Consider the following 284,241-nt stretch of genomic DNA (forward strand, 5'->3'; position numbering starts at 1 on the left):
GACATAAAGACTATTTTATGTAATCTATCCAGAAGTCTCTGTTGGCACCACAGGAGCACATCATTAGTTTACAAACTTGCAACACAACATTTTTATTCCTGTTTTCATACATTTCTGCTGAAGAAAATCTTCAAACTGTTAGTAGGCTGAATATATATCAAATGGACAAATACTGATACGTTTAACTGTGTATTTAAATATACAAGGTAGTGGTACAGCTTGTTCCTGAAAATGTACAAATGAGGACAGGCTAGAAAAGTGCAACTTCATATAAGCAACTGCACTGTGTAATTTTTCCTCTTGTTTTTTTTTCAAACTAGAGATTACAATGCAATCTAAATAGCCCTAAGTATTCCCAAAGAGCTACTGTGTGTTGGATAAAGGCTAAGTAATCCCTGCAGTGTCAGGGGGTTACTGTTCAGCTGTCGGAGATCATGAGATGATATCTCAGCACTCATAAAACTGAGGATTCAAAACACAGGCGCAGGCGTGGAAGTGCGGATCACTATGGCAGCCTTGGAAGTGATCCGAAAGGAACATCAACACCCTGGAGGCCAAAATGACACGACCGAGTCAACGTTTACAACTTTTGGTCAAGACTGAACCCAGTGTGTAGGGACAATGCGCATGGAAACACTGATGTAAATACAGCCCTAGCTTCACATTTGGCTCATTCCCAAAATACACAAGGCTCCAAAAATCTCTGGGGTATCTTCTCTTAAACATTTTAAATGTGTTCTGTATAGAAGGGGTAACATCCTGAATGAGCTCTTTCCTAGAACTCTTCATAACATGTCAACCCATTTAGTAAGGCACAGTGAGGGAAGTGTAGGGATTTATTTTAGGGTGCACAATTCAATTCAGAAGCGCGAAGGGTGATTGGGCCCTGGGACTCGAAGGTGGCTCCAGTGGCACCTCTGGCCGAATGCTCACATGGTGGTTTCTTCCCATTCGAGCTCAACGTCACCTGTAACATAAAGTCACATGTCACAGGAGGGAACTGAAGTCAACAGCTCAAAAGATTTAAATATCTCCCGGCAAAAATATAAGTGTACATGGATTTGGTTTAGAGAGAAATGAAAGACTTTTTATGTGTGCCAACCAAGCTTCCGAAGCACTTCCAGCAGGCGGTTATTAGTGAAGCAGTGCTCCTGCTCTAGGTGGTCAGCTAGTGACCTGACGGACTCGGCCTCTGTTTACCTTCCATGGCGTCCAGAGAGTCCATCTTCTGAAGTGCTGCGTAGTTCACAAAGCAGACGGGCGGGTTCCCTCCTTTACTTGATAAGAGATCCAGAACACACTGATGTAAAAAGATGTACTGGGCCTGGACGCCAGAGAAAGCGTGGTTAGAAATGGTGGGGGTGGAGCCTTTTCTTTGGGGGGGGGGGCTCTACAGCTACACTGCAAAGTGGTACTGAATTCAGCAAATATTTAATGGCTAAACAGAGGCACAGAATTTACCAGGGGCATAAATGATTTTCTGTCATATCAAATACAAGGTTTACTAAATCCTGTGGCTTTCTGTAGCTTCCAGGTTTGTTTGTTTTTTTTAAATACTCGTCACTAAATTCCAAGTGTGCATATGTTCTTTCTTGCTGTGATTATAAAAAGTGGCAAATCACAGTATTTAAATTTTTTGAGTTTCCTTTTTCTTGTTAGGCATAATTGAGTAATTTTTCCTATAAATACTTTTCTCGCTAGAATGGCTATTGGAATGCAGAGGATACATTTCCTTTCAAAAGCTGTGAGTGAGCATGTCTACACACACAGCACGTTTGAAATATGTTCACTGGTTCTGTTAATCACCCAATATTTGGCCTACTGAATATCAAAGATCTGGTTTTTATTCGTAAATACATGGCGGTGGACCACTGACATAGCCAAGGACCCCTAACATTTCATCTGAGGTTTGGATTAAATTTTTTGCCATCTGGGTTCTTGACGTTTATTCAGTATCATTCAGTCACCTGTTCGCATTTCTGGGTTTGGACTTTCCCAGAGGCAGTTAAGTTTACAGTCCAAGAAAAGCACCCTCATGTTTACATAGAGAAAGTATCTGAAGTTAAAGGACTATAACCAGGTTTTTAAGATAGACACACACGCACACACACACAGATTGATGACTGCTTTAAATAGAATGTCCTAAGACCATCCTAAGAGATTCTATTCATATCTATTGCTCCTGTACCTCAAAACGTTTCTGAAACTTCTCTGTTGAAACTGTCCTCAGGAATTGTTGGTCATTATCAGGAATACCTATTTCTTCATGGCTTACAAACTGTTTCCACAAGCATCTCCTCACCGGAATGTCAATTCTATGAGGACAGAGCCCTGTCTCATTCACGGCTATATTCCCGTTGCCCGTAACAGTGCCTGGAATGTCGTAGTTGCGTAATAAATGTTTGTTGACTTCGCCTCATGTAATTCTCACAGTTAGCTGATCTTTACTATTTAAGGACAGGCTTGCCCTGGACAACGTCCAGAAGTCATTAGGGATCAAGCTGCATGAGTCAGTTTGGTAAGAAACTAAGGGTTGTTATAAGTAATAGCAATCCTGTTGAAGTTGCTAGCGAATTTCTTCTCAAGCGAATTCCAGAAGAGTATTTTAAAATATCCATCACACAGTGAACATTACTGGCAGAAATATATGGACTAAATATGATTTATTTGAAAACCACAATCATGTAAACTTGAGTTCTGGTATTAAAACTCTCACTCTCTTTCTCTCTCTCTCTCACACACACACACACACACACGCACACGCATGCACGCACGCACTTGAATCTGAAGTCACACTTGATATGTGAAACCTCTGACTGTCCCGATCTCATCTTCTCCACTGGAAAGAATGATGGGTGTAAACGCCGCCAGCAGGGCAGGCTGAGCTCCACGGGCGGCACTGCATTTTCCAAGGTCCCTCTGCCATGGTGTGTTATTGCCAAAAAGGCAGCAAAGAGTTCGATTCCAGCTTCTACCCTAGATAGTCAGGTTACCTTAAGAATTAAACATTTCTGATGTTCAGTTTCTTCACGCGGGGGATCAGAAAAGCTATGCTATGAGATTTAAAGCCCATCATATACACATGGCTGGTAAAAGAACTAGGCACCAAAAATACATTATTCTTTTTGCTTCTACCTTGAGTTTCTATCAGTCAATTTTCAGGAACCAGAGCAGGAAAGCGATTCATCCAGGTTAGCCTTTGTTTGAGGCAGCCGTCGTATCTCAGGGTATCATCTCACTGCAGAGTATTCTTTCAGCGTTCTCTCAGCTCGCTGGGGGCTGCTATGAATGTGTTTGTGTAGATAGGAAAAAAGCTCTGAGTTCTCTCTAGGCTCTGGGCCATGCCCCTTGGTGTCTCTGAGTGGTGATATATCGCTGAGGTTCCTACTCCCTGCCCCTGGCTGCTGGCGTCTGTGCTGAGACAGCATCCTTCACAGAAACTGGAATCGGTCTCGAATGCAATAGAAGAAAATAAGAAACCACTCTTGTGCAAGGCAATGCTGGTTTGCAAGGCCTGGAGCCAAGGTGTGGTCATTTTCCTTTTTTTCCATCACGGTGAAAAGGCAGTGAAGAGCATAGCTGCTGGTTATGAAGCCAGGTGAAAGACAGCTCGGGAGAAGCAGGTTTTAAGCAAGGATGGAATCCAGCCCGCTCTTGTCAGACGTTTAGTGCATGCTAGACAGTTACTGCAGACTTGAAACTGTAGATATTTTCTCTGATTTAAGACTGACAATGAGCTTGTGAAATGCATAACACAGCTATTTTCCAAAAGAGAAACAGCTCGTTTAAAGAGGTTATTTAATTAACAAAGTTACGAAGCCAGCAGTTAGCAGGGCTGGAGTCTGAACTCACTTCTCTGACTCCAAAATTCACGTGCTTTCCATTCCTCTAGCCAACCTACAGCATTTTCCTCTGGCTGGTTAATCAGGTATAATGTATGAAGTTTAGAGCATATGCTGAGTGCTAAATCACGTGAAGTTACTCACAGCACTTTTTTTTTTTTTTTTTTTGGTCTTTTCTAGGGCTGCACCTGCGGCATGTGGAGGTTTCCAAGCTTGGGGTCTAATCGGAGCTATAGCCTACACCACATCACAGCCACAGCAACGCGGGATCCGAGCCATGTCTGCAACCTACACCACAGCTCACAGCAACACCGGATCCTTAACCCACTGAGTGAGGACAGGGATTGAACCCGCAACCTCATGGATCCTAGTCAAATTCGTTAACCACTGCGCCACAACGGGAACTCCTCTTCACAGCACTCTTGAACACACTCTTCACTAGGTTTGATTCCATAAAGATGCAGAGCATGACAAAATGTTTTCAACTTTTTCAACTTTTATTATTTGAAAAGATTCTAGAAAGAAATAATACCCCAACCATATCCACCCTTTAACCTATCCAAGAGCACCAACCAGTTTTGATCAATGCCAAGAGCATTGATCACTAGTGCATGTATGTATACCCAGTGACAGGGGAGGAAGTCGTTAGCTATTTATCCTTATTCTCAACAAAAAAGAAAATAATTTGACTCAGTAATCGCTAACGGTTGTACCGACATCGCCTTTATAAGACTCCTGCGTAAGAACCACCTACAAAATTTGCCAGGCCCACTACACAGTGAGTTCCTGTCCTCAAAAGTTATTAAAGATTTTCAAAACAGGGACAGCAAACAAGTGCAGGGCCCTTTTGAGCATGGGGATTTGTGAGGCTGTATAGGTTGCCCAGCCATGAAGCCAAACCTGGCTACAAGTTTAGTCCATTTCTGAAGTTTCATTAAGGGAAGAGTGATGCTTCACTCATGCATCCCCTTTCAGCATATGAGGGGATGCGTATGGTCCTGTTTTACCAAACCATAAGCGAAGTGGTTTAAAAAGATTCCCACAAAGAGACCGTGGAAGGAAGACACGTATCATGCAAGCACAAATGAATGACAAGAAAAGTACAGGGCTGACATTTTTCATACTCCTAGAATAATCATCTCACAGCCATACTGTGAGGTGAAATCAACCATGTAATCAGGCCTGACAATAAGACCCGTTTTTTACAACTTATAAATAATTTAAATTATGTATTGAAGACACTGTTGAAACAGAATTATCTCTGTTAAGTATATATTTTATTTTTTGAAAATACCTGATGATAATGTGAGGCCATCACTATTAGCAAGGTTATCGAAATTGCTCATTTGACCTTTATATCATTTTTTAATTCCTTATTTTATGAATGTCTTATGATTTACAAAATCGTACAATCTACATTTAAAAAAAAATATATATATATGTATTGGACTTGAATGCGCAAACATTTTTCATGAAAGGGATGTGCATTCTGAACAGCTTAGATGTCTCTGGTCTAGAGCAGCATCTTCCTAAGGACGTTCATGTGCCATGATACAGCATTGTAGGTTCTGGGGTCAAAAAAAGTTCAAGGATTTCACAGTCATATAAGTTTGGGTAAAACTGTCTAAGAGCTCTGCATTTTTAATTGTCTGCACATTTTAGCAAGGAACCTGTTTCCTCACAGCTTTAACCACTGTAAGCCACTTGTCCTTTCTAGTAGGCACCCTGGAAAATATAATTACAGCAGATCTTTACTTACTGTGAGAAAAATGTATTCATGTAGTATAAAAATATCAGTACAAAACTATTATAGGATCGTCTTGCGTATTATAGTTAGACCTGGGCTTGAAATCTGGCTCTGATGCTTATTAATAGTATAACCTTGGAATATCACTTAGATTCTTAGAACATCTGCTTCCCTGCCTCACAAATAAAGAATTAAATAAGATACTACATGTAAAGGATGTAGGAGAGTACTTGAAACCTGCTAGACACTCAACAGAAGGTGGTTTTTAGTTTTAATGCCATTATACTATGCAGTTTTTTAATGACAAAAAAATCTATATATTTTATAAATATTTTTACTTTCACACCCAGACAACAGAACAGAAACCTCCCAGTTGGTTGATGATATACACTATAACAAACACTATTATGACTGATATGCAAAGCGGATAAATAGGGACAAGTGAAATACATAGAGCTTCGTAGCAGTTAATACTGTAAACTTTCCCCAGTCACACCTTGGAGCACGTTTACAGAGTAAATGGAGTTGATTCATTTCCTAAGCTTTCAAAACTTCCCAAATGCTAAAGACAAGTCTACCTTGTGAATTATCTTCTGTGTGCCTCTCAGTCTCGTGCTGAAGGATGCCTGGGGCGTGTGGGCTCAGCGCCCTCCCCAAGGCCCCACCCACGCCCCTGGAGGATGATAATGTGGGAAAGGAGAGGGTCTGCTTTGCAAACCGAGTACACATCCACACGCCTACCCAGATCACCGCCACTAAGACCTCCCCTGCAGAAATTCCAGAGCCGACACTGCTTGCACGCTTAGGTAGCTTACCAGGTTTTGCACCATGCACATTCTTTCACTTCTCAGTTCGGCTACTAATCCATATATATCCACAAAATCGTGATCATTTATATGTTGTGTTAAGTGGTCCAGAGCAATAAACACTCCAGTTCTTCCAACTCCAGCACTGCAGGAAAATGCAAGCACATGTAAATTATTCAGCAAAAGGCTGCCCATGTTGATGGTTATAAAGAGAATAAACTATGATAGCAGTAATTTCTAAATAGTGTCTTTTCTTATTTGGAGGTAGATTTTCGTTGGAGTTTCTTTGGATTTATGTTGTTCCCAAGACTGTTTAGACAGAGCAAGATGAGTATCATTAATACTCTACCAAACAGTTGAGTTTTCTTAACCAGTTGAACTTTTCCTCTCCTGTCGTATTATTTTAAGAGGTGTAATTGGAGAAGTGTAGAGATTTTTAAAAATCGTTGAAAATTCTTAACACCAGAAACTTTGTATTGAATATATTTTTAGTTACCAGTAGGAATGCTAAACATGAATAATGCCAACTCTTTAGCTCATATAGCATATCCTCCATGTCATATTGATAATGACTCTTCTGTGTTCTTCTCACTTTCCGTAGAATTTTTTTTTTTTTTTGCTTTTGCTTCCTATAGACAATAAAATTGGGAACTAATTTTTTTTTAAGAAATTAGTTTTATACTAAAGGACAGGTATGTACTATGTGATAAATGTGACACAATTTATTCAGAAATTTCAGTTAAAAAAACTAAGACTCCTAGGTACTTAAATGTTTAATATAGGAAGTAAACCTGAAAAAAAGAGACCTTTGAAAGGCCACCTAGTCTTATGAATGTCACTGTGAACAACACAAAACTGCCATTTGTAGGTTAAAAAATTGTCAACTATCTCCAATTCTTATGACTCAACCTAAGAGATAGCATTGCATCATAAATCCAATTACGATAACACATAAACCCCAATAGAGTAATCAGTCATTACATTATTCAATACATTTTAGGTGTCAGACACTGTTCTAGGCATCTGGGGTAAAACAATACGACGTCCCTAAATTTATGGAGCTTATATTCTAGAGGAGGGAGAATGGCAGTACACACAAAAAGTAAAGGCACAGAATATGCCCAGTGGCAATAAGGTGCCATGAGGAAAGGTAAATTAAGGAGACGAAAGGTTGCTAGGGTAGGATGATAGGGTCATCAGAGAAAGCTTCTCTGACAACGTGATGTTTGAAAAGAAACTTGAATGGGGTTAGGGAGAGCCCCTTGTGGATATCTGGGAGGGGAGTCCTGCTGCCAGAGGAAGCCAGAAGAGGACAGATCAGAGCGGCAGGGTGTTCAGAGAAAAGCAAGGAGACCAGGGTGGGGAGAGTGCGTGGAGCAATGAAGGGGGCAGGGGGCAGAGTATTTTGCTGTTCCATTGGATGTGGAAGGTGAGAGGAAGCAGAGAGTCAGTTTCTGGACCTAGAGAGTGGACTTGCTGTCTACCAGGATGGCGATGAGAAGAAAGGAATGAGTTTGGAGATGGACTCAGGTGTTCTGTTGTGGACACATAAGATTTTCAGAATTTTGTGACCATTTAGGTTGTCATGTAGAATTGGAATTAGATGTATAAGTCTAAAGTCAAGGTAAGAAGTTGGAATCGGAGGTAATCATTTAGTAGACAGTTTTAAAATATTTAAAGATGAGTGTTAATATAAGCATACTTTTTTCGGGTTTCTTATCTGTTTAAGTCAATCACAAAGAAGGAGACTACTCTTTTTGAAGCTACATGAGAGAAGCTACTTTTCTTTTTTAATGGATTTTAAAATCCACTGTTTTAATCCTGTGGCAGTGTGTATGCAAAATGCGGAGAAGCTGAAGGCAACGTCCATTAAAGGTTTCAATCATCAGTGATGCCAGCTCAAAAATCAATCCCTGACTTGAGAAGCAAACTGCTACTCTATACTAGATACTAGTATGTTAAAATTTGTATGTGTATAGAGGGAAAATGGAGCTGGGAAGAGAAGAATGAGCCTTTTACTTTTTATGCTATAAGCTTTTTAAATGTAAAAAGATATCTCATAATGAGTAAGCATTTATGTATTACTCTTACATTTTAAACATATAAAATAAATATTCCTGGAAAATGTAGCCTCATTTAAATTACATGTTGAGTTTTTTTCCTCTAAATAAAATTTTAAATGTGGATGGATAAATATTTTCTTACATATTTAACCACATTAATTATAGTATACTCCTGTAGGGAAAATTATCCATCAGCTGTTGGAATTATAATAGTTATTGTTACTGTGGTTAAAGTATATTGTTACTTAAATTTGTTATTGTAGCAAAAGACATAACACAAAATTTAGCAATTTAACCTTATTTAGGTGCACAATTCGGTAGCATTAAGCTCATTCACAGTCCTGTGTAACCATCACCACTTCTGTTTCCAGAACATTTTCATGATCCCAAATAGAAACTCTATAGTCCTTAAATAGTAACTGTCAGTTTCTCTTTCTCCAAAGCCCCAGCAACCGCAATTCTACTTTCTGCCTCTATGAATTTACCTCTTTTAGGTACCTTATATAGGTGGTATCATAAAACAGTATGTCCTCACCCACTTTTTCTCTAATTTACAAACTATAGCAGTTGAAGAGACTCAAGTTGAGTATGATTTAGATATATTATGTTACAAATTATAAATTATATCAGCATGCCCAGAAGTCTGAATTCTGCATAAGTAACTGTGAGTTTTATTTCTTTGAGGAAGGGGGCATGTATTAATATTTCAGTGGAATAAAATACCAGTGAAAATAAAGAAAAGTCTTAATGTATAGTCATAATTCTATTTATTATGTTCAAAGAGCTAGGTGAAAGAAAAACATTAAGTTTGCAAAAGTTTGGAATCATGCTTGGGTCAGTTAATTTCATAACTTTAAAGTTTATTTTATTTTGTTTATTATTTGCAACTCAAATCTAGAAATTTGCTTTTACCAAAAAAGTTTAAATTAGTATAGCAAACAAATAACATGTGAAATAATGAAGGATCAGGTGTTTATTCATAAAATTATATATACCCACACTCATTCACATCAATAATGATTTGCAGGTTTTTGTCGTTGTTGTTGTTGTTTGTAATTTTAAGGCCTTCAAGAGGTATAATCCAGTCAAGAGTTCAGGAAAATTTCAGACCCAGTCATTCATTTTATCTTTGCCACCTAACTTTTATGTAGCTACATCTTGATCTGTAATAACCCATAAAATATCTGCAAACTAAACGCTAGACTGAATCTATATTAACATTCTGTCAGATAATAATCAATGGTGTCATGATAATAAAAAGGTCACGTTGAGTTTAAATACCATTTCCAGTGTTTCATAAAAAGTTCTAAAAATGTCTCTTACCTGCAGTGAACAACCATAGGGGTGGTGTCATGCGCTCTGCTCGCTCGAACCAGCTTCACGAAGTGAACTAGAGCAGCACTGCTTTCAGGTACCCCATGTTCAGGCCAAGCTGTAAAATTACACTGTCGAATGGCCATGCAGTCCCCATGCTGGACAAATGAGAGATTATCTAAGTATCGAAATGAAGTTTGAGGATAGCTGACTTCCCAGCGTTTCGAGGTGGTCTTTTAAAATGCCTCTTGAGCAAACAGAAGAAACTGTGTTTTCATGATTTCCTATAAGGGAGGTCATCTTCTACTGCTACCGTTAAAAAGTTGCCTTTCAGTATGAATGCACCCATGAGAAGGCTTGCCGACAGATGCTAATGTAGGGATTTACATTCAGATGTAATGTAACGCCAGTGCCAGAAGACTAGATTTTGAACAATTTTGACCTAACCGCTTAAACAGATGCACTAATTATTCAAAACACAGGCACTGAGTATCTGATAATATCAGAAAGTATAAAGATCCTTGTATCATTTTCTGCATGTATAGGCATTTTTATTATATAAGCGGGAGCCTATCCTACTTCTTATGTACCCGTTCTGGATTAAATAGAAAAGACAGTTAGGCTGTAGATAGAGACACGAGATTTGGGAAATTCCTGTTTTAAGTCAAACATTACAGTTTCTGCAAAAAATAAGATAAACAGTGATCTAGTTGTTTCCTTTGTCCACTAAGAATTTAGTTCTTAGTTAATAAATGGTTAATAAAAACTTTATCTAATTTGGAATTAAACACAGTGACAGACATTGAAGACAGATGCCAATTCAAAACTTCTATTTAGAAGATAATAGAAACGCAGTACTAAATATGGAGTACTCAAGGAATACCTCTAGAAATTAGTTTCAGTTTAGACATTTAGAACATTCATATTTTCTATCATGTTTGATTTCTCCTATTTTTTTTACCCGTTCAATTTTCAGATCTCTGATGGTCCAGTCTATCTGAACATCCTCCATTAGCTTTGTAATCACTATATCGCCAAAGACAGTAACTGGTTTATTGTCCTCTGGCCAATACTGATGGCATCTGATCTGTATTCAGAGAAAATCACCAGTCATAAGCAATGTTATGATGAGGTATATAATAGATACAAAGATGTAGATAGATATAATAAATATATATCTCACTGTGGCCACTACTAAGTTTAAACTGCCCTATAGATGTCCAAGTCATTGGTGACTCAAGTATTAGCTGGAATTGTCACACATATATTAACACAATTATAAAATAACATTCTGCAAAAAGATTTTCAAATAACTTACCCGTCCTTTTTCAAAACACTGTGTTAGCATAACTAATGTTTTTGCTCTAGTTTCCCACACCATTCTCCAAAAATCCCCAACTGTTCCTGGTAATGGACCTTGAGTAGCAATAAATTCATTTGGACATAAGTAGCCCTGGAATGATATGATTATAACATTGCATCAGTATTTACACACATACACATATATATATAGTATTTTTTTAGTTTTTGAGCAACACACAGAAGATATACTAGTGGTAAGATGACCACTTCTTTTAAAATACTGTATATTTTTGAATACTAAATAGTATTAGATACTTAAATTTTCCAACATTAATTTTAACAGTGTGATATACTGTACAACTAAGTTTCTAAAATTTATTTCTGATTTTGGAAAAAACAATAAAGACTAGATAATAATAATAATACCACTTTATGGCAGACAAATATGCGAAGCCTCTTATTAATATTTCGTTTAATTAGTTTCTTATAAAAACTTTGTGAATTAATACCATTATTATCCTTATAATACAAATGAAGATACTGAAGCTGAAAAATATGAAGTAATTTGCTGAGGGTCTCATAGTTGGAAAGATAGTCTGAGTCCAGAGCCAGCTCTTACTCACTCCACTAAGTTACTGTCACCTGTTTATGGATTGTGCAGAAGTTTCCTGCTCTTCCTCTAAGAAATTAGTTACCTATGTAAACTATGGCATTAGTATGTATTCTCCAGACCTCCAAACCAAGAGTAATCTGGAGATAGTAAGGAGGTTCATTTAACTAACATAGGGCCTGAGATTGCCTCAACCCTACTATGACAAGTTTTTTGGTGGTTGTTTTGTTTTTTGTTTGTTTGTTTGCTTTTTAGGGCCACAACCGCGGCATATGGAGATTCCCAGGCTAGGGGTTGAATCAGAGCTGTAGCCACTGGCCTACGCCACAGCCACAGCCATGCCAGAACCGAGCTGCAACTGTGACCTATACCACAGCTCCAGCAACACTGGATCCTTAACCCACTGGGCAAGGTCAGGGATTGAACCCACAACCTCATGGATACTAGTTGGATTCATCTCCACTGCGCCACAACGGGAACTCCTGACAGTTCTACATATTTTATCAAATTGTCCTAAAACTTGGTCCATTCACCTAGAATGTAAGCATGACACTTGAGTGGTATCTGTGGATTTTTCTTAAAGTTACTGTAAAAATAAAAAAATAGTTATAGAATTAAAATTATTCTAAGCATCAAAATATTTTAGGGAATGGGGATTAAAGGTGAATTTTATTTTTAATTTGGAATTGTCTCAGTAGCCAGACAATATAGTATTACACAAAAATAATATACATTTGAAAGTTCAAGGAGCTCTAAAACCAAATCCAACCAGTTTGTTCTACTTTAAAGAATAATGAGCCACTTTAGGTGATTTTGCCAAATCACCGTGCTAGCCAGTGACAGTTTCTGGGATAAAATCTAATTTCTTAAACTATATGCCAAAGCATTTCTTTGTTTCCAGTCTTAGTTGAAATACTTGAGGATGTAATTATTTTACATTTGTTAAGTTTTTTTAGGTTAAAAAGTAATATATAGTCAATGTAGATTATTTGAAAAATTCAGAAAATTATATAAGAGAATGTGGAATTAGTCTGTAATGTCATTTCCAGAATGAAGCACTGTTGAGTACCAGGCACTGTTCTACCATCTGAGGATTCATCACTGACCAAAAAAACCACTAAAATTCCTATACTCATTTATCTTATATTCTAATTAGAGGAAAGATATGTTGTCTATTAGTAAGTCTATTAAATAAACAATTTACATAGAGTTTTATAAGTAAAAAGAGCTATGAGAGGGAGTTTTCAGAAAATAGAGTATTCAGAAAAGACACTGGTGAAATCTCAGGAAAGACTTAAAGAAGGGAGTAAGCCCTTCAAGTTTGGATGAAAAGTGTTCCAGGTAGAAAGAAAGTCAAGTGTAACAGCCTTAAAGGAGAGGTGTGTCTGGAATGTTCTAAGAACAGCAAGTGTCTGGGGTGGGGTGAGAGAGTAATAAAAGATGGCATCGGAAAGAACAAGGGACAGAGGACAATGGTGCTTGAGATCCCAGAAGAGGCAGTTGTAAGAATTTGGGTTTCGTTCTGAATGATGTGGAAAGCCCTTATAGAGAGTGTAGGATTTAAGAGTTTCACCCTGGCTTCTGTAAAACCAGCCTCTAGGGGTTTAAAGGAGAAAAGAGAGTCTGAAGGAGTTAGCTTATTGCAATAATCAACTAAGGGTGTTACTTTGGGTGATAGCGATGGGGAGTGTGAGCAGTGCTAAGATCTGGATTTATTCTGAGGGCGGAGCCAAGAGAATTTGCTGATGGATTGGATGACAAATAGAAGAGTCAATAATGATTCCTGATGAACCTGAGGAAGACTTCAGGATGAGCCCATTTAGAAGGAAAATCAAAACTTCGTAGTGGATATTTTGAACTGGAAATCCCTATTGGATATTCAGATGGGAATATCATGAAGGCAGTTGGGTGTATGAGTTTGGACTTTGGAAATAAGTCCAAACTACAGACATAATTTGAAAGTAGTCAGCAGTTAGAACTTATGTAAAAATCACAAGTATGGTTGAGATTATCAGGGAAACGAATTTGGAAAGAAACAGTAAATTCAAGGATTGGGCTCTAGATAATTTCAGTGCTCCTGGCGGCCAAGGAGATAAGAGAAACCCATTGACACCGAGATAAAATAGTCAAAGTTGTAAACAGAAAATTGAGAGAATGGTGTCCTGGAAGCCAAACGAAGGGACTGTTTCAAAGGTGAGGACAGGTAATTGTAACTGATCAATTTATAAAGAGCATTGATTAAACTTAAATATATAAATGTCTATTTGCATCATTCTACAAATCAAAGTAAAACTTCTACACGCTATAGAGTTTAGGCTATAATGGAAATTGGTAAGCATAAGCTTTCACTAAAATCTTTAGAAGTACATTTTCAGGGAAATTGTTATTTGATGAATAATAAAATGTGTTATCACGATAGTAAATTTATGTGGTTTTCTTCACTGCAGATATAAAGTTTCAACACAAAAATAGGGTGAAATTCAAAGGCTGTCCTAACTCCTACAAACCCCTTGTAAGTCCCCCCCCCATTAAGAAATCTTAAATTCTCTCCTTATTCATTCCTTTCACAGTAAGACTCAAAATATCATTGTAATTTTGGAGTAATTTTCAACCAATATAAAATTTAGAATGAATTCTTCCTTCCCCCTTAACAGAGGCTTAGGGAGAATGGGACACAGGACAGGTTGTGTTTGCTTTTGAGGAAAGGATGCAGCATCACATAAACAGAGCTCCAGTGGGACCAAATGAAATAGAAGGCCTGAGAAGGGTGAGAAGACTGATGAATAAGAAAAATACAAAACCTACAGGAGTGTGGGCAGAAAAGGAGAGCTTCAAGAATTTGTGGGGGTCACTATCATAAGCATGGTTAACCTTGCTGTATATCAGAATTGAAGTCAGTGGGTGAAAATACAAAGGAGCACACCTTGTTTTTAAAAAGTAACTGTATATTGTTCAGAGATAGAATCATCTGCCTTAGGAGGAAATGGGTGAATCAGCGCCACAAGAGGCTACTATCTAATTATCAGTCATTCTAAATAAAGAATTCCTAGGTGGATGGTTGGGTTAAATAACCACAATGGCAATTTCTATTCTGAGATTTCATGATTGTGTCAACCCAAGCAGAGGTCTGTGTACTTAACAATAGTGGTGAGCACTCAGAGAACAAAAGAGCCATAGAGACGGAGAGGGAGAAGAGAGATCCTTGAAACACTTGGGTTTTATTCAGTTTTCAGTCCAATGCATCAAGCATTTATTATCTGTGATGTGCAACCTAGTATACTAGGACTGTCACAGTTCACCCCATGTTGGTTCATTAAAGGTGTGTTTATTGAGTAGCTACAATGGAGTGCAGATTCTATTAAGTAGCTGAGAATAGAAAGAATACAGCATCATAGCCACCTCAAAGGGCTGAAAATCTAGACGGGAAGAAGGGCATAATAGGGGTTTTTTTTAAATTATATTCACATGATTGTTGGTTCGACTAATTTTTTTTTTGAAAGAGAGCTTGGCCAACCTCATTGGGGACAGAGAATATGCAGACAAAGAGGAAACAGTGGAAAGACCAGGGGACATGTAGCTTGAAGTTGCACATCCGCCACGTAATAGTGCAATGATTGTTGGGTAAATTGCAGTCTCTGTTAGAAGCCTCCATTTCCCCATCTATAAAATGGGGTACACATTGTTATAAGGAATTGGCCCATTAAACCCATAAAGGTTGTAATGAATTTCTTGTTTGAAATAGTTGGAAGAGTAATATAAGTGCAGTCTTGATGTTTTATAGAAATATGAAATGTATAAAAAATAGCAACTTACAGAAACATAGCTGGCATTAATATAATCTGATCCTGGAATACTAGCATCAGCTATCAGCTTCACTCTGTTATTATTGTCTAGAAGAAAAGACAAGAAATTAGTGCTAATCAACTTTTTAAGTTGCTACTACTTTCTTACATTAAAAGTAATTCAGGGAGTTCCTGTCGTGGCTCAGTGAAAACGAATCTGACTAGTACCCATGAAGATGTGGGTTCGATCCCTGGCCCCGCTCAGTGGGTTAAGGATCCAGCATTGCCATGAGCTGTGGTGTAGATCACCAGTGTGGCTCAGATCCCGCATTGCTGTGGCTGTGGTGTAGGCTGGCAGCTGTAGCTCTGATTGGATCCCTAGTGTTGGAACTTCCATATGCTGCAGGTGCAGCCCTAAAAAGCAAAAAAAAAAAAAAAAAAAAAAAGGGAATGTAAAGATATTCATGATATAATCTCAAAAATTACAGATGGTTATAAAATTTAAAAGTAGAAATTTCCTCTTATTCCATATGTCCACTACCCAGAGACAATGACTATTAATATGTTCTTGAATTTATTTCCAGAATTTTCTACATGTATTCATATAACATTAACTGCTAATGGGGTGATATATACTCTATACTGCAAATTTTTCGACTTACCTATGTCTTTGCATATTCACATAAACAACGGTAGCTATCTCATTACTTTAAAAAGCCATATAGTATTTCATTGTTTGAATATAACATACTTACTTGGCTCTTTGGGGAGATTTAAACTCATCTCATTTAAGTTTAATATGCCTGATTATAGCTGTCTTAAGTCAACAGCAAACTAAAGTTTTCTCCACGGTGTTAGAACACTTCTGAAGATCATAGTGACTGTCAGAGATTTGGAAATCTCTTCTGCATGCATTTGCTGTGAACTCTAGCATCTGAAAGCTCTGTAAGCCAGTATCTTCTAAAAAGCCCTGGGATATCTGAAATCCTACTTTCTACATTACTCAGAGGACACAGTGAATTTCACAGGGCTGGCTCAAGCTAAAATTTAGACTCCATTAAAATGAATTCATTCTCTATGGGAGAAAAAACCATTTCTTCAGCTTTGTAGCTTCTCTGTAAGCACAATGGGAGAATATATTTGGTGTAAACATTTCATTTGCTTATTCTGCGTGTGGGGGATGGGGGGTGCGAGGAGAAGGGTCTATTTGCCCGGAGAGGTGGATGTGAGTTTACAGCTAGTCTTTGAACTGAGGTTAAGGAAGTGGGCTTGTCATCTCCAGATCACAGACTCTAAGTGCCTGTTACTAAATTTTATTCACCCAGAAAATTAGAAGCTTTTAAAAATAAGCAGTCAATTAATAACAACCCTAAGAGCTAATATTTATTGAGAGCTTCCCATGCTGGTACTGGGCAAAGTGATTTACATGATTGTTTCATCTAATCCTTAACCTGATGGGGCAGACAGCATTAAATAATAATCACCAGTCGCTAAGGTAGTTAGTAGGGAAACAGAATTGCAGCCCGGGAAGTTTGGATAGAGCCCGCGCGTTCTTCGTCATTTTACTATATTGCCGGCAGTATGTATGAGTTGAATTAAGAAGTTCTTGAAAAACAAAATTCTGCCTAACAAAATTATTTATTATAAGACCTCCGACTCTTTAAGAGGACTGTTAAGAAAAAGCTGTCCCTAAAAATCCACTAAAAGATATTGGGTGTGGATGCAGCATATTATTTGAAAAATTACTCTTAAATTTTCTGTGCTAAAATGAAGAAGAGGGGCAGAAAACAATGGGATGTTATCTATTTGACTCTGACAAAGGTGAAAAAATGCACCCAGTGCTTACAATATTCCAAAACATCCTTGATTTACGATGTAATTCCATCACTCATTTTTCGTCTTAGCCTCAGAAATCAGGGTAATCTTACCCCCTCAGTTTTCCTTGTTGTTTTAAGGATGTTTATTTAATTCTCTTGACCATTCTTACTCTGTTCTTATGCTATAAGTGCTAGGAAGCTTCTAGCATTGTGTGACTTTTCTTAGGGCCGTTATGTGAACCCAGATAATAATGCAGAGATCTCAATGATAAAAGATCGAAATGTCACATTTAAAAAATGTCTAACATACTAAAGTTTTATATATTTTAAGTCAGATGCTTTTTGTTCTTTGGAAATGAGTTAGATAGATTTGATTTGATTTAATATCCAGTGTATAATATACATTACTTTAGCCAAATGTACAGGTGTAAATAAATATTAACTTTTCCATAGTAACTGTCCTTCAATCAGACTATGATATTTGTTTTCATAGAATGTGAACAAGTAAGCATGAAGCAGACAGTCTGAAGGGAATGTAGGTATAGATTAATATAACAACATGAGAATTTCCTTCTCTCTTACACTTGGGTACGACCATCTGACCCAGGTTAACCCGTTGAAAGGGAAAACAAAATGACTTAAGAAAGGTCATGCCGCAGAGACGTGGCGATGTAATAGCAACATTCCTTATTTCCTACACTTCCAAGTCTTATTTGTCAACTTACTCTTAAAGTCCTCTCCCTATGATTTGTCCCAGAAAGGAGTTTAGGTGATTAAAACTATTTGAATTTTCATGCTTTTCTAATTCTTGGGAATTAACAGATTCTATTAGATTACTACCTCCTAGATCATGTTTCCCTAAATTTGTTCACTTCATGCCTCAGTTATCCTATAGTTCTAGAATAACAGAATAAGGTCCATTTCCTCCTATCCATATCGTTACAATTTTTACATCCTGCAATTTTATCCTTCTCTAAGTCCATATCTTTCTAGCCAGAAGGGTTCAATTTTTATGTATATAGAATACCCCCCAAGTATAGTTTTATTGTGAAAAGGCATATATATATATACACACACACACACACACACACACGTATATACATACTCTGAAATTAGTGTTTTAAAACTCTAGATTTTGAAACAATATTGACAATATTCTAGAGCGTAACAAATATGACTTTAATTTCATAATATAAAAACACTGAATCAGACTACAGTTTATCTGTTATTAGCAGAGGAACGTTAGATTTTTTTCACCACACTGCTAATTCTTACAGCACTAATATGTTTTCCTTTTTTCACATCAGTGTGCACACTGTTTTTAATAACATGCAAGAATGTAATAACCTTGTAGCATGTAATAAGGTTTCTTACTGACGAAAAAAATGAAGTCGTGTTTACTGTAGCATGAGCCAGCCCTGCCTCTTTTGTAACACCAATCCTGGTAACCACGCATTTCCTGTGATCATCAATGAATATTCTGCCATGCGTTTCTTATATTCCGTAAGAAAGCCCTGCCGTGCTCTTCAGGGAAACCATTGCACAAAGTTACATGTGAACCTTTTCATTTGAGAACTAGGTCTAGGGGAAGATGTTAGAGAGGTTCATGACTTGGGTTAAATTACAAAGCTAGGAAACTATTAGGTCTACAGTTTCCTACACCTGCAGGAATGAAACGTTTGTGGAGAAGCTGAAAACCATGCACATTCGCTTTAGTAAATATTAAAGCAAAATAGATAGAATTTCAAAGTTGCTGCCAATAAAATGCATTATCAAAATTCAATTAATATGTAAAATTTATATTTAAGAAAAGAAGGCTAAAATGCATTTTGCACTCATTTGAAACTGTTTCACAGCTAAAACCAGAAACAGTAAATGCACATACATGGTTTTATGTTGGGAAAGCGATTTTTTGCTCTGTTCCAAGGCAGATCGGCATCAGTTGAAGAAAGATCCTGAAGGAATTTCGGTAATTCCTGTGGGTTGAAATCATAGCAAAGTTTAAATTTATTTCAAAGGTAAACAAGAAGTTTCACTTAGCAAAAGAAATTTAGTCTTTATTCTAAATCTTTTTTACTTTTAAAATGAAAATATTTCTCATAACTGTGGAGTAAGGGCCAGTGAACAGTGATGAAACTTACATGAACTTTCACAGAAACTATCTTGAATAGAACTGGTCCACTGGGCTCCTGCCTTCTCTGGGATAATTTCTTTGTCCTTTGGCAAGCCCGAGGTGTGACAACCATCCTTTTCACACTTTTCTAATGGTTTCATCAAACCCACTGTCATTATTTAATATTTTAATGTCTACCTAGTACGGGAAGGAGTCAGTGATTTATTTTTTGTTTTTTCTCCTCGGGTAGTATGATTTCATGCCTATTAATTGGTGTAACGTTGGTCAGTTTGAGAAGATGCCAGAGGTCAGCTCCCGTTCTCAGTGGGCATTGTTAAATCGATAGTGGAATGCAGAGGTGTGATTAAGAATCATCAGACACAGATGAAAGGTCACGGAGCTCTGTTATTGGCATTTTGGTGAAAAATCGTATTATCCATTCATCATTAAGAAAGCCAGTGCAAGAAAATATTTTCATTATTTTGTTGAACTGAACGGTTTACACTTATAAAATTTATCATATTGGAAAAGTCTCAGTTTACCAAATTCCTTAAAAAGTGTTAAAATTGTGGGTTTTTTTTTTACAATTTTCAACATTATTATAAATTATTTCTTTTAATTAGATAATTTCCCCTTCACCCTAAATTTCTTCAAAGAGAAAATCTGGACAGTCTTTGGCATGTATGTGGATGTGTTGGAAGGACAGTGTAAGCATTTGAGTTCTGCTGGGTTGGCACAAAGCCTTAAAAAATTTTTTTAACCAAATGAGGAATTCTAGAACAGCTTCCTTGAGTCAAGTTTTGAAAGTATTATGTCAGTGTATTGGTAAGAGACAAATAGAGGGGAAAAGAAAGGTGGAATGGAAATCAACTGAAAAGTGGTACTTGTCTGTAGTTATTTCCCAGGAAATGGTAGTTTCCATTTATAGATTTAAATGACTCTGGCCTTGATAATCAATAATACCCAATTACTTGATAATCAATAATACCCAATGACTAGGTTGATTGCTTGGACACTAATGTTACACTCCGTGGCCTGAGTGTGCTCAGTTACCAGAGCCCACAGGGCCTCAACCACCCTTCCTAGTTAGCTCCTTCTCCGACTGATTCCTCTTTTCAGTGGGATTACAGATGACTGAGACTGTTCTGCATCCTTTTGCTTTTGTCCTCATTCTTTGCAGACTACTTTTTCCCCTTTCTCTACTCATTAGACTTCCGCTCTGTCCTGAAGTTCATCTGGCAGGTCACCTTTTTGCAAAGTCTTTTCTGATTGTTAGACAGGGTTGATCCTCCCTTCCTGCTGCCTATCGCTACTATGATGTAGTGTATTCATGACTTTTTATACAAATCTGGAGTTCCCGTCATCATATGAACTTCTTTATGGTAGAAATCATCATTATAATAGCAAGTACTTATGCAAGCCACTATTCTTAGTGTTATACACATTCAATCAGTTCAGTATTCTCAGCTCAATAAGACACATAAAGCATTTTACAAATGAGGACATTGACGGACAGAGTTTAAGGGATTCGCCCAATGTCACTTAGCTATTAAGTGTTGCATTGATAGAGGTCAATGCCTGTCACATAGTAGGAGCTAACTGATATTTAAGGTATAAGTGAATATGACCTGAGTTACCAGGTTTATCAAATAGATGCATTAAGCATGCATTTGTTTACTAAAAGTTTTGCTTTAAAAATTAATACAGCACTAGAATTAAGAGCAATTAAAAATGTTCCCTCTATACGTATATACATTTACATAATATATACATTTACATAATACTATACACAAAACCTATAGTTAAAAACCCAAGTACTTAAAATTGTAATTGTCAAAGACGTTAAACTAGAAACATTCTCAACATAATGTATGTGGAAATGCTTTTGCTAATAAAACCTTTCATCTACTCAGTCATGTGTAACTGTATTTGCACCTATTCTAGGGAAACTCCCCTTTTGTTCCTGAAAAATTGAGAGTTCTTAGCATGCTGTATAAATGCTAAGAAGAGTTTTATGGTACCAATGATTTTAAGTCCAGACCACTATTACTTAAGAGGCATAACCAAAAAGCTATAGGAAATACCATTAATCTTCTCACATTTTTGTTATTATTCTCTGAGAGACTGAAATATTACAGTCCTGAATTATTCCAGCCACTTGTTTTATTCTTTGTTCACACACTAAAAAGTTCCAAAGAAAAGAGAAATAAAGCTTTTGGTAGCATTTAGAAATCTGCTTTATTTTTATAATACAAAGTAATCTAAGTTAGGAATGAGACTTACAAGTCTTAAAATAACTTGTAGATGTAATGCATGCCTTATGTTTTAATGTAGTTTCAATTTTATAGATATGTGTATATATAAAAGGCTGAAGGCAATAAAATTAATCTTAACTTTTAAATAGCGTTAAAATAACACATTCTTAACTTTATCAATTCTCCATAATGTGATATAGCATATATTCTATGATCACTTAAAAGTAAGACTATCAAACACAGGTATGACTTACCTGTTTTTTTATTTGGGGACAGTTCCAGAAATAATTTAATAACTAATTTACTAGTTTCTGGAGACATCAAGTTCTATTCTCAGGTTCGTCTGTACTACTAACGTAAACTCAGCAGACAAACAGAAAATGGAATCATTTAGTTTCTAAATCTAAAATACTTATTTGACTAGGAAAGCACTTTTATAGTATCCCCTACATCTGGCACACACACAGAAACTGGTGAATCCAGCATCTAGACACATCTGTGTCTGGGCGAGAACACGGAAGGGGACAGGGCCCGGCTGCCGTTGCTGGGAGGTCTGAGGAGAAGCACCTTTTCCTGACACAGCAGGTGAAAAATTCTGTTCAGGTTGCACCAGAGGCAGCCCAGTGTAACGTTACTGTCCAAACAGTCGGCCTGGTAATTGGGTATTGATTATCAAGGCCAGCGTCCTTCATGGCCTTGCGAGCTTAAAATGGACATGAAATGTGACACAGGAGATGACTGGAGGTCTGGCAGTGTTGTGACAACTGCTAGTAACATACCGAAAATTCTTCTTGAAACTTTAGGTTGTTGTTTGTGCAAAGCTCTTCAACGTGTTGCAGGAAGGATTTCTTGCTTATTGGCCTCCAAGCAAAGAAAGGTATGAAATGGAGTCAAGTTAGGTTGAGTTCTCTCCCTTTAACCTGGGCACTGCCTTTACACCCGATGAATTACCAAACAAGGGACTTTTCAAAAACCCCACGGCCCTTTAAAGCCACTCTGTCCAATTTCAAAATTAGGTTTTCCCCTTTAAGTTCACTTTCTTTGTATTTCATGGTACAGAAAGCCTTCAAGTTTTAAGTACTTTCAATGAATGATTTAACATTAGAATGAAGCAAAGTTTTCAAGCAAATGTAAGGGCATAAAGTTATCATTGAATCCTAAAGCACATAATACCTCTTTGTCATACAGAGAACATTTTATACATTACAAGGTTTTAGAAGATATAAAATATTGCAGTGACCTCATTCTCATAATGACATGGTTTTTAGACCCTAAGGAGTTTAAATATCCCCGTATTACTTCCCAAGCGAAAATACAGACATGCAGGCTTCACCCCAGAGAGAGAAAAAGCATTTCTCCAGTTACCATGCAATTAGTCATGCTTTTATGATTTATATCCCGCTCGGAGGTTTTTCTAACAAACATACAAAAAAGGAATCACACATTAAAATTCATTGAATCAGTGAATCTAGAGTTGATATTCAAAAAGAAGAAAGGATATTTAACAAACTTACTTGATGGATTTTCTATAACTAAGTAACCTGCAACAGAGATTGTGTTAAATGCACTGTGAGTTGAGGATACAGCTTTTTCTGAAAGAGTTCTAAATTAAAATCAGAAAAACATGATAAATCAGTAAGGTATAACATGCCTTTAATGAATGTGATCATTATTTTAAATCTGAAATTATATTATTTGGCCCCAGATATGGCCAATTAATAATTTAGCATCTCTCTCAAGCTAAGAAGGTGCTCTTTCATACTGTTAGGCATTTGGGCATTACATTAAAAACAGGTTACTTTTTAATATAGTACATAGTACTTATTGGTATAAAAGAGTTAATGCAGATTAAAATTGTTTTGTCCATAAAGAATGCTGAATCAGGAGGGGAGTCTGAAAAAATGACGTCATATTGCCTAAGTCTGGTTTCATGAATTTTCATGTATATATAAAACCATAAGAAATCACAATAATTTCAGTTACTTTAGATCTAGAACCTTTTGTGACATTGCCAAGGTACTTATACTCTGAAAAAAAAAACTGAAATCATTTTTAACAGCTAAACAAGACGATGCAACACACAAATTCAGAGATGAGCACATCTTTAATAACACATTGTCATGCACAACAAATTAACACCGCAAAAAAAACACAAAAGGCACAAAGTATAATGAAATAAAATGAGGAGCATATGCCTTTATTAAAGTTTTAAATTTTAAACATTATGAGGGATGATGTCACTATATTAAGCGAAGAATATTTATAAGAGGATGTGACTTTTGAGATAAAGGACAAATGAAAAAAATAGATTGAAAATGTGGCATAATAAATACTATGAAAATGGTTACAAATAGGTATGTTCAATGAAGAAAATATGAGTCAGAAGAGTGTGTTTTGTTACAATACAGGAATTGGTGAAAAATATAGAGGTGCTAGAACAAGTATTATCAGGAAGAATGATAGAATTTGGTTGATGCTATTAGGTGCTCCCCAAGCAGAAGGAAGTATCTCTCAGCTTCTCAGGGTATAACCTAGTAAAAGAGTCCGTCATCAGACCTGGCATCACAGGGTTAAACAGCACTGTTAGAGCAAAGTCGTGGTGGATGAACTTGTGGTCTTCCATCTACACCCCTGAGTGCGTCTAAGCAGGCAAAAGAGAGATCCTGACTCTAATTAGGCGGATATAGAGATGGCAGAATTGGGTATTGACTCAGAAGAACGCTGGGGACAGGAAGACAGAGTTGTATGAATTGGAGACCCTGCAGAGACTTCTGACACCGCAATGCATGCAGTGGCAACTGAGGCAACAGTCAATCCCTGTTGGAAATAATTACCCCTCAGCAAAGACCAGCAAGAAGAGAAGACACCCATGAGCTAGACCCAATACCCAAGCCCCTTAAAAGGCCTGGTGTCCCAGTGTTCCTATGCAATTATATTCCTCAGAAGTAGGTTAGGTTGGGCAAATCTTAATTAGCTGCACTTAAGATAGAAATGAATGAGATACTTGAATTAGCAAGATCAAATTCCCTAACACCACACGGAAAGGGAAATGTCTTGAGTTGGGTGGAGATCACTTTTATAATAGGGAATATTGTTCAGTTTGTGACTGGTGACATTCAAATATTACATTCACTTTAATTGACAGGCTCGTGGTCCACCTAATTTAAGGACGGCAGACAGCCACCCTATAGTGGGGAGATTTTTGTCTCTTTACCCAGAAGATCCAAGATAATTTGAGGCAGTACTGGCAAAAATATTTTTACTGGGCTATCTGAAACCTGAAATAGAGCTAGTTTCTAGGCAGTCATCAAGAGTATTGGGAGAATTATGACATTTATGAAATCCTCAAGAAACATTAAACATGAATAATCATTAAAATATAAATGAGCAAGAAATAGCTAAAAGCATCAGATTACTATTCGCATCCTTATTCTATTTTTATTAATGATCTCTATTCTCATTTAGAAATTACAATTAATTTAATATTTTTCTTTTTTGGCAATTTCTTTTGAGTGAAGAATTCTATAGAAGGTTGCTTTTATTATCTTTATTTTACATCTGAGACATTTCTCTGGAAATGCTAACTTTAAAACTCTAACTGGCTACCTATTGGACTTGGATGAATACTTTTGAATCATTTTGTTATTATAAAATGCAATGCCCTTATTGGCTTAAAACACTTGCTCCAACAATACAGCTATCTTATCTTGAACAAGTTACTTAATCTTTTTCAGTTCCCAATTTAGAGACTATATGTAAATCAAGCTCATATATGTGAAAGGCTAAAAAATGTCCACCCTAGCTTTGGAACAGTACAGAAATGTTAGTTACTATCATTAGTATTATAACTTCTCTTTCCAGTTCATTTTGTAAAACTCAAGCTCCTCCTACCAATCTCCTCCACAGTTGACACTTATATAAAGAAGGATTTTTGTTTGTTTGTTTCTAAACGAATATTTTACTTAAAACTGGGAAGAATAGATTGTGCTAAATTTAGCAGCAAGATTTCCTATTTTGTTCTCTCTAATCAGAGTCCCAGAATAAAGAGTGATTATAAATGCTTCAAAGCAAATTTTGTTTTTTAGTTCCCAATTCCAATCCTAAATAAATCCCTAATAATAGGGTATAATAATTATTTTTTCATATTATCATGTGAAGGCATTTCTAATCATACCTGCATTTTCTGTACCTTAGTCCTTATAACTACCCTTCACATGACCCTGTTTGCATCCAGCTATTTTCTTACTATCAGTTTCTACCATTCCAGGTGTTTCCCCACAAACAGATTCTACTAATTCCTTAATAGCTAATTCAAATATTAATCCTTCCATGAACCTTACTCTGTTCTATTACAGAGAAACTAACTTCTTTCTATGAAACTAAATTTCTGTGGACAAAGCACCCTCCACCTTGTATTATAGCATGTTCTCTCTCTCTCTCTCTCTCTCTCTCTCTCTCTCTCTCTATATATATATATATATATACACACACACACACACACACACACACACACACACACACACACACATGCATTGAGGTTCCTGTTGATTTGAAAGCAGGGACAGGATTGACACTTGGTTTGCTCCAAGTCACTCATAAATTTATTCATAGCAGACAGTGAATAAATCATTATGAAATACACAATTGTGGACAAATCCAGACTAAGATACATAGTAAGCTAAATGTAAGTACTCTGATAATTATGAGGGAATCTCTGAACTGAATGAATTTTCCACAAAAATATTAAGTCATTGGGAATTCTCAGGAGATCCTCCTCAAAGGTTTAAATAAGTATGATCAATAGATTTATCAGTAAACAGTACACAAGACTAAAAAGCCGTATCAGATCCTTTCATAGAAGAAGTTAACAGGTGCTAGATACTCAAGAAATTAGATGTATAAACAATAAAGTCACTCTTGTCTACACAAGAAAGAAGAGAGGTTTAAAAAAATCTGTTTTGGCTTTATTAATGTTTTGGTATCGATCTTTATCTAAACCTAATCACTATATATAGTCTGTTCTTCACATTTGCGTTGACATAATGTGAGAAACAAGGCTTCTAATAGTCTATTTTTATGTAATTTCCTGTTCTGTGTCCATCTCACAATTATGTGTGAACTGAAATCAAAACACCTATCTGGATAGCTTAAATTGAGGTATTTTGGCATAAATTATCTGTTTCAAATAAAAATTTTTTCTTGTTGTCTTGAGTCATCACATCATTGCCTTGATTCTTAGCCTCAGGAAGTATGAGTGTATCTTTCTCTTAAGCATTAGCTGTATTCTAAGTTATATTTTTCTTTGAAGTTGTAAAGTTTTATTTGCAAATAGAAAAAAATAACAATTTGGACAGTTTATGCATGGAACTATAAAAGAAGGTGGGATATAGAAAAGTCAATTCCTTGACTTTTACTGATGAAATTAAATTCATTTTAAAAATGAAGAAATTAAATTCATTTAAGAAAAATAGGTAAGCATTAAAAAAACTCAAAGAAATTAATGGACACAAAAATCAATGATGTTATTTCAGAAGGAGTGCTATTTTCAAATCAAATGATCTGTGGAGACACTCAAAGAGGCTCAAATAGAAAACTTTTTATTAACATTAAAAAAGCTTAATTGTTACATGGAAGTCATTTTAGACTAGTGTGGTACTATTCAGTTACAATAGTGAAGGATAGTGTCAGATCCTATTTAGTTCATTAGTATATAAATCAATTTGGAAATTGTCCAGATTTCAGTAAGATAACTTACCACTTTCTAATTTAAAGGCTAAACACTTTTTATTACATGAATCTTAGCTTAAATCCTATGCCCTTTTGTTGAAAAGAGTATTATTTCATGTCTGGGCTCGTTTTTAAAAAGTCTATCAAAAACTTAAATTCCACTCAGGTTACTCTTGATATATCTGGCGAAGAACCATTTATTTATGTTGGCAGTGGTGACTGAAGACCATATTGTCACAGAGACTCAGCTTTCCCTCAAGGTCAAGTAGTTGAAGTCTGTAGGGAATTAAAATATAGTCCAAATGGGGAGCCATAGATGATAGCCTATAGATGAGCAGCTTAAATCAGCATTACCACTGGCATAGGATAAACTGAGAAACTGCTTTCTACTTAACCAGTCAAGTTAGGTCAAAAAGAATGTCAAATTTTATTGCTTTAATATAAATATAGGTAGCATATTTTCTGGTACATATTAGTCTTTCCATTTTTGTAAAATACTGCGTGTGTGTTTTTTAGTTTATATATTTCAAGTTATTAATTACTCCAACATTTACATCTGGTTCTACAATGATACTCTATTACTTACCCATAGCATTTACTGTGATATTTTCAAAGGGGTTTTAATTTTTGTTCTTTTCCTGTCATTTTTGTCATAGGCTTTAAAATAGTATCCTTTCAGATCCTTCTTTATCAAATCACCAATAACTTTTCTGGGGTCCTCAATACACATGAAAAATATTATCCTAACCAATGGCTAGTACTACATAGCTGACCCTAAAACTTCATTTATAAAGTAAACATGCCACCTGAATAAGTGAGCAATGTAGTATTTTTCTTATTAGAAAAATAATCAGTTAGTAAGTGACATCTAAGTACTTTCTCCACGTCTCCTTGTATCCGTAAGGACGAACAGGTTTAAAGTAGCTTAGTTCTTTGAAGGGCAGCTCTTTAAAGGCAATGTCCCTTCCTTTTTTCATCATGGTTATTTCCAGCATCTAGAACAGTACCTGGTACTTGTGGGTGCCCAACTGATATTTCTTTTACTCAAATAAGGCGAAACTGACTTTTAGATACATACAGGAAAGCACATTCTTGCTGAGCTGGAAGAGCTGAGCTAAGATTCCCAGGGTGGCAGGAGTTGAATTTTCCTTATTACTAAGCCTCTTCACATTAGCACACTTGAAAACAAATTCTTGACAGATTATTTTGTCAAAAGAAGTCCTTACAGCCTGAGCTATTAGCTTGCAAGGCAGGATAACTGCAGAAGCTCCTCTGTCAGAGGTTAGCAGGCAACCTGAGAAAACTAAATTTGAAAAAAGACGGCATCTATTTTAACTAACATGATATTTATGCAGAAGTGTTCTATAAAGATTCTGATTAACCCAAACTTTTAGGTTGGGCTCTATCAGAGTAAGAGCTCTGACTGAGCAGGACAGCGTTCACTGATTCTAGCAGAAGAAAATGTGCTGACTGAAGAGAGACAGTAAGGGTTTGATTAAAACTTTTCTTTGAGGTCCTCCTGGAGCAAAGGGAAAAAAAGGAAAAGGATTGTGTTTAACAATGATGAGGAAAGACATTGGGCAGAGCTGCTCAGCCAGAGCACTTGTGAGTCTGGAATGCTGAGAGGTCAGCTTTGAGTACTGGTTGGAAATGGACATATTCTGTGTGATGCCATCACCGAAATCTTTGGCTCAGTAGTATCTTTTGTCTGAATCTTATCAAGCAGGTCCTTCAAGGAAAACACATCTTCATGAAACTAGTTTAATTCTGTCAGTGGGGACTTGGCAATTAGTTAATAACAAAGTTGTCTATGAGTCCAAAATGCTGCATGTGATTAATGATGCTGAGTACTATGCACTGTCAGGGAGAATGTCAGGAGTCTTGGTCCTCTCCAGCCTTGTGGCTCATGTGGACTGACTCTCTGTAGTAGATTTGGGATTTTGAAATCAAATACATTATCATTCTCTGCCTCCATTCGTGTCCTTTAACATGAAGAAATTGATTATCTCTGGGGTGCTCCATCAATTCCTGGTTTCCTGCTCATGCTACATTTGGCTATGCTACCTTCAATGTACCCAGCAATTTTTATGCTAGGATGCAGATGGCATTTCTGGCCATTAGGGCAGGTGCCTGAAAGCATGCACTGTTGGCTATCCACTGGTCAGGGCAGAAGTGAAGATCCTACGGAATGTCCCCTTCCATGTATGCCCCAGAGTCAGCGAACAGGAAATATCACTGTTTCGTTCCTTACAGGTTACCATCTATAGCAGTTGAAGTGAATTTGTGTGAAGTGCCAACCCAGACTGCACCCATCAGACAGAGAACGCAGCTCCTCTGTCATCATAATAATAGGACAAGAAGCACCTGAAGAAATCTAGGAAAAAACTTATTTTACTATCAAAGTTAACGTAATAACACAGCAAATTCTTAAGACATGCACGTTGTGAGTCAATGTGCATTTTGATACGGTTAATTTTACTGTATCAATAGCATGCAATATTACAGAGCCACTTAGTAAGTAGAGTTTAGAGTATTTGGGTTTTTTTTTTTTGGCTTTGGAAAAAAAGCATATTAAACAGCAAAACACTTCTTATCACGTATTTTAAACTATAGAGCACACCACCTGAAAAGATTAAAATAGTCACAGCAGAGCTCTGCATCACCACAGCAACTTACTGGATGACAAAAATCTCCTTTCGTCTAAAGAAAAATGAAGAATATCTGGAAGTAAAGAGTCATTATTTATTTAGTATAAAAACATACTGTATTATTTTTGATTTGCTGCTATAGGAACACAAGTATTTAAATAACTTAAGTTTCATTCGACGGTAGGATATTTCTTGTCCTCAATTCACATTTTGGTAGGACATTTCTTGTCTGGATTCACATATTTTTACCATTGATTGCAAAATAAGGCAGAAGTAAAATTAATGACCAGAATTTGTCAAAGAACTGATGGCAATTAAAATGCTAACAATTTTACGAAGAAATCTCATGTATCAGTCCAGCATTATTTATTCTTACTGAATTCACAAGGATTGCGCTACTAAAGATTTTCCGGTTTCTGTAAGATTGAACCTACACGAAATGCCCTCATTCCTTCGCCCCACATCATGGGAGAATAATTCAGTAGCAGCAGTTCTTCCCTTAGAGTCCCTTTCTGTGTAGAACATGCTACTTGAAGAAGGATAATCACGGGCCCTTGCCTTTTTAAGAGGGTTTCTATTGATCTCATCTAGTATGCTTTCGAGTTAAATACACACACAATTACATGTGGATCTTGATACTTAAGAATCAGAGCAACTTAGGCTGTCATCTTGGTTGCCCTGTTTACCAGATGTATGACCTTGGACAGTTAGCTAAATTCCCTAAGCATCTTTTGTTTTTCATCTGTAACATGGGGAGAAGAGTACCTACCAAAAAAGATTGAATGCATTGAGTGAGATCATTACATGCAAAACTTAACAAATAGTACTTGCCCATAAAGAGTAGCAATTACTACGTTACCAAACCTTATATATAAAAGCATATTAGGGTCATTTAAAATTTTACAAATATTATAAATAATAACACCAAGTGTATTCTGATTTACAGCTTACAAACACATTCATAGCATTCTTTTAAATAGTAAGCTTCCTAAAGGCATATATATTTAATATGAATTCAACTTGCAAACTTCTAAAGTGGAAGAAAGACACTCTTAAAATAGCCATTCAATTGTTTGCTTTATTTTGTTGTGAATTTTAATTGTTTTGTCTCCCCTTATCAGTAATTTTTATCTTTCCTTTTTTCTTTTTTAAAGTTTTATTAAGTATAGTTTGTTCATAATGTTGTGATAATTTCTGCTGTACAACAGAGTGATTCAGTTATACCCACATCCCTTCTTCAGGTTCTTTTCCCACTTAGATTACAGCAGAATACTGGGTAGAATTCCCTGTGCTACGCAGCAGGTCCGAGCTGGCTAGTCATTCCATATGCCACAGCGACAATGCTAATTTTATTCGTGATCACTGGATTGGGTCTTGAGTCTCGAAATAGTGGGTTATTACGTGCATTCAGCGAAAATAAGCAAGATAACTAATGTGGAATAATGCTATAATTTGAGGGAAAAATAAAGGCCTGGAAAAAACCGAGTGTCAAGTAAGAATATTAGTAATATTGATTAATATTATCCTACTATTTAGTCACCAAAATAAACAAAACTTCTAAATTAACTGTAGAAAAGAGACAGTGACAAACATTTTTTAGCCAATAGAATCTTTATTTTGTGTAAATTCTGTAAGGTCATTTAATTTTAACTGCTATAACTCTCTTAGGAAGGCAATCTGTGTTAGTTAAATTAGTTAACAGCCATTCACATAACCAGTCAATTAGGTCAGCATTTTTTTGCCCTTTAAAATTATATTTTTTTCTTTTAAACTTCCCTAAGAGTTTAATCTTAGACCTAATGTAAGATCTTTTTTTAGAAATATAGATAGCCTATACAATTTAAATATTGTATTTTTTCAGCTCATTGGAGATTTTCTTCATTGAAGTGTAGTTGACTTACCATGTTGTGTTAGTTTTATATGTACAGCAGTGACTCTGTACACTTTTTCACACACACACACTTTTTCAGAGTCTTTTCCCTTATAGGTTATTACAAAATATTGAGTATCATTCCCTGTGTATATCATAGGTCCTTATTGGTTGTCTATTTTATATATAGTAGTGTGTATGTGTTAATCCCAAACTCCTAATTTATCCTTTCCCCTTCCCTTTCAGCTTTGGTAACAGTAAGTTTGTTTTCCTTGTCTGTGTGTCTATTTGTGCTTCATAAATAAGATGATTTGTATCTTTACTTTTTAGATTCATAAATAAGTGACAGTGTATTAAATTTGTCTTTGATAATTCAGACACTTACTTCACTTAGTATGATAATCTCTGGGTCCATCCATGTTGCTAAAAATGGCATTATTTTATTCTTTCTTACAGCTGAATAATATTCCGTTCATCTTTATCCCTTCATCTGCTGATGGACACTTAGGTTGCTTCCATGTTTTGGCTACTGTAAATCGTGCTGCAGTGAGCATTGGGGTGTGTGTAACTTTTCAAATTACAGTTTTCTCAGGATGTATGCCTATGAGTAGGATTGCTGGATCACATGGTAACTCAATTTTTAATTTTTTAAGGAGCTTCCATGCTGTTCGCCATAGTAGACGTACCAATTTACATTCCCACCAATAGTGTAGGAAGGTTCCTTTTACTCCACACTCTCTCCAGCTTTTATTATTTGATAATAAATGGTCAGATAGCCATTCTGACCAGTTTGAGATGTTTCTTCGTTGTAGTTTTGACTTCTATTACTCTACTAACTAGCAATGTTGAGTATCTTTTCATGTATCTGTTGGCCATCTGTATGTCTTTGGAGAGGTGTCTGTTTAGGTCTTCTGCCCATTTTTCAGTTGGATTGTTTTGCTTTTTTGATATTGAACTGTATGAGTTTGTATATTTAGTAAATTAACCCGTTGGTCACATTATTTGCAAATATTTCCTCTCATTCTATAGGCTGTCTTTTTGTTTATGGTTTCCTTTGGTGTGCAAAGCTTTTAATTAGTCCCCATTTGTTTATTTTTGTTTGTGTTTCCATTACTCTAGGGAATGAATCCAAAAAGATATTACTGCAGTTTTTGTCAAAGAGTATTCTACCTATGTTTTCCTCTAAGGGTTTTATGGTATCTGATCTTACATTTAGACAGATCTTTAATCCATTTTGAGTTTATTTTTTACATGGTGTTAGAGAACATTCTAATTTCATTCTTCCATGTAGCTTTCCTTGTTTTCCCAATACCAGTTACTGAAGAGACTATCATTTATTAATTGTATATTCTTGCCTCCTTTATTGTAAATTAATTGACCATAGGTATGTGGATTTATTTCTGGGTTATCTTGTTCCATTGATCTGTATGTCTCTGTGTGCCAGTACCATACTCTTTTGGTTACTGTTGCTCTGTAGTATAGTCTGAAGTTACGGAGCCTGATTCCTCCAGCTTCGTTTTTCTTTCGCAAGATTACTTTGGCTATTTGGGTGTCTTTTGTATTTCCATACCTATTTAAAAATTTTTTGTTCTAGTTCTGTGAGAAATGCCTTTGGTAATTTGATAGCGACTGCATTGAACCTGTAGATTGCCTTGGATAGTATAATCGTTTTGACAATATTGACTCTTTCAATCCAAAATTATAGAACACCTTTACATCTGTCTGTGTCATCTTTGATTTTTCATCCATGTCTTACAGTTTTCAGAGTACAGGTCTTTTGCCTCCTTAGGTAGGTTTACTGCTAGTACTTCTTTTCTTTTTGATGCCATTGTAAAAGAGATTGTTTCATTAATTTCTCTTTCTGATCTTTCATTGTTAGTGTATAGAAATGCAACAGATTTCTGTGTATTAATTTTGTATCCTGCAACTTTCCCACATTCACTGATGAGCTCTACTAGTTTTCTGGTAGCATCTTTAGGAATTTCCATGTATGGTATCATGTCATCTGCAAACAGTGATAGTTTTACATCTTTTCCAATTTTGATTCCTTTATTTTTCTTCTATGAATGCTGTAGCTAGGACTTCCAAAACTATGTTAAATAAAAGTGGCGAGAGTGGACTTCCTTGTCTTATTCCTGATCTTAGTGGGAATGCTTTCAGCTTTTTACCACAGAGGATGATGTGGCTCTGAGTTTGTTATATATGGCCTTTATTATGATGAGGTAGGTCCCCTCTATACCCACTTTTTGGAGAGTTTTTTAATCATAAATGGATGTTGAATTTTGCCAAAAGCTTTTTCAGCAGCTATAGAGATGACCATATGGTTTTTGTTCTTCAGTTTGTTGATGCGGTGTATAACATTGACTGGTTTGCATATATTGCAAAATCCCTGCGTCCCTCAGATAAATCCTACTTAGTCATGGTATATGATCCTTTTACGTACTGTTGGATTCAGTTTGGTAATATCTTGCTGAGGATTTTTGTTTCTATGTTCATCAGTGATATTGACCTATAGTCTTTGTGGTGTCTTTGGTTTGGGTATCAGGGAGATGGGTGATCTCATAGAATGTGTTTGAGTGTGTTCCTTCCTCTGCAATTTTTTTGGAAAAGTTTCAGAAGGATAGGTGTTAACTCTTGTCTAAATGTTTGTTAGAATACACCAGTGAGGCCATTAGGTCCTGGATTTTTGTTTTTGGAAGTTTTTAAATCACATTTTCAATTTCAATACTTACGACTGGCTACTTTTTATTTTGTCTCTTCCTGGTTCAGTCTTGGAAGGTTGTACCTTTCTAAGAATTTGTCCATTTCTTCTAGCTTGATCCTTTGTATTTCTGTGGTATCAGTTGTAATCTCTCCTTTTTCATTTCTAATTTTATTGATTTGAGCCCTCTCTCTTTTTTCCTTCTTAAGTCTGGCTAAAGGTTTATCAGTCTTATTGATCTTTGCAAAGAACCAGCTTCTGGTTTCATTGATCTTTTCTATTGTTTTTCTTATCGCTATCTCATTTATTTCTGCTCAGATCTTTATGATTTCTTTTCTTCTAATAACTTTTGGTTTTGTTTGTACTTCTTTCTCTAGTTGCTTGAAGTATGAAGTTATTTATTTGGGATTTTCTTATTTCCTGAGGTGAGACTGTATTGCTCTAATCTTCTCTCTGAGAATAGCTTTTGCTGTGTCCCATTGGCTTTGGATCATTGTATCTTCATCATTTGTCTCTAGGTGTATTTTTATTTCCTCTTTGATTTCTTCATGGTCCATTGGTTGTTTAGTTGCATATTGTTTAGCCTCCACATGTTTCTGGTTTTTGCAGTTTTTTTCTTGTGACTGGCTTCTAGTATTGTGGTCAGAAAAAAATGGTTGATATGCTTCCTGTTTTCTTAAATTTACTGAAGGTTGATTTGTGTGATCTATCCTGGAGAATGTTCCATATGTAGTTGAGAAGAATGTATATTCTGCTGCTTAACTAATCTATTTGGTCCAATGTGTCACTTAAGCCCTGTGTTTCTTAATGATTTTTCTGTTTGAATGATCTGTCCATAGATGTAAGTGGGGTGTTGAAGTCCCCAACTATTATTGTATTATTGTTGATTTCCTCTTTTATGGCATTTATCAGTATCCTTATATAATGTGATGCTCATATTCGGTACATATAAATTTGTAATTGTTGTATCTTCTTGAAATGATCCATTGATCATTAGGTATGGTCCTTCTTTGTCTCTTATAATGTTCTTTATTTTGTCTGATGTGAATATTGCTATTCCAGCTTTCTTTTTATGACTCTTTTGCATGGAATATCTTCTGACATCCTCTCATCTTCAGTCTGTATGTATCCCTAGATCTGAAGTGGGTTTCTTGTAGACAGCATATATATGGGCCTTGTACCAGCCTATGTCTTTTGGTTGGACCATTTAATCCATTTACATTCAAAGTAACTATTGATATGTATGTACTTATTGTCACTTCCTGGATTGGTTTGAATTTGTTGATGTTGAACTTTTTTCTTCCCTTCCTCTTTTATCCTCTTCTCTTGTGATTTGATGTGTATCTTTGGTCTTTTATTTGGATTTCTTTTTCTTTTCTCTTATTTTTTTTCTTAAATGTGTGTGTCCTTTTTCTGGTTAGTGTTTCTCACAAGGTTTTGATATAGCATTCTGTATATATGCAAAATTGCTTTAAGATGCTGGTCTCTTAATTTCAAATGCCCTTCCAAAATTAGTTTGTAAAACTAATTTGGTGGTGCTGAATTATTTTAGCTTTTGCTCGTGTGCAAACCTTTTGAGTTCTCCAGCATATAAGGATGAGAGCCTTGCTGGGTAGAATATTCTTAGTTCTAGGTTTCTCCCCTTCATCACATTAAATATATCTTGCTGCTTCTATCTTTCAGAGTTACTGTTGAAAAATCAGCTCTTAGACTTATGGAGGTTCCCTTGCATTTTATCTGTTGCTTTTCCCTTGTTGCTTTAATATTTTTTTCTTTGTATTTAATTTTTGTCAGTTTGATTAGTATGTGTCGCTCTGTGTTTATTCTTGGGTTTATCCTGGCTGGGATTCTCTGTGCTTCCACAACTTGAATGAGTGTTTCCCTTTCCAGATTATGAAAGTTTGGGGCTATAATCTCTTCACATATTTTCTCTGGCCCTTTTCCTCTCTCTCTCCTTCTTTTGGTACTCCTATGATGTGAATGTTGGTGTGGTTAACGTTGTCCCAGAGGTCTCTTAGACAGTCCTCGATTCTTTTCAGTATTGTTTCTTTATTCTCTTATGTGGCAGTGATTTCCACCACTCTGTATGACACTCACTTATTCATTCTTCTGCCTGTTATCATGCTTTTGATTCCTTCTAGTTTATTTTTTTCCTTTTAGATATTCTGGTATTAATCTTAGTTTGCTTGTTCTTTAAATCTTCTAGCTCTTGATTAAACATTTCTTGTGACTTCTTGTTCTGTGGGTCCATCCTTTTTCTGAGATCCTGGATTATCTTTACCGTCATCACTCTGAATTCTTTTTCAGGCCGATTGCCTATCTCTTCATTTGGTTGTTTTTGTGGGCTTTTATCTTGCTCCTTTTTCTGAAACATATTTCTTTGTCATCTCATATTGTCTAACTTTCTATGTTTGTGGTCCTTTTGATAGTAGGTCTGTAGATAAGGTGGCTGGTACCCAGTTCTGGAGTTCTTGGGGGTTGTGGCGGCTTCCCTGTACCCAGAGCATGTGATCGGAGCAGCACTATCACACTGCCTCTCATGGAGCCAGGTAGCTGCGAGAGAGGTGGTCCAGAGTTCATAGGACTGCTGCTGGAGTGGGAGGGTGGGGGTGGCAGTGGCTTCTGAAACTCCTGTTACCAGGTGGCTCTCAGGACCACTCCCGGTAGCTGGTGATGTCAGCAGCTGCTCCTGTGGTCTTTCCCTTTGCCAGGTCTCTCACAGGGCCACTCTTTGAAGCCATTAGGATGGGTACCATCTGCACAGCAGTTCCCTTTGCCTGGTGGTTCATTGGGGCCACTCTCTGCAGCTGCAATGGAGGTGGCAGCTACTCCTCCCCTTGCCAGGCAGCAGCTGCTAACACTATGGCTCCTGGAGCTGGAGCAGCTGGTATCCTGCTGGGGAACAAGACGGTAGTGGTAGATCCTGCCAGTTCCCTCCAGCACCCCCAAACAGTGGTGCCAGTTCTCCAGGCTTCCTCAGCGTAGGCCCTCAAATGTGATGATCCTGGACTCTAGTCGCTCCAGCCTGTTTCCACATGGCCAACCCATTTTTTCCCACATAGCAGGCCCCAGATCTCTCCCTGAATCTGATCCCCAAAGCCCAAGCTTTAGTTCCCAACCCCTGTCTGCAGCAGCAGTCATCTCTGGCTGGGAAGTTCAGGGCAGTAGCACTAACTGTTTGTGCAGGACTGTTTCCATTTTAACTGCTTGAAACATTGCCGTGCTCTCCTCTGAGACTCTAAAGCTCCTCCTCACCCCAGCTGATCTCCGCACTGGTGGGGGTACTTCCCAGGGAGCAGGAACTTTTATTCTTTCCCAGCTCCATCCTAGGGACACAGATCTGATCCTGCTTCCTTCTTCATCTTCCCGCTTTACGTTTTTTCTTCTTTCTCTTATCCTACCCAGTTACACGAAAATTTTCTTGCTCTGTCAGAATCCTGAGGTCTTTTGCCAGCATTCAGCAAATTTTCTGTGTGAATCATTCCACATGTAGATATATTTTTGATGTATTTGTGGGAGTAGGTGAGCTTCATGTTCTAGTCCTCCGCCATCTTCTCCCTCTTCTCTGTAGAAGTTTTAAATCACAGTTTTGATTTTAGTACTTATGATTGGTCTGTTCATATGTCCTCTTTTTTTCCTGGTTCAGTATTGGGAGATGGCACTTTTCTAAGAATTTGCCTGTTTCTTCTACTTCCATTTTATTGACATATAGTTGCTTGTAGTAGTCTTTTGTGGTGCTTTATATTTCAGTGGTGTCAGTTGTAACTAATTTTTCATTTCTAATATTAATTTGAGCCCTCCGCCGTTCTTTCTTGAGGGGTCTGGCTGAAGTTTTATCAGTTTTGCTGATCTTTTCAGTGAACCAGCTTTTAATTTCACTGCTCTTTGCTATTGTTTTCTTCATCTCTATCTCATTTGTTCCTGCTCTGATCTTTATGATTTCTTTCTTTGTACCAACTTTGGTTTTTTTCTCTTCTTCTTTCTCTAGTTGCTTCAGGTATATGGTTAGGTTGTTTATTTGAAATTTTTCTTTTTTCCTGATGTAAACTTAGATTGCTGTAATCTTCCTTCTTAGAGCTGCTTGTGCTATATCCCATAGCTTTTGAGCCATTGTGTTTTCATTTTCATTTGTCTTTAGGTATTTTTTTTTTATTTCTTATTTTTCAGTGATCTCTTAAAGAGACAAGTCTACATTTTATCTGCCTGTTTATGCTCATCTTGCTAATATTTCCTCCCAGAAAACTTTCTCACTTCTATATGTTAATGGCTGTGTTTTGAAGGAGCCATCACAAAATGTTGCTTTATTCATTTGTTTATCAAATAAAAAAAGCCAAGGCTTCTTTACCTTTTCTTTTTTTTTTTTTTTTTTTTTTTGGTCTTTCTGTCTTTTCTAGGGCCACACCACAGCATATGGAGATTCCCAGGGTAGGGGTCTAATTGGAGTTGTAGCTGCCAGCCTACACCCGAGCTACAGCAATGCTGGATCCGAGCCACGTCTGTGACCTACGCCACAGCTCATGGCAACACCAGATTCTTAACCCACTGAGGCCAGGGATCGAACCCACAGCCTTGTGGTTCCTAGTCAGATTTGTTAACCACTGAGCCATGACGGGAACTCTGAAGGCTTGTTTTCTAATCTGGCGAATATGGAATAAATGAGCCCAAATATTAAATAATCTTCCTAAGAAATATAGCTTGTGTTGTATAAACTTACATAGAAAATGTGCATAATAAAATAATGTAGGCCTTCCCGTCGTGGCGCAGTGGTTAACGAATCCGACTAGGAACCATGAGGTTGCGGGATCGATCCCTGGCCTTGCTCAGTGGGTTAGGGAATCCGGCGTTGCTGTGAGTTGTGGTGTAGGTTGCAGACGCGGCTCGGATCCCACGTTACTGTGGCCGTGGCACAGGCCAGCGGCTATGGCTCTGATCAGACCCCATAGCCTGGAAACCTCCATATGCTGTGGGAAGCTGCCCTAGAAAAGGCAAAAAGACAAAAAAATAAAATAAAATAAAATAAAAATGTCATTATCACTCCAAATAAGGATTTAAAACATATCCTGGCATATCCCTGAATGTTCTCATGGAATTATAGAGTACTAAATTTTTGGGTTTTCTTCTTCAGGAGGAAAAAGTACAAGAGAATTCTTCAGCTCCTTTGTGAAACAAGGTAGAATATAATCAAATGATGAGAATTTATGTGTGTAAAATTCTGGGGGAAATCTTAAAATGTGAATAAATATACAGGAAGATGTAAATAATTTCTTAATTATAAAACCCTAATCCTAAAGAGGATTTAGTACCAAGCATTGTAATGACCACTTTTGGTCAACTAGATAACTCCCTAAAATTAGTATTTTAACTATTATTTTATCATTTCTGTTATGGACACATGACACCATATAACAGCGAGAAAAATTGCAAGTCCAATTAGCTTAAAGAAAGTGGGGAGATTGGAAGGGAAAATAACATGTCTAAGCCTTAAGTAGAAAGACATATGTTAACTGGGTAGATTTAAAGGCATTATGTAAGTTCCTTCTTGTAAACAACAAAGATATATGGCATAAGTGACTCAACAATTTGGAAGCTAACTCAAACTTCTTGATTCTTCAGTCACAGGATCTACCGTCAGTCTCTGTGGCTCTACCCTCATCACACTTGCATGGCTTTGAATAGATTTTCCTGAACCTGAAATGCAGATGAAGAGCTTTAGAGCTGCACCGAAGGATGACCCCATGCATATGTGTACATGGCTACTTATGAATCTGTTACTATTTTCTCTAGTCTTACTGCCTAATGTATACTGACTTTATTAACATGAAAAACCATCAGCAAATAATAAGCTGGAGATAAAGCTCTATAATGAAAAAAAAAATATCCAAACCACTTGATAGTTATTTTTAATACATTTCCTATAATAAATCAAGAAAAGCATATTACCTTGTGCCACTGGAATTACAAATAAAACTTTTACAGCCATGATCACTGGACTCATAACACACAAATGATAAAGCAAAAAGCATTGAAAATAAATTTATAACTTTTTATGACTGAGGTTATTATGTACTAATTTTCTATTTATAAAAATAAAATTATTTGAAGTATACTTGAAGGACATGTCTATAGCCTCTACAAATAAAGTGGCATATGTAAATAAAAATGGAAGCAGGAAAATAAATAAGGAGGAGTCAAGATTAAATAGGGCTGTCCCTGAATTATAAATACCCAACAATAAGCTAGGCAGTCTTCACCTACCTTTCCCATTAGCTGTCGTGATAGTCATTGTTTTAAAAAATATATATAGCTTACTCCTTTTTGAGAATGGCTGTGTTCAGAAGTGGAGTTGGGGGCAAGCTGTGGAAAACACATAGAACTTTGGGGATCTGACCTCATCATAGCTTCTCTAGAATAGTAACCTCCTTGATAAAGAATACTTTCTCCAACACTGTGGAAATTATCACAACATTGTAAATCAACTGTACTTCAATAAACCTTTAAAAACTGAAAAAAAGAATACTTTCTCCAACACTGATGGGCTTTTTTCGCTTTATGTCACATCTACTAAAGGTCTACTTACTAAAGGTTATCTTGTGTACTGACACGTGTAGAAGACAGAGACAGAGACCCAAGCCTGTGGAAGCATCACAAAGACCTGAGAAAGGAGCGTGGAGAGGGAGCCGAGAGAATGCTACGGAAATTCAGTGTGCCCACAGCGGTAAAGGAGAAGAAACTTTGACTATGCAGGATGACCCTTTTAGGACGGAGGCACAGCCTAATACTAGTAATGCTCCATTATTGCTATGATATGATTTAACTCTGGCAGGTTATCCTACAAATCTTATTGATCTTTTATGTAGAAAACTATGTCCACATAAAACTGGTTAACATAAAGCCATCTTACACACAATTCTTGAAGCACTGTCCATTTTGGATAGGAACAATCTGTACAAGAAACTACTGTAAATATCTAAATAGAAAGAGGTAAGTTTTCCTCTGCAACAACCCAGATGTCTTTGTAATATCCCGATAACACTGAATAACTTTCATTTTGTAGCATTTGGAAGGACCCATGCTTATCAGATGACACTTCCCTGTACAGAACATATTAGCTATTTTTAGACATGCTGGAAATATTTCTTCAAAGCCAATGCGTTAGGTAAAGGCCAACTTTGGCAAATGACAACTATAAATGATTAATTACTTTTTAGGTTTAAGAGCTTTGATGCCATATTTTCAGAGTTAGTAATAACTGCTAAAAGTTCAACACAGCTGTGCAAGTACTTTGTCAAAATTGTCATATGCCTGTAAGCATCACAAAATATTGGATCTTCTAAGAATCTAAACTCATTACCAGAACCTGATAGTTTTTACTAAGAGTTTGATGAATTATCTTAATAGAGGTTTTTCAAACATGCCAATATTTTGAATAAGTTGTAATGATTTTAAAAGAATTTAAAATGACTTTTCCTTTATAATGAAACCCTCTGCTCTTTCCAGGACATATGATGACACATATGTTGTACATGCTTTTACCCTTCCTTTCAATTTTTCCTTTGCATTTAATTCTTAAGCAATTTTAAAAATGAAGTGTAAATAACACAATTTAGACTTCGAATGTGATTTTATACTAAAATAAGCTGCAAGAAAGGCTTTTACAAAAATGACATAAACAATATCAAGCAGTTACAACTTAAATTTCTGGTTTAAATTGTGGACACCTCCAGAAAATCCAATGTGAAAAAAAACCTCTCACCTGGAGTAAATTATTAAACATCATCTTAAAGGTTTAATGTGTACAAATATTTGTCTCAAAAAGACAAAGCTTTGTCCAAGGTTCATCTTGAACTCAAAGTATTAGGAAGATTAAGTGACTCTCTGAACACCAGTGAGAAGCGTGTGGAAGATGGAGGTCACCCTTTGAAAGAAGATCTCTGTGACCTGGGTAAATAGGAGGCCCACAAACACTTCCAACAAGCCCAGGTCAGGGTGGGGTCATGGCGCCAGGCCCTCTGGACCACTGTCTGCCCAGAGCAGGGTGCTCACCGCGTTAGCCTCTCGCCCTTCAGTTCCAGGTCTGCCACTGTGATGAGCTGATCCAGCTTGAATTTAGTGTCAATAATTTCTGCATCGCGGGGAGAGTATGTCCCACCTTCTCTCTGCTTCTGTCGTAGTCTAAAGTAGGTGGAATAAAGTCCATGAAGGGAATAGCTTAGAAAGCACATGAAATTAGGTTTAGTTTCCTTTTTAAGCAAAGACATTAGTCAGTTTCTTTATTGAGAACACTTCTCAGAATATTGCAAATTTAAAGCTATCCAACTACTCTTCCCTGTTTTAATTCCATAGAACATACTCTACTACGATGTTTTTAACATGCTGTTATGTTGACGTTTCAAATTGCAACGGGAATTAGCTCATCAAGGCCTGAGCCACTGGCACATTTAAAATAGAGAGCAAATGAGACTCACGCTGTGAGCTTGTTTCTCCTCCCTTAAGCTGTCCCATAGAATTGTCATAAAAAGGTAATATGCCAATGTGGAAATAGCTCATTGCCATCAGCACCAGAGATAAAAGGCAGGACTCCACTGTTTTTACATTCATGAAACACAGTTACACTCAGGAAAATACATAATAATGTGTTTTGAACTATCTCACTGTCTTTTAACAAAAATATTGTCAAGTATATAATATCTAAGTATAATTATTCTTCATGTAACCTATATAATTATACATTCTATTTATAATCTAAGAAAATCAAAAATTCAAATTCAAAAATGAATGAATCACATGAATCTGAGAATCAAAGTCTCTTCATTTTGAGCCCTTTACATGCTTATTTTTATGTGACATAATACAGTATATTACAAAGTATATTTAGCTATTTAGTTTCTGCACTTTAAACACAATATTTACTGTGAGTTATTTTTCTGGAGATGATACAGAAATTATAAGGTACGGCCCTTATCCTCAAGGTTACTTGAATGGGACCTCTCAAGGCTTTAGTTGAGAACATTTACTTGATTGTTACTTGAATTTATATTAAATGTTTTCCATTCATGGAACCTCTCTGGCTTTAGTTGGGAAACCAGATCTAAAGTAGAAAAGCATAAAAAAGGGGAATAAGATTCAAATTACGTCATAACAGTAGTTGATTAGTTATAAAATGTTATTTAAGTGACTGTAACTGTTAGTATTTAGAGAAAGTAAAAAGTAGGATTTGACTTGAGTATCCCAGGATGAGGAGGCATTCAGAGGAAGCACATTTCCAGGTGACGAAACAAAAGCAGAGCTGTGTGATCATCTAAGGAATATTCAGGTGAGAAAAGATGCTATTGGCTAAAGACACATATGTAAGAAAGTTGTAGGAATAAGAAAGGCCATTTCCTGCCCACAGAGGAGTCACTTCCTTCGAGAAGTGATTCCGGGCGGAAGAACATGAGTACGATGAATGCACGTCCCCAGGAAGGAGGACCGCACCTTACACACTGTATCTCTAAGAGTGCCTGAAACAGCAGTCTTCCGGCTTAATCTGAGAATACCCTCTGGCATACGGAAAATGTCTTTCAAAAAGCCTTCAAATTGTCCATCAACGATAATTTAAGATTCAAGATGAAGCAGAGGACGTTTGGCGTACAAAATACAAGACAGCATTATTCTGATAAAAATAGCGCCTATTAGACTACTTGGGAAACGAGTAGAATGGTTATTTTCACGAATGTAAGATTCCTTTAATTCAGAAGTCCATCTTATGAAACGAGATTTCAGGATCACGACTAAGATTTCCCCAAGGTCCTGTCAACAACAGGGGCATTAAGAGGCCCTGATACTGAGAATTTGAAAGGGCACATGGAAAATGTGGTAGAGACGTTTTGGTAAAGGAAATGTGAGAATGGGGCCCATCAAATAAACAAGTTGGACTTTTTTTAAAATAGTCTATCAACAGTGATCCTGCAAGGCAAGAGGACAGGGAGATACGTCCTTTGACTGTGCTGCGTAATTATTACTTACCATGGAAGCCCAACAGTCCACCTGGGTGAGCTCATGCTCTGTCCATTCCGTCAGTGAATGATTCCAGCTGGCACCAGCCCACCCGCACAATCAGGCAAGGGTGGGCTGTTTCCACTGCCTGGTTCCAGCCTGTCTATACCCTCCGATAATGATGGGGAGCTTCTACAGGTCAGTTTCAGCCCCTTCCTCTGTCCTGTTTCTTTGCCTGCGCCAGTGGGGGCCACTCCAGGTCAGACTTGGGAGTCTGAGTTCTTCCCGTTCTTTGTTCCTTTATGGTCCCTCTCACAAAGCCTAAGGAAAGCAGCCGCTTTGTTGCACTCGCTGCTTCTGAATGCCTCAGTGTTTCCCCCAGCCCCCCAGCCACCCACCTTAGTTGTTAACTGTTTGTGCCAGTTTCTAATTCTTTATATGAAATGTCTTCCATTCAAGTAACCACCATGGCGTCTGTCTCCTGATTGGACCGTTACTGAATGACGTCCATAAACCATCTTAGGAATCTAAGTAGAAACAAATCTTACCTTGCAAATGCAAAAACAGCTGTTCCGAGAAGAATGATGGAAAGGATGCACAGCGTGACTGAAAGTATAATCTCTACAGTTCTTTCTGAAAGCCCTTCACCTGAAGAGGAAAAAGTATAACATTATCATTAATTATTATTATATGCAACGCTATGTTGGGTCTCAAAACACAGAACATATTTTCTTGGTATATTTCTCAAGAACGCTAATAAAATGTACAAAGGTTTCTCTTCTTTTCCTACATCTTCTAACTTTGGGGCTCAGTCCTTGGTCCCCTTCTTTTTTCTATCTAAATCACATCCTTGGTAAGCCCATGCAGACTCATGGTTTTAATTTGCATTTATATGATGATTAATGCTTAACTGTAATCTTTGGGATTCCTGACTTGTATATTCGATTGCCTGTTGTACATCATTATTTAGAAGTCTACTTAGAATTTTTAAATAAAAATGTGCAAAGCTGAACATCTAGTCTTCCCTCCTTTCAACTGCATCTTTCTACCTTTTAGTTGATGGCAACTTCGCTGTTCTAGTTGCTCAGACCAAAACCTGTGAAGTCGTAGTTGACGTTCCCTTCCTTTCATGGAACACATCCAGAATCTCTGAAGAAATTCTGTTGGCTCTCTCTTAAAAGCATGTATACTTTTCACTAAAAGAAACTAGGGAAACGTGAAAAGATAGTAATTCTACAGTATGACTAACGAACAAAAGGAAAGTGGGACATCTAATGGAGCAAGAAGGCTAAGAAACCATCAAAGGCTAATAGTACGGAAAGAACAAAAGATCACGTTGAAGAGGTTCCTCCTGGTCAAAGAGAGAACCATTTAAGCTTTATACGGAACGAAAACTGAAATTGGTCGAAATCAGTTCAGTATGTAAAAGTCTATGAGTTCCAATATAATTCAATGAAAGAGAAATGAGAGTTAAAAAACACTAGTTTGTAAACTCCAGTTTTAGACAAACTAGTTTTTTTCACTCTAAAAATCTGTAATTAAAGGGAGAATATTAAGCATTTTCCCCTGGCTTTCTCATATGAATTATGAGAAATTATGAGAAATTAAAAGAATTTCCCTAGTTAAGGAGCTGGAGCTCCTTGTTAGAGGAGAACTCTTTTTAATAAATGTAGAATAATACATTTAGAAATTAATTTTTCATTCCTAATAAAATAACAGATTGGGGTAACAATCACAAATACATCTTTAAATGACTAGGAGGAAGGCTGATAGGGACTTGAGTATTTGGGGAATGTCAAACTTACACCCCACAGGTTATTTGCTGGTTATAACAATGGAAAAAGTTTTCCAGTGAAGGATCATGTAGTCACTACCACTAAGCTTACTGATCAATTTTTTCTTTGTCTTTTTTTTTTTTTTTTTTTTGTTGCTATTTCTTGGGCCGCTCCCACGGCATATGGAGGTTTCCCAGGCTAGGGGTCTAATCGGAGCTGTAGCCACCGGCCTACGCCAGAGCCACAGCAATGCGGGATCCGAGCCGCATCTGCAACCTACACCACCGCTCACAGCAACGCCGGATCGTTAACCCACTGAGCAAGGGCAGGGACCGAACCCGCAACCTCATGGTTCCTAGTCGGATTCGTTAACCACTGCGCCACGACGGGAACTCCACTGATCAATTTTTAAATCACTGAGATTGTAACAACCAGATATTATCCACCTCCTGGTGTGAGGCATTTTGATCTAGGCAGCAACACTTGTAAAGTATCCCTGCCAAAAGTGTTGATTATAAATACTTACACTCTTAGATCTCATCTATTTACAAGAAAGTAGAGGAATTTATAAGGCAGTCAAGAATGGAGTAAAAAAAACGACGTCAATAAAAAGCAATCAGACAAATTCAGAATATGAGACCCCCTGCAGAAGAGCTCATCTGGCTGCCTCAGTAAGTCTGCGTCATGGGGGTGGGGGAAAGGAAGAAGTCTCTAGAAAGATTAAGAGACACAGCAATCAAAAATAATGTGTGAACATCCTGTTTGATCCTGTTTCAAACAAACTATTAAAAAATCAGTATGATTTAAAAAAATACATAGTTTTACATAATGTTAAGGATCTGGCATTAATTTTGTTTAACAATATAATAAACTTGCAGTTACTACATAAATATGGTAAAGTATTTCAGTATAGAATAGTCAGTGCTTTTTATGATTTGCTTTAAAATACTTCATAAACAAAAGAAATGAATAAAATAGATTTGGCAAACTTAAAAATTATTATATTTAACAGGTATTTGAGGGTTCATTACACTATTCAAAACTTTAGTTTATGCTCGATTCGCTTTTCACCATCTCTGCTGCAAGCATCCTGGCCAAGGCCACCATCCTGTTTTGCATGAATCATTGTACGGACACCCAACAAGTTGTCCTGTATCTACCTTTGTCCTTGTTTCATCTATTTTCAAGATGACAGCAAGAGTAATGCTTCCATTTTTTATTTTATTTTTGTCTTTTTGTCTTTTAGGGCTACACCTATGGCATATGGAGGTTCTCAGGCTAAGGGTCAAATTGGAGCTGTAGCTGCTGGCCTACACCACAGCCACAGCAACTTGGGATCTGAGCCGCGTCTGTGACCTACACCACAGTTCATGGCGATGCCAGACCCTTAACTCACGGAGCGAGGCCAGGGTTGGAACCTGCATCCTCGTGGATGTTAGTCGGGCTTATCAACCACTGAGCCACAGTGGGAACTCCAAGAGTAATGCTTTCAAAACACTACCTCACTACTTAAAATTCTTCTCATCTCTGACAGAGAAAACCAAAGTCCTTCCAATGGTCTATGGCCATTGTAGTGGTCTCTGGTTCCTCCTTTGTTCTCTGGTTCCCTGTTATCTCTTTGACTTTCCTTTTAATCTCCACCTTGCTCTGAAGCCAGACTGGTCTCTCTGTTATTCTTGAGACACATCAGAGTCACGCTTGACATAGGGCGTATGGCCAGCTTCTTCCTGTGCCTGGAAAGGCATTTCTCTTGTAGATCTGCCTGGGTAGCTATTTCATTACCTTCAAGAATTTGCTCAAACATCACGTACTCAGTTGAAGCCTACACGGACTACCTCTTATAGACTGAATGTGTGTGTCCCTCCCAAATTAGTATGTTGAAGCCCTAACACAAATACAACATGACAGTATCTGGAGCAAGGAAGAAAGTAATGTTACGTGAGGTCATAAGGATTGGGCCAAATCTGATAGAACTCGGGTCCTTTTAGGAAGAGACGCCAGAAAGCTAGTTCTCTCCTTGCATGTGCACATACTGAGGAAAGGCCATGAGAAGGTACAGTGAGAAGGAGGCCTTCACAAGCCAGGAAGAGAGCCCTCAGCATATCTAGAGTTGACTGGAACCTTATCTTGGACTTCTCACCTCAGAACTGTGAGAAAATAAATTGCTTAAGTTACTCAGTCTGTGGTATTTTGTTATGGCAGCCCAGGCAGACTGAGATCCTGTTTAAGATTGAAAGCTATGGCTCTCTTATTTCTCTTCTTCCCCCTGCAACATCCTCTGTTCTCTGTTCTACTTTTTCTTTCCGTTGCCCTTATCATCTTTTAACATAGCTTATAATTCATTTATTTATTATATTATTTTTTATTACCTATTCAGAATGTAAGCTTCCTGAAAACAGGAGTCTTTGTTTTATTCAAAACTGTATTCCAAGTCCTCAGACTAGTATCAGGCATATAGTAAATGCTCAATAAATATTTTCTAAATTTACTAATAAATACACATATTGATTTTGAAATAGATGTTAAAAAATCTTCAGGTTGAAGATCAGGCATTAAATCAAATATGAATATGCAAGTAACTAATCATTTATTTTTGATATGATAATTGTAACCAATTTTAAGTTGTATGATATATAATTTATAATTTTTACTGTAGAGACTATTAAAGTCAAGCGACAAAATAGGTTAACTGTTAAACTATGCAGAGATTAATGTGTCATCTTTTTCCCCTGGATTGATGCTTATGTAATGTTAACAATATGAAAGAGTTCCTGTGGCTATTCTGCATATGGTACATTTGAATGAGTGCTGAATCTTAACAGTTATCAAAGTTTAATGGTCATCTAGAATCTTCAGCTAAATTTAGAAAACTCTAGAGAATGGAGTTCATGAAGTATTGTAAATATGCCTTTTTCATACATTAAAACATTAATGGTTTCTTTTATGAATTTTCACAAGCTGCCGCCTAACTGCAACCATGAGGATGAAGAAAGAATCATCTTTATCAGGTAGGAGTGAGTCACTGGACCTTGGACCCAGTGGGGGAAAAAAATGATTTCATAAACCACAAAAGAATCTTCAGATTAGATCACCATTTCAAAGCACTAGCTAAGTGAAATGAGGAAATGACATATAATATATTAATAAACAATGGGTAATCCTTTGGGCACATGAATAACAAAAGCACTATGAGGAAAATACAAAATGTACCATCATTGTCAAGTACAAATTCTGATTCCCTGCTACGCATGTACCCACAGAGCATTACCGGCACAGAATGAAGTCACTCTCTAAATCCTTTCACGGAAAATGGAACTTTTTCTCTTGAAAATATGAACATGGTTATTTTTGTAATAAGTAGAAGTCATTTCCTGACTAGACTTAAAATCCTATGAAAGGCCCAATTAAATTACTTTATTTGCATAATAGAATGTACTAGTGTAGTTAAGCAAGTCACAATTAAAAAGCACTATCTAATTTTTCATAGGTATTATCTTTTGATTAAAATTATCATTATTTAAATTCAGTTTAAGGATGTATTTTTTATGCCAGTCTTATATCTCTAAGAAGAGTGAATTAAATGAGTTATAAACTACGTCTAGCTCTTGATATAAGCACATATTACATGAAAGATATTCTTAATATTCTTATTAATCTTAAAACAAGTTCTCATAACAGAACCTAAGTATAATAAGTTCTTCATTTAGCCTAGTACTAGCCATCTGGCATATTCAAACACTCCAAAAGAACTTACTAAAAGTGATGCAATTTCATAATTCAAGAAATAAAAATTAAATTACCCTAAATAAGTGCTATTTTCATACATCAAAGTGGCAAAATGTTAGAAGTAGATAATAAGCAGTGGTTTCCAGGGTGTAGAGAGAAGTTATACGCCTTCATTGTTTTTTTAAAAAAGAATTATTGCATCTTTATCTATAAAAACAAAGCATACTTATGTGTAAATGTTAACCTCAAAAAGCTGAGAAGGTGAAAAGAGAGCATCTAGAGATAATTTTAAATGTTGAAAAGAGCAAATGGTACAGCAACGATAGAAGGTATGTGGGAACAGACAAATCAGCGAAAGTAATGGAATTGAAAGCTATTTCGGCCTTTACTGATTTCCAGCAACAAAGGACGGGGTTGCAAGCACAGCACTGCCTAGCATCAGGTTGCCTGCAGCTAAAAGCTCTTGCTGCCACTTCCTTGCTCTGTAACCTTTGGCAAGTCGCTTAAAGACCCAGCTTCAGATTTCTTACCAATAAATTGGGGATACTTGGGAAATCAAGTTTTCGGGTTGTAGTGAAAAATACATGGGGTTATGTGCAAAATATCCATAAAAGGCTTGGCACATAACTAATGCTTCATGTCTTAGTAACATTTTATATTCATCGGCCCATCCATTCATCTGACTTAACCTCCCAGTTAGCTTATGAAGTAGGTATTATTATTCTCATGTTGGAAGGAAGATTGCAGAAGTTAATGTGTTAAATAACTAACCCAAGGTCACATAAATTCCATGTATGCCCAAACTGCCTGAACTATGCTTGTCTGGCCGCAACGTTGATGAGTTCACCATCACATTCCCACTGCCTCCTCAACATCATAGAGCTCTCCACTGATGCTCTGGGTCTCGGGGACGATGATCCTTTTGCTGCAAAAAATACGTAGTGACTCCCTGTTTCTGTTCCCAAGCGAACATATTGAAACTTTTCATTGTTAGCACAGTAATTAAATGAGAAGTGTTATGACAAAAGAAAACAATCACAGAGCGCCTTTGCCTTGGGGTTTAAGGTTTCGTCCTGTTCAGCTTTAATGAAGCCCTGTGAGGTGCAGAAAGAAGTGTCTGGTTTTCAAGTCACAGGAATCCTCTATAATTAAACCTTGTAATGAAAACATTGCCTACAAGTAGCTTCTATAAACTGATGTGCCTACGGAGGATTCAACAAAAAAGAGCGTTTAAGAAGGATTCTTGTGAGCTTTGGTGATAAAAACCCTACTGCTCAATCCTGAGTTAAAATAAAATCAAGTTAGGTGTAAGTATTTCTTTAGGATTAAAATGATGGCAGATGTCATTTCTCCTTATTCCTTCAGGCCATAATGACATCCCTAAGTGCAAACACCTCTCCCACCTTATCAGTCCCTATTCAGGAGAGCCCTGTCTGGCCCCTTCTCACATGTAGTACTTTAGCCTTTTCACCAAACTTTAACCTTTTAGTTCCTCAGTCTATGGTGATGATTTTGGCCCCAATTTTAATGTCTGAATAATAATTTCTCTGACAGGCACATCCCCTATCAAAATGGTCTGTCTTATAAGTGCATGCCTTGTACTAACTTAGAAACAAAGCCTTGCAAAGGGGCTCCAGTCCAGAAGCTTGTTTTGATAGGTAACTCAGCTTGAAACTCACTGCCTGTGGTGTAACTCAGGGTACATCCAGCGGTGGTTGGATGACCTGGCTGGGACCTAGACGTCTTCCGCTGAAGTTGGAGATACACTCCTACGGGTTAGGCGGGCTTGTCAGGAATGCTGGAAGCCACCAGCCTGCTGCAAACACTATCATATACCTCAATATATGGCATATTTGAGAGAAAAAAGGACTCAAACATTCTTTACAATCTTATAATGACACCAGCAATATTAAATCAATGCGTTCTACTGTTTGCTTGCCTCCATTCTCATAGCCTTGAAACCATTCTGGCCACTGGCCATTGCCACTGTAGAAATGGTCAGCCTTCTTTCCTCTTTGAGTCCTCTTATATCCTCCTCAGCAATATTCTTTGGCTAAAACTTCGTATGACTCCATGGCCTTTTATTAATGTCAGTCATGGACCAGTGCCTTTTTCTAGGGGCTGCTCTTTGGTGCCTGACTCATCAGAGTGAACCTGATGTCTGCAGAACCACAACATCCAACCTCCAGATAAAAAACCTGATATGAGGAGAGAAACTGATGGTGTGATATCCATTAACCAAAACAATGACTGGGCTATTTTGCTGGTCATTGAGAAATTCTGCTCCATTCTCCCAATCTGAACACCTCACTTCACCACAACTGCGGGTTGCACTCCACTGCCGCTTGGTACTGTCTAGATAGCAGAATTCCGTAGGGTCAATCCAGAGTAAGCATTACAGAGCAAAAGCCTATTGAAAGCTGCTGTCAGGGGAGAGCCCACGGAAGGCCACTCTAAGGCGGAGGCTCAAACGCTATCCTTACGGCCACTGGTATACGGATAACATACAAACTGTGAAAAACTGACCGTAGATACAGGCGCCCCTTCCTTGCCACGACCCCCCTTATCAGCCTGGTGGAATCCTACCTACTGTGTCCAGTCTGTTTCTCCAGTCCCTCATACTCGACCCTCGGCAGGACCCAGTGCTTTTCCCTTCATCCCACATCTGGCCTCCCCTTTAGACGCCTGCTTTACCAGGGCACGCAAACACTGGCACCTGGATGGCTGGGCGGTGGCAGTGATTCCAAAAGAGGAACCACCTCTTCCACCTTCTAGAATTGCTCACTGTACCCGCTGCCTTGGCTGCGGGAGAAGGAAGGAAAAGATCACGACTGAGGAACACCTTGGGACTTCCTGCGGCCAAGAGCTGGGTGAGGCCTGTCCTTGGCCAAAGGACAGCCCTTGGGCAAAACCAGAGGAATCACATCCCTGTTCCCCATGCTTCCCGATGCGTGGCTGTCCCTCTTCTGTCGTTCCTGCTAACCTAGATGTCTCAACTTGGCGTTTCAGATAACTGATTGACTAGTTGGTCCTCCCATCCATGACGCTATAAAAGCAGGCAAGCTGTGAAATGAATACACACAACGACCAACCAGGTACCTCTTTTCAGCGTTGCATTTACAAAATGTCATCTCCCTAAGACCTCTGAGCTATCCATCTGTACTACGTCTCTTACCTACCACCAACAAACACACCGGGACTACCATTTAACTGTGGTAATACATAGGTTCTCAACACGGTGACCTACAGGAAAGCACGTTGATGCCATCAAAACACGTGCTTTGCTGTGGTGGTGTCTGGGTATGATAAACTCACCTATCAAATGAAGAAATGTGTGACACAAGTTCAGAGCCACAAGTCTGGTCAGCCAATTTAAACATGATGGAATTAGTGGGTAAAAATTCATCAAACCAGTCATTTTATGGGATTAAGCAGACAGCATAGCCAAAGAAATTTGTTTGTTATTGCTCTAGAAACAGCAATGTAGCAGGCGATGCACCCCTTCATTTCTTCACGATCCAAAATTTCCTTCACTAAGTGGAGGCTGAAGAATCTGGCTTTTATACAATTAGTGTTCCACAACCAGATGAGACTTTCTGACTAAAAACGGTGGAAGAATTTATCTTCTTCCAGCCATAACTCTCGCTGAAATCTACTGCATTCATGATATCCTACGGATCTGAACCACACGCAAAGTTCCACACACTCAGAATTGATTCAGAGGTAATAGAAAGTTGTGATTTACTCAGAGAAATCATAGGGAAATAATATAATCTCTCCTAAGGTAGTATATTTTAAAAATCTTTGATTATAAGCCATCCAAAAGGAAGCTATGTGGAGTTCTCATCATGGCTCAGTGGAAACGAGTCTGACTGGTAACCATGAGGATGCAGGTTCAATCCCTGGCCTTACTCAGTGGGCTAAGGCTCTGGTGTTGCCATGAGCTGTGGTGTAGGTCACAGACGCAGCTTGGATCTGGCATTGCTGTGGCTGTGGTGTAGGCTGGTGGCTACGGCTCCGATTCGAATCCTAGCCTGGGAACCTCCATATGCCATGGATGTGGCCCTTAAAAAAATAAACTTACGAAAATTTGAAATTTTATTAACTGTATTTTATTCCTTTCCTATATTGGTTTACTTAAGTCTTTCAAAGCAGTTACCATCATCATTTTCCAAATAAGGAAAATCAGGTTTATAGAAATTAAATTATTTTCTCAAGTAGTAGAGCCAAGATTTGAATCCAGGTCTAAATCCTGTATTTGTGATGTAATGGTTATAAAATCTGTGATGGCAGAGCCACTTAACTTACTTAATCTGTGCCTTGGTTTCCTTATCTATAAAATGGAATTAATATTAGCACCTAAGAGGGCTTCTGAACTGCAGTAATATTGATTATGGGCCAGATGAGTCTTACTAGAGGGACTGGCCTATGCGCTGTAGGACATTCAGCAGCATCCCTGTCCTATCTGCTCGCTAGATGCCACTAGCTCAGCCCCCTCAATTGTGACAACCCCAAATGGCTCTTATATGTAATGTTTTACATACAAGATTACGTATTAAACAGCCAAATAAATATTCACTTAGTATAATGTTCATTCACATTATCCTAGAAAAAATACTGTATTGAAATCTATGTCCAGACTTTAAGAGATGGAAGATCCATTACTTAAAAGAATATTACAAACACAGTTTTTCTTCAGTTAGGATAATTAACCTTGAAATGGATTTATACTTGAGAACATTAGCCATGGATTAATACTTTTACTAGTGAATGTTACAGCTGTTGATTTGCGTGTTGAGATTATAAATGCAATTAAACTACAAAATATGTCTTACCTAAAGTCTTAACGGGATCAGAATAATCAGAGTCAGTAAATTGTCCCATGATGTTTGTGGCTCTAAATTTAAATCTACAAAATAAAAAAACACAATAATTTACATACCATATGACTGGTTTTCTATGAATAATTTAATGAATAGCTATGAAAAAGATTTTTGTTCAAAAGAAAATGAATTTTCAAAGTGTGAACTTGGAAATCAGTCTACTATCGGGACAAATAGATGATATCTTTACGTAAGATGAATAATTATCTTGGGCACGGGCCTCTAGAGCTTCATGAGAGAGTGGCTAAGAGGGTGCCCTGACTCAGGAGCAGTCGTCAGGTTAATGAGATGAAGTTGATCCCCTCCGCACGGATTCGTGTGGAGGAAACAGCTCAGGGTCTGCACAAGCGCCCTTCACAGAGCATAATAACTGTTACACCTCAGCCACCTTTGAAAATACCGGTAAGCCAGATTTAGAACAATCGCATGAAACTTATCTTGTTCACAGGTAAACAGACGAAGAACAATGCTTCTTAACTCTGTGTGTGCACAGCTATATTTTCACTGTTTAGGTTTCATGATACATGAAATCGAAAATGGATGCAGAGGAAAATCGATCTTAAAAATCACTGGATGATTCCACCACCACAGAAACAACCAAAGTTGACCTTATTTAAAAACCACAGACATACAGGAATCTTGAAATATAAAACCAATCTACATTAATAAATTATAGTACATAATTTAATCCTTACTATTCTAAAACTCTTATGATTCCGCAGATTATACGAAGAGTATTTTGGAGAAAAATATGCAAAATAAATATTCTTGAAAAAATATGAAACTTGGTGGCATGTAATTTTTATAACTGTCATTGTGCAATGATTAATTTAAGGCCATAACTTAGTAACCAAAGTAACAGTACTTAAGAACATACGCTAGAGCATTCTTTTTTCAAATGCCTAACCAATTTTGCAAACCATTTAATAAAGCTAAAACATCAGCATGTGTTTTTATATTAGATTATTATAATCTACAAAATACCAAGTATTAAAGTGAACTGTAAAAATTTCAACTTTTCCAGATGTTTATGATATAGAGAGTCAAAAAGGATTTGCTATAACTGAGGTAAACTGGAGCCATCATTAACCAAAAGACTAGGATAGTGTTTCTAAAAAGCTACAATTAGCATTCATGGCAGAATAAAACACAACATATTACACATTGGTCATATCATCCTTTATAGAAACAACTGAATTCTTGTACCTATGTTCTCCAGTTTGCACATTTTTCATACTGCCCTTAGTCACCTGTCACAGCAAAGCATGATAACTTTTAAGCTCGCCTCCTTTCCCTAGAACTGTTTTCCAGAATGTAAGCACAATGCCTCGTTGACCCTTCTCATGCATGAGGTCATGACACATTATGGATGCTCAGGGCTTGTTGGGAAGGTGAAAGGATGGGTAGGTGAATGGACAAAAGATGCCAACTGTCTTGCTAACATGATGCACAGTAAGCACAAGCTGTACTTACAAGTACTGCTTTTTTGGTTTCAAAGGTCCATTGCAGATTTTGTCTTCATTGCCAGGGATCATGCATGCATTATCAGCACCTATGATGTAAATTTCTTCATTGCCACTAAACTTTGTCTTTCCTTCTGTACACGGCGGGTTAGGAAAGCCTTCATTTGTAAAGTATGGCCTTGGTTTATTAAAATATGCATCATACCACTTTGTTACATTTCCATCATGCTGAGCTATTTTCAGAAAAAAGAGTAAATGATTGCAAGTAATACAGGAGTATTTTCTCATTTATAAAGGGCGTTTCTGTACCTGCATGACTTACATCTGGACGCAACATCTTCCCATCTATGAACCACCAGGAATGATTCAGCTTATCTGCCTGGATAAGCAGGGAACCCTATCTCCTTATCACACAGGGATCCCTGGGCATTTTGGAGGATGACTTCTCAGAAAAACAACATTCCTCATCAAGGGTAACGCTCTCATGCACAACTCCATCTTGCCACAATCAACACAGTCCCACCAGTGTATGGAACAGATAAACCACGTGTTTTAACTGTACCTCCACCAGTGTATGGAACAGATAAACCACGTGTTTTAACTGTACCTTTTCTTAGTTTGGTAAAATATCTTAGGCATAAATTAATGATTAGTATAATGAATAAGTTAACGATATTGCCAATCTATTAAGCTCAAGAGCTGTGTAATGATCAGGAGTCAACCTTATATTACTAACTTGGAACTGGAATGTCTTTAGCATTCAGTAATTCACACTCGACAATTAAACAAGATACGCTGGCATTTGATGATACCTCCTGCTTCTGCTACAAGCACTTGTACGTTTTTGATGGGTCCGTGATCGTCACTGTAGTAACATATGGGCATTCGGATTGTAATTGTTGTTGCAGTCACGAGCAGTTTTCCTGTGGCATCATAAATGGGAGTTGGTTTGGTTTTGGGCCGTGCTGGAGCTATAGACAAAGAAGAAATATCACTACCATTGATTTTTTTTGTTTCTGCAAAGAAGAAAAAATCATTTTAAATTCCCATTTCATGCAGGTAATTGACAGTTAAGTGATGACAAACATAAAGAACAAATGAAACAGATTTTTGTTTGGCTACAGCAGATATTTAGCAATTATTACCTAATAGTATAATTATATACTCAAGACTCGCCTGAGATAATGGGGCCCAGGTGTGATTTTCAGACATCTGACTCATCACACATTCAAGAAAAATTCAAATCTATATATGCAGTCACTTATATAATTTTCACAAATACATTAAATCATACTTATAATTGTATGTCCTTTAGCTGGGTCACTAGTTTTTATTCTAGTCACACCAGGCCCCCTGCCTGCCAACCCCACTGTTATCTATGCCAAGAATCTGGATGACATCCCCTCGTATTTTTCTCCATGTTCACATATTCATATAAAAATGCATAAAATCATACATAATGGATTCTTCTCACTGTTTGATTCATTTTAATGGAGCTATATTAAGCATTATAATTACTCCACATACTGCTTTTCTCACTTAAAATGACGTGTCTAAATCTTTCCAAGACACCAAGCACTGGGTTAACACTCTTCGTAATGGCCATGCTGTATCATATTTATTCAATCATTTATCCGGTGATGGGGATTCACTTTGCCTTCAGGCTTTGACCATTTGCTTCACTAATCAGTCTTACACATTCAGCCTTATTTACTGATCCTTTTAGTTCTATAGAGTGTATCCCAAAGGGCAGAATTTCTGGAGCAAAAGACAGATGTACTTTTAACTTTAACAGAGATTCCAAGAATAATTTCTAAAAGTTCCACGATAATTCACATATTACCGTCAATGCACACAAATATCTCCAAAGTCAGTATCTATAGAAGCTCCATTTGTTTCATTTCATCTTATACCTATATGCATTAGCTGTTTGAGCATCAGAAAGTTGCTTGACTTTAATTTTCATATTCATAAAATCTTTTTTAAAAAGCTCCACATCAATGCCATAAATTGGCAATATCATTTCCATTTTAAAGACGAGGAAAACGGCTTTATGCCGTGTAGCTCTAAAAGGGACATATCAAGATTTGAACAAACTCTTTTTGACTTGATCCTTTAGCTCACGCCTCTGAGACATAAAGGTTATGATATTAGACGTGTAGGAACTTTATTGGAGAAAATATCTGTGAAAAATAAAGGGGCAGGGAGCAGGAGTGGGTGGCAACATTACAGATCACAGGTCTGACACTTGTGAATGAAGCAAGAGAGGATTCAGCAAGAAGAGCCTAGGATTTCAGGAGTTCTGAGAAACTTTGATGAAGCTACTGGAGAGTCCCCAAGAAAAGGTCTCCACTGAGAGGTAGCTGGCATTGGGCAGGGCTATTCAACTTGCCGTCATCTGTCAAATGCAAATTTAATGAGACAACTACGTCCCTCCATTTCACTATTAAAGTCATACATATTGCTAGAGAAAAATTAATTTCTCTAGGCCCCCACCACCACCACCACCACCACCGGTACCCATGTATCTTCTCTAGATAACTGGTCATGCATCTGCGTAAAGTGTGGAAAGTCAGAATTAATCATCTTCACCTGAGGATGAGCAAAGCATCTGAAATAGGAAGTTTTACTAAAGAATGAATATAATGCATCTATTGCTACCTGAATACTGAATATATGAATATGCTTGCCACTGAAGAACCAAGAGAAATTAGGATGGTATGATTTAAGCTTTTCTTAAAATGAAGTCATTTTCTAAAATAGCTAGTATTTTTGAAGTTATGTATTTGTACATTCCACGTAATCAATTAAAAGCAAAAGCAAATAATTAATACATACATCTAGCATTACAGTTATATAAAATTACCCATTGATGAAGAAATACAATTTATCAGCTTCTTACAGTGACTATTTCTCTTTCTTATCAGTGCCAGTTTCCAGGCACTGTCCCAAGGGTTTTTCAAAGATGATGCCTTTCAATCCTCACAACAACCTATGAGGTACAAACTAGTACTACCTGCATTATGCAGACTTATACGTGTTAATAAATTTGTCCAAAGTCAAACGGGTATCAAGTGACGAATCCAGGATTCAACCTCAGCAGCTTGACCCTAGACTCATCCTGTGCTGAGCTGTCCTCACCAAAGACTGAGAAAAATGATTTTTGGCTTTAGGGAGAGGAGCATGAGGTGGAATTCTACTCATGGTCAACAGGCTTGTTTTGCTTTTGTTTTCATCTCTCTGCAGGTTTTATGTGGATTCTTAGAGAAGAATCACAACTTGCGTATGTGTTAGCCTCAAGAAGAGAAGGCACAATGAGTCACCGAATGGCCCTAAAGTCCTCTGAATAAGCTTTTGTGGTTGTTTGTGGACTGTGGTAAGGGAGGGCGTCTCCAAATTTTTGTATATTTTCTATGAAAAAAAATCCCTGTTAATAATGAATTGATCTATTTTATAGGTAGAATCATAAAGTTGAATGTATACTAGTTCAGTAAATACTATTTGATTAACTTTTAAAGGATCTGAATTTCAAGATAAAGATCAGTCAAGAAATCTAATTAGAACTCGTCAACGTCTAGTCATGGGTGCTTGAAAGAGTGAGCTTCCTTTTCAATAAATTAAAAAAACATAAAGTACGATTATAAACTTTGAAATACAAATAGCAGTGGGCCCTCTCTGTAATTAACTCGGTGTTGTGGCTCGTGATTTAGACATTTTTAATTGCAGCTTTCATAAGCATACACATCACTTGTTACTTACTCTGCGAGCATTCCATGCATGCGCATCATTTAAAAGCTTAATTAAATTTTTACTCTAACACAGAATACAAATTATAATTACGCTTTGATTAATACAGCAGCATTTCCTGGGAAGGCAGCTCATGTGTGTACCTTTAATATCCATGGTTATTCTCATTTCAACTTTTGGCCCTGCGCCAGCACTATTGATCGCATAAACCTAAAACATAGAAGCATCATGTTACTATTTTCAAATTGCTGCACGTGTGTAGGTATCAATGATTATGGTTATATGTCATCTTGAAACGATTCCACTTTTGAAAACAATTCGTACAGTCTGTTAATTCCATTTTCTTACACTCACTGAAAAGAATATAATATATGGAAGAAGAAGGTTAGCAATAAGGTAGTTCTTACAACCAATATTGTAAGCCCTGAGAACAAAGGCTGAGTGACCTCAACAGCCTATCAGGGACCAGGAAAAGACGTGGCTTAATCTGAACCCGTAGGAGGACAGAGCAGAAAAGCCACTATGTCTGCACTCTCTCTTCGTCTGCGCTAACATCTGTTCCTGCTCTCTGTAGCTAGGTAACCCTGGCTTTCTTCACATCCATGTTCAAGACCCTCTTGTTTTCATCCTCTGAGATGAAACCCTATGCCTCAGCCCCCCGGTTTTCCTGTATTAAATCATCCCCCTGAAAGTTGGCCTCTCTGCCCTTCTTCACCCCTGCCCCAAAGTAGCTGACGCTATACCCTGCATAATGCAGCATATACACATAAAGCATTTCTGTTTCTATCTGCAGAGGGTGATTTACACAAATGCGAATCCTTTCAATTAACTTTGTGCTGAGAAAGCTGCAGACACAGACTTTATTCCCTTTATCTCGCTATATAAAATAAAGACTATGCTCTAGGCCAGTTTCATTGTACTCAATAAACACAATTCAGAATATATACTTACTGGAATGAATAGATTTGTTTTATATATTCGTGGCCCACCCTCCACCCTATTGATAGTTTGGAGGTGTTTTGACTGAAATAAAATGATAAAAATATATGGGATGTACTAGGTATAGTAAATAAACTGAGCCCATAAAATGTGGTTTGAAAATATCTAAAGGAAATATTTATTAGTGTATGTAAATTCAAAAATACTCAAGATGAAACGTGATGTTATAAAGTACTTAATTATTTTTTTCTTTACAAACTAACATTTGGGATAATAAAGCTGGGCAGTGTTTCTCAAGTTGCAGTGAGCAAAGAAGTCACATGCAAACTCTATTAAATGAAGATCTGTGGGTTTCTATCCAGTAGGTAGAGACAGGTGCAAAAGTCACACATTTCTAATAGACTCTCAGGTATGGAGGATGCTGTAAGTTGCACTTTACAATCAGGTTTATTTATTTTTCTTTAAATTATGAATGAGTTATACTTTATCTCCTATTTTTTCCTTAATTTGCAATAGCCAAAACTGTTGTAACACTTGCTACCCCCTGTAACCATTAATATCCTACAGAGAAGTTACTATTCCTGCTATTAATTTTTTAGGCAAGGAAACTATGGCACAGATTTGAGAAAACTGCCCAGACAGAAACTGGCAGAGCCAGGATTTGAACCGAGGTCACTTCATTCTCTTAACCACTACCTTCTCTCGAATAGATCTTTTACCATGGGGCCCATTTAGTGGTATGTGCGATAAGAAGCCTAGCAAGTCCGACGACAGAACAGGGTGTAAAGTGAGTGAGAGAAACAATGCAAATGATCAATCACAGTGTTCTGATGTAATTGTAGAGTTGGTAAGAAGATGAGTTACTGAGCTACTTGATCATTTAGGGTTAATTCTATGTTGTTTAAAAGATGATTTCCTGGAGTTCCCGTCATGGCTCAGCAGTTAATGAACCTGGAGTTCCCGTCATGGCTCAGCAGTTAATGAATCTGTGAGGCCGCGGGTCTGATCCCTGGCCTTGCTCAGTGGGTGAAGGATCCAGCGTTGCCACGAGCTGTGGTGCAGGCCACAGGCGCAGCTCTGATTCAACTCCTAGCCTGGGAACCTCCACATGCCACAGGTGCAGCCCTAAAAAGACAAAAACAAAGAAAAAAGGCGATTTCCTGAACTGTATAATTCTATTTGAAAATTCCAAGACATGCTACAAAACTAGTGAAAGGTGACACAAATTGTGTGTGTTTGTGTCTGTGTGTATGCATATGACCTCATGTACAAATTTAGTTTCCCAGATACTTAATTTAGGATTGATATAAAATGCCCTTAGCTTTTAGTAACAGTAGTGTGAAATACCTGCGAACTTCAATCATATAGTTTCTTTTGCCCTTTTCCTTTAAAATCTGATTTTCCATTTTCCGTTTATAATCACAGAGTAATTTATCTCTCTTGATCAATTACTGCTCTTTAACTTTTAAAATGGATTTTCTTTCTGCTATGTTTTATTTGGTGATTTCTAGTATAATTGTGCAATTTTTTGGTTATTTATGTATTTTCACAGGATTTGCTGTATAATTAAATCAGCAATTTTGTTTCTCTAAATCTGTTTTTAGTTGGCATGTCTCAAGCGATCCCACAAGAAGATGGGAAAAAAATGTAGCAGTATGTACCTAAGCCGCAGCATTTTTGAATCCTGAGTTTGTACACTGACTTTGTAAAACAGGTGAATAATTAAAAGTTATGAATACTTACACTGATGTTGTATGTATATCCACCTTTTAGTCCTTCTAACACTGCAACGACAGACGTGTCCGTTTTCTGGATAATACTGAGGTTGTGAATCTGGACAGCAGTAGGATCATCTTCTCGGTAAACCAAAGCTTGATATACTTGGATGTTTCCATTGGGTTGAGAAGGCGGAAGAAAGGTTAACTGAAACTTTGTAACTTCATCGGGTATCTTCTGAAACGTCATGTTGTTAGGTGGATCCTTAGGAACTGGAATGAGATATTTAGCAATAAAAATTTCTTAAAAAGGTGTGTTCATTTCGATCTCCATATAAAACTTACTGCTTCGAATTTCTGTCTATAGAGTATTATACAGATCATTTAAACCATATAAATTATGAAAACAAGCCAAATGACCGATTCATTTTAGAATTGTGGAAAGCTATAGGTCACAGAAACCGTAACAGTGATCCTGTGTATTTGCTTATTTTTTAGCCTTTTATGTATTTACTTTTATGCAGAATGCATTTCTATGACACTCTGAACTTAAACATAATGCAGACTAACAGGAAGGTCCAAAAATTTTAATACGGTTCCCTGTTAGCTTCTCCCAGCTTTCTCCAAGTGGTAACATTTTATGTAACTTCAGTTTAATATCAAACCTAGACGCACACAAGTTACAATAATGTTAACTTGACTATAGATCTTATTCAGATTTCACCATTTTTCGTGTTTTCTTGTGTTTGTGTGTAGTCTTTGCAATTTAAGCCCATGTACAGACTCCTATAACTATGACCAGAAACAGGATACCTAACTGTCCCAGCACTTGCCTTGCTCTCCCCTTGTATCTGAATCCCATGCCTCCTCACAACTTTAATCATTCCCCATCTCCAGTATTTTGTCATTTGAGAAAGATGACAGCACAATGACCTTGGGGTCCATCAGGGTTGCTGTATTTATCAATAGTTCATTCTATTTGTACTGCTGAGTAGTGTTCCATTTTATGGATATTCTAGAATTTATTTAATCAAAAAACATTTGGTTGTTACAGTAACTTTGTCATTATTATTATTATTATTATTATTCCTAAGTCTGCTATTAACATTCATACACAGACTTCTGCATGAATGTTAAGTTTTCAGTTCTCTGTGTTAATTGCCCAAGAGTATAACTGCTGGATCATGTGGTGAGAGCATCTTAGTTTTATAAAAGATGACTGAACTTTTTTTCCATTGTAGCCATTCCCTTTTTTATTCCCATTAGCGGTGTATTAAAGATACAATCTTTCTGCATCTTTTCTAGCATTTGGTATTATTACAATTTTTAAAATTATTATTTTATCTGTTCTGGTAGATGTATAGTCATATCTCATTGGGGTCTTAATTTGCATTTCCCTAATAGCTAATGATGTTGAAAACCTACCTTATCATGAGTTTATTTGCCTCTCATAGTTCCTCTCTGGTGAAATGTCTGTTCATGTTCTTGGTCAATTTTCTAATTGGATCCTTTGTTAAGTTTTGAATTTTAAGAGTTCTTTATGTATTCTCTATATTCTAGTTTATTTTTGATAAAAGTTACTCTGATATACAACTAGCTAAACATCAATAAATTATTACAAAAATGATACACATGAGTAAAAATTATTTTATGAAATAAGAACTAGTTCTTGTTGTACTACATAATGAGTGTTCTTTAAATAAATGACTGGTTGAATAAAAATATCTATCTCAATCACAATGAAATTGATATATCTTTCCATTCTAAGTAGAGAATTCCATGAAGAAGCCTGTTAATATTTGGCTATCAATAGCTCAGAGACTTAGATATTCTTCAAACGTCTCTAGATAGAGTGCCCTGTGGCAAGCAAAAAATAAGTAAATAAGTAGCAGTGAGGAAAAAAAAAAGAGAAAAGCAGATAAACATTTTGTTGTGCCAAATATCACAAAGTGAAAAAATGCAGAGCTGAAATAAAGGTTAAATTGGTTCAACACATATTTTTCACATCTGCTGTTACACATTTTATGATACATAAGAAATATATATTTTTTCTTTTTATGAGATGTTTCTTTAAAACTAGAATCAGCTTTAAAGTTGAATAAGTGAAGGAATTATCTGAATGCTATAAAGAACTCCCCATCCTCCAAATATTTTTGGTTTGACATCTAAAAGTCTACTCTTACAGGTTTAGCGGAAATTTAAAACTATGATATCTTTGGAAGAGGTAGCACATTAAGATTTGCAATCAGTGCTTTATGGTATAAATGTAAGTAAGTCCAGCAGCATCTCTCCTCACAGATAGGTAGGATGAGGGAAAAGTACAAAAAGTCTAATAAGAAAATAGGTACCTGGAAGATTCATGGCCACAAAATGGAAACAAGTGGAATTTCAGGGTGCTGAGGATAAGATGTACCTTTCAATTTAGAACCTTAAGTTTATAGACACTAAAGTAAATAGCATAACGAAAAGACTAGCTAAAAAAATATTTCTACCTCCTATACTTACCTTACAGATAGCAACAAATAAACTATAGCAACACCTCCTTCATGTGCTCTTTCCAAAGATATATCTGGTGGCAAAGAGCATCAGGAGTCTGAAGGAGAATGGGGCAAGAGAGTTCTTGGAAGTTGGAAGTTGAGTTTCCACATTAAATTCTTAATGGTGACAATCTTATTAGTTCAGAGCCTGTTCATGGGCATTTGAGGAAATCTGTATGGATTCTGACATTTATCAAATCAATTATATAATAAAACATGCTGCTTAACTATGCAAAAAAACACAGATATGGTAAACACAGCTTGGGTTCTAATTTTGATGTTCAGATTATCTAATAATAGCTATTATTATTTTAATGTGCATTTAAACCATGAGACTGGAGTTCCTGTTGTGGTTCAGTGGGTTAAGAACACGACATGGTGTCTGTGAGGATGCGAGTTCAATCCCTGGCCTCGCTCAGTTGGTTAAGGATCCAGAATAGCTGTGAGCTGTGGCGTAGGTCACAGAGGCAGCTTGGATTCGGTGATGCTGTGGCTGTGGTGTAGGCTGACAACTAGAACTCCAATTCAACCCCCAGCCTGGGAATATCCATATGCCACAGGCTAGGCTATTAAAAAAACATATCTAAACCATGGGACAGAAATAATTAAAATGGAATTTTAGGTTAAGCATATTGGCTACAGACAGGTGGACAATCATCTCTTAGGCAAAGTAACTCAACTTCTGAAATATTTCGTGTTTAAATGCAAAAATGGGAGTTCCCATCATGGCTCAGCAGTTAATGAACCTGACTAGCATCCATGAGGACGCTGGTTTGATCCCTGGCCTTGCTCAGCATGTTAAGGATCTGGCGTTGCCATGAGCTGTGAGCAGCTGTGGTTCAGATCCCATGTTGCTGTGGCTCTGGCATAGGCAGGTGGCTACAGCTCCGACTGGACCCCTAGCCTGGGAACCTCCATGTGTCATGGGTACGGCCCTAAAAATACAAGAAAAAAATAAATAAATGCAAAATGGAACAACGGGCTACCTTATCATGAACCAATTTATCTTTGTACTTATAAGTACTGATTATCCTACATAATTCCACTTTGCCTAAAAATGTAAATAGAAAGCTTCACTTCCACCAACCACAGTGACTCACTGAATTTTATATTTATATGCTTAAAAATTTCTTGGAACACATAGGGTAGGGTGTGAGAAACTGTAAGAAAGACACCCAACTCAGTCAATTTTTAACAATGATGAAAAACGCACCTTACCTGATTCTAAAGTAGTGACAATCACTTTAGCACTTGACTTTCCTTCTCCATATGCAGCACTAATATTTCCAGTAAATGCTGTGATCACCACAGAGTATCTTGTGAATATTTTCAAATCCTTAATTTCTATGGTTTTATTTTCTTCATTCGATTTGATTAAGGAAATATTAAATTCATCGCTATCTACCTATAGGAAAAAAAAAAGCTAACAATGAAAGGAAGCAGCCTCTGAGATACAAATCACTAAAACATAACAATAGAAACTATGCATGGTACATTTTTCTAGCCAAGATTTAAAATTTCCTTTATTTACAGTCAGATTATCCTGGGAAATCTAAATTGCTAATTTAACAGTTTATTAATTAGCAATTCTCAACAACTGAAAGTAAAAGAAAAAAAAATCAACCACCCACAGTTAATCAGAATGAGTCAAAATCATCTCTGCAGTCAATGAAACCTTCTACTCTACTGTTTTATAGAAAAAAGAATATTGGTTTTGTTATCCCAGCTTCAAGGGTTCAAATCCCAGTTGGGTCAATAATTAACTCCTATGGCATTTGATAAGTTCTTTTTGCTCTCTGTGTATTATTTCCTGTGTATATAAGATTTGGGTGATAATATCTATAATTTGTGATGAGATTTAGAAAAAACAGATCTGAAATAGCTGGCACAGAAATCTGAATTTTTTTTTATCATGACCAACAAAAATGAACACATTTTGCAGCATAGTTCAGGAAATATGTGTGTGTGTGCATGAATGTGTATTCTTTATAGCTGAGAACCACTTTTCAGAAATACAACTTCTTTTTGAAATGCACTTTGATATTTTCTGCTCTTTTAAATTTTATTCTAGTTTATTAAAAAATGCTGGTAATGGAGTTCCTATGGTGGCTCCGTGGAAACGAACCTGACTAGTAACCATAAGGAGGCAGGTTCGATCCCTGGCCCTGCTTGGTGGGTTAAGGATCTGGCACTGCCATGAGTTGTGGTGTAGGTCGCAGATGCGGCTCAGATCCTGCATTGCTGTGGCTGTGGGAGTAGGCTGGCAGCTGTAGCTCCGATTCTACCCCTACTCTGGGAACTTCCATATGCTGCAAGTGCGGCCCTAAAAAGCCAAAAAAAAAATTGCTGGTCATAATTGAAGTTTGAAAAACAGATCTAGCACTATTCATGGCACTAAATAAGGAGTCAATTAATGCAGATGTCATAATTATTACATGTGTACAAGTGAGTATGTTTAGGTATAGTAAATATAGTTGTATAATTTATTAAAACATAGTCTTTCTTTGATGGAGAGTCTGGCTTATTCACTGTAGGGATTAAACACATCTAAAGTTTCTAGCACTAAATAGAATGGCTTTTCCTGAGAAAATGCGAAATCCTATTATGCATGCTTCTCTCAGGTACCTGACTGGAAACACTTAAATACATGTTGGATATACAGTCTTCATTTTCAAGTTCATTTTCAACTTGACCCAATCTCATAACCTTGAAAGATTTGTTTGATGTTCAATATATTCTTCAAATGCTCTTTTCTAAGAGTATTTTTAACTATAAAAGACGTTGCTATGAGAAACACAGTGAAAGGCTGATGAGATAAATGATACCGGTATTTCAAAAAGTCAAGTAGATCTAACCATCTTAAGACAGAGCAGTGGAGGGAGATGTTTGACTTCTCAGGTGGCAAGAGAACAAATCACTGCAGGAATCCAATCAATTAGGTACATGTAGCCACTGGTAGAAAGTGTGTGTGTATTTAATCAGTCGTCCATATGTAAATATCAAGTACAAACCTGGCTTTTAAAATTTTCCCTAAGTCTAGGCTTATATTCATGCTCAGTAAAACTATCTAGAGATGTGACAGGTAACTCCTCTAATGGGGCAGGGGTCTCTAATTCATCGCTGTCCTATTACTTAGCTTCATTTTGGCTATTCTTTATGTTCCTTCCTTGACTACTATAGCTATTTCAACTGATTTTATAGAGTTGAAATGAATTCCTCAAGATACTCTAGCTACTTGGTAGCTGAGATAGGATATACTTCCAGGTCTTTCTAGAGTCCTGTACTCTCTACAATGAGATGATAGGAGGGCTGCTTATGCAATATAATCAAATGCCATACTTGCCAGATGGGCAACCAAAAAACTGGAAAATAATTATATTATAGAAGTTCTTCCATAGGAGATTTCTGAGCCTCACATTGGGATTCCTAGCCTGGTGGTATGGCATTGGGAGGAGGAGTCCCCAGAGCATTTGGCTTTGATGGCCATTGGGGCTTGAATGCAGGAGCTCAGTAGGATTGGAGAGAACTCCACTCTTGGAGGGAAAAGAAACATTCTCACACATACTGGGACCCAGAGCAAAACTGACTTCATAGGAGTCTGGGCCAGAAATACATTTGGGTCTTAGAGGGTCTCCTGGGAAGGCAGAGTTTGACTGTGCCTCACTGCAGGGACAGGGACACTGGGACAGAGGTTCCAGAAATATTAATCAATGTGAGCTCTCCCAGGGTCTGCAGATTTCAGTGCTGGGATGTCTCAGGTCTCAGGCCAACCAACCAACAGGTGGGAACACAGCCCCATCTATTAGTAGACAGGCTGCCTAAAGTCATTCTGGGCCCACAACCACCTCCAAACACACTCTTTTGACACACCCCTGCTCACAACCCAGATCCACCCACTGGTGGGGAGGCATCAGTCCCTCTCACCAGGAAGCCTGCAGAAACCCCTAGACCAACCTTATCCACCAGAGTGCAGACACCAGAAACAAGAGAAACTACAGTCCTATAGCCTGTGGAAAGGAGACCATAAACACAGGAAATTAGACAAAATTATATGACAGAGAAATACATTCCAGATGAAGGAACAAGATAAAACATCAGAAGAATAACTAAGTGAAATAGAAATAAGCAATCTAACTGAAAAATAATTCAGAGTAATGATAGTACAAATGATCCAAGATCTCGGAAAAGGAATGGAGGGATACACCAAAAAATTACAAGAAATGTTTAACAAAGAGTTGGAAGATTTAACAAAAAAACAGTTTAAGAACAGAATAACTTAAATGAAAATACTATAAGGAATCAAGAGCAGAATAAATAAGGCAGAAAATCTAGTAAGTCAGCTGGAAGAGAGACTAGTGGAAATATTCTGCCACAAAAGGAAAAAAAGTATAAAAAAAATGAGGACAGTCTCAGAGACCTCTGGGACAACAGTAAATGCACCAAAATTTGTGTAATAGGGGTCACAGAAGAAGAAGAGAGAGAAAGTGACTGATGGAATAGTTGAAGAGATAATAAACAAAAACTTCCATAACCCAGGAAAGGAAACACTCACTCAAGTCCAAGAAGCGCAGAGAGTCCTAAACAGGATAAACCCAAGGAGGAACACACTGACACATATATTAATCAAACTGACAAAAATTAAAGACAAAAATATATTTAAAACAACAAGGGAAAAGCAGCAAATAACATATAAGGGAATCTCCATAAGGCTATTGGCTGATTTATCAGCAGAAACTCAGCAGGCCATAAGAGAATGGCACAATATTTTTAAAGTGATGAAAGGGAAGAACCGACAACCAAGAATATTCTATCCACCAAGACTCTCATTCAAGCTTGATGAAGAACTTGAAAGCTTTACAGACAAGGAGAAGCTAAGAGAATTCAGCACAACTCAACCACCTTTACAACAAATGCTAAAGGAACTCCCCTAGGTGGAAAAGAAAAGGCCACAACAAGAAACAGGAAAATTATGAATGGGAATGCTCAGTGGTAAATGCAAACATACAGTGCATGTAGGAAATCATCCACACACACATACAATATCAAAACCAGCAATCATGAGAAGAGGGGAGTAGAAATGCAGGATATTGGAAATGCATTTGAAATTAAGAGACTAGCAACTCAAGACACTCTTGTATATTGTATATATAGAGAATGCTATATCCAAACCTCATGGTAACTGCAAACCAAAACTCTACAATAGATACAAACATAAAAAAGAAAAAGTAATATAAACACAACACTGAAGATAGTCATCAAATTACAAGAGACTAGAACAAAAAGAGAAGGGAAGAAAAAAAGACCTACAAAATAAATCCAAACAATTAAGAAAATAGCATAATAACATACATATCAATAATAATTTAAATACAAATGGATTAAATACTCCAACCATAAGATATAGACTGGCTAAATGGATACAAAAACAAGATCTGTATAAAACCTGCCTACCAAAAAAAAAAAAAAAAAACCTTCAGATCTAGGGAAACACACAGACTGAAAGTGAGGGAATGGAAAATGGTACTCCATGAACATGGTAATCAAAAGAAGATGGAGTTGCAATATCCAAAACTTTTATCAGACAAAATAGACTTTAAAATAAAAATGGTTACAAGTGACAAAGAAGGACATTACCTAGTGAGCAAAGGATCAATCCAAGAAGATATAACAATTGCAAATATATATGCACCCAACATAGGACTACCTCAATATATAAGGCAAATTCTAATAGCCATAAAAGGAGAAATCAACAGTGATACACTATTGGTGGAAGACTTACATCAATGGGCATATCACCCAACAGAAAATCAATAAGGAAATGCAGGCCTTAAATGACAAATTAGAATACAAGGAGTTTACTTAGAACATTCCATCCAGAAGCATCAGAAATACACATTTCTCTCAAGTGCACATGTAATATTCTCTAAGATAGATCACATCTGGGCCACAAAGCAAGCCTTGGAAAACTTCAAGAAAATTGATTTTAAATCTAGCATCTTTTTCAACCACAACTCTATGAGATTAGAAATCAACTGCAGGATTAAAAAAAAAAAAGCTGTAAAGCCATCTGTGAAGTCATGCTCCTCAGTTGGAAAAATTAATATTGTAAAAATGGCCATACTACCCAAAGCAATCTACAGATTCAATGCAATCTCTATCAAATTACCCATGACATTTTTCACAGAACTAGAACAAACAATCCAAAAATTTATATGGAATCACAAAAGACCCAGAATTACCAAAGCAATTCTGAAGAACAAAAACCAAGAGGAGGCATCTCTCTCCCAGACTTCAGGCAATCAAGACAATGTGGTACTGGCACCAAAACAGACATACAAACCAATGCAACAGAATAGAGAACCCAGAAATAAACCCAGACACCTTTGATCAATTAGTCTTTGACAAAGGAAGCAAGAATATAAAATGGGAAAAAGACAGTCTTTTCAGCAAGTATTGCTGGGAAACCTGGACAGCTGCATGCAAATCAATGAAATTAGAACACACCCTCACACCATGCACCAAAATAAACTCAAAATGGCTGGAAGACTTAAATATAAGACAAGACACCATCAAACTCCTGGAAGGCAAAACATATTCTGATAGCAACCTTACAAATGTTTTCTCAGGTCAGTCGCCCAAAGCAACAGAAATAAAGGCAAAAATAAACCAATGGGACCTCATCAAACCGACAAGCTTTTGCACAGCAAAGGAAACCAAAAAGGAAACAAAAATACAACTTACAGAATGGGAGAAGATAGTTTCAAATGATGCAACTGACAAGGGCCTAATCTCTAAAATATACAAAGAACTTATACAACTCAACAGCAAAAAAGCCAACAACCCAATTGAAAAATGGGCAAAAGACCTGAATGGACATTTCTCCAAGGAAGATATTCATATGGCCAACAAGCACTTGAAACAATGCTCAGCATCAATGATTAGAGAAGTGCAAATCAAAACTACTATGAGATGCCACCTCACACCAGTCAGAATGGCCATCATTCATAAGTCTGCAAATAACAAATGCTGGAGGGGATGTGGAGAAAAGGGAACCCTCCTGCACTGTTGGTGGGAATGTAAGCTGATACAACCACTATGGAGAACAGTATAGAGGTACCTTAGAAAACTATACATAGAACTACCATATGACCCAGCAATCCCACTCTTGGGCATATATCCGGACAAACTTTCCTTAAAAAAGACACATGCACCTGCATGTTCATTGCAGCACTATTCACAAGAGCCAAGACATGGAATCAACCCAAATGTCCACTGACAGATGATTGGATTAGGAAGAAGTGGTATATATACACAATGGAATACTACTCGGCCATAAAAAAGAACAAAATAATGCCATTAATAGCAACATGGATGCAACTAGAGACTCTCATACCGAGTGAAGTAAGTCAGAAAGAGAAAGACAAATACCATATGATATCACATATCTGGAATCTAATACAGGGCACAAATGGAACTTTCCACAGAAAAGAAAATCATGGACTTGGAGAACAGACTTGTGGATGCCAAGGGGGAAAGGGAGGGAGTGGGAGGGAGTGGGAGCTTAGGGTAAACAGATGCAGAATGCTGCCTTTGGGATGAATTAGCAATGGAATCCTGCTGTGTATCACTGGAAACTCTGTCTAGTCACTTATGATGGGACATGTAACGTGAGAAAAAAGAATGAATACATGTATGTATAACTGGGTCACCATGCCATACAGTAGAATATATATATATATATATATATAAATGATTTTTAAAAAATTGTAAAAGGCAGTTCCCGTCACAGCTCAGTGGTAATGAACCTGACTAGTTAGTATCCATGAGGATGTGGCTTTGATCCCTGGCCTCACTTGGTGGGTTGAGGATCTGGCATTGCTGTGAACTTCAGTGTAGGTCATAGATGGGGCTCGGATTCTGTGTTACTGTGGCTGTGGCATAGGCCGGTGGCTACAGCTTCAATTCAACCTCTAGCCTGGGAACTTCCATATGCTATGGGTTCAGCCCTAAAGAGACAAAAGAAAAAAAAATCTGTAAAAAACACAATTATGTGGAGGCTAAACAATATGTTACCAAACCACCACGATCACTGAAGAAATCAAAGAGGGAAAAAAATACCTAGAGAAAATGAAAACAGAAATATGACAATCCCAAAACTTATGGGATACAGGACATGAAGTGCTAAGAGGGAAGTTTATAGCTATACAAGCTTACCTCAGGAAACAAGAAAAATCTCAAATAAACAACTTAGCCTTATACCTAAAGCAACTAGAGAAGAATAAACAAAACCCAATGTTAGTAGAAGGAAAATAATCATAAAAAGCAGAGCAGAAATAAATGAGATAGAGACAAATAAAACAATAGAAAAGACCAATGAAACTAAAAGCTGGTTCTTTAAAAAAAATCAATAAAATTGATAAAACTTTCACCAGACTCATCAAGATAAAAAAGAAAGAGGGCCCAGATTAATAACGTTAGAAATGAAAAAGGAGAGATTACAACCAACACCACATAAATACAAAGGATCAACCTGGAAGAAAAGGAAAAATTCATAGAAAGGTGCAACCTTCTAAGACTGAACCAGGAAGCAAGAGAAAACATGAACAGACCAATCACAAGTACTGAAATTGAAGCTGTGATTAAAAAAAAAAAAACTTCCAACAATCAAAAGTCTAGGACCAGAAGGAAAATTCTATCAAATATTTAAAGAAGAGTTAACACCTATCCTTGTGAAACTCTTCCAAAAAATTGCAGAGGAAGGAACACTCCCAAACTCATTCTGAGGACCCCATCATCCTGATACCAAAACCAGACAAAGATACCACACACAAAAAAATTACAGGCCAGTAACACTGATGAAAGGAGACACAAAAATCCTCAAGAAAATTCTAGCAAATTGAATCCAGCGATACATTAAAAGGGTTATATACCATGATTGAGTGAGATTTATCCCAGGGATGCAAGGATTTTTCAATATTCACTAATCAACAAGTGTGATGCACTGCATAAACAAATTGAAGAATAAAAACCACATTATCATCTCAATAGATGCAGAAAAATCTTCTGACAAAATTCAACACACATTTATGATAAAAACTCTCCATAAAGTGGGCATTGAGGGAATCCACCTCAATGTAATAAAGGCCGTATGTGTCACACTCACAGCTAACATCATAGTTCATGGTGAAAAACTGAAAGCATTTCTGCTAAGTTCTATAACAAGTCCACTCTGCCAATTTTATTCAACATAGTTTTGGAAGTCCTAGCCATGAAAATCAGAAAAGAAAAAGAAATAAAAGCAACATAAATTGTAAAAGAAGTAAAAGTGTCACTATTTGCAGATGACATGACACTATACATAGAAAATTTTAAACATGCTACCAGAAAATTACTAGAGCTCGTCAATGAATTGGATAAAGTTTCAGGATATAAAATTAATACATAGAAATCTGTTGCATTTCTACACACTAACAACAAAAGATTAGAAACAGAAATTAAGGAAACACTCCATTTACCACAGCATCAAAAAGAATAAAACTCCTAACTTAGTTGTCTGGGATGAACACAGTGCACACTACTGCATACAAAACACGTAACCAACAAGGATCTATCATGGAGCGCAGAGAACTCTACTCAATACTCTGATGTAACTTATATGGGGAAGGGATCTGAAAAATAATGGATGGATATATATATATATATATATATATATATATATATATATATATATATATATATAATAGGTATAACTGAATCACTTTGCTATACACCTGAAACTAACATAACACTGTAAAGCAACCATACTCCAATAAATTTGTTTTAAAAAAATAAAATACCTAGGAATAAATTAACCTAAGGAGGCAAAATACTGTACACTGAAAACTATAAGGCACTGTTGAAAGAAATCAAAGATGGCACAAACGTATTGGAAAATACACCATGTTCTTGGATTGAAAAAATCAGTATTATCAAAATGACCATACACCCAAGGCAATTTACAGATTCAATGCAATCCCTATCAAATTACCAAATGATGGCATTTTTTACAGAACTATTACAAAAATTTTTAAATCTATATGGTAACACACACACAAAAAAAAAAAACATGACTAGCCAAAGCAATCTTGAGAAAGAAAAATGGAACTAGAGGAAGCAGGCTCCCTTACATAAGACTACACTTCACAGCTATAGTCATCAAAATAGCATGGCACTGGCACAAAAACAGAAATATAAATCAGTGGAATAGCATAGAAATCCCCAGAATAAACCCGCTCACCTATTATCAACTCATCTATGACAAAGGAGGCAAGAATATACAATGGAGAAAAGACAGTCTCTTCAATAAGTGGTGCTGGGGAAACGAGACAGCTACATGCAAAATAATGAAATTAGAACATTCTCTAGCACCATACACAAAAACCCAAAATGCATTAAAAACCTAAAAATAAGGTGAGATACTATAAAACTCCTAGAGGAAAACTTAGGCAGAATATTCTGTCATAAATTGCAGTAATATCTTTTTTAAAAAAATGTGTTTATTTTTATTTAAGGCCTGCACCTGTGGCAAATGGAAGTTCCCAGCTAGGGATCGAATTGGAGCTACAGCTGACAGCCTATGCCACAGCCACAGCAATGTGGGATCCAAGCTGTGTCTGTGACATACACCACAGCTCACAGCAATGCCAGATATTTAACCCACTGACGCAAGGCCAAGGATTGAACCAGCATCCTCATGGATACTAGTCAGGTTCATTTCCACTGAGCCACAACCAGAACTCCCAGCAATATCTTTTTTTGATTCACCTCCTAGAGTAATGACAATAAAAAGAAAAATAAACAAATTAAACTTAAAAGCTTTTGCACAGCAAAGGAAACCACAAACAAACAAACAAAAGACAACCTATAGAATGGGAGAAAATATTTTCCAATGAAGCAGCTGACAGGAATTAAGCTCCAAAATATACAAACAGCTCATGCAGCTCAATATCAAAAAAACCCCAAACAACTCAGTCAAAAAATGGCAGATGATCTAAACAGACATTTCTCCAAAGAAGCTAGGCAGATGACCAGAAAGCACATGAAAAGATTCACAACACTGTTAATTATTAAAGAAATGCAAATTAAAACAATAAGGAGGCATCACCTCACACCAATCAGAATGGCTATCACCAAAGAGTCCACAAACAATAAATCCTGGAGAGGGTGTGGAGAACAGAGAACCCTCCTACACTACTGATGGGAGTGCAAATTAGTACAACCACTAGGGAGAACAGTATGAACATTCCTTAAAAAAATGAAAATAGAACTACCATATGATCTAGCAATCCCACTCCAGACACATATCCAGAGAAAAAACCGTAATTTAGAAAGATGCACATACCCTAATGCTCACAGCCGCACTATTTACAGTAGCCAAGACTTGGAATCGACCAAGCACCCATCAACAGAGGAGTGTGTGGAGAAGATGTGGGATAACACTCAACCACAAGAAGAATGACAGCGGCCCACTTGCAGCAACCTCATCACACGAGGTGAAGTTAGAGGAAGACAAATATCGTATGATATTTACATGTGGCATCTGAGTAATGATACAAGTGAACAGTTTTACAAAATAGAAACAAACTGAAAACAAACATATGGTTACCAAAGGGGAGAGGCGGACAAGGGGCATAAATTAGGAGGGTGGTTTAACACGCGCACATCACTACATATACCATAGATGATCAACAGGGTCCTACTTTACAGCACAGGGATCCTTACCCAACATTCTGTAATAACCTATAAGGGAAAAGAATCTCAAAAAGAATGGATGTGTGTGTGTGCAACGGAATCACTTTGCCGTACACCTGAAACTACACAACATTGTCAATCGACTACACTCCAGGATAAAATTAAAATTAAATTAATTTTTTAAAAATGGGTAGGAGTTCTAACGTGGCTCAGCAGAAATGAATCCGACTAGTATCCAGGAGGATGCAAATTTGATCCCTAGTCTGTCCAGTGGGTGAGGAATTGGCACTGCCATGAGCTGTGGTTTGGTCGCAGACGCGGCTCGGATCTCACGTTGCTGTGGCTGTGGCACAGGCCAGCAGCTACAGCTCTGATTTGATCCCTAGCCTGGGAACGTCCATACGTCGTGGGTGCGGGCCTAAAAAGACCAATAAGAAAAAAGGGTAAAGATAGCAAGTAGTGAGCTCTGAACTAGCATGTCTGTTATTTACTGTATCTTAAAAATATACAGGAAAATCCAAAAAGATGACTGGATCCTCAAATATAGCATGTACAAAAATTCATTTTCTTTCATCACAAAACCTACTCTAGTTTTGCTTTTATTAACCATTATTCATCCACTTTTCCAGGACTGAAACCTCAGACCTTTTTGACCCATCATTCCCCTTCAATCAATTCCAAATTTGTTTGCTCATATATTTGATCATTCATTATTACTATGACATAGCTCCCTTTTTTTGAAGTATGGTTGTTTTACATACAACGTTGACTCAGGTTCTGTCTTCCTCTCCTTCCTCTCCACTAACTGTACCCTTCACCACTGGTACATGCCTATTTATTCCCACCTCCCAGAACAAATTCAACCTTCTCTGTGCAGTCTTCTCTATATATTATGTCCCCCCTAGGCGAAGCTTTAGTTACATTTTGTGTGTGTGTTTGTCTTTTTAGGGCCACAGCTGTGGCATATGGAGGTTCCCAGGCTAGGGGTCTAATTGGAGCTGTGCCTGCCGGTCTACAACTCAGCCACAGCAACGCGGGATCCGAGCCGTGTCTGCGACCTACACCACAGCTCACGGCAACGCCACATCCTTAACCTGCTGAGCGAGGCCGGGGATTGAACCCTCAACTTCATGGTTTCTAGTTGGATTTGTTTCTGCTGTGCCACAATGAGAACTCCTAGTTAATTTTTTACTTCATCTTCTAAAAAGACTGCATATGTCATAATCTGAAAGTAGCTTTTATACTCCGGGGCCCTTCGCTAGAGTGTGAGCTACCTGAAAGCAGCACTTTATCTTCTCCATCTTTCCTTTGATGAAAAGAAGCTATGCAATAAGTCACTGCTAATTAAAAAATAGATTATTCAGGAGTGTTAATTTTTGCTTAATATGAGTCTTTTAAAGAAAGAGTTTTTATGCCCTGGGTGGCTATAATTTAGTAAAGGTCAGGATGCAGCACAAGTTCTAATTTCAATGATGTGGGGTTTTTCTGGCCTGGCAGCCTTTGATTTTTGAAGGTAGATAATTACATAAGCGAGAAATGAGTTGCAGATAAACTCTATAAAGACCATGAATGACCATGTCAGACTTGTCCGCTTCTACACACCCAGCGCCCAGCACAACGCTGGCAAGTACACGTGCTTAAGAGTGTGTCGAAGGAAGGTGGGAAGAAGGAACCAGCGACAGCTTAGTTTCAAGGAAACTAGCGAAACCGCGAGGTGTTAGAATTTGTTTGAATTTTTACTGTCTTTGATCCAAAGGGATTTTGGTGAGCATATATTTCCGTTTGGCAATTTTCACTTGCTATTTGATGGCTTTTCCTATCTTCCCGCACACCATTGTCTGCTGGTTTTAGCCAGGTCTTTGGATAAGTATTTGAGAAGTATTTCAGGCACATCTCTGCACCTCAGTTCCCTTTTATGCAAAATGAAGGTAATATTCACATCAAAATGTTATTAGATATGATAAATAATGCATATGAAGAGGCTAACATGCAACTGACATAAAATAGCAATTACCGTATTATCATTTCATTCTTCTCTTTTCCTGGCACATTTTTCATCTAAGAATACTAAGAAAATGAGGTAATAAATCACTTTTTAAAATGCTTTACTTTCCCTTCCTTTAAATATAATCAAATTCTAACATGGAGCAATTTTCCTTTACAAAGTGTCTTTTATCTGATAAAACACAGAGTTAATATTTTGTAATTTGTTTTTAATGTATCTTCCCAGAGCACTTGTCATTCATGTTGATTACTTCTGGCTAATTACGAACCAAAACTCTTTACAAATATGCTCTTAAAAAGGAGCAAAAACTCAAAACTGAATGGGAGAACAAATGTACAAAAATCCCTTAAGTTTTCCTTTAATCATCACAGATCTCTTGAGATAGAAGTATTTCCCTTTAAGAAATAATAATGAAGACATAATTAAATCATAACAGTTAAACAAGATATGAATAGAGATAGCAAGGGGGAACAGTGGGTGAATTCGCCATAAATTACCTAATTCACCACCAGAAGACACTGGTCATCAGGTCCAGTAAAACTCAAGCAGAGTGCCAAGGAGATATTTCCAGTACTAATCCTAATTATCAAGTCTGTATTATTCACATTACTGAGCACCCTGTTTTAGGTGAAAGGTTTGACTCAGGTCCGGATGGCTACTCCAATTTGCTGTCCTCTTATTTAAATGTTTGTATTCCCAAGAGTAATATCCTAAGGTTGGTTCTTTGGCTTTGCCTGTGACATGCCAAAGTTCTGAGGCCAGAGATCAAACCCATGTCACCCTAGGCTGCTGCAGCGACAATGCCAGAGCCTTAACCCACTAGGCTACCAGAAAACTCCTTGAGTTAGTTCTTACAGAAGAGTTTCTTACACTTACTCCTGTTCCATAGTTAATCTCAACTCCTCATATTATTTCATCTATCACCTAAACACCAACACTTCCCAAATGTGGAAATACAAGCTTCCTCTCCTGAGCCCCAGATCCATTTGTGAAACTGCTCATGGGGTCTCTTCACCTGGAGGACTGCCAGGCATCTAAAACTCAGGGCATCTAGGACTGACTTCATTCCTTTTTTCTACAAATCTGTTCCTCCTCACAATTTTCCAACTCACATATTTGAAAGTCATCCCTGATTATTCTTTTCACTCACCCTTCACAGATTTTTTTTCCACCAAATCCTGTAGATTTAAATTATCTTTTCATTCTGTTCCCTCACTCCATTTCCTCTGTCTTTATCTTTTCTTGTTCAGTTTTACTCTTTTTTTTTTCTTTGTGGACTTTTAGGGCTGCACCCATGGCATATCAAAGTTCCAGGCTAGGGGTCACCACAGCCACAGCAATGTGGTATCTGAGCCACATCTGCGACCTACACCACAGGTCAAAACAATTCTGGATCCTTTTTTTTTTTTTTCTTGTCTTTTTGTCTTGTTTTAGGGCTGCCCCCATGGCACATGGAGGTGCCCAGGCAAGGGGGTCCAATTGGAGTGGTAGCCAGCAGCCTATGCCACAGCCACAGCAACATGGGATCTGAGCCACGTCTGCAACCTATACCACAGCTCATGGCAACACCAGATCCTTAACCCACTGACTGAGGCCAGGGATCAAAGCCGCAACCTCATGGTTCCTAGATGGATTCGTTTCTACTGCACCACGATAACTCCACAATTCAATCCACTGAGCAAGGCCAGGAACTGAACCCATGTACTCACAGATATTAGTCAGTTTGTTTTCCCCTGCACCACAATAGAACTCCTGTTCAGTTTTACTCTTATAGTTTCCTGTCTCCGTAATTATTTTTGCACCCTCAGGACTGCTCTAAAACTATCCTGTACATGAGACCATACTAAGCGTGCACTACGGAGATCTGTATCCGAACACTGCTTTATTCTGTAGTTGACACCCCAATGCCCTGACCATGAAACCCACTCCATAACATAAGTCTGCCTCTTTTTCTGGCCTCATCTCTTAGCCCTTTCTTCTTGAATGCTTTGACGGAGGAGTCCCAAATGACTTGCTTTTTCTTGAATGGCACTAACTTCTGCATTTCTTCTACCATTTCCTTTTCATGTTCTGCTTCAGTTATTTTCAAAATTAAGCCCTGATGTTATCTTATTTTGGAGATATTTCTCCTAATGCCTTTTCCCCTCTCCTTTCATATTGTGAGTTTTTTCAAGGTATTTTAAACCTATAGATCATTTTCAATATAACCACTTGTTTATATTCTTCATCTATACCCTGAGAGTAAAGTAATAACCATAGTGACGATACACTAGATGCATTTTTTGAACACTTATTATGTGTCAGGTTTTGTTTTAAGCTCTTTATGCATACATACTTAGTCCTCACAAAGTCTCTGTACCTTGCGTAGCATTGTCAAGCTTTAATTTATAGATGTGGACACAAACACAAACAAGTTCAGTCAGTTGCCCAAGGTCTAACAGAGCTGAGATTAAAATTCAAAGTCTGAATTCTTAACCATGCACTCTTCTGCCTTTTGCAGAAGGTAAGACATGCCTTACCGACTGGACATCTATCAGATAGAATGTTGGTCCTGTGATGACAGCAGGTTCACTCCAGCTGATGTTGATGCTAAAAGGTGAGGTTGCTACTACAAGGACATTTTCAGGAGGTCCATCTGGAGCTATGAAAAGAGAAAAAAAATCAATTACCTTGCTACATTTAAGCTAGCATTTGCCAGAGTACAATAATAGAAAAGACTATAAAAAAGGATAATCATAATAAATCAAGGCTACATTAATTTATAGTTCACAGCATGCTAAAAGGCACTGGCAAATCAAAAAACATAATTCCCTTCAAAATAATTACAATACATAAAGAACTTCCACACGAGAAATTAATGATCATAAATACATGATTTTAAACTAATATTTTGAAAAGCATTGCTATTGCTAAAGTAAATCTTTTGAATGAATGTTTTTATTTTAAAATAGCCTAATAGTGTTGTTTTATGAAAACCTACAGAAACATATTTGACTACAGAAAAGTGGAACTGGTTCAAGTTATAGCTAAAATTATTATCTTACAAATGTAAATTGGCCTTGTTTTGTTGTTTTCACTGAGGAAATTGCATAGGAAGTAGGTTATACAACTGATCTTATTATTACAAGTGAATTTATTATGATTCCAAACAAATTTTTTGTCCTACTTTTGTTACTGTTGTCTTTTCATTGAGAGTGTAAAACAAGAGATAATATTTTATGGAAGTGATTGCTGAAAACCCTTGTTGAAATTTCAGTTTGAGAAACTATGAGGAATTAGAAGAGTCTTCAGTCTAAGGAGGATTTAGTCACAGTTAATTTGACATAGACGCTGACCTAGAAGAAGTGCTCTGCACATCCCTGTCCTACGATGGCCTCTCATCAATTCCTGGGACATTACATATTGCAAGATATGTATTTCTCAGGAGTTATGACTTTTAAATCCACGTAAGTGTTACTGAACAATATTGTTCCATAGATACTCAGGTGTACAGCAGAAGATAAAGTACCTCTTTCCTCAAATAATTTGTAAGAACAACAAGTCATATGATCTTGGTCAAACAACAAAATTTCTGGATCTCGGTTTCCTCCTCGTATGTGTATTTCATGGCATTTTAAAAAAAAATTACGAATGCAAAATGTGTGAAAGTTGCCTGTGAGTTTAGTGCTTGGCCTGTTTTCGTCAATCAATACAAAACATTATAGTAAAGGGCAGAGTAAAGATAAGAACTAATTAGAAATAAATAATCCATTCTGAGAGGGTGAAGGATGAAGTGGTGAATACAGATGGGCAGGGAGTCAAGGAGAAGTTGCACAGAGGAGAAGAGGGTTGAATAGGCTTTGAAACATGAGAAGAATTTCAATAATCAGAAGGGCAGGTTTGGGGGCACTTCTTTGCTAAGAGGGTCATAAGCAAAGCTACAAAAACATAAACAATAGGGTCTATAGACAGAATTTTATTTCTGCAGAATGGCTTTCCATGGTAATCTTGTGTTTATTATTTTATACATTCAAAAATATTATTCTAGGAAGGGGTCCACACACATCACCAGACTGTCAAAGGAATCCATGGTACCAAAAAAAAAAAAAAAATCAGGATCCCTAAGTTCAAGGAACAGAGATAGCACAGAAAGACCAGTGTTCATGGAGGGTTAGGTAAAGGAATAAGCCTCAGTGGTCACTTGGGAACTAAGTTAGAGAGCACTTGATTATTATATTAAAGGGCTTGAAGTTCATTCTTGAAACAATGGGATGCCACTGAAGGTATTGAAAAGGGACATTTTTTAATGATTTAGGAAGAAATCTCATGTGGCTATGAAAAACGTGGATGCTTTGAAGCATTGAGTCCAGACAGGCTATTTCCAAAAAGTCAGGTGAGATCTGATGAGACTCTCAAGTAGGAGAGTGACAGTAGGTAGAGAGAGGAGGAGATGAATCCAGAGACCTTTAAAAAATTTAATATAAAGAACTTAAGGGCTGAGTAGATGTGAGATGGACAATGCAGTGAAAAGTGAATTCATGTATCAATGCCGGGAGAGTGTTTAAAGAATTTGCAATAGCACATTCAGGCGCAGACTCTAGTTTTGGCAGAGATAAAGACAGGGCAGGGATGGTCACTTTGGGCCTGTACACATGAAGTCTTAGACACTCAAAAGGACTGAGATGTCTACCTGGCAAGTGGAAAGATGAGCTAGAACTAGGGAGATAAGACCAAGATGGAAAAAGGTTTTTAAATTTTTTTCAGGAGTTCCCATTGTGGCACAGTGGTTAACGAATCCGACTAGGAACCATGAGGTTGTGGGTTCGATCCCTGGCCTTGCTCAGTGGGCTAAGGATCTGGCATTGCCATGAGCTGTGGTGTAGGTCGCAGACGTGGCTCAGATCCCACATGGCTGTGGCTGTGGTGTAGGCTGGCGGCTGCAGCTCCGATGAGACCCCTGGCCTGGGAACCTCCATATGCCACAGGAGCAGCCCTGGAAAAGGCAAAAAGACAAAAATAAATAAATAAATATGGCAAGTACATCTTGTTCGAGTGAGTCACAGGCTCCGAAGAAAGCCAAAAGGTTTACGTCAACACCAGGTGGGTATTTAGGATGCTGATAGTAGTGACGATTCGGTACTGAGAACATTTCCAAGAGAGATGATGGTATGTGGAGCTGATATGTGTTAATAACAATGACGGGATTAGGTAACTGATTTCTCTGGTGACTAATGAAGAAGAGACAGTGGGATCTCTGCACTTAAACATACCTGGCATATCCTGAATTCGTCAGTCTCATTCTAACTTTATAACCCTAGCTTTAGGAAAACTACCTCAAATTGTGGCGTAATTCATTTTGATAATTTTACATAACAAATGAAAGCTAGGAGAGGTCTCCCACCACCAACATAATTAAGGGCTGAGGAGATGGCTGAGCACATAATTAAGAGCTTTTGCATGCCTTCATGGAACGATGCAATCCATTCCCAAGAGTGGCAACCCTCTTTCCTTCCCAAGCTGGGTATTTCTTAGAAATGTTATGGCCACCGTAGCAAGTATTAGCTTAACACATGGCAGCTCTGAATCTCTGTTCCCACTGTTAAATGAGAAGAGGATGGGCTTTAGGATCAGGTACCCTGTTACTGATCATTATATACTTTCACCATGGAGAAATCTGCTTTGAAGAATGTAAGATGTTTTGTGGGTTTCCTGTCTTTGACTCTGTAAAAGGGGATTGGCTAGAAGCTAGGTAAAACTTTATGAGGTGTTCATTAATTAACAATTAAGATTTTAATTATTTATCACATATTCACGTTTTTGCAAAACCAGCCTTCTAGCTTTGTGAGGAGCATTGTGGAGAACCATTTGGGCAGAAATAAAGAGAAAAACAGGCTAAAATATTTTCCCGTCTTATACCATTGGAAATGTGGAAGAATTTTATTTCTACCCAAATGCTCTGTTGATGTTTAGGTGAAATTTATGCATTTACCCAACCAAAAATATTTACTGAGCATCTTCCATGTCCCAGGAACTGGGAAGACCCCAAGACGACAGATGTGATCAAGGTCGTTGTGGACCTGTGCATATAGAGCTTCCAGTGGGTACCTGCTCTTCTCCACTCAGCAGCTGTTTGCTGAACACCTACTCAAGGCAGACATTTCTGATAAGAAAACCAAAGCGATAAAGACCATGGGGCCTCTGTTTCAGTGGAGGGAGACAAAAAATACATAAACATATTATTAAAATGTAGATAAGTTAGAATATAACTTGCAAGGAAATGATACACTATGTTGGGAATTGACATGCACCACGACAAAAAGCGAATCAGGGCAACCGGAGTAGGGGTGCAAATAGGAGTTACTATTTTTAAAAAATGTAGTGGTAAGGCTAGGCCTCTCTGGACTGGTGACAGACAATAATTTAAGGAGGTGAGGGAGGGTGGGGATGTTTGAGGAAAGAGTGTCGCAGGGAGGAGAATGGGCACAAGGCGTGAGACAGGACTGTGCCTGGTGTGTTGTAGGAGTAACAAGGACTGCAGTGAGCCTGGAGGCCGGTGAGTCAGAGAGGAAACAGGGCCAGATTTTGCAGGGCCTTTAAGGCCACTGCTAAGGTCTCTGTAAGAACTGCTATTATAGACAGAAAAAAAAAAAGAAAAAGAAAAAAAGACAAAAGCCATACCTTATTATCAAGAATTAGAAGGGACCTCTATAGAACTTGATACTTGGTCGTTAACTCCTATCAGAAAGTTGGCCAAAATTAATTAGATCAAGAGAACATGGTATCTTCAGAATCTGATTCTTCAATCTCCACTACATATATCAACCCAGTGGCTGTTGGGACTACAATTTTAAACCTAATTCATCCTCCTAGCAGGCAGGCAAGATGGTACATTGTTGTTGTCCAGATAACATGGTGTAATCATGGAGAATCTGCTGTGGTGAGAAAATTGATGTGCTTTTTCTGTGACTATGCTGATGACTGCTTGTTTTTAGAAATAGCTCCAGGAAATATTCGTATATGTCTGTATTTCTCTGCTCTGCAGTTTGGATCTTTGGGGTCTCAAATGAGGACAGACCTAAATCCATTTCCCAAGGGAAACCTCAGCTAGTCTTGTAAGTATGTCTGTAGAGCAGCCCAGAAAGCAGTATGATGCCTTGCTGCAACTACTCGTCTTTCCTGGTAAAATGTCAACTATGCGATCATTCCTTTAATACCAGCAATCAAAGCCCTCATCAGGGAGTGTCTGCTACTGCAAGCAGAGCTAAGAGAAAAATGACTTTCGAAGATCATTCATGGCATATACTAACTACTCGAGCTACTAAATATTTTAAGTTCTACACACTAATCAATCATAATAAAAGGCAAAGCATTTAGCCCCTAACTGAACTGTGCTTTAATGCCATTTCTTGAACTTTTCAAAAGTTTCTTTTTTAAGAAACAATCACTGTAGATAATATTTGCATTTTCAATAAACTTGATTAAATTGCCTATTTTGTTATCCATGTCCCTTGTGTTAAATCCTTTATGAAATAATTCTCTTAGAACATATTATATTTATCTATATTCTTGAAGAATCATAATATGATGGAATAAGAAGTCCTAAATCTGAACTAAAAAGCAAAAGTAAACACAAACATAACCGAGCTGATATATGAATACATTATATGCACATAATATATAACTAAACGTATATCTCATCAGTATAAAGCAATGAAAGATAATCATTTAATCCATAGAAATTTTAAGAGACATATTTAGAATAACAATGTTCAAAGTATAGTATAAAACAACATCGAATTATTTTAATGTTGTCCAAATATGATAGTGCACTTTTAAGCAAATCACATTTTCAAGTCTCAGATAATTTTCTCTTGGAATTTACCACAATTGCAAAAATCCATAATAAAATATATCTGGTATTATTTTTCTCCCCTATCCCAGTGTGTAATAAACTATCATTAGAGTCACATAAGGGGGAATACGAAGTTACAACCATGAATGTCAACTACCAAAATGAAGGAAGCTTAAAGAAGAAAAGGGACAGAGAGTTGCAAATATGCCAGTTTAAAAGCTTAGTGATGTACAAGCATCTTTAGGAGACTTTGTTTGTCTCTCCATAAACTGTCACTTCCTGATTTAGGATTGTTTGTGAAATGAATCCAGTCAGTAATGGGCCAAGATATCACTATACCCTTTCTCTTATAAATCACAGCAATTTACTCAGTAGGAATGATCTATCCTTATTCTCTCATTCCCCATAATCCAATCACTTCCTCTCATAAGCACTTTTCCCCTGGTTTTCGCAATAATGCATTTTCTGTAACTAACAACCATCATTTCCTGATTATCATGCTTCTATCCTTGCACAGGAATGTGGGTCTTATGTGGGTCAGGGTCATCTTTCCCATCCATCTGTGTCCCCACGCTAAGTGTGTTAGCTGAAAGGTGAGTCTGGATAGACCATCATGTTGCCTACTACATATAAAAGTTCGAATGCCGCTTTGATTAAGAACCATCAAATTCTGGTGTGTCTAATACTATGCTTTCAGAATAAGCACATTCAAAGACTTACTAGTAACTGTGCCTTCTGCAGACCCTTGTAAATTTAATTTAATGATGAAAAACATTGTAGAAAATACATTATGGTTCTTAGAGCACCTTGCTCTAGTGACTTTCCTAAAGAATAAACATACATAAATAAATGACAGGAACTCTCAAGACAAAATATTCTTGAGCTCTGTACACATGTGTGATTTAAACTGCACATCTATTTGATTTGAAGTTCATTTTAAGTTTACCTAAAGGTCCTTCCCTCCAGGGCATTTTAGTTTCAGGATCGGATAAACTGGACCACCAGATTCCTAGCTATTGTCGTCACTAAATAAAGGACTCATTCTTTCTCAGCTTGTGCAAGTATTAACAGTCTCTAGGACTGTGATTTGGCCTAGATTCACCACATCTGAGAGAATTAGCTGTACGTTTTAGAAGCTTTAAGTTTCCTGTCGTCCTCTTAGGGCTAGAGGAAATCTAACTGGCTGGGAGTTTGGGTGAATTCCTTACATCTTAAATAATGCAGGGTATCAAGGGCCCTGAAGAAGGCCAGCAACGAGACTGACCATACTTGTGCAGGCGAAGAACATCTCAGGATACATCCCACTGGTTACGCTGCTTCAATAGTTGGCTATCCTCCCCTGGTATCCAATGTTTCCCTAGAGCCCAATGATTTCATGCCCCGTATGAGATACTACTGTTGGCTTATGAAATATCTCTTTGCATTTTACGAGGCTTTAATTTTGTTTTATATTTGTATTTCCCAACAGCAATATGGCATCACGAAGGGAAGATACTGTAAGCATAAGAATCTGACCTATTAGACTATTCGATGAGGACAGGGAATGATTTCATGGCGGTCCACAGTATTAGACTTCATCGCATGACCATTTTCTCTGATGTGCATGAGTAGTTTTCTGAGTCATTTCAGGATGGCTCAAGTGGAAAAAAAAACAAAACAGCAAAAAACTCTCACTTTCAATACTAGTCATACCAGGTAAGAATGAAAATATTACCCTTTTAGTTCTATTGCTCTTAGGATCAGATAATACAACTTTTTCCAGAATAGCATTATATTTATAAAACAACTTTCTACAATAGTGATTCTCTAAATGTGGTCTCCATATCAGCAGCATCAATACTACCTGGGAATTTGTTAGAGAAGCAAATTCTGAGACCACAGTCCCTGCTTACTGAACCAGAAGACCTGGGTAGGGCAGAGCACTTCGCATTTTAACAAGCCCTCCTGGTGATGCTAATGCCTGGGGTACAAGTTTAAACCACTACTCTGTAACACCAACATACCATTTGAAAAAGCAATGGCATTGCTCTTTGGACTAGGTGCCCAATGCTGAAAACTCCTGGTAATAAGGCTAGAAAGGGGGATTGAATTTCTACTTCCGTGAAGATTAGGGATACAGTTAGGGTTTGGGAGGTGGTGATAAACATGGAAACATGCATCCAGCCAACAGCCACTCCACACACTGGTCTCCTCCTACCTTTCTGGATTATACATCTACTCTGGATAAACTATGAATAGGTTTCTCCCTGCAATCATGCCTTCCCGTTCCCAAAGTTTCTAGAGTAATGACAGGTCGTCCTGTTCCATAAGAACATAAGAAAACATCATCAGTTCTATGGCACCCAGAAGCCATGGGTAGGAACAACCCGGAATAATTCAGATAAGGCCATCGACATAACACAATGTTAGGGGCTGGGGTAAGTATTGCTGCTTCACTCCCTCATGCTTTATATGCAGGTGTAATCATAGCAAAATAACTATCAAAGGTAAAGCTAAAGAGAAAAGAAACCGAAAGTGTAGTTAAAGGTTATGTATGTTAGGTGAAGCCCCACTCCATTTGTTTGGGAACTGATGGTTGGATTATAGACTAGAAGCTGTTATAATATCCCCAAGTCTTTCTTAGTCTCAGTTTTCAAAGCTAATAATGTCACATACTGATTATCCCATATATCGCCCTTAACTTCTTGGTTTCTAGTGCTTTTGCTGTAAAAGACATTCTATTTGTTTATGCAAACAGGATTTCTAATTATTTTTATTTATATTCTGGAAAACTTGCTTATCAACTTGACCAAAGGTTTTTTTTTACATTAAATATAGAGTAGAATGCTTTACTAAATAGTTTAACTTTAGACGCCTACTGTTATTTCCTTTCAATTGATTTCACCTATCTTATCTTTAATCCAACTTGGCACCCTGCCACCTCTTAGTACTTTGATACCATCATGAGGCTTTACTCCAGTCTGAGTCAAGATCTGAGTCCATAGGCTCTTCCCTAAAAGCGAATGAGGTTTATGAATGAATCAACGGGTGTAAGGTTCTTGGAAGAGTACTAGTACATACTCAAGACTCGATAAGCGTACCTGCTATCATCATTACACTGAATTATCCAGCTAAGGGGTCTCAGCTCAGTTACTGGGCACAACGAAAAAGTGCCCTAAACCACCAGGCATAACAATTGCACATTTTTTTTTTTTTTAGAACTGGAAATTTTCCATAGTCAAATTGGAGTTCTTCTCACTTCCTTAGTAAATGTAGAAGAAAACAGAGCTGAAAACCTGTTGGCCCATGGCCTAATACCGAGGCAGACCTGCAGTGGAGTTAATGACCAGAAATCACGAAGAATTAAGCCTATTTCACAGTTCTTTCTCAACCAAAAAAAAGAAGATTCTCAGAAGGGTCAAAATCGATTTATTCAACATGAGATTTGAAGTTTGAGATGGGAAAGAAAATTCATTTGAATTTTCAAAAGTTCAAATTTAGCCAACAATAAGTGGGGTAAAGATACTTTTCTCCTTTTTTCCTTTTGATAACCAGGTTTTCTGTAATATTGATGATTTAAAACACATAGTGATAACTCTTATCCTTTGATTTTTAGTGATCTGGCTGAAAAACACCTTCTACATGCTTATGTAATGGGATTTCAAAATATTTTATATTCTGGGAAACTAACAATCTGGACAAAAGCTCTTTTAAATTATACACAGTTGAATACTTTATTAAATAACTTTATATGCTCACTATTATATTCTTTAAATTATGATTTCACCCAAAAACTCTTTCTAATCATGCTTAGCAGCCCAATTAAACATTGCTCTCCTTCGCTTTCTTCATGGACTGTCAACTTATTATGACACCACTTTACTATATAAATTCATTAACAGTTTATTATCTCAGTTATAATTCAGATACTTCTACAGCTTCAATCCACTCTAAAATAGGCATTTATTTTCTTTCATTGTTTGAAATCCTTCTCAATTTATTATGTACATATTTCTTTCCTATATGCAGTAATTCATACATCTTATGTTAACTAATGAAAAAGAAAAAATATCAGCAATATAAAATAGACTGGTTTGTGAAGTAAAAGAAGCTGAATATGTCAAACACGAAAAAAATAGGAGAATTTTAATTTTGACAAGAAATGTGTAAGTATTTGGAAGACAAGTTATAGCCAAAAAAAGTTGAAGAACATTAGTATGAACTATTTTGCAATGCAGAGAATTTTGACACTGAAATACTTTCACATTAAAGTCAAATGCCTTCCTCAGGTCCAAATGGCATATTCATCCAGTCTTAGCCACTGAGTGGGCATGAAGGGTGGAAATATTCCTAACACATGATCACATGGTCATCTCTGCTTTTAAAGACACCAGAGTTTCACAAAAGAAAGAGATAAACAATTATAATATGTTAAATACTTAGAAACAATTTTTGGAAGGTGGAAGTGGAAAAATAAGTTTATAGAAGTCTTTGCAAAGGAGATATTTGGTGTGAAACATAAAGAAAAGGCAGTTGTCTTCAAAAGAAGACAGAAAGGACAGTAAGAACAGCAAAGATTCTGGAGCACAAAGGAGAAAGAGCAAGGGATGTGTGGGGAATATAAATAAAAATCATAAATGACCTTATAGAGCATACAGTGTAATTTCCATACAACAGGAACACTGAAAACTACTAAGGATCTTAAGCAGAGGAACAAGACATAAGTGTACCCAAAAACTGGGTTCAGGTAGAGGGTAGAGAAAATAGAAACAAAAATTCCATTTAGGTATCTTTTGTAGTAACATAGGAAGTACATTTAAGGGCCTGAATTTAGACATCCTTAACAGAGAAACATAGACAAATTCACAAAATGTTTAGAAGGTAAATTCAACAGGACTCCGCTATGGACTCTGGGGTAGGATGTGTACAAAGAATTAAGGGTAAGCTCTAGAGGCTGGCCTGAACCATCAGATGAATAACGGCACTATACTCTGAAACAGGGATCACAGAGGGAGGAGAAGGTTTGCCGAGGGACAGGGACAGTGGTACTTTGGGGTCTGAGGTGTCTATGGAAACCTAAGCAGTCATACCAGTAACTTACAGGTCTAGAAGAGAGAGATGTCATCTTGAATTACACACGTGGGAGTCTCAGGCAACTCACTGAGAAGGTTTTCAACAGCATCTAATTAATTTTGCAGAAGTACAGACATCATGTCTAGAATAAATTATATTCACTTCCTCTTCTGGCAGCAGGATACAGCCTATTCTAAAAACCCACTGCCACCAAACGGGCTTGTTTATGTCATGAATTATATTTTCCTATTTCTTCAGGGCTAACATCTCTTCTTATCATTATACAATTGCTTCTTTAGAGAAAGGAGAGTATCTACCTCTGTTTTGACAGCATTCACTACATTATAAGTGCATTACACCTACAGAATGAATTAAGAAGATTAATTGAATATAGAGGAACTCATCACAATGTCTCGTTTTTAAAAACGTTAAGGAGTGTTTTACCCTCTATTTGGTTTTCCTTCTTTTTAGATCATAAAGTTGCATTCCTTGGAAGCTTCTTTGATGAGGCATGTTTTGTTGAATTTTTTTCAACCTAACAGATGTTTGGGTAGTTAAAATTCCTCATGAGTATGGTATCCTGTGGTTTTCACACCCTAAGTGTTACCCCAGGAATTTTCCTTTCTTGCTGTCTTCCAGGCCTGGTGGTCTATAGGAGATGCATGTTATGAGAATCCCATTTCGTTCCATACTAATTTCACACCCACACTCTGTTCAAGTTGTGCATGTCCTCAGCATTGTAAGTACCTATTGTGCACCACAGAGATATTTAACAGATTTCCATTCTGCATTCCTCCCCCACACACAACTCAAATTGCTCTTGAGTTTAAGGATAATCAGAAAAATAGGAGATGAGTAAAATAATCTTTAAGACTTTGATGTTTCAAGTTAAATATTTCTGCCATTTGCACTTTTTTGTGCTTATGTTTGTATCCATACGTACTCAGCATGAAGCAGAGCGTAATGGCTATTATATAGATGATTTAAGGAGAAAAGCAATTTGGCCTCAATTATCTAGATCAGCGTATGTGGGAGAAAGAAATGTTACTTGAGTTGGCTGATTATCATTTCCTTGCTTCACTTCAGGGTACAGTGGTAGATTCAGATTCAGAAAGCAACCCAATTTAATTCTCAGCTTGCATTCCCCAACTTTGCTCCCTGCAACTTCAATCGGAATGCTCTTCTTCACGAGCTGAGAGAGAGTTAATACAACACATTTTCTTCTTCTACAAGCCATTTTAGAGCATTTTGTAATAGTTATTATTTCAATTGTGTGCTTTTTTAAATTTGAGTTATTCAAATATTGAGTAATTTGATCTCAAACTCGCTGTAAGTTGCTGGCTCCTTATCAGAGAAGCTCCAGATTTTGATAAGAAGTTCTGTTAGCAAGTACTTGGGCACAACTTGATGCCATTAGAATAAAATGCCCAAGTCGGAAAGAGTGATTTTATACTAATTTATATTGTTGTTTGGTTTTTTCTACAATTCAGAGAAATCATTCATTTTCATCCTTTTATTTTCTTACATCATATTATAAAACAACCTAACAGCTTTTTTGAATCAATGATAGATAAAAATTTATTAAATTTCTTCACCTAGATTACTTTTTTTTTTCTTTTTTAGCTGCACCCATGGCATATGGAAGTTCCTGGGCCAGGGCCTGAATATGAGCCACAGCTGTGACCTATGCCACAGCTGCAGCAACACTGGAACTTTAACATACTGTGCCAGGAAGGAGATTGAACCCGTGCCACTGCAGAGACAACACCGTCACTGCACCATAGTGGGAACTCCTAGATTACTTTTTTGTTTCCAAAATGTCTATAATACTTTTCATCTTCGGTTTGCAGAGTCAACATATGTTTTACTTACTTTCAACTTAAAAGCATTACTCTTCTTCAAGATTTTTGTTGCTTGACTGTTCTAATTTCTCTTTATTTTTATACAATATGCTAGTTTAGGTCTTGTGATAATATATGTAGTGTCTCTGTCTTTCACAGCAAATGAAATCTCAGTTTCTCTCTCTTTGCTTTACTATAATCAGCACACTTTTTTATTGTAAATTTATGAATTTCAAATATACTTATTAGAAAAATGTCCCTTTCATTTTTGGGACTAAATTAAGAGTGACCAACTCATTCTCATAACTTTCAAAATTAAAGTAATTAATTATTCCCACCCACATATGAATATTCAGCTGAAAAGCTTGTAAGTTTGAGAATGCCAAGAAAAATCATATATCTGTTATACCAAATCGTGAAATATATAAATCTTTCCACTTTTCTCTCTCAATCACAGTCATAGAAAGGAAACTTTGCATGCATCCTCTTTTCTATGATAGACAATAGAGTAGGAAATTAGTTCTTGAGGATAAAGAAAATGAAAAGGGATTAGGAGTGGTATAGAAAATCTACATATCTATTGATAAATTTTTCACACTCAAGTATTCTCTGATGGAGAATTAAATCATAGCAATGAAACACTAGACCAAGAGAAGAGAAAATACCATATAAAAGTCAAACTGTTACTCCATACAAAGATACTCTATCCGTCATCAAGTAAAGGTCTGGAAACTGGAGTGATAAGAAGCATCAAGAACTAACAAACCAACCAACTAACCACCAGTGGCAAAGGAACACATCCTAATAAAACTAGAAAAATAACACTTTTTTCAATAAAAGCCCACATTCTGGAATAGGTGAAATACTCTACCATTATTCTTTTAGACCAGAAAAAGCAAAGTGGAGAAGTAGGGAACTGAAAATGACCAAATTCTCATGAATGGGTCATAGGCCTTAAAAGGGGGTAGGGAGTGGAAGGCCTAGGGTGGAAGCAATGGCATGCAAGCACAAAAACTCCCAAATTTTCAGAATTAAGAATGTGGGATTTTTAACTCGTGGGCACCTATCCAGACAGAATTCTAATTTGAAAAGATACATGCACTCCTATGTTCATAGAAGCACTATTTACAATAGCCAAGACATGGAACCCATCTAAATGTCCACTGACAGATGAACGGATAAAGAAGATGCAGTATATGTTTGCGGTGGAATACTACTCAGCCATAAAAAAGAATGAATAATGCAGCAACATAGACTGACCTAGAGATTATCATACTAAGCAAAGTAAGTCAGAAAGATAAAGGCAAATACCATATGATAACACTTACATGTGGACTCTAAAATATGACACAAATCAACATACCTATGAAACAGACACAGACTCACCAATACAGAGAACAGACTTATAGTTGCCAAGTGAGGGGGGTGAAGGAGGGAGGGATCGACAGTTTAGGATAAGCAGATGCAAACTATTATACATAAGATGGATAAACAACAAGGTCCTACTGTATAGCACAGGATATTCAATATCCTGTGACAATGAAAAATATATATTACAACTGAATGATTTTGCTATACTACAGAAATTAACACATTATAAATCAGTTATACTTCAATAATTTTTTAAAAAAGAATGTGAGATTCTTTAAAAATCTATCTTCCTAATTTCATTTATCAGCTTTTGAATTTATCAGGTTATATGTTGTTTTATGCCAACTGAACATCTTATACTGTCTAGAGTTCTTGAGGAGATGATGCATATGGAAATTCCAGTTCCTGGCTCACTGCAGCAGGTAGAAGAAGCTACTATCCAAGTGAGATGTTCATAATGAGTAGGATGGGAACCCTTAGTGGCAGCATATGGTCTATTTTAACTAAAGGTAATGAATTAGCTGCCCACAGGCCAGATCTGGGCTATTTGTGTTTGGTTTGAAAAACTAAATGCCTTTAAATGTTATTTTATTTTATTTTTAAATAGTTATTTCCCCTATACATTTTTTTTTCCTACTGTACAGCATGGTGACCCAGTTACACATACATGTGTACCTTCTATAATGCCGTTAAATGTAAAAAAAAAAAAAAAGCTTACAGCAAGAAATGGAGTATTTTCACATTAAATAAAATTCTAACTCTCCTGTTGCTCTGAACAAATCACAGGTCCTAACAGCACACTTCTCTACAAGCCAGCAATCAGCCAGAGGTGAACAGGGTTGGCCCCACAGACAGAACATTCTCTGTTAATTTCCCATTGTTTCCACCACCCTCAATTGCCCTACATCAGCCCATTGCATTCGTTATGGTACCTATCTGATGCCTTCAGTTGTCCTTGGGATTTTAACACGTATTTATTTAGTCAGTGTCCCATTTTTCTATCACTTGTAATTTTAGTTATTCTTATAGGATGAAGCAACTAAAGTTTCTAATATTACCTATGTTCTAATCTCTAAAACATTTATCTTTTCTGTTTTCTAGTCAATTAGATAATAGCTATTCCTTCTCAAAATTAACAGGGTCAAAATAACCACACTTATTAACTAAAGCCGATCTAAATTTGAGCTTTCTACATTTTCCTTTTTGTTTTTACAGCATTGTCAATCAACCTCTCCATCTTTCACTGGAAAATAGTTCATTTTCCCTTACCATTTTAGTTTATTCAATCAAGTTTAACTCATTTAGGAAACATTTATAGAGTGCCTACTGTTGCTAGGCACCATTCTAGGCAATAAAGAAACAGCAATGGTCTAGATTCTAAAAATGAGCAAAGATATAAAAACAAAAAACGATCAGGTGATTTTAAGTTTCTATTACAATAAGATGACATCCTAGAAAAATACTTCATGGCTCTTTTAGACTGGGTGGTCAGGGTAACTAATGTTGAGAGGGAATCACTCAAGCAGAGGTACACACTATGAAAAGGGGCTCATGCAAAGATGGATGTGGAAGAATATTCCAATCCAAAGGCCCAAGTTCTAGGACTGCGATGTGCTCAAGCCACACAAAAAATATCCAGTGTGAGTGAAGGGTAAAAGTAGAAATGTGGTTATGGATGAGGTCAGAGTGTTAGGTAAGAGCCAGGTGACATGGAGCTTTGTTAATCATGTTAAGAAATTTGACTTTTATTCCAAGAGAAATGGAAATTCATTGAAAGGTTTCAAACAAGGAAGTGACATCATCTTATTTACATTTTAAAAGATCAGCTTGAAAGCTGAAGAGGTCATTTAGTTTGATGCAGCGAGAGCCTTAATGAAGGACAGGACTAATATGACAGTAATACAAATGGAGGGATGTGTTTAGGTAGCATAACTGAACTAAATCATTGGCAGAGTAGACAAGGAAAAGAACACTGCTGAGATTTTCATTTTCTGCATGTGGATGATGAGGTTTAGTGTTTAAACCAAGTTCACTTCAAGAGGTATATCGGACACACCTGCCCAGTGACGTCAGTTGATCTGGAAAATATACTGGTTGGGTTCTAGGGAGCAGTCAGAGCTGGAAATAGATACTTGAAAATAGCCACTACATAAGTGGACTTTAAAGCCATAAGATAGGACAAGGTCACTTAAGGTAAGAGCTCCTTGATGTCATATGTTGATAAAGAAAAGGGCCATGTAAAAGAATGAAATTAGAACACTCCCTACCACCATACACAAAAATAAACTCCAAATGGATCAAAGACCTAGATGTAAGACCAGATACTATAAAACTCTTAGAGGAAAACATAGGCCAAACACTCTCTGACGTAAACAACAGCAACATCTTCTCGGATCCACCTCTTAGAGTAATGACAGTAAAAACAAAAATAAAAAAAGGGACTTAATTAAACTTAAAAGTGTCTGCACAGCAAAGGAAACCCTAAACAAAATGAAAAGATAACCCACAGAATGGGAGAAAATATTTACAAATGAATCAACTGACAAGGGATTAATCTCCAAAATTTATAAACACCTCCTACCACTCAATACCAAAAAAACAAACAACCCCATCAAAAAATGGGCAGAAGATCTAAACAGACAATTCTCCAAAGAAGACATATAGGTGGCCAAAAAACACATGAAAAGATGTTCAACATCACTCATTTTTATTAGAGAAATGCAAATCAAAACCACTATGAGGTACCACCTTACACCAGCCAGAATGGCCATCATCCAAAAATCTACAAACAATCAGTGCTGGAGAGGGTGTGGAGAAAAAGGAACCCTAGTACACTGTTGGGGGGATTGTAAATCGGTGAAACCACTGTGGAAAGCAGTATGGAGATTCCTTAGAAAACTGAAAATAGAACTACCATTTGATCCAGCAACCCCACTCCTGGGCATCTATCCAGAGAAAACCATGCCTCGCAAAGACACATGTACTCCGATGTTCATTGCAGCACTATTTTCAAGAGCCACGACATGGAAACAACCTAAATGTCCATCGACAGAGGAGTGGATCCAGAAGATGTGGTACATATACACAGTGGAATATTACTCAGCCATTAAAAAGAACGAAACACCAGCATTTTTTGCAACATGGATGGACCTAGAAACTATCATGCTAAGTGAAGTCAGTCAGACAATGAGACACCAATGTCAAATGCTTTCACTGACATGTGGAATCTGAAAAAAGGACACAATGAACTTCTTTGTAGAACAGACTTTGAAAAAGTTATGGTTTCCAAAGGAGATAGGTTGGGGGGTGGGGGGATGCACGGGGTTTGGGATGGAAATGCTATAAAATTGGGTTGTGATCATTGTACAACTATAAATGTGATAAATTCATTGAGTAATATAAAAAAAAGAAGAGGGCCAAGTACAGATCTCTGAATACTCAAACACTTAGACTTTAAAGAGAGAGAGAGAGATCTTAGAGAAACTTAAAGTCCAATTGCTATAAAGAGAAGTTAGACAATTGTGTTGCAGGTTGAAAGCGTCTGGATTCTATCTCAAATGATGAATTGCACTAACAAACACTCATGAACATTCACTATACAAACGTTATGCCAGGTACTCTAGGGACTAGTAATAAGAGACACATTTAGTGACCTAGAAAATAAAGTCTCTAGATCAAGGTTTAAAGGTCTATAACAGCATCCATTTCTCACTGCAACTGTGTGTGTGCATGCACGTGTGCCTGTGTGTAAGCCTAAAGTCACGGAAAAGGTTGTAAAGCCTGGTTTAAAGGCAATAGAGCTTCCAGACATGAGGGGGAAATGCAGACACAGACAAAGGGTACTTGATGGCAATCATTATAGCCTAACGAGAGACCACAGGTAAGGACTGCTGTATGCTTTGCTGTGATGTAAGACTCCAGGACCTTGGCACAACTTTGAGAGTTTGAGAAAAACCCTAATAGAAGGAAATTTAATTTCCCACTGGGATTCAAGTCAATTAAAAATAAATATGTTACTCTGGTTAATGATGTTATTCAAGCAAATAGGTGTAACCAATTAGTTTCAACATCTAAAATGAAAGTTATCAGAATAATCTTTACCTAAACTTTGAATGACTTCTATGAAAAAACACTTAAGGAGTTCTTTCTTGAATGCACAGAGAGGACAATACTTACGGCCAGGTAAGGTTTGCGTAGATATCCAGTCTGAGGCGTTGCCATAGCCAGCACTGGTGCTGGCAGCCACTTGGAATCTGTACCATCTGAATTTCTTTAATCCGTATATTGTCTCTTCTGTTAGGTCAGCTTCATAGAGGTACTGAATTTTTTGATGTTCAACACATCCTTCAGATTCCCATTCTCTGCACGTTTGTGCCCGAAGCTGAGTAGTAATCTTATAATTTTGAAAGTAGCCAAAGATAGAGTCAGGTCTCATCCATGTCAACGTGGCACTAGTTGACTGAATGTTAGCAAAAGTAATATTTGTGGGAACACTGGGAACTAGACAATTAAAGGGAAAAAAATAGAAAAGGACTGGAATTACCAAATCCTGCACAAACAGAAGGAAGAAACAGAATTTGTAAGTATGCTTTACTATGCGTGTAGGTGACCTCTTAATACAACTGCCCTTAGATTAACATCCCTGCATGTAATGGGCAGAACGTTAAGGTGATACCTCAGAGACCAATGATTCCAAGAGTTAGAGGACAAAACAACCATGATTTTTTCTATTCTTCATTTTGCTCCCAAATTCACTCACAAATTGTTTATAAAAACTTGATTTTTATATAAGCCTTGGTACAAAGGGAAATTGCACATGCTCATATAATCCTATGTACCTTCCTACATATGGTCTATGTTTTTTATATTCAGTTCCTAATAAAGACACTCTTTTAAAAAATTTTATTGACGTATAGTTGTGTTAATTTCTGCTGTACAGCAAAGTAATTTAGTTATATGTATATATATTCTTTTTCATATTCCTTTCCATTATGTTTTATCACAGGATATTGAATATAGGTCCCTGTGCTACACAGTAGGACTTTTTGTATCCATCCCACATGTAACAGTTTGCCTCTGCTAGCCCCAAACTCCCAATCTTTCCCTCTCCCACTTGCTCTGCCCCTTGGCTACCATCAGCCTGTTCTCTATATCTGTGAGTTTCCTTTTGTCGATTATGTTGGTTATATTTTAGAGTCCACATATAAGCTCTATCATAAGGTATTTGTCTGTCTTTCCAAGACATTCTTATATTTAAATGACTAGAGAGACACAGCACATCTTTTATATAGTAACTGTTGATTTTAAGTTAAATGAACATTATTAGATGAATTAATAATTTATATAATTAATTTTTATTTTACCTTGCACCCCTTCTAGAACATCATAAAGCCCACTGACATTAATACACAGAATAAGGCATCTGTGTATCACCTACAATCACACAGTTCTCCTTGACGTCACTTAGATTTCACATGAATCACTGGTTCGCTGTATGCATGTCATGTGTCAGGCTCTGGGGCTGGTATTAGGGATTCAAGATACACAGGCTTAGGTCTTGTTTTCACGAACCAGCCACTCATCAGGTGAGTAAGACAAGCATGTTACGGTTAGTGATATAAAGAACAATGAACTAACTGATGTGGCACCTTCTTCCACTGTGCCCGTCCCTCTAAATGCAAGGGCCCTGCTATGAAGTCTGAGGTAGGGAGAATGATTAACGACTCGTATGAAAATCGCACAAAATGACCTGGAAGAAAACTAAAATAAAAACTATAGCTTAACGTTATTCACATTAAAAGAAAATGAACAAAGGATTCAAAAAATTAATGCATAAAAAGGCAAACACTCATTTCTAGACATACTATATGAATTAAAATTCCAATAAATATCTAATTTATGCCAAGTACTACTGTAGGTGCTGGGGACACAGTGAAGCCGACAGATCAAAGTCCCTGCCCTTGGGTGATTTGCATTTGAGGCTTATAAACAACACAGGCACAAATCAGTATCGCAAGAGGACTGCGAACGATGATCAGTATTAGGGAAAAATACAAGAATGAGGAGGAGGAGAAAGAGTTTCAAGGATACTGAAATTTGAAATTGAGTGTCAGAGAGAAAGAATTCCTGGCGCGGAGACACGAGGTTCCTGATGAAAGTGGGGAGACCGCCCGTGTGAATGTGTGGAAGGAAACGCGTGGTGGAAGGCCCCGTGTTGCCCCCAGGCCTGGTATCTCTGAAGAAGGAAAAGGGGCCCGTGCAGCCAGGAGGAGCTGAGGTCTGAGAAGAAGCACTGAAGCCTTGACTGTGTACAACGTCCTGGAGCATCGTTATGACTTTGACTGGAGCAGAGGAGTTCCGGGTCCCACTGCGTTTTCACAGAATCACTCGGGCTCCTGTGCTGCCAACAGACAAGGGAGAGAAGAGTGAAAACAGGGGGAGCACTTAGTGAGCTACGGTAACGTCAACGTAAGGAATCAGCATGACCCGCTCCAGGAGTGCAGCTTCTGAAGTGAAAGGAGGCGTCAAGATTCTGAATGTAACTTCCTTTGCAGGAAAGCTGACAGATGTGCTGGTGTGCGACACGTGAGGCATAGGAGAAAGGGCAGAGGAAAGCTCGAAAGTCTTTATGCTGACGGAACCATTAACCAGGGAGGGATGACAATGGAAGGAATAAGCTTTGGGGAGCAAGATGAAGCACTGATTATGCTCTATGCCCAAAACTAAAACAACTCTGTAAGTCTACCATACTCTAATAAAATTTATATGAAAAGAGACAAAATTAGATGTCAAAAAAGCATTGATTTTGAGTATGTTAACTTTGAACGGCCTGTCATATACCCACAAGGAGACATCAAATAATAGACCAATCCATGAGTCTGAGTTCTGTAGAGAGGTCTGGACTTGGGTTAAAAATTTAGACTTCCTCTTAAATTTTTCCTGAATGATCTATAGACCTATTGCTCATGGAGGGGGACCTGGCCGGTAAGGACCGTGTAAGTGACATCAGCCTTTGACCCCACCTGTCAGCTGGACACAGAGGCCCTAAAGAACTTGACCCCAGGCTTACGTGGCCTCACCTGTGGCAGTCAAGGGCCAAAAACATGGGCCAATGCAAAGGCTGCTTAACTCTGACTCAGAAGCAAATACTTCCTCCTACTCCGTCCTCCTGATCTCCCTAAACCCACTCCCATACAAGAACCACCCAAGAATGGCCTAGGTAATGATTTTCAGATTGATAATCCTTACTAAGTTCACAGAAGACACACCTCTCTTGGTTCTTGAGAATGATATTTATTGTAAGATTTGATACAGGTAAAAGTATAAAAATACTAATATTTATCATCAAATCTTACTGTACTGAATAGAACATCAACCCTTAAAAAAAAAAAAAGTAGTTCTACAAGCTCTACAAAGGAAACTGAAAATATTTTTTTTTTTGTCTTTTTGTCTTTTTTTTTTTTTTTTGGCCTTTTCTAGGGCTGCACTGGTGGCGTATGGAGGTTCCCAGGCTAGGGGTCTAATCGGAGCTGGAGTCGACGGCCTACGCCACAGCCACAGCAATGTGGGACCCAAGCCACGTCTGCGACCTACACCACAGTTCGCGCCAACGCTTAACCCACTGAGCAAGGCCTGGGATGGAACCTGCAACCACATGGTTCCTAGTCTGATTTGTTAATCACTGAACCACAATGGGAACTCCAAAACTCAAAATCTTGAGGGGGTTTATTTTAAAATTTACTTGACATGCTACTTACAACACACTCTTTTATCTTTAGTTATATATAAGAGCAATTAGAGAAAAAGACATTTTTTTTTGTCTTTTTTGTTGTTGTTGTTGTTGCTATTTCTTGGGCCGCTCCCGCGGCATATGGAGGTTCCCAGGCCAGGGGCTGAATCGGAGCTGTAGCCACCGGCCTACGCCAGAGCCACAGCAACGCGGGATCCGAGCCACGTCTGCAACCTACACCACAGCTCACGGCAAAGCCGGACCGTTAACCCACTGAGCAAGGGCAGGGACCGAACCCGCAACCTCATGGTTCCTAGTCGGATTCGTTAACCACTGCGCCACGACGGGAACTCCGAAAAAAAGATATTTTTACAGGAAAACTTACCTTTACAGAGGAGAAAATTTTAGAATTGACTAAAAAGTAGAATTTCCATAATTTATTGAAATCCTTCAGCTGTGAAGTTTGAATTAAGAACCCTTGGATATAAACATTTTCAAAATATTCTAATGCAAAGCAGAGAAGTATGACTGATTGGAGGGTTCAGGCAAAGTTTTAGGAGAAAAGGTTGTATGTGAGATGAGATTTCACTTAACTGTAAAGGCAGAGATTCTACAAGAGGAGGTGATGTGATCTAAGTTTTACCATAGCTTATACCTCACACTGGCAATAACAAAAAGAAGCAGTCTGGGGACATACTATGTTACCGGGATTATGGATCGCTTGTCAGGCAATGGAAAGCTATCAAGATGTCAGAAGGAGTGTTCAGAGTAAATTTTATCAAGTTCAGTCTGATAATTGCCCAACAGGAAAAAGGACAAATTTGTAGATCATTTGATTTCTTCAGCAAAGAAGAAATAAGATGATAGCAATAGGAAAGAAGTGAATTTTGAGATCTATATTGGTGGTTGAATCCATGCAACAAGCAAATGAATCACAGAAACACAGTATTAGAATTTGAAAGCATCTTCGAGATGATCTTGGTCAACTTGTCTTTTTATATCTGAACTTATGGAGGCAGACATCCACCAAGAATCTCCATACATACACTTTCTTCCAGATTTTCAACCATACACTGATTAAGATTCCAAATCAGTTTAATTTAAAGTAGGAAAGATTTTCCAGTGGGCCTGATTTTACGAGTCCTCTAAAAGCAGAACATTTTCTTTGGTTAGTTACAAAAGAGGAAGTTAGGTATTCTAAGCAGGAGATTAGATTCAATGTATAAACATATCTCCACAGCTGGCTTTGAAGAAGGAAGGGGCCATGTAATACAGAATTCAGGACATCTCTAGGAGCTGAGGACAGTACTTGGCCAGAAGCCAGCTGAGAAATGGAGATCTCAGCCTCACACCTGTTTGAGACTGAATTCTGCCACAACCACGTGGACCTGGAAGAAGACCTGCACGCCATATGAGAATATGACCCACGGACACCTTGATTTGACCTTGTGAGACTGAGTAGAAAATTCAGGCACAACAGATCAAACTCTACCTACACAACTGTGCTCTAATAAATGGGTGTTTTAAGCCACTAAGCTTGTGACAATTTGTGACATAACAATAGAAAACTAACACAATTTCCCTATATCAAATGACTCATCTCTACTTACATAGCCTGTGCTTAAGTATATAGAACAAAGGGAAACTCAAAATCTTGAGGGGCTTTATTTTAAAATTTATATCCAGATAATTCTATTTGTTTGTACAGCCTTCATTTTTTGAACTTATAGCTACTTTCCTAAAAATCCTAGTTCTACTCTGAAAACCCACCTCAAAAAGGCCTAATCATATTTTCATCTCCATTTCACTTCAACATTTATATCAAAGATATAGAAAGGTTTTGATTCTGGATTCATATCAATAAGAAAAGATTCAATGATTATTCTAAAGTATGTGTTTATATATTATTCACACACATGTGTGTGTGTATATATATATATATATATGCCATTTATATATATATATATATATATATATATATATAAATGCCATTCTACATATTGGTTTGTGTCTCTGAAGGTCTAGGTTAATTCTTGCAACAATATAAGCATTTAATAAATATTTTTTGAAACTATGAGCAAATAAATAAGAGGATATAATAGGGAATCAATTTAGATAGATGATCAGGAATGCCTTTCCTGATGAATCATAATTTAATCAGAGATCTCATAGATAAGATATAGCTTCCCAGGTGAAAAACATTAGGATGTGTTAAGTTTCTGAGGGAGAAGAGAATGTGGCACATTGGAAACATGTAAAGAAGTCTGCTAGGTCCACAAAGCAACGAATAGGAAAACAGGAATTTGGACATGTAGCCCAATCAGATAATGCTGAGCCCTCTTACCTGGATTGAAGACTTGTAGTTTTATCCTAAGTGCAGCAAGGACATTTGATAAATTTTATATTAACTTTTCAATTGCATTAAAACCATAGCGTCTACTGCTCCCCATGAGAGCCAGGGACAACAATCCAGACATTCCCCTTTCTTTCCAGTCCATAACCAACTATCGCGTCCATGTTTCAATTTTCTTTATTTAGGATTTACTAAGCAACCAGAGGTAGAATAAAAAAAGATGCTTTAGCCATCAATGAACTGGAGAAGGCAGAGGAGACTGCCTTTTTCCCACCTCTCAGTAGGGGAGATGACAAGATGCCCATGGCTCTATGACCAAATTTTTTTCCCCCTCCAATGTTCAGAATTTAGGAAGGAAGAGTTCAGTAGCAAAGTTTGTTGCACAGTAAAAAATCTCAGCAGATTAATATTGGTTTACAACTCTACTATTCTCCAAATAACACTATTATTATGGAGTCTACATAGGATAGTACTTGAACTTGACAAAGAAGATCCATATAAGAGTTATTTTTAACCTGGCTAAAGGAAGAGTAACAATAACTGCAGTTGCCTTTCATGTAACAGGCACTGTGATGGGCTTTGCATAGATATTTAGAGTCTGGCAGATACGGGCACTCAATAAGTGTTGATTAGATGAATAAATCATAGCTCATGAAACAGCTCTTTGTTTTTCATGTGGTATAAAATTTTGTCACATTTTACACTCAAATGTATTTAGAAAGAGGAACCAGAAATAAACCTAATCTGAGGCCAAATATATACTGTACCTTGTGGACAATTTTTTTTTAACAAGGCTACCTCAGAGGCACACATAAATGACTAGCAGTAAGCCTCATTTATATCCAGTATCTTCTCTTTTGATGAACTGTGTGTTGTACTAGACTATTTCAAGGCAACTGCCCTATTGAATTACAGATACAAAAAGGATTACACTCATTTTAGCATGGAGAATCAGATTTCCATTCTTTAAGAATGACTAAAAACCTCAAACTTTTTCTATCCACAGATGGTACTAATTTCAACACATCATTCCATGTTTCCTGGAACAATCACGCAGCTTGCTTAGATTTTCTAAACATGACTGAACTGTGATGAAGCGATCAACATTCTCTGCCAAGATATTCCATAAATTACATTTTTATTCATAAATTATTCTTATCGGTAAAATGCTTTCATCATGGTTGAATTGAAAGTCTATAGATCTGTACAAGTAAAATTTGTTACAGGTTTAAATGCATTTAAGTTTTCAGTGATTACTTAGGGTACGCCACTTAGAAAATGAAAATGTGTAAAAAATATAATTACTCTCTAAACCTCTGAACATCAACGATTAGAAGTTGCAACCTATTATGATATGATTCTGATGGTATTGTGTATTGACTTCTCACTGACCTGGTTATACTAACATGGAAGGCCAAGTTTCCTTAATTCTTTATGCGTGACATAATATCCATTTATCTTCATACAATCTCTTTTAAGCAAAATGGATGAAATTGATGTTTGAAATAATTATGTTATAAATTATCTTTATAAAAGTTACAAAAGTATGAACATAATCTTTCCTTATTTACTAAGGATGTTTCTGTTTCTACCAATTTTAAAGAAACTACAAAACATGAGGTACAAATATATGATCTGGCATACACAAAAGTTCAGTTTACCAACACAAACATAATATGGATCAATATAAACATAGAAATTCCTGAAAAGTTGACTGCAAAGAAAATTTCAGCACACCAAACACAAATTTTGCACTAACTGGAACTTAATCAACTTCACTTACTAGACATTCAGATTGAGTAATGAGGACAAGTTATAAGTTTTAGGGTATATAAAAAAAGTTTATAAACCTTCTTCATACATATTTAGAAGTAACTTAGCTTATAAAAACGACCACAAATAGGTGATGCCAAAAGGAAAGCTCAGTGGGAGAAGATCTGGGAGCTATAATGTGAAGGAGCAAGGGATGATGAGTAGAGAAGAGGGAGCAATAATGTTTAAAGAATTAATGCAGGGAGAGATACATGAGTGACAGCGACATGCTGGCCACGGGCTGGGAAAGAAACCAGCTTAGAGAGAAGAAAGTCTAAGGAGGTCACAAGAAGAAAATGTGTAGGGGGAAGTATCAAGTGTGGTGTGGTGTTAATTAACGCACTGAATGTTTGGGCAGCTAATTTAGACGACCACTGTAGACCAGAGAACAGCCATCGGAGATGAACGGGCAACGTACAAAACAAAGAAAATTCTGAGCCTTCACCTCGCTAGTAATTAGAAAAAGGTAAACTTGGCAGAAACCGGTTAGAGATCGTACACATGCAGTACAATGTAGATTTCAATGATAAAGAATAATGAGGACTCGAACTAAAAGAAAAGGCAAGGGAATACTGACAAAATGTGATGACTTATTGGGCAGAGAAGAAACGGGGAAATAAATGGAACAAACATAGGAGTTAGGTTAATAGATAAGATGTACACTGTACACTCAGCAGTAGGCTGTGATGTTACAGAAAGGAATACGAAGGGAAAAATCAAGACTAAATCTCTGCGACCACAAATAAAGACAAATTAAAAAGAATAAGAACAATGAAACAAGCCCTAGTACTGAGGTCAAAGTTATATTTGTCCCCTCAAAGTCACATGAACGGTACCGCGTAATTTAATAAACAATCTCCGCAACAACATCCTTACCCAGTAAATACTAAGTATATTTAACTTGGCCCTTTATTACAATGTCTCTCAATGTGGTGGGACAGAATAATTATCAAACTCATTTTGTCAAACTGTTTCTTCAGAATTTCTAATTATTCGGTTCAGGTACATGTCTCTCTACGGCAGTCTGGCTTAATCCAGAAATAAATATTTTGGAGTAGCTGAAACAAAATTTACCAAAATCTGCTTTGTAAACATGATTTTAGCTGATCCTACAAAGCTAAGAATACAGAATGACACATTCTTAGTATGCAAAATTAAATCATCTTAAAATATTTCATTGCATGAAAAAAACACTGAGGAAGTATCTATAAGCAGGACTAAAGTTCCTTTAAAAAACTGTCTCTGTCACAATGCTTATATAGGTGGACAACTGGGGACTCAGAATTCTATGGACCACAGCAATAATATTAATTTTTAAACCAAATATTAGTGAAGCATAACTTATGTATAAAAATATCTCCGTTAAACATTTAAGGGAAAATGTTAACCTTTTTTTTGGAGAAAACTAAAAGAAAAACTTTGTATATGTTCTACTTGGAGTCAGAGCGAGTTGATTTGTTTTATAGAATCAACAGGTTGACAGCTCTATATAGCAAGTCATCCCAGGAGAACATCTATTAAAAATGACAACTCTGATTTGAAATAGTTTATCAGAAGCGGTTATTAGGGGAGTAATTATATAGCAGTGTTAACTGTCTATTAAGACCACTCTTATAACACCTGCAGACAAAACAGAACCATTGACATTGACAAGGAAATGAGAAAGATGTATCAGTTAGTGGCGATTTGCCTGAGAATTGATATAAATGCTAATTTCATATCTTCATAGCTAAAATGCTAATTTCATATCTTCATAGCATGAATACATAGAGATGTCTTGAGAGGAAAAGCTTAGATTACAGTAAGAGGTGAAGAAAAACTGATCTGGGATAAATATGAGAGAAGCTTTGAAATCATGAAAGATAACCTATATTTAATCCGTATTTCATTTATCATATCAGAACTGCAGATGATAAAAAATCTGAGTCTCTGTCAATAGTTAATTGAGGGTAAATTAGAATAGGAAAAAGAGATCACACACTCTCTCTCTCCCTCCTTTTGTTTGTTTGCTTGTTTGGGGCTGTACTTGTGGCATATGGAAGTTCCCTAGCCAGGGATCAAACCACAGCCACTGCAGAAACAATACTGTGTAGTTATGTAGTGAGCCAAAAGGGAAGCCCGAAACAGAGATCATAAATAACTCATGTTAGCCAGTAATGTCACACACACATTGATACTTATTAAATGCTTATTTAACAAATAAGTGAACAAACTATTGGATGGATACATGAATACATGGATGAATGCACAGATTTTGAGAAGAAAATATCACCAATGCCACCACTACTGACTGATAAACAAGTGTCACCAATGCTGACTTAATCAAATGCTATTTAAAACATTCTTTTCTAAGGACTACAGCTGTACAGAAAACCTTGATTGATTAAAATACACAGAAGGAGTTCTAGATCTAAAGTTTGGGGAAAACTCTAAGTTAGAAGAATCTGGATTTTCCAAGGATTTCATGAGAAGAATAAAAGAAGTGATGTAAAGAGAAACAATAGAGGAGAAAGGATCAAAGGAAAGAGTGAGACTGGAGACACCGTGAAATAATTTAGTGAACAGAAAAATTCCAGACGGCCAAAATATTTTTTAGAACAAAAATACTGCTTAAAGTCATGTACTTTATTGCAATGTAAACCCCTCCTCTAGGTGCTTAGCCCAAAATGTTCAGTAAGGCTAGTATACATAAAAGTGCACAGTGTGACTGGAATTGTCAAAACCATGCAAAAAATAATTTTACCAGAAATAGTAAAAAGTTTATGTAAAATATTCCATTATTAAAGCCTAATAAATTTGGGGGGCTGTTCTGGTGATGTTAAAATAGCTGTGTCACACTAATCCTTCTGCAGATGACAACTATGACCTCTGTGAGAGAAGGAAGGAAAGCTTCTGCCCTGTAGTGTCAGAAAGAGGATGTAGGAATGCCAGAATAGCTGGGAAAGGGAGGAACCACAAAAGGGTTAGACCCAAACACTGGGTCTAAACTCCCCAGAAATCCTTAGCTAATCTCTTATTTGTGAAAATACGAAGGACGTGCCAGGAAGCAAAGTAGAAAGCAACAGATGAAAAACTTAATAGAAACTTTAGTTGCTCCCCATTGCGTAGGAGACAAAATTGAGAGTTTGAATCCCGCCAAATTAAGGAATTGGTAAACAGCGAGCCTCATTTTAAAAATCCCAAAAGGGGAGTTCCTGTTGTGGCACAGTAGAAATGAGTCTGCCTAGGAACCATGAGGTTGCAGGTTAATCTCTGGCCTCATTCAGTGGGTTAAGGATCCGGCATTGCTGTGAGCTGTAGTGTAGGTGGCAGATGTGGCTCGGATGTGGCATTGCTATGGCTGTGGTATAGGTCAGAAGCAACAGCTCCAATGAGATCCCTAGCCTGGAAATTTCCATATGCCATAGGAGTGGCCCTGGAAAAGGCAAAAAGACAAAAAAAGAAAAAAAGAAAATCCCCAAAGGGCCATACATTTCCTTTGCTTTTCATCCCAGGATTAAGGAAGACTCTCTATAAAAAAAGGTTGAAACCAAAACTACATATTTACAAAATTGTCATTCAGTAATATAATGGCCTGTTAGAATAAAATCCAATGCTTTTCAAAAGAAGATAGCAAAATTCAGGGTTTTTGCAAAATATCACCAAAAAATGTCCAATGAGCTTAAACATTACCAAACAAGAAGAAAAATTACTACTGATGAGAAAATGTGGCTTGTAGTTGGGAGGAAAAAATGTGCAATAGAAAGAGATTATAGTTCTCTAATGACAGACATTTAGGTTATTTTTATGTCTGGGACATGGGATTGGATAAAAAGGATGTGGTACACATATACAGTGGAATATTACTTGGCCATAACAAAGAACAAAATAATGGATAACCCAGAGATTATTATGCTAAGTGAAATGTCAAAAACAAGTATCATATTATATCACTTATGTGGAATTTTTAAAAATGATGAAATGAACTTAGTTGCAAAACAGAAACAGACACACAAACCTTAAAAACAAACTTACAGTTACCAAAAGGGAAGGGTAGGGGAAGGATTAAGTGTTTGAGATTGGCATATGCACACTTTTGTATTTGGATTGAATGATTTAGAGGGACCTGCTGTATAGCACAGGGAAATCTACTCAATATTCTATAACAATCCACATGAGAATGAATATATGAATATATATAAATATAAATATATATATTAATGACTTTATCACTCTGCAGAAGAAATTAACATAACATTGTAAATCAACTGAACTTCAATAAAATTTTAAAACTATATTAAAATTTTTAAAAGGGAAAGATTACAAGTTAACAGGTGTAGGAATTAGAAGAAAACTAATGTAAAGAAGCTATTGTAAATATTGTTCTTGACTTAATGGAAAACAGAGTCATAATTAGAAAGCAAATGGGGAATTTCAACAGAGAAATGAAAATAAACAGAAATAAAGGGAAATTCTAGAATTTAAAAGTAAATATCTGGCATGAATAATTAATTTGATTTGTTTAACACCAGATTAAAGATGGCAGAATATAGTCAATGAACATTATGTCACATCAATAGAATTCCAATCTATAGAACAAAGGAAAAGAAGTCAAAAAAATTTAATAAAGCCGCAGTCACTTAATGGTATGTATTTACAGTCCTAGAAGAAAAGAATAGAAGATGGTAGAAAAATACTTGAATGAAAATGGCAAACCATTCCCAAATTTTGTAAAAATATTGACTTGCCAATTCAAAAGGTAAATGAATTCACTACAAAATAAGTGCAACAAAAAAGCACACTAGCCACATTATTGTCAAACTGCTTAAAAGTAAAGAATAAAAATCTTGAAAATTGCCCCAAAGTAGCAATTCTTACACAAGAGTTAATGAGATACATGGCAGTTGACATGTCATCAGAAAAAAAGTGCACCAAAAGACAAAGGAATTATATTGTTAAAGAGAAAATATCGGGTGAGGGGGATGACTACCAATTTAGAATTTTATATCCAGAGAAAATAGGTCTCAAAAGTGAAGCAAAATCTATTTTCAAGTAAGTAAAATCTGAGAGAATTTAATGTGAGAATGTGAGAATTTCAAATAAGTAAAATCTGGAAGTTCCCTACCTAAAAGAGAAATGATACTAGGTGTAACTTATAACTACTGAAATGGGAGAACACCAATGATGGTAACTATATGGGAAATACAGTAATCATCAAATATATTTATTTAGGAGTTCCCATCGTGGTGCAGCAGAAACAAATCTAATTAGGAACCATGAGGTTGCGAGTTTGATCCATGGCCTTGTTCAGTGGGTTAAGAATCCAGCGTTTCCATGAGCTGTGGTGTAGGTTGCAGATGTGGCTCAGATCTGGCATTGCTGTGTCTCCGGCATAGGCCAGTGGCTATAGCTCCGATTAGAACCCTAGTCTGAGAACCTCAACATGCCTCGGTTGTAGCCCTGGGAAAGACAAAAAAACAAAAAAACAAAAAAAAAGAAAAGACAAATATATATATGTGTGTATGTATATATTTATTTATTTATTTAAATGTCTACTAGTGATGTAATTTAAAATAATGCTACAAGTTGTGGGGTTTGCAATGTAAATAGATGCAAATTGCTTAAAATACATAGATGTCAAATATATGATATGTGGAATTATAGTTTTGCAAAGTTCATATACTTTATGTGAAGTTGTACAGTGTTAATTTGAATTACAGTCAACTGGAGGTGTGGTCAAGACGGTGGAGGAGTAAGACATGTGTGGTCACCTTCTCCCACAAACAAATCAAAAAAGCCCATCTGCATGTAGAACAACAGTCTCTTCAGTAAGTGGTGCTGGTAAAACTGGACAACTACATGTAAATCAATGAAATTAGAATGTACTCTCACACTATGCACAAAAATAAACTTAAAATGGCTTAAAGACTTAAACTAAGGCAAGACACCTTAAACTCCTAGAAGAGAACAAAACCAAAACATTCTCTAACATCAACTGTACAAATTTTTTCTTAGGTTAGTCACCCAAGACAAAAGAAACAAAAACAAAAATAAACCATTGGGACCTACTTGAACTTACAAGCTTTTGCACAGCGAAGGAAAAAAGAAAGAAAGAAAGAAAGAAAGAAAGAGAGAGAGAGAGAGAGGGAGGGAGGGAGGGGGAGGGAGGGAGGGAGGGAGGGAGGGAGGGAAGCCTACAGAATGGGAGAAAATAGCTGCAAATGCTGAAACTGACAAGGGCTTAATCTCCAAAATATAGCAACAACTAATACAGCTCAACCTCAAAAAGCAAACAACCCAGAAGACGTAAAAAGACATTTCTCAAAGAAGATATTTGGATGGCTGACAGGCACAAGAAAAAATGCTCAACATCACTAATCATTAGAGAAATGCAAATCAAAACTAAAATTAAGTACGACCTCACACTGGTAAGAATGGCTATCATTAATAAGGCTACAAATAACAAATACTGAAGAGTGTATGGAGAAAAGGGAACCCTCCTGCAGTGTTGGTGGGAATGTATTAGCACAGCCACTATGGAATATAGTATGGAGGTTCCTCAGAAAACTAAATATAGAACTACCATCAATCTACCCAGACAAAACTTTGATTGAAAAAGATACATGCACCACTATCTTCACTGCAGCACTATTTATATAATAGCCAAAAGATGGAAACAACCTAAATGTCCATTGACAGATGAATGGATTAAGATGTGGTACATATACACAATGGAATACTACTCAGCCATAAAAAAGAACAAAATAATGCCATTTGCAGAAACGTGGATGCAACTACAGATTCTTATACTAAGTGAAGTAATTCAGAAAGAGAAAGACAAATACCGCATGACGTCACTTATGTGTTGAATCTAAAATGTTACAGATGAACCTATCTACAGAACAGAAACAGACCCCCAGACATGGAGAGCAGACTTGTGGTTGCCAAGGGGGAGGGGAAGGGAATGGGTAGGACTGGGAGTTCCAGGTTAGTAGATGCAAACTGTTACATTTAGAATGAATAGACAATGAGGTCCTGCTATACAGCACAGGGAACTATGTCAATAAACTAAGGAATCATATTGCAATCCCTTGAGCAACAACTAAAATAATATATCAAAGAAGTATAGATAAAAATCCTGTAAAGAAATTAAAAGAGAAAACTAAAACTATTCAATTAACCCAAAAGAAGGCAATAAAGAACAACGAAATAAAAAGAGGCTGGGACAAATAGAAAACATATACAGAACAGAACTAAACTCAACTAACTTAATAAAGACTTTAAATATAAATATATTAAATGCTCATTTAAAATGCAGAGATTGTTGGGCAAGATAAAAAATGAGTCTCAATTATACGTTGTCCATAAGAGACATAATTTATCCACTAGACACACAGTTTAAATATGATACAAATGATTCAAAGTTAGGATAGGAAAAAACTTACAATGCAAAGAGTAAATGAAATATCATGTGCCTATATTATTGTCAAACTAAAGAATCTTTGAGATAAGGAGTGTTTTAACAGAAAAGGAAACAGTTTATGATTAAATAGGAAGTTACAACAATAATAAATATGTACACATTAAATAAAAATCTCTAAGGTATACGAACAAAATACTGACAGAATTTAAGAACAAATCCAAAATATATATGGATATTTTAACATTACATTATCAGTAACTGATAAAACAATTTTTGCTGAAAGGTAAGGATATAGATTTGCAAAACATTATCCATCACATTGAACTAATACATAGAGCATCATAGACAACTGAAGAATATCTGTTACTTTCAAGTGAGCATGGAAGAACAGCCAACAAGATAAATTAAATGCTGAACTAGAGAAACTGTCCTAACTGATTTTTAAAAAGTAGGTGTTACAGACATATTCTCTAATGATAATGGTAAATTAAAAATGGATGATATGTGATATCTAGGAGAGACCCAAATATTAGACATTAAACATATTTTAAATAACTATGGTTCAAAGAAGAAATTTGAAAGGAAAATAGAAAATATTTTTATCTGAAAGTGAAAAGTCAAAACTTGTGATATATAATTATTGGAAAGAGATTTATAGCTATAAATGATTATATATGAAAACAATAAAGGCTTAAAATCATTGCTAAGTAAAATAAGCTAAACACAAAAAGGTAAGTAGTGCAAGATCTTACTAATGTGTGGACTCTAAAAAACATCAAATTTGTGGAAAAAGTAGAACAGTGGTTTCCAGGGGCTGAAGGAGAGTAGGGGGGATAATGAGATACTGATCGAAGGGTAAAAATTTTCAGTTATATGAATAAATTATGAAAAGCTAATGTACAACCTGGTGACTATAGTTAATAATGATGTATTATATACTTGAAATGTGTTAACAGATTAGATCTTAGGTATTCTCACCACAAACACAAAAAAGATAAATATCTGAGGTGATGGAGAGGTTAATTAGCTTGACTGGGGGAATCATTTCATGATGTATACATGTATCAAAGCACTGCATTATACACTTTAAATATAGGCAATGTTTATTTGTCAATCATACCTCAATAAAAATGGGGGGGGGAGAAAGTAAAGACAAAAAAAAATCATGATATTTACTTTCACCATAAGAAGCAGAAAAAGAAGCATTTATTAAAAGCAAAATATTTAAAAGGAAGAAAATAGTAAAGATGAGGCTTCAATGAAATAGAAAACATAAATAAAAGAGAAAATTAACAAGTTCAAAAGTTAGTTCCTTTGAAAAATTAATAAAATTCATCAACACTTCTCAAGACATATATAAAGTTATACTGCATCAAGTGTGGTTTTTCTAGAAATGTAAATTTCATTTAATATTAAAAAATCAATCATGCAATTTGCCACAGTAACAGAATAAAGAGAAAAAAGCATATGATTGTGGGCATCTACCAAAAACCTACAGCACACATCATACAATATGGTAAAGTACTGATGCTTCCCCTTCAAGTTGGGAACAAACTGCTTTTTTCTTACTTCTACTTAATATACTATCAGACAGTCTAGCCAGTGCATCAAGATAAGGAAATAAAGTCATCAAATTTAAAAAGAAAAAGATAAAATTGACTTTAATTGTAGAAGAAATGACATTTTTATTGTAGAAAATTCTAAACCTATAGCAAAAAACGTTGTGGGACTAAAAAGCAAATTTAGCTGTTGTCAGATATGGTACCAATATACTAAATCAATTGTATTTCTAGATTCTACATCAAACAACTGGTGACTAAAACTTACTTCTATTTCAAAAGACATAAAACAAATAGGAATAATTTTCACAAAAGACATGTTAAAATTCATTTGCTAAAAACTACAAAGCACTCCTGAAAGAAACTAGAACCTGAAAGTAGAGACATATACCATGTTCATGGATTAGATAACTCAATATTAGGGGGCATTTCTCCCTAAAATCATGTACAGGTTCAATGCAATCTCAATTAAAATGCCACAGAACTTTTTGGTGAAAGTTTACGAATCTGACTAGGAACCATGAGGTTGCAGGTTCAGTCCCTGACTGTGCTCAGTGGGTTAACAATCTGGCATTGCCGTGAGATGTGGTGTAGGTTGCAGACGCGGCTCAGATCCTGCGTTGCTGTGGCTCTGGCATAGGCTGGTGGCTATGGCTCCGATTCCACCCCTAGCCTGGGAACCTCCATATGTCGAGGGAGCGGTCCAAGAAATAGCAAAAAGACAAAATAAATAAATAAATAAAATGAAATAAAAAGATGATTCTGATCATAGAAACGCTAAGGACAAAATAGCTAAAACAGTATTGAAAAAAACCACATTTTAGAACCTACTACCTGATTTGAAGATTTGTTGTAAAGCTTAATGACAAACAGCAGTAATCAGGATAGTGTGGTACTGCCATAAAAGTATACAAATCAATGGCAGAGAGTATATTCCATAAAGAGATTCCAGTGCACACGGTTGGCTGACTTTTAACAGAGCTAGCAAGGTGATTCAATAGGGAAATGGAAAGGCTTAAAAACAGTTTCAGAAAAAATGAATACATATATTTAAGGAGAACTTTAAATCATAACTCAGACTATACATATACATAACATTTGAGATGAATTGTGGATATAAATGTAAAAGCTAAAACCATAAAATTTCTAGAGTAAAAGGCAGGGTAGTATGTTCATGATCTTGAAATGAACAATATTTCTTAGGACCAAATATTTACTAATGTGAAATTTAAAATTGCTAATTTGGATTTCGTCTTATTTAAAATAATCTGTTCATCCAAAAGTATCATTAAGGAAATAGTCAAGCCATTTACTAAGGGATAATATATTTTTTTTGTCTTTTTGCCTTTCCTAGGTCCGATCCTGTGGCATATGGAGGTTGACAGGCTAGGGGTCTAATTGGAGCTATAGCCACTGGCCTACGCCAGAGCCACAGCAACACTAGATCCAATGTGGGATCCAAGCTGCATCTGCAACCTACACCACAGCTCACGGCAACGCCAGATCCTTAACCCACTGAGCAAGGCCGGGGATTGAACCCGCAGCCTCATCGTTCCTAGTCGGACTCGGTAACCAGTGAGCCATGACAGGAACTCCAAAGGGATAATATTTCTTCTACATACATCTGATAAAAGACTTTTATTCAAAATACATAAAGAATTTCTATAACTCAATACTAAAAAGAAAAACAACTCAATAAAAATGGTCTAAAGACTTGACAGAAACTTCCCCCAAACAATAGAACAATGCTCTAATATGCTTTGAATTTCTGTTTCTATGGTTTAACTAAATAACACCTGTCTGCCCAAAACAGGTGTTAAACTTTGTTACCTTTATATGTTGCTATGAATAACTGCATAAACTTCACTGCTAGCTCTTCTGTTCACCAAATTGCTACATAAATAACAGAGGTACATCATAATCGGAGGCCAATCATGTCACTTTGTTCAAAACCTATCACCGATTGGTCACTGTGCATCTGCTACTTAGTTCATGCACAGGCAGCAAAGTGTGAAGTTATACTGCTTCCTTATCTTCCACTGTGCATATGTCACATGCCCATATGCATGTTGGAAACTGATCCAAACTTTGAAAGGAATATAAAAATTACCAAATCATAGAAAAAATATTCTCTCTATATGATAAGCTTAACAATGACAAAAAGAAAGCAACCATTCTTGATAAGTTTTTAACAAAGAAATCAAATGCTTTCATTCTCAGTAGTTCTGTTTTAATTTACAAGTGCAACAAAGAAATAGTTTTGCTTTTTTTTTCATTTCTTATATGTTTATAACAGAGTAAAAGAGTTTTTAATGCAGTGACAAAATGGTTAAGATTATGGAACAATCATCATTTTCCCTACCGATTACTAGGGTTGCTTTGCACACATTTTACAGACACCTTCCCAGTCACTTTTATGGTCCCACATCTGGTAAGGTAAAGCAGAGACTCCCTTTATAAGAACCATCAGTAACCATGTTAAAGGGTTTAACATCATTAATCATCACTGAAATGAAAATTATACTTACAATTTTAATTATAAATTTAAAGAGAAATTATTATATAACCAATTAGACTGTCTAAAATTAAAAAGACAGATAACACCAAATTTTGCTGATACTGAGAAACAATTAGAACTCTCATACAATGCTCTTGGTTGAGTATTTAAATTAGTACAACCACTTTAGAAAATCATCAGTTTCTTGAGCAGTTAAACATGTATCTAGACTAAGATCCAGCAATTCCACAAAAAGGTGTTATACAAAAATATCTAGAGCAGTTTTATTTATAACACTTAGTGTGGAGCAATCCACATGTCCATCTAAAGAAAAGAGACACAGAGACAGTGGGATATTCATATAATGGTAAATGACTCAACAATAAAAAGAACAAATTATGATACCCTCAACAACATGAGTTGCACAATTATGTTGAAAGAAACAGACCAGACATAAAAGAGCATGGAGCTCAAGAACAACTGAAACTAATTTATGTTGATTGAAATCAGGAAAGCAGTTGCCTTGGGGAGGGGTGAACAAGGGAACTTTCTGTGTAGGATAGAAATTTCTGTATGCTGTTGAGTGGTGCTACATGGCCATCTGCATGTGTGGAAACTCATTTAATTTCACAATTATGTTCTGTGCATTTCACTGTATAAAATATTTTCCCACAATTAAAAAAAGCATTAAAAAATGAAAAGAAAAAATCTTTCCCCTAAAAGTGTAGCAATAATATTCAAAGTAAGTCATATATTATAGCACATAGACACTAATTCTTTCTACCTAATATTTTATAAATATAGACATGGAAAAAATCATTAGCTTTATTGTATTTCTTTTATATCCATACTAGAAAAGAAGAAGACTTACAGACTAGTACAAATATGTCAAAAACTACTTTCAATTCTCTTTTGGTAATTGTTCAATCTTCAGGCAAATTTCCTAATAGTACCTATGAGAATAGCAATTTCTCCAGTTTCTAGAGAGCATGTCATACACAGTAATTTCAGTGTAATAACATTCTAAATACAAACTTAGTTTTAAATTTCAAGCATAAACTTTAAAAATGTACATCTCTCATATGTAACAAATATTAACTTAATGCAGTTGAGTTTAAAAATTACAAATGGAATCTTGGCTTTTAAAAAGTCCAATCTAAAGTAGGCTAACTTAATTACTAACTAATATCAGAAAATTGGGCTATTGATTTTTAACATATCTTTTAATTGGTATAGATTTCACTTTATTATCCATATGGAATAATATTTAGTATGTTTCTAACACTGGGGAAATTGTTTTTAAAGTAATAATTCTTCCTAATAAGGTATTAATTCACAGAACTAATTGGTGACTCAAGGATGCAGTGATAATAGGTTATGAATATTTAAACTATAATAATTAACATTAATAGAATAAGAAATATTACTTTATTTGAATTTTGGAAGTTTTCCATTACATAGTTTCTGCTATTTTTGCATGTCTTATAAAATAGTTTCTTCCCCAAAAGTTGTTGTCTTATAGTGTGTAAAATTTATATCTGAAATTCACTAAGTTGAAATAAATAATAATTTGCACAACCTACTCTTTGTTTGAAGACTTTTCTTTACATTCATACTGCACTGATTTTTAAGTTGCTACATTAATGTAATATTGTTAGTTTCTATCATTAACACTCATTTATTCTACATTTCAGAGTTTTTACACCATTAGTATATACTTTCCCTGAAGTTCAGGATTTCAGAGAAACAACAAGCACATTTCTGAAGTTTCAAGTTAAATGGTTATCAGGAAGAAAGAAAAAAAGAAAGCTTTTACATGCACACATGAACATGCATAATTTACTTAAAAAGTGAAGTAAAAGAGAGTAGGAAGAAAATGAGGTGAAATGGGGGAGGAGGTTGATACATAAAGGCTGTTATGAAAAGTATCAGCTACAGCTGCATAGAACAGGAATGGAAAATAGGGTAACAAGATATGCCCCAGTTCCTAAATAAGTTAATAAAATGTTGCTTGAAGAACAGCTGGCTTTAGCTGGAGCTGGGATGAAGAAAAAAGAGTGGTTGCCTGGAGTCTACTTAATGAAAGGTATTAGAGCATCAATGGGGTCAAGCAGAATTACACAGAGTAACTTGAATTCACTTTTTTTTTTTACAAAAGGAATTATATTTAAAAGGACCTTTAAATTTATAATTTAGAATTTGATACCTAAGATAATTTCATAACAGCAAACATTACACCTTTGGAACTGATCCAGGATAAAAAATATATGTGTCTAGAAACTGTAAAATTTCCCAAAATGGCTTCAGTATTTTATGGATTTTATTAACTCACATAGGTCAAACACATATTTGAGAATATAAGTGTAGGTTTTTGTAAATTTTAAATCCTTACTAGTTCAAAAGACTATATACTTAGAACATAAATATCTCTGCACAAATTAATGAAATTCATACGATGGACCTGAATTTCCCCACTCTATAATTAATCTATTTAGCTATTGTGAAATAATGCTAGAAATATCGTTTAATGCCAACTCAAAAGATCTGCTGAATTTCTAAAGTAAGAAAAGTATCGCAATATAGTAGAAAGAGTTCTGGGTTAGTAAGAGTTCTAAAAATTAGTTAAAGCACACTCAGTAGACACTAAACCTCTGTGCTTCATTTCCCATGTTTGCAAAATGAAATGACTGAATGAGGTTATCTCTGAAATCCAATGAAGATCTAAAATCACATAATTTAAAATTTTAAAAGCACAAGAAAATAATTTTGTTTCATCATAGTCTTCCCTGTCACCCCTGGCAGAGTACCTCATATGTATTAAATAACTTAATCGTGAATATATGGATTAAAAGGGTACCATACGTGATATTAAACATACATGATATTGAACTTCAGGTTTTGAAGAAGATGGATTAGATGTGTTCCTCTAATTCCTTCCTCTAATTATAACTAAATCTGTGGATGCCAAACATAGAACAAACATAAGAAGACCCTGAAAGGAGGAGAGATGGCAAAGCAAAGAGAGAACTCAGGACCCAAGGAAAAACACAGAAAAGGAAAGAAAGAAATAGATTCATTATAGAGTGGGCAAATTCAGGTCCTCTATCTAAAGAGATTTAGGAGAATGGCCAAAAAATTCATGATTTCAGAATTGCTAACGTTGCTTCTTACTCTAAATTTAGCAGAGTTCCCAATTTTTCAGATCCACCACATGAATTTCAGTAATTTGTGCAGGGATATTTAGGTTCCAAGTATATAGATGCTTTTGAACTATTCAGGTACAGGGAGCAGGCTTTTACTGGGGTCTTTCTGGTCTGAGCTGGTGGCATTTGGAAATTGCTGGCTTCTGGGATATATGAGGAAAAGAAAACCCAAGAAACTCACCTCACCTCCTATACTCTTCAATACAACATCCTGTACTACTTTCATGCTTCGATCTCAGCCTGACCCCTTGTATTACAAGCCTTTATCCTGATGTGTGTCTTCCCTAGATGTATCTTAGAATTCCTATTTACTCCTCTGTATAAATCTCACTATTTTCATGAATAGGGATGGGGCCACATAGCAGCTTACCATGAGTGCTTTAGTATACCCATAGTATCAGATCTCCCTAACTTCCGCCACCTAAGATAAGTCAAATAAAAAGAAGAATGTCCTTTGATATACACAACTGATACTTTCTCATAGCATACTGAAGAACAACAAAAAAGAAAATTTAGAACTTGGCTATTTTATTGTTCTATATCAGATAATCTAAGAAAACATGAGTGTACCTGCCTATGAAACCCAAGCTTCAAAACCCAGCATCATCTTCTACTGAGTCTAAACTTCTACAAAATAATCCTTAAGCTACCAAAGATCTTGAGAGAACTTAAACATACTTTTCAAACTCCCCAAAAAGAGACCTCCGTGCCTAGATATTTTCACTGGAGAACGCTACCAAATATTTAAAGAAAAATTAACACCAATTTTACACAATCTTTTCCAGAACTTAGAAGAGACTTGTGCTGGAAAGCTAGTATTCCCTGATACTGATTCTGAAACTGGATAAAGATAGTGAAAAAACCCATAAAACTCCAGACCAATATCCCTCATGGATAGAGGCAAAAAATCCTTAATAAAGTATTAGCAAGTAGAAATCAGTGATAAATAAAAATAAGCATACCATGATCAAATGGGATGATTCCAGAGACCAAAGGCTTGTTCAATATTAGAAAAAACCAATGTAATCTACCATATTAACAAGCTAAAAAAGAAAATCATATGAACATGTCAATCAATGCAAAAAAATTTTATATAACATTCTTGAAATGACACTATTAAAGAAAATGGAGGCTAGTGATTGTTGGGGGAGGTGAAAGGAAGGTGGGAAGGAATTAGGTGTGACTATGAAAGGGCAACATGAGAAACTGCTCTCGTTGAAATATTCTACATATTGATTGCACTGATATATGTTGCATTGCATTGCTTGTGATATTATACAAATTATTTTTGGACAACGATGTGGTAAAATATTTTCTGGGGTATATTTTTAATTAAATTTTTATTTTGAGATAGTTGTAGATTTACATGCAGCTATAAGAATATAGAGAAATCCTGTATTCCCTTCGTCTAGCTTCCCTCAATAGGAACATCTTGTAAAAATACAGTATAATGTTGTTGAATTGATATGAAATGAAAATACAGTTTATCAAAGGTGCAATTTTATTGCAGAAATCCAAGTTCCCCACTTGGCCTGTGTTGACACCCTAGAGGAAGATGCTGGGAGAGCATGAGAAAGAGGGCTGTCCGTGAGGCTTCCACTGAGAAGGATAGGAGTGCCTCATTACAGCTCCCCAGTGTAATTACAGCTCTCACAGTGGAAGAGTCTTACTACCTCTGGAAAGGGTAGAAGTTCTGGCTCCCTATTTTGCCTTTGCTGACCCCAGTCCATCAAGGATGGCTAGGGTACCTCATTACTGGCTGTTGAAAGCAGAAGACGAGGTTCTTCACTGGGTCTTTGTTGTCATGGGAGGGGGTGGGGCCACAGCTTTTTTCTGTAGTATTTGGATAGAGCTGTTATGGTCCAAAAGTTTTCTGTCTTGCTAGGCTGCACTGTTTTTGTTTTTCCTTTTTTCTTTCCTTTCCTTTCTTTTCCTTTCTGTTTGTCTGTCTTTCAATTTCTGCCCACACATGGCAGTTATGCAGAGGTGCTCTCTTGAAAGAAACCATTACAAATTTAATATCCTTAATAGTTGTAGGGCTATTCAAATTATCTATTTCATATTAGATGAGCTGTGGCAATTTAAATCAATTAAACAAAAAAATGGTTCTTTGAAAAGATAAAGTCGACAAACTTCTAGTGAACCCAACAAGGAAAAAAAATAGTCACAAATAACCAATTATTTAGGAATGAAACCACTATGGTTTCACTATAAATTCCAAAGGCTTGGAACATCCAACTCCTGTCCCACTTCTTCCGTACAGCCTTCAATAAAATGCATTCCTCTTGAATTCTTATTTGAATCTTCAGTCCACACAATTAACTAACATATTGATGTAGGCTTGTGTTTAACTGATTTATACTTATATGCTATGTCTTTGCAATAATGGTGGAATTATTTGGACCTGCAGAGCTGAGATCACCCATGGCATTTGGGATCCAAACTTGAACCCCAAACAGATCCTGGCCTAGTAAGTATGAAATAAGCACACACATTGGTCAAATGTTCCACACACCCCAAGTATTAAAAATACTTCTCACTTGACGTTGACTTTTAAGAAAAGTATTGCATTTAATACCTAAATCTGTGTGAAATACACTTTATAGAACTCTTGAACTCCAATTAAAATAGAATGTTACAGCTCTTTCTCTCCGATCTGTGACAGTCAACTCTAATGGCTTTTGTGCTTTCAGCAATAACTGTCCCGTAAGTAGAGCATGCCAGTTCACTAGCTTAGGAACCAATGGGGTCACATGATTTCCCTGCTCATGTGACGGCTCTTCATCTCACATGAGGAGAGCAGTGTCAGTGGGACGCAGACAAAGCAGGAAGTGGACTTTGGAATTAGTACATCAATTTGCAGCCTGGAGAAACACTTTTGCCACCTACATCAGTCTACATACGGTATTTAAGAAGGATCTGAACTCTTATAAGTGATGTAAATATTTATTTTTTTAAAAAGCTGGTAAATGGAAGTCAGATAGAGTCACGATCTTGGTTTGCCCAGTAATCTCTACATTGCTCAGAGACGTCCATGAAAGAGGGATCCAGATAAAGCACCAAACAAATGCATTTCTTAAATAGTTCTTAGGAGAATGGAGGTCATGGCTTTGGAGAAGAGGATTGAGAGTCTCCATATATGCCATTAAACAGTCAGAGATATTTGAAAGAACCCAGGGTAGAAGTGGATAAAAACCAGGGAAGATAAACACACCCCCACTCAGTCCTGATCCACTGATACATCTGCAAGCTCAGTGGACTTCCAGTGAGTCCCTCTAAGTGCCTTTTACCTCCTATTGGCCAAAAAGCTAATAAAGAAAACACTGCTGAAAATGACACCCCTAAAAACCACAACTGCGTATTTCACCTTCCCTCAATTAAGTTTTGGGCCTCCAAAAGATGTAGCTTATTTTCCTCTTTTGATTTTAAATTACTGAACTTGGAAGAGCTTTAAATAAATCCAAACTATAAAATCATCTTCCGGAAAAAAGAACAAGTTTTCACACTCGATATTAAATCACCACATTTACTAAGATTGCAAAATAATATAGATACGTGCATGCATTTCGAATTTGAGATTTTCAAAGCTAAGTCTTGCAGACATATGAACTTGCTATAGTATTTTTATTGGTGCATATAATATATTTGGACACAAAATGTTGGTAAAATTACCAGGTTTGGGGGCCTTCATCTGTATTTGCCCTATTTCAATGTGTTTGTGACAATGGAACCTGTTTAGACACTGAACACTAATCTCCTCATAAATTTGATCATCACGATGCATGTTTAACTGTGCCCAGATATGACCAAGTTTACACTGAGAAAAACACCAAATAATCCCTGGAAGGAATGTTAAGGTCAGAGACTAGGCAGTGAGGGAGTGAGCCAAATTTGATTTTACTTTATGTCAGAAGTAAGTACAGAGTCAGTGACTCAGAGCTGACTTTACACTGTGACTAATCTTAGACCCCATAAATTAGAAGTTTGCAACAGCTATAAAACTGCTTCCATTCTGAACAATGAATCTCCAGTTCTTACTAATGTCTCATCAACAAACAATTCATGTGACTCAGATAAAGAAAAATTTTTACCCAATAAATATTATAATCATAAATAAATTACATACTAGACCTGAAAACTAATTTTAAAAATGAAAAAAAAATCATTTGAATATTTCTGAAGCAGCAATTAATATTCATGTTTCATGTGAATGACTCTCCTTAATTGAAAAAATACACTTTTACATTTGCCTGGGCAAAAAAATATCTGTAACTTCGTCTGATGGAAATGTGAAAATAACATATCGCAGGAGGAGTTCCTGTTGTGGCTCAGTGATAACAAACCCGATTAGCATCCATGAGGATGTAGGTTCGATCCCTGGCCTCGCTCAGTGACCGCAAGCTGTGATGTGGGTCGCAGATGTGGTGTGGATCATGGGTTGCTGTGGCTGTGGTGTAGACTGGCAGCTGCAGCCCCCATTCAACCCCTAGTTTTGGGACCTCCATATGCTGCAGGTGCAGCCCTAAAAGGCAAATATATACATTTTTTTTTCAGGGGAGTACAACCCTTATGAAAAATTACCACTTTCATGAGAAAACAATTACATTTCTTTCTTCTACAAAAATGTGTCTAGATTGCCCAAGGTCCTCCGTTAAGAACTGAGTAAAACAAAGACAAATGACAGTCTCCACAGCAAAGAATTTACAGTGGAATAGAGCAGTTCTCAAATTGCAGCACTCTGTGACTGTGTATCTTGTTTAAATGAAAATCTGTGAGTCTTATTTTTTCAATTAAGATTCCATAGGTCTGAAGGAATGTATATTCTGATACAGAGAGTCAGAAGTCCAAACTCTGAGAAATAGTTTTCTTCAGTAGTAAGAGAGTACATAATACAAAATGCCTAATAGCTGCTTAATTCATTGATTTAGAATCCCTTCAATCTCTCCTGATGTGGTCTTTTAATCCTGAGTTAAAATCCAATTCAATCTTAATAAAAGAATTTTTTTTTTTTACAAAGACGTATCCTTAAGTTCAGGTGTCTTTCCATCAAATACACATGGCTACTTTATATATCTCAGTTCTACTCGCTGAAACCCTGCCTCATTCCTGCAACTAAGCAATCACCATGAGTACCAGCGAAGTCAATAGTAAGAGTCCTCTGCCTTAGTTCTTGAGTCCTGAAGCCCTCATTTACCTCAGAATTATTGTGCTGTCTTTTGTGTCCACTTCCCTGAGACTCAGCTCCCTCCAAAGATCATTATTTTACCTGGTACTAGGCCACCCTGATGGAGACCACCTGCCTGGATGTGCACATATTTCCTCCTTTCAGACTCTGCATCACAATGACCTGCTGCCCACCCACTGGGGAAACACCTGCTACCCCTTTCTGGACCTTGCTGACACTGTTTGCCTGTCCTCACTGCCACATATCACTTGCCATCGAAATTCCTGAATAATTTACCCTAGTATTTCCCTAAATTTACGGAGCATCAGATCATCTGGAGAGATACTTAAAACTACAGCTTCTTGCTGAAAAGGAATGGATACATGTATATGTAGAACTCATTATTTTGCTGTACACCTAAAACTAACACAACTGTGTAAGTCAACTATACTCCAATAAAATTTTTCTTAAAAATTCTTGGGCTTCATCTTTTTCTTTTTTTCACTTGTTTTATTTTTTAATTTTTATTTATTTACTTATTTTGTCTTTTTAGGGCCATGCCCATGGCATAAGGAGGTTCCCAGATTAGGGGTCGAATCAGACCTGTAGCCACTGGCCTACACCACAACCACAGCAATGTCAGATCCGAGCCGGGTCTGCCATCTACACCATAGCTCACAGCAACACTTTAACCCACTGAGCCAGGCCAGGGATCAAACTCAAGTCCTCATGGATACTAGTCAGATTAGTTTCTGCTGAGCCATGACAGCAACTCTCAGGCTTCATCTCTTGAGGTTGTGGTTCAGCAAGTCTAGGGTGAAGTCCAGGAATCTGAAGTTTTACAGCTTAGTATGTCTTTGAAGACTTTCAGGCACACATATGCATACACAGACACACACACACACACACACACATTTAAGCTGACTTTTAAGAATGAATACAATTTTGTGTAACATAGAAAGGCAATATAGGCACTGGAAGCTAAGCAATGTAATGGTGATAAGGTATTGGATATGTTTAAAGAAGAAAATCTAATCAATTGTTATAGCAGGTGCTTAATAAATGTTTTTGAATTGAACATGCGAAATCAAATGTGCTGAATAAATGAAGTCTGGCTGCAATCATCAGGTGCATGAAGAGATGTAGAGGAAGAATATAAGAATGAAAGCTAGGACTTCCTGTCATGGCTCAGTGGTTGAAGAATCCGAATAGTATCCATGAGGATGTGGGTTTGATTCCTGGCCTCGCTCAGTGGGTTAAGGATCCAGCATTGCCATAAGCTGTGGTGTGGGTCTCAGATACAGCTCAGATCCTGCATTGCTGCGCCTGTGCCACAGGCTAGTAACTACAGATCCTATTCGACCCCCAGGCTGGGAACTTCCAAGTGCTGTGAGTGTGGCCCTGGAAAAGATAAATAAGTAAATAAATAAATATTTAAAAAGAATGAAAGCTCGATAGAAGTCAGATTCTAATTGGTGATATATTCTGGGGTATGTTTGGTACACAATGAGAATAAGCAACACATTTGGGGTATCCTGGGTCATCTCCTACACAGAGTTCCTTTCATTGTCACCTCTGTGCTTCAGATACCTAAATCTGTGTATCTAATTCTTACCCTTCAGATAAAAAACTTACCAGCTGACACATACCTACTCTAAATTGTATGTTAGAATCAATTCAATCCGAGTAAATGAGTGAAAAGATGATACTGATGATACTGAAGGGGTGATAAGTCTACTTTAAGGTAGTATTACAGGAAGCAGTAAGTCTGATATAAAACGGGGGGCAGTCATGTTGAAGGAGAAGGGGCAACATGTGTTCGCTGCAGCACAACTCACAATAGCCAAGACATGGAAACAACCTAAATGTCCATCGACAGATGAATGGTTTAAGATGTGGTATATATACACAATGGACTACTACCCAGCCATCAAAAACAACAGAATAATGCCACTCGCAGCAACATGGTTGGAACTAGAGACCCTCATACTAAGTGAAGTAAGTCAGAAAGAGAAAGACAAATACCATATGATATCACTTATCTCTGGAACCTAAGATAACGGCACAAAATAAAACTTTCCACAGAAAATAAACTCATGGACTTGGAGAACAGGCTTGTGGTTGCCAAGGGGGAGGAGGGAATGGGATGGACTGGGAATCTGGGGTTAATAGACGCAAGCTATTACATTTGGAATGGATAAGCAATGAGATCCTGCTGTGTAGCACTGAGAACTATATCTAGTCACTTGTGATGGAGCATGATGGAGGATAACGTGAGAAAAAGAATATATGCGTGTAAGTGTGACTGAGTCACTTTGCTGTATAGCAGAAAATTGACAGAACACTGCAAACCCATTATAATGGAAAAAATGAAAATCATTTTTAAAAAAGAAGAAGAAAGGGCAAGTTGCAGAGCCATGGCAGAAATGAATTGAGAAATCTAATTATATGTAGGTGAAATGGGAGAAAGAATCCCTCACATAAAAATGTAAGGCTTGATCTCCCACTGATTAGAGAGAACAGGTATAGAAAAGTGAGGAGGAGAAAGAAAATTCATGTAACATAAATTCCTTCCTGAACATGTTTAGGGTTGTTATACCAACCCAGTCCTCAGTCAAAATCTCTAACATTCATGTGTTAGAAAACTTAAAGTTGAATTTCTATTTTTCTCCAGCATTATTCATCAGTCCCTGTGTAGTGAAAAAAAAAAAAAAAAGTGGGATCCTTTCTGAACTGGGACTCTCCTGAAAGATGAGTCACAAAGACATGGTTTGAGATAACAGGTGAAATGCATCCATTCCAGATGAATAGTAAAAATACTGAAGTGTGAAGAAGGGATTGTAAGGATGAGAAGAAAAGGATGCTGATCTGGATGCTGAAATCAGAGAGAAGGTACACTATGTCTTGAAGCTCTGCCTACAGCCTCAAATACAGAAAAGTGGCGTAAGACTGGGTGATACTAATTTCAAAAGGATGGAGGAATTAAAAGAGATTTCTAAGACAAAGAATCTAGATGTGCTGGAGGTAAACGATTATGTCAATACCCACAGTCTCCATGAGGGAGGACCTCCATGGAAGTGGTGTTATCAGAAAGGAATCAGGTTTTCATTTACTATTAACGAGGAGAAAAGCAGAAGACGAAGGAGATTATGGCATAGGACAGATCACTAATGAAGGAGCACGACAGTTTCCTTCTGCATTTTAATTCCAATAATATAAAAGATAAAGGCTGGTATAAAGAGAAGGAAATAGAGGAAAGTGAGTCTGACACTGCAACTACGGAATTCAAGAAAGTATCCAGAATGCTATAAAAGCAATTTAAATCAAAGACATAGAGGCATTCCTGTTGTGGCTTAACAAGTTATGAACCTGACTAATATCCATGAGTATGTGGGTTTGATCCCTGGCCTTGCTCAGTGGGTTAAGGATCTGGCATTGCCAGGAGCTGGGGTATAGGTTGCAGATGCAGCTTGGATCCCGTGGTGCCGGTGCCGTGGCTGTGGCTGTGGCCAGCAGCTGCAGCTCCAACTGGACCCCTAGCATGGGAACTTCCAAAGGCTGCAGGGTACAGTCCTAAAAAAAAAAGAGACATATTTGTGTGTGTGTGTGTGTTACATATTTATGTCCTATTTTCAATAATGGTAAAGCATAAATCAGTAAATTTGTGGTTTGTATAATAAGAAATATAGTTGTAAAAACACAATAAAGCAGATTTTTGCCTTTTTTCCACCTTTAATCTCCCATTGTTGTAGAGGTGGTTCATTGTACCATACAGCTGGTCCTGAGGTAAAAATGTGTAGAATAAAAACGTATGTTAGATTTTTTAATACGTTTTTTATAGTTTTGGTTTAACGTGCTATAAAGGTTACCAATGTTACTGACAAACGAATGACACAGTCCAGGGATAGTTACATGTTTCAGGTTAGTTGTCTCTTTCATGTAAATTACCTGTTTCACATGTAGTTACCTGTTTCAGGTAGTGTGCTGACGTTGCATGTCCTTTCATCACCTTCACCAGCCGAAGTTGAAGCTCTTATTTTAAAGACATACGAGGTATTGGCAAAAAGTTTCATGAATGTGTACATGTGATCTTGAGGAAAGACTTTTGTAGCATTCTTTTCAACTGTTATCAAGTAATGTGTAATTATTCCGTTTGCCTTTTTGGGTGGATCCCACTTCACTAAAGCTGACTGCCAGCTAGTTGCCACACACTGGATGTTCTGTACAACATCTGGAACTTAAGAGAGAAGCAAATGCCCAAAGTTATCATTTCCACATACATAAGTCAATACATGATTTCATTATGTGATTACTAGGTAGAATTATGTATATAGCAGAAGAGACAGAATGAAAATTTAACACATCAACCTTTCGATATGTGCTCCAAAGGTGAACATAAGCTGAATCAAATGGCGATTGGCCCATTTTCTGTTAGCATGTTAATGCTTGCAATACTAAATCCATCACTCAACATTCCCTTAGGCCCAAGCATCAATCACATCTTCAAATCTTCAGAAGCAAATGTGTAGCGAGCCTCAAGCTCAGGCGTATGAGCTCAGGCCTATGGTTGAATCCTGCCCTCTTCATCTCTTAATCAGGACGGAGCAGTCTTAACAACACTTTGTTTTTTTGTTTTTATTTTTTTAATTTTTGGCCACACTCATGGCATGCCTAAGTTCCCAGGCCAGGGATTGAACTCAAGCCACAGCAGTGACAATGCCAAGTCCTTAACCACTAGTCTACCAGGGAACTCCAAGAGCCCTTTATTATAGACATTTTTAATGCAAAGTGTAGATGTAGGTGTCTCACTGATGTGGCACATCTGGGCCTAACAGAACTAGGAAATGTGTACTAAATTAGAGGTGTTGCTTATATACCCAGACGGCTTCTTTGAAAGAATTGTGAATACCTGCTTCCTCAGTACTTTTTAAAAATCATTGGAGAGGAGTTCCCATTGTGGCTCAGTGGTAATGAACCCAACTAGTACCTATGAGGATATGGGTTCAATTCCTGGCCTCCCTCAGGGGGTTAAGCATCTGGTGTGGTGTAGGTCGAGCTGTGGTGTAGGTCACAGATGTGGCTCAGATCTGGCACTGCTATGGCTGTGGTGTAAGCCTGTAGCTATAGCTCTAATTTGACACCTAGCCTGGGAACTTCCATATGCTGCAGGGGTGGCCCCCAAAAGACAAAAATGATAATAATAATAAAATATTATTGGAGAAAAGATAATCAGCGCCAGTTTTTAATTCAGTCTCAGCTTTTTCTAGAACTCTGAATTTACTTGGAAGTATCCAGTTTCTTATAGGCCCACTATATTTGGTAGATCTGGTTGACAAGAAATACCCCAACCTGCCAGGGACACAGAGAGAGGTTCCTTCTCAGGAAATGTCTGATTGTGTAATATCCCCAAATGTTAGCATGGCTTTCCTTGTTACAGTAAAAAAAGAGGATGCTATAAAGAAAATTAGCATATGGTCAATTTATGGATTAAGACAGCAAACAGTGAAAAAAAAAAAACCCAACAATCTGTCCAAAAGCATAATTATTAAAAGGACTATTCAAGTAACCTTTAACTTACCTGTAGTTCTCAACCCTGGCCTAAATTTCTATCTTTACAAACCATTCTTCTTCTGAAAAATAAAGGCATCAGAACTAAAGGAGAATAACTTAGGGGGGCGTGTGGTATTTAAAATTAAAGAGACAATTTCTTGGCTGATCCAGGGTTCTGGCAGTTAAATATTGTTACTAATTTGCTTCCTTATTTTCAAAAATATATACAAATATTTTCATAAAATAAATTAAGAGATAGTTGATAATTTGTTTAAATTTAGATTATAAGCCTGAATTTTATGAACATCTATTTCAGGGACTTAGTAAACCTAAAAACAATTAATAAATCAGCTGGTATTGAAACATGTAAAGTAGAAAATTTTATTTAACCAATAGAGGCATAGAATTTTGTGGAATTATTTTATTTTACTGGTAAAAAAAATAAGTATCGGCTTACAGAGCACTGTCTAAAGATTAGTCTTGATTTTCATTAATCTGATATATGTATAACTATTTCTTTATGGGTTTAACATTTTTCTATGGTAATTATATTTATAATATGCATTTCCTATGGTCGTGTCCACTTTTCACTAGAGGTCAGAGCCTAACAGTCAAGTTCAGTTTATTCACCAATTTTCTCAGCCCTTTTCATCTTATCTGCCTGAATCATGGCTTCGTCATCTGAAACATGGGAACGGGGCAAGTGAGGATAAAAGAGTAATATTTTTTGAGTACTTGTGTGTCGGACATTCTAGTAAGAGCTGTATATGAACCGTTACACACATTTCTCACAACAGCCTTTTTGGTGGCTACTGCTAACTTTTGTGTTTCTTTTCAGTTAAATATATAAAGGCTCGGGGAGCTCAAGGTACAAACCATGCCTTTGCCAAGGTTGCACAACAACTAAGTCACAGAGTTCGGACTCAAATCCAGACACTCTCACTGCATTCAGAGCATGAACTTTTATCCACTACGAATACTATGTACTTAGCTAGGCATATAGGCATGCCACGACAAAAAAATAGTATTAGGTATTCATAAATTAATGCAAAATGATCAAGTCACCAGTGAGTGGGCTCTAATTTCCATTTAGGGATTTAATAAAACAAAAAGGAAATGCATCAAGAGGTGCAGGGGAAAAATAACTAGAAGAGGATCTTGGGCTTTCTCAATAATCACTGACCCCCCTAAAAAAGTGAGGAAGAGGTGCTTTTAAACATATGATCCAGGTGAGAGAAAGCAAAGTACATTGCAGAGCCACCGCTAAATCAGTAAGAAGTGAAAACTACTCATACACGAAGTTGAGCCAGGACACATTCATGAACACAGGGAAGTTGTTTAATGAGACCAATGACATTACATGGACCTCACCGTCCCCTCCATACGCTGCAAATGGACCATGGGGTAAAGAGATGCTTATGCACTCAACAGTGACCTTCATGACAAAGCTTCTTGAAGAAAATCATAGATGTCTTTCCATGAAAATGTAACTCAACCTGTTAAATGCGACCACTGCTTCGTTTCTTCTTTCTTCCCCAGCTGTCTCAGATGGTACTAAGAATGAGGTGACTTTCACACATATCTAGAAGCCCACTTTATTCCTAAACTAGCTGTTTACTCTTACTTCCTCAGTTCAAGATAAAAATCATGTATAAATGTGGTTCTACTTACTTCTCTTTTAATGGCCATACCCACAGCACGTGGAAGATGCTGGGCCAGGGATCCAACCTGAGCTGCGGCTACAACTTATGATGCTTCTGTGGCAACACTGGATCCTTTAACCCACTGCTCTGGGCCTGAACCCACACCCCACAGTGACCTGAGCTTCTGCAGTCGGATTCCTAGCCCACCGCACCATATTTAGGGAGCTCCTAAACATGTGTCTATGTGATGGCACACAACAAGGCCCAGCCTAGCCTTAAAGCACTGAACTTCAACTTCCCTTGAACAAATAAATACTGATACTTTACCTTATCGACTGAGAAAGAAAAGGGAAACATGAGAAATTTCAAATCAAGCATTGTACGGTCAAAAAGCTGTGTCTAACCTGATTCTTGGGTTGTGAATTTTACTACATTACTGAATTGATTGCCATTTCCAACTTTGGTAAAGGCAGATATGCTGACAGAATAGGTGCTGACTGGTTCCAGTCCAACAACTTGGGCCTCAGTTTGCAAACCTGAAATATTCTGAAGAGCAGAAAAAAAGTCTTAGTCACAACGCATCATCCAAAGTGCAGAACTGAAAGAAATAGATCTTAGTACATCAAAATTACGTCTTTAATGTTTAATCAAAGATTTAGTAAAATTAAAAATTTTTAAACGAAACATTTGTGTGTGTGCCACGGGGTATGCTCTGATGATGACATAGGGATGAGCTGGACACCCTCTCAGTCCTGAAGAATCTGGCAACCGCCATTTGTTTTTAAAGCTGGAATATTATGTTTTCATGTCGCCTCCCTAATTTTTACTTGGAATTACATACAGACTACTTCCATTCAATTGGCTATAATTAATGTTCTCAACTGAAATCCAACTTAGGAACTTTCTGTGCTACTTCGTTTTTCTTGCATTCATCTAAATTCATTTTTTAATACTCAGTAGAATTCTGGGTAAATTAATTTATTCACCAGCTACTGTTTGCAAGACTGGGAAGACAGCAGAGAACAAAACCAAACCTCTGCTCCTAGGAAGCTTAATGAGTTTTCCCAGACAACTAAGTTTCTATTTTTATACAATCTTAGGAAAATGCAAAAAGAAAAAAACCGTGATGACAGTTGTTCATAAAACGATATACCTTCTCAAAGAAAATTTTACCATCAAGTACAAAATGCTCATTCAGAGATAAGTGTCCGAACAGAGACAGCACTTTAATCAGTTCTACAAAGGAGAAAGAAGACAATATCCTACGCAGTATAATTTTACGAATACTGCATTATATCTGATCCAAAGTATATACCACTTTGACTTATTTATTAAACATTTCGGTAGTAGACATTTAGCAAGAATACTGACTCTCAGGGCACTTAGAGTTAGAATCACATTTTAAATTAATCTTTTGCAAGTCACTGACATACTTTATGTATTCACTGTGTTATATCATTTCCCTTTGCAGTTTCTCATTTACTGTGTACAAAGCACACTGTTAGATAATCAGGAGATTATAACAATATATAAGATGTGGTCCCTGCCATCAGGAACTATTATATTTATTAGAGAAAACTACCAATGCTCTTTACCGCAAAGAAATTAAACACAAGCAGGTGGATTTTGATTGGGGTTAGGAAGGGTGAGCAAATACGAGGGGAATGACCAAACTCGAGAGATTGTAATAAAAGGTATTGGAGAGCAGACAGACTGACACGAGAGCAAGTTGTAAGAGGGAGACGCAAGTGAGGGATATTCCCAAACTAAGCTTTAACAGATTTTTACGGAATACATAATTTCCTTCAGTATGTGCCAGTGACCGGAGTTGCCAGCAGACCTGGATCTTGCTGACGTCCACGGGGACTGCGCTGGATTGAGGGGGAGAGCAGGGTCACTTGGAGTGGTCCTGGATTATTCTGCTTCCACAAACTCAACACAGTTTGAAAGGCTAAAAAGGAAAAGAAAAGAAAATACAGAAGAAACAGATAGTCAGATATAGAAGTAGCCGGAAACACAGAAAGGAAAACACATTTGGAGAGAAAGCCACACAGAGGGAGGAAAGCAGATAAAGGAAACTAGAAGCTGAGAAAGGAAAAGGGATGGCATTAAAGTGGCTTTCAAGGGATGTGAAAGAAAATAAGCCTATGAAAGTTGATGGAAGACAAAATAGATGTAAACAGAAATAACTAAAAGCGGATCTTAAAGGAAAACTACTCCCTCCAACCCCACAAAGGATATATTTAACACTTTGTGCTATAAAGTTTACATTTTTGCTACTAGTGGAATGTTAATGGCAGCACTGCTGTTGAGGAAATAGATTTGTCTCAACATCATTGGCTATAACTTATTCTCATATTTAGGTAAAGGAGCACTGTCATTTCATTCTATTGCTGTTACGACTTTGAATGGAATTTGTTCTTTTTTAAACTATGTACAAAAACAACACCAGCTAACCGGTTCCTCATACGTTCGGGATTGTTCTGAATGCTTTATACAGATTTTTCCTTACAATCTTCACCTCGTAATGTATGCATTTTTATAACTCCCATTTTGCACTTGAAGAAACTGAGTCATAAGAACGTAAGTAACTGCCCTAATGCAGCACAGTAAGTACCAAAGGGAGGATTCTACCCAGATACTTGATGCCAGAGCCCTTAATTTACAAGCAGGTTAATGGTGCTGACGGCAGAGATCTCTGTTTTGAGAAAAAGATTGCAATACACATCCACCCTCCATCTAATGCACGGTTACCCTAAGATGCTTACACTAAGGAAATGACTCCCTTCTCCCTTTTGATATCTATTTCCCAGCGATCGATACAGACAAAGCAAATTAAGACACAGGAAATGCTAAGATTAAACTGGGAATAGATATTAGAGGTCAGGGTCATTAATGGAATTTCACACCGCTAGGAAACAGCCCACATTTATGGAGAAACACAATTTGAATTCTACTCAACCTATCAGATTCCAAAGTAATCCTGATTTCCAGAAATAAAGACATTGTTTCTAATGGACATAACTTTGATCAGTGCTTTTGATTTTTATTATTCATTCTGTAAGCAACAGACGCTATAACGATATACCATCAGTAATACATTATAATGCATATAATACTGGGGACAATGTTTACTGTAGAGTTTTTACCCTCTGCTTCCTGTAACTAAAGAGCATTCCAGTACTTCATTTGCCTTTAGGAAAAAAATAAGATCACTCTCTTAAATAAACGCCAGTTAATTACAACATGTTTTGGCAATTAAATGCTAGAAATCATAGAGGCATATTTAAGATCCCTTGTTACAACAGTTCTTTAGATGCTCATTCATTCTTGAACCTAAGGATGGAGGAGGAAAAGGGCATTCAACATTAAAATTAATTAGCGCTGAAAGAAAAAGAATATTGATAGATCTTAGAAGACTTCATTAGTGTAGGAGTTTGTGCCATCTGGGGAGGTTACCAGAAATCCAAGTATAAAAACTTTCCTAAAAAGGTTGAAACATTCGCTTGGTACTTCTTCTAATAACAAATGCAGCAGTGCCCCCCATTCATGGATTCGTCTCCTATGGTTTCAGTTACCGAAGTCAACCACGGTCTGAAGCTACTAGTAGAAAATTTCAGAAATAAACAATTCAAAATTTTAAATTGTGCCCAGGTCTGAATAGCATGATGAAATCTCAGGCCATCCTGCTCCATCTTGCAGGGTGTGAATCATGTCTTTGCCCAGCATTTCCCATCCATGGGTCAGTAGTCTTTTTGGTGATCAGATCAGCTGTTAGGTATCACAGTGCTTGTGTCCAAGTCACTCTATACTTACTAATGGCCCCACGGTACAAGAGTAGTGAGGCTGGCAATTAAGAGTTGCCAAAGAAAAGCCATTAAGTACTTCCTTTAAGAGAAATGATGGTAGTTCCTTGATTTAATAAGGAAAGAAAGAATATATGTGTTAAGGTCATTAAGACCTATGGTAAGAATGAGGCTTCTTTCTGTGAAATGGGGAAGGAAGCAAATTTTTACTCCTTCTACTGTCATATCTCAGACTGCAAAATTTATGGTCAGTGTGTGGTAAGTGCTTCGTTAAAATGGAGAAGGCATTAAACTTGTACAATAGGATGTTTTTAGAGAGAGAAAGCACATTCAGAATATTCTTACTACAGTTTATTGTTATAATTTCGCTATCTTGTTATTAGCTATGGTTGCTAATCTCTTCTGTGCCTAATTTATAAATTAAACCTTAGCATCGGTATATATGTATAAGAAAAAATAGGAGTTCCCGCTGTGATGCAGTGGGTTAATGATTCTGCTTGTCTCTGTGGTGTTGCCAGTTAAATCCACAGCCTGGTAGTGGGTTAAGGATCCAGGGTTGCCACATTTCTGGTGTAGGTCAAAGATGAGGTTTGGATTCAATTCCTGGCCTGGGAACTTCCACATGGCCAAAAGGGGGTGGGGGGGAACAGTAGATATAGGATTCAGTATCGTGCATGGTTTTAGGCATCCCCTGGAATTTTGGAATGTATCCCCTGCAAATAAGGGGGATGACTTTAGAAATACTTTACCCTTGAGATAAAAATAGGTTTTAAGTAGTCTGAAAAAATTTACTGGATACTTCCCCCATTAGCAAAATGGTGCAATTATTTCTTCTAGAAGTTACAAAGTCTAAATAAACTTCCCTATGAAATATTCTACCTCTATATCTGGCAAATGTTGGCTGTGTTTTCCATAAGCATCCTTAATTTGTACAGAACAAAAACGTTTTTTAAAAAGATGGTCCTACAGAGAACAGACCTGTGGTTGCCAAGGGGGAGGGAGTGGGATGCATGGGGAGCTTGGGGTTAATAGATGCACACTGTTGCCTTTGGACTGGATAAGCAATGAGATCCTGCTGTGTAGCACTGGGAACTATGTCTAGTCACTTATGGTGGAGCATGAGAATGTGAGAAAGAAGAATGTATACATGTATGTATAACTGGGTCACCTTGCTGTACAGTAGAAAACTGACAGAACACTTGTAAACCAGCTATAATGGAAAAAATAAAAATCATTATTAAAAAAAGAAGATGGCCCTTGCATTAAAAAAGTCCATTTCCCCCCTGCATATCAAAAGATTTTAACTGAATTTCCAAATTTTCAAAATAAACATATAGTGTTATAATCAACCTACCTTGTAAAATATAGTATCTGTTTCATGTTCATGAATTTTTAAACTATATAATTTAACAATACCGCCTGGAACAGGACTCGGGCTCCATTTCAGCCATACAAGGTCTGAAGTATAGTTGATTAAAGTCAAATTTTGAGGAGGTGCTAAAGGCACTGCAGGAAAACATATTATAAAGCTTATATTCATAACATTTTTAGCAGAAAAATATCATCGTGATTCTAGCTTCTTGAAGACGCTAGTTAAGAAAGATTTCTAAATGATTATATTTTAATATCAGAAATAAAGAGCATAAGTAATCATGCTATTGTACTTGGAACTCAGTAGTTCCAAAGTAGCTTTAAACAGAACACTTTGTTCTGCAGCTCAGATTTTAAAAAAATGTTCAGCACAGCCGGCGAATAGTTGTTACCCTGTTACAAACAGATGATCAAATATCCTTTCATTTTTCATGCTGTTCCTTAAAACGAGAGAGCAAGTGTTCCAACAGTGAAATCATTGGAAGAAATACGGGTTCTGGCTTACCTGACTCATCTGTGTAAAACAAAAGAACACTGGAAGGACCGAGTCCTTTTACAGTTCTTGCAGCAGCAAAAAAGCTATATAATGTAAATGGTGAAAGCTCCTCCAGGATGAGATAGTTATCAGAAGTAACAAAAGAATAATTCTCACGTGGTCCTTGTAAAGTTAAATCGTAACTTATTATTGCACCGTTTGGTTTTACTGGGGGATCCCATGATAAGAGAACCGAGGTAGAGGAAAGGTTTTTAAAAGTGTTGATTATTGGTGACGTTTCTGGGACTATAAAAGAAAAAAAGAATATGAAATGAACCAAAAGTGAAGTAGCATTAAAAAGAAGAGGCTTTAACAATGATGGGACTTAATTGCATCAACAGGTAATTATTGTAATTTTAAAAACTTAGAGCTTATGTTGTCTATGAAAAGGCTAATTACTTAAGAACAGACTCTAAGTAACAATCAGAATAATGTTTTCTATCAGAAAGCACTATAAACAAGAGAACACCAACAGTCTGCTTAAGAGGCAATAAAAGGGTCCAGCCTACCATCTTCTTCAGTTTTGATGTGTAGCTGGGCAGTATAAGTATCAGAGAATCCCTTTTCTGTTGATGGAGTAATTTCTAATATGTACTCAGTGTACTTTTCCAGATTATCAAAATACACGCTTCTCTCATATGTAACTAGAAGTGGTCTCACGTGGCGAGGCGTCTGCTCTGAGCTCAGAGAAACATAGTAGAAGACTAGACCATTTGGTTGAGACGGAGGGCCCCAGCTTACATTTACTGCAGTTGAGGACATGGACTCGTAAGTCAGGTTTCCAACAAGTCCTTCAGGTGCTATGACAGGTAATGTGCAAAATATAAAGATCATCAGTCACTCTCAATAAAACTTAGGTAAATTCACAAACTGGAGGGTAACTGTCGAAATGACATCTAGTATATCAGCAGCTCTTACATGATTCAAATCCATGTGTGCTAACATCATCTACTAGGAAATAGCCTCTAAATATATAAAAACTGATACCAAAGTCATTCAAAATAAACCCCATCATCTTTAATACGTGTGAGCATTGTTTTATACAATACTGTCTTGGCTCTTCTTTCCTACGAAATGGAAATTATGAGTAACTGTACGAAATTATGGGTATGTGGTGGAGATTATGGATATACACACTTGTATGTGTACAAGTATACACAGATATTTAAGTATTCGGATAGTGTAAATCATCTAAATACTATTTTTAGTTTCTTTCTTCTAAAAGTTATCCTTATTCTACATATGAAGCCATCCAGGATCTACCACCTGGAACAGTACCCAGTGTTTATTATTAATTTTGCTATAATAATAACTGATAAAACGTTGCAGGTTGGTGAAAACCTTGAGAGAGCTCTACATTTAAAGAATGCCTGAAATGACATTGACCACATATTGCACTAAACATTTCTGCTAAAGACTCCCCAAACATGTTTCCCCATATTTTAGCATATCTACTCTGTCGATCAATGAGTTAAACAATTTAAAAGATTGTCCCAACAGCAGGGAAAGCGTTTACTCCTCATACTTAAAGTGTCTACCAATTTATCATCTTCAAATAATAAACATGGAATTTTTATTATTACTCTCTGCAGAAATTTGGGTCAATATCATTTCTCAATAGGAGACTGGCTTTCAAAAAATAAATGGGCAATAGAAACAGCCAGAAGATGATACACGCAATGATCCATGGTCGTTGTATTCTCGAAACTGAAACCTAAAAAACAGCAATAGCTTCAATCATTATACTTTTCTGAATACTCAGCATGAACAGCATTCTGCAGAAGCCACATATGAGAAACTTTTTGGGTTAAAAAAAAAGATATTTGGGAGCATATTAGTCAAAAACACAGGAAAAAAGATGTTGCATAAAGGCCTATGTGGGTTCAAAGACTGAAAAAGAAACAAATTGTTAGAAAAAAATTTTTTCTAGAACAAATGTATATTAATTATTGGAAAATCCATCCATGTATGCAACAGTATTCTTCATGCTAATAACCAATGGCTATGGCATCTTTTGAAGCAATAAAAATGACAGAATTTTTATAAATGGATGGCAACAGTTTTCAGGAATAGAAAAGGCTGTTACTATGGCAATAGGTTTATAGCTATATTAGATGCATTTTCAAGCCTCTATGACTAGTTTAATGTGCTTAAATAAAATAAAGATTTTACTCGAAATACATACAAGTAGAAAAAGTGTCCGAAATAATTACAAAATTTTAAATTAGTCCTATTAAAATTAATAAATGCTTTTTGTTTACATACTGTCTTGGTCTGTATATACTTGAACTATGTCACTGCTTTTATTCCCATTTCCAACTGAAGTACTTGCTGTTACCCAAAATGTATAGTAGCTGAATATTGCCAGTTTATCTATTATTGCAGATACGGTCATATTGTCAAAGTCATTGGTTACTTCATGGAGTGTAAAATTCTGAAAAATAAACATATTTTTTTAAATTGTTCAGAATATATTTTTAATATACATGAGCATTTCAAAATAATAGTCATTCATGAATTGGTTGCCTCATTATTATAGCAATTTTTTAGGAAAATCAACATAGAACACTTTTATTGCAATAATTAAACTGGAAATATGCTTTTACTAGAAGAGGACTAGATGATAGCAGCTTTTACTAAATCAACATACAGTGTAGCACAGAGAAACATCTCCAAGCTTAGGCAGCACTGGGCAAGGTTCACTGATAAACTGAAAATGGTACAACCGTGCTGGTCAGTGCCAGTTTCCCTAATGAAACGTTCAAGTAGTCTTCAAAACAATGATTACATATTTTTAACCAGGTTTGGGAGATTATAAAATTTTTAATTTTTTCTTTCTCTTTACAGTGTAGGAATTGTGAAAGTGTTCACTGTTTCTATGAATTCAAATGATTATTATTCACCTTTAATAAACCTTTTTTTTTTTTCTCCTACCATCATGTGGAGAAACGGGAAGGCAATTAGATGCACTCTCATATATGCTGAGTAAGAGAAAATTTTAAATTCCCTTGCTTGACTCCTAGCTATATCTGTCCCAAGGCAGTTTTTGATAATTAAGAAATTTATGCAATCATTTCCTCTTGACCAAATTTTAAACACAAACACACAGTCAGAATCTATTCTAAAATAAAGGAAACGGACTTTTTAAAAAGTCATGTACGTAATTAGCATGAATAATTATATGATAATATCTATCTACACCCAAGAAATCTGAATCATTCCAATCTGCACAAAACCCTAGAGTCCAAAGAACTGCTATCAATCCTGGCAGGGTAGCCCTGGATAAACCATCTCTCACAAAGCTTCTCCTCCTTCAGCTGTAAAATGGGAATAATGATTTCCACTTCACAGAGAGCTTTTTTCAGGACCACATGATATGAAGCATATAAACAATACCATCTCTGACGCACTATAAAAAACCAATAAATAGTAATAGTCCATTTAAAATACTACAGAACAATCAATTTGACTAAAATGCACCGTTATCATGTTCTGCAATGTTCGACAAACTAAATTCAGCAAATTTTTTTTTGCTAGTATTGGGGTTTGGGGTGGGGGGTGAAGAGTGAGAGTAAATAAAAGATTTACATCAATTTTGTGGTGAATTATTTAGGAATAGACAAGTTAAAACATTCTAATAATCCCAGAGAAAGATAAGCTGTGAACCTGAAGATCTCCTAGCACATTTACTTTAAACATGGCATAACTGGCTTATATAAATTATCTCCTAAAATATGAATGTAGGTTTTTGATTTTTCTTTGTTATAGAATTTATTCTGACTGCCTATGACCTTGAGGACAATAAGTAATGAGTTATTTTGAAATTCCCGTAAGTTATTCATGCTGAGTGTGAGCAGACATGCATAGACATGTAAGGAATTTAAAATTAGAGCAATTATCCAAATGATTATTCCATTCATCTGTTTATTTTTGGAAAAAAAAGTCTTGTGGCTCAAGTTATCTAAGTCTTACTATTTGAGTATAGAAATAGTGTCAGAAGGCATTTAGTAAAAACTCAAATTTGATTAATCAACCAGTACTCATTTAACACTTTTTTTTTTTTTTGGCTGCACCCATGGCATGGGGAAATTCTTGGATAGTTCATGGGCCAGGGATAGAACCCATGCCACAGGAGTGACTTGAGCCACAGCAGAGACAGCACTGGATTGCTAACCCACTGAGCCACCAGGGAACTCCAACATTTTTTAATATAATAGTATACTATGTCAGGCACACTGAGGAGACATAAGCAGGTAAAGGTTAAAATGTAGAAGCTAATATACTATACAGATACAATGTATGAAAATTGGAGGAAGAATACCAAGGAGCAATAGAGAGATTAAGTTCCACAAAGGAAGTAAGTAAGGAAACATCACTTCACTCCAGACTCAAGGGTCCCAAAATTACACCTACGAGTAACTGAAAATAATGTTCGTTTGTTATAATTTTGTGTTCTATGATTAAAGCAGTTATTGAGCATTATGATACAGTACCAGAGACTTTAAGGGATGCCAAGGCAAATGCCACACACAACCCTTTTCTTCCTGTTACTTGCTATGGGTGAGGAAGTCAAGACAAGTGGCCGACACCAAGAACAGAAAGCAGAATATGATTTGTCATGCATTAGGGAAGGAAAAAAAAAGAGAAGGAAGAAAACAGCTGTACATTTTTCTGCTATATGATTTTCATTTTGAGGGCTTCTTCTATCCTATCAATCCCAAACAGAAAATTAAACATTTAATATTTTATGCTATATTAACATTAAATTTAGAAATAAAGCACAGCTGAACTTCAAGGAATATGAGAAATGTTTTAACATCATTAGCCTGTGACCTCTTGCAGCTGTCACACTTAAAAGCATTCATAAGATAAATTAATAAAAGATTACATTTTCTAATACAGGTGAATTGCAAATGCGATAGTATTATATATTCAGGTTTGAATAAGAACGTTCATAAAATCATGTTGAAATCATAGTTAAACATCTACACTGGATTATTTAGACGTGGTCAAAAAGAACCCAAATAGAATCAAATACAAGCCATAAAGTAAACTGCACAGAGGCAAAACCTTTGCCAAGTTTCAGAACTACTGAATTTTAAATACAGAATGTTGGTTAAATACATGGATGAAAAGCTGCAGTTTGAATGGCCTCTATGACATAATGACATATTATTAAATTCGTAAACATAATGTGTTAAAAAATAAATTGCACACTAATTTCCATTTTTCTCCCCCAAATAGAGAACAGAACAAAAAGAGCAAAAATTGTTTGATGTACAGAGTTTAAAAAAAAACAAACAAACAGATTTCCCTTTCTTACACAATCCTACTCTTGCAGGGTCTTGAGCAGAATGTAAAAATCTAACCAACCTCTGGACTTTCTTTTACCCACTGCTGGGTTAAGTCCTGAGACAATTTGCAAACTTCTGCTCTGACTCTGTTCATTACCTAAACTGTATGAAAGCAAGTCATACTTTGTTCCCGGAGACTTCTGCTCACTAACTAACTCTAGTGGCTTAACTTGGTTGTCAGTCACAAATGGAATCAGGCACCTTATAATTAGTAAGACTTATCTCTACTCGCCTTCTGTTTAAAGGATACAAGGACTTAATGAAGGTCAGAGTCACAGTCAATGCGTAGTCAATAGTTGCTATCGGTAAGGCACATTGTCTGCAAATAGCAGGGTTTCCTCTAAATTAATGTTTTCCAAATTATATTCCAACTCTCCCCATTCCTGATACAATTCCAACCAGTCTGGTTTGATTCTTGCCATATACTAGAGTTTTGTGAAATATTTAGTTTGGAGAAATGAAAGTATTTTCCTAAATGAAATGCACTCTAGTTATTTTTATAACTATAATTGTTCAAATCCCAGAAAGTGTCCAACTACAAACTGTGTGACCCTATAACACTGCCTACCTCAGGTTAAATAAGTATATTTTAGTAGTTTCATTACATCTGATGCTACGCAGTAATAATGACGATGATAATAATACCTCCTGCTAACAATTGAAAACATTTTTAGAATTAAGGAAAAACACAGAAACACACCCAAACATGAAAACTATTTATATTATATACAAAGGAAAAATAAAATTTGGCTGTGCCCCTGGCATGCAGAAATTCCTGGGCCAGGGATCAAACCTGAGCCACAGCCATGATCATTTCAAATCGTTAACTTCTAGGCCACTGGGGAACTCCAAAGGAAATTTTTTTAGCTGAGAAATAATTGAGGATGAATGAAACAATCGGCTCTCTAGAGAACACTCTTGGAGAAGTAGCACTGTACATTATATTCATATAAAGAATTTTTAAAAGGTGGCAGCTTCGTTCTTGGTAACACATTTGAAACTGATAGAGAAATGTGTGTGTATTTGTGTGTTCATCTGTGTGCATGCATAGACAGATAAAAAGATTAATATGTATTTTTCCACCACACTTTTCTATGTCAGTGGGAGTTTTTATAAAATGTCTGTGCATAACACTCAATGGAAGAGAAGCGGGATTTTTTTCGACCATGCTGTCTTTAGCACCGTCCACAACGCTGAAGGATGCAAATGAAGAACCAGGAGAAAACTCAGATCTTACCTGCATGAAAGTCCCTGAAGTATTTCTGTAGTGAACAGAGTAATACTGGATAATCCCATTAGGTTTTGAAGGAGGTTTCCAGAAAAGAACGATTGATGAAGAACTGAGGTTTGCATAGTGAACATCTTTGGGAGGGTCACTTGGTGCTAAAAACAAACAAGTGAACAAAACCCTGTACGTGCATCTCGAATAACGTCTGCAATGTTCTAAATGTTATTTACCTGCCTTCGATAAATTTTGGTGAGTATGTAAAAGAAAGAAATTAGGAACAGTATCTAAAGAGGAGTCAGAAATGAAATCCACAAGGCTCACTGGGCCATCCCCCCAATAATAAACCCTAGCGACATCCAGGCACAGGACAGATGGATTTCTTCCTCATAAAACACATGCCCAGTTCTAAGGCACGCCTACTTCCTTGGATTTGAAAACAACATCATGGCAAGAATGCATAATTTAAAATTCTAATTTAACTTGGAATTCTGAAAGTGAATAATGGAAGACAAAGGCACAGAGCTGACAACATGCGTTTTACTCTGTTCCATTTAAAAAACACACATTGGAGTTCCCGTTGTGGCTCAGCAGAAATGAATCCGACTAGCATCTATGAGGACGAGGGTTAGACCCCTGGCCTCGCTCAGTGGGTTGAGGATCTCTTGTGGCTGTGAGCTGTGGTATGGGTCTCAGGCGTGGCTCGGGTGGCCCCTGTGTTGCTGTGGCTCTGGTGCAGGCTGGCAGCTGTAGCTCTAATTTGACCCCTGGCCTGAGAACTTCCAAAGGCCACAGGTACAGCCCTAAAAAACAAACAAAAGAAAACCCACAAAAACCAAAAAACAAAAAACGTACAAACAAAACCCACACAAAATGCTTTGTGTGTGTTGAGTTCTGTGCTGTGTGCATTTACAAATATAAACTCAATTAATCCTCATAAGGACCCAACGAAGCAGATAATATATTGTTTCCACAGTACAGATGGGAAACTGAGGCGCAGAGAAATTAACTCACGTTCCCAACACCACATAGCTAGAGAGTGACTGAAAAGCAATTTGCATGTAACCCATGACATGTATTAGGTTTAATAAGACTTCTTCATACTTTCATAAACTTTCCATTTTCTTCCTGAGTAGGATATTCTTTTACCTGTTCTACACCCCGAAGAACTCACCTCCCTCTGGGGTTCGAAAGTGAATGATACTGCTTCTCCTTTTCCCGTCACCAAATCTGGTGCTCGCTGTTACATAAGCACTATATTCAGCATCATAGTCCAAATCTGACAACTCTACTGATGTTTCAGTGACATTAACAGTTTTTAATGAGGACACATCCCTAGGAGAGATCAAAGTTTATTTGTATAATTGCTCTTTGAATTAAACATGACACACATTTGAGCGTAAGGATATTAGAAATTAGCAATATTTATACACAGAGAGTTATCAATCTGGACCAATAGGCTAAACTTGCCACTTATCTTTTTTTTATTTAATTGCTAGGTCAAAGGGTATGTTTATTTGGTTTTTGATAGATATTGCCAGAGTTATTTTATTATTTTATTTTATTTTATTTTTTGTCTTCTTGCCGTTTCTTGGGCCGCTCCCACTGCATGTGGAGGTTCCCAGGCTAGAGGTCCAATCGGAACTGTAGCCACCAGCCTACGCCACAGCCACAGCAATGCAGGTATCCAATCTGCCTCTGCAACCTACACCACAGCTCACGGCGACGCCAGATCCCTAACCCACTGAGCAAGGCCAGGGATCGAACCCGCAACCTCATGGTTCCTGGTCAGATTCATTAACCACTGTGCCATGACGGGAACTCCTTGCCGCTTATCCTGAAATGCTGAAAAGAGTGGCTTTCAGAATAAGTCAATAAATACGTTTTTTGTTTTCAAGAACATTCAGTAATTCAACCAAGTATTCACAGGATGTTCCCATTCGAGTTCTCTTGGGCTGATTCTAATGGATCTCTAGGATGCTGTTTTTTCAAGTTGATGACAGCGTCCCTTTTCATATCAATATTTTAGTTCTTTGAACTACTGTTCAAATATCTATTCTTTTGAAGAACTGGCAAAATCTTATAAATACCGCACAAACGTCAGATCTATATACCATATACTGTACAAAAGCAGCATTTACTTCAGACCAATTCAAATAAATAAATGGAAAAGACCTGAATAGTAATACCTAAAATAAAGAGTCTTGGTTACCTTTTATTTATTTAATCAGAAACAAGATTTAAAATTATGTATAACATAAAAGGGAAGAAAGGAGAGCTCACATCTCTTTCTCAGTTAAAATCTTAAATTTATCTAAAATATCACTTCAGAAAAGAAAGTAAATATGGACTCAAACTCTCCAAGAAAGTGCCAAAATCCCAGGGGAGCTGGGTATGTCTAAAGGGCAAATCATTGCAAATAATACAGCATTACAATTAATTCAGTCATGTTAGTTCAGTTTCCCTAGAATCGGGTAAAGAATGAATACGTATATAATGGTACTGGAAGCTGTGCATTTAATAAATAAATTTAGGGAGCAATAAAATTTTTAAAGAATTTAGATGAAGAAATACAATTAATAGCACAGAAAAAAATGCGTATCTCATGTTTTTCTTCTTAAGAAACACCAAACATCCAAGAGGTAAACGGATAATCCCTCTGAACATAAAATGCTTTTTCTTTACCACTGAAATATGTGAATTCTTGAATCACTAAGGGGAATAACAGATTTTAAGTGAATAAGGATATCCATAAAGAGATGCCTTTCAGCCATAGTTTTGTCATCACAAAAACATCAACTTACTCTAAATATAAGAATGGTTATCTGAAAAATAGTTGGAAAACTTACCATAGTGAGAAATAAGGATTCAGAGTATACGACTGGAGACAGGCAGGATTAGTCAGGCTACATAGTAATTTGAAACAGTTTCATCAGCCATTCTTTTTCGGAAGCAGTAAAGACAACTTTCTTTGACTTTCCTGAGACTACAGAAAGGGGCTTTTAAAATTCTCAGTGCTGTGGCTATTAGGCTATTAGTCTGAGAATGATGCCTTGTCATAGAAATTCACCCCATCCCATACTCCTGTCACTTGCCACAGGTCATCAGAACACTACGAAATAGCTAATTCAATTCAGATCTCTAAAGCTGTGAAATTATCTAAAGCAATCTAACTGCATTATCTTTATTTTTAAAATGTCTTTTCAAGCATATTATTATCATCTGCTGCCTTGCATAAATACCTTTTTGCCCTGACCTTCACAGCAAAAACTTCAGATAAGTATCTGACTACAATAAGAAAAATTCCATTATGTTTCATAGAAAATGCAGAATCAAAGCAATTACCTGGAAAACGCAGGTCAGACACAAATTTTGTCTTACATATCTATATATTTCAGTAAAAGAAGACAATCTTTATAAATTTTCTGAATAACAAACTCAATAGTTCACCTCAGAGTTTCCACATCTGCCCTGGTTTATCTCCAGAGACACACACAAAAAAAACAAAAAGACAACCTATGGAATGAGAGAAAATAGTTTCGAATGATGCAACTGATAAGAGCTTAATCTCTATCATATACAGACAACTTACACAACTCAACAGCAAAAAAATCCAACAACCCAATTGGAAAATGGGCAAAAGACCTGAATATACATTTCTCCAAAAAAGATATAGATGACCAACAAGCACATGAAAAAATGCTCAACATCACTAATTATTAAAGAAATGCAAATCAAAACTCCTATGAAATAGCACCTCACACCGGTCAGAATGGCCATCCTGAATAAGTCAACAAAGAGCAAATGCTGGAGAGGGTGTGGAGAAAAGGGCACGCTCCTACACTGTTGGCAGGAATGTAAATTGGTACAACCACTATGTAAAACAGTATGGAGGTAGCTCAGAAAACCAAATATAGAACTCCCATATGACCCAGGAATTCCATTCCTCATATATCTGGACAAAACTTTCATTGAAAAAGATACATGCATCCCTATGTTCATTAGAGCATTATTATTCACGATAGACAAGACATGGGAACAACCTAAATGTCCACTGACAGATGAATGGATTAAGAAGATGCGGTATATATACATGATGGAATAATACTCAGGCATGAAAAAGAACAAAATAATGCCATTTGCCTCAACACAGATGGAACTAGAGACTCTCATGCTAAGTGAAGTAAGTCAGAAAAAGAAAGACAAATACCCTATGATATCACTTATTTCTGGAATCTAATATATGGCACAAATGAACCTTTGTATAGAAAAGAACATAAACTCATGGACATAGAGAACAGACTAGTGGTTGCCAAGGGTTAGGGGGAAGGGGTGGGATGGACTGGGAGTTTGGGGTTAATAGATGCAAACATTTGAATTTGGAGTGGATAAGCAATGAGATCCTGCTGTATAGCATAGGGAACAATCTCTAGTCACTTGTGATGGAACATGAATGGAAGATAATGTAAGAAAAAGAATATATACATATGTATTATGAAGAAAAAGAATATATACACATATAGTATGACTGGGTCACTTTGCTGTACAGTAAAAATTGACAGAACACTGTAAACCAACTATAATGGAAAAAAATCATTAAAAAAGAAAAAAAAGGGTTTGGGGTTTGTCTTTCAAAGTTTAGAACTGTGGCTATTTAATAACTACAGTAGAAAAATATCTGAGTATAGATAAATTTCAGCCAAGGCTTCAACTTGTGCTATAAGTTCAGGATGTACCTTTTATGTGCCATAAAATTGAGCACCCAGAGGAAAAACAGCAAGAAGTGACGCTGTCCCCAAGGACCCGACTCCATCCTCCCTGCTCTCATGCTGCTGCCAGTTTGGAGGAAACAGAAACCTCTGGGCTGATGCCATCAATGAACCATCTCATGACCAATCCGACAGAGGTGTCCCCACCACCACCACCCCCGGCATCAGAAACCCAGTTCCGACACTGCTATAATCAGTTATTACTCCTAGTGCTAGCTAGTTTAGTTTAAAAATCTCTACTTTGTTCTTACTAGCTTAAAAATATTCTAACAGGATTTCCCACTGTGGTGCAGCAGATGTGGTTAAGGATCCAGCACTGTCTCTGTGGCAGCACAGGTTTGATCCCTGGCCTGACACAGTGGGTTAAGTGTCGCCCCACTTGCGGCACAGGTCATAGCTATAGCTTGAATTTGATTCCTGACCTGGGAACTTCCATATGCTATGGGTGTGGCCATAAAGAAATTACAATAGGTTATTATGTGTTTCATTATGGTGTTTTATTTCCATTCAAAAAGTACAAATTTTATTTTTTCTTTGATTGATTGGGTTATCAGGTTAATAACAATGACCTATATGGGTTTCTTCCTTTTTTTTTTTTTTTCCTGTAGTTGCCTAATCAGGATGTACCATTGTTACTCAACCTTCTTTTGCTAAAGTAATATTTAGGTTATTTCCCTCCCTTTTTTCTTTAGTTATTACTAACCATGATGCAATAATCAATCTTACTCAAATATCTTTTCATAATGACACTTTAATTTCTGCAAGTTAAATTCCCTATAGTGTGATTAAGTCATATTTTTTAAAAATGTATTTTAATGATAACTGTTCCTAAATAATTGTAGTTGAAAAGTATAAATTATTATGATTGGAGTTGCAACAATGTGTCCAAACTCTCACTATTAGTCTGGACATTCATCTTCTTAATTACTGCAAATTTAATTGACCAAAACATTTATTTAATTTGCACATCTCTGACCCTGAGCGAAGTAGAGTGTCTTCTTACTGGTCATTTGCAGCCCAATTTTTGGAATAACTATTTACACATATCCTTTCGCTATACTCATTGTCTTTTAAAGAGAGAATAATATATATTGAAATTAAGGGGAGGCACTGTTTTTTTTTAGATAGTGCTCCAAACGAAGCGATATAAATACCTTCCCCATCTCTTCTGAATGAGTGATGATATGCATGCAGTCAATATGCAACAAAATTCGACGAAATTCAATGAGCACCTACTTTACATCAGGAACTACACTAGGCATAAATGAGAAAACAGGCTCCATCTTCAAAGCAGAGAGACGCAGAGGTAAGTAATTACAAAACAACGCATTCATAACCGTGTGATCCCCTCACCGACAATTTTTCCGCTCATGGCTAAGAGCAAAGAAAAAGAAAAGCTATGAGTGAGGACATTAGTTGTGATCAGAGTAGAAAAGGAGACTAAAGCACAGCCCCCAGAGACACAGACAACGGCTCACTGAAGAGCAAGTATGTGAGGTTTGAGAGCAGAACAGGGGGTTCAGCAAGAAAGGAGAGGATGAAAGAAGGCCTGACAAAGTGCGTCTACCTCTATCCAGAGTCATGGAATCCAAGTGGAAATTGAAGGAATATAAATGTCACACGACACTTAACAAGTAACTTTGCACATCATCCAGACGTCCCAAACGGTGTGTGAACTTTCAAACTGAGAGAAAACAAAACAAACAAAACAGGGGAGTCCAGGGCTATCATTTTGGTGATTTAATTCCAGAAGTACTTTACAACAACATTTTAAAAGCCCTCAGAGGAATTCATATGACTCTGAAATTATTTTGAATAAATATAAGATGGAGTCTTCCTATGTGTCTACACTAGTTGGCAACACAAAGAAAATGTCTTGGGATCAAATTAATGGAAGATGAAGGTATTTCCTAGTTAATTTATAATTTTTTTCAAAGGACAGATGATATTTTGACATCTGGGGTATAAAGACAATTCTAGAGCTTAAGAGCAATTTCTTTGCTCTGGTTTACTAATTCCTCTGCTCATTTCTTATCAGGACTCTGCTAAGCAATGATTGCTTATGAGGACGTATCAATACCAAATCCATATGGAAAGACTTAAACAAAATTCCCCATCTCCCCAACTGTGAACATGAATGGTTTTCTTTTGTTGTTGTTGTTGTTGTTGTTGTTTTGTTTTCTTGTGATTGCCCAGGGGGAGGGGGAGGGAGTGGGATGGATTGGAAGCTTGGGGTTAACAGACGAATGGTTTTCTAAACAAGGTTTGAGATTCTTTGAAAAGTCATGGTCTTAATTCTCATCTTCAGCACGTGGTACTGTGTTCCATGTGGGCAATCCCACCTGATGCTACATCCATTCCCGCTCATTCCTATGAATTTATTTTTAAAACTTGCTGTTTCAAAATTTGCTGTTATCTAAATATTCTACATGAATCCTTTTTTCTTTTCCTTTATCTTTTTGTCTTGTTAGAGCCATGCCTGTGGCATATGATGGTTCCCAGGCTAGGGGTCTAATCAGAGCTACAGCTGCTGACCTACACCACAGCCACAGCACCATCAGATCTGAGCTGCATCTGAGACCTACACCACAGCTCACAGCAACGCCAGATCCTTAACCCACTGAGTGAGACCAGGGATCAAACCTGCAACCTCATGGTTCCTAGTCAGATTCATTTCCACTGAGCCGCGACGGGAACTCCCTACATGAATCCCTTCACTCACTGAATACCAACCCCCTAAAATAAAGAATTTTGACATCCATTTATTTGACTCTTTCAAATTGTTTTCTCCCTCATATGAACCAGCAGTTTCACTAATTTTCACACCATCAGGAAACTGGTCTTACTCTAGAATATTTACCCTTCACCGCTGGATGCTATCAGTAGATTAATAATTATGTTATCACGCATTCCCAAACTAGCAAGGCATAACCACTTGCACATTCTATGATCCTAAAGCTTTTCTAGAATCTCAGAGAACATCTGAGTGGAAGTAGGGCACGCATTTATTGCTGCTTTTGTTCCTATTGTCATTATTTGGTTGGCTGGTTGATTTCTTTTGATTTGATTTCACTTGTTTACCTTTAGCAGAAAAAACACACTTATAAGATTAGGGGAAAAATTCAACTAAGAAGAATGACATTAAAGGTCACTTATACACTTAAAAACCATCATCTTGAGGAATTAGGGTTCAGAAGGTGGCCGGAGGGACTGTACTTGAGCTGGAGGAGAACGATTTCCTGAGAATGGACACAATGCCTCGGGCCAGAATAAAGAGCTTGGATTTTATTCCAAGAGTCATGAAAAGTCCTTTGAGTGCTTACTATGGGGTGTAATCTTTGGGTGAATGATTAAAATAAAATGTAATAATCACATACAATACTGTTGTGCATTCTTCTCTTTCTCTCTCTCCCCCTCTCTCTGAGACAGATGACATTTTGACATCTAGGGCATAAAGGAAATTCTAGAGCTTAATAGCAGCTTCTTTGCTCTGCTTTACTAATTCCCCTGCTCATTTCTTATCAAGACTATGCTAAATAATGATTGCTTATGAGGAATCATCAATAGCAAAACCATAAGGAAAGACTCTGAGAGAGAGAGAAATTTTTATTCAAGCCTCAAGTTCAAGTATTTGGCTTGCCCACCTCGTCAGTTCCATCTTTTCCCACTTTCCTCCTGTGCTATTATACTCAGGACATAAGGCCATCTTGCTGTTACCCACACCGTGCTGCTTCTGTTCACCACCCTTGATTAAATTATTCGAGTTCTTACTATCAACATTTTCCTTAAGCCAGCTTAGGCTGGGAGCAATCACTTGAAACCAAAAGAATCTTGACTAATACTTACTCCCATTCTTCAACAGTTTTTCATCTATTTGATCTGGAATACTTCCACCACAGTCATCACTCCTTACTGAACAAGCTCAATTTGTTCATCTAGCATTTAAACTATGGGGACCGGTTACACAACTGGTTTACACATGCTGTCACATAATTATCACATCTCAGTGGATGAAAGCCATCAACTAATTCAGACCAGTATCAAGCCAGTGATCTTTTTGGTAGAAACATCCCACATGAGTTGATGCAATAAGCTGAATTTATCTTTAACTTCATAAGTTTCTATCACAAATGTCATCAAACTAAGACTAATCCTCTAAGTGCACACTGAGTGTTTCGAACAAAGACCAGTTACACATGTATTCCTAGTGATGAAAACCATGGCTTGGGGGTAAGATAGAGCTGGGTATGATTCTAGCTCTGTCATCTTCTAGGTCTGTAACTTTAAGTAACTCCTTCCTGTTATCAAGACTTAGTGTATCTTTTTAGCATATCAAAAGCCATTTCCAGAGGTAAGCTTTTATATTACAGGAGAAATTATTCGACCAGTGACATTTAATAAAAAGCTGCAGTAAAACTGTTTTGACTTCCTAATATATTACATTTAAATATAAATATTTAAATTATTTCACATAGGCATATTTGATCTCTAATTAGTCTACAATCATTTTAAGTTTCTATATATATTTTTATCTCCCCACAGAGTTTAATGAACATTTGTCAGACTGATTGATTCAAAATTACTTCTCATAATGACTACCAAGAAAACTGAGAAATGTTTAAAAGCCAAAATTTGTATATAATCTAGAATTTTCAGCATCATTTTAATTTCACAGTCTTTAGCTGCATTTTGTGGGGCATTCAATTAGAAGTTTTATAAACAAGGAAGAAAACTGTTAAATTTTAGTGGCATTACAGAAACAAAATTTCTAAACAAATCCAAACTGAATTCAAATATAAAGTAAATAAATAAGTTGTATAATCACTTTAGTAGAATACCACACCCCAATCCAAAGTGAATTAAAAAATAAGCTAGAGGGCTCTAATATAAATTCATTATTTAATGGCAGTTGCCCTAGGAATGCAAGGATCATTTCTCATTTGAAAACACATAAACATACTTTACCAACATAACTGAGGAAAAACGCTACTTAGATGACAGACGTTATTTCACAAAGCAAATTTTGAAGGAAATATTATTTTAAAATGAGATGGGTTAAAGCAGATTTCTGAATACACCATCTACAAATTAAGTGTGACTCACACAGTAGTGATTATAAAACAATTGTACCTCATGAGCTATTTTGTAAAGAAATACTCATGACAAAGAAAGAAGACACCCAGTATAACAAGTATAATAGGCAACCTGCAATCTGCAGACATGCTGAAAATAGCAACTATCCAAAGATGTTGTTTTTTAAAAGATTTGGTAATTATTCAAAGAACCAAAAAAATGTAAATTGAGAATTACAAGAGAAATATGGACCCCTGAAACAGGAACTCTGCTAATAAATATAGCCACCCCTAATACAGTATTTTAAGAGCTGAGTATCAGAGCTGGGGTTCAAACCTACGACTCTGTGACTCAAAATGCATGCACGTTATATCATGATACATGCATCCCATCCTCCCCAATAAAATTGATAGGATGCAACTAAAGATTCTCATGCTAAGTAAATCAGAAACAGAAAGACAAATACCATATGATATCACTTATATGTGGAATCTAAAATATGGCACAAATGAACCTGCCTATAAAGCAGACTCACAGACATGGAGAACAGACTTGTAGTTGCCAAGGAGGAGGGGGAAGAAATGGGATGGACTGGTAGTTTGGGGTTAGTAGATGCAAACTATTACATTTAGAGTGAATAAAACAAAGAGGTACTATGGTATAGCACAGGGAACTATATCCAATCTTTTGAGATAGAACATGATAGAAGGTAATATAAAAAAAAGAATGCATAAATATGTATGTATGTATGTATATATGCGCCTGGGTCACTTTGCTGTATAGTAGAAATTGGCGCATTGTAAATCAACTATACTTTAACAAATAATTTTTAAAAATTAATATAGGGAGAGATCCTAAAGAGTATTAAAAAGTATTGGTGGTTATTGATAGTGATATGAAAGAACCCAGGATTATGACTAGCCATTTAACTACAGTAGCTAAAGCTTCCAACAGGTGTCTTAAGAAGATGTTGGGAATTGAAAATTATTTCTGTATATACTTCATTTCATTTATATATATATATTTCAGTCTATTATAGATAATATTCTTGGACATGTTAAGGTGCTATCCTTTTTTATTCTTTATTTATAAGACCTTACTCTATTCAACCAGAGGCATCCATTGTCTGGGAAAGCATCACTACTCTTATGCCCAGAATGCAAAGAGAATAAGTCAATGTTAAATTTTTAACTCTTAAAATATATTCTTCATTCATTCATCCATTCCACAAATACTTAGTTTTCTAACTTTGAGCCAGGTAGCTTTCTGTTCCAGATGTGGCAATGAACAAAGCAGATCTTGAAGCAGGTAAGATCTCAATCTCTCTCCCTGTCCTCTGTCTCCCTTTCCCTCGTTGTGCGGGGGCGGGGGGGGGGGTGTAAAATAAAGCCAAGTTCTACTTAGGAAAAAGTGTGTTCTACATTCTCCTTCCACTTGGAGAGTCAATCCTTCATGATTTTAGACCATAAAGTTTTATAAGTCCTGGTGTAGAAAGGAAGGCATATACGCAAAAAGAAAGCTTTCACCAGTCAAGAAAAAGAGAAAGTTTTGCACTACTAAGAAAAGGTGACAGGAGGAAAAGGACAAGCAGTCAGACTGGAATGTCCTAGAATCTTAAGTTGAGGGTAGAGTGGTGGTTGGTGAAGGAAATCCCAGTGTAGGCACGCTCATTCTTCTCAGGACGGCGAAGAAAATGACGAACCTCAGAAAATATGTCTTCAACACGGCATGACCTATGTCTAGGAAGTAATTATGCCCAGTGACCCCCTCTACCCAGTAGAATTTGTTTTAAATTTGTTTTAAATTATTCCACTTACGGAAACTTAAAAAGACAGAGGCATAGAGAATAAATGAGTAAAACTCTGAAGGCCTTTAATATTACACACTCATATTCACATAAGTTGACTAGTCCTTGACTCTGAGGAGCAAAATATTTAGTGTGATTATTCATAATATATCACTTTTTGTTTTGGTTACAAAAACCATGTTATTTGACTATGCTTAGACCTCTACATAATATGGGAAAAAGTTGTTTCTTAATAAAAGCATAGGAACTAGCCTATTAATAATCAGATTTCTAATGTAGTATCACAATCTGAAATTCAGAAACTGCATTCCTATTACGTTACAGATAAGTACTTGTTCTCAGAACTAGTTCCAAAAAAGAAAAAAATTCTTACCAGACATAAACTGTGTAATAGAGGATAATTCCATTTGGCTCCAGGGGTGGTTGCCATGACAACTTCACCATGACACCAGACAACTGTTTCACAGAGAAATCTTGTGGGGGAGAATCAGGAGCTGAAAATTTAGGGTATAGGATAATGCATTTTATTAAACATACATGAGAAAAGGTTAAAATAGAAATGCACAAAATTTTATTATGAACTTTCTGGTAAATGAATCAGGTACAGCGCCTTGCTCCATGGGCTTGGGAGACTGTTTACTTTAAAAATGAGATGATAAAAGATTTTGCATGGTGGTGTTAGAACATCTGTTTCTGTGATTCAATGGAAAAAAATATTTCATGAGAAAAAAAGAACAAGGGGCATGTCACTATGATTCACCTACTGCTCAAGTGCATCTTGATAAATTATCATCCACTAATAAAAATAAAACTATTGGGGTGAATAAACACACAATAAAAGAGCTCTCCAAACAAATAAAAAGAGATGGGAAAAAGATCATGCTACCAAGAGTGGGAAAGTGATAAGCATAACCCTGGGAGAGCAATTAAAATGACTGACCTCACAAATGAAAACTACATTCTTTAATTTCAGTTGTGTCATTAAACTGCAAAATAACATCAAAATCTGTTCACTGAACCTTCAAAATTGAATGGTTTACAAAGGAAATGCCAATATAGCATATAAAAAAGCACAAAGACATTTCAGGGTGTACTTCTAATTGTGCTATAACAGTGTAAGGCTGCACATATTTTAGCCAGTGAGCCTTGAAGAAGAATGAAAAAAATTACCATAAAGTCAACAGCAAGTTTATATTTCCACTTAGATAAAACATTTAGAATGACATTTCTCAGCTGCTGCATAGTAATGTCTTAGAATATTAACACACAATTTTTTCATGTAGGATGTAAATTACTAAAATTTTAATCATTATTTTAGTGATATGTGGAAAGTGAACTCATAGCTCATACAAAGTCTGAGATTTTGCTCAGATCTTTCAACAATGTTAATTTATAGGTCAGTATATGTGTGGATCACTTTTTTCAATAATTTGGAGAAAATGCTGCCTGAATTACTGCATTTTCTTTCTGACTTTTGAAATAATCTCAACTAAAGCACATTTGTACACATATGTGTGTGTTTTCATTGCTTTGGTAATGACAACTTTTCAAAAAGAAAAGTTTATCGAGCTGAGAAAAGCTTTATGAGATGAGTTCTACCAAATAATGATGACAGCTGTATTTATATTTTCAGTTGGTATTTTCACTGGCACTACAATAAAAATGCTATCAAATATTGATTATCACAAGAATCCATGTATCATTTGGAGAGGTCTGTTTCCCAAGATATGAATTACCTCTAACTGAAAATAACTGAAAACTCTTTTTCATTTGTCAAAACAAAAACCTACAATATTTTTTCTGAATATTGCAAAATTAATTGGGAAAAAAATATTTTCTTTTTTTTCTGAATATTGCAAAATTAATTTGGAAAAAAATATTTTCTTTTTTTTTCCTTTTTTTTTGTCTTTTTGCTGTTTCTTGGCCACTACCGTGGCATATGGGGGTTCCCAGGCTAGGGGTTGAATCAGCTGGCCTATGCCAGAGCCACAGCAATGAGGGATTCGAGCCACGTCTGCGACCTACACCACAGCTCACAGCAATGCCGGATCCTTAACCCACTGAGCAAGGCCAGGGATCAAACCCGCAAACTCATGGTTCCTAGTCAGATTCTTTAACCACTGGGCCACGACGGGAATTCCTGGAAAAAAATATTTTAATCAAAACTATCACAGATATGGAACATTATATGTTGTAACTTAGCATTTCTCTTCTATTACATACTTTAAGGTATTTATGTGGAATATCAGACAGTTCTTGATGTTTTATATTTAATCTTCAGTATATCCTTGGATATTTCCTTTTTATGTAAAACTTTTAATTGCTAAATAAATACAGTTAACATGGCTTTTTATTTGTTATTAAGTATAGTTGCTTTACAATGTTTCTTCAATTTCTGCATGCAGCAAATGGACCCAATGACACACAGTTCCCTGTGCTGTACAGTAGGGCCCCACTGCCCATCCATTCCAAATATAACAGTTTATATCCAAAAGCCCTGAACTGGCTGTCCATACCACTCCCTCCCCCATCCCTACCCCCCAGGAACCCCAAGTCTGCTCTCCTTGGCCATGATCTATTCCTGCTTTTAGATAGGATCATCTGCGCCATATCTTAGATTCTACAAATAAGTGATCTCATATGGTATTCGTTTTATTCTTTCTGGCTTCCTTCACTTAGCATGAGAATCTCTACTTCCATCCATGTTGCTGGAAATGGCATTAGTTTACATATATATGTATTTTTTAATTTCCCAATACATTTTTTTTTCTACTGTACAGGATAGTGACCCAGTTACACATACATGTATACACTTTTTTTCTCACATCATCATGCTCCATCATAAGTGACTAGACATAGTTCCCAGTGCTACGCAGCAGGATCTCATTGCTCATCCATTCCAAAGGCAACAGTCTGCATCTATTAACTCCAAGATCCCCATCCATCCCACTCCCTCCCCCTCCCCCTTGGCAACTACAGGTCTATTGCCCAAGTCCATGAGTTTCTTTTCTTTGGAAAGGTTCATTTGTGCCATATGTTAGACTCCAGATATAAGTATATCACATGGTATTTGTCTCTTTCTGACTGACTTCACTCAAGATGAGAGTCTCTAGTTCCATTCATGTTATTGTAAATGGCATTATTTTGTTCTTTTTTATGGCCAAGTAGTATTCCATTGTGTATGTATACCACATCTTCGTAATCCAGTCATCTGTAGATGGACATCTGGGTTGATTCCATGTCTTGGCTATTGTGAATAGTGCTGCAATGAATATGTGGGTGCATGTGTCTTTAAGGAAAGTTTTGTAAAATATTCCATTGTATATATGTACCACAACTTCTTAATCCATTCATCTGTCAATGGACCTTTAGGTTGGTCCATGTTTTGGCTACTGTGAATAGCGCTGCAATGAACAGAGGGGTGCATGTATTTTTTCAATGAAATTTTTTTCTGGATATATGCCCAGGGGTGGGATTGCTGGATCATATGGCAGCTCTATATTTAGTTTTCTGAGGCACCTCCATACTGTTCTCCATAGTGGTTGTACCAATTTACATGCCCATCAGCAGTGAAGGAGGGTACCCTTTTCTCCACACCAGCATTTGTTATTTGTTGACTTGTTAATGATGGCCATTCTGACCAGTGTGAGGTGCTATCTCATTGTAGTTTTGATTTGCATTTTTCTAATAATTAGTGAACTTGAGCATTCTTTCATGTGCCTATCGGCCATCCATATGTCTTTGGAGAACTGTCTATTTAAGTCTTCTGCCCATTTTTCAATTGGGTTTTGTTGTTGTTGTTGTTGAGTTGTTTGTATGTTTTGGAGATTAGGCCCTTGTCTGTTGCATCATTTGCAAAGCTTTCTCTCCCATTCTGTGGGTTGTCTTTTTGTTTGTTTGTTTTTTGTTTTTTTTGTTTTTAATGGTTTCTTTTGCTGTGCAAAAGCTTTTGAGTTTAATTAAATTCTGCTGTTTTACTTGTGTCTTTATTGTCTTTATTCTAGGAGGTGGATCAAACAAGATTTTGCTCTGATTTATGTTAAACAGTGTTCTGCCTATGTTTTCCACCAGGAGTTTTATAGTATCTGAATTTATATTTAAATCTTTCATCCATTTTGAGTTTATTTTTGTGTATGGTGTTAGATAGTGTTCTATTTTCAATCTGTTACATGCAGCTTTCCAGTTTTCCCAGTACCATTTATTGAAGTGACTTTCTTCCACTTTATGTTCTTTCCTCCTGTGTCATAGATTAATTGACCATAAATGCTTGGGTTTATTTCTGGGATTTCCTACCTGTTTTCACTGATCTATATTTCTGTTTTTTGTGCCAGTGCCATATTGTTTTGATAATTGTAGCTTTGTAGTATTATCTGAAGTCAGGAAGCTTGATCCCTCAATTTTCATTTTCAATATTGCTTTGGTTATTCAGAGTCTCTTGTGTTTCCAACCAAATTTTAAAATAGTCTGTTCTAGTTCTATGAAGACTGTCCTTGGTAATTTGATAAGGATTGCAGTTAATCTGTATATTGTCTTGGGTAGTATAGTCATTTTGACAATATTGATTCTTCCAATCCAAGAGCATGTATATCTTTCCATCTGTTCATGTCATCATTGATTTCTTTCATCAATGTCTTATAGTTTTCAGAGTATAGGTCTTTTGTTTCTTTAGGTAGGTTTATTCCTAGTTATTTTATTCTTTTTGATGTAATGGTAAATGGGATGGTTTCTGTGATTTCTTTTCTCGCTCTTTCATTGTTAGTATATAGAAATGCAATTGATTTCTGTGTATTAATTTTGTAGCATGCAACTTGGCCAAATTCATTGACAAGTACTAACAATTTTATGGTGCTGTCTTTAGGATTTTCTAGGAACAGCACCATGTCATCTGCAAACAACGATAGTTTTATTTCTTCTTTTTCTAATTTGGATTCCTTTTATTTCTTTTTCTTCTCTGATTATCATTGCTAGTAGGACTTCCAAAACTATGTTGAATAACAGTGGTGAAAGTGGACATCTTTGTCTTGTTCCTGATCTTAGTGGAAATATTTTCAATTTTTCACCATTGAGAAGGATATGTGTGTTTTTTCTTTTTTTCCTTTTTTTTGTTTTTTTTGTTTTTTTTTTTTGTTTGTTTGTTTTTTTTTTTTGTCTTTTTGCTATTTCTTTGGGCTGCTTCCGCAGCATATGGAGTTTCCCAGGCCAGGGGTCGAATCGGAGCTGTAGCTGCTGGCCTACGCCAGAGCCACAGCAACACAGGACCCAAGCTGCATCTGCAACCTACACCACAGCTCACAGCAATGCTGGATCCTTAACCCACTGAGCAAGGCCAGGGATCAAACCTGCAACCTCATGGTTCCTAGTCAGATTTGTTAACCACTGAGCCATGACGGGAACCCCATTTTTCATTTATGGTTTTTTTTTTTTATGTTGACGTAGGTTCCTTCTATGTCCACTCTCTGGAGAGTTCTTATCAGAAACGGGTGTGGAATTTTGTCAAAAGCCTTTTCTACACCTATTGAGATGATCATATGGTTTTTATTTTTCAGTTTGTTGATGTGGTGTATCACATTGATTGATTTGCAGATATTGAAGAATCCTTGAATCCTGGGGATATATCCCACTTGATCATGCTGTAAGATCCTTTTAATCTACATTTGGATTTGGTTAGCTAGTTTTTTGTTGAGGATTTTTGCATCTATGTTCATCAGTGATGTTGTTCTGTAATTTTCTTTTTTGGTGGTATCCTTGTCTGGTTTTGCTATCATGGTGATGGTGACCTCATAGAATGAGCTAAGGAGTATTCCTTCCTCTGCTATTTTTTGAAAGAGTTTCAGAAGAATAGGTGTTAACTTTTTCTGAATGTTTGAAATAATTCAACTGTGTAGTCTTCAGGTTCTGGATTTTTGTTTTTTTGGAAGATTTTTAATAACATTTTCAATTTTGGTACTTGTATTTGTCTGTTAAAATTCTCACTTTCCTCCTGGTTCAGTCTTGGTAGAATCTGTCCATTTCTTCCATGTTGTCCATTTTACTGGCACATAGTTGCTAATAGTAGTCTCTTGTATTTGAGACTATATATGGTCCTTTGTATTTCTGTGGAGTCAGTTGTAATTTCTCCTTTTTCATTTCTAATTTTATTGATTTGAGCCTTCTCACTTTTTTTCTTGATGAGTCTCACTAAGGGTTTATCAATTTTGTTGATTTCTTCAAAGAACCAACTTTTGGTTTCTTTGATCTTCTCTATTGTTTTCTTTGTCTCTATTTCATTTATTTCTGCTCTGATCTTTATGATTTATTTCCTTCTTCCAATTTTGGTTTTTTTCTATTCTTTCTTCTCCTAGTTGTTTCAAATGTAAGGTTAGGTTGTGAGATTCTTCTTCTTTTCTGTATTACTATAAACTTCCCTCTCAGAAATGCTTTTGCTGTGTACCATAGGTTTTGGGTTTTTGTATCTTTGTTGCCATTTTTCTTTCAGTATCTTCTGATTTCCTCTTTGATTTCTTCAGTGATCCATTGGTTGTTTGTTAGCATATTGTTTACCTTCTAGGAGTTTGGGTTTTTTTCTGTTTTTTTCTTGTAGTTTATTTCTAGTCTCGTAGCATTGTGGTCAGAGAAAAATGCATGGGATGATTTCAACTTTTTAAAATTTACCAAGGCTTGATCTGCGACCCAAGATGTGATCAATCCTAAAGAATGTTCCACAAGCACTTGAGAAGAATGTTATCTTCTGCTGCTTTGGGATGGAAGGTTCTATAATTATCAGTATCTGGTCTAGGGTGTCACCTAAGGCTTAGTTTCCTTGTCGATTCTCTGTCTGGATGATCTGTCTCTTGATGGAAGTGGGGTGTTAAAAGTCCCCCTCTATTATTGTGTTGTTGTTGATTTCTCCTTCTATGGCTATCAGCAGTTGCCTTATATATTGAAGTGCTCCTATGTTAGGTGCATATATATTTATCATTGCTACATCTTCTTCTTTGATTGATCCTTTGATCATTATGTAGTGTCCTTCTTTGTTTCCTATGATTTTCTTTGTTTTAAAGTCTATTTTGAGCATGCCTTTTTAAATAGAACACCACACAGGGAAATTTACTCAATAGTTTATAATAACTACATAGGAAAAAAGAATAGTATGCATGTGTGTATGTAACTGATTCACTTCTCTGTACACCTGGAACTAATACAACATTGTAAGTCAACTATACTTCAATAAAATTTCTAAATTAACAAACACTGCACATCTACTATAGCATGCTAAGTTTAAATCATTTTAACATTTGCTAAAATTTGTATGAAATTTTTAAAAATGAAATTGTAAAAATTAGAATAAACACAGTATCTTTTGCAACCTATCCAATCGTCATGACAGAGCATATGAGGACATATGAAAAGGGACATTATAAGGCCCTTCCTCCTGCTGCCTGGCACGAGCTTTCCATTTGTCTTCCTTCAGGTCACAACTGAGGTGTAACTTCTTCAGCTGAAGTTTTCTGGAGGCCTCAGAGGACGACAGTTCCCCTTTTGTCCTGGCGAATACTTATTACAGTGATTAGATTTATAAAAAGTATGTGTCCTACACATTTGTCAAATTTAGATCTCTTCTTTTTACCTTTAAGCTCCATGAAGGCAAAGACTTCCTAATACCCAATAAAGCAAAGTTTCTTAGGCCTTTATTCATTCTAGATTTGCTGTATTTTTATATAATGGGGTCTTGTGCTTAACCCTGTTTCTTAACAATTAGATCAACGCCTGGGCCACCCAGGTAATTTGGATGCATAGTATAATCTGAAACTACTGATTGAGTGGTAAAAAAGAAATTTACATGCTCAAAATATACGTTCATTACTGGTCTAATTTCCTTCAGATAAGACATCCAATTCTTACCGCAGGAACAATTTCATTAGATTAGAAATAAAAAAGTGGGTACCATGTCTAGAAGGGTGTTACTAAAACAATTATACGTCTTTCTTAGACATAATCTAAGATAGAAAGGAAAGTTACTCTTCTTCCACAGCCTTTAACCATTGTCCCATTGGGAACATTTATTTATCTGGTTAATTTTCACTGTGAGAGCAAGAAGAAGCTAACTACAGAAAATGAAGATTTGGACAGATAAATTTTGATGAAGAAACAAGCATAGAAAGTAGAGACAATAACTAAGGAAGGGCTAACCCATGAGAAGGCTTAAGAGTGGGGCAATGAGTACTACGTTTCTAGAACCTGGGGTAGGACCTAAGTTCTACCAGCTCCTGACCCTGGCAGCACACCTATCAGGATGCCCTGGTGAAGTAAGTTAGCAGAGAGGAAAATAGAGAGGGACCTGAAATGGGGAAAGAGGACTTCAAAGACGGTTTTACTTGTGGTAATAAAGTAAAAAAGTAAAGTAAGAAAAACACAAAGAAAAGCCTTCCTTCTTCTGGAAGTACATAATATACATTTTGTCCTGGTGAATTACTAGAACATCTCTAGGATTCCCGTACTGTGAAGATGGGAAAACTTGAAAGAGAGGGTGAAAAAAGATATCCTACAAACATATGATACATCCAAAGCCCTCATGGAAATGGGGCTTTCTTTTACAGAAAAAAAAATAACATTCTTAAAATATATGATGTATAAAACCTAAAATGCAAATCCAAAGCCCAAATAGATCCCTCAAAAGTAATTTTCTTAGGATGACATATGCCTATTACTGGGTGAGGTGGCATTGTAAGTGGTCTCAGCAGTAAAATTGATTTTTTTCAAATTAGGAAAATGTTCTTAAATATTCAATATGAAGGTTGTTCGCATTTAGGAATATCATCTTGGCAAATTATGTAGAAAAACCTGGAAAACAGCCTGAACTCATTAGCAAGCTAATCCTAACTAACAATAAAAAATGTTGCAGTTTGACACAATAAAATCTACTACAAAACTTATGTAAATGTCTATTCTCATGAAGGTTAAAGTTGAAAGACACAGTCGTAACATACGTTGATTGATGTTCACACTATTCAAACCAAAATTTTAGCTGTGAAAATTCTCATGCAAAAAAAATATTACTGGTTTTCAGAGTTCCCACCATGGTGCAGTGGAAACGAATCCGCCTAGCATCCATGAGGACATGGGTTTGATCCCTGGCCTTGCTCAGTGGGTTAAGGATCCAGCGTTGTTGTGAGCTGTGGTGTAGGTGGCAGACTCAGCTCGGATCTGGTGTTGCTGTGGCTGTGGTATAGGCAGCAGCTGCAGTTCCAATTCAACCCCCAGCCTGGGAACTTCCATATGCCGTGGTGGATGCAGCCCTAGAATGACAAAAAGACAATATATATATATATATATATAATTGGTTTTTCACAGAGCATAGTTGATTTCAGGATTTTTTTTAAAGTACTTAATACCTGATTTTACTGAACATAAATCTGACTTTTCAAGCTCCTCTTACACTATGACAATGGAATTTCTGTATAATGCTCTTGCAGCAAATAAGTCCTACCCAAGGCTAGGAGAATTCTTATATCATACATTCCGTCTGTAGACATATATTTTTAAAAAACGATGGATTCGAAATACATCACTTATTCGCGGCTATATTTACCATCTTCCTCCGTTAGCACACTTATAGGTAAACTCCGAACTCCTTCACCACTGAGTGTGCTAGCAGACACCTCAATCATGTATTGGGTATACTTCTTCAGTCCTAAAGAGAAATAAAGTTGATAAGACCTGCAAAATATTCTTTAATTTTATGCAAGAAGCAGACTATGACACGTCTCTTAACAATCCTCCAAAAGTAAAAAGTAAATGAAAATGCAGGTCTTGGAAGAGCAAATCCTATTATGAACACAAAATGTTACAGAAAAATGCGGGGAAAAAAATGACTTATTCTTTCATGTGACCTGCAATAAGCTGCTAGCTTATTTAACCAAAAAGCTGGAACTGTCATACTCCGTATAAAACTAATCACAGTTACTATTTATGACTTAACAACAAGCTAATATTTCATAATCACTCTGTCAATGTAAACATAAATATCCAAAGTTATATACTTTTTACCTTTAATGCTCTGGGTCAAAGAGCTTGTATTTATAGTTCTTTCCTCATTTCCATCACTTTTCTTGAGATAAATTGTATATTTTTGAATAATTCCATTGGGACTATTTGGGGGAAGAAATGATAGCTCAATCTCTCCAGAGGAAATATTTCTGTAAGTAATATTTTCTGGTGCACTATCAGGCACTGAAGAAAAACAAAAATATACGTGCATTAAACAGTTCTGCCCCAGTAATGTATTCAGCTGAAGTTTTCACCCCAGTGGACCAGGATATGTATATATGAACATTCAGCAGGGTTTGATTATAACAACAACCTAAATGCAATAAAATGTATGTAAATTATAGCATTTATCACTGTATAAGAAAATTTCACCTCAAAGAAAATTCATGCAACTCCATCAAATGTTTATAGGATGATATTTTTTATTAAAATACTTGGACTATATTAAACTGCCTTACATTGCAGAACATGTAGGTACAGTGGTTCCTTGGTATCTGCAGGGAACTGGTTCCAGGGTCCCCACCCCCGACCCCTCCGTGGATACCAAAATCAGGCAATGCCCAAGTCCCTTATATGAAATGGCATAGTATTTGCATATAACCTACGGACATCCTCTTGTACACTTTATCTCTAGATTACTTATGATCCTAATACAGTGTAAATGCTATGTAAATAGTGTCTACAGCAAGCAGCAAGCACATTCAAGTTTTGCTTTTTGAAATTTTGTGCAATTTTTTTGAATATTTTCAATCCACGATTGACTGATTTCGTGGATCTGTTAGCCATGCAGATACAAAGGGCTAACTGTATAAGAAAGAGGACTGAAAACCACTAAAAAATTGATTCTGTCTTTCATTAATAATATATAACTGGTTAATAGGTTAATTTTTATATACAGCAAGGTCTATGACAAGGCAAGAATCTTCTCCTAGATATGAGGCTGCATATAATGACCTAGCAATAAAACAGGATATCAATAACTAAAACACTAGTTTTCTGTATCTACTAATGTTCTTATTACAGGGAATGTAATGGCACTAAAAGGTTCCCTCAATGTATTCAAATACTAATACTATATGTGGGAATCCAATTCTGGCAAAATTTTGGAACAAACATAGAAAAATCAAAGTAAAAACAGGAATTCTGTGATGGAAGCTGGTACCAGAGCCAGCTCTGCCTTGGAGGGTACTGCTCAATCCTAGTGACTTTGAGTTTCTGTATTAACAGTTGTGTGGAATACCAGAAAAATAAGTTAAAACCTTGGGCCACAGGAAGTATAAAGGATACCCCTGTATAAAGAGTTGGAACTCCAAAAGAATGCAGTTTTAACCAGGGTCATGATATGGGTCAGCTCCAGAGGCACCTTGGATTCTTTTGCAGAGTGCCAAGAAGGAGTGCTAACTCCTAGGCTTGTGCAATGTAGTGCAGTCACTGTCAGGCAACAGGGCGGAGAAGTGAACCCCCCATGCAAAAGAGGACTGAAAAGTAACTGTTCTCTTCTTGCCATTCCTCTTGATGAAGAGTGGACAGAAGGAAAAGTTATACATTTTTAGAACTGCAAGATTAAATCCATGGTACCCATATAGCCTGAAAAGAATCTCTACTTCTGAACATAAGTTAAAATGAATCTGTAATACTGAGCTGCCAGCTGTAGTTCTTAGTTAGCAGAAGCAAACACACATTCTCCCTAAAGAAACTCAACTTCAACTAAGGCCACATAAAGTACCCACAGATAAAGTTTTAAGAAATATGAACTCACTGATAAAAATCACAAAATACACAAACAAATCAGGCACCAATAATTAAAGCCTTGCAGCAAAGGAAAAGGAAAAATACACACACACACACACACACACACACACACACACAGCAAACTTTAAAAGACTTTAGATGTTGAAATTTTCAAAGAATGTATACATTTACATATTATAGTATATATATTATTTTTATATATTTATATACAATATATAATAAAAATTATATGTAATATAATTTAGTTCAAGAAATTGAACATTCTAAAATAATATGAACAAAAAATTCTTTAGATAAAAATAAATAAAACTGGTTGTAATATAAATAACCAAGCAGGCTTGAAAGACAACCAAAAAGGACTTCTACAATAGAAGAAAAAAACCTTAAGTTAAAATACTCTCGGTTCCTAAAAAAGTAGGTTAGGTAGAAATAGTGAAAATTTTAGTGGAAAAGATGATAGTTGGATAAATTATCAAAAAGTAGCTCAGAGAAAGAAAATGTAGAAAGTATAAAATGGCAGTTTGGAACATAAAAGATATGTTGAGAGGGTCCAAGATAATAGAGAAAATGCAGCAGAAGATGAAGGGGTAGTGACTGAGACTGATCCAAAGTGGTGAAATATATCAAGCTCCAGAACAAGGAATGAAAAAATCTCAAACAATTAAAAAAAATCACCTATAGACACGTCATTGTGAAAGTACAGAATAGCACAGAAGAGAAGATCTTAGAAGCACCAGGAAGAAAACAGTTCATCCTGCAGAGAAGAGTGACATCAACTGAGAAACCGCTGGAATTCTATACCCTCCGAAAGTAACAAGAGCAAACTAAGAACATTCAAACTATCAGTAACAGAGAAAAAGTCATCAGCTCAACCTCAATAGATGAACCTGTAAACAATGCGCTTTTAGCAAAAAACTACTTGTTGGAGATGAAAGACCACAGCTAGAAAGATAGTAGTTTAAAATTGCCTTCATAGAACAATAACACTAATGGCTGATTCAGGGGCTCAGTAATATAAGCTAAACACGTACGTATTATTGTCATTATAGAGTCCTGCTACAAGGTTTCCTTTCAAAAGAGAGAATCAACCTTTTTATTGGTACTCTAAATACAAAGGATATAAAAAATGCTGCCCATAAACTTAGTAGAGAAAATTCAGACGCTTTAAAAAGATGGAAACAGTGGTCCCCCCCCCCCCCCACTGTTACCTGTTACGGAGTGTACTGCATCTACGGCAGACTTAACAGAAAGACATGGCCGAAGAATGTAGATATTTCTAACACTTTGGGAAGAAGTGTGATTCAATACATCGCTTGACATAGCAATCTAATTCTACCATTCCTCAACACTCAAAATCTTCTCTAATGTCCTTCTAAGCTGCGCCTCAACAGCTACTCTGAATACTTTCTTAACGTGGCTCTGAGAGAAATCTTGGACTTACTTGAGAACAGGGCAACTTAGCCCTCTTGGGGTTTTTCTCCCGTCATCCCTATAGCCATAGGGCCTGGAAGTCAAGCAGCTGCATTTATGCTTTTCTTTGCCTTACCCACGTTTCTTCTCTCTTCTTTCTGAGAACATCTGGGGGCCACCTCTCCTTAAGATAATCCTCTAGCGGTACACTCTGCCACTTCTTCAAGCACCTTAAGAATTTTGTCACCCGGATGACTGCCTTCCTTCCCACACTCTTAGAGGTGCCAGCATTGGTGGAAATAATCTGGACTCTGTATTCCTTCACCTCTGCAACGCCAGTAATTTCCCTTCCACCTTACTGTAACCACTAGCTTTCATGGCCACACCTGAGGCCTTGTCATTACCAGCAACGGCCAGGAGTACTTCTCTGCGGCAACACCTCTATCTTTCCAGCTCACTGACCCTTGTACTGCCAATTCAACAAGTCTTTGATCCTCATCGAATATCACCGTCCATAACCTCCCTTTGCCCTCATCGTCCTCCTTACTCAGGTCAGAACTCACAGCTTATCACTAAAATCACTCCCTGGTAATCTCCATCAACTCCGTTTTCTATCCTACTTTTCTGGGAAAATTCCAACTTCAGTTGAAAACTGAGTAAAAAAATCCGCAGTGTAACAGCTGAAAATGTCTGCAGGAAATACCACTCCATTCTGACTCGCCTCGCTTTAGTTTATGACCTCAAATCTCAAATCAATCTTTCTCATTGCTTGGCAGTCTGTATCTATTTTAGATGATTCCGTTTTCTTTTCTGTTATGTCTGTTTTCACCATCTTCTCTCTCCACAAACATCCAATATCCCCTCCCCCTTCTTATTCAAAGCTGGTAAACTTGCTTCTCATTCCCGAAACAATAAAAACACACAAGAGGACTTATCTTCCTACCACCTTTCTTCAACTACCTTCTCCCCCTACTCCTTCCTAAAACTTGGGCCTCTACTTCTGCACTAGATTTCATTCTACCTGAAACCCTGTCAGATTTTAGACTTGAGGTTCTTTCCTCGATGTTGTATTTTTAATTTTTTCTCCCTTCACTAAATTATATCTATCATTGTATACATTGTGTGCAGGTGAACACACACCACTCTTGCCCCATTCTATCCTCCACTTTATACCAACAGTCCTCGAAATCTGCCTTTACTCATTTGCTTCACCTTCTTGCCTATCATGCGTAGTCCCACTTCAGGGAGGCCCTTTCCGCGTTATTAAACATGAAACCTACTGTCAAGGAGTCATCAATGACCTCCATCCAGCCAAACCTCTAATCAATTGTGCATCTTACTTCACTGTCAGCAGCAAATTGCTTCTACTTTAAAGTATTTGTTAACTTGACTTCTAAGACGTGATCTTCTCCTGACTTTCCTCCTACTTCACCAGCCACTCCTGCTTAGACCTTGACTGGCTCCTCTTTGACATCCCAAAGCGTACATGCCACGGTACCCAAGGACAGGTGTATGCTCCTTTGCATCTCTGTCTATACTCACTCTGACTCGACTTTACCCCATCTCCTGACTCTGAATACCACATATATGATGCCTCTAAATTGCATATCCAACCCTGAATCTTTTCCCTGAGTTTTAAACTTACATGCCCAACTGCCTTCATGACAGACACTTGGATATTGCAAACATGTTTAAAACATGAATTCTTGAGTTTTCTTTAAACTGATCTCTTCTATAGACTTCTTCAACTCAGTAAATGGCACCTCATTCATCAATATACTCAGACCAAAAACTTAATTAATCTTGATTTTCCCTCTTTATTCCCAAATCCAACATATTCAACAGCAATCTTCTAAAATTAAAAATCATATCATGTTTCTGTCTTATAAGTCTCCAATAGCCTCACATTAAAATTAAACACCAAGCTTCTTAGTATGGCACCCAAGAATCTGCATGGTCCCCTCTGCCTGTCTCGCTCCCTCTTCAAGGGCTAATTCTACCCCCATAGCTCATACTGCTCAAACGACAGAAATGCTCAGCTCTTCCCCAAACACACAAAGTGCCTTCCCACTTCAGGAACTTGGTAACTGCTACTCTTCCTTTCGGAACACTTTGCTTCTTTATCCCCATCTAATTAGCTCTCACACATTATTAATATCTCCAGGCAAAAATAACCTCCTCCAAGAGGCCTTTTCTCAGTCTTCTATTTAAAATAGTCTGCTCACTATTGTGCCACACTCTCTTCTTTCCCTGATACTTTTTACTTCAAGTAACTTACTAGTACCCCAAACCATATATATTATTTACTTGTTGGTTTATTTTCTGTGATCCTTGTAGATTGTTAAGTTCCAGAAAGATAGACATTTTGTCTGATTTACTTCTGTCACTGTAGTGCCTAATTCAGTGGTAGCCTGGTAGCACGTGATGTGGAAGCCACAAAAATCTCTTCAGTGAATGAAAAATATGTTCAAAATGATACACATGTTGAAAAAGAAGAAATTTACAGCTAAGGAAAATAAGATTATACTGACTAGCTCTTTAATGGCAAGGAAAAAAGGAATAAATAATGCCATGCTTGAATTTTATGTCAGTAGAACTTCTAATTTTGAAAAACTTTCATCGGGATTTGCCAAGTTGTACCTCTGGAGTTACCTGCCTACCACCCGTAGTCAGAATATAAATATGCACCCCTGACCCCAGGCTGACATCCTTTCCATTTTTGTTCATTGATCCTTAGGAGATAACCAGTGGTGGAGGAATAAAGTAAGGCAGAATTAATGGCTTGGTGATTTTGGACAGCAGTGCTGCTCTTAAAGTTTTATGAAAGAGCTTGTTGTTTCCAATCGCAGAAGAATCATGTAAAATAGACTACTAATGAATAAAAAGTAATTATCATATCAGTTGAAGTAAGCTGGCCCTATTAAAAACTAAAAGTAAAAAATAATTTACTTCATGATGATCCTGAAATACAAAGTGGGAAGTTACCTTGAGTATGCCAAAAGATTATTCTTTGGCCTACATAGTTTTCATGTTACGTCAAGAAAGTAAGACATGCCATTTATTAATATGAATAAATTTATACAGTCCTACACAAAATTTTGACCCTCATCTAAGCTGCTAGCCATTAGTGGGTTTTGCCTCAAATCAGACTTATTCAAGACATTTGGTTAATGGCTTGATGTAAAAAAAGATGTATCTTAAAAGGGAAAGAAAAAAATATATGTATCTCATCTAAGGGTAATTTGCATGGGAACTTAAAGTTCTTTGCATAATTATTGTGCCCCAGGCATAAGAAAATACAAATTCATTCAAGAAAGTTTGTCCCCTGCACATTCTATGCTTAAAACACACAAACACACAAAACACACATAACACACATAAACACACAAAACACTCAATTCACACACACACACAGGCACACACAAACGTGAGATCAATCTCATATTGATCTTTCCTGCTTTAACATAAGAGTATTTTAATTCCAAGCATTAGTCAACTCTAATTCCCCAATCCAAACAAAACATCTAATCCTTTACTCCTAATCACTCCAAACATCTAATCCTTTACTCCTAATTACTCCAAAACATCTAATCCTTTACAAAACATCAAATCCTTTACTCCTACTTGTAATTAGCATCATTAACATATTTCTGAGTTAGCATGAAACTAACAATTTTGCATGAAACAATATTCAAAGGGGGATCTTGTTTTTTTTTATAATAAGAGCAGAGGCTGTTTTTATCATATTTAATATGAATATTGAGCCCTGGGAACAGACTGTTGCTCTTGAGCACGTCTTGCTTCAAATGATACCTTGAGACCCTTCTTAAAATTCTAGCTTCCCTTTTTGCCAAAAGAACTAAAGCTGGGGGCTCAATGAGAGCAAACATGATCTTAGAAAATCGCTAACACAGGTCCCATTGCCTGCCATGTCTATCCAGATGGGGCATGTCCAGATCTTAAGAAAACATTAACATAGCACAGAAGAGCTAGAAGTTAGGCATATGGACAGTGACTCCTATGCTCTACCGTTAGGCCTTTTGTGCTTCCAAGGAGTTTAATGTCAAGATGACCCAATTATATCCACCCAGATGGGTGGACTGGTGAGCCTTGGAATAAGATCGTTTTCTAAGACATCTTCCAAAACTAAAACTCTCCTTTTAAGTTAGATTTCAGGTAAATTCTTACCTTCACTTGGGCTCACTATGCCTGCCTCAGAATTAAGATAATGAAATGACAATTTTATCCTTCAAAACTGAGTAAAAGATTGCATGCATATAAAAATTAGCAAGCAAAAAAGACGGTTTATGGATAATCATTAAATTAGGTGTTCTTGATGCGCGACCATGACACAGTAAAATGCTTCATACGCGTCCATGAACACAGTGACTATTTAACATCATAACAGGACCCTGCAAATTCTTGCTTGCTTTCTTCTTAACTTGCCTAGCCCAAACTGTAAACTATGACTGCAACAATGAACACAAAGATCCTAGATACCTATTTTTTTAATTTACCAGCTTTATGGATGGAAATGGGCTTTACAGTCAGATGGATTTGGGTTCCAAGTTTAGCGTCACCATTTACCAGCTGGGTGACCTTAAGCAATTAAAATCCCTGTGATTGATATTAACTTCAGGAGAGTGGAAAATCATGTTCTTTTACAAAGCTCATATAGCCCGGTAAGGGTTGGTACATTGTAAATTAGGCAGGCATAGTGAGCCTCAGGGAATGTAATATTTGTAAATATTTGTTGAAACTGCTTTACTGTTGCATATGTGTTGAAAAGATGAATCTAGCAGTTCTTCATTTGGAATGAAGATAATAATACCTTATTGCTTATTCTAGGATTAAGAAGGTAATTTTTTGCAGGCTAATAGAAGAGCTCACACACTTGTCAGTACTTAAAATGTGCTAGTTTCTTTCTTTAACACAATGTAAAATAAAACTAGGTAGGTTTTTTTCCTCAAAAATACTTGTTTTAAGTACAAAATTTATAAAAGCAATGAAGTATGCAAATGCATATAACATCCATTAAATTGCACTATAATGGGATAATTTATGATGATAAAAAGTGCTATTTTATTACTTATTCCTGGAATGACAGCTATTGTCTTCCTCTATGGTCACTTCTATGTCATTTCATTATATTAATTTCTGTGACCAGTCTCAAGAGGATACTTTTGCCCAAAGGTAAACTGCTTTACTAGATTCCTAATTCCTGAAAGTCAAGGACACATATAGTAATTGGCTGAACCATAAGAAATTGCTGATATTTAGCCAATTACGATATCTATAAATAGCAACTCCACATGGTTCAACCAGTAGCTAATCAATAAATAGTTATTTTTTTAAATGTAGGGATAAAACAGTAACTTCACATTTAGTTTTTAATTCTAGGCATGCTCTATAGAATTGGCCTAAAAGCGATGCTCTAATATATGACTATAAGCGTAATATAAACTATGCGCGAAGACGATCAAGCAAACGTGCTAGTTGCTCTTGCATCAGTGAAACACAAGTAATCCTTTGCTTGCATTATTTCTCTTATATCGGATATATTCACAGGCCACCCAACAACCTCTCTAACGCCCATTCCACCTGACTCCTTAAGATTCAGGTCAAAGGCTACCTCCTCTAAAAGGCTGCCCCAGGCAGGCCCTTTCTGTGCTCAGACTCTGCATCTCTACCTATATACATATCTTCAGGGATGTATATATCGTGTGTGTATACACACATGTATGTATACATATGTATAGAATTTACATATACACATATAAGCTATATAAATCTACATACATCCATCTATTGATATATTTCTACGTAACCTGCACATACATATGCACATCTATGCATATGTATGTATGAATTAGATACATCTGTATCTAGAGATGTATCTGCATGCAGAGAAAATATAATAGAGTGTATATAGTATAGGAAACTATGCTTATGAGTGTGTGTGTGTTTTTTACCTAATTTGAAAGCAAGCAGTTATTCAACCTCAAATTTGTAGGTACACTGAAAGCACCTTTGATTTCTCAAGGTACTCCATGTGAAAAAAATAACTGATTTTTATTTTAGAATTCCCTCATATGAAGTGGGACTTTCAAAATTCACAGAGCAAGTCAGCCACGTTTACCTCATTCTTATGTATCAAACCAGCAAAAGCTTACCCGTCTCAGAAGTGCTAACGGAGAGTAAAGAAGACAACTGACTGCCATGTCCAAATCTGGTGTACGATCTTACTGAAATGTTATAGCGGGTGTAAGGTTTCAAGCCTCTTAAAGTTATGTTTGTTGTTGAGGTGTTCTTCGTAACTAAGGTATCTGTATTCTTACAGAGTACTTCATAAGCAACAATAATCCCATTGGGTTTCTCAGGTGGTGACCACTTCAAACTTATCTCACGAGGTGAAACCTCAATAACTTCAACATCTCGAGGTGATGATTCTGGTTCTGGGGGAAGACAACAAAGTTTTGAAAACATGGATTTATCTCATGCTTATTGCTTCAGACACTAAAGGCAGCAGGAGGTCGATGGCAGTAAACACATACCACCACTTGCTTCTTTTATTAAATCGGCATGTGGCATGCTTACCATCCTCGGGAGTTCTCACAAAGATGTCATTCGCTTCCGACAGAGAACTTTCTCCAACGTTGGTTGAGGCAGCCACTCTCATTTTATATTTTGTGTATTTCTTTAACCCTATAAGGACAACAGGTAATTTTTTTAAAGTCCTTAAAATAACATTCTTGGAGTCGTGCCTTTTAACATAGGCCTAGGGAAAACAGCTGACTTGGCAGACGGGTTCTCTAAAAGTCAGCCTCCTTATCATCTCAATCTCTCGACCTTCTTTGGAATGAGAGAATTTCCATGTCTATGATGTTTTAGTTCTTCCCCAAAATATTAAGGCAATATTCTGAGGCTGAAAAAATAATTTTTGGCACACTGCAAGGAATATAGTTGATTTGGCACAAATACCCCATCGGCTCAGTTACTTCAGCTGATTGACACAGTCAATCAAGCCTTCAGTACTGAGTTATTTTGAGGAGCCAGGCATGAAATTCCCCGGGTTAAATATATTCCTAGGATACCTGTGATCTGATGACTTTATTTCTTTGCAGATAAAGATCATTAAAGAAAAGCACATCTAACCAAGTTATTTCTGCAAGTATTTTTCAAACTACCCATGGGAGCAAAGCACAACAAAATCTGCAATGATGCAACAAGGGTCCTAGAGTGTTTGTTTAAGGCATAGAGAGGGGCATATTTTCCATCAGAGTAAGAATGTTAAAACTTTATTCTACCTGTTATGAGAAAGCTGTTATCTACAGTAGTCATCTGGAATGCTCTGTTTGTATCCAGTTCCATTGCATAAATTGTATAATGAGTTATTTTTCCATTGGGATATTCTGGAGGATCCCAAAATAACAAAATAGATGAAGAGCTAATATTTTTATAGTTTATAACTTGAATGGAGCTTGGCACTTGAGAAGAAGAATGAAGAATTAATACGAATGAAAATATTACAACATACAAGAGCAGTATTTACAGGTAATTCTTTCAAAGGAAGGCATTCTTACCTTGCTCACGTGTCCTCACGCTGAGAGCCGTTGGTGGTCCTTCTCCCATGATGGTGAAAGCAGATACACTAATCATGTGCTCAGTGAAAGGTACCAGTCTCCTGATAACGTAAGACAGCTGTTCAGCAGCAATGTCAGCGATATACTGACTCCTCGTAGTTCCTATTTGAAATTAGTTTTTCAGAGAATTAAAGAGGTGTTTGAACCTCACAATCAAGACCGCTTTTGCTCACATGGTGAAATTTTAAACCCAATTTCCCATTATTCATTAACCCTCCATGTAAGCCTTTATATGAAAGGCAGATATAAAGTAATAAATACATTGGATAAACCCGACAATATTTCTAAACATTCTGTGCTCAAAATGTAGTTTTGCTAGTTGTCATACACTATCCCAGAACATGAGATTCGTGTTTTGGAAAAATATAACTATCTTAAAAAGACAGGCTAGGAATCTTTTTTTCTGAAAAGACACTGGGCAATAATATCAAAGTGAAATATTCTAAGTCACTCCCATGCTACAATATGAAAATCACAGAAATAAGTGTTTTTTGGAAGAAAAATTCACCATACATTTGCTACACACGTTAACGATTTAAAGCAAGCATGCTTATATAACTGCCATATAAATATGTCTGGACAAGGATTTTTTTTTAATGTTTAATGTTTTGTTTTGTTTTGTTTTTTGCTTATTTAGAACTTGCACATCCAACAATGTTAATTAGCATTTAAGCCAAAGTATTTGAGGAAATATCTGATCAGAAGTCATAGGTGTCTTAATTTTTAGTGTTGCCCCAGGCTTCTTTGCCCAGGAAAAGTAGATCAGTAAATAAAATAAATATATATTGAGTGCAATGTGATAATTTTGACTAATAAAAAAAATAACACTTGTAATTGGAATGGAACAAATACCAAATCAGAGAAAAGCAACAAGCAAAAAATTTTTCTCACTCAGCATTTTAGAAAAACCAGAGAGACAATTTAGATCTATGTCTTCTAACCAAGTAGTTTTAATTTGCTATATATGACATTCTCCTTTTAGAAACAATAAGATCCATTGACCCTAAAGAGCAAGTGCACTCACTAATGATATCACCACGTCATCGGGGTCACCTACACCTGTTTATCACCCCGTGCACTAGAGTTGTAACTTTCTGACCTATTTACCTTCCGTGACATCTGAAAACCTATTAGTCAAAAGCTGCAGAGAGTGTGAGGCCTGTAAATGATTTGAAGATATGTTAATCCCTTCCCATCACACCTGCTTTGGCAACTGTAATAACTGATTGTCTATGCAGCTTGGCTAGAGACTCTAGGGTGCTACTTTCTCTCGGAGGAAGGTCAGATGGGTTAGGAGGGGCCAGCTCCTGCCTGTGTGGCATTTCCATTTGCTGCATGAGGTTATCTGACAGTTAAAGAAGAAAAAAATCTGACTCCAGCCCATGGACCATTAATAATTGGGTTGAACTCCCAGCTAAGGTTCATATCTGCGCTTGCTAGTACCGACGGTTTACACTTCATGGAACAACAGCAACAACAAAAAAAAATGGACTTACCAACTATTGAAGGCTGGTCTTCCGCTCTGCTCCTTGCAGGAAAGTTATGTGGATGAATATTATATATAACTGAAGCAAGCGAGTACAGGTCGGAAGACATCTCCGCGGAGCCCTCAAATAATCCTGTCATTGACTCTACTATGTTCACAGTTTCTGGAGCCATGGGGTGGTTGATATACTGTAAATGAAAATAGGCATTTGCAAAGACCACTTGCACTTGTGACAGATACACTTAATAATGACTTAAGTACTAATTTCAAAAACTAATCATTTTGGAATCACACTTGTTTTAAAAGATAACAGTATTTCCAGAACAACTGGTCTCCTTTACAGTCCAAGATTTCATTCTGAAGCTACTAAAATCTTGCATCATTGTAATACACTGTGATCATTTCTGTATCTTAAAAGACCAATACTGTACTGTGGGAAGAAGCAGGTATTTGTTTCTGACTTGAGTTAGTTTCTTCGTAGTAAAATTAGACAGCTTCATGCAAAGGTTTAACTAGATAAGTGTTCTAGGCATTATGCCTTATTAAAACATATTTTGCTTTGCCATCCATAAATCCTCATTTGTATACCAGGTTGAGGAGCCTGTGTGCCTACTGAACACATATCAATAATAATCGTTTAATCTATAATGAAGCAAAGTTACAGACATGAACAAAATTACATGACAATGGTTTTCAAGCAGAGTTCATGGCAGACCTATCCAAGGAATATTTTAGGTAACTATGATTGCCCCTAGATGCCATCATTTATTTCACATGTGTTAAGTTCACCAAAGTGCCAGATAACTGAAGTGAAATCAAAATATCAGGAGTGCATTACAGATATATACAGTAGAGTTTTATGTTGGGGCAACAAGGACTTTCTCCCTTCTCTCCCACATTGCATAATGGATTGAAACACAGTAGCATTTGAATATAGCACAGGTTTGACAATACCAAAACAATATTAGTAATTGTGTCATTTTTGGTAATGAATTACTGAATGAATTAAAATGTCCATGTTTTTAGAAATCTGTACTTAGTCAAACATGTAAGAGCAGAAATATATGAAGTCTGGAATTAAAAATGCCCACATCAACAGCAACAACGAGAGCTGGGGCAAGATTAGCACCATTTGATAATGACTGAATCCAGGTAATGGGTTAATAGGGCCATATTATACTCTTTTTTCCCTCCATTTATATCACTTCAAAAATAATCAAAATGAAATAGTTTTGAAAAAAAAGGAAACATTTTAAGAACTACCATCTTTTTTGTCAATGCCAAGTTCAGCTTAAAAACTCACCTCCAACCCCCCTCCCTTAAAGAAAATTATTCTTTCTCAATTCTATGTCCTTATACCCTTGGAATTTTTAATTAATTCATAATTAGGTTGTATTTATTTATAAAACTTGGTACAGCGGTGTTTTAATTATTTTACATGTTTTGAGGTTGTATTCAATCCTAGAGCCAAAAACAGGTTTTAATTTCTTATTAACATAAAGAATTTATTGTTTTTAAAAAACAATAAATGCTCAGGAAAAATATTGAGAAGGCAAGAAATTTTAAGGCATTTTACTTATTTAACTAGTTACAATGACACATTATTTAAATATTAACTTTTCTGAGAAATAAAAGAATGGAGAAAAGATCCAAGGAAACCTCCAGTTCTTGAAGTGGTATTAATAAAATGGAATTATATGTCTTGCTACATATTTAGCTAGAAAAGTACTGTGATAAAAAATAGGGAGATACATGTAAGATTTACTCTAAAAATATTATGATCAAGCACTCTGGATAAGGATCCCTACATAGGACAAATGAAAGACCTTCTGTCTTCCAAGACTCACTCAGCATTGCCTCCATAGGGAAATCAGAGAAGGCATGAATCACAAACGCATTATTCAGAGATGCTCTGGTATTCCAGTCAATAGTTTATGCCTGGACCACACAGCTGTTTCCACTATTAATCAGCCCTCCTTTGAGAATCTACTGTGTACAAAGCAATAGAGGTACAACAGGGTAGTACAAAGAATGTCCCCTGAACCACTATTTTGCATTAAATCTCTCAATATTTTGTATGTATGTCAGATAAATTACTGAGGGTTAACCATGGTATCTCATCAATTAACTAAGTTAAGCACATCTGTTGACCAACTGCTGTTTCAGCCTAAGAGTTGACCTGAGTGATTCTAACTATATTAATTTCTCCCAAATTCTTCCAAACACATTGGAAAGACTCTCCTTAACTGCGAATGGTTTGAACCTTGGTTTTGTAAAATCCCAGAATGTAACTAATTATCACTCAGTGTGCCATGCTGTGAATATTTCCTATACTTTGCATCTTTTTAAAAAGGCACTCGGTATTACATTTTTTGAAGGATGAAAAAATAAGTAATTTTAAGAGCAAAAATGATGGGAAAGAATTAAAACTTAAGAGAGTAACAGGAAGGGGCTGAGAGAAGCAGGAATGGAAATGAGGGCAACAGTAGGGAACAAAGACCCATCACAGCTCCCAAAATCTTTGGACTCACTGAGTTAGCCCAGTGTTCTCAACCTCAGCACTACTGCTATTCTGTGTTAGATTAAGTTTTTGCTATAGGAAGCATGTCGGGCACTGTAGGAAGTTTAGCAGCAACCCTGGTTCCACCCACTAGAAGCATCTTCACAGTAGTTAACAATAAACATGTCTCCAGAGATTGCCAAATGTCTCCTGCCTATGGTTGAGAACAATTGAGTTAGGGAATGTCACAATTCATCAACACGAGAGGCCTCTCATATGCTATTCAGGAATCTTTGGAATTTACGTGAAAGAATCAGAAGTCTTCAGAATTAAGTTCCTAATTCACCTGAATAAACCAAGCTGATTCTACATGTAACAGTCTTCATTGTAGCTAATGTGACTTTATTTAAAAAACAAAATAAAACAACCCTCTGTTATATCTGTCAATTTCCACACACTGGAAGTCTACTCAACTGAATTAACAAAAATTTTGACTTCTTCTTAAGAAATACTTCTATGTATTTATTATAAACTATAACATGATTGGTGCTATTATCAACCAGTGGTAAAAAGAAATTTACAATCAGCACATGTTTGGAAGCCTTCTAATGGATATTGTATCATTCTGCATAATATTTTGGGGACAAATCCTTATGTTTATGTTTCTAATGCTCAATAAAGTATACTTGTCTCAAGCATTCTTAAACTACTCCCAAGTTCTGTCCTTAGCCTCATTCCGAAGCTATTGGCCAATAATTTAGGTGGTTTTCTTCTCATGTTCTTCACTGACAAACACTGATAGGCTTGAGGAATGTGTTGAATAAAAAACCTACATGAATTTCAGAAATTTGTAACACTACATAGCAAGATGGTGTCTTTTTGTGCCAGGAGTCAATTAGAATAACACGCTCAGGATGAGATCAGAAATTCAACTAAAGAGCAATCCACGGAGGGATGACTTTAGGGCTTTTCAAACTTCTGTCTCAGGGGAATGAGTCTCCCAAAGAAATCACTTTTACTCTTTGCATTGATAGAAGCAGAAAATTTACACCAAAGGAGAAAATATTTCTGCTCAATTTGGCTCTAGTCAAACTACAAAGTGGAATACTGTCTGCAGCTGAGGCAGAGATTCATTGGCAAACTGGAAAATATACATAGGAGAGTAACCAATAACATGAAGGACCTGGAAACCATGGCTGATGAGAAACTGAGGATGTTAAGCCTTAGGGAAACCATGACCATTGTCTTCGAAGGATAAAAGATCAAATCATCATATATTGTTATTACTACCGAAGAGACTCTAACATCTAAAGCCACTATGTACAAGCACACTGCTAAATGATATCACTTCATTTTAGCCCAGAGAATAAGATATTATTCTCTCCTTCTCATAGTCAACTCTTCAAGTTCACAAAAGCAGTCATAGCAGAGGTAGGACTGGGACACATCTCCCTGGCTGCAATTCCTAAATTTAAAGTCACTATAATCTGCTATGTGTGTCTGGAGAGGAGAGAGAGGACAGACTGACAAACATTAGAGGGCAAATATTTTAGTTCCAAGCAGTTAAGAAACAGGTTAGTTTCTTATTTATCCATATCTATTCTGGATATTAGAGTAGATAGAACTTTATAGATACTTAAGAAATGCATGCCCGTGAGACTCTACACAAGCAGGACTTAAAGCTTATACGATAGGAGCTGTTCTTGTGGTAGTAGACACTGTCAGGGTTGATCAAATATTTTAGCAGATGTTGAATTTGTAATCATTTATTAGGCATGTCATAGATGAGATGCATATATATACGCCTGGAAGTTGAAATAAAAGTCCTCAAACCCCGAGGTTAAATTTTCTAATGTATTTTTTTCAAACATGTGTTTAAATATTGAGGATAAAATCTTATACATATTTCAGCATGCTCAGATAACCCCTGCTTATTAAGAAACAAATAAAAATCAAGACAAGTCATTGGAAAAAATTTCAATAAAGGTTATGAGATCAAATCAAGCCTAACACAGAATGATTATGTTTTAATACTTTGTGTCATCATCATGATATATGCACATGGCTACAAATACAAGAAGGATTTAAAGTGAAACCAGCAGTTTCCTGTTTGTACCTTTCTAATGGCAAGTCTTACTCTGCAGAAGCAACACTTTTTTTGAGATTTTGGAATCATTTCTCCATACATTTATTTTTAACTGAGATACAGTTGACATACAACATTGTATTACTTACAAGTGTACAACATAATGATTCAATATCTGTATATGTGTTGGGAACAACTCCTTTAACCATTTCTATTTTCAGTTCTTATGGCTTTACTTCCAAAACCACTAAATAATAAGTCTATACTACTCTGCTCAGGCTCAATTACTTTAGATGGCATCTATTGATTTTCTGCTATGCTGGTGAGCAGTGAGATTACCTAAATAAATGCATATTCACATTCCCAGTCCATTCTCATTTCTTAGTTACTTTTCTAGTAAGTGATACACTTAAACCTAGAAGGATTATTCTCACAGACACGTGAAATACAAAACAGTGGAGAGCCTTTCTCACGACTCCCTCCACTGTCCCTGCCTCCTGCCATTCACGTTTTTGTCTAATCCCTTTCTCTCACGTGGGAACTGTGATTTGCATCTAAACAATGGAATAAGGCAAAGGTGATGATATATCATTACCACGGTCGCATTCCTCTACACAGACTCTTCCTCACTGGCTTGAAGAAGCAAATGGCCATGCTGGGGAAGTTTTGTGGCAGGAAACTATGGGAGGCCTCTACGAGCTAGAGCTAAGGGAAGTCTCAAGCCAAAGGGCCAGCAGGAATCCAGGGCCCTCAGTTCCATAGTCAAAAGGAACTTAAGTCTGCAAAAAATCTGAATGAGCCTGGAAGTGGGTTCTTCCCCAGTCAAGCTTCCATCTGAGAGCACGGTATAGCATGCCCCTTAACTGCAGCTAGATAAGACCCTTAGCGGTAAACCCATCTAAGAGGTCTGGATTCCTGGCCCACAGAACTGTGAGATGTTACATGTGGGTTGTGTTCAGATTGTAGCAAATTGTTATACAGTAACGGGAAACTAATGTAATAAGCTAACAAAAATATTCCAGGCAAGAGACCATGCCATCCTGAGATGGGGTGGGGACACAGGAATGAACTATAGAGGCTGGAAGGTCACCCTGCAGGGGTGAAATAGCTGACCTTAATCCTGAGTGGCTACCAAACACTAAGTATAGTCAAAGAGGTAACTCCAAGGTTTCAAGCCCTTATCAAGAGAGGATAATGATACCCCCCCCAAAAAAAAGAGAGAGAGAGAGACATCAGGCATATAAAAATGACATAAAAGCCTTCCAAATACTAAGACAAATACCTTCAGATCTGCGATCTGCGGTGTGCCCAGTCCAAGGGGTTAGGGAATTCTAAGCCTGTTATTTGGTATCTGGGTTTCAAGTCAGCCCCTCTCCAGGTCTTGTTCTTGACCACTAACACTATTAATGTCCTAGACAGACTTTCTTCTTGTGTCCTTTATAAACTTTATAGGTCGCCATCACTGTCCTAGAATCTCTGTCTAGTATCTGTCCTTCATCCCAATACCACCTCCTTCCCATCATGAACCAAGTCCTGTTATCCCCAAAAGGATGATTGTTTGGTTTTGTTCTGTTTTATGGGGGTAAATGAGTTTAAATGTAATGAGCCCTGGCCGAACTTCTCCACAAATGGTTGTAATTAGGGATGCAGAGTGTCCAAGAGAAAAAAATCACTGCGGAAAATAAGGCAAAAGAGTCATGCAAATAGGAAGCAGTGAGTGAAACATCGAGGCCATCAAAAGAAAGGGTAATGAGACGGCTGAAAACAGAATGCTCTGGAATTCCTTTATAATGAAGGAGTTAGAAAATTACGAAAAAGCGAACTTGTTATTTTCTTCATTTTTCATTGCACAAGGCCTAAATGATTGCAGAGTCACAGTGTGCAAAAGCAGAGCAAGTATTAGAGGGAAATGGTTGTGTCAAAAGCTGGAGCGTGGGAGGCAGAGGGAATGATATTGGAGGAGACAGGGAGGAGGACAGTTATAAATACGCCCACTGTGTACGACACTGAGGAGGTCACTGGTGACTTCTTACAATTTTTTTTTTTTGTCTTTTGTCCTTTTAGGGCCAAACCCACAGCATATGGAGGTTCCCAGGCTAGGGGTTAATTGGAGCTGTAGCTGCTGGCCTAAACCAGAGCCACAGCAATGCCAGATCCAAGCCATGTCTGTGACCTACACCACAGCTCACAGCAACGCTGGATCCTTAACCCACTGAGCAAGGCCAGGAATCGAACCCGCAACCTCATAGTTTCTAGTCAGATTTGTTTCCACTGCACCACGACAGGAATTCCTAAAGAATTCTTAAGACAAGATGTAGAGGCTACACTCTGAGAAGCTGAAGAATGAATGCAAGAGTCTTTATCCTATAGCAGGGTTAAAGAAAACAATAATAAATGAATTCAATGAGCCAGAGGGTTTATCCATTATCTTTTTTACTCCTCACTGTATAAGGGGAGTATATAAACTCTGCTTTAAAAATGAGGGCACCAAGTCTCCCAAAGTTGACTTGTCCAAGGTCACAGAGCTAGAAAAGGGCAGAGCCAGGGCCAGGATCCTGGTTCGCTTGGATTTAGAGCCTCTGCTACATGTTTCCCCCTTCAGCCTCTTGAAAAGTGAACCCAAACGCCAATCACACGGGGGAGCAGAAATATCAGTCACAGGCCTGATCTAATAAAGAAAGATACCGTCACAGAAATAAAGAGAAGTATAGCGTCTCCTTTTATGAGACCTAAGGAAACTAACATTGAGTCCTAATGAGGGTGAAAGGCCGAAGGCCATGAGTAATAATTAAACAGGTCAAGAGTATTTCGCACTAAACTTACCTTATATCAGATAAAGTTCTAAGCACTTCGCACACGTTAACCCATTAAATCCTCATTAACAACCCTATGTTATAGGAACTCTTACGGGGTTCCTATCTTAGAGAAGAGAGAACGGAAGTTCAGAGAGGTCAGGCTTACTGTTTAACCATCAGTCAGGGAAAAATCAAGGTCTAAACCCAAGCATTCTGTCTTCTAGGCCCATGCACTTAACCTCGCTGCTGTGCAGTGCAGTAAGTAACCGAGTTAGAGTATAATCCCAGATTTGTGCAGTACCAAACTCACATTCTCCCTACTATGTCACAGGGACTGCAGATCATATAGACAATGGCAGAATCACAAAGACGTCTTTCTAGAATCTTTCAGTTTCAAGAGAAAAACAGGTGTGACTGGTCACTCAACAGAGGACATTAGCAGAAGTGGGAGACCTGTCACCTACTCCTACAAAAGAGAAGTACCTAATTGAAGGCCTTCTCAGCAGGAACAGAGGGCTAAGCTTTTGCCCTTTGCCTGAGCTGTCAACTCAAGGATCGGAGAATGCATAATTCAAATCTTTTGCACAGAGGAATGAAGTTAACATTAGACTAAAAGGGGACCCTGGGCTGGAGATATCAAACAACCTGGAGTGAGAAATCCTGGCTGGCCAGGATGCACTGAGCACACAGTAAGGTCAACTTTCAGGTAAGTGTCAGAATGGACGAAGGCTGGGACTATGAACAGAATGGACAGCATATGCAGAAAAAAAGAACAGAATTGCTAGAGGGAGCAGTGATTGTGGACCAAAGGAGGGGAAGCCAACTGTGGAAGAACCATCAGGCAGTAGTACCTCCAAGGTGCAGTGACAGATATACTCACTGCTCCTAAGTTCACTTTTTTGTGAGCCCCAGGAGTCACCAATATCTGGATACAACTGCCTGGAGTCTTAAAGAGAACTCACAGGTGAACAGCTGACTGGATGAGGTGAATGAAGACTGTGGAGGAAAATCAATGCTGCCTGTACGTCTCAACAAAAACAAAGGGGAAAAAAGGTGTGAACAGAAGCAGACACAGTGTCCTCTTATTTCATATCAATGAAAAGATTTCATCCCCTTTATTTAGTTATTTGACATCTTTAATCAAATATATATTATCTGTTTTTAAATGAGGCAGCTTCGAGAAATCTGGCCTCCAAAGACTAAACAGGACAAACGGTTTGTCAGCAATGGCTACTGAAATTACTGTGCCTTTCTTTGGCAACGGTTTCAAATTGCAAACACAGCCTTAGAAGGAGAATTTCAATCGTAACAGAAGTTTCTAAACAATTAATTAAGAATTACCATAATAATATTCACTTACGGAAATACCTTCAGTCCTGCCTAATTGCTCAATTACCGCTTTTCACATGCTGTGGAAGAGTCATAGCACTTAACTAATAACATATGTCCTAAAATGCAATATAATGAGCTAGCTTATCAGCATGGCCTAAATTTACTTTACTTTGTACTTTGAAGCTTATCAAATAGTTTATGTTCACATGTTGGCAAATCACCCATATTATCAGGGCCAAATCCAAGCAGAAAGGGCTCCCCAGTATACGACTTAAAAACATACCTCATCTCTTCCCGTGAGCAAAGTGTTTTCCAAAATTACTCCCGTCTCGGAAGCTAATACTTTCACTCGATATCGGTTAATGATTCCATTTGGTTGCCGTGGTTTCTTCCAAGTGATTCTTACTTCTGTGGCTTCCACTTCCGCAACTTGCAAATCAAATACTGCACCTGGAACTAAAAAAGAGAATAGAAGAGGGAAATTTAAAAATATATTGTTCCCATCATGGCACAGCAGAAATGAATCCGACTAGGAGCCATGAGGTTGTGGGTTCAATCCCTGACCTCGCTCAGTGGGTTAAGGATCCGGCGTTGCCATGAGCTGAGGTGTAGGTCGCAGATGTCGCTGGGATCTGGCGTTGCTGTGGCTGTGGTGTAGGCTGGCAGCTACAGCTCCGATTCGACCCCTAGCCTGGGAACCTCCATGTGTCGTGGGTGTGGCCCTAAAAAGCGGGGGAAAAAAAAAATATATATATATATGTATATATTCTCAATTTTAAAAGTTCCCCAAAATCTTATTTCTTGATTTATAAGATATGTAAGCAATTCTATTAGATCAAAACAACTTACTAATATATTAACAAATGCACAAAAGTGTTTTAAGTACACAGATATTTACAGTTAAATTTCTACACGTTGTTCTCAAAAATGTACATTGGAAATAGGATAACAAAATTTCATTTGCTCAAAACAAATTAATTAATAAAAATAACTCCTCAGGGAAAGTTGTTTGACAAATGCCCAGGAGATGCCTTGAAGGCTTTATAAAAATTATAACAACATACCAAAAGGTAATTGCAGAGTACTTGGAATGCAATTACATGTAGGTGGTAAATTCAATTGGGCAATTTTCAATTTATTATATTAAACTGTTTGGAGAGTTGACCGATTTTATCTGCTGATTTTATAAACTAATTAAGTGAATCTCAAATTTCAGATGCCCTCTTTGCAGTAGTAAAGAAAAAGAGGAAAAACTAACAATTTGTTTAAGATAAAGCACCAAGTACTTAATCAAATTCTAGTTAGAAGTCACCAAGTGGTGATCATTTTGGGGTTCTTTTTTTTGTTTTTGTTTTTTTGCTTTTTGCTTTTTTAGGGCCACACCCAAGGCATATGGAGGTTCCCAGGCTAGGGGTCGAATCAGAGCTACAGCTGCCAGCCTACACCACAGCCACAGCAATGCAAGGTCCAAGCCATGTCTGTGACCTACACCACAGCTCATGGCAATGCTGGATCCTTAACCCACTAAGCGAGGCCAGGGATCAAACCTGCAAGCTCCTGGTTCCTATTAGGTTTCATCTCTGTTGAGCCAAGATGGGAACTCCCATTTTGTAATGTATAAAAGTATCAAATCACTAAGTTGTACATCTGAAACTAACATAATATTGTCAGTCAAAAATGAATTAATGAATGAATGTCACCAAGAGCAGCACCTAGGAAACCTCCCAGTGCCACAAAAGTAATGAACCAAGAACAAACCTACTCTGGGAACGCATTCACTTTGGTTTACGGCTCATCACAGCTCATCTTATGATATAAATAACCAATCCACCTCCCCACCATTAGTTTCTTTATAAAAGAGTGTGACTAGGAGTTCCCGTCGTGGCGCAGTGGTTAACGAATCCGACTAGGAACCATGAGGTTGCGGGTTCGGTCCCTGCCCTTGCTCAGTGGGTTAACGATCCGGCGTTGCCGTGAGCTGTGGTGTAGGTTGCAGACGCGGCTCGGATCCCGCGTTGCTGTGGCTCTGGCGCAGGCTGGTGGCTACAGCTCCGATTCCACCCCTGGCCTGGGAACCTCCATGTGCCACGGGAGCAGCCCAAAGAAATGGCAAAAAGACAAAAAAAAAAAAAAAGAGTGTGACTAAATCTTTCCTATCACTATACAAGATTACTGTAAGGAATGAATGGTTCAAGAAAGAGAAAATTCGACATAAGAATATTGTCCTTTATGATGAGGACATGGTCACACATTAATAAATGACACATTAATTTCCCTAAGCTGAGATATTTTACAGTGGTACAAGTTTAGCAAATTCCAGTTATAAGAAAGGCACATTAGGGGTATAACATAAATGAAGAATGACTCTACTGTTCTTTAAGATAACAGAAAGGAAATGAAAATTAACATTATGTATAATATTATTATACATAATTTATTATTATAACAATATAAATTATTTATAACATTATAAATACTGTTTATAATTAATGAACCTAATTATGCTTAAGGTAATGATGTAGTAAACTACTATAATCATATAGTAATTCATCCAATAGATTGAGGTTTTTTCTCTGTCTCTATAAAATAATCTGTACAAAAATCTCCCTAGATATTGTAACAATGTCAATATTTCCAAATGTTTATTGAATAGTTAATGGCTTGATGGATGAATAAATTATTCTGGACTATGAGCATATTATTTGATTATTGCAGTCAAGTTTCCAGTGTTCAGTATGGATAAAACCTATGCTCAAAACTGAGTAATAACCATAACATGGGTATACCTGTAATTTGCTAATTCTTTGAATCTCCTTTTCCAAAACTATTTGGGTCTATCTCTATATAGAAGGATAGCTCTGTAGACTGATTTCCCTACAAGTGTTCTAATCTGAAGGAAAACCAGATTGCTCTTTGAAAGACAGTGGAGGAGTTCTGGGCTAGAATCCCACAATCACGGATTGGTTCAGCCTTCATTCCAATAGATCAAGCACTCACCTTACCGTTACTGTTCTAGGCACTAAAGGTTAGAGGGAGGAATAAGACAGATAAACTCCTTGGCACAGGTCACCTCTTATTCAAGTTTTATTCGTTTACATACATTGTCCTAAAACTTAGGTTGCTATCATATTTACCCATATGTATTTTTCAGGAGTAGAGGAACTTTCCAATGGACCATGTAGTATGAAAACACAACCGTTTAAATAGCAAAGCTCCAATACCACCTTTCTTTTACATTATATTTTGGAGTCTCTGTGTAGACAAAGGCTTAGTATCGTATAACATAAACCATAGAAGAGATGTGGCATTTCTCCACCTAATCTGAACTCATGTAGCATCTCAACTGAAGCTAGTTTAATGATTGCATTGATCGGATGTATCAGGTAACTAAACCCAACTTACTATAAAATAAGTGAGATGGTCAGTTCAATTTGATGCAATATCATAATGTAGTAGGATACCAAAACTCACCAGTACAGCAGAATATATATTTAAATTTCACTGTCTCTTATTCTGTTGCCCAAACCTAAAAGTAGTAGTGGACACTATTTATCTTCTAATTTACATTTCTCAAAATAACCAAATAAGGATGTCATAATGTCGTTAAGGCCTAAAATTACAATCCAAGTAAAGATTAAGTGCTTCTATATTACCCTAAAATGTAGCCAAACTTGTGTAAGAATGACTGTAAACTTATCTCATCTCTTTTAATGAAAGAGGCAAAAGCTTAGTGGATCAAGGAAACAGAGTAGACAGCATTGTATCTTGTCTTTAGAAGATACCTGATATGTTAGACCACAAATTCCCAGGAGGAAACGAGAGAAGTGTGGATTAGATCAAACTCCTGTAATATTGACACCAAATTCAAGGCAATTATTCATGGTTCTGCATCAACTCTGAAGGTGTTGTCCAGGGGGAAGACCTAAGACTCATTCTCAAGTCAATACCTCTATAAATTTTACCACTAAATGGGAAAGAATACATATACAATTGGAAAAAAAAAAATCCAAATGATCCGGAGATTTCAAATGAAAAAACTCTCAGAAAAAAAAAAAATGAAATGGAGACAAATGGCACCAGGGTAAAGAAAATACATTAAAATAATTGTGGCCATTACCTAGCAAATTCAACTTCCGTTAGAAATGAATTTTGCAAAAAGCTATTGAACAATAAAAGTCATAGAAAATCCTGAAAAGACATAAAGTTGACAGTGTCTTCCTGATCTCCCTACAAAGATGTTACTACTATTTGCACAAAGTAGCAAGTTGAAATTACTGAGAACAAAAGTCTCCATAGGCTATTTGCAGGGCCGAGGATGGGGGGAGGATATAAACATGGATACATGGATCTCAATACCTTGTTTGCTTTTAAGAAATGATGCTAAGCTCCTAAGAGTTCCCGTCTTGGCACAGTGGCTAACGAATCTGACTAGGAACCATGAGGTTGCGGGTTCGGTCCCTGCCCTTGCTCAGCGGGTTAAGGATCCGGTGTTGTCATGAGCTGTGGTGTAGGTTGCAGACGCGGCTCGGATCCTGCGTTGCTGTGGCTCTGGTGTACGCCGGTGGCTATAGCTCCAATTCGACCCCTAGCCTGGGAACCTCCATATGCCGCGGGAGCGGCCCAAGAAGTGGCAAAAAGACAAACAAACAAAAAAGAAATGATGCTAAGCTCCTTAAAAGATATTTGGCATTAGTGACATAGAATGGGGATACTGAAGCAACAAAATTTACCAAGATTTTTTTAATCTCCATACAAATAATAAGAAAAGCCCATTGCCTACATCATATTCAGCAGATTGTCTCACTTTGGAATGAAGCAACTATAATATTTTTTAACACTGGAGATTCACAAATCATCTTTTTTTCCAAAACCATCTCTTCTTCATGCCTATGTATAAATCTGTTCAGAAATGTATTAAGGGATATGCAGAAACTTTACAGAATACATAGGGTAACTGCTTTAACAGCACTGTATTGATTTTCTTTGATACTCTAAGGAGGCTATGGACCCTATCAGCCTCGGTGTTAATGGGATCAGCCCACTATAATGTGATAGCTTTTACTTTCTATAAGAAATCACTATTTTTCTATGACAATCTAGAGATCAGCTAGAACCCCAGATGTTTCCAAATATCTTAATTTAAAATCCAGTCCTAGTTAATTTTTTAAAATAGACTATAGGCTAATTTTAAATGTGGAGAAGAAAAGAAACTGAATTACTTTCAATAGAATGCAAAGAACATTGTTGTATGTATGAGTTAAAAGAATAATCTAAAATTAAGATACCAATTTTAATTGAAATATATAGTCCTAATGAGTTATTAGTTGTTTTCATGTAGCTTAAAGGTTGCTTTACTGCAAAGGTTTAACTGGTGGTGTTAGAGTCTACAGTCACTGCATCTGCCCCAGTTTACCATTAAAACTCCTCCAACAGCTGAACTCCACAGAAAAGGCAGGCATGCCGAGGTAAGAACTATGCCATGCCTACCTAAGAGAAACCCATCTGTTGCCAATGGGTTCTCCTGAGAGCCACCTGGATGTGGTCTATGTTGTGAGAAGCTTAGGAGGCACTGGGTAAAACTCGGAATAAGCTGCTTTCTATACAGGGCAATAAGGTCATCTACTCAAAATAACTTCTTGTGAAAAATAACCCATATATTGAACAATGTACTTAAAATTCTATTTCTTATTTTGTCAATAAAAAAACACAGACATGGGAGTTCCTGTCATGGCTCTGTGGTAACAAACCTGACTAGTATCCATGAGGACACGGGTTCAATCCCAGGCCTTACTCAGTGGGTTAAGGATCTGGCATTGCTGTGAGCTGTGGTGTAGGTCACAGACGCGGCTCAGATCCTGCATTGCCACGGTTGTGGTGTAGGATAGCTGCTATAGCTCCAATTTGACCCCTAGCCTGGGAACTTCCATATGCCACGAGTGTGGTCCTAAAAAAACAAAAACAAAAACAATTTAAAAAAATAAATAAAAACAAAAAACACACACAAAAAAACACAGACATAAAGAATGGGAAATTAACATTAAATACTATCCAATATAAAACATCATTGTATGCTTCAATGTATTATCTATTTCCCTATTTTTGTCAAATGCTATAGGCTGAAACTGAAGACAATAAAACAATAAAACAGTAACCTTAGGAGTTCCCATCGTGGCGCAGTGGTTAACGAATCCGACTAGGAACCATGAGGTTGCGGGTTCGGTCCCTGCCCTTGCTCAGTGGGTTGACGATCCGGCGTTGCCGTGAGCTGTGGTGTAGGTCGCAGACGCGGCTCGGATCCCGCGTTGCTGTGGCTCTGGCGTAGGCCGGTTGCTACAGCTCCGATTCAACCCCTAGCCTGGGAACCTCCATATGCCGCAGGAGCGGCCCAAGAAATAGCAACAACAACAGCAAAAAAAGACAAAAGACCAAAAAAAAAAAAAAAAACCAGTAACCTTAAATTGTGGATTCCATTTAGGATCATCAAATCGGCTTGACTTGAAAGAAGATTGAATTTGTTTAACTGTATAACATGAAAATAGAAATTGCTCAACTGAGTGAGTTGAGAAAAGACCAAATTCAAGGGCTCTAGTTTGATGAGGGCCAGACTGCTCTGTTGTGTTTGACAGCCATCCATAAATTTGTCCAGATTTCCTAAAAATGCTTAACCGCACGTTTAGGTCGAGATGGGAGAAATTTAAGGTTTACTGGAGAAGAGGTATAATGCTAAGACTCTTCTGAAAGAAACACAATGGAAACATTTTCATATGGAAAAAATGAGAACGCTTTGCTTATGAGTGTCCATCTCCATTTTAATCTGTGTATGGAAACTATATACATACATTAGGATTTTCACTTGAAATCGACATAAAACATAATTTTTACATTCTTTCGATAGCAAACTATTATCAAGCGTTAAACTGTGCTTTGAAATGGGGAGAAGTACAAAATTCCCTAATAGCTGCTGCCCTCTCATGGTCAAATGCTTGAATGATTTATCCGACAAATCTTGCGTGTATGCACGTGTGAGCCTACACGTGTATATTTAGTTCACAAGCTACTGGGTGTTAGCTATCACGCAAACAAAATCTGAAAACTTTTTCCTGTGTAATGTGATTATAAAAATAATTACTGTCTTCTTCTCAATAATTACAGTCTCTAAATAGAAAATGCAAACACTTAGCAAGTTTGATGTGGGTCCGAAAACAGGTTATGAAATGGTATGGTCACATTTTTCAAAACGCTACAGGTTGCCTACAACTATGATGATTAATATAGAGAAGTAACCAGTTTCTTCAGGAGGAACTTTTTAAAATAATTTCACTGTCTCTTGGTAAATCTGTATCCCACACCTTCTAGGAATCCTCATTTGCTTAGAGTACCTTTCTGATGTCAACGTACTTCCTTATCGGATTCCCCTGAACATTCTTCTGTGAGAAACATCATCCACATTAGATAATGTGGACTACACTGTGTTAAAGGGACTGATTCAAGTCATCTTGAGATTTTTCCCGTATTCACTGTGAATCACGCAGGTTGATGCCACAGTCTTACCTGATCTTCGGTCCTCTGATTAGGAAGCATGCTCTGGGTTCAGTGTTCTGAGGCACGAGTGTTCAGAATGTCCCAGGTAGTAATTGGATAAGGAAATATCACAGGTTTGGCGAAGACAAACCAAATAGCTTCTAATATAATGTTTAACCGATGCAATAAAATTCCCATGAACACACTAAAGGAGGTGTCCTTACCATCCGGTGGAGTGAATACGGAAATATTGGACTTGGGTCCCATCCCTGCACTGGTTTCCGCCGCCACATACACATCATACATCGTAAATGGCGTTAGATTAGTGAATGCAAATTTAAGGTCTTTTGTGCTATTATCCAAAATCCGACCTGCAAAAAAAAAAAGATAATTGAGGATTATTTACTCGTCAAGTATGTAATTATTCTCACATTTAAGTACGGAGCAATTAAAGTGTTAACCTACACACAGTCGTTACTATGATTTTAAAGTGAATATATTTGAAATATTTGGCTTAGCACTGCATTGACATTAATTTAATTAAAATGAAAAAAAAAAAAAACCACAAAAGCCTTCCAGGGTTTAAAATTACTTCGATATACCCATAAAACCCTGCTGAATCACCGTTATTTGGACATATTTAAAAGGAAGACATTAGGTTTTACCAATACTAAAACAGTAACCGTGTTTTATACTCCAATTCAATTAATTAAAATACTAAGTTTTCTCAATTTCTTCTAGAAAAAAAAAAAGACATATTTTAAAAATTTCTCTAGTTTACCTTCTGAGCAAAATTTCTTCAATAGGCCGTCATTAAAATGCCTTAAAATCCTCAGCTTTATCTCTGAGTAGTTCCTTCCCCCTTACTGCTCTGAATTCTGGTTCTCCCCTGGGAACAGTGCTTCTGCTTCCCTCAGCCTCCCCGAGCGACTGGCTATTCAGGTGTGGTGTGTGTGCTCCTTGCTCCTCATCGCCCTGTCCTAGACGATTCTAGCTCCCTCCTTGGAAAAGCCCACGCCTTCAGCTCTCCTGCCATCAGCGAGGTCCACTCACTCTCATGACTGCAGCGATCTGCAGACCCCACGATCACGCGCCCCATTCTGGATGGCTTAGCCCCCGCTTTAATGTCATGCTCTTCCCTGCCACCGCCGTGATCTGTGGTTTTCACAGCCCCAGAGTCATCCTCAGACACCACCGTTACAACAACTGCACGTCCTCCACTCTCTCAATTTCACGCCGCTGTGTCTGCCCACGCTCCCTATCTCCTGCCAACTCACTCTAGAAGTCAGCAACAACTCCAGTTCTTTTTCTTTTATTTTACTGCCATGTAGTTGATCTACAATGTTGTGTTAATTGCTGCTGTACACCTAAGAGATTCAGATTCTTTCTCACGTCCCTTTCCGACGTGGTTTAACACAGTATACTGAAGGGCGGTCCCTGCGCTACGCAGGAGGACCTTGTTGCTTATCCAACCTTGAAATAATAGTTTGCAACTGCTAACCCCAAATGCCAAAGCCTCCTCTTCCTAACCTCCCACCCCCTCAGCAACCACCAGTCTGAAGAACCGACAATTCTTTAATTCTACCAGGACCTCCAATCCTTTGATCTTGCCACCTATTTTATTGTGCTTGGTTCCTCACCACTTGATGTCCAGTCTCTATCCAGCCTCAATGACCTTGCCAATAACAGTCACTGCCAATCACTGCCTTACACATGCCCACTCTTGTTGGAGGGAACCAGAGAAAAACACAAATCCACTGCAGCTGATAGAACGTCATTCATTATCAGCCTTTACGTGAGTCTTAAATGGGCCCAGGATGCTACTCCGCTTCAGTAGTAGAGTCACTCTGTGCTTCTAGATGAATATTCACACTTTCTCTTCCCAGTTGACAGTCCTGCTTCTCATTACATTGGAAAAGTTTATCATTCAGAAAAGATGTGCCACATACTCCTACCAACACAATGACCTATTTATAGCATCTGCTTCTGTAAAATCTGCCTTACAACCTGTTGCAATGGACAAACCATCTGGCTTTTTATCTCAAACCAATCCCTGCATTTGAGCAAACAATCTCATTTTCTGCCTACAGAGAGACATCTTTCCAATAATTCTTGCCTTTCTTCTATCATTGATTTTTCCTTATTTTCTTTATTCCCATCAGCAAACAAACATGTTTTGTTTCATATGAAAAGAAAACCTGTTAACTCTGCTTACCCCACCACCACCACACCCCACTTCTATCACTGCTTCACTATTTTTTTTATTTCTTTTTACAGCCACATCTATGGCATTTGGAAGCTCCTGGGCTAGGGGTGGAATCGGAGATGCAGCTGCTGGCCTACACCACAGCCACAGCAACACCAAATCCAAGCCGTGTTTCCAACCTATGCTACAGCTTGCAGCAATGCTGGATCCTTAACCACTCAGTGAGGTCAGGGATCAAAGCTGCACCTCCACAGAGACAAGAATGAGCCCTTCACTCACTGAGCCACAGGGAATTCCCACCGCTGCTTCACACTGCAGCAAAACTCAAGAGTTGCCTATTACCCACTGTTTCAACGTTCTTCTCCCGTTATCTCTTCAATCTACTCCAAGCAGGCATTTACCCCACAGACTCCAGAGTGGGGAAGGGAAAAAAGGGCTACTGTATTTTTAGGTCTGTAAATAATTCAGAATTTTAGAAGGACAAGATACTCAGGGATCAGAAATAAATGTTATCTATATGATTCATGACAGTTTCATAGAAGTTTCAAAATGAGTAATTGGATCTTTGTCTATTTTTCCATTCTTTGAAATAAATAACATGTGACTTTATGTTATTTCATTACCATTTGAAATAAACGTCTTTCGTAGAACCATAGAATCTCAGATTATGAAAGAATTTTAGAGGTTACTTAATTAACTCCCACTAATATAGTTTTTGAACCCCTCAAAATATCTAGCAGGTAGATGTCCAGCTCTTGCTTGTTTCTAAGAGATGGTGAACTCACTCCATGGTAAAGTCGCCCAGATTATGTTTAGAGAGTTTCAATGATCAGAAATGGTTTCTTTGTCCTAAGCAGAAATATGACTTAACATAACTAAGCCTATTGTTCTTTGCATATTTGCAGTCAGAGTAGGTCCACATCCTTCTACCCAAATATTTGAAGACTTTACACGTCCCCTGATACTTCCCTTCTTAAGGGGCTGTCTCTTGCTCTTTCAGCTCCTTCTCATGAAATATGGAACGTAGACAATGTTTTACTGTTCCCAAACTTACGGTTTTAAACGAAAAGTTGAAAGAGGCTCAATTTCCTTGTTACTTTTCTATTTGCTTCAATTATAGGGTCTCTTTTAAAAAAACGGTTCAATATTTTTTTTAAAGTTTGATAATAGTAACTTATTTTATATAATCCTTGCTCCAAAGGTAAACACAGAACTGCCTAAAACTTACCTGAGGGTCCGTATAATTCAACTCTGTAACTAAATTTTCCTGTTACTGTACTTGGTGGGTCCCATGACATTGAAAAGGACTTCCCTGTGATGTTGCCAGTTAGACAGTTTTGTGGTGGGCCTTCAGGCACTAAAATGGTTATAGAAAAAAATGCACAAATAATAGACATATGTTCAGAAGTTAAAAGCACCAAATTAAAAATACAAAATAAAACACAAAATCAGAGAAGAAAAAAAAATCACACAGCAAAGGGCTTTTTTCCCCAACTTTAAAAAAAGCAAGAATAGGCTACAATGGAAGAATGTGAGTAAGTGGTGGATCATTAGGGAAACCCATTTGCACAGTTACTATTTCTACTTAATTCTGTATCTGATTGCACAGGGTACTTCATTTCTACATAGTTCATTGCACAGTTACACTGTCCTGGAGCATTTATACGTATGACACTCAACAAGCCCTGGTATCCGGCTTGATAAACGCCACCCCTCGGGTGCACCAGGAAGAAGAGTCAAAGAAACACCTCAGTCTTCAGAATCTATTGGCAGCGATGTTACTTTTTCTATCAACATATGTACTTGAGCCTCAGAGGAACTTCATAACCTAAACTCTACCATAACATTAGTAACATATAAAAATAATCATGATGTTTTAAAAGTCTATTTTTCACAGATGTTTCTGTATTTAAAAAAAAAAAAAACCTTATTGAAATGAAACATTCCTAATATTTTTTAGAACAAAGTTTTTTTCTGCCAAATTTCACGCTGGGTGACCCTCATGAAATTCTTTCTTCCCTTCTTTTTTCATATAAGAAGTAAGGCGTGTGGAAGCGGAAATGGTCTGATTCAAAGACTTTTACTTAATTCAAAGAAACACTTCAAACAACATGCAGTGAAATGAAAGGGCCTAACACAATATTTCAATCAGAAAACAAAACTATGCTTTAGTAAAATTACTCTACCAGTAATAATTTCCAGTAACTTTAAATATTACAACTGAATTTCTGATACTATATACTTAGTATGGTATTATGTAGTATGGTGAGGGATACGTGTGTATATATGTGTATAAATTTACATGGATGCTGACGTAATATCATAATTAAGTATATGAGTACCATACCTAGAAACGCGTCCTCTTAGTAACAGTAGGAGTAATAATATCTAATCATACTCACTTAGTACCAACACCATCTCCTTACAGTAGATGCTATTACTGGCTCCATGTTTCACATAAGGAAACTTCAGTACAGGACGGATACAGGAAGCTATTTCTAACAACTGTTATTAGCTGATACTGAAACGGTAACTCCATGATGTTTCTGCAACTACAGGTGTTATCTCCACATCTAGTCCTAGTCAAATCAGTGAGAGGAGTCATCTAGAGATGGCTATAGACGTTGTAGAAGGGCACAGAGGAATAAGAAAAATTTCTGAGGTCACAAAATGATAAAAGCTGATCTTAGGATCGTGGTTATTAGCTCAAGAGTCTCCTCTTTCAAACAGCCTTACTCCTTTTAGATGCTTATGTCAGTATCATAAAATTATAAGCATTAAAATTGAAGATGCTCCAGATATGAAAGCTATTAACTGTCACTAGGGAGAAAAAAAAAGTTATTGAAAGGGTTTTTTTGGGTTTTTTTTTTTTTGGTCTTTTTAGGGCCGCACCCGTGGCATATGGAGGTTCCCAGGATAGGGGTCCAATCACAGCAACACGGGATCTGAGCCGCGTCTGCAACCTACACCACAGGTCATGGCAACACCGGATCCTTAACCCACTGAGCGAGGCCCAGGGATCAAACCTGCAATGTCTTGGTTACTAGGCGGGTTTGTTAACCACTGAGCCATGACGGGAACTCTGAAAGGGGGGAAGGTTTTAACTAAGAGATCTATACCGAAAAAAGGAAAGATTATTCTATGCATAATTTAACTTTTTTTTTCTGCAAAAAAAAAAAAAGGAAACCATACCTGATTCTGGTGTTCTGACAATTGTACTGTCAATATAACCTGCTTCAGTTGTAACAGCTGAAACTTCAAAAAGATACGTCGTATAAGGTCTCAAATGTGTCACTACAAAGCTGATAGGCTCTTTCCACACAGAGCTCATCTTACTCCTCGCCAACATGCTGGAAGAATGAGTAGTACGTGGTGGAGTTGTAACTCTATCAAGCATTGGAGCAGGGCTGGTTGTACTCCATAAAAAAGATTCATTATTCTCCTAGTGAATAAAATAAACACCACTGGAAAAATAATGCGACATCACTTGGTGCAAATGGTAGGTATAATTCATATTTTTCTTTATATTATAAATATCAATCTTAATTTATGTCTGTATGTGTATGACTGGGTAAGAATTTAGCAGATAGGTTACCCATCACAGCTATGGACAAATCTGTAAGATCTTAATTATACCCACTTATTGTCTGTAGTTATACCTTTAATACCATCGTCCACAGTTGCAGAAAAGACAATTTAAAGCATTCTTTCCACCTTTAGCTTTTTTATGAGTAGGATTTCATGCAGCTTTGAATAAAGGTAAAACTACAGCAAAATTATTAGTAAGAGTGTTTAAAATTCACATAAAAGTCCAAGGTCCAAAGAGATGAAATAGTTTCCCTTCTTATTGTCATTATCATTTTTTGCCTTGTAGGTTTTCAAAAGATACTAGAATGTGTGGTGTGTGTGTATGTAAATGTATTTGTGTGTATAAGAAATCTATCCAAATTTTAAACATATTTCGAGACTTCTATAATTTAAAGCATTTAAAGAAATTTCGTGTGTTTCTTCATCAATAATATCACAAACACCACCAAAACTAATTTTTAAAAGGCATTATTACAGTACTTCCAAGGATTGCCCCATCAACCACCAAAGAACACGTAACAAAAACAATCTATTCTACAAACTTAACCTTAACTATTTCCCTGCCCTCCTCTCCTGTCACAGGGGAGTTTTATCTTTTTTCTGGTGGTGTCCTACACTTTCCTACTTCAGGGCTTATCATATATCCTTCACTCTCATGTAATCTCCACCTCTCCTTACTGTAAGGCCTATCACTAAATGCTATGCCTTTCATGAAATCTTGCCAGAGCTCCCTAAGTGAATTTTTTGTTTTTGTTTTTGTTTTTTTTTCAGGGCTGTACCCATGGCATGTGGAAGTTCCCAGGCCAGGGGTTGAATCAGAGCTGTAGCCTCTGGCCTATGTCACAGCCACAGTCCCACCAGATCCAAGCCATGTCTGTGACCTACACCACAGCTCATAGCAACACCAGATCCTTAACCCACTGAGCGAGGCCAGGAATTGAACCTGCATCCTCACGGATATTGGTCGGGTTCATTACTGATGAGCCACAATGGGAGCTCCATAAGCAATTTTTGATACCTCACTTTCAAATTCTCAAACCCTTCTCTTACTCTACCTTGAATATAGCTCACTGTAAATAACACGATACTATAACTTAATACTTACATAATCAAGCAACTAATAATCACTTTAGTATAATATATGGTATCCAGATGCTGGAAACTTCATGATTTAAGTTGAAGAAAGTTTTGAGACCTACAAAGTGTTTGTGATACTTACATTGCACGCTGGTAATTTCCCAGTCAAAATGTCCTCTACTCTGATTGAAACATCCTTCACGACTATCCCGCTTCTGGCGTGTTTGACACTAATCTTGAAGCTGGTAATTTTGCCATTTGGTTGCCGAGGTAAGTACCAAATCAGGTTTACTGCTGAATCATTAAAAGCCTCGACCGTGAGATTCACCACTTTTCCAGGAGCTGGGGAAGTTAGAGGGATTGAAAGAGAGGGAAAATGTTGTTAGGAAACTTAGAATGGCATTTATATAATTTGGGGACATTAAATTTCCCATGTTACATGAAATTAAACATATATTAATACACAGGATAGAATCTATGTGGGTAATGCTTTTTGAAATATATTTAATTGACTTTTGCCCAAAATAAAGCACTGGAAATTGGGCCATAGAGTTGTGTTTAAGAGCTAAACAAGCTTCATTTCAGGTTTATTTGGCCAATACATCCATCCACAAGCTATTTCAAATAAGTGTGAAAAAATATTCAACCAATAATTGTTTGTAGTTATAAAAATTTGAATAATATCTTAATTCTTGAAATATTTTGAAATTATATAAATTCCTTAGATAAGAGAAAGTGGCAAATTCAAATATTTACCCAACATTTGCACCAAAATTCACATTTCCGGAATCTATCTAAAGAGCTAATGTAAAGTAGAGTCTACCCACTTGGTTGTATTTGTTATATTTTGACTTTTATACACCCTCGAAATCAACTTTCATCAGAATTCATAATATTTTCATATATGTTATTACTTATTAATAATCTGCATCATAATAATCACTGTGCTATTTTAGTTGGTGGAGTCAAACATGAGACCAGAATAAAGAAAAATGATGCCTATTAATTCAAGGTAAATTATGCAAAACTGATAAAGTAGAGTAAATAACCAAGGTCCTTTAGAATATTGAACAACCATGACAAGCCACTATTGAAAGAAAGAAAAACAAAATGATGTTTGGAGTAAAATAATATAAATGACAGTAGAAGTGCCTGGTATAAAGAAAGCAAATAACTGGAGTTTAGCTGTGCATTGTAAAGAAGAATGATAAAATATGATTTATAAATAAAAGCTGTATAAATTATATAAGAAAGCTCTCCTAAGAAGGAGAGCTGTATGTGAATGACATGAGTTAAATGGTAGAAATTTAAAAACTTGAGGACAGCTGAATTTTAATGAAAAAAAATAATTTGAAAGGATGATCAATCATTAATAATGGGTGAAATAGTGGACAGAAATCTTTTTCTTCAAGGGAAACTTATCAATAGAACTAAGGCTTAAGAAGAATGACAATGTGATAACTCTCTGACAACTAAATATTTAATACTAAAGTTTCTTTGGGGTGGATATAAGGCAATAAAGCAAAAGGAAAAAGTTTGGCAACTATATGATGCTATGGAATTATAAGAGTAAGAACTTTTATCATTACTCTTAATCATTCTTATTTCTTAGTTGTCTAAAGATTCAAATTTTATAAGAATGCCTGAAATATATATATATCATTAACAAACTGCATACAAGCTAGCACATTTCCAAATGGGCTTTAACAACAGTCATTTAGGAATCGCTCAGGTGTAGAGAAATTTGAATTTATAAGGTAACTAAAACTTTATTAAATTCCAAAGGATGATTTCAAAATATTTTTAAAGTAGACCAAATACATTAGATAGAAACTAAATCTGTTAAACAGCATTTAATGAAAAAGAGGTTATTTTTATTAACCTTACATTATTTTTGCCTCAATAAAATGACTGTCTTTTCCTTTTGTGACTTTATGGTGTAAAAAGACTAATTTGGCTCTTTTCTGTAGTTGGCACATCTTCCCCTATTTTAAATATTCTAGTTTTTAATTCTGGACTTTCATGTACCAAAATTCCATCATCTCTTGATTTTTACAGAGGGAAATTATTCATCTTGATCCAAGTAAAGATTTGATACTGGAGTTCCCGTCGTGGCGCGGTGGTTAACGAATCCACCATGAGGTTGAGGGTTCAATCCCTGGCCTTGCTCAGTGGGCTAAGGATCCGGTGTTGTCATGAGCTGTGGTGTAGGTTGCAGACGCGGCTCAGATCCCACGTTGCTGTGGCTGTGGTGTAGGCCGGTGTCTACAGCTCCGATTAGAACCCTAGCCTGGGAACCTCCACATGCCGTGGGACCGGCCCAAGAAATGGCAAAAAAAAAAAAAATTGATACTAAAGTACCAAAAAATTCTGTTTATAAAGTCACTTAATCTTTCAGATAAGTTTTCCACACACACTGAAGCCATATCTAGACAAGTGATTTACATAAATATATAAGTATGTGAAAGTAACTACAACGTTTCACAGCATATACTGTACAAAACATACATTTTTTGAGTTTGAAAAAAAAACCTTTTCTAAATAAAACAGAAACTTCTAAAACAATTTTCCTACAGTTCCAAGGATCCATCAAGTTAGAAGGGAAGGTACACGAGATATTTCTAACATTTTAAAGCTAAAATAAATTCTACATTTGCCTAAAATACTGCTGTGTAGGAAGTTAAAAAGTTGAGTTTTTATGCATGTGGATGTAATGTCAGTTCAGTCCAGTATCGTGGGTTAACTTTATATTTTTCCCAGGAATATTTTTATTCATGGAGAAAGAAATTACTTCTACTTTAATAATAATAATAAATGCAGTTTATTTATTTATGGGTTAACTTTATATTTTTCCCAGGAATATTTTTATTCATGGAGAAAGAAATTACTTCTACTTTAATAATAATAATAAATGCAGTTTATTTATCCCACAGAAATCTTCCTTAAGTGTGGGTTCTATCTATCATAAAAAGTGAAAAAAGATTACGTGGGCAAAAAAATTTGAGATAACTGAGCTAACTAAGTTTAGATTACATTTTTACCTCTTTACATTTTTTGTAAGATAAGGCAAGGGGGATTATGTGATTTTGCAATTTGCCCAAGAAAACACAGCACGTCAGAAACAGAGTGAATCTCCTGTTCCAGGATTATTTTCATGCCATCCTAGAGCTTCTCTAATTTGTTCCAATCATAATTTGCCAAGAGAGCAAATAATTCTAGAAATTATGTCAGTTAGCAGAGTATAAAATATTTAAAGTTCAAAATACTGTCAAGTTGAAATCATAATCTGCATGTACCAGGCTTTATCAGAAACTGTATCAAGATGAGAGTTTTAAAAAACACTAAACTATTTGCTTAGTCACTCTAAAATTATTCCAGTGATGTCTCCTAAAACTAAAAACATAAGTAAACTTTTCTTTTATATTCTAGGGAATACGTAATTTTAAAATAAAATTTTTTAGGTGTGCTAATAATCAGAAGGTCAGTAGGTTCCATATTAACAAGAAAAAGACCTCATGGATCATTAATTTCTAATTTTCAATAAACTCTAGAATTTTCTCTGATTACTTGTTATGGCACAGAGCATGCATTCATATAATGCATGTGAACGGCTGGTAGATGGAGCCCTAGGTGGGGTCTCAAATAAGAACTGGTCCGTAAAGCTTATCACATGTTTTTTTAATACCGACAATTGCATAATCCTCTCTAGATATACAGGGCTCGTTGGCAACGGACCACTGGAGGATTTTTATCTTTAAATATAAGAACATTAGTAGTCACGCAAGATTATAAATATTGTTTTTAGAGCACTTCTCACCAATCTAATATATTACTTGGTAACTCACTTATTTATCTTATCCCACTAGAATATAAGCTCCACAAAAAATATTTGCTATTGGAGATGCTGTTATTTATCCATTTTTCTGTTTATAAACAAATAGCCAAATTAATAAATAATATAACCTCCATTCCATAACAACTTATTTTCATCACAAAGCTATGTTCTACGAGACTAATAGATACAAGAAAAAGTAAGAAAGTAAATGTGTTATATGTCAGGCTGGCCCAAATGAGAAAAACAAATTTGTTGGAAATAAAGATGGACAGAAGAAAATAGGAGCTCTTTTAGAAGGTATACTCAAGAAAGGTAAAGTGTGGGAGTTCCCGCAGTGGCTCAGTAGAAAAAAAAAAAAAAAAAAAAAGGAATAGTACCCATGAGGATCTGGGTTCAATCCCTGCCCTGCTCAGTGGGTTAAGGAGCCAGCATTGCCATGAGCTGTGGTGTAGGTCGCAGATGCGGCTTGGATCTGATGCTGTGGAGACCCCTAGCTCAGGAACATGCACACGCTGTACCTGCAGCCCTAAAAAAGCAAAAAGTATTAAAAAACAAAAAATAAAAAAAAGTGCGATTTGGATCAAGTGGTGATAGAATTCTACGGATATTTGATGCAAGAGTCTACCGGGCAGAGGGAATAGCAAAGAAAAAGACCTTAGGCTGGAAAAGCAGTGTTCTCAGAGAGCCGGAGGGAGGGAGAAGGGCAGGAGGTGAAGTCAGAGGGGAGAAAGGGCTTTGGGGCGCTGTGCGTCACGGGAAGGACTTAGGATTTTACTCTGAATGTCACAGGAGCCAGGTTAGGAAGACAGAAGTAGCATGGCCTAGCTTTTGTTTTGAAAGATGACCTGGCTCTTGTGGAGAGAGTACACTATAGGCAGGTAAGCTGAAAACAGGAAAACCAGTAAGGAGCCTTTTAACTGTTCAGGCAGGACAGGGTCATGGATTGGAGAGAGTGATTAAAAATAGGGGTGCGATTCAGAATGTATGTTGATGTAATGCTGGCAGGATTTGATGACAGACGAAATGCCGTAAGAGAGGGTGTTCCCTCTCAGCCACTGGGAGAAGAGAGGTAGCTTAGGTTGGCTTGGTAATGACTGCAAGTTATGGAAACATAGGATAACCATTAAAATCCATATTTTCAAAAGTCTAATGTCATAAAGATGCTTATGATTTGATGCTAAGAGTAAAAGGCAGGATATAAACTTGCATGAATGGCACAAGCCTACTTTCTCAAATATATAGTCACAAAGACATATAGTCATAGGAGAAAAAACAGATCAGATATAAATGTACCAAAATGGTAACAGGGTTTTTTACCTAACAGGACCATAGGTACTTTCATTCTGGGTTTGTGTTTTGTCTTTTTTTTTTCTTCCCCCCTCCTGAGCATATGGAGTACCCCAGGCCGACCTATGCCACAGCTGCAGCAATGCTGCATCCTTAACCCACTGCACTGGGCTGGGATCAAACCCATGTCCCTGCTGCTTCAAAGACACCATAAATTCCTTTGCACCACAATGGGAACTCTATTTTTTTTTTAAGTTTTATAACACTTAGTGTTTTTATAATCAGAAAAATACATATGTTTTAATGCATAAGTTTACTATCCAAGAAAACTCTAAAGTAATAGAATGGCCATGCTGTTGAAAATGTTATGCATTTGGTGCCAGATTTTTGTTTATATCCCTGTTTATGTTAAATGACAAAACCTCCTGAGTTAATTTAGAACAAGTGATTTCAGAAAATTACCGCTTTCTGCAGTTTGGAAGAGAAATGGGTCACTAAACACTCCAATGCCAGCACTGTTTTCAGCAGCCACCTAGAATAGATCAAAAGAATTATGCCGAAGCTTTATATTCTATAAACAGAGCCACAAATAACAAAACTTTGATTTGTCCGTAAGATAAATGGCAAAGGTATTTTCCCCTCTGATTCCTCCATCCTGCCAAAGTGGAAGGCAAATGGAGGCTACTCCCTATTTCCACCGCCCTCAAAGGTATGTTTGCAAGATGGTTTGAATCAACAAACTTCTTGGATTTCCAATGGAGAAATTCATCATCAAGGTTAATGTCTATTAGTAGTAATAACAATTTCGGCTGCAATTTATTAAGCAACGTGTGTGTACCTAGAAATTGACTAGGGATTTTGCACATCTCATTTTATACATACAATCAAAAGATGAGGTATTACTGTCAACACTTTACTTATCAGAAAACCAGCTGAGAGAGGTCAATTAACTCCCCCGAAATCACGCAGGAATAAGTGACACAGCCGGAATTCAGTAGAATTTGTGTTTACTACTTTTTTAATTTTTTTTATTACATTTATTTCTAAAGCGTTCACTTCTAAAGTTCAACTTCTTTCTATTATTTTCACTCTATAAGACACTATGATTATTTCTGCAAGGAACGTGGTGTCTTACTTTAGAGTTTACAATCTAATTAGGCAAATGAGTTCAAAATAAAAATGTTAAACATTGGGGGAAAAAAATCGAACTCCATACCCATGGATCTAAGCAGAACTGGGTTGGCTAAGTCACCTTTCTACCCGTAATAGCTTCTCATATCACAGTGAATGTAATCTTTTTTATTATCCTGAAAAGCATTTAACGTATAAATTAATCTTCATGTGTGCTTGCTGATAGAAAATACCTGCACTGTACGATTTAGAGACGTCAGGAAAAGGGTGCCCACCCTCTAACCCGTGTTTCTGCAGAAAAATAGCTATCAAATATTTGGTTTTGACCACTGCATCAGTAAAAGTTTGCTTTTTTCCTTTACTGTTTGGGGGGGTCCTCACTCGTGGCATATGCTCTCCTCTTCTTATTGTGTTATTTGATTGTGCCAAGAGGCATACTTGCAATGATATCTTTAAAAAAACAGGCAAGTATCTATCTCATCATTTCTTTCCACTTAGATGGCCATCTCAATTATGTGTCATCACATATTTATGCAGCCTTTATAGATCATATATTTACAGAACTATTTTCTCTACAGTCAAAACGCTAAGAACATATTGATAGTAAATTGAAAATAGGGAGAAATAAGAAGATACTTGCCGTCTTCACAAACCCCTGGAAATAGCATGCATACCTCCTAATTATAAACATCTCCATATGGCCTAACTAATCTAGGACCGCTCTTTATGTTAGTGTTACTTAGTATTTAAATAAGATGTTCTTAGATTTAGTGTACTTAACATTGCAAGGGCATAAAATTCTTTATAAACATAAAAGATGTAATAAGCAGTCAGGAATAGTTGTTGAATGGAAGCGAATCAAATTCATTGTTCTTTGAGAAACTGGTGCTTTAGAAATTTTTGAACCAATATCCAGTATTTCAATAACAGACACAGAAATATAAGATGATTAAAAGAAAAATAGCAAAGCTAACTTTAAATTTGATGAAAAAGTAGAATACACACATGTATAAGGCCTAAATTATTAGATTTAAATTTTATTTTTTAGAAGTATTTAATGTTTTTTAAATAAATAAATTATGTAAATATGCATAACAATGAAAAGAGATTAATATGTGTTCAGGTTTTAAAAGCCCACACGGGCAATGAGGCCAAATGACCATTATTCAGTCACTTGTAGCATTTAGTTGCAAAGGCTCGACCTGGTAAGAAAAAGCTCCTTCACTTTTAAAATGAAAGAATTATTTTGGAAGTTCCTTAGTGGTGCAGCATGTTAAGGATCTGGCCTTGTCACCGCAGCTGAGGAGCTTCCTCATGCTGTGGGCACAGCCAAATAGAAGAAGAGAAATATTTTAATACTAATTGTTTACAAAATAATTACCTTGATTTCATATGTTGTTCCAGGATTAAGATTAGTAAGAAGAACTTCCAGACTGTCTGGCTTTGTTCTAACTTGTGTATATGCTGCTTGCATCCATGGACAAACTTCCTTATATTTCACAATGTAGGATATAATTCTCCCGTTTGGATTTGGCGGTGTATTCCAAGACAGAAGAATCCCAGCAGATCCGACTCTTTCCCCTGCTAGGAAGACTGGAGGCCCTGGTTCTATTTTTTTTAAAAATTCATGTTGTTAAAAGGTCAAACAACAATAATATTTTTACAATCATATGTAAGAAAAGTATTTATAAATTGTAGACTTCTGACGTTCCCAAAGACTAGTGGTCTCATAAGTATGAGTTTATCCTCTCTAGAAATCTGCTACCAAGAGATTAAAAAAATAAAAAAATAAAAAAAAAGGGTTAATGATTTGGGGAATACCAAAAACATTCCTTCATAAGAATGTAAAAAAAGGAATGCTACTAACTACATGCCAAATATATTTCTAATGCCAAATCAACTTTAAGAAACTTGCTTGATACAAGGCTTAACCACAAAAACTAAGAAAACAAGAACTGGGCTTACAAATTAAATAATTCTTCCGGAGCAAGTATAGTGAGTTTATTCCATGCTTTGTATTCTTTAAATATTACCATTAACAGTCTATCTGATCCATTCATAAACAAGTATAGAAAAATTATCTTTGCTCCTTGAAAGTAAAGGAAGATAAAGAACCAGGAGAACGCAGGCTCTAAGCAGATCACTTTCTTAAGTTTCCATTTTGCTTGAATTACTGAATTGTTTTCATGCATACAATGCATATACTGCCAATGTAGTTCTACCCAAGAGATTTGTAATGGTTCCAAATACATTGTTTTAAAAGGTCATGGAAAACACACACTTACTTGTCACATTTGTTGTCACTGTTCTACTAACGGGGGAGCTGTATGTTGTAGCAGAAATGGAAGAGATGGCTACGTTGTACCTGGTACCAGGAACAGCACTGGAAACGTCAATCTAGAACACCAAGAAGAGATAATTACGTTAAAATGCTGAAATGCAAGGAAGCTGAAGTAAGAAATCTATCGCAATGAAAAAGCAGCACTTCACAACTTAACTCTGCACTATTTAAGATATCACAATATGTCCCCTATTACTGTAAAATATAAATTTTTATAGCACATAGCTATTTATCAAATAACAACAATAAAAACTTACAAAACATACTGCATTATCAAAGACTAAATCAGCATTTCTATCTATCCTAGTTCATCACCACAAAAAACAACTCTTTAAGAGTCTTTAGAAATCTACAGTCCATTGGTTTTTAAGTGTGTGTATAAAATACCTGTGTCTCTGAAGTTCCAATAAAAAGTAAAAGAAAAATGATAAGAAAATCCATCATTATTACATTTTTCAGGCAGTAGAATCACATTGATGGCTCTAGAGAGAAATGCTGCCTGCATTAATGATTAAAAGACAGATCCTCCTGGCAAGTACACAATTAATGAGCCTGGATTACTCAATAGCTCTGCCCTTTCTTTGTTAAACTATTCATGAACCCTTGGATGGCTGGCTGTAGGTTCAGGGTAGGCTTAAAAAAAAGAGACAGAGACGTTGCCAAGGTAACAGCCCAGTCCACCACTCATCAGTTCAGCATCAGTGTTTATGTCTTCACCTTATGCTTTTCAAAAGTTGCAAAGGAGTAAGTTTTCATGGTGGATGAGTTTCATAAAGAACTTTCCTCTTTGGACCAAATATAAATACAAGTAGGCTTGGCAAGTACGATAATGAAAACTATACCTGATACTCTCCACCTCCAAGAAGTGTGATAGTAACAAAGCCACTGTCAGGAACAAGATCCACATGAAACCCATCCACATGGCCAGAGGGAAGGCTCCAGTGCAGAGAAAAGGAAGGTGCAGAAATACTTAAGGCTTTACGTTTCTTGCGTTTTTCTGGTTCTGATATTGAAAAAGAGAGGTTTAAAATAGTTATTCTCTTAAACCATCAAAAAATACACCTACAAATCAGTTGCCTAAGGGCCAGGTTTCAAAACAACCACATTGTCAGAAAGCCTCAGAGCCTTTAAAGTATCTCAAGCCCTGCGTAGGTATAAGGCATGTATATCTTTAAGTATCTAGTTTTTAAGTTTAATTATCAAAAATAATATAACATTTCACGAATCTGTTTCTGAGGATATTCCTTACCGACTAAAATCTGTTGGTTGACCAGATTATTTTTTAAAGTGAATCATTTTAAAGACAAGTTAAGTACAAATTATTTAGACAATTTGAATTGAATCATTTTAAAGACAAGCAAAGTACAAATTATTTAGACAATTACCTGGATATTTATCAAACAGAAGACACTTAGGAAAAAAAAAAAGCAAAATCTGCCAAAATTGTTAAAGGTTAAGTATTTCTGATGAATATTTAGTTAGATGTTCTTTTAAAAGTTTTCATATTGGAAATGGAAAAAAAAAAGGTTTTTAAACAAGCAGAAATTGTGCTAGCCATTTCAACCATATTTTTCTCCTTTGCTACACTGTTTCCAAAATTTTGTGTATGCTACCTGTTCCTACTTGAAGGGAGTTTTCTACATAAAGTTCTTTGGATTGGTCAGGTTTGCACTGTTATCTTTAGTGCAGATTCCGACAAACAATATAGGGGGAGGATGAGAGATTATGCAGCTAAGCAAGTGAAAAACATCCTGCTACAGACCCAATCTAATGCTATTTCCAAAAGAAAGGAGTCTGGAATTAGTCATTCAACTCCATTTAACATTTTAAAAACCTCCTACCAGGGATGATTTGAAAATGGAACAGAATACGCATTTCCAAACAACACTGGTAAGGCACACTGCATAAAATAGATAGCTTAACAGGTTAATTTCTTAGTTTATTTGGTTGAGGGTGGGGTTGATGTACTTTTAAAATGGTTTTTCTTTGGTTGCTTGAAGGTTATAATTTAACTGTCTTCCTAGTGCCCAAAGCTAACCTTGATCAGTTAATTTCCACCATGACATCCTCAAGTGCACAAAGATTCTCTTTGGAACACCCCCAAGTTGTCCATGTAGTGAGCTGTGCAATTTCATAACAATTCTTTATAAATACTGTAGACCTAAGGTGAAAGATCAGAGAAATACCCAGTCTGTGATGGACAGAATTTCTTTACTGGCCACAACCACTGGCATTTTTCCTGGATGATTCTGCACACCAAACTGTGTCGTACGTATCCTCAAACTTGGGAGCAAAAAGCTTGATTCTCTTTACAGCTCACATTAAAATGGACAAAAGTTTAACATAACAGAAGTCAACCACTACTCACGCTTCCTGATTTATGTGAAGGCTAATATTATTTCTTCAAGAGTCCTAGAAAGTAACCAACGTTCATGAAGCATCCAAGAGCTTCATGACAAAACAAGAGCTTGGACATTGGAAGAAAAATGAAGATAGAAGTGAAAAGCTGCTTACTGAGATGGTGGTGAGATAGGATGTAGTTTCCTGGACTGTGGTTTAAAGTTACACCCTGAAGAACTCTTGGCCAAGGATGAAGTATGTCTCACCAAGAGGAGGAAGGACATATTTGTCTGGAAATTTGCCAATCTGATAAAAAGGGAAGGCCTGGAAGCTTCAGGACAGTTTAGCAATGACTTTTCAAAGCAAAGTAGATAGAAGCCCTGGAAAGAGACAGACTTTGACGTGACTACGGAAGACCAGCCTGGTTGTGTGATAATTTAAGACAGAACAGTCTGATGACCAAGTGGGCAACAAAAAAGATTTAAAATTTTTTTTTCCCCTAATTGCAATGGGAAACATTGAAAAAATTTAAGCAGAAAAGCAATCTGATTTTTTTTTAATTACTCTGGACTATAGTAGATGAATTGGAGAGAGGCAAAAATGGCAGTGTGAGGCCAATTAGTGGAATACAGTGGGAGTCTGAGCAGAGAGAAGGGAGGCTTGACCTCAGGAAAAGGTCGTTGAGATGAAGTAATGCTTCAGTCATTGGAAAGAGTGTAGCTTCCTGGTGTGAACCAGGAGATTCAATTAACTGAAATAGGTCCCATAGTAAGTACATGATTTGTAGTTCATGGAATTTAATCTCGGAAAAGGTAGGAAAATATGAAGCAAAATATTATTGTCGGTCTAATTGTTACCAACCAATAAAAATCAGATTGTGAGGTGGATTTGGAGTTCTAAAAGAAAAAATACCACACTGTGTTCAGTTTTATTAGGTCTATAGCCAAAGGAGCTTTTGCTTAATAACTAGGCTTAGTTATTTTTCTCAAACAGAATTTTCCAGAAGTTAATCCTTAGCACCCTACATGCCTAGAATTTAGTGTATGTCCTGCTAGCAAATCACTTTGCCAAATAATGCTTTTTTTAAGCTAAACAGCTTCTTTCACTGCAGAATCACTCGGAACCTTAAATAGGCTAAAATATGTGTCCCGTGGTTCTCTGCACCATTCAATAAAAATGTAATGTGAGCCACTTTAAAACAAAAAGAAACACATAAAATCAACTTTGGTAATATTTAACACAATATATCAAAAACATTTCACATATAATGTAAAATTATTGATGAGACAGTCACTCCCTTTTCACACGAAGTCTGAAATTCCACGTGTCTTTCATGCTTTGAGCACGTTGGAACTTGGACCAGGCCCGTTTCAGGCCTCAAGAGTCATGTATCACTAACCACTACACACAGGACAGTGCAGATCTAAAGCATCTCCCAACTTTCCCCTTGGCATTTCAGTCAATTTACCACAACCGCATTTTGAGAAGCTGAGAAAACAAACAAAAGTAGGATCCTGTGTTTGGTGTCTACATAGGAAAGCAGCTCAAAACAGTTAAAGGTACCTCACAGACAAAGTTCTGATACAAACTATGGATTAAACCTTAGAGACAGAGTAAGAAGAGATTCAATATTGAAGAGCAAGCTTTTTGGGGAGCTCCTCCATCAGTTTTAATTCTGAAGAGAGTGTGTACAAAATGAGACCACAATGCTACAGACCTCAGCACACACACACAAGAGTTGCACAAATGCATCGGAATAGTACTCAGGAAACAGATGCCTCCAATGGACAGATATGTCCCATCATCGTCATTATCAACTTTATTTATACGCCTACGTACCAACACTGCACAGGATAAGCTTTCAGTATCGCCTTAAATCCTTTCATGTCATAGGTTGGGCATAATACACGCTCTGACTGAGAAGATGAAAGACAGACACAAGCATAAGAAGTAACTCATGTCAAGTTTACGACACACTCGGCACTTGCAGAGCATCTTCACTCATTGTGTGATGTCGCAGCTGTGACAAATCACAAGCAGCTATTACGATTACTGCCGTTTAAAAATGAGAAAACTGAAGAACAAAGAATTTAAGTAAGTTCATCAAGGACTCAAAGCTAATAGGTAAATGGCCGAGGCAGGATTTAGATCCAGGAGCAACAGCAGCAGACGGCTGGGTCCATTCAGCATGGTGTCTTACCCCTCTGATCTTCACAAAGTGGATTATGAATAACAGCAGATCAAAAAAATCCTAAATGGGAGTTCCCGTCGCGGTGCAGCGGAAACAAATCTGACTAGGAACCATGAGGTTGCGGGGTCAATCCCTGGCCCTGCTCAGTGGGTTAAGGATCTGGCGTTACCATGACCTGGGTTGTAGACCGCAGATGCGGCTCGGATCCCGCCTTGCTGTGGCTGAGGTGTCGGCTGGCGGCTACAGCTCTGATTAGACACCTGGCCTGGGAACCTCCATATGCCATGGGTACAGCCCTAGCAAAGCAAAAGAAAAATCCTAAATGTATTAACATTCTAGAGAGGATTCAAGCATTAAATAGAATTATTTATAATTTTCCTTTCAAGTCTAAGATTATTAGTTGAAGTGACCTCCAATTTAAATTTAAAGGACTCCATCCAAATACGTCCTATGTCAAAGCAACATATATTAATCAAGTTCCTATAGCTCCCTCATACTTTGGAAATGGGTGAGGTACACATTATAAATAAAATAAACATCGTGTAATAAGTCAGCATCACTTTGGATGCCACAAATGTCTAAAAAGTATCAGTTTTGTCAGGGGTACTGGTCACAGGACCTAGAACTGGACAACTGGATTCAAATCCTAGCTTTGCCACATAAATTAAGAATTTAGGCAAAATTCTTATCCTTTCTGTACCTCTTTAGTCTCATCAATCTGAGGATAATTTCCTACTCCACACATTGTTGTGGAAATAAAGTAAGTTAATATATGTAAAGTGCTGAGAGTGGTTTGAACAAAGCAAGAGCTTAGGAAATGTGGGCTGTGATTCGTAGCTATTGCTATTTCTGCTATCTTTCTCTGTAAACCCTGGCCATCTCTTAGTAAAACCTCGACATTACTTCTTCTGCTTTTCTCAAGCTTTAGCTCCCTCCTCCGAGCCCCTCTGCTCAGCATTGCTACATTATCATCACTCTCTCCTTTATAAAGAAATACGGCAGTAACACCTCTTTCTCTCCAGAGATCTCCATTAGAAAACCTAGACTACCCTCATTTCCCATTTCCGCTCATTAGCTCCCCCCCCACCTCACTGCTCTCCATTATCTGCCTATCATCTCTCGAAACTGTCACTCAGCCACATGGTCCCAGCAGAACATGATGTTCCTGCTGTTTCACAAAGTGCTCTCTCCTTTAACCAAAATGACCACCAATGTTCGATATTGTCCATGAAACTTTCCTGGTAGTGCCATTACATTACCTTGCTCACTTTTTCTCTGACCGAATGCTAAGTGAGCAAATCCTGCCACTCAGAGTAGCCACACTATCTCCTTGACCTGTGCATAAGTGAAACATTTTATCTATTTACCATATTTGTTCAGCCTTTGCTCAATGGTCTCTTTGAGCTTTCTGTCCAACCACATAGATCATTGCTTCCCATAGACCTGTTGCCAATTTCTGGCAATTTCTGGACTTACGGGGATTTCTAGAAAATAATTTTGAATGTCACAATTAAGAGAACACCTATTGGTATCTAGTGGGCAGAGGTCAGGGACGGTGATAAACATCCGAAAATGTACAGGACTGATCTCCACAAAAGAGAATCACCCAGCCCAAAATGTCAATAGTGCTGAGGTTAAGAAGTCTTACCATAGATTAAAGCTTCTACAGTGGGTCCGGTTTTAATATTTTTGATTGTATAGTTTACTTATTGCAAAATTCTGAAGAAAAAGACATTCAATACATCATTTAACACATGCTTTTCAAAGAAAAGATGTATTTTTGTTATATAAAATTGAAGTGTAATAAGGTGTTTAAGAGCAGTAAGGAATCTCAGAGATCATCTACGCCAAGTTTAACTAAGTAACTTGCCCAATGGTACACTAGCAAGGGTCAAATCCAGGAGTAAAGTTGGTGCATGAATTTTAAACTCTGCTTGCTTTACATTATCACTAGCATATTGCATTTAGGAGAGTAACAGGATAAAAGATACAGAGATTAATGACCCCCCTCCATTATGTCCATATTCTAAACCCTGGAATTTGTGAATATGCTGCATTACATGACAAAAGGGAATTTATAGCTGGAATTAAGACTATGAACCTTAAAACCGAAAGAGCAACCTCGATTATCCAAGTGGGCTCAGTTTAATTGCAAGACCCTTAAAAATGGAAGATAGAAGAGTATAATGAAGAGTGATGGAGAAAAAAGGAAGGAGAGAGCTGAAGCATGAGTGCAAGTCAATTCTCCTCCGTTGTCTTTGAAGACAGAGGAAGAGGATCACAAGCCAAGGGATGAGACATCTTCTAAAGCTGGTATCAGCTCTCAGCTGACAGCCAGCAAGGAAATTGTTACCACAGTCCTCCAACCACAAGGAACAGAACTCTGCAAATGACCTGAAAGATCAAAGAAATGGATTTTCCCCTGGAGAATACAAAAGGGAACACAGCCCTCTCAATACCTTGATGTTAGCCCAATGAGAACTATCTCAGAGTTATGACCTATAGATCACTGACAATAAATCTGCACTGCTTTGAGGCACAAAGCTTGTGGCAGTTTGTTGCAGCACTAATAAGAAACTAATGCAGTGGGACAACCAGACTGAGTTATCATCGCATATCTGCTTTGGGTTGTCTGTCAAATCTATAGCCTTAAAAAAAAATCACTAAGAGTAACCTCTTATTAATGCAACCTTGTCGTCCCCTGAATGATTTTAGAAATCAATAGGTATAACAGCTTCATTTGGATATAAAAATGATGGCTCAAAGTACTTACACTAGGATTTTGTTCTCTCCTCATATAAAAACAACAAAATCTTGCACTGTTGAACTGTTTACAGTTCCACAAATACGCTGCATTCATTTACACCTCCTTGATTTTGCACAAACTGCTCCCTCTCTCTGTGAATCCTCGTTGCCACATACCCTACGTGTCCTCTAGTCTGATTAGAAAACTCCCTATCCTTTGGCAGACACTTACAGCCCAGAGAGACAGCGCTATTCATTTTATGAAGGTAATCATTCCCTTGTTATTGTTCCACCACAATCAATTTGAGTATAATTCTATCACTTCACCTATTAAGTTGACTTATATGTATCCACGCTTGTATTCTTTACTATTTTCCATACACTTTAAGACTATGCTTTTCATGTGTATAGCACATAATAGAATATGAAAGACAAAGAACATGCTTGTAGGAGAATGGACGATCTCCAAATCAAATCACTTAATTTCACTAGCTGGACCTCTCACTTGTATAGTATTAGCTACATTTATTGTGCACTGACTATGTGCCAGATATCCAATTTAAATCTTACATATATTACCTTAAAAATCCTCAGAATAACCCAGTAAAATGAGTGTTTTTACCCTCTGAAATGTTTTATAGAATGACATTGCAATTCAAAAAAATGCATTGAAATTTTATCCTGATAGCTAATAAGCACATGAAAAAATGCTCAACATCCCTGATTATTAAAGAAATGCAAATCAAAACTACTGTGAGGCACCACCTCACAGCAGTCAGAATGGCCATCATTAATAAGTCCACAGATAACAAATGCTGGAGAGGGTGTGCAGAAAAGGGAACCCTCCTGCACTGTTTGTAGGCATGTAAGCTGGTACAACTGCTATGGAAAACAGTATGGAGGTAGCTCAGAAAAGTAAATACAGAACTACCATATGACCCATAAATCCCATTCTTGGGCATAAATCTGGACAAAAATTTCCTTGAAAAAGATACATGCACCCGTATGTTCATTGCAGCACTATTCACAATAGCCAAGACATGGAAACAACCTAAATGTCCAACAAAAGATGAATGGATTAAGAAGATGTGGTATATATACATGAAGGAATATTACTCAGCCATAATAAAGAACAAAATAATACCATTTGCAGCAACATGGATGGAACTAGAGACACTCATGATAAGTGAGGTAATTCAGAAAGAGAAAGACAAATACCATATGATACCACTCATCTCTGGAATCTAAGATACGACACAAGATCTAAGATATGGGGGAGGAGGGATATTGACCGGGAGTCTGGGGTTAATAGATGCAAACTCTTGCCTTGGGAACGGATAAGCAATGAGATCCTGCTGTATAGCATTGGGAACTGTATCTAGTCCCTTGGGATGGAGCATGATGGAGGATAACGTGAGAAAAAGAATGTATATATGTATGTGCGACTGGGTCACTTTGCTATACAGTAGAAAGTTGACAGAAAGTTGCTGTACAGTAGATGTAAGCCAACTATAAAGGAAAAAATAAAAATCATTTAAAAAAATTTTTTAAAGAAATTTTATCCTGAACAGTACAATATGCAATACAAATGTGAATATTTTTAATATCAAAAGAATTTGCCTACCTGCAATGACACTGATAAATGTGCCAGATCCTTCAACATCTCCTCTCACTCGATGAACCGTGATGTTATACATTCCACCCGGAGTCAGATCTGTAACTCTGTGCTCAGTCATCCTTCCCCAAATAAGACATTCTTTTGCAAATGTTCTGTTTGATATATAAATCATGTAATGAGTGAAGTTGGTCTCTGCTGGATTCCACATTAAATTTGCAGAAGATGTATTCACAGCTTTCAAGGTTAAGCCACATATCCTAGATGGTTCTAATGAAAAGGTAAATATATGTAAACAAATAGATGCATATGTACACACATACATAAAAATAAAGCAAACCTAAGTAGCATAACTTAAATAAACATCTGTGTAATAACCCTTGAATATATTTGAGTGTGATGTCCTACCTGTTCAGCCCTGCACGTAGAGAAACAGGGTATCATATACATGAGTTTCAATTTAAGTAGTACATTAAACATCCTCCCTAGTTCCTAAACATCTTTCCTTGATCAATCATAAACCACTTCCGACAGACATTCCTTCAGAATTGTGCCTTCTGAGTGCTCATAACCAGAAGTACTTTATATGATCCAATTATACATTCGTCAGCTACCACTTAGCACTTCATCTAGATGTTGGATGAAGATGAAACAGAACAAATAAACTAGAAAAGATGTCAGGGCTGAAGTGAGGGCACTTTTAGACGTGGTTCTTCTGGTTACATCAGTTTTCAGCCTTCCCATATTGCTGCATTTTGAATCCACTCATTGAGGGAAGTAATGTACTTTCTTGCATTATCATGTGGTCTCCACTGAGAGGGGACCCTGAAAACCTCACCGACCTTCACAGGAATTTTTGGTGACAAATACTATTACTCTACCCCACTCTGAAACACTGTGAAGCTGATTTACAAATGAATTTACAAACATCAGGGAATAGAAAACAGAAGTTCTCCGTTTATCAAATCACTACCTCAACAGAAAATAAACTGAATTTATATCATTACATATTTATATATAAGATATACGTATATATCTATACATATATTTCACATGTGATACATATGATGTGTGTGTATATATATAAATGTTTCAGATTAAAAAAACTCTATGCAGTTCCCAATATATTTAGAAATATAAAAACTTCTAAGTTCACGTATTTCTTGAACATTCTCTTAATCATGTTCTTATGATGATCATCATTCCTTAATTAACAGGCTTTATGTTTTAAAATAGCTTTAATTATGCTGAGTCAAAATACTTTCAGTTCTTATAAAACTATAACGCAAGAATTTTATTTATGACATTTCCTTACTTGTAGCCACTTTTTTCGCTACAGATGCACTGTTATCTTTGTCTCTCACTGTCTTCACGTGGAACACGTAGTCCATCCCCGGAGTCAAATTCTTTACTTTGGCTTTGGTGCCATAAACAATTGCTTTAAACAGCTTTTCCTTTCTAGATGTCATACAATAGGATATCTAGAGAAAAACAGAAATAAATTCATGCTTTTCATGTTTTAAAAAGGATTTATTTGTCATAAGCTCCATACTAGTCACATTAACACAAATGAAGATTGTAAGGTAGAGGTGTGATCCTTCCTATCTTCATCAAGGAGTCATTTGGAGCTACTTCAGACTGAATAACCTAGTGAGGTTCACACAGTAGGAAGTGTGGACTGATGGAGAACTTTACATGCTAAAAAGACCAACAGTCTTCAAGTGTTTCTAAATTTCATATATATACATAGGCATACATATATGATTTATTTGCATATATGCATATATTAGATACAATTGGGACTCATATATATCATATCTGCTACTCACTTGAAAACAAAAACTGCTTTGGAAAATTTCACCTATGTCCACTCTTCCAATTCCATGTAAGCAGAAGACTAAAGGACATGAAAACAGATATCACTGAAATCCCAAGTCTCTAACCTTGTGGACGTCATGGCATGGCTTTGTCCTGGCTGCCTAAGGGATAGGAAAGAGAATGCTTCGGTCCACCTCCCACACTCCAGCTAAATGAGGAAGGCTCCACGTGCGTCGCTACCATAAATGGAGGGGACTTGGACAGAATGACACACTCCTGTTGGAAGCAGACCTCACACTCATGTGGCTGGTTGATCAGAGAAAAAGGAAATTGGGTAGACTTGTGGGACAGTCTGCACACCCAACTTTGCCCTGACAAAGATGCCAAATCTAGCATGGGTCAAGGATGACCACAGAGAATGATCAGGCTTGAAGCATATAAACCATTACCCTACCCAGGAAGGCTGTAGTCTGTGCAAAAAAAAAAAAAAAAAAAAAGGTTGAGAAGAATGTAATGCCAGAGGGAAGAGCTGAGAGGAGCTGGAAAAGACCGAGCTAGAGCTGGGTTTGTCATGTCAAGGAGGTGGATAGTGGGGACAACCCCGGGCTGCTCCAGAGAACCCACAAATGTGTCCCAAGAGAGAGCCTCAGTTTATCTGGGGTACTGCTAAACAGATGTCTTTGGGAGCCAGTCAATATCAGCCGAGGGAGTAATGAAAAAACAGCGAGAGAGACAACAATGAAGATAAACACCTGGCATAGAGGACGCACCTCAATTTTTGTTGAATGATACCACATTCTATGCTGCTTCATCCTTCACTATAACCATCTTTCATTATAGCCAACTATCCATTAAGACTTTGAGCACTGGCAATGCCTTTAGAAATCTTCCGGGGGCTGATCAGATGGTTACAACACCACAGGGATCTTTAACTCTTTAAGAGCCACGTGTAACAATCTTTACTCTTCTTTACCCCACATCTCACGTTGTACAAGAAAAAGAAAGTAATCATAGTAATTTTATAAATAATTCAAACGACGTTGTGCTTTTAAAACCCCTTGTTATGGGGTAAGAGCCAGAGAAACAAATTTCCTGGGCAGACGTGTTTATCATTGTCCTGTGGGAGAGTGTTTTGCTACTGAAGAAAGATAAGCATGAGGTCCAGAAGCATATCATTGCTTCTTGATGATTTATAAGGTGTCACTGGAAATTGCCTTGCTTGTCTGCGTATGGGAAGACAGGAATAATGAGAGAATGCTGAGAACTTCTGCTATGAAAAAAGAAGTTAGGAGAAAGCACCAGGTAGCAGAGCAAGAATCATCTTAATGGAGTGCTAAGTTTAGACATACAATGAATCATACATAGCAAGGCATTCATGAAGGGGGAAAGGAAAAGAAATTGACGGCAGCGATCTCATGATAAAACTACATACATTTTTTAAATAAATTTGTAAAATAGAGGTTTCTTTGTTTCCCCAACTGTGTGGACTTCAGATGACTAACAGAAACCAACTGCAAAAAACACAGTTTCTGTATTTCTGCTTTTAAAGCATGGTTTGAAGACCTGGGATGATTAATTTTAAATGATTAGGAAAATGATCCCAATTAGCAAGTACACTTTGCTAAGCAACCAGTTTACTGTTGCTTAACTCATTAAAATTTAACAAATAATCTCATTGGTTAAGAATGAACAGAATAACCATTAGTGATATAATGTAGTTAATAAATATAACATGAATCCTAAAGATTAATACGATTTCTTAAAATAAGTTTCACTTAATAAGAGATACATAAGTTACAGCCTCTGAAAAAAGGATGTTCATATGAAAACAGCAAAAAGTAATTCTAGGGGTATATATTTTATCTGAAAACAAATTTATGGCCTCAGTTAGCCCCAAGGAAAGAACATTTTTTTTTTAGGCATTTGCCTTGAAATATGAAAATTAGGAGAAACAGACAAGGGAAAAAAATAGATGTTTTGTAATTAACATGATGAATGCCTAGAATTTTCTCTAAAGAATACCTACACTAAACCTAGGAATGAATTAAATCATTCTAGAAAGGATAGCATATGTCATGAATCATTTATTACTCAAGATGCCCTGTCACTGAATGCCATTTACAAAGGACGAACAGAAGGCTCCCTCCTGACTTTGTGACCTTGCGTGTGTAGAATATCCTCTCCTCTTTTGCACAAGTCGGAATCCTACCCCTTCCTCAAAGTTCATCTCAAGCTCCACCCTTTGCAGCTAACTGTATTCTGTACTGACACCCTCCCTCCATAATCCCTCGAATCCTGTATGAGAACATTGTTACGTAAAGTTTTTTTTTTATCACCAAGTATTTACTGAACATCTGTTATACGGAAAACATGATTCTAGGTACTAGGTATTTCATGGTAAACAAGAGAGAAAAGGCTTCAGATTGTAGGGAAGTTTCATTCTAATGGTGACACCTAACAAGCAATCAGGTGAGCTCTTACCATGGCCAGGAGTTCAGATTTGAAAGGCAATGGAAATCTAATGGAGTTTGTTAAACCAACGAGCAAGCATCTCTCTCCCTCCCTCTTGCTCTTCCTCACCCTCTCCTCCTGTTCTCCTCTTTCCCACTTTCTCTTTCTGGCTATTATGTGCAAAGCAGATTATAAGGAGATCAAGAATGGAAACAGAGCTCCTTGCTGGCTTAGAGGTTAGGATTTGGTGTTATCAGTACTATCTATGGCTTAGGTTCGACCCCTGGCCTGGGAAATTTTTGCATGCGGAAAGTGTGGCAGGAAAAAACAAACAAACAAACATTGGAAACAGACCAATTAGAATGTGAGAAGCTATCATCTGTTACCTAGGCTGCTCAATAAGAAATGATAGTCACTAGGACAAGAGTGGTGTGGTGGAGATGGAAAGAAATGGATGCAGTGAGGAGTGATTTTAGGGGTAGAGGTGGCAGAACCAGCTAATGGATTGAGGGCTCAGGGAGTGGGAAGAACTGAAGATAACTGAGCAGATGATTTCAGAGCAGAGACCTTTCCCAAAATGGGAGGAGGTGGGTTACAGTCACAAGGAATAGGTAGAGCCCTGTAAGCCATGGTAAGGAATCCTTTAAGCACAGGAAAGACATTTTAGTGGAATCTAAAATATGGCACAAATGCACCTATCGACAAAATGAAAACAGACTCACAGACATAGAGAAGAGACTTGTGGTTGCCAAGGGGAAAGGAGGAAGAGGGAGGGAATGGGATGGACAGCGACCGTGGGGTTAATAGATGAAAACTATACATTTGGAATGGATAAGCAATGAGATCCCACCTTATAGCACAGGAAACTATATCCAATTTCTTGGGGTCGAACATGATAGAAGATAAAAAGTGTAAGAAAAAGTCATACAGATGGAAATCCTGTGAATGATCATTCTACAACTACAGATGTGATAAATTCATTTGAGTAATAAAAAAAAAGAAAAAGTCATACACGTATATGTGACTGGGTCACTATACTGTATTGGCACGACACTGTAAATCAACTGTATTTTAATAATAAATAACAGAGAAAAACATGTTTTTGAATTTGCAAACCAAAGGCCTCTTCCAGTGTGCCTCAATTCTGAGAATTTGCTCACTGATAAAGTAAAATATAGTTACAAACAGAAATCTTTAAAAAAAAAAAGATGACATTTTTATTTTACATTTAAGAAAGAGCACTCTGAAGGCTGTGTGGCAAGGGAAAGAGTAAGGAGGGATTCTCATCAAACTAAGCTTCCTCGATTGTGAAATATGAACTGTGAAAACTAAGAATAGAAAAACTAGTAATTCGTTCACTCAACAAAATATTTATTGACTTCGGCTACATGTCAGATACTAACCTCAGTAACGGCAAACATCTGCTTTGCACACAATAACCAGAAAGAGGGAAAGATAATAATGGTAAAAAATGGTGACCAGAGCAGAGAAGAGAAGTCCTGCCCTCACAGAATCTGCACAGAAGACCACTTGCCAAACACGCGATCTAAATGAACAATTCTATGTAATAACAGTAATCGTCACTGACAGATAAGGAAACAGAACCACAGAGGATAAAAATTTGCCCATGGTCTCAAGACAGAGGTGAAGTTAGGATTCAAAGCAAGGAATTCCAGGGCTTTAATCCTTCTACTCCACCTCACTGCCTATCATACCGTGTACAATCTCAGTAAACTGAACCTAGGCATGTGTATCCAAGCTGCATCAAATTAGTGTTTTCATTTTCTTTGGGTAAATACCCAGGAGAAAATTGCTAGATTATATGGTACTTCTATTTTCAATTTTTTGAGGAACCTATACACTGTTTTCCCTAGTGGCTGCACCAGTTTCCATTCCCACCAATAGTACACAAGGGTTCCCCTTTCTCAACATCGTCATTAACACTTGTTATTTGTTGTCTTTTTGATAGTCATCCTGACAAGTGTGAGATGGTATCTAATTGTGGTTTTGTTTTGAATTTCCCTGGTGATTAGTGATGCTGAGCAAATTTCAGGTGCCTTTTGGCCATCTGTATGTGTTCCTTGGAAAAAATGCCTACACAGGTTCTCTGCCCATGTTCTAATTGATTTTTTTTTTTTAGTTTGTTGAGTTTTTGACATATTTCAGATATCAACCCCTTACCAGATATATTATTTCAAATATCTTCTTTCATTTAGGAGGTTGCCTTTCCATTTCATTGATGGTTTCTTTGGCTATGTAAAAGCTTTTAAATTTGATGCTGTCCCATTTGTTTTGTTTTTGTTTTACTTGTGTGAGGAGATAGATCCAAAAAAAAAAAACATTGCCAAGATCAGTGTCAAAGCGTACACTGCCTATGTTTTTTTCTCAAAGTCTTATAATGTCAGGTTTTACATTTAAGTTTTTAATCCATTTTGAGTTTGTATATGGTGTAAGGGGAAGTGGGTTCATTCTTTAGCATGAAGCTGTCCAATTTTCCTAGCACCATTTATTGAAGAGATTATCTTTTCCCCACTTTGTACTTTTGAACCTTTTGCTATAAATTAATTGACCATATAAATGTATGGTCGGCTATTTCTTTCCATTGATCTGTGTTTGTTTTTGTGCCAGTACCATACAGTTTTGATCACTATAGCTTTGCAGTATAGTTTGAAATCAGGGAGCATGCAATTTCCAATTTTTTCTTAAGACTGCTTGGCCATTCATGGTTTTTTGTTGTTCCATACAAATTTTAGGACTATTTGTTCCATTTATGTGAAAAATGCCACCAGTATTATGATAGGCATTGCATTGAATCTATAGATTACTTTGGGTAGTATGAACATTTTAACAATATTAAATTCTTCCTATCCATGAACATGCTATGCCCTTCCATTTATTTGTGTCATCTTCATTTTCTTTCATCAGTGTCATACAGCCTTCATAGTAAAAGTCTTCCACTTCTTTGGTTAAATTTATTCCCAGGTTATTTTTTCTTCTTGATACAATTCTAAGTAAAATTGTTTTAATTTCTCTTTTTGAGAGTCCAGTATTAGTGTATAGAATACTGCAGATTTATGTATTACAACTTTTTATCCTGCAATTTTACTGAATTCATTAATTATAATAGCTTTTTGGTGGAGTCATTAGGGTTTTCTATATATAACATCATGTCATCAGCAAATAGTACAAATTTTATTTCTTTTCCAATCTGAATGCCTTTTATCTCATTTATGTGTCCAATACTGTGGCTAGGACTTTCAATACTATGTTGGCTAGAAGTGGTGGAAGTGGGCATACTTGACTTGTTCCTGATGGTAAAGGAAATGTTTTTAGCTTTTCACTGTTTATGTTAGCTGTGGGATTATTAAATGGGACTTTTATGATGTGAAGGTATGTTTCCTCTACACTCACACTGTTCAGACTTTGTATCGGAAATGGACTTTGAATCTTGTCAAATGCTTTTTCTGCATCTATTGAGATGATGATGTGATTTTTGAGCCTTCATTTTGTTATTGTGAGGCATCATATTGACTGATTTGTAGATATTCAACAGTCTTGTATCTCTGGGACATATTCCACTTGATCATGGTATATGATCCTTTTCACGTATTGTTGAATTTGGTTCACTAATATTCTGTTGAGGATTTTTGCATCTTTGTTCATCAGTGATATTGGCCTTTTTTTTTTTTGTAGTGTATTTATCAGATTTTGGTATCAGAGTAATGCTGACTGCCCAGAATGAGTCTGGAAGCATTCCTTCCTCTTTAATTTTTTTTGAAGAGTTTGATAAAAGTAGGTGTTAACTTTTCCTCAAATGTTTGGTAGAATTCACGTATGAAGAAATCTGGCCCAGGGCTTTTATTTTGAGTTTTCTTATTACTGACTCATTTTTATTACTTGTAATCAGTCCATTCATATTTTCTGTTTTTTCCTGATTCAGTCTTGGAAGATTGTATGTATCTAGAAATTTATCCATTTTTTATAGGTTGTTCAATTTGTTGATGTATAATTATTCATACAGAGAATCATAAGCTCTCATGATCCTCTGTACTTCAGTGTGGTTGGTTGTAACTTTTTTCACTTCGGATTTTATCTGGACTTTTTTTCTTGATGAATCTAACTAAAGGTTTATCAATTTCATTTATCTTTTCAATGAAAGAGCTCTTAGTTTCACTGATTTTTTTTGTTGGTTTTTGAGTCTATTTCACTTATTTCTGCTCTGATCTTTATTATTTCTTTCCTTCTACTAACTTTGGGCTTTTCTTTTCTTTTTATAGTTCCTTTGGGTATAATGTTAGACTTTTTATTTGAGATTTTTCTTGTTTCCAGATGTAGGCCTATATTGCTACAAACTTCCCTTAAAAAAATACTTCGGCTGTGTCCCATAGATTTTGCAATGTTGTATTTCCATTTTCATCTGTCTCCAAGTATTTTTTAATTTTCTCTTTTTCTCATTGAACCATTGGTTGTTTAGCAGCATTTCGTTTAACCTCCAAGGATTTGTGTTTTTTCCAGTTTTCTTCTTGTAATTGATTTCTAGTTCCGTGATGTTACGGTCAGAAAAGATGCTTGATATGATCTCAATCTTCTTTAATTAATTGAGACTTGTTTTGTGGATTCACATGTGATCCATCCTGGAAAATGTTTCTGTGTGCAAAAAGAGCGTGTATTCTGTTGTTTGGGGGTAGAGTGACCCATGAATTCCACCTGGTCTAATATGCAATTAAAGGCCAATGTTTCCTTATTGATTTTCCATCTGGATGCTATATTCATTGATATAAGCAGCATGTTAAAGTCCCCTACTATTCTTTATATTACTATCACTATCTCACTTGAGATAATATTTATGTATTTAGGTGCTCCTTTGTGGGGTGCATAGCTATTTACTATTGTTAAATCTTCCTCTTGGATTGACTCCTTGATCATTACATAATGTCCTACTTTATTCCATTACAGTCTTTGTTATAAAGTCTATTTTGTCCAACATAAGCATTGCTACCCTAGGTTTCTTTTCTTTTTATTTGCATGGAATATCTTTCTCCACCCCCTTATTTTTAGTCTGTGTGTGTCTTTAGAGCTGAAGTGGGTCTCTTGTGGGCAGCATATACATGGATCTTGTTTTTTCATCCATTTATCCTACGTCTTTTTATTGAAGCACTCAGTACATTGACATTTAAAGTAATTATTGATAGGTATATATTTACTGCCATTTGCAAAATTGTTTTCTGGCTATTTTTATGAATTCTTCTTAGTTCTTTTCTTCTTCTCTTCTTCCCTTCCCTTGTAACTTGTTGACTTTCTTTAGTGTTATGTTTGTATTGCTTTCTCTTTATTTTCTGTGTGCCTGTTATATATTTTTGGTTTGTGGTTAGCATGAAGTTCATGTCTAACAACATATATACAAGAGTCAATTTTAAGTTGATAGTTGCTTAAGTTTATGGCCTAAAAACACTACATTTTAACTAGCGCCCCCACGAGCATTCTATGTTTTTGATGTCATATTTCACATCTTTTTCTGCATCACTTCCCTAATTATTTTAGATACAGCTGATTTTACTACTTTTGCCTTTAAAACTTCATAGTAATTTCACATGTGGCTGATCCACTACATCTACTACATGTTTGCATTCACCAATGGAATTTTCCCTTTCATAATTTTGTTTCTGGTTATGGCCTTTTCTTTTGCACTTAAAGAACTGCACTTAACAATTCTCATAAGGCTGCTTTCAGTGGTGATGAATTCCTTTAGCTCTTGCTTGTCTGCAAAACACTCTCTCTCTCCTTAAATTCTGATTGATAAACTTGGTAAGTGTTCTTGATTACACTTTTTTTTTCCTTTATCATGCCCGTCCCTTTTGGCCTGTAAAGCTTCTGCTAAAAAATCAGCTGATATCGTCTGACGAGGGTTCCGTTGTGACTAGTTATTTTTCTAGTTGTTTTTAAAATTTTCTCTTTAACTTTTGACATTTTAATTACAATGTGTCTTGGTGTGGATCTCTTTTGGCTCATCTTTTTTGGGAGTCTGTGCTTCCTGAATTTGGTTGTCTATTCCCTTTACTGGGTTAAAGTTTTTTTTCAGTCATATTTCTTCAGATACGTCTACTGGAAATTTCTCTCTTCTAAAATGTAAATATCGGTATGCTTGACATTAACCAAGAGGTTCCTTAAACTACAGTCATTTTTTAAAACTCTTTTTATATTCTGATGAGGTGATTTCCACTACCCTCTCTTCAAGACTGTGGATCCATTTTTCTCCATCTTCTAATCCGCTATTGATTACCTCTAGCATATTTTAAATTTGAGTAACTGCATTATTTAGTTCTGACTAGTTCTTTTTTATATTTACTATATTTATATTTTTGTTGAAGTTATAACTATAGTTATCCATTCTTCTTACTTTGGTCAGCATCTTTATGACTACTACTTTCAATTCCTTATTTGGTAAATTGTTCATCTCTATTTCATTTAACTCTTTTTCTGATATTTTGTCTTGTTCTTTTGTTTGGAACATTTTCCATTGTCTCCGAAATTTTCCTAACTCTCTGTAATTGTTTTAATGTATGTTATATCAGCTACATCTCCTAGTCTTAAACATGGTCTTATTGAGAAAGTGTCCTGTGATGCCCAGTGGCACAATCCTCCCTAGTAACCAGAGCCAGATACCCCAGGAGCATCTCCCATGCGAGCTCTATCTGTCTGTCCTCTTTTTGTAGCTGGGATGTGATTGCTGCAGCCCCTCTGATAGTAGGACTTGCCCCCAATGTGACTGGCTGAGAGGATCAGCTGCAACTATTGCAGGCGCACTGGTGTGCAGAACTGCCCCCTGCCTGAGTGGAAGCTGCTTTGGAGGGGCCTTGGCACCAGCCAAGTCCACATGCTGGGTGGGACAGGTTAGAAGTGACTTTGGAGAATCTAGCCAAGGTGGGCGGCTGGGCAGGGCTGACCATCAGAGAATACTGGGGAAGGGCATGTGGTGGTAGTTAGGTTGACTGAGACGATAGAAACGGTGCCTGCCAGCACCTGGCCAGCTATGTGGAAGAATAGTTTTTTAAAAAACTGCACCTGCCAGCACTTTCATCCCCAGAGAAAGTTCCACCAGATCCCTGACCCTCCACTCCACACCCTAATACTAACACTAGTCAGTGAATCTTCTTTTCTTATGACCTTGCTGCTTTTCAAGCTGCTTCCTCTGTACAGGGGACTCAGAGGGAGGAAGTCTGTGTGTGAGTCCTTCCGGAGCAGATTTTGGATATCCCACGGCCCTCTGGTTCTCCCGGACATAAGCCGTGTTGGCTTTCAAAGCCAGATGTCCTCTTCTACCCAGTGCAGGTCCCTCAGGCTGGGGAGCCCCACAGGGGGCTTGGACCTCTCAGCCCTCAGAGGGAACCTCTCCGATTGTGGAAGCCCTCCCATTTCTGGATCGCCACACTATGGGGGTGAGTTCTGACTAGACTGCACTTCTGTGCCTCCTACCCATCTCAGTGTGGTCTTTTCTTTAAATCCTTGTTGTAGAAAATCTGTTCTGCTTGTATTTAGGTCATTCTCAGAGTTATTCTATATGTGGTTATAGTCTTGTGTCTATGGGAGGAAGTGAGCTCAGGATCTTCCTACTCCACCATCTGGATTCAGACTCTCTAAAAATCTCCCTATTTTAAAGCCTGCTAATTAGCAAACTTAACTCCATCTGTTCTCTCAATTCCCCTTCGCCATGTAATATAACATCTTTCAGGTTCTGTGAATCAGGCTGTGCATCTTTGCAAGGCCATTATTCTGTCCAGCACATCTCTGCCTTTAGTACCAGCTGTTACAAACAAATGTGAATATTTTTACGTCTATCATATAATGACTATTAACTTATTTGCCTTATGAACTGTAATTAAGAAATTCATACTCAAATATAAAACCCAGATGTACTAATTAACTAATTGCAGTTCACTGCAAATTTGATTACTCTAGTTGTTTTAGACTATACTGATTCTATAAATTATTAATTTTATATCATTTTTTTATTTATAGGAAACACCTTTTTTATATATGCTCAAATTCTAATTACTCTATAACCTCCATTATGCATAGACCTGCAGACACCATTTTTACATGACATAAGCCTATTACTACAGTTGACTGGAATTGGACTGGGTGTCTACAATTTGGAATAATCATAGTCTCTTCCTTTCTCTGGGGCTGATAATACAGCATTTGTGCTTAGAAGTTGTGCATGCCATTCTTCCACTCACCACCTGGATTGCTTAGCAAAGTTGGTCATCAGGAAAAGTAAATACATCAAAATAAACCAAGGCTGATGAGCAGAAGGAAAATAATCCCTGGAGTCTCAACGGCCTTAAATGTCCAATTCCAGTTCTCCCAACACCCAGTTATATTCTTTGCCTTGGTCTCCACAAGACACCCTTTCATTAATACGTTTTTATTTCTTAAACTATTTCAGGTTGTTTTCTGTTGTTTACAACTTAAATTACCATCCCCTACCACTATGGAAGTACAGAAAACTTGTTTGCCCCTGTAGACTACAAAACTATAGTTGCTATCCCCAGCAACTTACTCTTTCTCTAAACCATACAATATAGGGTGTGGGGTGTGTATATGTCCTCATGTGATGCCAGGTTGCATTATCAACAAAATGCAATGAAAACAAATGCATATACTTCACAGACACAGTTGAAAAGTGGCTTATCTGTACACATTTCTCTTCTCCCCTCCAGGCTGCAAGTCTCCACTCTCAGCTACATCTATAATAGGATGGAGTTTAAAGGTAGCCTGTGGCACACTGCTTGGCTTTAGCTTCTGGAATCTTTGCTGTGGCCAGTGCTGTCACGGAAGCATTATACTCCAAAACCATCATTCCTTTTTTCACTTTTACGTATTTCATATGCACATGTCTAACTCCATTGAAAACCCAAACTCATTTAAAGGCAAGTACCAGCTTTTACTCAAATCTGACAACTTCCCATGACAAATTTGTATCTTTAAAGTAACAAATAGAAACATTATGAGTTCCCTGCATGACTCAGCAGTTAATGAAGCTGTCTAGGATCCATGGGGATGAGGGTTTGATACCTGACCTCTCTCAGTGGATTAAGGATCCAGTGTTGCTGTGAGCTATGGCATAGGTTGCAGACACAGCTCAGATCCCACCTTGCTGTGGCTGTGGTGTAGGCCAGCAGCTACAGCTCCAATTTGACCCCTAGCACCTGGGAACCTCCATATGCTGTGGGTGCAGCCCTAAACTAGCAAAAAAAAGAAAAAAGAAGAAAGAAAGAAGGAAGGAAGGAAAGAAAGAGAGAGATAAAGAGAGAAAAAGAGAAACATTACTCTGAAGGAAATACTTAAGACTAAAGGAATGGTTCCATAATTTTTTAAACTATTAACATAAAACGAAGGACAAAAAGGAGTGGAATAAAGGCCTCAATAAACATCAAGGTTGCCTGGCAACAACTTTACCTGAAACTTTTCAAAGCCTCCATGTAGGAGTTTCCAAGACAAATATACTGTATCTTCTTCTTGTCCTAAAATCAGCACATCTGATGGTGGGTCTGCATCTAGAACAATGAAATAAGACACTGAAGTTATATCTCTAAACCTTTTTCTTATTGTCATGTTATCTATACTGGACTGATAAGCTAGACTGTCACACTATGGAAGAGAGACAGGATACAAAGGTTTTTCTAGTCAGTTTTAGCCCCACGTGATCCGGGGACTCTACGAACCCTAGGTCTCAGTCTCCTCATCTCCACCATGGAAGGAAAAAAGGAATTAATTCTTTTTCCACAATAAAATTATATGAAGTATGAAGTATGTATCTTCATATTTATTTTTCTCATAGTAGAATTTTAACTTAAATTTTGTGTACTGCATAAATTTAAAAAAATCTAGCTCTCTTCTTTATGTTTCAAATGGCTTTCCCCTTTAAAGATTTTATCTAAGATTCTAGAAACTTACTGTTCAAATCAGTAGCATGTCTTTATTTCTAATTTATATTTCAAAATGAAATGTATTTCTCCTTAACTAAAAGAAATGTAATATTAAAATTTTATTGCAATAAGCTCAGCTCTAAAATTCAATTTTTATATGAGATTTCTTTTGGTCCTTACATATATATTGATTTCTGTTTATTAGAATGCAATCCAGTGGTAGATTTAAACCTGAGTCACTGATTCACAAATCTTTTTATTCTATTTTTCCTTTGATGCATATTCCATTTCAACTGGAACTAATTTACTATTCCCCCATATTCCCATAATACATTTTAGATACATTTTGTATACTTACTAATTTTCCATCTACTTATAAATGGATTTGAGATAGCTTTCCAAGAAAGGAAGGTACAAAAGGACTAAAAGTTATTAACATGCAGCAGAAGACAAAACTCAAACTGTAAAGTAGAAAGAGTAAGGAAAAAAATGTTGCCAGGTTTGTTAGGGAAAACACAGCTGAAGCAGCAACCTCTTAAAATATAGAAAGTATTACTACACCCAGGGTAGAAATTAGGAGCTTAAGGTCCAAATAGAAAAATGATTTGTACAAAGCCATAGAGCCAAGAATGGATAGAATCAATCAGTCCTCCCTGTAACATAGTGGCTTTTCTACTAAAGCAGAGTGGTTACAAGGTCAGAATTTGAGGTCAAGGAAATATGGGTTCCAACCTCTGCCATCTTATACGCTACTGAAATTCCCTAAGCCTCAGTTTCCTCATTTGTAAGAAAAAAAATATATGTGTCTCTCATTATGACGGATAGAGAGTCATCATTAAGAATTAAGTAACATCAAGCAAGGGAACTGCAAAGGGCCTAACAAAGAGCAAGCAGTCAATGTGGTCACAACAACAGGGGTGATAAAGACGCTGACAGCGACAACGACAAGAACACCCCCAAATGCAAGAGGCAGCCTAAGCAGCTCTCGCTGATGCCAAACAATGAACTCTCGTTTTTAAAAACGAAGCCTTTTCTCCTCTATTGCTTATGTTGCTCGGGACGATCTTTACGAGGGGCAGCAGCGTGTCGTCGTATCAGTTTAGAGTCAAACCGGGGTGGAATCTCACCCAGTAAGGAGCTACGAATGCCTCTGAGCCTCAGCCTACCTTTTAGGTAACCTGGGGAAACTCAAGGCAATAACTTAGCACCTCGTCCCACGCTGATGGATAGTAAGTGCTCCCAGTTTCTAGTTTATTCCCCAGGAACTGACTTGACTGTTGCTGCCTTTCTCAGGGCTTTCCCTTCCTCCACACTGCTCACCCTGAGGTGAAGGCTCCTCTCACGGCGACAGGGCCTTGGCACTCATACACGCATTCACGTGACTGAGCCTCACAAGGGACAGGGCTCTTCGGAACCTCTGCACGTGTTCAGGGCGGGCATATATGTCAGGGATGCTAAAGATGACGAGAGGCAAACTGCACCCAAGTCATGCAGCTGAAAGACAGCGTCCTCTACGATGTCATATTCCAAAGTCTTTTTCATAAAATGTTAACAGGTGTAGTCAAAATATTAGAAAAATGTTGAGTATTTCATGATAACGATACATAAACAGGGTTTTAGAGTCCTCTGCACTTTCACAAAGAGTTTACATCTGATTTTAGTAAAAAGATTTTATACCTAGGCAGAAACAAACATTCTCATCTTTTAAGTGAGAACTTCATAATTCTGCCCAAGGTCACACAACAAATCAATGTTAGAAAGAAATACAATTCAAGCATTCTCCACATAAACGATGTGTTCCTTTTCTTCAAGCATGTCATAAACCACTTCTACTTTAATTCATTTTTAATTAGGTATTGGCTTTAAACACGACTATTTACCTTACTTTTACCCATGAAAAGGTAATTAATTCTAAAATGAACTTACAAGTGCTAACTGCGAGGAGAGTAGGATGGCTTCTCGTTAGTCCCTTGGTAGTGAAAATGCTAATTAAAAAGTCAGTCCCCGGAGAAATGCGGTTAAATGTGAATGTCCTACACATTAAAGAAAAGTCACATATTACGACATTTAGCTCAGAAACATTTCAAAAACTCCATCTTCTTGCTCTACCTGCAAAAAGAATTTTATAGTTCTGGTTCTTTATTGGCTATTATGGAAACAATTTGCTATGCTTAAAAACAAACAGTTATTTAGAAACCACTGCTTCTTACCTGGAAAATTGTAAGGCAAAATGTGTGTATGTCATACATACAAGCAAGATGACATGCTGAATTAAGTCATTACTCTCTTTTTGTATAAAAACTCAATACTTTTATTTCTTTTATTTAGATTTAGTTATTCTAATCACACCGTAGTCCCAAATGTTGTCTTGCAAAGTTTTCTAATTTCTATTTATATTAAATCACTCACATAGCTTTCTAAAAGCACCTATAAAATGTTAAATTTGTGTTCCACGGAATCTGGCATAATTTCTTTTCAATATTTTCATACCTTTCTGTAGAAGGCAGGATTTCTTCTTTCACTGAGCTTTCGCTGGATATTGAAATAATGTATCCATCCAGAAGACTTCTGGCTGAAGGCCAGCGAACTGTTACTGCATTTGAGTTTCTGCTATGGTTCATAAATTCAACTGCACTTGGGGCTGTGTCATTTAAAACACACACATAAAATAGCATGTTCTACCACACAAAGCACCTGTTTTAAAACATCCCTGGAACACTCAGGATTTTTTTAACTTTTTGCAAAGTCTGAGGGTAACCAATACATACATCCCTTTAGCCTTCTGGTAGATACGATAAGTTAAGAAAAAGTCAAAAGAGAAAAAAAAAATCAGCAAGAGTCATTTTAAACTTTGAAATAAAGCCAGTGTGTACCCCAGGAGTGTTATAATCAATATTTCCCTTGCCTCTATAAGGCAGGAAGAGGTGATATCTTGGTTTTGTATCACCGTCAACTTCAGAAATATTTCATGATTTTTAGGACTCTTTCTAGTTAAATGCCCAAGAGCGACAATGCCAATCAGCAGGAAAGTTAACTGAGCTCTAAATATGAAATGCTTCCCTTATTTTCTCAAGAAAAATGTTACTGTATAATGCATTTATTGTTTCCCCTTTAAAATTCTTCCACATGCAAGAAAGGAATAACATCGCCAAGATGGTCTACCTCAAATCCATGCTTTGTTATTACAGCAGAAGAATCCCAGACATGACCAGTTTCTAAATACATAAATCAATATTCACATACCACCCGTGTCAAGAAAAGGTAAAACAGTTATTTTAGTAGAACAGGTGACAATTTTACTTCACCTAGACTTGATAACATACACATTTTGCATACACTCTTCCCAATCCTTTATTTCATATGACTACCATGCAATCAATCACCATCTGCCACAGGGAGTAAGTTGCTAACACTGGGGAAATGGCACTTCATGGTCTGTTTAACTCAACAATGGAAAACTTAAACCACAAATGGAGAATCTGGCCAGAACCCAGACAGTTAGCAACTCCATTGTCCGGAAATACACACACAAAAGAGGCTGTGCTAATTCATCCAAAGGGAAATAGAAACAGACAAGAGGCAATACTGTCTGCCCATAACAAAATCTTAGGAGAATGAACTATATGTTCAGTCTTCCCTGTAAGAACCAAATGAATATTTAAACTTTGAAATTTATGTAATGTTATCAAACAATGGTACATCAAGAAATAAATACAGAAGTATTTTTTTAAAGAATGAAAATAATATACGAAATCAATGCGTATTTATGGAATCCTGATTAACAATGAAATATTTAGAAAATTGGAAACCTAAAAAAATGAATAATACACAAAGCGCTTACACAGGCTGTACCTGTCTGTATTTCTTTTCTGTAGGGAGCACTGTCTTTAAAACCTTCTTTTTCACTGCGAATGGAAAAGGTATATATGGTGGCAGGATCCAGGTTAGAGAACATTGCTGCTTCTTGAAAAACCTTCTGGACCTATCAATCCAAAATAAGAATTTGCCAAGTATTAATTTAAGAAATGCTCCACAATCAAACACAAGCAAAAAAAAAGAAAAAAAAAAAGGTTGGAGGTTAGTTGCATAACATTCTGATGTGAGAATGCAGTAATACTGGCTTCGGCATAAAAGCTGAATTCCTCTGAGAGCCCCTTAAAACGTACCATGAAAGCTGCAGCACAGTTTATGCATGTGATTTCATAAGAGTGAAAATTCCCATCAGCTCGATTCCAGAGGATTTCTATGGAAGAGTCTGTAACTTTGCCTTCATGGATATTTGATAGTACTTGCGCACCTACCCAAAACACATAAGACACTTACATTCCTCTTGGATGGATTTTCTAACTGGGTTTTTCTTTTATTCATCCCTTTAAAGGGAATAAAAAGGACAATTTTATAAAAAAAAAAAGAGAGAACAGAGCTTATTAATGAATTATCTCTATTCTAATTAAAAGTAGTTGTTTACACATACAATCGTTTATAAACTGATAATCAATTACAGTACTCTGCATCATCGTAAATACCATTGCACGCCGCTAGTTGTGATGTTGCAACAAAAGCTACAGAAGAGCAAATTCACAGGAGCAAATACACGATATTCAGAAGAGGAAAAAGAAATTAAAATTGTCTGCAACTATTAGCTTAAGCTGAAAAAACAACAGAGAAATAGGACATGTAGAAAAAGAAGTTAAAGAATCCCTTTATGTCAAATATTGGCTGAAGTTAAAAACGGATTTTATCTGATGTGTTTCAGTGTTCAGTTGTCCTAGTTGCTGTTTTTTGTTTGTTTGGCCTCATTCCCGTCATGGGGAAGTTCCCAGCCAGGGACTGAACCTGTGCTGCAATTGCAGCCTGCACCGCAGCTGTTGTGATGGCAGATCCTGAATCCACTGCACTCGAAGGGAACTTCCTGGTTTTCCTAAGTTACAGATCTCATCTCCCATAAAAGAAAATAACTATCTCGGAAAAAGTGAAAAAAAAGTCCGATATTATGAAAACTTCATCATGTAAGAAAGAGAGGCAGAGAATACAGATATAAAAAGTACATAAAAATAAAAGCGAAAATAAAACATACTGAGCTGATGAACAATGTGTTAAAATGCTTCTGGAATTAAGAGATTTGTAACATCAGTTTGAGATCATCTTATAGAAAAATTGAGTTTCAACAGTAAGGAAGGATTACCATTTAGGGGAAAGAAGACACACAGTGGTATAATTATATATGTGAAGACGTATAGTCAGGAAATACAAATCATGAAGAATGTGGACAAGTTACAGTCAGAAATGTAACGCTTTCAGGACTCCGTGTCATTTTCATACGCCATGAATTACTGTTTGCCATTCCTTTGTCTGTCAACTGGATGGATACCTTAGATAAATTTCAAGTATCCCAAATGTTCAAAGTTAGCATTCATAGAATTTTTGAGTGACTTCAAGAAAAGGTAAAATCAATATGAATATGAATCTCACAATGCAAATGTTGATATGAACACATACTACATATATTAATTAAAACATTCAAAAGAAACTACACCCTAGTTCTTTCCAGACAAATGAGAGCAAATACAGACCTAGATCATGCGTCTTGAGAGACATTAACAGGGCCCTAGACCCAAAAACAGGATCTGGTTCTCATTGGGTGCCTAAAAATTACTCACAATCCTCATTCTTGGATTTAGTCATTTGAAAGTGCTGATTAACATACAAGTCTAGGAGTTCCCGTCATGGCACAGTGGTTAACATATCCAACTAGGAACCATGAGGTTGCAGCTTCGATCCCTGCGCTGGCTCAGCAGGTTAAGGATCTGGCCTTGACGTGAACTGTGATGTAGGTTGCAGACGCGGCTCTGATCTGGCGTGGCTGTGGCTGTGGCGTAGGTGGGCGGCTTCAGCTCTGATTGAACCCCGAGCCTGGGAACCTCCATATGCCACGGGTTCAGCCCTAGGAAAGACCAAAAAAAAAAAAAAATTACAAGTCTAGTTTTTTGTTAATAGATAAGAAAAATTTAATGATTTCTCCGTTTCAAACAAAGTTAGCTTTACCTGTATACTTGGGCCATTAAAGACGAGACTCAGTTGTAAGGTTCTTGCAACTGTATTAAAGGATCTTTGAAAATGATTGCATTGAAGTGAAGGCAGATGACAAATTTGAAATGGCACACAAAATCAAACTCAGGAAGCAGCTTAGGCAAGTGCTAAAATACTTACATGTTTTTACTGTAGGCACATAATATATAGTACTTAATTTAGTCCCACTGATGGTGGAAACAAAGAAATTATATTCCATGCCTGGGGTTACATCGTCAACAGTGATTTTACTGTCATGTTTTAAAAGCCTGGTTACGTGTGGTCCTCCTTCAACGGCAATATGAATGCCATCGAACACGCCAGTATCAGGCATCTGAACAGATAAGATCACTGAGGTGCTGCACCGTTCACGAGGGCTAACTGTCTGAACTGGTTCAGGTTCTGAAAGGTAAGAAGAGATATTTACAATTAGTATTTCCTTAAAGCTTTAAGTGTATTTCTCTATATTATATCTAGCATAATCTAGAATTTGTGAAAAAAATTCAATGCATATCCATTAAACTTAGGTCTACCAGGTAGCACTGGTCAGAGAAATAAAGTGAACATTCTGAAACACCATATCTACATATGTATTGGAAGGACCTAATTAAGTTTCCTTTTTTGGATTCTCATTAATCACCTGGAAAAAAAAAAAAAGTTTGAGATTTTTCCAACTTCTTACTTTTTTAATCTATTTATTAAGAAAATACTTTTGAGGAGTTCCCCTTGTGGCTCAGCAGAAACAAATCCAACTAGTACCCTTGAGGTTGCAGGTTCAATCCCTGGCCTCACTCAGTGGGTTAAGGATCTGGCATTGCCATGAGCTGTGCTATAGGTCACAGATGGAGCTCGGATCTGGTGTTGCTGCGGCTATGGTGTAGGCAGCTAAAGCTCTGATTAGACCCCTAGCCTGGGAAGTTACATGTGCCACAGCTGTGGCCCAGGAAGGAAGGAAGGAAGGAAGGAAGGAAGAAGGAAAGAAAGAAAGAAAGAAAGAAAGAAAGAAAGGGAGGGAGAAAACCTTTAAAAAGTCACACACACTGGCATGTTCATCGCAGCACTATTTGCAATAGCCAAGACATGGAAACAACCCAAATGTCCATCAACAGATGATTGGATTAGGAAGATGTGGTACATATACACAATGGAATACTACTCATCCATAAAAAAGAACAAAATAATGCCATCTGCAGCAACATGGATGGAACTAGAGACTCGCATCCTGAATGAAGTCAGAAAGAGAAAGACAAACACCATATGACATCACTGATACCTGGAATCTAGTATACAGCACAAATGAACCTTTCTGCATAAAAGAAAATCATGGACTTGGAGAATAGACTTGTAGTTGCCAAGGGGGAGGGGAGGGAGTGGGGTGGGTTGGGAGCTTGGGTTAATAGATGCAAACTATTGCCTTTGGAATGGATTAGCAATGGGATCCTGCTGTGTAGCACTGAGAACTATGTCTAGTCTCTTATGACGGAGCATGATAATGGGAGAAAAAAGAATGTATACACGCATGTGTAACTGGGTCACTATGCTGTACAGTAGGAAAAAAAATTGTATTGGGCAAATAACAGTAATAAAAAAAAGAAAAAGAAAATACTTTTGAAAACCTACATGCTAAGAGGAGTGCTCAAATAAAGTAAATCGGGTCAGATCCCTGCTCTCCAAGAGTTCCCAGGCTTAAAAAAGACACGTAGATCACTAAATAGAGTCCCCAGCGGCTACAGTGACATGTACAAAAAGGTGCTGAGCACAGAGGAGGAAATCAGTAATTTTTGAACAGAACTGGGGAAGGCTTTCCAGAATTGATAATGATGTTTTATCTGAGTCTTACAAAACAGTACGAATTTCCCAGGCAGGGCGAGCATGGTGGGGAGAGGGAGTGAGGAGGGAATTCCAGACCAAGAGAAAAGCAGGGCGTGGAAAGCAGGCAACACCACGCTCTTCCCGCGCGCGTTACTAGCAGGACAAGTTACCGCTCACTGTTCTTGGGTGACTAGTTCTAGCTACTAGTCTGCCAAGTGAGTCACTCTGTCCCTTGGTTCTTTTCAGTCCCTAGAATGGGAAGGACCCTGGTACCTACTTTGCAGGGTTTGTGACAATAAAACGAGAGAGCGAATTTATGCATAATGTGCGCAGAGCAGTTCCGGGCACAGGCGGGCGGGCCCTCGGGGTGGTTCGAGCGTGGGGCGTGTGTGAGGAACAGGGAGCAGGCACGCAAGGGCCACCTCTGAGGCTGGCCGCTGTCTAGGAGAGGTTTTGCGTGCCCGGCTCTGTCGGTCAGACTTTCTCCTGTCTGTACAGGGATTCTGAGCAGATACTTCATTTCGTTTTTAGGAACAGAGTTCTGGCAACAGCTTGCTGGGATTATTGGCTCACATTTTATCCTCTCCCCGACCTCTAGTAAAGAGCCTTATGGTATCACAATCCTCTGTTCTGCTAACTAGACCAGATTTTATATGTTAGATTATTTCTATTCACGTTATTTTTTCCCCAGGCCAATTATAATTTCAGGTCTATTTTTGGATTATTGGGACACCACCCAGTGTATCCTTAGGTCTGTCTTTCTTCTCAATAGATATCTTCTAAAATAGACATTCTGAAAAAGTTTGGTTTTTTTTTCCTCCAGACAGTATACCTAGGTGGCCTTTTATTTGCTTTCTTTTTTTTTCTTTTTTTTGGGGGGGGGGGCATCTGGTTTGATGCAATGGAACTTGTTCTAGGTCACTGTTAACTATTTCATAAAGTGATTCTGTCCCTTTACCCAGAGCCAGTACTTTCTAAAAGGATTTAAACACCCATCTACAATTAGGATTAGAGAACATAAAATCTGTGCCCTATCTCCATCAATTCATCCAGCTATAATATATGACTTTCTCTCATTTTCTGTTCTTGGTAGTTATTAGCACATGGCAGTGGTGCATGGAAGTGTTTCACGTACTAACCACAACACCTTCCACACGGCATACCACTGGGTTTTCAAGCACTTTTACTGTGTTTTCTTTTTCCAGTTGTATTAACATTTCTTTTTCTATCATCACTAATGTTTTTTGTGAGTTTTCTCTTTCGAGTCCTTAAAGCTTTCTTTAGTTACAAAGCTTTCACAGGAAGTGTGGTTTTTCCAAGACTAGCATGACGTCTCACAAGCACTCGATCCATCTGAATCCGCTGGCAACGATCTGTGAAAGCTTCTAAAGCTACTCTGAGCAGAAATTAAAGATATGAGGGTTGAAAATGAGTGGCCAGTGTACTCATGGAACCAGTGCACTGCCATGGTCTTGGGTGCGGAAAACACTTTATAGGGAGAGACCAAAAACATAGGCTTTAAATAGGCATGGTTTACTTGAGGTTCTAAAAGTATACGGAGTTGGTGACATTCCCTCCAGCGGGCAAATGTGAAGTTTTACGACACTGTCACTTGACTGGGGAAATGTAGCCAACGGTGTTAACACAGGACATGTGAAAAAGCACAGGCACCGAGGCTGGGAAGGCAGAGAAGAGGACAAAGTCATTCCTTCTCTTCAAATCTCAACCCTGAACCTCTGGATACTCAAGTGGGAGAAGATTCCGCCTTAGGAAAAAAAAAAAAAAAAAGGTATTGCCATATGCTGGTGAATTCCAGGGGGTATCCACCCATGACCATGACTTCTGTCCTCCCCTATTTTCCTACAAAAGCCTTTTCGAAAGAAGAAGGCTATGGGAGGTATTTCAATATGAGATAAACTGAACTGGGCCAAATGAAAGGTTTTTATTACAGGTAAGTTATAGTGAGGTCTCAGGGATAAAGTCTATCTTAAAATGTATTCTTCTGCACCAATAGAAAAAAGAAAACTCAAACACCAGGCTCTCCTTTTCTCAAAACACTTGGGAGTCATTAATTCCTCCAACAAAGAGAGACCACATAAACAGGTAAAACAGCCTTACTTCCTGCTCTGGACGGCCAAAGCTCCTCCGTGTCATTCCTCCACTATGATGGAGAAATAAAAATAACCACAAGGACTCTCATAGGGCTTGCTTGGTGTCTGAGCCCTAAAATTATCTTAATCCATAAAGTAGATAAGATTATTATCATTCCCGTTTCATAGAGAAGAAAACTCAAGACCAAAGAGGTTGAATGATCTTCCAAAGGACCCTAACTGATCATCACGAAGCTGGAATTCTACCACAGGTGCCTGGCTCCAAGGTTCACTGTCACAAGCAGTGCCCTCTCCCAAAGACCACGTGTTATGGTTCAGGTACACAATAACAGCTGGAGAACCGTTAGCTGCTTTCAGGATAACTGAGAGTGGGGGAGGTGTCCAAAGAGGAAAGGAAAATAAATGACTATGTACATTTCCCCACGTTTCCGTAACGTGTAGAGATTCATTAAAAGGTAAATGTATCTCTATACGTGACTGCCTCAAAGTGTATGGAAGAGAAACAGGACATAGTAAATAACAGCTATTGACAAATACTTGTTGAATGAATACATGGAACAAATTAAGTTCTACCTTGGGATAGGTTAATATTTGCTTAGCCATCTTGAAACAAGTAAAACTGATGAAAGATAGAAAAATCAGTGATGCCGAAAGTGATTATAAAGTTTAAGAGTTGACTAGAAAGACCAATAGGATTATAAGAAATAGTGGAATACTTGAACGAACTAGAGAAAATTCACCAGAAGGAAAGAAAATGTAGACACCCAACAATCCAATAAAAATAAATCAATGTTTCCAAACATTTGATGGCCTTTCTTATAAATCAGGGAGTGTATTTGCTTCGTGATTCTGTGGAGAACAGACATGGCTCCATAATAGGGGAAAGTTCCAGGGTGCATTACAAAATGATCAGAGGAGCTGTGCATCACAGGAGCCACTGGCAAGATCTCTGTTCTAGCTTCAAATCCTAAAATTCTATTATTCTTCCTAGGATTTATACATGTTAATCTATGTTTCAGCATTCATGTTGGAGAGGGGTTTTACAAACACGTTTCTGAACTAAGCAGAGTCAAGACTGTACATACACCTGAAAACAGAGAGTTGAATAAGATTTCAAAAGAGCTCACTAACTAGAAAGGACAGCAAAATCTGGCTTTAGGTGGTAGAAATACACTAGACTTCCCTAGAGTCAAAGAAGAATTTTACGAGATGAAAATCAATTTAAAAATCTAAATTTTTTGGAGCTTTAAAAAATTAGACTCCAAGACAATATGAGAAAAATCTACCCTCACACTGATAATAATTGGTAGCTCTAAGACCACAACTTAATTTCCATCTATGCATTTTAATTTTAATTCTTCTATTCTTTTTATTTTGTTAATGGCCACACCCACAGCATATAGAAGTTCCCAGGCCAGGGGTAGAAACCAAGCTACTGCTGCCGCCTATGCTACAGTTGCAGCAACAGTGGGGTCCTTAACCCACTATATCAGGCCAGGGATTGAACTTACAACTCTGCAGTGACCCAAGCCACTGTAGTCAGATTCTCAACCCGCTGCACCACAAGAGGAACTTGGTACTACTGTTTTAACTATGAATTTTTGTTGGGTTGTTTAGTAAACATGCAATAGGGGTTTTTTGCTTGTTTTTAGCACTATTATCTTTCTTAGTTTTCTTTTGCATAACTGTTTCTTATGATACTTACCTTTGGATGGGTTTTCTCAAAAATTTCAGTATGGAAGAGCCATACATAAATTTAGGTTTGGTCCCTGGAAGATAGAACTGGAAGACTGTATGCTGGTTGAGTGTGGACACTGCTAATACAAATTTTTTGGATCAATTTATTTTTTCCAACAGGCTACCCTTATTGTCAGCCAAAAGGGCTAGAAGGTCCAAAGACACTTCTTCCTTTCTCAGCGTCACCACTATCCAACCAAATTAATCAAGTCAAAAACCCAATTTCTCCCTTCTTTAATCATCACAAGTACTCCAATATCAAAGCTCCCACTTCCTACTTCTGTAACATAAAATGCATCTACTACTTTGCATCTTCACACCCCCATAAGCTTTTACCGGCATTCTACAACACTCTCTTACCCAGTTTCCTACTTCCATTCTCATTTCTGTACAAACCACTCTGCAGAACCCAAGAGGAACGTTTTTGTAATGCAGGCCACCTCGTCACTCTCCTGCATGCAACTCTCAAAGGTTAGAACAAACTTAAAAGCACAGCCTACGAGCTCTATGTGATCTGACCCCTGAATACCTCCTCCAATAGCCTCCTTTTCCTTCAACCCCTCTCCCTCTTCCTTAGACACCACATATTCTGGCCTTTCTGTTCACAGACACACCAAGCCGTTCCCTGCTCTATAGCCTTCATGCCACCTGTTCATACCTGAGGTACCCTTCCTCCATCTGTTCTGCTCTGGCTCCTTCTTATCTCTGAGGCCCCATTCAAATGTAACTGCTTCTGCTACAGCCTGTCTACAGCAGAACCCTCAACCCCTCCTGAGTTACTCTTAAAAAACAAAAAATGTCACTTGCCACAGTGTTCTACGGGGATTAATTCATTAGCCACAGTACTTACTGAACTACAATACACCCTGAGAGAAATTCAGGACAAAGAACAGGAGAAAGCACTCCATGCTCTGGGAAAACAGCCAAAACAGGCCCTTAAACAGATATATTTCAGGAAAAAAATTTTATGAACCCATATTCTTGCATCTTCCCATACTCAGAAAGTGCTAGGAAGTTCCCTGGTGGTCTAGTGGTTAGGACATGGTGCTTTCACTCCTGCAGCCCCGGGTTCAATCCCTGGTCTGGGAACTGAGATGCTACATCAAGCCACTGAATGCTGCTGCCATAAACAACCAAACAAACAAATTTTCTAACTAAAAAAAGAAGAAAAGCACTGGGGATCCAGGATCAAGATGGCAGAGGAGTAGGATGTGGAGCTCACCTTCTCCCACAAATACATAAAAAAATCTTCATGTAGAATGATTCTCACAGAACAATTACTGAACGCTGGCAAAAGACTTCAAACTTCCAGAAATGGCAAGAAAACCTCCAGGTGACCCCGTAGAACAAAAGGCAAAAAAAGCAAGAGAAGGGAACAAAGGAAGCAGGGTGGGACCAGCACTCTCGCGAGGGAGCTGGGAAAGAGGAAAGGAATCTGCACCCCAGGAGGCCACCTAACGGGTGAGATCAGCCAGAGGAGAGGGGAGCCTCAACACCTGGGGAAACGTACATCGGCCAGTCTGAGGAAGACAAAGCAGAGAGAGAGCTGCACACATCATCGCTGCACCACCCAGGACACCACAGCGTGAGACACTCGGGCCCGGGCTGGACGCCGAGACTCAGGCCTCAGAGGTCAGTTCCAGGTAGAGGACTAGGGCTGGCGTGTGCAAGTGACCTGAGGGCCTGGGGAGGGGTATGCCACAGCCCAGGAGTGAGGAAGGAGGTCTGGGCCTGTCCGAGAGGCAAGGGACCACGTTGGGGATTAAGAGGAGGGCAGCAGGACTGCTATAGGAAATTTTTCTCTGTGCCTGCAGGTTCTCAGGTGGCAGGGAACCTCTTGCCTGGGCTACAGCAACCACTGTAGCCATCCTGGACTCCAGAAGTGGGCCTAGCCCACCACAACTGAGGGTTCTATGACCAGGCACCACCCGCCACCCCTGGGGTTGCAATCAGAAGGGACATGCAACTGAGCACTGCCTGTTGCCCCCATATGCCCGGGAATGCACGTACCCTGCCATTATCACTGGCAAGGGCCCTGGGTGCTGCCCTCACCTTCCTGGGGGTCACTGTTGCTGCCAAGGGCCCGACCATCTGCAAGCACTGCCCATTGCCCCCCACCTCCCTGGAAGCACATGCAGGCCGTGCACCTGGGTGTTTCCCATCAAGGAGATAAAAGCCTAACATGATGAGGAAAGAGACAGCAGGCATTTAATCCAAAAGCAGCACTCATGCCAAAAAAATAATAATAATAAATCAACATAAGTTAACCAAGGATGCTCCAGCATATAAGTAGCCCTCCAAGACTACAGGAGATAACTGTTTTCCCTAAACTCACAGAATAAGAAAGATAAGCAAAATTAAGAAGTACAGGAACTATTACCAGTTAAAGGAACAAGAAAATTTCCCTGAAGGCACAAACAAGGAAACAGACCTCTGTAGTCTAATCAACACCAAATTCAAAAACAATGTAATGAAAATACAGAAGGAATTAAGAACAGCTATCAACAGTAATGCCGATTACTTTAAAAAGGAACTAGAAACTCTAAGGAAGAACCAGCAAAAATTAGAAAATTCATTTGCTGAGAATTCATTTGCCTGAGTTAAGGCATTGAACAGCAGAATGAATAATGCAAAGAAATGAGTAAGTGACTTGTAAACTAGAATAATGGAAATTACCCAATCAGGACAACGGACAGAAAGCCAAACCAAAAAAAAAAAAAAACAAAGAAAGCAATATAAGAGATCTATGGGATAATATAAAGCATACCAATCTATATAGACCAGGGATCCCAGGAGGAGAAGAAAGAGAAAAGAGGATTGAAAATATATTTGAAAAAATTATGGCAGAAAACTTTCCAAATCTAAAGAAGGAAACAGATATGCAGATACATGAAGCGTAGAGGGGCTCAAACAAGTTGAACCCAAACAGACCTACACCAAGATATATTATAATAAGAATGGCAAAAGTTAAAGAAGAGGATTCCAATGGCAGCCAGAGCAAACAAAGAGTTAATTATAAGGGAACCCCCATAAAGCATTCAGCTGTTTTTCGACAGAAATGCTACAGGCCAGAAAAGGGTGGCAGATATAGTCAAAGTTCTAAAAGGGAAAAATGTGCAACCTAGAATATTCTACCAGGCAAGATTATCATTTAAAATAGAAGGAGAAATAAACAATTTGCCAGTTAAGCACAAAATAAAACAATATAGTAATACTAAACCTATCCTAAAAGAAATATTGAAAAGTCTCCTCTAAAAAGGAAAAAAGATATATGATGAAATCACAATTTGAAAGCAATCACTTAAAAAGTAATATATAGATCAAAATTTAAAAAAACTATTTGTGAAAGCAACAATAAACATAGAAGCTGCAAGAGGATAAACATGAAGATGTAGAAAAAGGACTTCAAAATGTGGGGAAGGAAAGTAAGAAAATCTAGATTTTTTTTTTAGAATGTGTTTGAGCCTATATGACTACCAGTCTAAAACAAGCAAATATATGAAGGAGTTAATATACTTGGAAAACAGGGCAACCACAAATCACAACCAAATAATACATTCACAAAAACCAAAAAGAAAGGGACACAATCATAAAATAAAAGGAAATAATTCAACCAAAAAAGAAGGTAACAAAGTAGAAGCAGAATCAACTATAAAACAAGGTTTAAAATGGCAATAAAAACACAGTTATAATTACTATGGACTGAATGTTCCAATCAAAAAACATAGAGTGGCAGACTGGATTTAAAAAACAGGAGTCTATAATATGCTGCCCACAAGAGACCTACCTTAGGGCAAAGGACACATATAAATTAAAAGTGAGGGATGGAAAATGGTATTTCATGCAAATGGAAATTTCAGGAAAGTGGGAGTTGCAATGAGACAAGACAGACTTTAAACAAAGGCCATAAAGATAAAGAAGAAAATTATTTAATGATAGAAGGATCAATTCAAGAAGAGGATATTACTCTCATCGATATATATGCCCCTAATATAAGAGCACCCAAATAGATAAAATACTAAAAGACATATAAGGAGAAATTGATGGACTACAATAATAATAGGAAACTTCAACACCACTCTCACACCAATGGACAGATCTTCTAGGCAGAAAATCAATAAGGCAACAGAGATCCCAATTGACACAATAGAACAGTTAGACTTAAATGATATTTTCAGGATGCTGAATCCAAAAAAAAAAAACTATATATATATATATACACATACATATATACATACACACACATTCTTTTCAAGTGCACATGAGACATTCTCTAGGACTGACCACATATTGGGCACAACCAATTTAAGAATACAGAAATTATCTCAAGCATCTTCTCTGATCACACTGGCATTAAACTAGAAATCAACCACAAGTAAAGAAATCAGAAAAAACTAACTACATGGAGACTAAACAACATGCCACTAAAAAATTAATAAGTCAATGAGGAAATCAAAAATGAAATTAAAAAATACCTTAAGACAAATGACAATGAAAACACAACCATACAAAATCTATGAAATGCCACAAAAATAGTTCTTAGAGGAAAGTTCAGAGTGATACAGGCCTTCCTTAAAAAATAAGACAAACCTTAAATTACAACCTAAACTACCACCTTAAAGAATTAGAAAAAGGACAAAACCTAAAGTTAGCAGAAGGAAGGAAATCATAAATATCAGAGAGGAAATAAATAAAGTAGAAATTAAAAACAACAGAAGAATCAATAAAGCCAAGAGCTGGTTCTTTGAAACAGTAAATAAAATTCACAAATCTCTGGCCAGTCTCATGGAGAAGAAAAGAGAGAGAACCCAAATAAAAATCATTACATAAAAATCAAAATAAATAAATAAATAAAATACTCAAATACTCAATACTCAAAGCTTAAAAAATATGAAAAAGGAGAAATCTCAACTGATACTGCAGAGATACGAAAAACCTTAAGTAAATACTATGAATGCCAACAGTTTTGACAACCTAGAAGCAATAGACAACTTTCTAGAAACATACGGATCACTGAAACTGAACCAAGAAGAAATAGATAATTCGAACAGACTATCACTAGAAATGAAACTGAGTATATAATAAAAATACTCCATAAGAACAAAAGTCCAGGACCAGATGTCTTCATAGGTAAATTCCACCAAACATACAAAGAAGAATATAACCTCATCCTTCTTATATGCTTCCAAAAGAATGAAGATAGCACATTCCTAAAGACATTCTAAAAAGCCACCATCACCCTAATAGCAAAACCCGACAAAGACATCACCAAAAAATAAAATTATAGACCAATATCTTTGATGAATATAGATGCAAAACTTCTCAACAAAATTTCAGCAAACCAAACCCAACACCAACTAAAAATGATCATATGCTACAACCAAGCAGGATTCATTCCAAGTTCAGAAGGATGGTTCGACAAATACAAATCAATGTAATACATCACATTAACAAAAGTAAAAAACATGATCATCTTAATAGATGCAGAAAAAGCATTTGACAAAAACTATTCATCCATTCATGATAAAAACCATTACCAGAGTGGTTATACCTTAACATAGTCAAAGCCATTTATGACAAGCCCATAGCCAGTATAATACTAAATGGAGAAAAGGTGAAAGCCTTCCTACTAAAATCGGGAACAAGGCAAGACTGCCCACTTCCACCACTTTTAGTCAACACAGTACTGGAAGTCCTAGCCACAGCAATCTGACAAACAAAAGGAATAAAAGGTATCTAAATTGGAAGAGAAGAGGTAAAATTGTCCCTATATACAGATGACATGATACTATAAAAGGAAAACCTTAAGGACTCCAAACAAAAACTGCTCAATCTGATAAATGAGCAAAGTAATAGGATTCAAGATTAACATTCAGAAATAGGTTGCATTTCTGTATAATACCAATGAAAAATTAAAAAAGGTAATGTTAAAAAATACCTTTTATAATTGCACCCCCTAAAATAATAAAATGCTTAGTAACAAACCTGACCAGAGAGGTGAAAGACTTCTATACTGAGAACTATAAAACATTCATCAAGGAAATTAAAGAGGATTCAAAGAAACAGGAAGATATCCCATGCTCCTGGATTGGAAGAATCAATATTGTTAAAGTGGCCATACTACCCAAACCAATCTACAGATTTAAGGTGATCCCTATCGAATTACCCCATGATATCTTTTTTTTACAGAACTAGAACAAATAATCCAAAGATTTATATGGAACCATATAAGACCCAGAATTGCCAAAGAAACCTTGAGGGGAAAACAATTCATAGCAGGAGGCTTAACTCTTCCAAACTTCAGACAATATTACAAAAAAACAGTAATCAAAACAGGGTGGTATTAGCACAAAAACAGACATAAGTGCCAATGGAACAGAATAGAGAGCTGGATATAAAGCCAGAAACCTACAGACAATTAATCTTCAAAAATGGAGGCAAGGATATAAAATGGGAAAAAGACAGTCTCTTCAGTAAGTGCTGCTGGACAGTGGAACACTGGACAGCTGCATATAAATCAATAAAACTAAAACACATCCTCACACCACGCACAAAAATAAACTAAAAAAGACTTGAACAGAAGGACAAGATGGCAGAGGAGTAGGGGGACACGCTCGCCCTCTCCCACAAACACACACACAAAAAAAAAGCACATCTACAGAATAAATGACTCGCACAGAACAGCAACCAATTGCTGGCAGAAGAACCTAAACTCCAATAACGGCAAGAAGTTCGTGACATTACGGGGCAGAACTGGAGAAAAGAGGAGAGTGAGAGAAGGTGAATCCGAGCTGGACGGGTGCTCCCGAAAGGGAACTGCGGAGGAGAAAGGGATCCCGCACCCTGGAAAGTCACCTACTCGGGGGAAAGATCAAACGAACCGGAGGAATCTCCAGATGCAGAGAAGAGTGTAGCAGTAAGTTGGAGTACGGAAAAGCCGATCAAGAACCGAATGGACCATCTGAACTACGGGCACAGTCACCAAAAATTGAGACGCCTGGGTGGGGGCTGGGCACTGAGTCCTCGCCTCCGAAGGTTAGTCCCTGAGAAAGGGATGGGGGACGAGAAAGGGCCGGGGGACGCCTGGGTGGGGGCTGGGCACCGAGACCTCAGCTCCAGAGGTTAGACCCCAAGAACGGGCTGGGGGCGGGGCAGAGTGGAAACTGCTTGGGAGGTCTAGAAACCATTTGACGGGGCAGAGACTGCCTGGGAGACTAGAAAACAAAGCTGTCACAGAGGAAGGGAGCTATACTCTAGGGGCAGGGAAGTGGAAAGCCACATCAGAGGGAACCTGGGAGAAGAGCCTGGTCTGCGCCCATGCTGGGGAGGGGAGAGAAGAAGGGGTGGGTCCCCACAGAATAACCCCCACGCCACAGCAAGCTTACAGGCCCGCTAGCTAGCTGAAAGCTGTGCTTCCCAGTGCATCCCCTCCCCCCACCCCCACCACCCCCTAGGCTCTCGCCGAACCTGGGGCTGCCTGCCATCCAGGAGGGCTGGCCTCAACAATTGCCTGAAGCCTACCACCGCAGGGGCTGTCCCTGCACAGGCCTGCTTGCCCTTTGGAGGGGCTACACTTCCGCAGAGGAGCACCAAACACCATCAGCCCCCGAGAAAAGGCCCGCAGCCCAGAAAAGCTAGAACAAGCCTAGCCAGGCCGTGAATAGATCTGCCTAATTCTCAGACGGTTTTTCTGAGTCAGGCTGCCCCGGGGAGGAGACTCTTGGATTTCCAGCGGCCCTGCTACCTGCCCAAGCCCTCAGGGGGTGCCAAGCTCTAGAGGATCAGCTGCATAGGACTGCCAGCTCCAGGCAGGACCCCCTGAAGCCCAGAAAAGCTGCAACAAGCCTGGCCGAGTCAGGAAAAGATCTCAGACGGTTTTTCTGAGTCAGGCTGCCCCGGGGAGGAGCCTCTTGGGTCTCCAACGGCCCTGCTACCTGCCCAAGACCCCAGGGGGTTCCGAGACCTAGTGGACCAGCTGCATAGGACTTCCAGCTCCAGGAAGGACCCCCTGCAGCCCAGAAAAGCTGCAACAAGCTTGGCCAGACTGTGAAAAGATCCGCCTACATTCTCAGGCCGTCCTTCTGAGTTGGGCTGCCCTAGGGAAGAGCCTCTTAGGTTCTCAGTGACCCAGATAGCGGCTCCAGCCTCCAGGGGGTGCTGCACTCCTGAGAAACAGCTGCCCAACACCGCCAACCCCCTGCAAGAACCCCACAGCCTAAAAACACCAGAGCAAGATCTGCATGACCAAGTGAAATCTGCTACCATCGTGGTGTGGACCTCCCAGTCCTGTCTGCCCTCAGGAAGTCCTCCCTTGCTTCAAAGAGACACTGTTAGCCCCATCAACACTCCAGAAAAGCCACACTGCCTCAAAAAAGGCTGACCAACAACACCAGCCCTCAGGAAATATTCCACGGGAGTGACAAGGCAAACACTGCCCGATAACGCAGAGTACAACTCCGTCAGGAGAAAGAAAACAACAAGCAAGATGAAGAAGCTGAGAAACCACCCCCAGTCAAACCAACAGGAGAACTCACCTAAAACAGTCAACAATGAAACAGATCTCTGCAGTCTGACAGACCTGGAGTTCAAAAGAGAAATAGTGAAAATACTGAAGGAATTAAGAGAAGATATGAACAGTAATGCAGATACCCTCAGAAAGGAACTAGAACATATAAGGAGGAGCCAAGAAAAACTAGAACATTCATTTGCAGAGATGCAAACTGAACTAAGGACAGTAAAAACCAGAATGAATAATGCAGAAGAACGAATCAGTGATATGGAAGATAGAATAATGGAAATCACTCAATCCAGTCAACAGACAGAAAACCAAATCAAAAAACTGGAAAGCAATATAAGAGACCTATGGGATAATATAAAGCAGGCCAATCTATGCATAATAGGAATTCCAGAAGGAGTAGAAAAAGATAAGGGGATGGAAAATATATTTGAAGAAATTATCGATGGAAACTTCCCAAATCTAAAGGATGCTGGGTTCAAGATACAAGAAGCACAGAGGGCCCCAAACAAACTGAATCCAAAGAGACCCACAGCAAGACACATCATAATAAAAATGGCAAAAGTTAGTGATAAAGAGAGGATCCTAAAGGCAGCAAGAGAAAACAGAATGTTACCTACAAGGGAACCCCCATAAGAATATCAGCTGATTTCTCTACAGAAACACTACAGGCCAGGAGGGAATGGCAAGAGATATTAAAGTGCTCAAAGGAAAAAATATGCAACCTAGAATACTCTATCCAGCAAGAATATCATTTAAAATAGAAGGGGAAATAAAAATTTTTTCCAACAAACAAAAACTTAAAGAATACTGCAACACAAAACCCAGGTTAAAGGAAATATTGAAAGGGCTTCTCTAAACCAAAAAGAAAGGAAGGAAAGGGAAGAAAAAAGAAAAGAAAAAAAAAAAGAAGAGGAGGAAGAACTAGGACTGAGGAAACCGCAATCAGAGAGCAGTCACTCAATAAGCCAGCATACAGATTTAATCATGAAAGGCCTCAAAACAAAATAAAATTAAAAAGAAAAAAAATAAAAAAGAGTCATCAAAACCATTAAAATGTGGGCAAGGGATGTTAGGAAGTAAATAACCCTTTTGTTTGTTTGTATGTTTCTCTTAACATAGTAATGAAAGTGTTTGAACGTACAGGACCATCAGGCTAAAACACACAATTATGGGAAAGGGCTAGCATACTTAAAAACAGGGCAACCAACAAGCCAAAACCAAATATTGCATTTGCAAAAAAATGAAAAAAAAAAATACACTCAAGCAGATAATAACAGGAGACCATCCAACCAAAAAAAAAAAAAAAGAAAGAAGAAGAATGGAGAACCATAGGATCAACTGGAACACGAGGTTCAAATGGCAATAATAATCATATCAATTATCACCTTAAATGTCAATGGACTGAACGCCCCAATCAAAAGACACAGAGTGGCTGAGTGGATAAAAAGGCAAAAACCTTCAATATGCTGCCTACAAGAAACTCACCTTAGGACAAAAGATACATATGGAGTTGAAAGTGAAGGGTGGGAAAATATTCACGCCAAAGACATGACAGAAAAGCAGGAGTCGCAACCTCATATCAGACAAAATAGACTTTAAAACAAAAGACATAAGAAAGACAAAGAAGGACACTACTTAATGATTAAGGGATCCATCCAAGGAGAGGATGTTACTATCTAACATATATGCCCCAAATACAGAGCACCAGATACATACAACAAATATTAACAGACATAAAGGGAGATATATGAGAATACACATAGTAGGAGACCTAATACCCCCTCACATCAATGGACAGATCCTCAAGACAGAAAACCATAAACAACAGAGATCTAAAGGAAACAATAAAAAGTTGGACTTCATTGATATCTTCAGGACACTACATCCAAAAAAGCAGAATACACATCTTCTCAAATGCCATGGAACATTCTCAAGATCGACCCACATATTGGGACACAAAGCTAATCTCAATAAATTTAGGAGCACAGAAATTATCTCAAGTAACTCTCTCGACCACAACACCATGAAATTAGAAACCAACCATGGGAAAAGGAAAGAGAAAAAACCTACCACATGGAGACTAAACAACATGCTACTAAAAAACCAATGGGTCAATGAGGAAATCAAGAAGGAAATTAAAAACTACCTTGAAACAAATGATAATGAAGACACAACCGCTCAAATCTATGGAGGCTGCAAAAGCAGTGCTCAGAGGAAATTTATAGCAATACAGGCCTTTCTCAAAAAGAAGAAAGATCCCAAGTGGACAACTTAACCCTCCACCTAAAGGAATTAGAAAAAGAAGGAAAAAAAGTCCTAAAGTCAGCAGAAGGAAGAAATTATAAAGATCAAAGAAGAAATCAATAAAAGAGACTCAAAAAAATAGAGAAAATAATAAAACCAGAGCTGGTTCTTTGAAAAGTGAACAAAATTCACAACCCCTGGCCAGACTCACTAAAAAGAGAGAAAGAACCCAAATAACAAAATTAGAAATGAAAAGGAGAAATCACAACGGATACAGCAGAAATACAAAAAACCAAAGAGAATACTATGAACAACTCTAGGCAACAAGTTTGACAATCTGGAAGAAATGAACAATTTCTAGAATTTTACAGCCTGCCAAAACTGAATCAAGTAGAAACAGACCAACTGAACAGACCAATCACTAGAAATGAAATTGAAGAGGTCAAAAAATCACTCCCTACAAATAAAAGTCCAGAACCAGATGGCTTCACAGGTGAATTTTATCAAACATATAAAGGGAATTGGTGCCTCCCTCCTAAACTCTTTCAAAAGGTTAAGAAGAAGGAATACCCCAAAGACATTCTATGATGCCACCATCACCTCATTCCAAAACCAGACAGAGATACACCAAAAAAGAAAAACTATCGCCCATTCATTGATGAAATAGATGCAAAAATTCTCAACAAAATCTTAGCCAACCGAATCCAACAACATACCAAAAAAATTATACACCATGACCAGTGGGTTCATCCCAGTTCACAAGATGGTTCAACATACGCAAATCAATCAGCATCATACACCACATTAAAAAAAAAAGGTCAAAAATCATATATCATCTCTCATAACGCAGAAAAAGCATCTGACAAAGTCCAACATCCATTCATGATCAAGACCCTCGCCAAGGTGGGTATAGAGGGAACATTCCAATAGAATCCAAGCCATTTATGATAAACCCACAGCAATAGAATACTCAATGGGGAAAACTGAAAGCCTTCGCACTCAATATGGAACAAGACAGGATGCCCACTCTCACCACTGCCTTCAACATAGTTTGGAAGTCCTAGCCACAGCAATTCGACAACAAAAGAAATAAAGGCATCCATACAGGAAGAGAAGAGACAAACTGTCATGTTGCAGAGGACATGATACTATACATAGAAAACCCGAAGGACTCAACCCCAAACTACTTGAACTGATTCATAATTCAGCAAAGTAGCAGGATATAAGATGAACATTCAGAAGTCAGTTGCATTTCTGTATACCAGCAATGAAATATTAGAAAAGGATACAAAAATACAATACCTTTTAAAATGCACCTCACAAAATCAAATACCTCGGAATCCACCTGACCAAGGAGGTAAAGGACCTACATGCCGAGAACTATAAAACTTTAATCAAAGAAATCAAAGAAGATGTAAAGAAATAGAAAGATATTCCATGTTCCTGGATTGGGAAAATCAATATTGTAAAAGGGCCATACTACCCAAAGCAATCTACAGATTCAATGCAATCCCTATCAAATGACCCATGACATTTTTCACAGAACTAGAACAAACAATCCAAACTTTATATGGAACCAAAAAAGACCCAGAATCGCCAAAGCAATCGGAGAAACAAAAACCAAGCAGGAGGCATAACTCTCCCAGACTTCAAGAATACTACAAAGCCACAGTCATCAAACAGTGTGGTACTGGTATCAAAACAGACAGACCAATGGAACAGAAGAGAACCCGGAAATCAACCCTGACACCTATGGTCAATTCTCTTTGCAAGGGAGGCAAGAACATAAAATGGAAAAAAGAAAGTCTATTCAGCAAGCATTGCTGGAAAACCTGGACAGCTGCATGCAAAGCAGAAACTAGAACACACCCTCACACCAGCACAAAAACAAACTCCAAATGGCTGAAAGACTTAAATATGACATAGGACACACATCAAACTCCTAAAGAAAACATAGGCAAAACACTCTCTGACACACATCATGAATATTTCTCAGGTCAGGCTCCCAAGCAACAGAAATAAGGCAAAAATAAACCCATGGGACCCATCAAACTGAAAAGCTTTTGCACAGCAAAGGAAACCCAAAAGAAAACAAAAAGACAACTTTCAGAATGGGAGAAAACAGTTTCAAATGATGCAACCAACAAGGGTTTAATCTCTAGAATATATAAACAACTTAGACAACCCAACAGCAAAAAAACCAACCAATCAATGAAAAATGGGCAAAAGACCTGAAGAACATTCTCCAAAGAAGATATACAGTAGCCAACAAACACATGAAAAAATGCTCAACCTCGCTGGTTATAAGACAAATGCAAATCAAAACTACCATGAGATATCACCTCACACCAGTCAGAATGGCCATCATTCATAAATCCACAAATAACAAGTGCTAGAGGGGTGTGGAGAAAAGGGAACCTCCTGCACTGTTGGTGGCAAGGTAAACTGATACAGCCACATGGAGAACAGTTTGGGAGACCTTAGAAATCTATACATAGAACTTCCATATGACGCCGCAATCCCACTCTTGGGCATACATCCGGACAAAACTCTACTTAAAGAACACTGCACCGCATGTTCATTGCAGCACTATTCACAATAGCCAGGACATGGAAACAACCCAAATGTCCATCGACAGAGGATTGGATTCGGAAGAGGTGGTATATATACACAATGGAATACTACTCAGCCATAAAAAAGAATGACATCATGCCATTTGCAGCAACATGGATGGAACTAGAGAATCTCATACTGAGTGAAATGAGCCAGAAAGACAAAGACAAATCCCATATGATATCACTTATAACTGGAATCTAATATCCAGCACAAATGAACATCTCCTCAGAAAAGAAACTCATGGACTTGGAGAAGAGACTTGTGGCTGCCTGATGGGAGGGGGAGGGAGTGGGAGGGATCGGGAGCTTGGGCTTATCAGACACAACTTAGAATAGATTTACAAGGAGATCCTGCTGAATAGCATTGAGAACTTTGTCTAGATACTCATGTTGCAACAGAAGAAAGGCTGGGGGGAAAATGTAATTGTAATGTATACATGTAAGGATAACCTGACCCCCTTGCTGTACAGAGGGAAAATAAAAAAAATTATATAAATAAAAAATAAAATAAAATAAAAAGACTTGAACACTTTAAACATATGACAAGATACCATATAGCAAAGGCAAAACATTCTCTGACATAAACTTTACAAATGTTTTCTTAGATCAGTATCCCAAGGCTACAGAAATAAAGGCAAAAATAAACAAATGGGACTTAATCAAACTTACCAGCTTTTGCACAGCAAAGGAAACCATAAAGGAATAAAAAGACAATCTAAGCATTGGGAGAAAACAGTTGCCAACGATGCAATGAACAAGGGCTTAATCTCCAAAATATACAAACAACTCATACAACTCAATGATAACAAAAAAACAACCCAATCAAAACATGGGCAGAAGACTTAGACATTTCTCCAAAGAAGAAATACAAATGGCCAATAGGTATGTGAAAAAATGTTCAAAGTGTTCAAACGAAGTGTAAATCAAAAGTTCATTGGGAGTCCCTGTTGTGGCACAGCAGATACAAATCTGATCAGTATCCATGAGGATACAGGTTCTATCCCTGGCCTCACTCAGTGGGTCCAGGATCCAGCATTGCCATGAGCTATGGTATAGTTCACAGATGTGGCTCAAATCCCACATTGCCGTGGCTGTGGGTGGCATAGGCTGGCAGCTGTAGCTCTAATTCTACCTCTAGCCTGGGAATTTCCATATGCCGCAGTTGCAGCCCTAAAAAGAAAAAATAAAAAGAAAGAAAGAAAACTCATTGATCTATCCCCTCACACCAGTCAGAATGACCATCATTAATAAGTACACAAATACAAAATGCTGGACAGGGTATGGAGAAAAGGGAACCCTTCTACACCATTCATAGGAATGTAAATTGGTACAATCACCATGGAAAACAGTACGGAGCTTCCTTAGAAAACAAAATATAGAACCACCATGACACAGCAATCCCACTCCTGGGCATATATCCAGACAAAAACTAGTATTCAATAAGGCACATGTACCCCTATGTTCACTGCAGTGCTATTCGCAGTAGTTCACAATAGCCAAGACATGGAAGCAACCTAAATGTCCATTGACAGATGAATGGGTAAAGATGTGGTACATATACACAATGGAATACTACTCATTCATAAAAAAATGAAACAATGCCATTTGCAGCAATGTGGATGCAACCAGAGATTCTCCTACTAAGAAAGAGAAAGAAAAATGCCATATGATATCGCTTACATGTAGAATCTAACATATGGCATAATTGAACCTATCTACAAAACAGAAACAGACTCGGGGCCATAGAGAACAGACTTGTGGTTGCTCATGGGGAAGGACTGGGAAGGACTGGGAGTTTGGGGTCAATAGATGCCAACTATTACATTTAGAATAGATAAGCAACAAGGTCCTACTGTATAGCACAGGGAACTGTATCCACTCTCCTAGCTAGAATATGATGGAAAATAATACAAAAAAGAAAGTATATGTAGGTATGACTGAGTCACTTGGCTACATAGCAGAAATTGGAATATTATAAATCAACTATGATTAAATAAATAATATAAACATCTACTGAAAGAGAAAAAAAAAAACCTACAATTAACTGCAGTCTCTTTTCCTTGTGACTAGCAATAACTTTCTCCCGTGATGTATGTTCGATTGCACACACTCCCGACCTAAACCCATGTAGATGCGGGCTTCTCCCCTGACCTCTTTAGGGTCGTTTCTCAAAGGTCTCGAGTGGCTGTGTCCCAGGCTCCAGTCCTCAGCAAGACCCCGGAATAAAACTGAGCCTCGCTGCTCTTACGGTTTTCGTTCAAGTTAGCACTCCCTATGACGTTACTTTGCTGTTTTCTCTCTTAATTTGTATCACAACTTATAAATGGCTATAGAGTTTCATTTCTTTACTTTTCACTTTTTCCTTTTCTTTCTTCCTCCTTATTAAATTTTCTGTAATTATTACGAGTTCTATAACTACTATGAGTTCATTTAATTTGGAGAAAGAAAACACAAATTTTCTGTTAGTTTGGTCCTGAACTTTTTATACACTGTCAATATTTCTTGCCAACGTGCTACAGCATGCCCGTGTGGATAAAATAATTATAAACATTTATAGAGCTTTATTAAGGCACTGTTCTAAGTCCCTATATTTATTAAATCAGTTATTCTCAGGACAACCCATGAAACCCATACTATTACCTTCTCTCACTTTACAAATTTGGAAACTGAAGCTTAAATAGGTTGAGTACATGGCCCAGGGTTAATCAGATAGTTAAACCCAGATTCAAACCTAGGTAGTGTAGCTTTAGGATCAAGTTCTTAATCATAAATAATGCTGCCTTTAAACAAGCAAAGGACACTCTCAGGATACCAGGGGCAAAATATTTCAGATCCTTGAGTTCCCTTTGTGGCGCAGTGGAAATGAATCCAACTATTATCCGTGAGGATGTGGGTTCGATCCCTGCCCTTGCTCAGTGGGTCGGGAATCCGGTGTTAGCGTGAGAGGTAGTGTAGGTCGCAGACATGGCTCAGATCCCACATTGCTGAGGCTGTGGCACAGGCCGGCAGCTGTAGCTCTGATGTGGCCCCCAGCCTGGGAACTTCCATACGCCAAGGGTATATGGAAGCAAAAAGAAAAAAAAAAATTCAGATCCTGAGGCACACCAACAGTCTATTTAAAAAGGTAAAATCTGCTACCAGAGGAGCGCATCAGGGACTATTTTACATACCCCCCAATCAGAAAATATCTGTTAAGAATGAAAAGAATTTGATTCTCACTTAGAGTTTGTTGAAGAGTTACCAGCGTGCTCAAGTGCCCATTCACCACTGTTGCCAGTCCAATGTCATATGTCATCCCAGGGGTTAAATTATCAACCTTGACTCTATTAGCATCCTTTACAAAAAGCTTCCTGACTTCTCTTGCACCTGATACGGCCGTGATTTGAATGTAGACCCCATGGCTGCCTTGCGGGAGTTCCCGCTGAACATTTACACCGTCCTCTCTCACATCCCCAAGGTGCACAGAAATGTTCTGAGGTGGGCTAATACCATTGAGAAACAGGTCAACAGATACACACGTTTTCGTTTATGGTCAGCATTACTCATGCTACTTAGGAAAAAATCTCAACCAATATTAATTAATGTTTAATGAACCAAGCTTTATGTCACCATGTCTTGAAATAGACAATATCAGAGGAATATATGTCTTGGTATCACAACGCAAGCATTAGGAAACTTTCTTGGGAGTTCCCATTGTGACTCAGTGGGTTACAAAACCAACGAGTAACCACGAGCATGCGGGTTTGATCCCTGGCCACTCTCAGGGGGTAAAAGATCCGGAGTTGATGTGTCTGTGGTGTAGGCCAGCAGCTACAGCTCCGACTTGACCCCTAGCCTGGGAACCTCCATTCGCTCCAGGTGTGGCCCTGAAAAGCAAGCAAGCAAGAGAAAAAGAAAGAAAGAAAAGAAGAAAGAAAACTGTCTTGACAGTCTCTTGTAATAACCAAAGAAAATATTTTGGCACATCTCCTCGCACAATTTATATGAATATCAAACACGGTGATTTTTACTGCCATACAGTTCTCTGGAAATCGGACTGCCTTCCTGTTAATCTCATTGTCTTGTGTCACACGCTTCCTGTAAATTTTGAGAGTTCTCGGGCACAATGACCAATCATTAGTTCACGTCTATAAGGATAATTATGCAATTTTAAACTGTTCAATAGTTTTGCTTGAAATGACCTTTAAAGAATTCTCTATTCTCCGTTTTGAAGTTCACCTCCATATCAACAAACTTAAATACTACATTTTATTTTATCAGGGAAATATATGTTCATTCCATACTTTAATTTCTCAAAATTGGAACTGGCTTGACTTCAGGGGCTGAAATTAACTACATGCCTAAAATTCTCAGAAAATGCCAGCATAATCCGATCAGGAAACTGTCCACAGATTTCCACAGTGATACAACTTCGGATATGTTTTCTTATATGACGACAAACCCTATGAGTCTGTTACAGCCCTATCATTCCTCAAAGAATTTTTGGTACATGCCTGTGCATTTTTATGGGAGAAAGTCCATTATTTTTTCCACATTCTCAAAGGCTCTCTTAACCCCAAAGAGTTAAATTTTAATGGATAAAGTATACTCAATATGTATCAAGGAGCTTCATGTTCTGTGCCTGGCTTACATTTTCTCAACTCTCACTACACACCCCTCTGTACTCTAGCCTGCAATGCCTGCGAGCTATGCACCACTTCCCAATGTTCAACTGTCAGATTCTTCAAAAAGCCTTCTCTGGCTTCCCCGGGTATGGATAAACAGACGTTTCTTCTCTGGTTCTCTCTATGCCCATGCTGTTTCCCCGACTCACAACAGCCTTCTGCCTCCCCACTTGCACCTGGCTCACCCTTACTCTTCCTTCAGGACTCACTGCATCGCTCCTCCAGGAAGATTCTCATGGCTCTCCTTGCACAATGAGTCTAGGTTAACTGATTGCTCTTTATGTCCCACAGTCTCCAGAGCATAAGTTCTATGATAGCAATTATCATATAGGACCATCACTTTTTAAAAATTGTCTTGCTCTATAAATACATAAGCCCATTGAAGGTAGATACTAGACTTAACTCCTCTTTGCATTTCGAGTACCAATCCCAATTCCTGAAACATAATCTATTGAATAAGCAACGAATGAAAAAAAAATGAATGCTGCCTCAATCTTAGAAGAGTAAAAGAACACCAGATCACTAAATCCAGAGTATGCGCTGCTGGGACCGTTTAGAGTCAACATAATCACATAATCCCATGTGCCGACTCACAGGTATTTTTCTCCTGTCTCTCCAGGAAACAAAGAGGTACATACATACCAGGGAAGGTTTTAAGGTGGCTTCAAAATTAATCAATCTGTGAGAACTCCTCCAAGTCTGCCTGTCAGTTAAAAATTAAAGCATGTTCCTCAGGTATAAGGGACTCAATCAAGCATTTACCAATTGACAGACACTTATCCGAGCTCAGGGAAGAGAAAACATCTGCTCTCTAGTATTCAAGTGGAAAAATCCTTTTGATAGGGATTTGCAACACTGAATGCATACATCTTGTGCATTATCATCCAGTAGCATGAAATAATATATTTCACTATTTATTTTACAATTTATTATCATTATTTTCACAGAATCCCAGGTATTCCTGGCAAGGATGAGAAGATTAATTCATCTACAGCTGTGCATGTGCAGGTTTTATGTTCCTCCTGCGTCGGATCCACTGTGTTTACATTTTAGTGAGCGAAGTTTCAGTCGAACAACTTTGCCTAGAAGCATGTTTATACACGCACAAGCCATACACGTGTTACACTCACACAGGTACACGCTGCCCAAATGTGCTTAGTTATGTACTTTAATGAACAGTGTTTTCTCTTTTGAAAAAAGATTGACTTATACTTAAGGGGGTATATAGAATGCTTAATTAAAAGGTAGATTACTTTAATGATTATATTCTAGACAATGATTCAAAAATTGCTATGCGGAGATGAACGGAGCATAGAAATGCATTTGCTTAAAGTCCTGGGATGACACTGCCCCCTAGACGTCAACACATAACACTGCAAAACAAAAGAAAGAAGGACCAAGTAAAACATGAAACACACAGACCTATGTGTTGGCTCTAGAGCTGTGCAAGCGAACTAGGTGAGCTGATCTTCATCTTTCAGGATAATTGATTTTCCAGAAAAGCCTATGGTAAGAAATAAGCCTTTCGGTAACTCTGGCAGGAACAGGGCAACTGTTTCAAGAGTTTGTGTAATCTAAATGAATTCAGTATTTAAAATCCGTGCTTAGAATCATGATTCAACACCCAAACAAATGTTCAGCTGTGATTATTTGTACCGACGAAGGAGCAACATAATTAAGGTTCAGTGAAATAGTACCGCAAAATATGCAGTTTGTATTTTTTTATCAAAAGGCACAAAAAGTGCCCTTACCTGTAACCACTGAAATAGGTCTCTTGAAGCCGCTTAAAGTTCCCCGTTCTGCTACCGTGAATAGATGTATCAGATAATGATGGAAAGATGTGAGATTTCCAATTGTTGTTGAAGTGTTGAGCTTTTCAATAAACACCTCCTCCGTTTCATTGTTTTCAACATCCAAAATAGTCACCAAATAATGGTGAAAAGACACTGGATCTGGAGCCTCCCAGTGCAAAAGTATTTCTGTTGGGGTCACATGAGTAACTGTGACCTTTTTGGCTGATAACGGGCCTAGAGGAGATAAGAAGAAATCAGAAAAACACACGATACTAGTGACATGGTTTGGCAGAGCAAACTCTCACGTCTCAGTACTTCCATGACACTCTAGCTTGGAGAGAAAGGAGACCCGGATTTGAGCCCTGGCCCTTCCAATTTCTATCTCCGACTTCCTGAGTAACTTCCTCTGTCTGAGCCTCGGGGTTTTTTTCCTACTGTGAAATGGGAATTACAGCAAAATACTTCCGAAGATGACATGCGCCGAGTGCAGAGTACTTGGCGGGGTGCTGGACACTCATGTTCCATCATCTTTATTACAAGCACCGTCCAAACAGCACTCTCGGCATTCAGGGATCACACACTATATATGCCTGTCACTTCTGTCTCGTCAAAGGAGAGGCCAGGGAGCTCGTATTATTTCTCTTCACTCCTGGCATCGCCAGCACTCGGGCGTTCATCCTCTCACAGCAATAACCCCCAACTCCAAACTGTTTCCTCCAGTGCCAGTGATTTTCCTAGTTAATCCTCCCAGATTCATTTTCTTAAAACAGCACCTTGTACACATCAGCCTTAAGTCCATATCCGCTCCCTGCCCTCCAACACACATTCTCCTTGATTCTTTCTTTAGAAGCAGCAGCTCAGGAGTTACCATAAAACCATCTGGGCTCCTGGGTTCCTGTCTGGCTTAACAAAGCGTGTTAGTCTCGTCAGTTTACTTAAACTTTCTGAAGCTCAGTTTTCTCATTTCTGTATAGCTACTGCCAAGGTTCAGATAAAGACTGTAGACTAATATATTCAAAGCATTTGTAAGGGTAAAGCAAGTCTTAGAAACGATCATCTTCATGCATCTCCTCTGCCTCTAAGTTCAGGTCCAACCATCCAAGACAGGGACTCCTAGCCCGCCCAGGTCTGACACCGCCTACCGCTCAAACTGATTTTACCCTCGCGGCCAAGCAAACCTTCTTCCGTCTGCACTGCTCTTTTCCTGCAGGTTCCTATCTCCACGCTTTTGCTCACCACGTGCTTTTCTTCCTTCAAGTCTGAATCTAAGCCTCTCCTTTCCCCAAGTCTTCCCCTGTCACCCACCCACTGAATTCTAGAAAACAAGCTATTCAATGTACCACTGATTGGGAATTGCGGTAATTCTATTTTACGCGACAGTTGCATTTGCATTGAATTGTATTCCTAATTCTCTCCCCTCTAAGTCCCTTACAGTCCAGGATGCACGTTCACTCATCCTCTGCTATTAGTACCTCCCAAAAAGTCAGCGCCCCCCCAAATTTCCTGGTCACCTGCTGCGAACTGGGCACCAGTCCACCTGGCACCATCAAACAAATAAGACGAAGCTCCTGCCCTTCTGGGTGTGTCGTTTAACAAGTCAAACACATGAACAGACTCACTGTACTTGAAAATGGTTCAAGATACAGATTACCCAGAACGTTATGAGAAAAGAGCAGACCCTCAGAAATTACGTAGTCATGATGAGATTAAACATTTGAAAAATGATACTTTCAGATGTCTCATAACTTACGTGTTTCAACAATGAATATTGGACTTAAAGTAGTTTTTGCCTCCCATTCATTTATTGCAAACAATGAAAATCTGTAAACATGGCCGGGAGACAGATGGGTAATTGCTTTTTCTGTGGTATTGGGGGGGATGCTTTCAAAATGTTGTCCTTCTGTATAATGTAAATAATATTTAATGATGATTTTATATCCCAGGTTCAGCCACTTATTCAACTTATTCCAACCACTCAAATTATTCCAACTAAATACAACTTGAGTTGTTCCAACCTCCTTTACATAGAAGGAAATGTTTTCCTGGAGAAAAGGTACTGAAAACATATAAAAGAGATGTATTTCATTAGAAATGATAATTCTATCTTTAAAATAATAAAGATGCATGTGTACGAGAATACTAATAATTACATTCATATTCACAAATATATGGCAAGGGAATATAACAGAAAAATCTTGTAAAAAAATAGTTGGATCCAGTTGCATTTTGCTGTAAAATGTAGCAATCTGTTTCATTCTTCGGTAGCAGTGGAAAAGAAAAGATGCCATTTTTCTTAAGGCCGAAAGATGATCCATCTGTCACCGTCAGTTGACCTTCTTCCTGTAACAAGATGTACAAATTAAACCAACTTAAAGGAAATATGTCACATCTTCAAATATATATATTTGAAGACTTTTATCAGTCATACCTATACTATAACATTTTCTGAGACTTAAACCATCAACCAGTTGCAGAATTTTTCTGTAGATTTCCTTCATACTAAAGGTTCTGAGCTGGAGACAGAGTTCATTTTCATTCACGCATTAGTCATGTCTTTAGGAGAATTGCTTAATTTCACACTAAGCCTCTATTTTCTCATCTGTAAAATGGGTATAACAGAGCCTATACTTTAAGTCTTTATGATGATCACAGGCAGTGCATGTAAAGGGCTCAACACAATGCCAAGCACAGGCCCATTATTCCTCACATGTTAGTTATTACATTTCAAGTCATCAAATGCATCATATGCCTCAGAAAAGGTTGTTGATACCTTTCTGCTAAGGGATGTCACTGCTGAGTATCCCCAACCTTACCTCTCAGAAGCAATGACTCTATCCCCAGACAGTCGTGAAAGGGGGAAGAGAAAAAGTATAAGCTTTGATAAAGATACACTTGGAGTCTGTCAATATTCCTTCCACTTACCGTCTATTTTCAGACAACTACTACCCTCTTAGAGAGGGAATGTTTTCACCTGTGCAACAGAGTTAATCAGAGGACCCTGCATGGCTGTCCACAGGTTTAGAGAGTATGTAGGCAAAGAACTGGGCACAGAGAAGGACCTCAAAAGCAAAGGGAATCCTGATGGAAATAAAGAGCGCAGTGAAAACAGACAGTATGCCCATATCGTGACTATCAAGCGTCAAGCACGGTGCCAAGCTAGTTCATGGATGAGGACGAAAAGGACCTGCTCCCCCCAAATATTCCCAAGAGGTTTTAAAATACCACATTCCAATTCCCCCAAATAGAAGGGAGGAATGCTGTTTCCGAAGAGTCTTCGTTATTGCCTATATTGTTCTACCATTTTGAAAACAGACAGAGGCTCAGAGGTAGTACGTTCAAGTGAGTAGGGCAGAAGTTACTGGTCAAACAGATAGGGTTCAAGGCCTGGTACGACCATTTATTGACTATGTGACCCAGGAGCCTTCCAAGTCCGTTTTCCTTATCTGTAAAATGAGAGTAATGATAAACTCTGCCTCCTAAGGTGCTTGTGAGACTTAAATGAGAATTAAACGAGAATGTTACCTCCTAAGGTAGAATACAGAAACTATTCCTCCTTCAGCCAAGTTCTTGCTGAGTGCCACGTCTCAACTGGAAGCTAAGAATGCAATGACCAATAAGACAGTCTTCATCCTTGAAGTCCAATAACAAACTCACACTCACTCGGCATGGGGGTTCTTCACGGGGTGACTACATTCTCAGTCTACCACAAGGCTCATGAGCAGCAGCAGGTAGCTCTGACGTCGATCTCAAGACATCAGCTTAATGCAGAAGCTGTAGATGACGAAGCTAAGAGCAGACTCGGAGGCACGTCCACACGTGGCCCAGTTTCCTCATATGTCACACAAGTAAGTCACATAGAATTGTACTTAGCACTTAGGATACACTATAGGGCTCAGCCATTATTATAAAGGAAGGGATTTTCTAATAGTTACTTTGATACTTTGTTTACCTCCCAAATTATTTTTAAGTAGCTTAAAGTAGAGACTGCATCTGAGACACCTTAGAAAAATGCATAGCAACCACAAGGATGCCTTGAGAGCCTCACTCTGGCATCACGACTTTATAACCTGACCTTAAGCGGAAACTGGGAACTACAACTACTGGAAGAGAATATTCTAATTTCCATGCCAACACCAGGAAACACTGTCTATACACTAACTAGCCTACGTGGCAAAGAGACAGGCATTCTGGGATGAACAGGGGTTTCAGGAATCTACTAGAATTCCATTAACTGCCTATTAAAAGATAACGGAAGTTCAATAAGATAATGATGAAAATGCAATTAAAGATCGTCAATGGTTTCTACTAAGCATATGCAAAGTTCTAAAGAAAAATTGGTGTCCAACAGATGGAATTTTCCTTGGGTCACTACAGATCAGGCTATCTCATGGAAAACAGATTTATCTTTGAGTAGCAGGAAGATAAAAGTAAGTGGGTCATCCAGAATAAAACAGACTCGACAGAGATAATTGTGTTAGATGTCAGGTTTTCTTACAAAACACTGACAGAAGTGCGATTTCATGAGTTATTTATTCCGTAGTGTTAGGAGGGTGAAGAAACAGGGCGCACGCTCTTATCTCACTGGCACCGAATAAACTCTGGAGGTCTTCCTGTAGCAAGACTGAGCTTCGTTACAACTGGCTGGGTCCTGGGAGAGACATAGAGAGAGGGAGACCTCCGCGTTTTCAGGTTCATGGTATTTGTGGTTCACAGAGGTACCAACTACTGGACATGGACTTGATGGGAAGGAGGTAACAGGTCCGTCTGAGCACTACTGAAGCATCTTGGAAAATTCCAAAAAGGATGAGCAGAGGAAAATTCGAGAGGTGTCTGGCACTCACAGGAGGAACGTGGGTAGATAAACATTTGAGGATAATTGGCTTAGTGATAAACTAAGATATGGATGAGCTCACGCAAATGAATTTGAGAGGGGTCTGGGAAAGACCAAAATTAAAGCAAAATTAGGTAAAGAAATACAGGCCTACAAAAGAGACTGTAGGAGGTGGGAAGGGATAAACAGGCAGAGGTCAGAGGATTTTTAGGATTGCAACTGTTTTGCACCATACCGAAAGGAGACAGCTACGCATTTGATATATTTAATAGAATGCACAGCCCTAAGAGCAAACCATAGCCTAAACCTGAGACTCTGAGGGATTATCATGCATCAGTGTAGTTTCCTGGTTTGTAACAAATTACTACTCTGGCAGGGACTGAAGATAATGGGGGAGATGAAGGGTGCCTTGAAGCAGGAGGTTTATAGGAAATCCCTGCACCTTTCCCTCGATTTGCCATGAACCTGTAACTGCTCTCAAAAAGAGACTGGAAAAATAAAAAGAGAAAGAGAGTCTGGCTTATAAGCAGTACCGAATAAATATTTGTCAAATGAAGGAAGAAGGAATAAATAAATGAGCACGGATAAAACTTTTCTCATGATACCTTCTTTCTTTTCACTTACTGACCTTCGAATTGCTAAGATCAGTCCATACCATTATTTGATTCTTTGACCTGAGATGTGAACATATGAAATTTTTCTCCTCTTCATTTTTTATATCCACAAGGTGTGCAGAATTTGAGGATAACTTACAATGTTGCTGGGCTACATTCCATGGCTTATGCTCTTTGCTAATTCTATAACAGTTATTTTTTAATGCCACCCATCCTTGTGAACACGAACCTACCAAAAGAAAAATGCTCTGTTAAAGATGCATTCAGCAATATAGTGTTTCATAATTAAATTTCTTAGCAGCTACTGAAGTTAATTGTAAAAACCTCACAGTATTAACTGTGCACTTTGCCCATAGTTCTCTCAAGCCAGTAAAATGCGAACACTGGTATTATTCAAGTAATAAATGAACTACTACCAATTAAAGTAGTTTTTAAAGAGCTGTAAGAATTAATTATGCAGAATTATTGCCTAATTATAACACAAAACTACAGATGCTTTTGTTTCTAAATTACTTCAGGTGACCCTTCCTTTTCCCTTATCCTTGTAACAGCAGAGAACTTTTTAAGCATACTTCGTGTTTCCCTTTATTTTAGAATAAAATATTTCTTTTTATCTTATTTTAGAAAGCTAGACGTCATGCTTACTAAGAATTCTATTTCTTGGTTCCAAATGGGTTCGCCTTCCAGAAAAATCCCGAATGGCTACTTAGCCTTCTTCTCCAAGACTGCCCACCACCCCAAGACTAAAGAAGAGAGCCTGTTTAGAGTACACGGTTCTACTTCAGCTCTTTTTCTTTTTTTCTTTTTTCTTTTTTTCTTCTTCCCCTTACATGGCCACTCTTACAGCACATGGCAATTCTCAGGGTAAGGGCTGAATCAGAGCTGCCGCCGCAGGCCTGCATCACAGCCACGGCAACACCAGATCCTTAACCCACTCAGCTCATGTCGATGCTCCATCAGGGCCCAACCCACTAGGAAGAGGCGGGAAGGGTGTTTTCAACTGTTGTCTTCTCCCCCCACCCCCAAATAGGGGAAGAAGAAAACCAGGGAGAGGTCATGCTTTAATTATCTGTCTTTTATGACAAAAATATTTTATTATAGAAACGTTATGGCTCATGGAGTTCCCCCTGTGGCACAGAGGGTTAGGATTCAGCACTGTCTCTGGGGTGGCCCAGGTGTGATTCCGGGCCTGAGGCAGCCAGTTAAGGATTCAGTGTGGCCGCAGCTCTAAGGCAGGTCGCAGCTATGGGTCAGATTCCATTCCGGGTCTGGGCAAGTTCACATGCCGCAAGTGCAGCACAAAAATAATAATAATAAATGAAAAATAAAAAAATTTTAAAAATCATGGTTCATTGATCTCCTATAGAGGGAATGAAAATGGGACTCCACCCATCATAGGAAGTGCGCTGCCCCCATTAGCCGTCTAGGACCGTCTGCCTTCGTATCATGTCTTTCCCCACCATGTGGGAGAAGGAATTAGAAACAGGAAGGCCCCAAAAATGGAACACATTCACCTCCCCCTTGCAGCTTCCAGATTTAGGTCAGATCTGACCAGGAATGAGTAATGGAGAAGATTTAGATCTGATAAAAGATTTATATATTCTTTTTTTCCTTTGATAAAGATAGATTTGACTCAGTTTCCTCAAAGAACCTTCTTTTTTGGTGCCACACTCCATATCATCAACCAACTGTTGGGAATAGAGTGTCTCTCAATTCCAAGTGTAAACATTTTGACGCTGTGTTTCCATAAAATAAATTTGAGACCAGGGGCGCTGGTCGTTAGTCTCGAAGTCCTTTTATTTTATATGAGGGTCCATTGCTATATATGGCATCCTGGATGTGCTGAGATTTATATTTTATATAGATTTTAATGGTCTTTTAATATCTGAAAATGTTCACTGATACTTGTAAAGCACCCAAAAAACTATGGAACGTATATGAACCGCTGCCAGAGCCAGAGAAAAGAGAACCCACTCGGTTCAGCTTGAAAGAGCTAAAAAGAAAACAGAGTTGGTTCATACCTTTACTCTGCTAAATTCAGCTTGTTCCATGTATCAGTCAAACATCAGAATAGTATAGTCAGAAAAAGAGGACTATGCTTATTCACTTACAAGTAGTTCACCGTGGTTAATACTTGGCTGAATCACTTTTTTTTGGAATGGAAGGCACACTACACATAACTGACATAAATGTTTTTGTTTTTGCTTTTTAGGGCCACACTCGAGGCATATGGAGGTTCCCAGGCAAAGGGTTGAATCAGAGCTACAGCTGCCGGCCTGCACCAGAGCCACAGCAACAACAGGTCTCAACCGCGTCTACGCCTGACACCAAAGCTCACAGCAATGCCAGATCCCTTAACCGCCGAGCAAAGCCAAGGATGGAACCTGTGTTCTCATGGATGCTAGGCAGATTCATTTCCACTGAGCCATGACGGGAACTCCCTGAAACACTTTTACAAAGAACAATACAACTGCCAAATTAGCTACAAAATACACAATAAATATATAAATTAATAATTAACTATCAACATACCTGTTTCAATCTGAACATCCAGTCTCTGAAATATATTTATAAAATCCAAATGCAACTGCTTAAATTCAAATGTAAAAACATATAAGGTGGCAGGTTTCAAATCAGCCCACTCATAAAACATGACATTATTTTGCACAATTTGTGAAGAATTATTAAGTGATATTGACACTAAACTGTCATTGGAAGACAGCACACTCCAGTTAAAAGAAACGCTTGTACTTGTTGCTAGTGTCTTAATATTTCTAGCTGATATTCCACCTAAAATATTAGGGAGAATAATTAGTATGGTTTCAAATGCAACAGTGTCACACCAAGGATGTTGAATTACAAAAGATTCACTAAGATGGAAGAAGCTTATCTAACTATAAACTTTTTTCTAAACTATATGGGAGTTTCTTACACTCAACTTAGAATGCATCTGATTACAATGCACATTATAGAAGGTTAAGGAATAATCTAGAGAATAAGTACCATCTCCACTATACCTATTTATTCACATTAGCACACATTAAATGTCAAAACTAAAAATCTTATCTTTAGCTTAGTTTACAATGTCCTTTCAATTCTAAAATTTATTTATTCACTTATTTATTTTAGTCTTGTTAGGGCTGCCCCTGCGGCATAGGGAGGTTCTCAGGCTAGGGGTCTAATTGGAGCTACGGCCACTGGCCTACACCGCAGCCGCAGCAACACAAGATCTGAGCTTCGTCTGCAACCTACACCACGCCTCACAGCAACGCCAGATCTTTAACCCACTGAGCGAGGCCAGGGATCGAACCCCCATCCTCATGGATACTACTTGGGTTCGTTAACTGCTGAGCTACAACAGGCACTCCTGAAATTTCAATTATAATTTAAAAAGCGCCACGAAATGCTACTATCATAATGCGATTTTTGGCCATCACTACGTAGCTGTCAATCACTATAAAATTCAACTTGGCTGGTAATAAAATTTTTCCCTCTTATAGTGTGGTAAGGCAGCTGAACAACACATCCTACTTACGCGTCTGAAATGACTTTTCACTTAACACTTGTCCATATTTGATGGACTGTATACTGATGTGGTAGTCTTCATTTTCGTCTAGTGTCATTAATGCTTTTGGAAGCTTTGGTGGGTCTGCAAGAATCCTTTTGACATTCTGTAAATAAAGAGGTGCATTTGCTTAGGAAATATTTATTAACTCTGAAACGTTTATTAGCATTATAACTACAAGTTTGGCTTCTGTATATCTCCTTATAAGAAGCAGTTTTTCCAGTATGGAATGCAAACAAATTATTTTTACATAAAATATTACTTTTTATATAGTTACTCTCTGTTTAGGTCGTAAATTCTAAAAAGGAAAATGCACAATCATTCTGATGAAGTCAAATATTATTTTGATCCATTAGTTACTGAAGATATTTCATAAAATGCTAACATTTTATATATTAATACAATTAAAGTAAGAAATTGCAATAACTATTAAATTCCTACTTATGATGTGGCATTTAGCAACAAAAAATTTACACTATGCTCACTTTTTAATCAGAGCAAGAGGAAAAAAAAGATGCCTTACTTTTTGAGCAAAGTTATTAACATGTTGGTATTTTACAAAATAAAATTCAGGACTTCCTCCCTGAGGAAATTCATCCCATTCAATAAAAATTACTGTTGTTTGTTTATTCGTAGGTATATAATGGAAACTTTTTGAGATCTGAAATGGCAAAGAAAAATAACAGTAAAAAATCAAAACAGCATTCTTGGTTATTATTTTATGAGAAAATTGACAAAAACGAAGCCTAAAATATTCCAAATAATAATTGAAAACACTTCAGCAATATCAATTTCCACACACGAATTTAAATAACATCCAATACATATTCTGTTTATAAGCATAACTCAGGAAATAAGAAAGGCAGTTAAAATAAGAGCAGGGCCATTTAAGATGCATGTTTCTCAAAGGAGGAAAACACTGTGGTCCTGAGGTCAGGGAGGAGGAAGAAACTTCCATCCCAGCACCCCTTCCTAGCATGTGAAACTGTCCGCCTTGAGGATAGTGGATTCTTGACAAAACACTTAAAATGAAAATAAGTTTGGGAGTTCCCGCTGTGGTGCAGGCGGTTAAGAATCCGACTGCAGCAGCTCAGTTTACTGGGGAGGCACAGATTCAATCCCCAGCCCAGAACAGTGGGTTAAAGGAGCTGGTGCTACCACAGCTGCTGCATAGGTTGCAGCTGCAGCTTGGATTCAATCCTTGGAACTTCCATATGCTGCAGGTGTGACCGTTTAAAAAAAAGAAAAAAAAAAGTTGAGGGCAAAATGTTTGAAGAAAATGTTAGCAATTGAGGCTAAATCGCTAAAACACATTATCATAACATAAAGGGATCAGACCCTTTCTGTTCCCTAGATGACAAAAAAGACTTCAACTCTCACGAGAATGATATATTCATCAATAACTCCACCAAAAACAACCTTAAAATGCTGCCCTTCACCATGCCTTTTACCAAATTCTGATCTCTCTCCACTCATTATCCCCAAAACAGTTTGCATGCAGTGAAAACAGATGTCACCGATTTGGGTAGTACTCTTCTTAGGAAGTAGGTCTGATATTTAGTGTTGCTTCTCTTCAATGTACCCCTTATTTTCCAAATTGGATAGTTCAATGAAATTGCATCTTGTCCATTAATTCTTTTGAAAAGGGCACATTCAAAAACATCTTACCTTAACAGCATATTGCATCCAGAGCAGGAGAATAATTGATTTTTCCATCTGGAAAATAAAGTATATTCAGATCCATTAAATATATATATTCTTAGCTTCAAAACTAAACTACTGGACATTCTTTAGGTTGTGTATGTGTATTTCACTTTAAGGTCATGTCTTTTCAATCCCAACTGCTCATTCCACCAATGTTAAGGCAGTAATAAGTAGGTGCTTCACACAATTGTCCACCCAGTAAAACTGGAAGCATCAGCAGTTTTCAAAAGAAAACAACAATAAAAAATAGCAAAACAATTTGCTTCTAGGAGCTTCTGTAATTAAAGAGAAAGGAGACGGTAGAAATAAAATGAATTATCAGTCAATTATGTAAAATTACATTGCATTGTGTGAAACTAATCTTAATTGATGACAATCTAGAACACCTACACCCTGCTACTTTGTTGGAAGTAATTCCTCACATTTTAAGATGACGTCGCAGTGATGAAAAACTATTTCAAACACTGGGGATGGAACTGAAACGTACATGGTAAAACATTCAACATCGTTTCCACTTTATTTTCAAAAGGCATTTGATCCAAAAAGCTTGTGAAACTTTTCCCAGGAACCTTGAGTCTCTGCGGACTTAAGAACTTTCACAATCAGCTTAAGACATAAAGAAAAAGGCAACCTTGTATTTTCAAAGGTGTATTTCTGGAATTGAAAAGGATCGTGTTAATAGCAAATAGATTCCCAGTATCAACGGTAAAGCTCTATACAGCCTACGCTCAAGTAGGTTCTTCCTACAAAATCCTCTGTAGTTCTTTTCAAGCAGGTGTGCACCTCAGAGAAAAATGCAACCCAGTTAAAAAGAAATACCGAGTCATTCAATCCACAGACTTCTCCACAAAACCGCAACGTTTTAACCCAGTTCATTTTCCTCAACATTCTGATGTTAAGCGTTCCATTCGCAGGGCTGTAGTAGGAATGGTTCTCCCCAAATCTAAGCTGTTAAGCAGAAGCTCAAACGTTTGTGTGTTGTAAGAACGCCAAAGGGGGAACATCCCTGGCGGCTGCCTGTTCCTCAAGTTCAAGTCCAGCTCTAAGGCACAGCGTCTGCTCTCGCGGTGCAGAAGGAGAGCAGGTGTTCCGAGGCGCCGCGCGGTTTTAGAAACAGTCCCAAACGTCTGACCAACGGAGAAAAGAACAGAATTGAAAGGAAAGGACGGGGGGTTAAGCACGGGAGGCTGGCGGAGAGAGGAAGAGAGACCAGAGACCCGGAGGTCAAAGGGCAGGGGCTGCCCAGCGCCCCCGCGACCCGCGCCGACGGGCCCCGGCCCGCCACCCGCCAGCACAGACCGAGATTTGCAAGTTGCCCGCGCCGCGTGCTGCGCCCGGGGCTGGGGCCGCAGGCCTGGGGCCCCGATGACTCCCACCTCGCGGCTGCCCTGCTGCTTTTCCGCCGGGCCCCCCTCTCTGCGAGCCCGCGCTCGCTCCGGCGCTCCTGCCGCTCCTCTGGCAGACGGCGGGCCTCCTCCGAGGCCTCCCTCCGGGTCGGGCTCTTTAAGGGACGGTCTCCATGGAAACGGTCCCGCAGGGGCAGGGAGGGAGGGGGGAGGCGAGTCCCCAAACACTGACCAGCGGAGGGGAGTTACGCTACGTGGAAAAAGGGAGGAAGGGTTGGGAGAGGAAGCCAACAGTGGCCTCGTAGGAAAAACAAAGGCGACCGCGTGGCTGGAAAGAATCCCGTTGGGCCCAGTGTTGAGCCACGTTCGTCCATGGGGCCGTGTATAAAGCCATCCTCTTTCTTTTGTTAACATGTGGTGTGGTCTGTTTCTTTCCTTGCTTGTTTTCTGCAGCCTTGGACAGTCTTGATTGAACCCTGCCTCCTTCCTGGGCTCTCAGCTCCTGGGACATCACCTTCCTCCCTGCCCCACCCCCGGTTCTTCTTCCTTCTTGGTCCAAAGCATCCTTGACATTTGCAACTTGAAAGCTGACTTGACCCATGGGGTCTTGATGACGGATAAGAAGCCAGACGAGGAGTTCAGGCAAGTTTTATAAGGACTCTGCAGCGGGAGAGAGAGAGGGAGAACAAGAAACAGGTGCCCGTGCCTGCTCCCAAAGGGAGGGGGAGAGAGCTGGTTCCTTGAACAGGAAGAGGATGGATGGTGGGTTGGGCAGAGGGCTGGCTTTGGTGATCTGCCCAGCCCCTTGGTGCCGAGTGCAGGGATCCTGGGCAGTACCCTGCTTTTGCTCTCAGCACCTGAGAAACACAGCTGCTTGTGGCCTTTTTGGATCTCATTATGTTAATAATTGCCCCAAGCTGTGCATTCATGCCGTTATTTTTAGTCCCTTACAGCTGCTTTGTATTTTGTTGCTCCAGGAGAAGCTGATGGAGGTGCATGTGTGCAAGCACTCCAGGAAGGGGTCCTAGGTCCCAGCCTGACTCTGAGTCTGGGTTATTTCCTTCACTTTGATGCTTTTCACTCCTATTCAAGACTCCCAATCACTCCATCTTGGAGTCATTTCTTTCCAGGGCTTCAGAACAGTATTGACAGGTCTGTACTGGCCATTTCCACCTGGACGTCCCCCGCAGGCACTCAAAACCATTTTTCCAAAGCTAAATGTATGCTCTTCCCTCTCCCAGCCTTTCCTGAGCAAAGGGTCAGCCAGCCAAACAAAAAGAAGTCACCAATTTGACATCCTCAGAGCCTTTTCCTTGAGACCCAAAGCTACTTTGTCCTCACCCTTTGGTTTATCCTAAAGCATCTCTTAGGTGATGGCTTCTTCTCTCTTCCCACAGCCATATGCTTAATTGAAAACCAAATGACCTCTGGAAGGCAGATGCCATGTTTCAGATCCCATGGCTCCATGTACTAGCAAGCATTCATCTGAAAGGCTGATTGTGAGCTTCGCAAGCAAGCTTGCAGAGTGCTTAGCAAAGTGAAAATACTTAAGAGTGACAGCTAGTATTGGTTCCCTGTGATTACTGCAAATAAACTCAGACTTGAACTATGTTTCTTTATCTGATAGCCCCCTGTCTCTCCTACATTGTTAGCTCGCACGCTTTTTCTGATATACACACATGTTCACGTCTGGGTGCCTACTTAAGAGCCTCTTGTGACTTCCAGTTGCTGGCAGTGTACCTCTGGCCAAATCCGCTTTCTGGCTTCACCTCTCTCCTCTCCTCCTTGGCACCCTAACTTATACCCTCAGTGAAGTAACAGGCCGTAAACTTTTGCACCTGTTTCCATACAGATCTCTATTTACCTTGTAACACACAAATTTACTTTTTTTTGTTATTGGCTGCACCTGCACTGTGCAGAAATTCCAGGGCCAAGGATTGAACCCATGCCACAGCAGGGACCCAAGCCATACCAGTGACAATGCTGGATCCTTAACCCACTGAGCCACCAAGGAACTCCAAAAATTTACTTTTAACATATTTATATTCTCAACCAGATTAGGAATTTCATGATGGCACAGACTATAAATTCAAGCACTTATCGTTGTAAACTGTATTTACGTTGTAATAATTCCTGAGGACCCTACATATCTTTAGTAGCAAGTGTCAAGGCAAAATATCACAAAACAATTTCACTGTTAATGCATCAGCTTTTAGTCTCTGAGAAATAGAACCAAATTAAAAATCCAGCAAGGACATTGATGAAACTTATTGTGGTAATAATCCCCTCACAGTACATCTTACATCTTACATCCATCTTAAACTTACACAGGAAGCTTACAAAGGAAGAGGGGGAGAGAAGTCAGCAAGCTGATCTAAATGCTAAGTTTAACACATCTTTAAGGGAATTAAATAAGTGTATATACTTCAGTGTGGCTATGTTGTCATATATTGGCTTTGTAAAAAATGCATTTTAAATAAGCAGCTACCAAAACCCTTCTGGAGTTTACATCCATCTCTCCACCAGGTCAATAAGCTTGGTAGCAAGTTAATCCCTAGGGTTTTCCTAAAAGTCTCTCCTTCCTGAGGGGTTATTCCATCAAGTAGTATGGCCTTATTCCTGCCTTATCCTTGAATTTGGCCTGGGAACTTAGGTATAGAGAAACTAACTGAAAGATTCAAGAAAAACGTGGGTCTTTTGAGAAAAGATAAGGTGTAGCCTTAGTACAGTTTTCAGGGCATTTATTCTCAAGAAAATGAATGGACGTTTTAGATGGAGAAGCACAAACGGAAGTCATTTCCGCAATTACGGAGATCGTTAACGTCTTATGAAGCTCCTTCTGGGAAATCTGTTGTTTGGGGTCTTACATACGCACCTGTTCTTAAAACACAAACCGTATCTTCACCAGGAGTTCGGTGGACCTACTTGATTAACCACCTCCCTGGTGCCACGCACAGTGCTAAGTGCTGAGGACCTAGTAACAAATGCGATTCCTGCTCCCTTCATGGAGCTGCAGTTCTAGGGAGGGAGGTACTGAGTGCTGAGTACTCTGACTCTGTGTGTAAACTTCCTCCTCCTGGTTCCCAGGGTTTCTGTCTAAACCCAGGCTCTCTTTCCTTGTCATCTCATCTTTTGGGTTCCTGAATCCAATTCTAACATGTGAGGTGTGTATGGTTTTTTTTTTGGCAGTTTCCCCACATTACCAAGCAATGCTTGGGACACCAGCTAGATGTCCTCCAATTCAGCTCCATCTGACACTGTTCTCCCCAGAGACAGCCACAGATTCCGCAGGTTAAGGGTTCAGTCCTACAAGACTGACCCCTGTCCCCAGACACCAGTCACTGGCCTAGGTTAACTGTGCTTCTGACCAACCAGCTACAGACGGAAGGTTGCCACGAACCCTTTCTGAGGTTCTAGGACTGGCTCACAGAACTCCAGAAAATCATTTACTCACTAGGTCACTGGTTTATTATAACAGGATATAATTTTGGAATTCCTGCTGTGACACAGTGGGCTAAGAATCCAACTACAGTGGCCCAGGTCCCTGTGGAGGCATGGGTTCGATCCCTGGCACAGTGCCATGGGTTAAAGGATCCAGTGTTGCCACAGCTGTGACTCGGATTTGATCTCTGGCCCAGGAACTTCCATATGCCAAGGGTGTGGCCATTAAAAAATAAAATAATAATTTAGGAACAGCCAGACTGAAACGACCCACAGAGTAAGGCATGTGGAATGGGTGTGGAGCGCCCATAATCTCTTGGAGGGAGCCATTCCCCCCAAATCTCCAAGTGTTCAGCAACCCGGAAGCTCTTCGAACCCTGTCTTTTGGGAGGATATACGGACGCTTCGTTACAGGGGCCATGACTGATTAGATCCTTGGCCAGTGGTAACTGACTTAACCTCTGCCCCTCTCCCCTCTCCAGAGGCTGAGGGCCTGCTTGAAAATTCCAACCATCTATCTAAGCATGTGATTGGTTTTCCTGGCAAACCAGTCCTCATTCTTAGGTCCCCAAATTACCAAATTAACATGACAAGAGACACTTTTATGGCTCTCATCACTTAGGAAATTCCAAGAGTTTTCGGTTTTAGCCCTGAGCCAGAAATGAGGTCTAAAACCAAATATATATTTATTAACATAAATCACAGTATTAATCTATTTGACATCCCTTCAGAGCAGATTAGTCTAAAACAGGTCTCGCTGCCTCTAGCTTTTCTTCTACTTTAATGCATTTTCTTTTTTGTTTTTTTTTTTTTTTGCCTTTTCTAGGGCCACTCCCACGGCATACGCAGGTTCCCAGGCTAGGGGTCCAATCGGAGCTGTAGCTGCCAGCCTACACCAGAGCCACAGCAATGCCAGATCCAAGCCACGTCTATGACCCACACCACAGGTCATGGCAATGCCGGATCCTTAACCCACTGAGTGAGGCCAGGGATCGAACCCACCACCTCATGGTTCCTAGTCGGATTTGTTAACCACTGAGCCACGACGGGAACTTCTAATTCATTTTCAACTGTCTTTAGATTTATCTTCCTGGAGTTCCCGTCGTGACGCAGCAAGTTAATCCCTAGGGTTTTCCTAAAAGTCTCTCCTTCCTGAGGGGTTATTCCATCAAGTAGTATGGCCTTATTCCTGCCTTATCCTTGAATTTGGCCTGGGAACTTAGGTATAGAGAAACTAACTGAAAGATTCAAGAAAACGTGGGTCTTTTGAGAAAAGAGAAACTAACTGAAAGATTCAGTTAGTTGTCTTTTTAGGGCTGCGCCCATGGCATATGGAAGTTCTCAGGTTAGGAGTCAAATTAAAGCCGTAGCTGCCAGCCTATGCTACAGCCACAGCAATGCCATATCTGAGTGGCATCTGTAACCTACACTACAACTCATGGTTATATTGGATACTTAACCCGTGGAGCAAGGCCAGAGACTGAACCCGTGTCCTCATGGCTATTAATCGGGTTCATTGGCAATGAGCCACAACAGGAACTCTCATACTGTTTTGATTACTGTAGCTGTACAGTATAGTCTGAAGTAAAAAGAGTGTGGTGATAATTCCAGCTTTGTCCTTTTTTTCTCAAGATTCTTTCACTAAAAATTCTTAAAGAAACTGAAAATTATCTTCAATTTAATACTAGATCAGAGAGGCAGGGAGAAAACAAAATAAAATGAGAATAGAAATTAGTTATGCATATGTTTGGTATTACTTTTCTCCTACAAACAATACTTGAGTATTTTACTCTCCTCCCTTCCAACATGACAGTAAACAGCTAACACTCTATGTTGCTTTAATAAGTTAAAAATCACATCTCGCATTTTTAATGTAAATTTATGACCCTTTCAGGAAATATGAACACATATATATACATTATTTATATATATATGTATATAATTATATGTGTACCCAACACACGCAAATTCTAAACTTGACAGTTGTCATTTACTGAGGTAGAGAAGGCTTCAAGGAACTGATTTAAGGACAG

General features: G+C 37.5%; 1 protein-coding gene across 1 annotated transcript; it reads right to left on the reverse strand.

Moving 5' to 3' along the window:
* Nucleotides 1–818: 818 nt before the first annotated feature.
* PTPRQ (protein tyrosine phosphatase receptor type Q) lies at nt 819–213,930 on the reverse strand. The gene is made up of 45 exons (XM_047785804.1): nt 213,897–213,930; nt 212,898–213,058; nt 212,000–212,111; nt 211,096–211,322; nt 209,046–209,115; nt 203,604–203,803; nt 201,989–202,238; nt 200,025–200,153; nt 196,815–196,961; nt 189,353–189,525; nt 180,367–180,544; nt 178,811–178,972; nt 178,535–178,714; nt 177,825–177,932; nt 177,401–177,682; nt 168,066–168,248; nt 167,608–167,709; nt 158,413–158,533; nt 147,565–147,725; nt 146,403–146,548; nt 142,077–142,245; nt 140,321–140,611; nt 139,782–140,057; nt 139,260–139,411; nt 134,504–134,645; nt 130,874–131,143; nt 99,364–99,687; nt 81,612–81,733; nt 66,576–66,762; nt 62,849–63,093; nt 60,310–60,376; nt 57,232–57,390; nt 56,430–56,652; nt 54,909–54,982; nt 45,121–45,220; nt 42,641–42,769; nt 22,431–22,512; nt 19,169–19,259; nt 15,498–15,574; nt 11,091–11,225; nt 10,734–10,859; nt 9,782–9,930; nt 6,405–6,540; nt 1,201–1,324; nt 819–967 (listed from the first exon to the last, which is right to left on the reverse strand). The coding sequence occupies exons 1-45, from the start codon at nt 213,928–213,930 to the stop codon at nt 930–932; spliced, it is 7,014 nt and encodes a 2,337-aa protein (XP_047641760.1). The 3' UTR covers nt 819–929.
* Nucleotides 213,931–284,241: the final 70,311 nt, after the last annotated feature.

Source organism: Phacochoerus africanus, chromosome 7, assembly GCF_016906955.1.
Source record: "Phacochoerus africanus isolate WHEZ1 chromosome 7, ROS_Pafr_v1, whole genome shotgun sequence".
Taxonomy (NCBI): domain Eukaryota; kingdom Metazoa; phylum Chordata; class Mammalia; order Artiodactyla; family Suidae; genus Phacochoerus; species Phacochoerus africanus.

Coding starts and splice junctions, on each gene's coding strand:
- PTPRQ (XM_047785804.1), bottom strand. CDS start 213,930: ATGCGTATTCTGTTCCATTTTCAAATCATCCCTG. Junction 178,973..180,366: donor AGACCAGCCTTCAATAGTTG/GTAAGTCCATTT, acceptor AATTTCAAATAG/GAACTACGAGGAGTCAGTAT. Junction 139,412..139,781: donor GTTTTACACAGATGAGTCAG/GTAAGCCAGAAC, acceptor GTTTTCCTGCAG/TGCCTTTAGCACCTCCTCAA.